This window comes from Acipenser ruthenus, chromosome 27 (assembly GCF_902713425.1).
Source record: "Acipenser ruthenus chromosome 27, fAciRut3.2 maternal haplotype, whole genome shotgun sequence".
In the NCBI taxonomy this organism is placed as follows: Eukaryota; Metazoa; Chordata; class Actinopteri; order Acipenseriformes; family Acipenseridae; genus Acipenser; species Acipenser ruthenus.
Genome location: NC_081215.1, coordinates 15,200,618 through 15,488,975, shown reverse-complemented (window position 1 = coordinate 15,488,975; position 288,358 = coordinate 15,200,618). Strand labels below are relative to the sequence as shown.

General features: G+C 39.8%; 5 protein-coding genes across 14 annotated transcripts in view; 4 read left to right on the top strand and 1 right to left on the bottom strand.

Annotated features, from left to right (window-relative positions):
- The window catches only part of si:ch211-288d18.1 (USP6 N-terminal-like protein), an 87,566-nt gene extending 56,888 nt beyond the window's left edge, over positions 1-30,678 (top strand). For all 4 annotated transcript variants that reach the window (XM_034053302.3, XM_034053303.3, XM_059002096.1 and 1 more), the window contains 8 exons: positions 4,280-4,389; positions 10,202-10,250; positions 11,783-11,903; positions 14,093-14,187; positions 19,014-19,079; positions 24,854-24,953; positions 26,968-27,120; positions 27,525-30,678. In XM_034053302.3, the coding sequence (XP_033909193.1) occupies positions 4,280-4,389; positions 10,202-10,250; positions 11,783-11,903; positions 14,093-14,187; positions 19,014-19,079; positions 24,854-24,953; positions 26,968-27,120; positions 27,525-29,149 (2,319 nt within the window). In that variant the 3' untranslated portion in view covers positions 29,150-30,678. The remainder of the gene's footprint in view (positions 1-4,279; positions 4,390-10,201; positions 10,251-11,782; positions 11,904-14,092; positions 14,188-19,013; positions 19,080-24,853; positions 24,954-26,967; positions 27,121-27,524) is intronic.
- A 10,276-nt stretch (positions 30,679-40,954) lies between these two features.
- Positions 40,955-63,029, top strand: LOC117432133 (ETS homologous factor-like). Its single transcript, XM_034053645.3, has 9 exons — positions 40,955-41,062; positions 50,837-50,945; positions 51,519-51,767; positions 52,104-52,157; positions 53,764-53,826; positions 53,922-53,990; positions 56,520-56,576; positions 57,277-57,472; positions 59,147-63,029. Exons 2-9 carry the CDS (start codon positions 50,846-50,848, stop codon positions 59,244-59,246), a joined length of 888 nt encoding a protein of 295 aa, XP_033909536.1. The 5' UTR covers positions 40,955-41,062; positions 50,837-50,845; the 3' UTR covers positions 59,247-63,029.
- Positions 63,030-100,482: 37,453 nt separating this feature from the next.
- Positions 100,483-156,274, top strand: LOC117432403 (pyruvate dehydrogenase protein X component, mitochondrial-like). 4 transcript variants are annotated; one of them, XM_059001940.1, is made up of 12 exons: positions 100,616-100,630; positions 101,234-101,402; positions 108,347-108,430; positions 113,641-113,741; positions 123,552-123,745; positions 125,391-125,489; positions 132,054-132,240; positions 133,712-133,859; positions 135,361-135,419; positions 143,960-144,118; positions 151,564-151,628; positions 153,877-156,274. In XM_059001940.1, the coding sequence occupies exons 2-12, from the start codon at positions 101,273-101,275 to the stop codon at positions 154,139-154,141; spliced, it is 1,491 nt and encodes a 496-aa protein (XP_058857923.1). In that variant the 5' UTR covers positions 100,616-100,630; positions 101,234-101,272; the 3' UTR covers positions 154,142-156,274. The 4 variants fall into 4 exon arrangements, with proteins under 4 accessions (XP_058857924.1, XP_058857923.1, XP_058857922.1 ...); XM_059001939.1 differs by lacking the exon at positions 100,616-100,630 and adding an exon at positions 100,918-100,995; XM_059001941.1 differs by lacking the exon at positions 101,234-101,402 and having other exon boundaries at positions 100,483-100,630.
- Positions 156,275-164,408: 8,134 nt separating this feature from the next.
- On the top strand, positions 164,409-182,047 carry LOC117432087 (CD44 antigen-like). The gene is made up of 8 exons (XM_034053537.3): positions 164,409-164,712; positions 169,130-169,295; positions 169,387-169,523; positions 170,237-170,329; positions 171,700-171,924; positions 176,663-176,740; positions 177,039-177,117; positions 179,644-182,047. The coding sequence occupies exons 1-8, from the start codon at positions 164,640-164,642 to the stop codon at positions 179,819-179,821; spliced, it is 1,029 nt and encodes a 342-aa protein (XP_033909428.1). The 5' UTR covers positions 164,409-164,639; the 3' UTR covers positions 179,822-182,047.
- A 4,312-nt stretch (positions 182,048-186,359) lies between these two features.
- LOC117432356 (excitatory amino acid transporter 2-like) lies at positions 186,360-257,370 on the bottom strand. 4 transcript variants are annotated; one of them, XM_034054153.3, is made up of 12 exons: positions 257,143-257,370; positions 237,814-237,891; positions 207,811-207,950; positions 204,929-205,081; positions 203,970-204,220; positions 203,516-203,690; positions 201,242-201,368; positions 199,814-200,047; positions 198,154-198,348; positions 197,657-197,791; positions 195,821-196,052; positions 186,360-193,048 (listed from the first exon to the last, which is right to left on the bottom strand). In XM_034054153.3, the coding sequence occupies exons 2-12, from the start codon at positions 237,816-237,818 to the stop codon at positions 192,974-192,976; spliced, it is 1,722 nt and encodes a 573-aa protein (XP_033910044.1). In that variant the 5' UTR covers positions 237,819-237,891; positions 257,143-257,370; the 3' UTR covers positions 186,360-192,973. The 4 variants fall into 4 exon arrangements, with proteins under 4 accessions (XP_033910044.1, XP_058858072.1, XP_058858073.1 ...); XM_059002089.1 differs by lacking the exon at positions 237,814-237,891 and adding an exon at positions 214,309-214,494; XM_059002090.1 differs by lacking the exon at positions 237,814-237,891 and adding an exon at positions 214,309-214,494 and having other exon boundaries at positions 195,914-196,052.
- Positions 257,371-288,358: the final 30,988 nt, after the last annotated feature.

Below are 288,358 nucleotides of genomic sequence, written 5' to 3'. Positions count from 1 at the left end.
GTTTGTAGCTAACTAAATCATTTCATAACTCTTACCTGGCGTGCACTTCCAGTAGGGCTTTTTGTGTTATCAATGTGACAGGTTGAACTAAGGCTATTTGAGCTGGTCTTCAGTAGATAGGCTTGTGGCTATGCAACTCACTCTGCTTAAACCGTTTTAAAAAGACGATGATGTGATGAAAAACAGAAACAAAACAAGAAATGAAAACCAAATGAAATCCAAATTTTTTTTTTTTTTTTAAACCCTGTAACTGTGTACAGGAAAGAGGAACAAAATGACAAACACCTGCAATATGTAACACACACTTTTGTGTACACGGACTGTACGATTTATTCATATGGTATGCATATACTTGAATCCCTGAAATGTAATCATACTATATTATACTGTATAAAACTACAAATCAGTGAGATATAAAAGCTGTATCTCCCTGATACAAGTCACTTTGTCCCAGAAGGAATGGTTATGTATCCCTGATTTTGAGAATCAATTATTCAGGTAGTTTAGGTGGCATCAAATACAAGTTTTAGAACTATATTACTATTAGAACAAAGCAATGTATGTATGAGAGGAGGCCATGAGGCCGATCAGTGCTCGTCCTGTTCCAAATAGCTGATTGATATCAAAACTTTGTCAGGTCAGGTCTTAAAGGATCCCAATGATTCAGCATCAACAGCATGGCTAGGTAACCCATTCCATACCCCCACCACTCTCTGTATAAGGAAGTATCTTCTCCCCCTCTCCTAGGTCTCCACTTTCCAGCTGTGTCCTCTGGTCCTGGTTTCTGCGCTGCACTTAAAGTATTGGTTAAGGTTAACCATGTCATCCTTTTAAGATTTGAAAGATTGCAATCAAGCCCCTCATAATTCTTCTTTGTTCTTTGGCCAATAAGAATATTTTCTTCACTGAAGCAGGAAGGCAAGCGGCAGTAACATGTAATGCTGGAAGTCAGTGGTGTGCTGTGACTTCTTTAGGAAGGCATGCAACAACTTTTTATGTGACATAAAAACATTTTCATTTTATACAGGTGAGACGCACCTTTGCCTTACAGCTGATCTGAGTTATACACAGCACACAGTTCAGCATGAAACCGACTATTGTGAAAAACATTCGGATAGGATGTTTTCATAGATTTCATAGCATCAACCGGAAAATGTGTCTGGAACTCTGTGAATCATTTTGGATTCAGCAACTGGACAAATTCAAGTTCCTCTACACTTTCAAATCTTACTGACAGCTATTCACTGATGTTGTCACTGACCTAAAAAAAAAAAATGATGTTTTTATATCTTGTTTGATCATCTAAACGTTCTTGTCTCCCTCTTTTTTGCCTTGGTTCATGTACACTCAGCTCCGGAACCTCTTTCCAAAACTCATCAAATGTTTGTCGCTTTCGGTGAATTCGGTCAAATGTCTCGCGAATCTGCTGAAATACAAAACCGTATATCGTACATCTTGGTTTGAAGCACGTCGAAAAACACCTCTGATATCAAATGCAGCTATTCCTTCCAATTTTTTAAAAAATATCCTGCATTCCCTAATATTCTTTGCTGCAAAACAGGACAAGATTAAAAACATGTGCATAGCAGTGAACAAAAAATGCAGAACTTTTCATGGACACGTTTTTGAAGTCCACTTACTTCGCGTGCCATTACTGCTGCACCATCGTATGTCTGAGCAACCAACTCTCAGGCACACCTGCATCAGCATGCTGCAGTCCGACTGTCAGTAACATCAGTAAAACCAACAAAGTGTTCCACAACATCACTGTCACATAACGCAGTACAGTCGAAAGCTATGTCTGAGGTTTCATCAAGAATAGCAACACATGGTGCCTCCTCAATTTCTTTGGCAATGGCATTACGTTAGACATTACTCACTGCTTCCATTAGGTCATTCTGAATCTTGTTTGTCCTAGAAAAAACAGTCAAGGTTTCCAAATGCTGCTTCAGTAAAGGGTCAAACTCACTGACTAGCTGCAAGGTTTCGACATAATTTCCACGATCTAGGGAGTCATCCGATTTGTCGTGCCCACGAAAGTCCAGCTCTTGTTTATCGAGATGACATATAACACGAATTAGTCTTTGCAAAATCCAAATAAGGGAGCCTCTTATCAAATCAAAAAGCCAGCTCTCCGGGAAACAGCTTAAATGCTTATGAGCCTCTGTAGGCGCAGAGCTGGCAGATGGTAGGGCTTGCACAATAGGCTTGTGTGATTAGGAGCAGGATTGAATTACATATTGCTTTGTAGTTTTCTAGATGCTTAATGAAAAACTGACAACAATTAAAAAAATGTGACATTTAAAAATCTAACATTAAATACTGTATTACTATTATGGCTTCTGGTAGACTTTTGCATTATCATTTTGTATTAAATATCTAAATTATGTTCATATCTAAAATAGGAACATAATTTACTTTTGGCCATAGCTGTATAATACTAAACATCAAATATGAACTACCTGTTTTTAGGTACAGTTTTATGTACAGTGTACATAGACACTTTTACTAGAGAACTGATTATCCAATTGTAATAAAACTTGGTGAGGATATTCTTTACCATAAAATACTATAAAGCATATCAGAGTCTAGGGATTTATGGAGGCACCTCTCTATCTTCATATATGAATGCTTGTCACCCTTTTTTACTTCACCATACTGTGGTGATATACTTGAACATGTTGCTCTGATTTTATATGTATTGTAAGAGTTTACTGAGAGTCTTGTTTTATATAGAATACATCCTTTAAAATTATTTATAGTTAACAAATGATTTCCTAAAATCTAACATATTGTACACTTCACATTCACTATAATCGGTAGGTCTCAAATGTTCAGTTTTGAAGAAACATGATATAGCAACTATGTATTTTCATTGTAAAACATGCTACTCCAATTTGAGACCTGTATAGTGAATGAAAGCATGTGACAGGTTAGTTCCTTTTCAAGTAGGAAATGTAACCATTACAGAATGGGTATTTACCTCCTAAAGACCTGAATCCTCAACATTGTATACCAAAGCTGCGCTTTGAGTCTGTGATGCAGACATGGCCCCGCCCCCATGGGCACAAAAGGATTGTGCTCACAGATCTCTGCGTCATTTTTCCTTTCAAGACTGACCTGATCGGAGAGCCTTGTTCAGATAAGTACTTATTGCTGTAACAGTTTTTACTAATTACGCATAATGTGTGCACTACAGCCTGTTGCTTGTCACATCCCGCTGTGGCCTTGTGCCCCACGTGAAGCCAGCGGCTCGAGACGCTCCTTTTCCAGGCATCCAGCAACAAGTTTTATTCCTTGTTTTGAGCACAATATGGTACTGTGTGTTTTTCAGTTTTTTACAGATACTACACGCAGGCCTGTCTGCAGATGTTGGGCTCATCAAGATACTCGCTTCGGTTGTGGTTGCTTGCAATCTCAACCACAGTATCTTGATGCCTTTTTGGTGACAGCTTTTTAGCATCACCATTGCAAAGGCTGTTAGTCCTTGCTAACAGGCAGGCTTCCCTCAGTCTCGGTTTCAACCCAGTACGATACCTGTACCGACCCGGTGCTAATGTCACTGAACCAGTACTGAACCGACCTGGTGCTGTCCAGGTACTGACCCGGTTCCAACCCGCTACCGACTGGTGCCAAACGTTCCAGAAACTTCTGGGCTTGATGGCAGCAGCTTCCCAGACCCTTCCATTGGGTCTCCTGTGCATGCGCCCTCCAGGCCTGGTTCAACAGTAGGGTTTTTCAGCCTGCGTTGAACCACGACCGCCTGTTGTCTCATCACTGTCTAAAGACACTGTGAAGTATTAAAAAAAGGACAACCATGTAAAACCTTCAAATTACTGTGGTAAACCTTTAGGGTAACACTACAAACCGGTATCTACGGTATCAAAAGGACATTATGGCACTATAGAGAGTCCAACAAAGAGCAACCAGACTAGAATCTATTTAGCCTAGAACAAAGGGGAACTTGTTTGAAGTCCTTAATGTTAAAAGGAGTTGGAAATTCGGTGGACATAGACAGAGGGTGGTGAGGGTAATGAATGGGTTGCATAGTTGATGATGCTGAATCACTGAGATCCTTTAAGACCCAGGTTGACAAAGTTTTGAAGTCAGTCAGCTACTTGGAAGCGAATGAGCATAGATGGGCTGAAAGACCTCCTCTTGTTCGTACATTTTATTATGTTCTTGCATATCATGGTGCAGATGGAAAAGACTGCACTGCCCAAGCTCATACTGTGGTTTAGAATCATCATATTAACTGCAACTCTGTTTTGTTCCACAGAAAATGAAACAGCAAGCCAGGCACTACTCCACAGAAATCAAGCAGATAGATCTGGATGTGAACCGCACCTTTAGAAACCACATCATGTTCAGGGATCGCTTTGGAGTGAAGTAAGTAAAATGGATGCTGTGATAAGCAGTGTGTCGTCACTGGCTTCTTGGAGGCATGTGCATGTTCAGAAGCTCCACCTGGACCTGCTGTGTTTGGTTGTGAGGTAAACAGCGGGGGGATTGACCAACTGGGATCCCTAACCAGCAGATGGATGTGGTAAAGCAGGGGGGATTGATCCTTAACCAGCAGGTGGGTGTGGTAAAGCAGGGGGGTATTGATCCCTAACCAGCAGGTGGGTGTGGTAAAGCAGGGGGGTATTGATCCCTAACCAGCAGGTGGGTGTGGTAAAGCAGGGGGGTATTGATCCTTAACCAGCAGGTGGGTGTGGTAAAGCAGGGGGGTATTGATCCCTAACCAGCAGGTGGGTGTGGTAAAGCAGGGGGGTATTGATCCCTAACCAGCAGGTGGGTGTGGTAAAGCAGGGGGGTATTGATCCTTAACCAGCAGGTGGGTGTGGTAAAGCAGGGGGGTATGGTAGTCCTGAGTGCTGAGCAGTGTTTCAAACACAACTTCTGTGTATGTCTGTCTGTTCTGTCAGCAGATTTACCCACATCCCTACCCACATCTCCTATCACAGATACTTTAAAGGAATGCTTAAGAAATAGAACATTAAGGCTATAAGGACCTTATTTATAAAGTGTTTACTTTGGTCATAAATTAACACTTATTTTTTAAAAGAGGTATAACACTTTTTACAAAACAAAAACCATAGCATTTAACTTGAATTTTTCATTTTCAAAAAAAGGGGTTAATTAAAGAATGAGGAAAGACTTTGAAAATACGGACAAAAATTGAAACATTTAAATGGTAAAAGAAAATCTAAACAGCATTTCGTTTTACTAAACATTTAATTGATAATTCAAAATAAATACTAAATCAAGTCTACTTTGTCACTGGAAATAAGTTTGGTGAGTTTAAATAGGAGGCTGTGTAGTCCAGTGGTTAAAGATAAGGACTTGTAACCAAGAGGTCCCTGGTTCAAATCCCACCTCAGCCACTGACTCATTGTGTGACCCTGAGCAAGTCACTTAACCTCCTTGTGCTCCGTCTTTCGGGTGAGACGTAATTGTAAGTGACTCTGCAGCTGATGTATAGTTCACACACCCTAGTCTCTGTAAGTCGCCTTGGATAAAAGGCGCCTGCTAAATAAACAAAAAAAAAAAAAAAAAAAAAAATGACCATTTAGACAGACTTTAATCTGTTAAACATAGATTCACAGCCTTATAGAAGGTAAGTAAATTCATAACAATTTACCCTGTTATGTTATCATTCATTGTCCAATGTTGCTAAGAAGATACAGCTTTGTGTAAATTGTATATTTTAATCCTGAAGCATGCTTTTTGCTGTACTGTGCTTATATTCCCTGTCACCCAGTTGACCTGGAGACAAACACTCACTAAAACATTTGCCATGTAATGCGTAGCAGCTGTTAGAATGACCTGCCTCTCCCCTTGCTCTTAGGGCTACACTGAACAGTATTGCAGATTTATTGTGACCATTACCGAATGTGATTTATTCTGTGCAGCCTGAATTACCTGAGCCCTTATATCAAAGCTGCTCCTTAAAGAAGCTGTGTCTGCCTCAGGCATTGACTCCGCCCCCAGGAGATATCAGCGGCCTTCGCAAAGGGATCAGCCTGCCTGAGAGAGAGTGAGCTGTGACTATTCAGTCAAAAGTCAGAGGCTGGCGGCAATCCAAGCAGTTGTTTATTTGCTTCGGGTCTAAGTTCCACGGACAAGCCCTGTCTAAACAGCGGCTGTCGAGGTGGATTGCAGACACGTTCAGGATTGCATATGATCTAGCCAACCTGTCCCCACCGGAGAAGATCACTGGTCACTCCACACGAGGCCTTGCAACCTCTTGGGCGTTGATTCCAGGGCACATGTGTCGCAGACATTTGCACACTGCAGTATGATGTGTCATTCTTTACAAGATTCTACCGACCTGAATGTCGTAGATCAGCAGAACCTTGGTTTTGGGACCAGAGTGTTAAGGGCAGCCACTCACTCTGCCCTTTAACTCACTTTTCATTGTCTTCCACTTTAAGTCCTGGAATAGTTAGCTACATACCTTAGTTGGACTTCTGGTGTAATCTTGCAGCATATACACTGTATGAGGTCTGTCTATCACTGTACTGTGAAGGCAGTTTTATCTTCCTTTTCAGCACATCTGCTGGTGCTGCAAGTCCTTGCGACGTCTTGGGTATTGTATCCCATTCGGTAATGGTTACATTTCGTACTTGAAAGGGAACATTATGTTATTATCGTAACCCTGGTTCCCTGAAATAGAAATGTAACCATTGCCCTTTAACGTCGCTGCATTCACTCCACAGCAGGCCTGAATAGAAAATGGCGCTGATCCCTATGCGAAAGCTGTTGATATCTCCTGGGGGTGGAGTCAACGCATGAGACAGACAGGGCTTCTTAAAAGAGAAGCTTTGATATAAGTTCTCAGGTAATTCGGGCTGCACAGAGTACATCCCATTCGGTAATGGTTACTTTTCTATTTCAGGGAACCAGGGTAACCTAATGTTATTTGTTTTGCTCCAGATCAATATTATGGACATACAGTGCCTTGCAAAAGTATTCAGACCCCTGACCAATTCTCTCATATTACTGAATTACAAATGGTACATTGAAATTTCGTTCTGTTTGATATTTTATTTTAAAACACTGAAACTCTAAATCAATTATTGTAAGGTGACATTGGTTTTATGTTGGGAAATATTTTTAAGAAAAATAAAATACTGAAATATCTTGCTTGCACTGGGCCACTGTAGGACATTCACCTTTTTGTTTTTGAGCCACTCCAATGTTGCTTTGGCCTTGTGCTTGGGATCATTGTCCTTCTGAAAGGTGAATTTCCTCCCAAGCTTCAGGTTTTTAGCGGACTGAAGCAGGTTCTCTTGCAGTATGTCCCTGTATTTTGCTCCATCCATTCTTCCTTCAATTTTAACAAGATGCCCAGTCCTTGCTGATGAGAAGCATCCCCACAGCATGATGCTGCCACCACTATATCACTGTAGGGATGGTGTGTCTTGAGGCATGGGCAGTGTTAGGTTTGCGCCACACATACCGCTTTGAGTTTTGGCCAAAAAGCTCTATCTTATTCTCATCTGACCACAAAACCTTTTCCCACATCGCAGCTGGGTCACTCTCATGCTTTCTGGCAAACTCCAGATGTGCTTTCAGATGGTACTTTTTGAGTAACGGCTTCTTTCTTGCCACCCTCCCATACAGGCCAGTGTTATGCAGAGCTCTTGATATGGTTGAATGGTGCACCATTACTCCACTCCCAGCCACTGAACTCTTTAGCTCCTTCAAAGTGATTGTTGGCCTCTCTGTTGCTTCTCTCACAAGTCTCCTTCTTGTTTGAGCGCTGAGTTTTGAGGGACGGCCTTTTCTTGGCAGTGCCTGGGTGGTGTGATGCAGCTTCCACTTCCTGATTATTATCCAACTGTGCTCACTGGGATATCCAAACACTTGGATATTATTTGTACCCTTTCCCTAATCTATGCATTTGTATTACTTTATCTCTAACTTCTGTAGAATGCTCTTTGGTCTTCATTTTCCTTCAGATTCACAGCCCGACCAATGATCCTTCAACAGTGGGGTTTTTATCCAGAAAATGTGACAGCAACTTTAATGGTTCACAGGTGGAGGCCAATGGTAAGGTAATTGTGTCCTTGTTAGGGCAATTTCTTTCATCAGTGTAAACTGGGAGCTTCCACAGCACAGGGGTTGAATACTTATGCAAGCAAGATATTTCAGTTTTTTATTTTTCTTAAAAATATTTCCCAACATAAAGCCAATGTCACCTTACAATAATTGATTTAGAGTTTCAGTGTTTTAAAATAAAATATCAACTAGAACAAAATTTCAATGTACCATTTGTAATTCAGTAATATGAGAGAATTGGTCAGGGGTCTGAATACTTTTGCAAGGCACTGTATATACAAAGTATAAAATGCATGTTTTAGGATTCAAATATTGGACATCATATCCTTCTTTTTATAAACTAGAATATGACCCTAAACAATGAATGAAAGCAAAATAAGTGTTTGTTGAATTATTTACTAAACTTCAGTGTGTTTAAAAATAATTCTTATCTGTAAATAAAGTCTTCTTAGAAATGCCACAAATAAACACAGTAAAAAGTTTGGGGAAATTGCAAATAATGTATTAATTAGTTTTCTAGGAAATGTAGCAGCTGACCTGCAATGTTCAGTTGTAAAATAAACTGATCAGGTAAAGCTAGCAAAGTTACCCTGTATCAGTCCTACATTATGTTTAACATACAGCGCATACTGCACTAAAACATTTTTTTTTGTATAAAACAGTATTTTCACTTACTCGAGCGGGCCACATTTATTATGCAAATCAGTAAAAACAGGCCTATAGCTTTTGCCACGTTTCCTACAGACTTATTTTTCCTAGAAAGCATGTTTTGTAATTTAAAAAAATATATATATTTAACCTTTTCACAAAGATTAAAAAAAAAAGTTTTTAAATTAAGAAAATTAAAAACATGTTTACATGTTTATAAACTAGTTAACAGTTAAACAACCCCCCCCCCCCCCCAAAAAAAAAGACATACTAAAAAAAATTCAGGCTTTAAAGAGCCTATTTATAATTTGAGTATTTGAGCATTTTAGCTGAAATTCATACTATGAATGTTTTGTGCTATGACCTTCAGTTTAGTGCACAGAGCCGTCAGACAAAGTGCTAAACAAAAATCATCAACGACTTCCTTTACATCGGTGCATGGTTTTCCTGTAACTAAATACAGCTTCTTATGGTTTACAGGAAAGCGATATGCTCTTGAACAGTGTTCATGTGCTAATTTTGGTGGCATTGCATTATAAACATTGTGATCTCTAGTCTTTAGAGTGTACGATTAGTAGCAAACAGTAAGGTAGCTGCACAACAAAGGGGGGCATTGCTAACTGTGCTTGTGCTAATAATTAAAATTGATGTTTAAAGATTGGTCCTTCAAGGTCTTGGATATTAAAATCCCAATACCATGAGCTACTGGAAACAGCTACCATTTCCTGATGCGTTTACCATTCAGGTAAACCAGTACCTGAAGATGCAGTTGGAATTTAAGTGGGGACATTATCAATGATTTCATCTCATTTATAACTTACTGTCTTTGGTTCTGGTCATTATTCCTTACTTAATCTTAAAATGAGTTGAAAAAGTTAACCTTAACCACCACTTTTAAGCACAGAAACCATTTGGAATTTAAGTGGGGGTAGACTTAGGACAGAGTGGTTAGGGTATCGAATGGGCTACCTTGTCATGTTATTGATGCTGAGATCCTTTAAGACCTGACTTGACTACTTTTTAAAATCAGTCACCTACTAGGAAGCAAACGAGCATAGATGGGCTGAATGGCCTCCTCTTGTATGTACGTTTGTTCTTATGTGATGTAGAAAGAGGGCTGAGAACATTGGAAGGCCACATATAGCACATACTTTGGTGGATATGAGCAGTCCCACAAATGACTGAATCATTTGTTATGCAATAAATTTAAACTACTGACAACTCCATATTTCAAGTCATTTAAAGCAATGGTAGGAAAGACAGAACATCAGATTTTAATAGAGGGCTGGTAGTAGGACATGTTCTTCCATATCCAATGCAGACAGATATTATTGATATTACTCAAGGAACTGTCTCAAAAGTGATGACAACAGATGGTGGCCCTACACCATATCAGCATTGGTATGTCAACTCCTGTATAACATGTCTCTAGATTTCTATTAAGAAACAGCAGATTGTAACAAGGTTCATCTTCATCTCTCAACAGGCAGCAGGCACTGTTTGATGTCTTGGCAGCTTACTCCGTTTACAACACAGTGAGTTATTTCTAAAATATTACAGCATGTGTATTAAACACTGTAGGAGACTCACAGTATGTTGGTGATTCAGATGTTCAGATACACAGCTAGAGCAAGAATCGTTACTGGAGGTCAGGTTACTAGACTTTGACTGTGAGGAACAGAAATCAAGATTCTATTAAAAAATATATACTTTTGAGGGACATGAGTGCCACTCATTGACACATCTCACTTTCCACTGCTGTTTGTTTTCCAATTCAGAAAGCAGAACAAATGTAGAATTTTCTACTGAAATGCTTTTTAAAAGTTACATCTATTATTTGTACTGTTATAGTTACAGGAGATTAAAGTCTAAAGGGGACTTTCATGAATTACTCCATTAGCTCAGATACAGTATGTTGAAAAAACTTTTAAACACTCAACGGTGCTACATTTAGAAATACTACCCTAACTTAATAAGTTCAGTGGCAATCATTTTGACTAGAATTATTTTAAAGGGGCTCCCGAGTGGTGCATCCAGTAAAGGCGCTCCGCGCGGAATGCAGGATGTGTCCTATAGCCTGAAGCTCGCAGCTTCGAATCCAGGCTATGTCACAGCCGACCGTGACCGGGAGTTCCTAGGGGGCGGCGCACAATTGGCTGAGCGCTGCCTGGGTAGGGAGGGCTTAGGTCGGCAGGGGAATCCACGGCTCACCGCGCATCAGCGACCCCTGTGGCCGATAGGGCGCCTGTGGTTCTGCAGTGGAGCTGCCAGATCTGTGTTGTCCTCCGGCACTATAGGTCTGGTGGCATTGCTGTGGATCTGCAGTGCGAAAAATGACGGCTTGGCAGGAGCACGTTTTGGAGGACGCATGTTCCAGCCGCCGTTTCCCGAGTTGGCGGGGGGGTTGCGAGCGGTGAGCCGAGGATACAGATAATAATTGGGCATACTAAATTGGGGAGAAAACTGGAATAAAAAAATTGGCGATGACTAAATTAAAAAAAAAAAAAAATAGAATTATTTTTAAAAAGTGTTTGTCATAGGATTTAGTCATTTCTTTTAGTACTTCTGAAAACTAGAAATATACAATTTAAGAAAACCTTGAATTCAATTTTTTTGAAGTATTGTTACTTCAGAATAATGGTGCTAATGAAACTTTAGCTGTGTGATATTCCTTCTTATTCTTTATCTATTGATTCTGTAGAAGAAATCAAACATAGAATTTATCATTTACAACAGAGCTGTCCAACCTATTTGGCTTTGATTACTAGATATAAATCGCTAACTGAACAGATCCAAAGAAGTGCTAGTATTTTTGTGTCATGTTTAAACAGAACATAGCTGTTGCTGCATTTTGATTGTAGACTGTAGTCATCCTTGAATGGCATTCTCCACTTCTACATGAAACTACAAGGGGGAGCTTAGTGAGACATATAGGGGTCAAGTCATCTGTTGGACAGCCCTGATGTCTATATAAAGCAATAGCACAGCATGTTTTGTAAAAACTATTGGAAATGCTTCATTTATTTTTGCCAGCCTAAATGATTCTCTTTGAATATATTCACTGCAGGAGGTGAGCTACTGTCAAGGAATGAGTCAGATTGCAGCCATCCTTCTGATGTATCTCAATGAAGAGGATGCTTTCTGGGCGTTGTCACAGCTGCTGACAAATCAGAAACACGCAATGCATGGTAAGAAAGACGAGAATCCCCCTAAAATACTGATGTCAGTCACCCATTAAAGTGGTTATAGGTGCTTAAATAATTCCCTAGATACTGACTGTGACAGGGCAGAGAGATTCAGGTTTTTGATGTGTGTGTTTGTTTAAACCTTTTGTTTATTTTGTTAAATATGAAAAGTGCACCAAAGGGCTGAATTGCAGTCTGCCGCCTTTGGGTTTGCTGTTTCTGCTGCTGGCCAGCCTTCACCACAATGCTACAGTACGCCACACAGACCTTTTGATGGTTATCATCAAAAAGTGTAATTTTCATTGTGTAAGCGGGACTTGTCATACGTGAGAGAATCCGTTACCCAGTTACATATCGAATTTCAGAACATGGTAGAGCAATATTACTTTGAAGAAAGTCAGTATTGCATGACTTCTGGCAGTGCAGGAATTGAGATTGGATTTAAGAAGCTCCCAAAGATCAAAATCCTTTGCTCTCTTTATTTCAACTTTGTTCATGCTTCAGGCTTCATTCACACTGGGTCCGTTTCAAATGCTGCTTGTATGAGCCCCCACTGCGTCAGCCACGAAGACCCTGCCCCCGAGGGTATAAGGTGTCACAAGCAGGAGGGAGCAGTGCCATCTTCTCTTTAGCCTTGCCTGAGAAGGAGCAACTGCGTCTGAGCGTCATGGTTGTTTTGTGAAAGATATTCACGCTTATAGTATATGTCATACTTATTCTGCACCTTTAGCCCTCATTTATGGTTACTTTTCACCGCGGCCTTGTGCATTGGTGGAACCTGCAGGTTTCCCCGCTCCATCCCCGGGATCCATTTCCCGCCTCTGGGTTAACTCCATGCACTTCCTCTCCTTGCTCCTTGCTTCTTGCTCCTTGCGCCTGTGCTCCCGTGGAACCTTTTCTTCTGTTTCTCTTCATTAGGAAAAACAAAAAAAAGTAGATACAATATTTGTATGGTTACTGGTTCTCGGCACTGGTCCAGCTGCTGGACTGCCAGCCTATGGCATCCCAACCCAGCGAGCTTGCAGCTGTGGGTCTGGCTCCTGAGCAGGTGCAACTAAGCTAGCTCGGTCTCTCGGATGAGGTTATTGCAACCCTCCAGAATGCCAGGGCCACTTCTGCGCGTTCCCAGTACGAGTTTAAATGGGGTTAAAGATGGTGCTTAATGCACTTATGAAACCACTATTCAAGCGAGCTCCACACGCTCTGCCCAGTTAGGGCATTGGCGAACTATGTTGACCGGACTCTGGGTTGATGTCAAACACAGCAGCTCTTTATCTGCTGTGAATCTAAGTTCCATGGACAAGCCCTGTCCAAACAGCAGCTGTCAAAGTGGATTGTGGACAATGTCCAGATTGCCTATGCTCTAACCAACCTGTCCCCACCAGAGAAGGTCACTGGTCATTCCACTAGAGGCCTAGGAAACTCTTGGGCATTATTTCAGGGTGCATCTGTCTCTGACGTATGCAGTGCTGCAGTATGGGTGACACCCCATACTTTCACAAGGCTCTATAGACTGAATGCCGTATATACCCAAAACCCTGGTTTTAGCACCAGAGTTCTCAGGGCAGCCACCCAGTCTAGCATTTGACACACATACCATAGTGTGGGTTTACCCTACATTTTTTCTCTAGTTTCTGTACACTAGATGTCATGGATTCCCCAAAAACCCTGGGTTCTTACACCAGTGCTAAAGGTAGCTATTCAGTCTACCTTTTACAGCACGCACACAGAGGTGCAGATCCCTTCTGCTCACAGCACCTTATCCCCTCGTGGGCAGGGTCTCCATGCCTGATGCAGAGAGGGCTCTCCGAGCAGCTTTGTCATATGTACTCTGATAAATAGGGCTACACAGAGGTATATCCCAATCGGTAATGGAATAGCATTTGGATTTCAGGAAACGTTTGACAGTATTCTAAAATGTTACAGTGTATGTGTGATTGCTTGATCTGTAAGCAGTTTGTTTAGTCAGATTTAATATATCTTGAAGTGATCCCCCAGAGAAACAATTGCAGTTGCTTGGAGTAACATGAAAGAACATTTCTTAACACAGCATGCCATTGTTGCTTGCTTGCTTGCTTGCATACTAATAGAGATCACAAAGAAACAATTGTGCTGTTGTTTTATTTTTTATTTACTGTGACTATTTTGTCCTCGTCCCAGGTTACATGCTGTTGTATCTTTTTTCCTCGCAGGGTTTTTTATTCCTGGATTCCACAAGCTTCTGCGGTTTCAAGCACACCACGACCAGATACTATCCAGACTGATTCCCAAGCTGAAGAAGCACTTGGTAATGGTTGTGTTTTGTCAATTTTGTATCGGAGTTTTATACGTGATTTAGTCACAGAAATAAATTGTTTTCAGTGCTTTAAAGTAATTGTAGCTAATAAAGTAAATCTTACCTGCTGTGCATTTCCATTAGCTACATATGACTCACATGTGCAGTTTAAAAATGTATAGGTATTTTTATTTTAAAACATGATAGCCAGGACTACTTTTGGTTAAAGAATGTTTTAATTTCCCATGCCTTATTCCTAGGACATCTGTTACACTTGCACATCCTGGGTCACTACACCCACCAGGGTGGTCTGGGTTGAAGCTGTCTATTGGATGAAAGCATGTCAGTCAATAGGGGGAAGCAGCTGGATGGGTAATTGCTTTAACCAAGTGTAGTACCAGATACCATTTTTTAAAATAAATGTAACTGGAACATGCCTTTCTTTTTTTTCATACAAATGCTTTGAATTTGTTCATAGATCTTTCCAAGGCTTATAGGCCAGCTTGCTTCCAGTTTAGCAGGAGCAGCATCTTACCAACACAGGTCAAGGTCTTGCTGTACTTCACAGGGGACTATCATTACTTTTGAGTAGCTGGTGAATTTAAGGCTGGATAACTGTAAAGGCCGGTTCCCTTTCAAGTACAAAATAAAACCATTACCAAATGGGTATTTACCTCCTAAAGACCTGAATCCTGAATATTGTATACCAAAGCTGCTCACTGATCCTCATGGCCCGCCCCCGAGGGCACAAAAGGACTGCGCTCACAGATCTCAGCACCATTTTTCCTTTCAAGGCTTTCAGGAGGTAACGGGTCTGCTGCAAAAGCAGGCTATTCGCAGTATACACCCCCTCAACTTGGAGGAAGGGTTCTACTCTAAGTACTTCCTAGTGCCCAAGCGGGATGGTGGCCTCAGGCCGCCCAACCTCAGCATCAACCTGCATCTGAGCCAAAGGAGGTTCAAAATGTTGACAATGCAACAGCTGTTGCAGTCAATCAGGCCAGGCAACTGGTTCACCATGAACCTCAAAGACGCCCATTTTCACATCCCCATGAAACCAGCGCACAGGAAGTACCTGTGCTTCGCCTTTCAGGGAACAGCGTACGAGTTCCGTGCCTTGCCATTTGTCCTCTCCCTAGCACCCTGTGCCTTCTCAAAGTGCATGGAAGCTATCCTGGCCCCACTGAGGCTCAAAGGCATCATCTCAATTATCTGGACGACTGGCTCATTTGTGCCCAGTCTTCTACACAGGCAGAGGATCACAAGGAACTGGTCACCGGCCACCATCAATGTTTGGGCTTTACGGTGCCTCATGCAGTGAGCCAGCTCACGCCTTCCAGACAGCCTCCTATCTAGGAGTGTGCTCGGACTCCAGGTCCATGCTGGCCACTCTGTCAGACGGGAGAGTGCACAGCTCAACACAGCACTCACGGTAGTGACGTTACAGAAACCTCTACCATTGGTTGCTTTTCATATATTGCAGAATACACATCAGGAATACCATTTGTAAAACAATGACCTTGTTTTCAGCCGATTTGACTGTGAAGCATCAGGGCATAGGAGGACCAATTATTTATCCAACATTTTTTTATATTTCTGTACTTCTAAACCTTACTGACTTTGTAAATAAGTAAAAAGAAATAGCTACAGCAGATACTGAATGTACCTTTCATGTATGTGAAACATGCCAAATAAGCAATTGTTATCTTTTTAAATAGAATTAAAACATTTTGCTGCATACAAGTCTCTGTTTGGATAAGATGCAAATATTTCAAGCCACCTGGTCATGCTGTCGCTGTAATGAGTGCATGCTGTGGCGAGGTGCCATTTTAGAAAAAGTTTAAACGTTGAACAAATCAAGTACCACCACAGGAAGTCATAGAGCACCTGTTTTGTCCTGCCTGGTGGTACATGTATTTTATTCATACAGTAGTAGCCTTCATATTCTGTTACCTTACAGTTGTTTCAACCATTTTTACTTTCAAAAATGATAGTAACACAGCAAATTTTTCAAACATTTATAACCATAGTTGAGAATGCATAGGTCTGTATGTCACACTTACATGTTTACATACTGTATATAGAGAGAACCATTTGCCAGTATCCAACTGTGATGAAACTTGGTTGGGACATTTAGCACAAGGTGGTAAGAGTATCAGAATATGGGGTATAGGGAGGTGCCTGTCTCTCCATCAGTGTGTATTTACATAAACCACACATATATTCTGAAATACCTCTTATTAAGTTGCCTCTGGCTCTCCTTCTTTCTAGGCTATACAGATTCAGCTCTTTGTCTATCTTCATATGGCATACCCTTCAGTCCTGGAATGAATCGTGTTGCGTTGCCAATGCCTCAGTGTCTTTCTTATGATATGGGAACCAGAACTATACACAGTATTCTAGGTTTGGTCGTATCATTTTGCATTGTATCATTTTAATATAACTTCTCTAGATTTGAATTCATCTGTCTTGGCTATATAACCTAACATTCTATTTGCCTTTTTTATAGCTTCTCTGCACTGTCTAGTTAGCTTAAGAGATTCATCCACTACTACCCCCAAGTCCTTTTCATACATAGCCTCCTCTATTTCGTTACTATTCATGTTGTACTTACCTCGGATGTTTTTACACCTTATGTGCTAGACTTTGCATACTGATCCCTATGGTACCCCACTTGTTATGTGACTCCAGTTTGATGCCTGGCCTCTAATTATAACTCTCTGCTTCCTATCTTGTAACCAGTTATGAACCCATGCTGCTACTTTACCATTTATTCCTACTGATTTAATCTTTAGATATAGTCTTTTGTGCAGTACTTTGAAATGTATTTTTGAAAATCGAAGTAGATGATGTCATCTTTGTCCACTCTAGTAGTCAACTGCTGAAAGAAATCTAGTAAATTAGTTAAACAAGATCTGTCCTTCCTAAAGCCATGTTGACTGTCTCCTATAATTCATTTTGGTCCTTATTATTTTCCATGATTTTACATACGATTGATGTTAAACGTATAGGTCTGTAGTTTCCAGGGTCAAATTTATTTCCCTTTTTTTTTTAATATATGAACAACACTGCCAATTTTCCGGTCCAGTGGGATGGCCCCTTTATTTATGGGCTTGTTGAATAATTAACATATTGGTTTAAAAATCCTGTGTCGTGTTATCGTGAACCCATGTCCGGTAAGGCCGTCTCGCCGAAGGGAGCAAACTTGTTTGAAACCTGTGCACTCCTTTTCCTTCTATTCCGTCCCACTGTAACCCAATTCCTACCCGTTACTGACTGTTCATTCCCCTCATACCCCCCCCCCCCCCGCTACTTGAGTGCACACCTCTCTAAAAGACTCTTCTATAAGAGTCCAGCCAGCCTTGCCTCAAGGCGTGCCACCCTAGCCTTAAGGTCAGACCAGCTGGCATCGTTCACAGGTGTATTCCCCCTGGATAGGGTTATCCAGAGAAGTCCACATTCTGCAAACCTGGCACTGCATGTTGACCTTTATATTAAATTTGGGTTTGTTTCCAAGGGAGAGTTTTACTGTTGTAATTTATCTTACTTTACCAGTTACAGAAGTTATAACTTATTTTAAAACTCTGTATTAGCTTAGGGCTACTGTTTGAACTAGTGTTTTGAGTTGTTTACATTCGCTCGGCAGATGGTAGTTGTTGCAGTTACAATGGATGCAGTAGATGGATTATGCTCACAAGCCAATCGCTCTGTAATAAAATAAGTAAACAGTAATTAAATGAAAATAGACTTTTAGCTTTTGGTGGCGGTAGCCCTGTTCCTCCTTCTCCTCCCCCCTCGCTCTCTCGTTCTGTTTCTCTCTTCCGCTCGCTCTCGCTCTGTCTCGTGTTCCTGCCTCGCGTTCCTGCATCTGGACTGGGCAACCCAGTTTTCCACACAGGCCATAGCATCTTCCCAGTGGAATTATAAGGATCTAAACAGCAAAGTATTGCTCCACTTATTAGCAACCCTTATTCGCATCACACACTACTATAAAAAATATATGGAAAGGACAGTGGCATTCATATTTAGGAATATTGTATAGCTTTGAAGAACTTGCATGAATTTAAAGTCTCTCTGTAGATTCTTAATATTATTATCATTTTCATTGTTATTATCATCACAGCATCTCATAACAAGTTAAACTGGTTTGTAAGAAATATACATATCCCTGCCATGACTGCAAAATGATGTTTATAAACTTATGGTTTGGGAGGAAGGACTGCCACCTGCACACATTACACCCTCTATTTCTGTCCTATCAGAGTTATATGAATAGAAACTTCTCCTTGTATTGTGTTTGATTCACTCATATCCCTCCGCCTCCCCTAGCTCCCCTTTGGTACTGTCTGCCTCGTCCAGCAGGCCAGGTGATGGACACTCAAGCCAAGCGGGTTTGAGACTTCTTCATTTCTGTGCATCAATCAAATATTCATTATTCACATTTCTGTGTTGTGGGGGGTTTGTTCTGATCTACAGAATTCAAAATTAGAGCGATCAGTGAAAACAAAAAGGAGTAAAACTGAACCTCATATTCAGTATATAGCAAGATTATTATACTCTCAATAATGCTAAATTTAGAAGCACTCAAATGAACTAAATAGATTAAATGACAAATGTGTCAACTGGTCTTGAAGTAAAGAATGTCCTTACCAAATGTAATCACAATTGGATATGTTGTTTCTAGATACTGGGGTTATACATAGTTCTCACATTTCCCAAGAGCCACTAAAGGAAACCCCTTGTGAAATACTGGCGTGTAACTGTCTGTTTTGTTGTTGAATTTCCACAGCCACTGTGTCTCAGTAATAATCACTTACCAGCCCTCTTTTGAATTCTAGGACAAGGAGCAGATGTCTACAGGGATTTATACCACCAAATGGTTCCTCCAGTGTTTTATAGACAGGGTAAGTGTTTAATCATTCAAGTATATTGGAAGTAAATATCTGTAATATTTTTTTTGTTCTTTTTTTCCTCCAAATGTTGCTGTATTTCAAGGTTGAAAACCAAGCCACTTCACCAGTATAGTACCCAGTTCAGAGAATCTGTACCCCTAATTGTGTATACAAAGTGCTTTAAGGCCACCAGTTTAGATAAGACTGGAGAATGGAGATCATGCAAGTCTTTAATTACGCATCTCATCTGGGGTGGATTAAAAAAAAACAGCTTGATTGATTAATTGGACTTGCATTATCTATTTACTCCTTTATCTAATTATAGTGCCTTGGTGTAAGCTAATAGGAAATAGTTTTTCCCTCAAATTAATGCTTTTTTTTTGTTTTGTATACCTATAATGTGTGAGACCACAAATATATACAGTACAGTAGAACTGTAATTCCATCATCCTGAACTAATCGGTCAGAAAGGCTTTTGTGTTTTTTCCCCAATATAAGTGAACAATAAAGACTAAACAGTAATGAATGGTCAGTTAAATTAGGTGTTGTTTATAAGGAACTTCAATCTACAAATGTCTCTTAGGGAACATGTTAACAAAAAATGAAAAATTGGGTCTAGAATTATACCCATGAAGTCTCACAGGCTATGGTGCTATAATCCAAAGGACTCCGCTTTGTACTACAAAGTTATCCCTAACCAATACTTCAGCGCTGCACAGAAACCAGGACCAGAGGACACTGTTGGAATTCAAGTGGAGCTAGATTTAGGATAGAGAGTAGGAGAGTTCTTTACACAGAGTGAGGGTATGGAATGGGTTACCTAACCATGTTGTTGATGATGAATCATTGAGATATGCAAGGTTTTGAAATCATCCAGGTACGAGGAAGCAGGTAAACTGATAGGCCAAATGGCCGCCTCTCGTTTCTAAATCCCGTATTTAAATTGTAAATGACACATAGTGAAATGGTGAATGTAAGTGTGCCTTATAATTTAAATAAGGTTTGCAACTTAGTTTTGGGGTACCTGTTTCTTACCATAAAAATTGCATTTTTTATAGTCCTTCAAAATTCAAAAGCAGCTCTTCATGCCAAATAAAGAAAAGTCTTTGCTGTGGCTAGCCTAGAGGAAGCATGAAAGATAAGCAGGGCCAAGACCAAACCCAACTTCATTATAACCTGGAATGTCATGTTTATTTCAGTATTGTTTTCCAGTGCACATATAGCACTAATAATAATCTGTTACTATAATAAATAGTGCAAAGCTACAATGGTCACTCTGTGTACTACAATACAATACCATTTTTTTTAACCTACATCTTCATTGAAAATCTTAATTAAATTAATGAATTAATTAACAGGCAGCTGATTGGTTACTGACCCTGAGGGAAAAGGCCCTGAGGGGGTGGGGATAATCTTACTCTCCTAATGGAGTGACCAAGAAAGTGCAAGACTGTCTGAAAGCAGAGATTGTACCTATTGAAGTACCAGATGTTTTAAAATGTAGGCTTCTTTTAAATAATAACAATTCATACTTATATAGTGAACAGATAGCGTGGACATTTTACAGTATTATTTTGTTAGCTACAATCACTAAATCAATAGTTCAGAGAACCAGGAAGGCACTTTTCCTACAGGGATTTTAAAATAACTGAACCATTACAAATGTATAGGAGTTCTCTTAATCCTGGACTCCTCAGGGAGGCTGTGTGGTCCAGTGGTTAAAAAAAAGGGCTTGTAACCAGGAGGTCCCCGGTTCAAATCCCACCTCAGTCACTGACTCATTGTGTGACCCTGAGCAAGTCACTTAACCTCCTTTTGCTCCGTCTTTCGGGTGAGACGTAATTGTAAGTGACTCTGCAGCTGATACATTGTTCACACACGCTAGTCTCTGTAAGTCGCCTTGGATAAAGGCGTCTGCTAAATAAACAAATAATAAAAAAAATAATAATCTGTTCTTGGAATGATTTCCTGGGAGTTTTGGGCGATGCTGTGGTCTTCAACTGTATTTCCTCTAAACATATCCAAGTTCCATTGACTTTGATGAGCTAAGCAAAGATGAGCCATTGTCCACATTCCAAACCCACACGCAAATTCAGCACAGGCAGCACAGCTTGCATTAAGTCAAGACCGCATGTCTCAGAGTTTAACACTTTGAGGGAAACTTCTTGAGCTACTAGAAACTGGGTGAGCTTTCAATTATGTTCTCTTGTCTGCAATAGTATACCCTGTTTTTTTTTGTTACCTCATTTAACAGTATTCCTAAATGGAAGCATGTTAGGTTTTTTTTGGCAGAGACAGCTGTAGACATTTCGTCTAATGCTTTCAGCAGTGTTCTGGTTATCAATGTAAGCGCAGTAACAGTTACTGTTATACAGGTTTACCGTTGTAAAAGCATTAAAAAGTGCAATAAAGCATAGTCAAAACATGGTGTTGTGAAGCTTCCCTTATGAAGTTTCCCTTCTATCACGTCCCATGTTATTTCTGTTGTTCAGTGTTGGCTATATATTTAATCGCTACATACATCTGTAGATTGGAGTGTGGAATATATGAACATAAGAAAATTTACGAACGAGCGGAGGCCATTTGACCTATGCTATGCTTGTCCACTTAATTTCTGTGTCCTCTGACCCTGGTGTCTATTCTGTGCTTAATGTATTGGTTAACTTTGTCAGTTCCTTTGAAGGTTGAACAAAAATAAAAAGGTGGGGGGGGTCCCGGAGTGGCTCAACCACCAAGCACACACACGCACTCATGTTCAGAGCCTGTGCTCTATCACAAGGCCATTCGGACCATCAATGCTCCTCTGGTTCCGAGTAGCTGATTAATCTCAAAACTTTGTCAAGTTGGATCTGAAAGGACAACATGGCTCGGTAACCCATATCCTAGCTCAAAGCCAGAGAATGGCCCTGAAGCTGCATTGGCATATACAGTATATATTTTTATAAGGAATTCTCTCTTGGAAATACATTTTAGAACTTTTCAGTATTATTTTGATGGTAAAATACAGTAAATACAAAAAATGTAGGTTGGTGCCATACATGTGGCCACCACTAAAATAGCAGGTAATTATAACAAGCACAAGACTCTTCTGGCTGTTGAAAAAGCCTGACTGAAATGTTTGTGCACTGTTTTGCACTGAGGATGGATTATCTTGTTCATCGTCTATCTGTGAATAAATATGTTTCGCCAAGCAAGTTTGGATCTGACTTCTTATCTATTACTTTGTATGTCTATTGAGATATTTCCTTGGCTGGTGAGTAAATATGACAAATTAATATGCAAATTTACCCTATGAATAAAATACAGAAGGAGACAGGTATAGGCCTACATTACTAGCCTCACTGTCAATCAAAAATGTGTTTTAAAACTACAGTATTATTTATAGGGTTGCAACGAAGTGTACATTTTGACCTTCGAAGGATCAGACCACATTACCGAAGGAAGGTTAGAACCTTCGATGGTGCTCATTTGCATAATTTATGGTCACGTCACCATAGCTAATTACTATTCTGACTTCTATTCAGTTTATAAATCCCTGCTCATGTAAGATTACTATTTAAAACCCCACAACCATGCAATCTAAATTACAAACAAGAATAACAATTTTAAACTTCAGATCGATCAAATCTCTAGCAAAAGGGGATTTCCAAAATCCCAAACTTTTTAAACAAATGCAGATCTTTATCCGATCTAAGTAGCAAGCTTCAAACGTTATGTTTCACAGTTGAGGCAAAAAATTCCTAGACAGACTTGATGTCTGCCGAATGTGTGTTCCATACGAAATCTGGTCAAAAATGGATTAATACTGCCATCAGGTGGACGATGGAGATGATTCAGTTTGTAATTAAAATACATTGTCTTCTCTGGAGATTTACAGTAATTGTTATTAAAACAATATTCTTGTGAACTTGTAAATTTACAAACATTAGAAAATGTAGTGTATTAAAAGCCTTACTTAAATCACTAAAAAATAAGTAATTTGTCATTCAGGAAATTGATTAAAATCAAATTAATTCATTAGAATGAGAATTATTGTACATATATGATTTATTTTGAAATCATTATATATGTATGTATGTATGTATGTATGTATGTATGTACAGACGTGCTCAAATTTGTTGGTACCCTTACAGCTCATTGAAATAATGCTTCATTCCTCCTGAAAAGTGATGAAATTAAAAGTTATTTTATCATGTATACTTGCATGCCTTTGGTATGTCATAGAATAAAGCAAAGAAGCTTTGAAAAGAGATTAATTATTGCTTATTCTACAAAGATATTCTAAAATGGCCTGGACACATTTGTTGGTACCCCTTAGAAAAGATAATAAATAATTGGATTATAGTGATATTTCAAACTAATTAGTTTCTTTAATTAGTAGCACACATGTCTCCAATCTTGTAATCAGTTATTCAGCCTATTTAAATGGAGAAAAGTAGTCACTGTGCTGTTTGGTATCATTGTGTGCACCACACTGAACATGGACCAGAGAAAGCAAAGGAGAGAGTTGTCTGAGGAGATCAGAAAGAAAATAATAGACAAGCATGGTAAAGGTAAAGGCTACAAGACCATCTCCAAGCAGCTTGATGTTCCTGTGACAACAGTTGCAAATATTATTAAGAAGTTTAAGGTCCATGGAACTGTAGCCAACCTCCCTGGGCGCGGCCGCAAGAGGAAAATCGACCCCAGATTGAACAGAAGGATAGTGCGAATGGTAGAAAAAGAACCAAGGATAACTGCCAAAGAGATACAAGCTGGACTCCAAGGTGAAGGTACGTCAGTTTCTGATCGCACCATCCGTCACTTTTTGAGCGAAAGTGGGCTCCATGGAAGAAGACCCCGGAGGACTCCACTTTTGACAGAAAAACATAAAAAAGCCAGACTGGAATTTGCTAAAATGCAATTGACAAGCCACAATCCTTCTGGGAGAATGTCCTTTGGACAGATGAGTCAAAACTGGAGCTTTTTGGCAAGTCACATCAGCTCTATGTTCACAGACGAAAAAAATGAAGCTTTCAAAGAAAAGAACACCATACCTACAGTGAAACATGGAGGAGACTCGGTTATGTTTTGGGGCTGCTTTGCTGCACCTGGCACAGGGTGCCTTGAATCTGTGCAGGGCACAATGAAATCTCAAGACTATCAAGGCATTCTGGAGCGAAACGTACTGCCCAGTGTCAGAAAGCTCTGTCTCAGTCACAGGTCATGGGTCCTCCAACAGGATAATGACCCAAAACACACAGCTAAAAGCACCCAAGAATGGATAAGAACAAAACATTGGACTATTCTGAAGTGGCCTTCTATGAGTCCTGATCTGAATCCTATCGAACATCTATGGAAAGAGCTGAAACTTGCAGTCTGGAGAAGGCACCCATCAAACCTGAGACAGCTGGAGCAGTTTGCTCAGGAAGAGTGGACCAAACTACCTGTTAACAGGTGCAGAAGTCTCATTGAGAGCTACAGAAAGCGTTTGATTGCAGTGATTGCCTCTAAAGGTTGTGCACCAAAATATTAGGTTAGCGGTCCCATCATTTTTGTCCATGCCATTTTCATTTGTTTTCTTATTTACAATATTATGTTGAATAAAAAATCAAAAGCAAAGTCTGATTTCTATTAAATATGGAATAAACAATGGTGGATGCCAATTACTTTTGTCAGTTTCAAGTTATTTCAGAGAAAATTGTGCATTCTTCGTTTTTTGTGGAGGGGTACCAACAAATTTGAGCACGTCTGTATGTATGTATGTATGTATGTATGTGTGTTAATGACTCTTTCTTCTTGGACAGACCCCCTTTACGTTGACCCTTCGTCTATGGGATATCTATATTTTGGAAGGTGAACGGATCCTGACTGCAATGGCTTACACCATACTTAAACTGCACAAGAGTAAGAACTTCTTTTTTTCTTTTTTCTTTTTTTTGAGAAACAAACTTGAGTCATAGTTGTGTAATAAAACTGACTAACTGTTCAGAATACAAATGCGCATACAAAGATTTCCTAAAAACAGTTAACCTGAGAGTTTTTTTGCCCAAAGATGTCTTCATTGATAGGACCCTCAGATCAATAACTTTTAATCCTAAGAGCATAGTTTGTCCCAGAGATGCAGCCAACTATTGAGGAAGGTATTAATTGATCCACAGGTAAAAATTGAAAATTGTTGGGTTTCCTAAACTTAGCTAGTTTAAATGAATATAAAGCCTTCCTCACACTGGATGCATGGTGAGCGAATTTCCCTCTCTGGATGAGTCACAGCAAATGCGACACCTCGTCCATCACTATTTCCACGTGAAATGTACATACATTTGCTTGCTCACATCTTAGACTCATTCCACAACCGATGTGACTGTTTCCATTGATATCAATGGTTACTTGTCACGCGTCGGGTGTGAGGAGTGCTTTAAGATATTAACAACCAGTTCTAAAAGCGATTGCGGTCAATTCCTTTTTTCAAGACCTTCAAAGGAATTCCTGAGAGAGGCCCGATACTGAATGGAAGAGAGTGTTCATGTTTGAAGTGCAGTCTTATGGAGTCCATGTTTACTCTGAATAAAGCAATGCAATGTATGTGTAACAGAACAGACGCTAGGCGTGAATTGGCTCAATCGAGTAGCTTAACCACTATACAAAAGAGTCAGGCACGTCTGAATTTGTGAGTTTTAGCCTAATTTTACCAACAGTAATGACATAACGACAGTGCATCACCCAGTACTGACATATCCATAACGACAGTGCATCACACAGTACTGACATATCCATAACGACAGTGCATCACCCAGTACTGACATAACCATAACGACAGTGCATCACCCAGTACTGACATATCCATAACGACAGTGCATCACCCAGTACTGACATATCCATAACGACAGTGCATCACACAGTACTGACATAACCATAACGACGGTGCATCACCCAGTACTGACATATCCATAACGACGGTGCATCACACAGTACTGACATATCCATAACGACGGTGCATCACCCAGTACTGACATATCCATAACGACAGTGCATCACACAGTACTGACATAACCATAACGACAGTGCATCACCCAGTACTGACATATCCATAACGACAGTGCATCACACAGTACTGACATATCCATAACGACAGTGCATCACACAGTACTGACATATCCATAACGACAGTGCATCACACAGTACTGACATATCCATAACGACGGTGCATCACCCAGTACTGACATATCCATAACGACAGTGCATCACACAGTACTGACAGTTGCACATGGCGCTGGAGCAAAGAGGCAGTGGAATAGATTAGTTTTCTCCCCAAATGTATAGTATTGGGATTACAAAAGAGCAGCAAAAGTAAAGAATGGTAGATCGCCAACACTGTGTTTAACTCTTATAATCCATAATTATTAAAGACACAACAGTGCTCCACTAAGAAATGCTAAAAGAAACTTGAATGACAAATGTTTGGACATGAAGACTTTTTGATTTGAAGACAATAAAAAAAGACTTGTGGTCCAATCTTTGTCATTTAAATAAAATATTTTTTTATATTTCTAAATTATTTGTTATTTGTTTATTTAGCAGACACCTTTATCCAAGGTGACTTACAGAGACTAGGGTGTGTGAACTATGCATCAGCTACAGAGTCACTTACAATTACGTCTCACCCGAAAGACGGAGCACAAGGAGGTTAAGTGACTTGCTCAGGGTCACACAATGAGTCAGTGGTTGAGGTGGGATTTGAACCGGGGACCTCCTGGTTACAAGCCCTTTTCTTTAACCACTGGACCACACAGCCTCCTGTAACACTTTTAAACTAATGCTGCAGAAAATACAAATCATTTTAATTGAAAACAGTATTTGGAGTTTAGATCCACAAGACTGCATCGATGTGGGTGTTCATTTTTAAAATCTTGTGTTTCAGAGACCCTGTTGAAGATGTCCTTAGAAGAGCTGCGTGAGTTTCTTCAAGAGAATATTGTCAGATCTTTTCATTTGAATGATGACATTGTCATAGAGCAGCTCCAAGCATCCATGACTGAACTGCGGAAAATGAAGCTTGATCTTCCACCTCCAGGTATTGAAAATGCGCCCTCTTTTTTAAATACATGAAATTCATACATCTATTAAAGAAATAATGTTTATTTTGAAATTATGCATATTTTCCAAAATTTCCAAAGAGGTAAAATAGTTTCTTAATTAGCCAGTGCTAGTGCAGACCATGACAACTAGGATAACATGTTTATTTGGTTATTTATTTAGAAAAAAAATGGTTCTGTAACCAGTGACAATGGAGTTGGGTAGAGAGCCAATGCATCACAACTTCAACGTCTTCTGTCCAGCAGTTGTTATATATGTGCACTGAAAAGAATGTCTTTCAGAATGTGTCCAGACAAGCCCCTGCACAATGTCAGGTTATGATTATTTGTCCCATTTCTGTTGTGAATGGGTTTAATGAATATATTTTCATTTTTTAAACAGCAAAACCTGATGAATTTCCCAAGAAACCACTTGGCCAGGAGATACCAGTCACCCTTATACCCATGAAACCACACCATGCTGCCAACGGGAAGAATAAAATCGCCAGGCCAGAGTCGGTCAAACTCAAAATTGAGGGAGATCAGGAAAGGATACTGTCAGATAACAGCCCTCTGTCACTCAATGAGAACAATTCTAATACAGTTAATGGTGAAAACCTGCCCATTCCTTCTCCAGAGCCCGTTCTGGTTCATGCTCACAAACTGCACAATGACTCATCGCCAGGAGAGCAGCCCTTCACTCTTGCTGGAAGTCAAGTCAGTGCCTCAAAAACAAGCCGGCCTCTGATTTTGGAAAACCCTAGCACTTTTTCAGCAAGAGAGAATATAGCTTCTACTGGGCCTGGGGTCTCAAATTTTAACAAGAATGTTATTTCACAAAAGAAGGCGGGAACCCTCTTGTTAGAAAACCTTGCAGGTCCTGCTATGGAAGGAGGTTTCCATACAGCAGAGGGATGCTTTCCTGCCCTAGAGGAAAAAACTAAAGCAGGCGAGAGCCAAGTTGCTATTCACACAGAGCAACAGCAAGAGCTAAACGACTGGCCCCCACCGTATGTACCTGTTGAGACTGATAGTACATGCTCTACTGCTCAGGTAGTAGAGAATGAGGAATTATTTGTACCACAGCCAGAAGACTTTGACTTGCCTCCACCCCCACCAGAATTGTATCTTTGTGATGACTGTTGCACTGCTGTCCTACCTCAAGATGATATTTCTTTCTCAGAAGACCTACCACTCCCCTCAGATCCAGTTCCCCTCCTAATTAAGGAGGACCTCTCCTTTCCCCTGCCTATACCAGAAGACAATATGGTTACTCTTGGGGTACCAGAACACTTGGGAGAAAGACGGCCCTCAAATACATCCCATTATGATAATTTGTCGGAAGGGGAATTTGAAGATCAGTACTTGGTCAAACTTCTTGAACTGACTGGTACTGAATCTCAAGGTGAAATTGCAGCACAAATCTCAGAAGTATCCAACCTTCCCAAACCTCCTGATGACAATTCAAGCATGCCGGCACTGTTGGAAAAAGAGGACTTTGCATTGTTTCTTCCACCACCACCACCGCCACCACCACCTTTACCCTTTTACCCACCAAAGCAAACATCTGCAGCTTCTTCCAGACAACCCCCATTCCTCCAGATTTATGAGCCCACTCAAGATCTGGGCTACACAGGGCAAGAGTACAGCAGGACTGTTACCAACCAATCGCCTGTTCAAGAGGAGGCACTGAGTCAATTTCAAATAGTCGGATCCACCACCCCCATCCATATGGCCTACACCCGGGGGCGCAACCACTTGAACCAAAAGCAAATAGCATTGCCCATCCAGGACGAGTTGATAGAAAGCTGTAATGAAGCAGCTAAGCTCTTCATAGTTGAAGAGGCAGAACCTACACACTGTCCAAGAGACATTTCTACTGTGTTAGTGAGAAGGAAGCCTTCTCCCATCCTAACCTCGCTGCCCCCTGCAGTAAAAGCTAAATCAGTCCCCACGGCCCATTCGGATACAGAATTCTATCGGGCACACTCCTCAAATCCCCAGGTTTCTAAATCAGTAACATTTTAAATTACAGCTTGATGGCATTGGGCAGACTTTAAGTTTGCCGTTTTTTACTGGAACTGTCTACTCTGATGTGACTTTCCCTGCAAATTATTTTGCTTTGATATGTATTAGTCACGTATCCAGGGTCATTCATCAGCTGTGGAATAAAACCGAACAAAAACTGGTCTCTAATGATCTTCAACTGAACATTGGATCCCTGTGACTTAGTAAATAACAGCTCCCATACTGAGCATAAGAGTTCTGTGGTTTGAGTCGTGTCAGGTAAACACTACACACCAATGGAGTGACTATCTGATTGGTCTTTTTTCTGCAGTTCATTTTATGATCCGGGGTCCAGTGTGTACGTAATAAATACCAAAGCTGTCACAGTTATGTATAACAGTAACATATTAAGTGCCAATTTCTGACCAACCTTCTGCATTTTCCAAAATGAGCAGCTTCTTCCTTCATTAGATGTAAACATATTGCGCAATTACTAATGCTTTAACTTTTAGAAATGTATTGCAAGTTTTCCTAACCTTTTATTTGCTACTTTGAAAAGTATACTTTTTAAAGTTTCTATTTTCAGATTCACACCGTTATTTTTTAATTTATTTCACAGTGACTTTTTTATCTGTTCCACTTCTTAAAAAAACAGAAATACGACTGAATATATGAAGGACTAATGACCAACTTAAATGTATTTATTTATTGAATTGTGCACGGACAGTTATTCAAAGAGCAGCAAAAAAACATATTTTAAAACAGAAATGTTTTATTTTTACATGTTTTAAATGCACAGTACAGCATTGGCTTTTTAGCAAATTCTTAAAATCTGTAATCTGCAATTTCCTAATGGTGGATGTCATGCTTGTTTAGGATCAATATGTCTTTTCTATATCATTCACTATTCTTGTGGCTGCTTAGATTATTATTTACCAGCCTAATGAACTATTTCAACAAAATGTCCTTCAACCACTTCAAAAAGCTCTCAAGTGAGAAGGGCTGAAAAAGGACCACAAGGGCTGTGTAGCTGTAATCCCTGTCTCCTCTGGAATTGGGATATTTGTTTACACATTTTTTCATTTTCTAACTTGGTTAGAGGGCGCATATATTACAGCTGCACACCATTAAGAAATTCGGTTTTTAGAAGTAGTTGAATATTTTACTTTGACAGAATGGTCATTTGATGATCTAAGCAATGAAGAAAGATAGAAGCCACACACAGTTGGGTATGAAACAGATAAGAGATCAAATATCCTGAATTTGGATGATCTAAAAATCCCTGTAATGGTAGTCTGGGTATTAACAGATCTATGTGTCCCTAATAAAGGTACTAGAATCCACCCCCAAAGTATTTATTAATACCTACCATGTTTTCTCTTACGTGAATAGGTATCTGAAGTAAAAGTGGTGTTTTGTTTTTTACTTGGCAAATATAAAATGCAGAATCAACAGGTAACTATTATAATTGATATATTCTCTCTTGCCATGGAAACAGAATGCTATATTTAAAAAAAAAAAAAAAAAAAATCTTGATGTACATACGTAGGTACATGCAAAAAACATATTCTGATAATATACAGGTTCCTACGTCATGACGCTCCCTGGTCGTCAGCTTCATATAAAAACAACCTTCGCCATTATCACTCTTGCTACAACAAGTGCAGTACAACAAAGAGGAAATAATACATTGAAAATAAAAACTGGGACATTCAACCAAACAATGATGAGAACTTTTAAAACAGTGCGGTTCAGGCCAATAACAACAATTTAAAGAGACATTTTTAAAAGAGCAACAACATGGAAATATAAGGGAAAAAACACTTGCTGCTATAAACCTCACACAGTCATATTTGCATTCAGTGGGAGTAATGAGAAACAAAATAAAGTAACACAACACAAAATATAACCCCCCTCTTGTTTAGCATCACTAACATTCCGTATGATAATTTCACTCAGTATAGGTTTTGTCAGCAATATCGCGCATAGCATAGCCGTGTCCCAGCCCGGCAAGTCTTCCCATCAAACCAGTTAATGAATAAAAACAATAGAAATAAGAAAAAAAAAACCACTTTATTCTATATTTCTTGGTAACCTATAAGATTTGCAACAGATAAAACAATTAATAAACATTTTTAAGTTTTATTCATGTTTGTATGCTTCAAGAGACATAGTATATATAAAATAATAAAATATCACACAATAATATATGTTTCTTTAGACGTATTGTCAGTTGGTAGTGTAATGTGCACAAGATGGCAAAATACGTTATACTGGAAGTTATGAAATCTGGCATTTTTTATTGTCTTTGAGTGGCTTTATGACTTCAAATCCAGTGTATAGCTGTCAACCTGTGCATAGCAAATACAGCACAGTTTGCAAGTTTAATACTGTAGCAGCTCCTGAGTAAGCTGTGTAGTCTTATTATAAGAGACGTCATTTTGCACAGCTGAATCAGAACCAAACAGCAACAAATGGCATCTCTAATACAATAAGAGACACCCTACCCACAACATTGTAACTGTACAATATAAGATTGACAGTGTAACAGCTCGTTTTAGCATAAGTCAAGGAAGTACTCTGTTAGGAATGTTCACTGTAAGCAGGCTCACAACATTCGTATGCAATCCGATGCACTCCTCCAACAAGGGGCAATAGGCTAAACCTCATTTTAACTCAAGGTTACAAATATTTATTTGAATTATGAAATAAAACAAATAAAATAATAATAAAACAAGCTAATTTATGTAAATAAGGATCAACCATGCTTTTAAATTAATATTCTACAGCATTTGAAGGATATTGCCTTGTAGTAAACTGCAGCTAAATGTTTCTTATGGGGTGTCGGGATGTGAGTGGTGCGGGTAAGGATCCAATGTCCACAACAGCAGGTACAGTGCCGTGAAAAAGTATTTGCCCCCTGTCTGATTTTCTGCATTTTTGCACATTTTTCACATTGTATTTGGTCAGATTTTTTTGTGGGTTGTAGTATATAGAGGGAGTCTGAAGTTTGGTGCTTCTTTCATTAGTTTGGTGTGCAAGGTAATCAAACATGCAATCTTCAGGTGTGAAAAAGTTATTGCTCCCCCCTAGTTAACGCAACCCAATTAAAGGGATAATTAGGGTCAGCTGTTTTACTTTGGTTAACAACCAGGCCAGATTTGGGCCAGCCCTGCCCAATATAAATCTGACTTTGACCCTTACCATCAGAGTGAAGTTGTCAGCACACAGGTTCTAGAGGCACATCATGCCACGAACAAAAGAAATTCCTGAAAGACCTCCGGAAAAAAGTTGTTGATGCCTATCAGTCTGGAAAGGGTTACAAAGCCATTTCTAAGACTCTGGGGCTCCACTGAACCACAGAGCCATATTGTCCAAATGGAGAAAGTTTGGGACAGTAGTGAATCTTCCCAGGAGTGGCTGTCCTGCCAAAATCTCTCCAAGAGCAAAGCGTAAAATCATCCAGGAAGTCACAAAGAACCCTAGAACAACATCCAGGGATCTGCAGGCCTCTCTCGCCTCGGCTAAGGCCAGTGTTCATGACTCCACTATCAGAAAGACACTGGGCAAAAATGGGATTCATGGCAGAGTAGCAAGGCGGAAACCATTGCTCAATAAGAAGAACATGAATGCTCGTCTCAAGTTTGCCAAAAAGCACCTGGATGATCCTCAAGAGTTCTGGAACAATGTTCTATGGACAGGTGACTCAAAAGTGGACCTTTTTGGCCGACATGGGCCCCGTATTGTCTGGCAAAAACCAAACACTGCATTTCATAGTAAGAACCTCATACCAAAGGTCAAGCATGGTGGTGGTAGTGTCATGGTTTGGGGATGCTTTGCTGCATCAGGACCTGGATGCCTTGCCATCATTGAAGGAACCATAAATTCTGCTCTGTATCAGAGAATTCTACAGGAGAATATCAGGCCATCCGTCCATGAGCTGAAGCTGAAGTGCAGCTGGGTGATGCAGCAAGACAATGATCCGAAACACACAAGCAAGTCTACATCAGAATGGTTGAAGAACAAGAAATTTAAAGTTTTGGAATGGCCTAGTCAAAGTCCACACCTAAACCCCACTGAGATGTTGTGGCAGGACCTGAAACCAGCAGTTCATGCTCGAAAACCCACAAATGTCACTGATTTGAAGCAATTCCGCGTGGAGGAGTGGGCCAAAATTCTTCCACGGCGCTGTGAGAGACTAATCAATAACTACAGGAAGCGTTTGGTTGCAGTTATTGCTGCTAAAGGTGGTGTAACCAGTTATTGAGTCTAAGGGGGCGATTACTTTTTCACACGGGGGCATTGGGTGTTGCATAACTTTCTTTAATAAATAAATTAAATATGTATCACATTTTTGTGTTATTTGTTTACTCAGGGTCCCTTTTATCTAATATTAGGTTTTGGTTGAAGATCTGATAACATTCAGTGTCAAAAATATGCAACATGGTTCTGTATCAGGTTCAGGTAGGGTGGTAGTGCTGGCTTCATAGCTTCAGCTCCCGTGGTGTCCGTCTGCACAAAATACAAAAACAATAACAAACACAGCGCTCCAGCTTGTCCGCTTGTCAGCGTAAGGGTCTGTACTCACGTAGCTGCATCCCCTTTGTACTGCCAAACTCCTCCCCATGATCAGCACGGCACAACGCTCTATCCAATTGCAATGCAAAACACAGCTGATCACAATAGAGTTGTTTAGCAGTCTTGCAGCTACGGCCTTTCACCAAGATGGCCGACTTCAGGTTCCATCCTACCATTGAGACGGCCCGTCCCTGTGAAGGCATACCCTTACTTAGCGCCCTTGCTGGTCGGAAGGTAGATTTGCAGCTCCGGTTCATTCTTTCCTGTTCACATGGGGTTTTACAGTTTTAGGGAGGGATAGCAAGAGTTTAGAACTGATTTATAAAACTCTGTCAATAATTATGCACCACAAAGCTTTAATTTGCTTTTTGTATATTTTGATAGAAAAAAATGTAGAATTTCATTTGGCTTTATAAGATTTCTGCAATATAAAATGCTAATTCTTTTGATATATGTACAGCAATAAATCATGTTTTGTAGGAGTATTGTAGATATTTTGTATTTTAAAAGTACGAATATTTCTAGTTTCTCAAGTACTTTTGAATGGGTTTGTAAATAGAATCATATAGATTGTGCCTTTATCGGTGTTACTTTTGTCTACCCGACTTACCTTACTCTTGTGTTTTTTAAGTTATAGAGGAAGTTGGTGTATGAATATTACTATATTTGTGGCATTCATTACTAGTTCCTGGACGTTTGCATAGGCTTTCATTTTCATATATGGGTGCTGTGCGATACAAGCTGATATCCACTCCATGATAGGTCAGAGCAGTACGCTCTTCAGTGGGGTAACGTGTATCTTAGCTTCCTATAATATCCCTGTGACTGGGTACTCCCCGCCCCTGTGCATAATATGTATTATTATTATTATTATTATTATTATTATTATTATTATTATTATTATTATTATTATTATTATTATTATTATTATTATTATTTATGTATTTAGAATATGATGGCAAAAGCCCCTTTGTTTAAATGTAGGACGGGCGGAAATGCTGTCCGCTATTTGTTTTGTTTTAAATTCCTTGTGGAAATACGTGACTATCAGCGACTGATTATTGAATTAGCTGACAGTCATGCATCTTTAGTGAACCTGTGCAGAATGTGACCGAGGGGTTGACTAGATAATTAATAGCTGGTTAATCCCTCGGTCACCACTATAAGAACCGGTAGCTTTGGCTGCAGGGGGAAATGATTTGGAGAGTATAGGAGAGAGCACAAATGCTACCGGTGTCTGTGGGGAAAAAGGTATTTGTGTTTGCTTTTGTTTTGGCCCTTGTGTTTGTTTATTTGTATTTATTCTGAAAGTCTTTATTTTGTTAATTTGGTATTTACTTAATAAATACGCTGCACAGCCTTGCAGTTTTTCCCCCGCATTCCTACCTTTTGTGTTATCCTTCCTGGTTCTTACGTCACCACCCACATCACACCCCTCAATCCCCTTATGTCACATTTTTTAAATTACATTTTTTTTTTTTTAAATTAAAAAATTTTGTGTGAACTTCATGGGGTTTGAGAAGTTGCCCTGCCAAAAGTTTAAAAAAATTATAAAAAAACACATTCATTTTAAAATAGATAATAAGTGTGAACATATTACCCCTGTTTCAGCTTCCTTACACTGGCTCCTTGTGCAGTATAGAATTGATTTTAAGATGTTGCTATAAAGCCCTGAATGGATTAGCACCTAGTTATTTGCAGGAGTTACTGACCCGGTATCTTCCAAACCGCACTCTTAGATCACAGGATGGGGGCTACTGGTTATTCCTAGAGTCAACAAAATTAACAGAGGAGGAAGGGCTTTTTCTTGTAGAGCTCCTATGGAAAGCCCTCCCTCCCTTTCATCAGGGAAGCTGGGACTGTTACAGTTTTTAAGTCAAGACTGAAAAAATACTTTTATAAAACGGCTTTCTTATCTTAGGGTTTTAATGTAACTTTTAAACTGCTGTTTTTTTTAACATATTTTTTTGTATATACTGTTATTTAAATATGCTATTTAATATGTAGCAGTTGTGTGTGTGGTGTGCCTGGGGACCTTCATACAAATGTATTATGTTGTGTAAATGTAAATGCCTTTGCAATGTACTGTACAGTGCTTTGCAATGCTTTTGTATGAAAAGTGCTATATAAATGCAATAAATAAAAAGAAAATACATTATTGGTTTTGATTAAGTTTGATTAATATTAATTATCTAGCCAATGCCAGTGCATTCCTAAAATGTACCTGATGGCTTCTCCATGCAAAGTATCTAGATTCCTCAACTGAGTTTTGTACTAAAGCAGAGTCAGCTGTTGCAGGGAAAACCGAGTTTGTTTCTCAAAATGACCATTTGAAGAACGGTGAAAGCAGAAAGCATAGAAATACTGGGAACTTAATTAGGAAGTGTTCAGCTTCCCTGACACCAGGAACCAGAGCAATGTACTACTGAAGTAACTGCTGAGAAAAAAAAACAGGGAATGAAAAATAAAATTTAAATGCGCTTGACTGCAGGAGAAAACCTGCCATTCACTGCTAATGAAAAGAATGGTTTGGAAATGTCAAAAATATAAATGTGTTGTTTTCATGGCAGTCGTCAGGTGCATAGGTTACTGTCACAAAGACGGCCAGAGTGGGTTGCGTCAGACCAGAAAGGAATTCAAACACAGACAGTGGTTGTGATGAGCTGAGTGCAATGGCTGCACTCAGCGTTTATTAACAAATAAAAGGTTTGAAAACAGCACAAAACAGGACACGGCACTTGCGCCAAAATAAACAGACATACAAAACGACTAACACTAAACAAACTGTGCACGGACAGACAAACAGACACGGTGAGAACAAACACTTTACGTTTACGATTTTACTTTCAATTACTCCTCTCTCTCTCTCTCACCTGTTCTCCTCTTCCGAACACCCAACCACGAGTGACTAAACGTGCATCTATTTATACTGTTTGTGCTGGGATTCAATTACTAATTAATTATTCACTTGAATCCCAGCACGTGAATTCATTACGTGCAACCCCGTGCCACACATTATATTTTAAATGCACGTGCGTGATGTGCAATCCCGTGCCTAAATACAAATATACAATTTAAACACACGTGAAACACAGACCCGTTTATATCCTGTGTACCAATCTATACACCAACATTAACATACGCACGCATACATACATACACAGAACACACAAATGCACACAGGGGCGGGGCACTTTGCCACATATACCCCCCCTTGTGCACAGCACACATGGCCTCAACGGCCACCTCCCCCCTTAAATACCGAGCAGTCCAGGCCAAAGTCTCGGGCTGGGAAGGGAGGCTTCAGTGGGCCCATGGCTGGAAATGCTGTCAGCTCCCCTGCAGGTAGTGGCACGGCTGACAGCATGTTGGTCCCGTCCTGCAGCGAAAAAGCTGCGGGGGCAGGTGGTCCCCCGACCTCCCCCTTCTTCGTGGCCGGCAGCTCCCCTTTCTGGGGCTCCGGCCACCGTACTCCCTGCGGAGGTACGGGCAGCAGAGGCAGCTCCTGCTCCTCTGCTCCGGGCGGTGGCGGAGGCAGAGGCAGCTCCAGCTCCTCTGCTCCTGGCGGTGGTGGAGGCAGAGGCAGCTCCAGCTCCTCTGCTCCTGGCGGTGGTGGAGGCAGAGGCAGCTCCAGCTCCTCTGCTCCTGGCGGTGGTGGAGGCAGAGGTAGCTCCAGCTCCTCTGCTCCTGGCGGTGGTGGAGGCAGAGGCAGCTCCAGCTCCTCTGCTCCTGGCGGTGGTGGAGGCAAAGGCAGCTCCAGCTCCTCTGCTCCTGGCGGTGGTGGAACCAGCAGGTATTCACCCTCTGCTGGTGGAGGTGGGAGGGGCCAGCAGTCCTCCCACTGCGGTGGAGGTGGAATCAGCAGGTATTCACCCTCTGCTGGTGGAGGTGGGAGGGGCCCTCTGCTGGTGGAGGTGGCGGAGGTAGAGGCGATGGGGCTGATGCTGGCCACTCAGAGGGAGGCTGTGGCGGTGCTGGCTCCCTCTGCTGTGGTGGCTGGGCATGTGCGCGCCGTGCTGCCTTCAGTAGCATAGCTAGAGGCTGCTGGGGGACACCAGCATCCTGCCCTTCTCCCCCCAAAAAAATTTCAGGGGGTTGAGCCTGTAACTCCTCCCCTTCTGGCTCTTGGGACAGAACCAGCAGGTATTCACCCTCTGCTGGTGGAGGTGGGACCAGCAGGCATTCTCCCTCTGCTGGCAGCTTGGGTCCTACGGCTGTGGAATCCCCGACTTCCCTCTTTTTGGGCTGTGGACGCACCGACTCCTCCCTTTTGGGCTGTGGACGCACCGACTCCTCCCTTTTGGGCTGTGGACGCACAGACTCCTCCCTTTTGGGCTGTGGACGCACCGACTCCTCCCTTTTGGGCTGTGGACGCACCGACTCCTCCCTTTTGGGCTGTGGATGTTCGGGCTCCCCCCACTCAGGCGTAGGACGTTCGGGCTCCTCCCTCTCAGGCGTAGGACGTTCGGGCTCCTCCCACTCAGGCGTAGGACGTTCAGGCTCCTCCCACTCAGGCGTAGGACGTTCGGGCTCCTCCCACTCAGGCGTAGGACGTTCGGGCTCCTCCCACTCAGGCGTAGGACGTTCGGGCTCCTCCCACTCAGGCGTAGGACGTTTGGGCTCCTCCCACTCAGGCGTAGGACGTTCGGGCTCCTCCCGCTTGGGCTGTGGACACTCAGGCTCCTCCCATTTGGGCTGTGGACGCTCAGGCTCCTCCCGCTCGGGCTGTGGACACTCAGGCTCCTCCCATTTGGGCTGTGGACGCTCAGGCTCCTCCCGCTTGGGCTGTGGACGCTCAGGCTCCTCCCGCTTGGGCTGTGGACGCTCAGGCTCCTCCCGCTTGGGCTGTGGACGCTCAGGCTCCTCCCGCTTGGGCTGTGGAGGCAAAACCAGCAGGCATTCACCCTCTGCTGGTGGAGATGGGGACAGCAGGTACTCACCCTCTGCTGGTGGAGATGGGGACAGCAGGTACTCCTCTGCTGGTGGTCCTGCTACCTGGGCTGCTGTTCCGTTTATGGTTGCCTCCAGGTAGCTGAGGACAAACTCCACACCTTCCTCCAAGGTGTTTGGGGTGTGTTCCTGCTGATATGCCTCCCATCTCTCACTGTCCATCATCCACAGGGCCCGGACGACTATGGGCAGAGACTGGGCCTCCAGCCCAGCATTCTCCAGGAACCAGCCCCGCAGTTTGATGGCATCTTCTGCCATTGACTTTTTTTTTTTTTTTTTTTCCCCAAAACAATATTTGTAATCCTTTATTTTTTTATTTATTTTTTTTTAAACAAAACCCCTCCTGGTCTGACGCTTGGAGGCGCGGCTATCCCACGTGTCACAAAGACGGCCAGAGTGGGTTGCGTCAGACCAGAAAGGAATTCAAACACAGACAGTGGTTGTGATGAGCTGAGTGCAATGGCTGCACTCAGCGTTTATTAACAAATAAAAGGTTTGAAAACAGCACAAAACAGGACACGGCACTTGCGCCAAAATAAACAGACATACAAAACGACTAACACTAAACAAACGGTGCACGGACAGACAAACAGACACGGTGAGAACAAACACTTTACGTTTACGATTTTACTTTCAATTACTTCTCTCTCTCTCTCTCTCTCTCTCTCTCTCTCTCTCTCTCTCTCACCCGTTCTCCTCTTCCGAACACCCAACCACGAGTGACTAAACGTGCATCTATTTATACTGTTTGTGCTGGGATTCAATTACTAATTAATTATTCACTTGAATCCCAGCACGTGAATTCATTACGTGCAACCCCTTGCCACACATTATATTTTAAATGCACGTGCGTGATGTGCAATCCCGTGCCTAAATACAAATATACAATTTAAACACACGTGAAACACAGACCCGTTTATATCCCGTGTACCAATCTATACACCAACATTAACATACGCACGCATACATACATACACAGAACACACAAATGCACACAGGGGCGGGGCACTTTGCCACAGTTACCCATTCAGCAGAATGAGGCAATGCACAAATGAGTACAGATTATGTTTTAGTATCACTTACTGTAGTGTCATAAGTTTCTGTTGTATTTTAAGCAGATGAATATTGTAGCAACCAACTTGCACCTAAAATAGCACCCAACAGTTCAATGTATATTAATTATTGTTATAGATTAAAAGAATTATAAAAACTTGATCAGCAATCTATATGGAATTATATTTTACCAAATGAATTTCTGTAAGAGCCAGAAAGTCAACAGAGGTGATCCATGTTTCTGTAAGAGCCAGAAAGTCAACAGAGAGCTTAGAAGTGTAGGCAGAGATGAAGTCAGGACTGGGATAGGAGAAAGTCTGGGATAGGAGCGAAAGTCCTAGTGGAGAGAGTGGACAAACTAGCAGTTAGAAGGTAGCAGAGGCAGGGAGCAGTGTAGTACACGGGCAGCAAAGGCAGAGGGTATGGGTAGGAAAGAGCCTGTGTTTTGGGACGGAACTTATATAGGCCTATGGTAAGTGCAGTTGCCCTCACTTGTGAGAATCAAGACAGCAGCAATTAACTTAGGAATGTTAGCTTAATAGCACATTAACCTCAAAGGGCATAAAGCAAACAACAGCAAAATCAACAGCCTAGCCTTAATGGCACAGTAAGCCTAGTCACAGCTATAATTAAAATCAAGTTACACAGTCAATCCTAATCACAGCTAGAATTAAAAAGTTACCTGAACCTGGCTTGCAGCTCGACTACACAGCTGTTTTGCTACCAGAACTTTATACAGACCAATGGTAAGTGCACTATGAATTACTTGTATAAACTCCTATTTGCAGTACCAAGTGCACAGCTAAACACAGCTTATAAATACAAATATGACACCTTCAGAGCATTCAGGAAGGTGCACTTTCACTCTCACACACAAATGTATTCAAATTTAAACACACCCATAAATTAATATGCTTTGCTAGAACATTCCCAAGGGACTGGAAACAATTACCAGTTTTGAATTATTTCCAGATTATGGACATTCATATTAAAAGCTGAAAGGTGATGCAGCTTTTTTTTTTTTTTTTTTAAAGAAGGAATGTTAATATGATAGAGGCTTAAAGATGGCTGCATTTCCTCAGTGCTGTTAGATAAGGTGCAGGGAGCCTGAACTCTCTGCTATGCAAATCGATGCATGCACTATACCTGTGTATGAAGCCAATGAGATAAGCAGGAAGTACACATGGAAAATTCACCATTGGGTGCTGGATCAGGGACAGCACCCTAGAGCTACAACTGGAAATAGTTTCAGCTCCTTGCCTGTTGCTCACAGCAGTCAGTTTAAGTACATTTGAAAACCTGTTGATCTGTAAATTATATCAATACAACAGTGGACCTGAATCTTAACTGGAGGTAAGATTTTCCCTTATAGTCCAAAGATATAGTTTTATTATAAAGATGATTGTTGCCAGACAATGGGATTTCAGTTTGTTTTAAATGATGGCTTACAGGTATGCTGTGCTTCTCAGACAGTTAAAAGTAGAATGAACAGGCAATGGGATGTCTAATGTGGCACTTGGTGAAACAAATCTTTTCAGAAAAGCACACTGTTTTAGAATTATTTGGTAATTATTACCAAATCAATAGTAGATCTTTCTTTTTTTAAGTATGGCATGTATCACTCTAAATGAACTTTAAGGATATCCTTTAGGGTTGTAGAAACCAGTACATCCTTTTTCAATTAAAAATATACTACAAGTCAAAAGATTTAATGCAATAACAATAACATTGCATTCAGAAGAAATACTAGATCCCTATAAAATACATATTTAATGCTTCACTTAAAAAACAAACAAACAAGGAATTCTGATCACTTTGCCTCAGTGCCTGCAAACAATATAAATTCAATTCAGTCAGCTTTATTAACATTTTTAACTTTGGGTGGACAGGACAGGATACATAAAAGATTATTATGTTTAAAGTCATATTTCAGTTTGGTTTGGAGATTGATTGTAGTAATTTCATTCTAGATAAAAGTGAACTGTAATAGTGCAGTTATAATTAAATACATTCTTTGAGCATAATAATAATACAATTACAGTAAAATGAGATCAATCAAAAACAAAATATATTGGGATACAAAAAACATCTGTTCAAAGCAGGTTTATAATGCCTGAATATTTTAACATTTTAACAATAACATGTGTTTTTCTAAATCACCTTTTTATAAATAGAACACAATGTATCATGTCTCAGTCATTTAAAACATGCCCGCACAAATACCACAAAATTACATAAAACAGATTCCAACATTTAAAACTAGTATTCCCATGGAAAACCTATTTTAACATAAACCTGCTTATGAACAAGAAACCTCTGGTTTTGTATGTGCTTGCTTCTTTGAAATTAAAAACACAATATTGCACGGAACAATAGTGATACGGGTTTGTTTTAGAAATGGTGTAAAGAAAAGTATTTTCCTAGAGTAAAACTACACAACTTTGAGAAGACATTTTGTATTATTTTTCAGTATTTTTCAGTTTATAGTCACTATTGTATTATTTTTTGCTGTTTAGTGGTTATATTCATAGCAAATTAAGAACAATGAATGCAGATTGTTATCCTCCTGTTGGGTAGTTTTGTGTATTCAGTTGAAAAAGGTTTCATTAACTGCAAAATTGGTTTAAAAAAGTCCTTGACAAAACAATCATTAAAAACAATGTGAATAGGACTCAGTAGCTTGTGTCAACCTTATCAAAAGACAGGCCCTTTACCAGCAGTTATTACGTTGGTGGTAACTGGGGAAAATGACAGACACAGAGTTCATGAATTCTATATAGTATTTTGTAAAGATAAATGTTTTGTTTTTTTTTTTAGATTTTAGTTTTGTCTCATCCTGACTCAAGGGTGTTTGCATAAATGCCTGTGAAAAAAGCTTTAAAATCACTGTAGCATTTGTACGACAGTTTTATGCATCTGAAACTCCATTGCGTATCTACTATATTTTTTCCTATTTTGTACACCGTTATAAACCATCCCTTGTTTCTTATGTGCTCCTGATAAATTCAACAAAGCGATGGATGGCAGGAAACTCACTTTAATCCAATTACGTAAATCTCAAGCATATTTTAGGCACTTCCAATAGCAGATTAAATTGTCAATTGAATAGTTTGTTTCTTATTCGACCCTCGATAAACAATATGTCCAATGATCAGCAAGGAAAGGATTTATATCTTAGCTTGACCCACTACATCCCAGCTGTGCATCACAGTTTATCACAGTACTGTTGTCTAGTCTTTTTTAATAATGTATTGCATGAGTTTTCTGACTGAAACTTTGTTCTGGATTGTCTTGCACATCAAAAATATAGATTATGGATACAATTTCAATTGAATGTGTATGTTCTCAAAAGGGTTTTTCTGTGGATAAATATTAACTTTCTTCCTTTCTGCAGAGGTTGATCTCTAAAATGACTTTTTAGTTCCATGTGAATACACTACTTGAATTATAGTACAAAGAAGCTAGTTGTTCAACTTGTACCAAGAGTAAACTGTGGTACTGTATTAATGCAATGTCAATAGTGGGTCACGTGATTCAGACGTTCTACATTCATGATAAGCTTTCCACAATAGATAGTAACAGTTTTATAGTTAACTAAATTAGACTGAATAATCATTTTACGTCGCTCAAAAGGCACCTTTGGCACATGTTTGAGAAGTATGTTTGTTTTCAGCCAAAACCCAATTAAAATGACTGGTGTAACTCTACAAACCAGAACCTGTATAACCTGGAATTCAACTGCATTTGTTCATCATCCTGTACCTAAAACCAATGTTAGCTCAACTGTGAACTTAAGCATTGAGTGGTTTCTCTTTTACTATATTAACCAAGTCGCGTTTTCAAAAGCGAAATCAAGACATTGCCTATACACATGTGCAGAATGCCAGTGTAGCTTACCCAGCACCGTGTCTGCTGCACAACACTCTACGACTTGAAAGATCATTTGCACTTAATATTGAAGAAGCAGAATACCTTTCAGAAGAGAGGCCCTCACAATGCAACCCAGAGACAATAGGATCACAAGAAACCTGCTGAAAACAATGTGCAGCTGCAGTATTGAACTAGACACGACTCTGTTTATTGAGAAAATAAACCTTGACATCGCGACAGTGTGTCCTTTGTTAGATTTATATTGTCTAGAGCAAGTTAAAAATGACAGGACTGCAGTGTCTTTATGTTTTATTTTTTACTTTTGATTTTAACAGTATGGTACAGAGAAATCTGTATGTTCACTGTGGCACACTGTGAGTTTATTAATTGCTTCACAACATTTTTTAAACTGAATATTCCATTGAAATGTACAAGATATATTATTATTGAATGGCATCTGCAGTAGAGACATTCCTATTTACCTAATGCAGAAAGTAAAAGTAATATCAGTAATACATAAGAATTACAGGATAACCCTGGAGTGTTTTCAAGGATCTCTATTTTTTTCATTTTAAAATATACCATTTTACAGTATTCGTATAAACCACCATTCCTACGTGTACTGTTGTATGCAGACAGCACAGCAGACTGCACAATATGAGCTTGGTGTTTTTACATTCGAAAGAGTGGCATGCAAGAAACAGAAAGTAATAAGGATTTACAATGAGAGAATGGACCAAATTCTGGGGAAGTATTTTCTCCATTTGTGATTGATAATACATACTGTAAACAACATTTAGAAAACGTTGCCAGGGCAGGTGTCATATACATAAAAAAAGAGCTGTATAACTCATACTGAAGGATTGAGCATTTACTTCAAACGACACAGCACTTGCCTGAGTCACAACAGGGTAAAATATAGGATTCAAATACCAAATGTGTACAGAAGCAGAACAGGCCAACTAAGCCTTTGTTCTTCTAATAGCAATCAGACAGTATGGGGGAAGCAATTCAAAAGTGAAACAAAATACCTTATCTATTTACGAGTACAAATTGAGAGAGGTTGTGCAATGCGCTGGCAGTGTTGGGGAGCAACACAATTACATGTAACACATTACTGTAATCTGATTACATGTAACTGTAACTGTAATGGTTCCTTTTTCAGACAGGTAACGAACTGTGGGAGCACGTTACATATTAGATGAATAAATAGCGTAATTTTAGTTACAAAAAAAACAACTATGGATATTGCATAACGTGGAAATCAGAAAATGCTTGAACAGTGTAAGTCAAGCCTTACATGTCATATGTACTCGCTTTTTATATCATCTTGCTAGAAAATAGCATCAGAGGAGAGAGTGAGTGGGTTTAATAGCTGGATCTTCAAAGAATGTTTCCAGCTGCAGCCTGACCGAACCAAGAAAAATATCTCTTTAAATGTAAACTGTATCCGAGAAGTAATTTTTTATTTTTTTTTCAAAGTAATAAGTTACTGTAACTAGTTACAATCAAGCAATAGAACCCAAAGAAGAGGGGTTTACCGTCTGCAAAAGTAATAATGTGGACTTACATTTGACAAGTGTTGTGGGTGATGGCTGGGAAACGTCTACATCATTTCTTTAAGAAAGCATATTGAGCTGCAGCCCTTACCTGCAGGTAGCCTAATTACTGTTTGTAATTCGTCGGATCTTTGGTCATTGCCCTGCTATTAGATTTAACAATGTATTGCTTTTTGCAGGTATTCAAAGAGTGAATTGACCTTCAGACATGTAACTTATGTGCTGAAAGTCATTTGATTCGCATTTGTTTTAGAAAGAAAATGATGTTGACGACAAATTTGAAGTAAATCTGGCCCAAGGTGTTAAACATGTGGAAAACATGAAGTGATTAAAAAATAACTGTTCAAAGTGTCTTTTCTAATCAAACAGTAAGATATGTACTTGGTAATACAGTTGAGCACATCCAGCAATCTTGTGGCACTTGTTTTAAACAGGTTGTCCAAGGTCAGGGATTTGTAATTTAACAGTGCACTGAAGGAGTGTTGCAAGGTTGTTGAATTTGATCAAATCTCAAACATTTCCATTAAAGACAATGATTTATGAGGCGAAACAACCCCATTAATATAATAATTGGTCCAAAGGCAACTCCCATCAAACTCTTCAAAAGAACAGACAACAGTGGCTAGTGTTACAATCCAGTGACGTTCTCAGGCCAACAATATATGCAAATAAGGGTAGCTGAAGCTTTCATTTACATAGTTAAAATACAAACCTGACCATGATAATACACTGTATTTCCATATGGAGATTCTTGAAAATGTTATATATATATATATATATATATATATATATATATATATATATATATATATATATATATTGTAAACGACTCGCCCTCACTCGGGTTCGTTGCCCCTTTAAGAACTTGACCCAGAGACAGAAATTGAGTTTTTTTTTTCAAGCGCTCACGCGCTATATTTTTAATAAACACAAAATTAAAACAAAACAAAGTACACAAAATAAACCCCTAGCTCTTTCTGAGCACTAACTACACACGCAGGAACCTACCTATCACAGGACGGCTAAGCCGTTTCCCTGTACCACAAAACTTAAGCACACCGGTTTGCACTGTACCTTTCTCGGGACTGCCAGGAAGCAGAGCACTCCTTCTGCCTCCTTCTCTTTAGCAGCCTCGAGCAGACTGCTTGCTCTCTTTTTAAACCCCCGCACCTGGGCTTAATTTCCAATAGCGCCCAGGTGCGGATGATAATTAACAATAAAACAATGAAACAATTGAACAAAACAATAAAGCAATCCAAATCAAAACAGAGCATTTCTATAGCAGGGAGGTTTTAACCCCCTCCCTGCTGTTTCTCATAACCCGCTATGTTACATATCCCCCCCCTTGTCTTTACAAGACACAGGCCACGAGACGGCCACCTCCTCCCCTAAAACATAACCACCCACCCTCAAGTCCACAAATGTCCCTTCTTGCCCTCTTCCACGGGCAGGCTTGAGGGTGGATCGGTCCACGTCCCGGCTCAGCCAGGTAAGGACCGCGCACCGGCGACAAGGGGACCCAACGGTTCAACAGGGGCGACCGGAGCGTAGACCGTGGCACTTGAGGATGCAGCAGTGGGCAGAGATCTTCCCCTGGGAACCGGCGCAGTGATGTCCGATCACCCAGGGGAAGCGAAGCAGCGAACAGGAGGAGCGACAGCGACGTCTGGCAGCAGCCCAGCGACGTCTGGGTGCTCGGGAAGAGCGGAGCAGGGAACCAGGGGAAAAGCTGTGGCCAGTGCTGCACACTCCTGGGCTCAAGGTCCAGCGCAGGAAGGTCCGGGAAGACCGGCCGGGTGTCCTGGAGCAAAGGGTGAGGGACTGGACGCAGCGGTGCCGGACTGGACCGTAGGGGCGGTGGTCGGGGCTGTGGTGGAGGTAAACTTTTCACCTCCCCCCTGGGCTCAGGAAGCGGCGGCTCCTCCCCTCTGGGCTCCGGAAGCGGCGGCTCCTCCCCTCTGGGCTCCGGAAGCGGCGGCTCCTCCCCTCTGGGCTCCGGAAGCGGCGGCTCCTCCCCTCTGGGCTCCGGAAGCGGCGGCTCCTCCCCTCTGGGCTCCGGAAGCGGCGGCTCCTCCCCTCTGGGCTCCGGAAGCGGCGGCTCCTCCCCTCTGGGCTCCGGAAGCGGCGGCTCCTCCCCTCTGGGCTCCGGAAGCGGCGGCTCCTCCCTTCTGGGCTCAGGAGACTGTGGAGCTACGCTAGCCTGCTCCCATTCCAGGATTAACCGCTCCAATTCTGTTGGCTCCCTCCTTTTCACTAGAGCCAACCCCATCTCTCTCTCCCATCTCTCATTTTGCTCTCTTTGAGCGGCTGTATTTTTATTGATCTTCTCGATCAGTTCCCATAAATCCATCTTTCTGGGTCGTAGGGGCGCCCACACTTTCTGACACCAAATGTAAAACGATTGACCCACTCGGGTTCGTTGCCCCTTTAAGAACTTGACCCAGAGACAGAAATTGAGTTTTTTTTTTCAAGCGCTCACGCGCTATATTTTTAATAAACACAAAATTAAAACAAAACAAAGTGCACAAAATAAACCCCTAGCTCTTTCTGAGCACTAACTACACACGCAGGAACCTACCTATCACAGGACGGCTAAGCCGTTTCCCTGTACCACAAAACTTAAGCACACCGGTTTGCACTGTACCTTTCTCGGGACTGCCAGGAAGCAGAGCACTCCTTCTGCCTCCTTCTCTTTAGCAGCCTCGAGCAGACTGCTTGCTCTCTTTTTAAACCCCCGCACCTGGGCTTAATTTCCAATAGCGCCCAGGTGCGGATGATAATTAACAATAAAACAATTAAACAATTGAACAAAACAATAAAGCAATCCAAATCAAAACAGAGCATTTCTATAGCAGGGAGGTTTTAACCCCCTCCCTGCTGTTTCTCATAACCCGCTATGTTACAATATATATATATATATATATATATATATATATATATATATATATATATATATATATATCAACCATAGTTGAGAAGAGTTACTGAAATATATAGGACTTTCCCCAAATGTGGGGCATTAAACAAGACAAGAACTGCTTCGAAAAAGTCTTGGTGTTGCAATAGACCCTTTGCTCACAGCTACTAGGAAGTATGGAGAAATAACAGAACGCTTGCTCATATAGTCAGAAGTGAAGAGTACAAATCTTGAGAGGTTATGATGAAGAGTAAACTTCCAGTCACGACTGCAAGACACCATTTAACCTTTTTTTTTCTCAACTGCAACTTATAAGAAATTGATTAAATAATACACGCTTGAATGCAAATAAAAACAAAAATCATCAATACATGCATAAAGCTATACATGAATCCCATTTGCCCATTCATCATTGTTCATGATTACATTATTATTATTATTATTATTTGTTTATTTAGCAGACGCCTTTATCCAAGGCGGCTTACAGAGACTAGGATGTGTGAACTATGCATCAGCTGCAGAGTCACTTACTACAACGTCTCACCCGAAAGACGGAGCACAAGGAGGTTAAGTGATTCCTTAAAGCTTTGTCTTCTAAAAGCATTTAATAGAAGTCCACAGCACCCCCTGCTGTATCTATATTGTATTTTACATTTTCTGCTGCCACTTGGTGGACTTTTTGTTGTCTGAGCAGCCTGTATCGACTTACCTCCTATAGAATGTAATAACACTTGTGGTGCTTCAACACAGACACACAACTTCGTGGAAGTTTAAGAAAGCTGTACAATATCAGTAGTCGCTCAAGGCCAAATTAGAACTCGGACATAAACATTGAAATATGCCCTCCCGTATTTTAATATTAATTTGGTAATTTGTATTTGGAAGGAGAATCTTTCAGACAACTACATGGAAACACACACAACCCAAAAGTACTACCAAAATAGAGTGTTAACCCTAACCATTACTTTAGGTGCAGTACAGAAACCAGGACCAGAGGACACAACTGAAAATGAAGTGGAGATAGACTTAGGACAAAGGGAAAAAAACACTTCTTCACACAGAGTTGTGAGGGGATGGAATGGGTTACCTAGTCATGTTGTTGAAGGAGACACTTCTTCACACAGAGTGGTGAGGGGATGGAATGGGTTACCTAGTCATGTTGTTGAAGGAGACACTTCTTCACACAGAGTGGTGAGGGGATGGAATGGGTTACCTAGTCATGTTGTTGAAGGAGACACTTCTTCACACAGAGTGGTGAGGGGATGGAATGGGTTACCGTCATGTTGTTGATGCAGAAACACTTGGATCCTTTCAGACTATTAGAACCCAACTCATGTTAGTACATTTTCGGATGCTCTATTGAAGCAGCATACTCAACACTAGTGTTTATTCAAATTGCTCAGCTATTTGGCACCTGAATAAACAATGGTGGGTAAATAAGTTTGAAAATCTACAAAAATAAATGTACAATGTAGTCAGTAGTAATACATTATTAAGTCTATTAGGGTAAATTGATTAACACAGAAATGTGATCGAGTTAGTATTTCTTCAGTTATAAGTACTGGTACTGGAAGATTCTGAAAGAAGCAAAATGTACTGTTGTACTATATTTTGTGACATTGAGCTTGGTCTTCTGTTTTTTCTTATTACGTTTTGAAAGCAGTTTTGTAAAATAAGTTATGCTGACTGTTGCGTTGTTCAAGCCAACCAGTGGGGCGGTGGAAGTGTGATGATCCGGAAGCCAATCCGGATGTGTCGATTTTCCAGCAGGACAATGCAAGACCATACAGTGCTAGGATTACAATACTACTCAAACAATCAACAAACCTATCTGCTCACTATTTAAAATGTAAATAACATTATGTATGTGCCCAATGAGCTATTGATGTAAAAGCTACTGTGCATTGGTGTGTGTGTGTGTATATAAAAAAAAATATATATATATATATATATATATATATATATATATATATATATATATATATATATATATATATATATATATATATGTGTGTGTGTGTGTGTGTGTGTGTGTATGTGTGTGTGGATAGGTGGTATGACTGGTAAATTCCTTAAATATTTGTGGGTAAAATACCCAAATTACAGTTATCTTTCCACAGCAGCTCACATGTTCTGCTTGGAGCTAGCGACATCAAACAGCACGGATGTGCAAGGACCATTCAGTTATCAAGTTTATAGATACTGTACTTGGGGCAGCAGTACAGTTATCACATCCAATTTAGAGAGATGTCAGGACTAGACAGAACTGAGGAGTAAGTGTGGGTGGTTCAAGCAACTATTTATTAATTGTCATTTATTGAAAAAGTACATAACTAGAATTTTCCCTTCTTTGCCATTGTATATTTAAGATAAATAAATACTAACTACAAGTTCTTGGTTCTTCATGTTAGTTATTTTTTTTCTCTCTCAGCGAGCATCAATGAAACTCATTAAAACAAAGTCACCAACCAGGTCTACTTTTTATTCAAACAAAGTTGTTTATCTATCAGAGGTGAAACACCTGCAGTACACTTTTATTTTTAAAATTAGGGGAAAAGCACAATACAGAGTATAAAGTTAGCAGACTCCTTTAAGAAAATAAATTGTGGAATGTAAAATCTTCAGAAAACAAGGCCTTTGTGAAAATTACACTTTAGTCACTTAATTTGAAAAACAAAGCAGTATCCTAATAACAACATGCAATCTCTTCTAAAAAGTAGAATTTCTCCACATATAGGAGTTACATGCTGTCATACTGTATTCACTCCTTTGTCTCTCAAGCTCTGGACCATGGTCAGACAAACCGGCTGCACTATGAGCATCCCTTCAAGTGTCAGCACACAGAGCCAGCTGCCTGCGGCGTGGAGTGCACACTACACCAACACTGATGGTAAACCCTGCTTAGAATATGCACTATTTTAACCTACCTGTACGGCCAAACATTTGATCAAAAGGAAAGAGGAGTAACGCACCAGAGGTGGATAGTCAGAAAAACTATGGGCATAATTGGAAATTACAATACTACAGTATGATATGCACAGGAGCAGAAGAGGGCAGAATTTATCAAGAATGAAATAGTCAATGCTACTAGAGAAACAATTAGGAATACTGACTAACAGTATGGAAAACACTTTAGCTGCACCACAGAATACCCACATGAGCGTATAATGAGACACATTAAAGAAGACAAAAAAAGTTAAAGGAAAATTGAGCTAAAGGGGTAGATAAATCTCTGGTGTTTGCCTCATTATACATCAACACATTTGTTAGCTTTTTTCTAAAACAATTATTCAGTATTTAACTGATTGCTGCAAAGTAAGTTTTAAATTGAATATGTTAAACAATAAGTGGGTTTGTAACATTACTTGTGTGTTTCACAAAAATGGTCCCCTGGACTAAAAAGCTGCTGGTAGCTCTTTTACTAGACTGGATACTGACAGGTACTGACTTTCCTCCTGACCAGGGTCTACAGCAGAGATCCTGGGGAGGATGTGGCAGGAAACCCACCCTCAGTTTTGGTCCAAGTTCCAGGTGTGGGAGTGGCTGCAGCAAACCTTCGACGTTCACCAGCTGGATGCCACCTGCATCCCCTTTCAGAACTTTGACATTGACGGAGGCCAGCTGTGCACCATGAGCCTGCAGGACTTTACCCGGGCTGCCGGTAGCATGGGCCAGATACTCTACCACAGTCTGACCGAGCTCAAGTGGAATGGTACAGTAGAAGGGCCTTGTTGAATTTGTCAAACTGTCTTTTTTTATGATGCCGTGCTGCACCTGAATTTGTGTGAATAGGGAAACACAGCCTAAAATCAACCCTCAGTATCTAAGTTTGTCAGATCTGCTGTTGTAACTATCAGAACCTCTAACCTACAGTAGATGCAGCTTGTATACTCTACAGAATGAAAAGGTATCTGTTATGGGAAGCACATTTACACAACAGGTGTGTGCAAGTCAGGTAAAGGACACTAACACGAGTATGCTACAGATGTTCATTAACTAGAGATGTAGTTGCCTTGTTTCTCTGATATATGTATTTTTTCACTTTCAGGTCATTGTGGAAATGAACTCTTTTCACCAGTGGATATTAAAACAGAAATTGATGGTAAGTAAATAGATTTGAAATCTGATTTGGACTCAAGTCAGGATTTCCGCCGCTAGTTAGTGATTAACAAAGTTTGGCAATTGTTTGAAGGAAAGTCCGGGTCATCCAAATTTATTGGCTTGTGTAAATGTAATTGTGGTTCATTTCTAATCATAACAAAACCTAAATACACAAAATGTTATGTAACTGAAACACACTTATTGGAAAGTCATGTTAATGACTAGGTACCAATAATTGTTTACAAGGCATTTTGTAATGCTTAACGCGTACTGAATAATAAAATATTCACAAATGTACATAAAGATTGAAAGAGCTGTCAAGGTCTGAGGTGTGAATAGAGTTTTGTTCTGGTTTTGCACATTTGTGAGCTTCCGTCAAATTCATCCATCAGCATAACTCAAGAGCAGGGGTCCCACGCACACTTCTGCAGCAACCGCTCAGATAGGAAAAGCAACTGTACGTGTCATTATAACCCTAATAGAATGTTAGACGCTGCCTCAGCCAATCTAAATGCAGCATTTCAGGTCATTATCTGCCAAGGAAGGCCTGCTGGTGTAAACAAAAAACCTACTCACATTAAATTAAATCCTAATAAACAAATCTGCCACAACTGTAGCCTAAATGCATTTAAAACTCAAAGTAAGAATGATGGATTACAAATTTCCTATCTCAGAGTCCTGAGATAGGAGAAGATTTGGAAATAGATTATCAGGGAGCTTTTTTCCTCCAGTAACCCAATGTGGCGCTGAGAAAGTGAGAGCAACTTGTCAAATAATAACTTTCCTAAAGGTTCTTCACTTTGCATGTATATTGAAAGAAAAATGTGTGCTTTGTGTTTCACTGTTTATATAGCAGAAACAGAGTGAAAAGGAGTCAGAAACTTTCTTCAGCTCTTTTTAGTTGTGTGAAGTAATGTCATCTCAGTTGCCAAAAAGAGCATATGACATAATACGCTTTGATTTACAAAAAAAGCTTTTGACAACTTGCTGTACGAGAGTCCTTCAGGTGAAAACAGTGGTAATACACAGTAGTACAAGTAGATATATGTACTCAGTGTAATGCCAGGGCCCTTGCTGGTTTGTTTCTAAATTAATGAACTAGATCAGTGGATAATTAGCAAACTTATAACATTTGCAGATGTAACACAGCCTGGGAGGGTGACATGTTGTCAGCTAATCAGGAAACCCAATGGGATTGAAACCCTGATGTTCTATTAAAATAATTAAATCATGCCTGTTGTCTTGCTTGTGTGGAGTTGCCAAAGGAACATATGTGGTATCTATCCTTGAGTCATACTGATCAACAGCTCACATGTGCGTAAAACAAACAATTTTTTATCCAAAACAAACACTATTGACAGATAAATCCATACGAAACTAGGAATAGTTTAGGATTGATCATTTTTAAGTTATAGATGGAAACTTTATTCACAGCACAGACACCAAAGTTAAACATTGTGAATTGTATACAGTGTTTAATTTTTCAAGAAACACATCAACTCTTTAAAAATGATGCAAGACTTCAACTGGAATAAGATATATATTTTTAGCTTTAAATAACAACTTATATTGTGTAATTTCACGTGCGTTTTTGTGTGTCTGTTTAGAACTACCATGTATGCTGAACCCCTTTAAGGAAGAGAGCTGTTTCTATGACTGTACAAACACAGGTAGGGGATTTGCTGAGGTATACTGCAATAACAAGGAAGCCAGATATTTACTGTTACAGCTGCCTTTTCTAAAAAAATGTTTGATTCCATTGCAGATCTGTTAGACATCAAAGTGCCCTATCAGGCTTCAATGGGTCAAAGCACATCGAATCCAGTTACTCAGGGTAAGGACAGTAAAAACCTGGCTGAGCAAAACATGAACAAGGGTGGTGTGTCCTTTAAGAATTAAGAAAATAAGACAAATATATTAATGTCTGTTACTGATAAAAAAAAAACAAAAAAAACATTTTCAATTCCAAAAAAATATGAGCTTCACTTTTGCTGGTTTTTTTCACATATTTTTTGGCCCCTGTGCAGCATTGGCCGAATGTTCCCTGTGGATAATTTAAATGCTTGGGGAATTTATTGGATACCCTTGCCCTTTACCTCCTATTCAAAACAACAAAGGATTACCTTCGAACTGCTGGATTTTATATCCCTGCTTACTGAATAAGAGTTGTGCTGACGAGATTTTGGGGTAAGAACAAGAAAAACATAAGAAGATTGGATAAAGAAAAATGATTGACTGGTAGAAATATGTATATGTGTGTGTGCGTGTGTATATATATATATATATATATATATATATATATATATATATATATATATATATATATAATCATTCTATAAAATGTAATTGGTACATAAGGGGAATTAATATCCGTCAAATTGTAATCATTATTTACACATTATTTGGAGGAATGCTAATTTCATTTGTGTGCCTGCTTTGTTATCTATACCGTGATAAGAGCTCATGTAATTGTTCTAAAACTTTATTTGGACAGTCATTAGATTAAGTTATCAATGATATTACAATATATTATATGCTAACAATAGATTGTATTAAACAAAACTGTGTGGCTATGTAGTGTCATGTGCACTCATGGAGGGAGATAATGTTTCCTGACCACATGACCCAGCCCGAGGTGCATGGAACTCACATACCTACAATAACAACCAGTAGGTTCTGAACCAGGAAGCGGAGAGTACTTTTAGGGGTAGAAACTTGTAGCTTGGGCCATGTACTCCGTGTAATGCCTGGATCGGTGCCAGGGCCCTTGCTGGTTTGTTTTTACATTAATGAACTAGATCAGGAGATAATTAGCAAACATAACATTTGCAGTTGTAACACAGCACTGGGGAGTGAAACGTTTTCAGAAAATCAGGAAACCCAATGGGAATGAAAAATCTGATGTTCTATTAAAGTAATTACATCATGTCCCTTGTCCTGCTTGTGTGGGGTTGCCAAAGGAACATATGTGGTATCTATCCTTGAGTTATACTGATCAGCAGCTCTAAACAAACAATACCCTGCACAAGCCCAATAAAAAGTGTTTTTTTTTATCCAAAACAAACACTATTGACAGGTAAATCTATACGAAACTAGGAATAGTTTAGGATTGATCAAAGTTTTGACAAAAGTTAAACATTGTGAATTGTATACAATGTTTAATTTTTGCCATCTGGAAGTCGCCAGACTTGATGTATACAATTGGTATCCCAAATACCACAGGACAGAGGCAGTGTGGGGGAGCAGAATACAACCTGGCTACAGACATGAAAGTGCACTATGTCAAGATGTTATTGGCTGCACGACATTAGTAGAACAAATAATGAGGATGTCTTTTACTCTACATATCTGGATTGGAGTTTCACACCCAACACTATTCACACTTGCCATCTGGAAGGAGGTGCTCTGCAGTATACTGCCTTGCCTGCTTACGTTGGTAAACACCTAGGGTGATGTCCTGAAAGTGCTCATTAGACAGGTTGGGCAAGCTATCATCATCAATTGACACCCATGGTGTTTTGTGAGGAGATGATATCTTTCTGTTCTAAGCTAGAGATCATTGGATGTGTGCCACAGTGCAATCATCCCCATGAGAACCTGCTCAAGGGCCTTGCATCTCTTACTACAGCCATTTCAAGATGCATCAACCCATCTTACCTTTGTGGCAAACCTTGATTGTTGCCTCATTGTTGTGTGCTGCTTTTGATGCAAAAAAAAAATTCTTTGCCTCTTGTCACAGCGAAAATTACAAAATAGGCCCCATGGTAACTGGGAAGCAGCATCATCTTTATATCGATTCCATCTGGTAATGGGTTGATGTACAGGTTAACAGCAGCATATCCTGATGTCTTCTTTGAAACATACTGTTATTTGTTATCAACAGTGTGGGACAAATCCAATACTTATTGCAAGCCATCCCTTGACTTATAATCTCAAGCCAAGGTGTCTATATATCCTACAAGGGAACAGTGACAGGGGATGACAACATTAAAATACTGTTTCAGAAAATAACAAAAGAATCATTTCTTGTCTCCTTTTAAAACAGTGTATTACTCTTTTGTGCATCTTTGAGATGTTGTTTTGTGAATGGCAACCATGGTGTATATTTACTCCAATCACACCTGTTAATTTTACAATGCTAAAAAAACTACTCAGTAGTACACATAAGCACTTGTTTCTCATTCTGTAACATTAGCGATTATTGTGTATTTGTGCCAACATTTTACTGTTAGTTGCAAAAGTAATGGATGCAGTTCATCTGAACCAAAATAACCATTCCATAATATGAATTTATAAAAAGGAAGCCTGGTTTTACTGTTGCATGAATTTAACCCTGACTCTTCACACTTTTCTCTGCTCCCAGTTCCAGAGGTGAAGAGGAAACACAACAGACCACAGGAAGGGCAGTTTAAAAAACATAGTACGTCTTCTTTTTTTTTGTTTTTATTTGATTAAAGCATGATTATTATTTATTTCTTAGCTGACGCCCTTATCCAGGGCGACTTACAATTGTTACAAGATATCACATTATTTTTTACATACATTTACCCATTTATATAGTTGGGTTTTTACTGAAACAATCTAGGTAAAGTACCTTGCTCAAGGGTACAGCAGCAGTGTCCCCACCGGGGATTGAACCCACGACCTTCCGGTCAAGAGTCCAGAGCCCTAACCACTACTCCACACTGCTGGCTAGCATTGGAGAACACTCGCAGGGCCAATCGAAAATATTTTTTTTGATAAATGTTACTGCAAAAAGATGATTTAAGTATATCTGGGTACCATCAGTATAAAAGTGAAAAGCTTTTCATCTGACCAATGGAGACATACTGGCATCCATCTGAAATTAAAACCATGTCAACGCATCACCAGAAAGATAGAAATTAAAACCATGTCAACGCATCACCAGAAAGGCCAGTAAAAGCTTCAGCACTTTGTGACAACTGATGGCCAATAAACAATATATACTGCAGCATTCTAAATCCAGACCGAAACTTCTCCAAACTATTGCATCTGTTCAAATGGTCAAATTGAAGGTTTAGCGACAAACTGAAGATTTTACATTGGGTGAAAGGAGGGCTGTTATTATAACAATGTTTTCTCCATCTGTCCCCTCCCAGACCCCCGAGGGACACACCTATGGGAGTTCATCAGGGACATCCTTTTGAATCCAGAGCGGAACCCAGATCTGATAAAGTGGGAGGATCGTACAGAGGGGATCTTCCGCTTCCTCAAATCAGAGGCTGTTGCTCAGCTCTGGGGCAAGAAGAAAAACAACAGCAGCATGACGTATGAGAAGTTGAGCCGAGCAATGAGGTAGGGGTCGTTGAAACACTCAGAGGCTACTTTCATGTGGAGCTATTAATGCAGAATTGCATGTGCAGCTGACCTATTGCCATTGACTTGATGAACTTCCATTAAATGTGTTAATTTATTAAGACCATGGACTACATTGAGACAAGAGCTTTCTATCGCACTGTGTTATGTCAATTGTACGAATATTACCATCTTAACAACATAGTGCATCTTATGTTACTGGTACTTTGTTGCTATTACAGTTATTTTGTAGCAGGGTTCTGAAAAATACAGCATTACACGTCCCCACGTGTTGCTACAACTGTTTAAAACTTACTTGGAATTTTTCTTTTTTTCATTGTTAACATCCTGACAACTTTTTCCACTTATGACTTTAAAGTTTGTAAGGATTATTACCCACATTGTCAAACAGGTAACACAGCAATAACGATCCATGATGTGGTACGGAACAGAAAAGCCAGAGCACTTTTTTTTTTTTTTTTTTAATCGCTCTTCCTGCAGCGATTTAGAGGACAGGTTATTATTTTTATTATTATTATTATTATTATTATTATTATTATTATTATTATTATTATTATTTATTTCTTAGCAGACGCCCTTATTCAGGGCGACTTACAATCGTAAGCAAATACATTTCAAGTATTACAGTACAAGTAATAATACAATTAAGAGCAAGATAAATACAATGACTTTGGTTCAAGCAAGTACAAGTGTGACAAAATACAATTCAATAATACAGCAGACAACAGTGTCAGTGATAGTTACATCAGGATATGATTAAATACAAAATACTACAGATTAAACACTTGGCAGATTACAGTACTCTGAAGTAAAGGATTAAATGCAGTAAAATAGGGGGCAGATAAGAGCAAATAAAGCACATTTAAGGAAGGGTGATAAGTGTCCCAGGGGAAAAACAGAGGAGTTCTACAGGTGCTGTCTGAAGAGGTGAGTCTTAAAGAGTCGCCGGAATTTGGTCAGGGACTGGGCAGTCCTGACATCTGTAGGAAGGTCATTCTACAACTGCGGAGCGAGGGTGGAGAAGGAGCGGGCTCTGGAGGCAGGGGAGCGTAGAGGAGGTAGAGTCAGTCTTCTAGTGCAGGCGGAGCGGAGAGGTCTAGTGGGGGTGTAGGGAGAGATGAGGGTCTGGAGGTAGCTGGGTGCAGTCTGGTCAAGGCATCTGTAGGCTAGTACAAGAGTCTTGAACTGGATGCGAGCGGTGATCGGGAGCCAGTGGAGTGAGCGGAGTAGTGGAGTTGCGTGGGAAGTAGATCTCAAACCCCACTAGAGCGGACATTTTGAAAAGTGCTTTGAAACAGACTTTAAAGTTATAAGTGTAAAAAGTTGTCAGGATGTTAACAATGAATATAAAAATGACAGGTATGTTATTTAAACAGTTGTAGCAACATGTGGGGACGTAAACGCTATATTTTTCAGAACCCCGCTACTTACTCTTTAAGACAATTGTGCCGATGGCCAAAGATATTGCCAGGGCTGTGATGCCATATAGCCCATTGAAATGAAGATCTATTACCATGATTACCTTGATTAAAATGAAAAAAAGATACATATAAAACCATTAACAAATCTTTCTACTTAGAATAATGTAAAAGTGGCTAAATGTTCTGTATTGTCCTAAGTGTCGGTCACTCACATGTTTCTTAACCTCCGCAGGTACTATTATAAGCGGGAGATTCTTGAACGTGTGGATGGAAGGAGGCTTGTCTACAAATTTGGGAGGAATGCACGGGGGTGGAGGGAATCTGACAAGTAATATAGCAAGTTTTGCCTTCATTTGTTATGCTATTAAGATGTAAAAAATAGATATTTTATTTATAACCTTGGTATCATGCAGCTATTTGTTAATATGAAGACGCCTTCCTTGCTTTTTTTGAGATTTTTTTTACTTGTGTTAATAGCCAAATTATTATTCAAGTGTGAAACTTGGCCCAGTTGACTGTATTGATCCAAGTGTAAAACAGAATACCACACTCAGCTCAAGTTACAAAAGCCTCCAGAGATGGCAGTCTGGGTAATATGTAATATGAGCATTCCATAGTAAGCGCTCACCGCCATCTCTACATTGACCACATTTCACATTTAAAGCTTTTCTCCAGTGGAATTTTCACTTTACAAATCACTGTTAGTTTTCCTTGCTCTTGGTCTTAATTGACCAGTGATTACATTGCATGTTTGTTTTCTAAATATGAGAACACACATTTCTAGTTTGTTTTGTATGACTCTGACAAGCTGGAATCTAGGTCATCTGCCAGTATCATCTGCAGGTACTGGCCACTGTCTGATGTCTCCTCCTTACATTTGAATAAACTGCCTTCGGTCTGCTAAACAGGACCTTATCTGTTTTACTAGCTGGTCCACTCTGCCTTATTTGCTAGGTTGAATTTACTTAAATGTTGGTCGTTATGCTGTTTTGAAAACACCTGTTATAGCATGAATTTTCCTTTTAAAAAATATATGTGCTATCAGATTTTATATTAAAACCATTAGAGTTGTGCCAATAGTTTGTATATTTTATATATTGATTTATTATATAACCTGTCATTTGTTTTATAAGTTAATACATCAAGTGTAGGGTCTCTTATTGTATAAAGGCTGCTACACACTGTGCAGCAATGCCACAAAATTAATAGAACCTATACTTTTGATAAGTATCTTTCACACCACAGGTGATGCAGGGGCACTGGAACAATGCGAAATAAATAGAACTGAATCCTATTTTTTGCGATTTTCGTGCGACAACTAGAAAATTGACCAATCAGAGAACATCTTCAATGCAAGTGATCCAGCAGTGTGAAGCAGTATCCAAAATGACGCAGTAAAAAATAATACTTGCCATGGAATAAGCCTGGTATGTAGGATTTATTGCCATATATGTTGAAATACAGAATATGTACCAGTCTTGATCATAGTTTTATTGATCTGGCAGTTTTCCAATCTGTCGCATCGCCTCTGTGTCGCTTCTGGTGTGTATGGTCAGTGCAGCAAAAGTATCTTGTAGCCTAATGAAAAATCACATCGTGTCTGGTGTGTGGGGGGCCTTAAGAGATGTTAGGGTCCTGGCGAGAAGACTGGGAAGCTGAGCAGATCTGGTTGCCTTTATGGAAATGTAATATATACAAAATATATTGATTTGTTTAGATTTTTGAACACTGGAAGTAGATGTGGTGTTCTATGCACTGTATGACATCTGTACACAAGATAAGATGTACTGGAATTTTGGCAAATACTTCACTGTGATTGGATGATTTCTGATATGTGGTTTGTAATAGTTTTTTAAGACAAATGGGACTATCCCCCTAAATAGTTTGTAAGAAAAGCATCTTTGTTTGCAAATATAAAATGTCCATGATCTTGACTGTCTTGCAGCACAAGCAGAAACAAAACTTAAGTATTGAGGCTCAATGCATTCAATCAAAGTAGCAAAAAGTTAAACACATTTGACGCATTTATGTCTGATATGAATCAGTATATTATTAGTGGATGAATTAACAGTTAGTGCTCCCATGTCTCTTGTTTACACCGAGTAGTGTATCAATACATACAATACAGTGAGGTGCATACTTTACAATTAGACTATTCAATAGAAGAGATAGGATTTCCCTTGTAATAGTTTCCAATGATCCGCCATGTTTCTACTGTACCTTGATTTACCATGATTTTATCAAGATTAAGAATATGTACCTGTATTTATATTGTGTGTAAAATACTTTCACTGTGATACTTTCACTAGAATTTCAAACAATAAATCGATTCTTTTACCACGGTTCATCATAGCCATAGTTCCAAACAGTCTGTCATACAATATAAAAGCAACACTAAAAGTAAGGCTAGTCCCCTCATACCCTTGTTAGTATTAAATAATAGTTATCATCGTTTCTTTTGGTACTTTTTATAACTCACATATCTGAAATGTTAATCCCAGCACACTGTAGGTTCCCATATTAAACATTTTGACAGCATTGGAAACTATTAGAAGGCTATCACTGGAACTGGCCATGGACTGAAGGGAAATCCAAACATGGAGGAATCTATTAAAGTACATTCTACATCCGAAATTGTACTTGTACGCAATCACTGTACTTTGGATAAATGTCAAACCCTAAGTTGGTTTTGCATGCGTCTTGTCTCAGCACATGAGTTGGAGAGATACTGTCTGGTATTAGTATACATTTCTGAAAATGTCTTTCATCCCTGTGTCACATTTCAACAAGTACTGGATGTGCATCCTGGTCATGTCAAGAATGAATCATTCCCACAAGCATCATCTTTTTAGAAGTTCACTTCCTTCAGATACTGTTGATAGGACCCCACATGAGCCCACATACCGTCCTGCAGCATTGCATGCGAGTGTAAGGTTCAGGTGAGGTCTTGGCAGAAACAAATCTGTATATATTGAACTCTCTTTTTGGATTTCTGGGCATTTTAAAGTAACTGTAGCTAACAGAATAATTTCATAAATATCACCTGATTTGCACTTCAAGTAGCTACACAGCTCTCAAATGTGCAATTCTGATGAAAATACATTATAGCCAGCATGTGTTTTTAATTTGCAAACATGATATCTGGCACCACTTTGGGTTAGACAGCTTTCAGTTTCTATGTATTATTCTCTTGGGTCATATGATCTCATCATTTCCTTATGGATCAAAGCATGTCAGTAAATATGGGGAATCAGCTGGTTAGTTAATGACAAGAAAGAAGCAATTAAAAGGTTGGGAATTGAATCCTTTAGGTGAAATGACCAAGACAGTGCAGCTGAAATCATGGCTTGAGTTTCTTTCAGAACTTAGCATTTGAGACAGATACAGATCTGGAATGGGTTACCTAGTCATGTTGTTGAAGCTTTAAGACCCAGCTTGACAAAGTTTTGAGGCCTCCATTAGTAAATGTTCTTATATTTATATGTTCTTATGTAATGTAATGAGTGGAAGTACACAACTTGTAATAGTTATGGAATTATTTTGTTATTGCTTCACATTTTTGAAACCATGCCCAGATAAAGTATCCAAATCTGTCTTAATACTTTCTTAAAATTAAACATTTTTCATTTGTATACAGTGTATCTATTCAGTAAACCTAAGTTTGAATGCTAGAACCCTTGTTATCTCTGTTAGTGTGACCAATCCTATTCATTGCAAAGCCCATACAAAGGTACGATACTACTTTTGAAAATATGAAAAATATGTGCTATTATAAAGATAAAAAATATGCAAATGTAGAGAGTACAACGTATTCCTTTAAGTGGATGTACACAATAAATACCAGGCTATAACTCACATGTAAACTATTTGAAATCTCCAGAAATGGCTGTTAATGTAAAGTGTGGTATTAGATTGACATGGCTTCTGGGCTGGGATTATGCACAAGTCCTTTCTAACTCTGTGAGGGCCCTGCAATGATGGGACGGTGCTTGGGGAATTTTCTTTGTTTTTTTTTCAGTTTTTTTTTTTTTTGTGAGAAATGTGAATGGTAAAAAAAAAAAAGATTAAAAAAAGTACTTGAAACTTATTTAATTTTCAATAAAACATATATTTTAAGTGTTCTTGCGGTGTGGTCTGACTTTTTTTCATATAACGTGGTGTTGTATTTCATAAGCCTTTGTTCCCAGACAGTGTTTACCCATGATTCTTATTTCCCCATCTCAGATAACTTTAAATGTATTGTTATCATTCAACAATCACCCCCAAATCGAGGCCCCTCTTTCATTACATACTATATATTTTGCCCCTTTACTTTTGCTCAGTTTATACACACTATTATTCTGTTTTGTTATGGTTTTGCCTTTAAATGGTTTAACATGGAAAAAAAAATGGAAAGGTATTCAGAGGATGCCAGAAGGGCCACATTGATAGACAAACACAATGAAATGCACCCTACATGAACACGTGGTCTGCACTGTACAATAGCTGACGTTAGCAGCTTAGGATGGAGTGACTGCAGCAGAAGCTACTGGGCAGTTATGGAGACTACAAAAAAACATTAGTTAAATACAGGCTAGGTAGTGGTTAGTTTAGTTTGTTTTTATTCTCTGTTAATTACATTCTATTCATTGAAAAAAAGCGAGAGAATCAGACCGGTGTAACGTCAATTTTTGCTACCCCGTCAAATAAGCGTCACATTTTGCTACCTTGTTAAAATCTGCTACCTATTCAAAATCTGATGCATGCATCAAAATATCATCTGTAGCTACAAAAAATATTTTTTTGGTCTAGTTAAAACAATCCAACAATTCATCTTGGTGGTTATAGAAAGAGTAGTTTGAAAAGATTAAATATATATATAGCAGAACTAAAATAATGTAATATAATTAACATTACTTATTTTCAAACTAATATCAACAAATATTATCGGAACTCACACCATGCAAATATCTGTAATAATAATTATAATAATAATAATAATAATAATAATAAATATACATAAATATTCATTTGAACATGTAATCCAGTATTGTGGTAATTATTCTAGGTATACCAATTGAAATACATCATACTTTGATAATGTTCTTTTTTGAAGGTAGCAAAATGTAATGGGTGCAGATCAGCTGTCAAATGTTCATACCTTGGAAGTTCTATGTGTGAAGGTACCAAACTTTCATGGGTGCTTCTGTAATATCAAAATATCATACTTTTTCATCTCCACCTTGCCGCATTAGTGACTCAAGTTAGAATTAATGGTGGTGGAATCTATGACTGGCACGCTCTCATATAGCACATCCAAGCTTTCCTACCAGCAACTGTCTGTATTTAATAAAAATTAGTTACAAATTAGTTACAAAAGACTTATCTATTGGTTTTTGATGAGCGTCCTTGGTCTGCAAGGAAAACAAATCTGGGCATGCGCTGTGCAAGGGGAAAATTGTCTGGAAGTTATCAGGTTAATGTTGCTTCGGGGCCATGAACGGGTTTAAGTTAAACACCAACCATAAATGAAATGTTGTTTCTGCTATTAAGCAGTGGTAATAATCTGATGCAGTGGTATTTCAAAATAACAGAAGCCTGTTTTTACTTTAGTGAAGTAGGCGCCAATGTTTTTTTTTTCATTAAATGCTTGTCGTTCGTTATTGAAATGAAATGTTCAGCTTTCATATTGAAGCTTGTTGTGTACTATTAAAAACAATTAGTGTAGGAATTTGTTTGCATCGTTTAAGACGTTTTTCAAGTCAAGTAAGCATATTTGTGTTTAAAGACAAGCCTTTGTGTAAAGATGTTGGGGGTTTTTAATGAAAATGAAAAGCAAATATTTATACCATTTCATTGTTTAATTTTCTGTAAAAATACACTCGGTGAGAGTCATTGTTTGAGGACTCAAACTTAAGCAACTCAAGTTTGTCAACCATGTTCCGTTAACAGGAAAGTATGGCATGAAACAGTGTAAAAGATGAAATGCAATGAAAAAAGCTTACAAAGTACCACATTTGTGGTGAAAAGTAACTTTGTATCTGAATATTCCAGCTATCCCTTGGTATGCTTCTAGTGTGACACAGCTGAACTCACAGGTATAAGAGATCTGTGTTGCTGGTCATTTTTCCAACCCCGAAGCAGTTGTGGTTAACTCAAAAGAAGTTTCACTGTTCTTCATAGCAACAGGAGGAAGGAGGCAGGTGTGCAATGATGCATGCTATCCATGGTAATGGCCTATTCAATGTAAGAGGTGTTGAAGGAAGGGTTGTTTTAAAGAGACCCGTGCAAATGCATTGTTAGAGCATTACTTTCCTAGCATGTGGAATTCATTCATAACTTTTGAGATAGAAGTTTGTGAATCAAAACTAATCTCAACATTGAAACCATTAAAAAAAAGGCTTAAAGTAAAAATGTTTGTCATTGAATTGATTAGGTTTCTTTTAATATTTCTAAATTTTGTATTATTGAATAGTTATGGGTCGTAAAACAAGCAACAATTCAGCATCACAAAACCTGTGTGTTTGTCACATGACTTCCAGATTTGTATGGGATGTGATACTATGCCAAACACTATATATACATTGGGATTGGCAAGGTACAGAGTGTGGAGCAAACCACAATGCTATCTTTTGTTTAAACCTGATCGCTTCTAAATGTCTTCTTTCTCTTTCATGTTGAAAATCTCTTCTGAAATCTTTGCAAAAAAAACTAAGTGTTGGTGGATCTGCCAGTATTACCTTGCTCTTGTCATTTCTATTCAGTAAATAAAGGTTGTTAAGAGAAACAATATTTTTTTATTTTATTTCCTGAGTAAACTTTAGTCAAGGTAAACACGAGGGAAAGAATTAATAAAAAAGTCATTATTTGTATTTCAAAACAAGCAAATTATAAGAGAGAGAATCTTTGAGAGGCTACAGACATCATCACATTAACCATAACCTACAGTAGCAGTAAACTCTTAAGTAGAAAGGTACTGTAAGTGAATGATTTGTGATGTACTTGAAAAGAAGAAAACAAAGGTCATGCAGATATTTTTAACAGTAGCTTTTGCTTAGGAAATCCCCACAATGCACATAGAAAAAGCACCTTTTAAACCTGCCATGTTTGTATACAAAGACAGCTTTATTGCTTTACCTGGATCTATGTCTTTGGGGTGTGTGTTAATACCAGTACCCCTTTTCAAATGCAGAAACTATGGACAGCCTAAAATCCCTGGAATAAATCATATTATATATAACCAGTCTGAGGTCTGAGGTCAATTATTAACAATTTGTGCATGATGTGTTTTTTTTTCTTTTGTGAAGTACTTTGTCAAAGGCTTTTTGAAAATATCAGTAGATTATGTCATATGCAATGTCCTTGTTGACTCTAGTAGTCACCTCCTGAAAGAAATCTAGTAAATTAGTTAAATAAGATCTACCCTTCCTAAAGCCATGCTGGCTATCTCCTATAATGTTATTACTATATAAATATTCCTCCATTTTGGTCCTTATTATAGATTCCATGATTTTACATGTGATTAATGTTAAATTGATAGGCCTGTAGTCCCCAGGGTCAAGTTTATCTCCCCTTGTGACAGGGTGGCTGAGTCGGTGACGTCACGGCAGAAGCAGGAACTAAAGCACTCTGACACCAGGCACTGCAGTTTAAAGTAAATGACGTGGCGCGCTGTTTTATTTTCAAATAACAAAAATAAATCAAAAGTTTAAACAAAAAGAAACTTGCTCACAGAGCGAAAATAAAAAGGTTAAACAGAACAAAATCACGAACACAAACAACGCGATCAGGCTGGGCAATAGCCTTCACTGATCCTTAAGGTTTTCTTTTAGTTTTCGTTTTCGTTTTCGCTCTCCGTCTCTGTGCTCGCTCTCTCCTCTCTAACACCCACCGCGAGGGTGGAGAGCTGCAGGCTTTTATGCAGGTGACCATCTCCTGATTAGCAACAAAATTAATCACTTAATTAATTAGGGAGATGGCCACTTTCTGCACGAGTTTATTAATTATTCCTGGCAGAGGACGAGCACCAATCTCGGCTGCTCCCTTTAATTTAATAGAAAGATATACTTTTTCTACTGTTTTTAATACCCAGGTGACCATATGGCGCCGTGTTCAGTGGGACAGTTTGGGACAGTTCAGGCTTTTCAACTCGCAGCCCAATGCATTCTGGTACGCTTTACCTGTCTCAGGTACCATTCTTACCTTTAAGAGAAGCAGAATGCATTGGGTTGTGAGTTGAAAAGCCTAAACTATCCCAAACTGTCCCACTGAACACGGAGCCATATCATCACCTTACCTTTAATAGATCGATTTACCCATCTTGGTTTATTTTTCTTAATTTTACCTTTTCTAATTTTTGATACATTTATTCTGCATTTCTAGCATTGTGTCCCTAAATGTATTACAGATGTTTTCAGCTTCATTGTCTATTAGTATTCTATCCCAGTCTATGTTTAGAAGCTCCTGTTACATTCATTTTGTAGTCTGCTCTCTTGAAATCACATGCCATTGTCTTTGATTTATGTACTGTCCTTAATGTATTTGCCACAAACTTTATCATATTATGGTCACTTATTCCTAATGGCTCTATTACTTACTCTATTAAGTTGTGTATCCTTGCTTTGTTGTTTGTTAATACGAAATCTACACATGAATTGTATCTAGTCGGGGCATTCACCAGTTGTGATAAGAAACAATTTTGTGACTCTACATAGGTTTCACAGACTGGTTAGCACTGATTACCTAATGTTACCTAGGGTAAGGAAGATTAGTGCTAACTGAAGTCTGTGAAACCACCCAATAGTCAAAGCACCTTAACAGAGACTTATCAAAAAATAAATAAAAAAACAAACAAACATAAGATTTGTGTGATTACAGTAAAAATTACAAACATCAAATAAAACATAAAGGACATTAAACCAAATTAGAGAATACAATTAGAATCCATTTACACATCATTGAAGATGGCCGTTTTTATGTGCATATTAAAAAAAATGGCAAATATTTATTGTTTAAATGCTCACTACACAATATGCAAGAAATATCAGTTAATTAATGTTCAGAGTTGTTTCGGTCTGTTACAGAAACTGTTAATGGGTTTAAAATACAGAAACTGTAATCTGATGTGTCCAGCAAGAGAACTATGAACCAAGTAATTCATTTTTTTTTACTTTTAATCAAAGATGAATGGCCTTATTATCTCCAGACAGACTTTCTATTGTGACTGCAGCTGATTTGCATAGCACTTGTCTAGATGACAATCCAAGGTGTTGCCAGTCCGCAGGTGTTTATACTCACTGTTCTGATTTGGTGATAGAATGTAAATGCAGTTCATTTCTGATAAAGTGAAATGTCAGGGAAGAACGGCTCTGTGTTGTTCATCAGGTTGGTCAGCAAGAACAATCTGAGGCAAAGAGTTATCAGCTCTGGTATAGTTTCACTGATAGCAGGCAGAGGAAGTGGGTACACCACAATGACATTGCTCCACGGATTGAGTGCACTACAGTCAATGAGACAGACTGACTAATGGGACATGTCCCAGGCAGTTTGGATTTGCCCCCGCCATTCAGTTCCAGGAGGTACCATGTGAGAAAGGAGGGACCCAGGGTGAGCTGTTGAGGGAGCAGAATCAGCAACCAGAAGGCAGAATACAGTGAGAGGCCAGTGAGGGACCTTCCAGCACCCTTCACAGACTACATAGTGGGGGAGGACTTGGGGGCAGACTAAGGGGGAGGGTTGTAAAGGGGACTGCACATATAACCCAGTGCACAACAGGGTTAATACACAATCACCCTTTGTTGCCTTTACAACACAGAAGTGTCCAGAACTTGCTGTTTAGTATCAGACATAATTTATCAACACAAAACTGCTGTAAGTACCGTATAACATAACTGTTTACCATAATGTGTGTCATTCATATAAAAAGATGTGAGACCTATGACATGACACCTGCTATATCACTTCTAGACTTTAAACCAATTATTATTTGTTTGCTTTGGCCAAAAACCAACTGGCCAGCTAAAACTCCAGAATTCACTCCCTACGTTCAATACTTTCTGTTTTCTACATGTTAACCACTCCCTAATCCATGTGCATGCATTTCCTTGAATCCCTACTGCGTTCAGTTTGAGAATTAATCTTTTATGCTGGACTTTGTCAAAAGCTTTCTGGAAATCTAAATAAACCATGTCATATGCTAACTAATCAAGCAGGTTAGTTAGACATGATCTTCCTTTCCTAAAACCATGCTGACTGTCTCCCAGGATACTTTACCATATAGGTAATTTTCCATTTTGGATCTTATTAAGTTTACATATAATAGAAGTCAGGCTTATTGGTCTGTAGTTACCTGGTTGGGTTTTGTCTCCCTTTTTGTGGATCGGTATTACAGTGCCTTGCGAAAGTATTCGGCCCCCTTGAACTTTGCGACCTTTTGCCACATTTCAGGCTTCAAACATAAAGATATGAAACTGTCATTTTTTGTGAAGAATCAACAACAAGTGGGACACAATCATGAAGTGGAACGAAATTTATTGGATATTTCAAACTTTTTTAACAAATAAAAAACTGAGAAATTGGGCGTGCAAAATTATTCAGCCCCCTTAAGTTAATACTTTGTAGCGCCACCTTTTGCTGCGATTACAGCTGTAAGTCGCTTGGGGTATGTCTCTATCAGTTTTGCACATCGAGAGACTGAAATTTTTGCCCATTCCTCCTTGCAAAACAGCTCGAGCTCAGTGAGGTTGGATGGAGAGCATTTGTGAACAGCAGTTTTCAGTTCTTTCCACAGATTCTCGATTGGATTCAGGTCTGGACTTTGACTTGGCCATTCTAACACCTGGATATGTTTATTTGTGAACCATTCCATTGTAGATTTTGCTTTATGTTTTGGATCATTGTCTTGTTGGAAGACAAATCTCCGTCCCAGTCTCAGGTCTTTTACAGACTCCATCAGGTTTTCTTCCAGAATGGTCCTGTATTTGGCTCCATCCATCTTCCCATCAATTTTAACCATCTTCCCTGTCCCTGCTGAAGAAAAGCAGGCCCAAACCATGATGCTGCCACCACCATGTTTGACAGTGGGGATGGTGTGTTCAGGGTGATGAGCTGTGTTGCTTTTACGCCAAACATAACGTTTTGCATTGTTGCCAAAAAGTTCGATTTTGGTTTCATCTGACCAGAGCACCTTCTTCCACATGTTTGGTGTGTCTCCCAGGTGGCTTGTGGCAAACTGTAAACGACACTTTTTATGGATATCTTTAAGAAATGGCTTTCTTCTTGCCACTCTTCCATAAAGGCCAGATTTGTGCAGTATACGACTGATTGTTGTCCTATGGACAGAGTCTCCCACCTCAGCTGTAGATCTCTGCAGTTCATCCAGAGTGATCATGGGCCTCTTGGCTGCATCTCTGATCAGTCTTCTCCTTGTATGAGCTGAAAGTTTAGAGGGACGGCCAGGTCTTGGTAGATTTGCAGTGGTCTGATACTCCTTCCATTTCAATATTATCGCTTGCACAGTGCTCCTTGGGATGTTTAAAGCTTGGGAAATCTTTTTGTATCCAAATCCGGCTTTAAACTTCTCCACAACAGTATCTCGGACCTGCCTGGTGTGTTCCTTGTTCTTCATGATGCTCTCTGCGCTTTAAACGGACCTCTGAGACTATCACAGTGCAGGTGCATTTATACGGAGACTTGATTACACAAAGGTGGATTCTATTTATCATCATTAGTCATTTAGGTCAACATTGGATCATTCAGAGATCCTCACTGAACTTCTGGAGAGAGTTTGCTGCACTGAAAGTAAAGGGGCTGAATAATTTTGCACGCCCAATTTTTCAGTTTTTTATTTGTTAAAAAAGTTTGAAATATCCAATAAATTTCGTTCCACTTCATGATTGTGTCCCACTTGTTGTTGATTCTTCACAAAAAATTACAGTTTTATATCTTTATGTTTGAAGCCTGAAATGTGGCAAAAGGTCGCAAAGTTCAAGGGGGTCGAATACTTTCGCAAGGCACTGTACATTTGCAATTCTCCAGTCTGTCGGTACAACCCCTGTGTCAAGAGACTGCATGATCTTGGTTTGCGGTTTGCAAAGAACTTCTTTCATTTCTTTGGGTACTATTGGGAGAATCTCATCCGGCCCAGGGGATTTGTTTATTTTGAGATCTCCTAGTCCCTTTAACACTTCTGCCTCTGTTATGCTAAAGTTATGTAAAACTGGATAGGAACAGGTTGACGTGGGGCATGTTGTCTGTATCCTCCTTTCTAAAAACTTGTGAAAAGTAATAATTTAATATATTTGCTATTTTTTTCTCTTTATCTATGATTTTGCCTTTGAATGTTCTCTTGCTGTTATAATATTGGAAAAACTTTTTGGAATTGGTTTTAGCCCCCTTAGCAATGCTCATTACTATCTCCCTCTTGGCCTTTCTAACTTCCTTTTTGACTGGTATTGAATTAATGATAGTGGACATTAGCATATGAGCTGTACTTACCTCTCGACTACAGAGCATGCTCTTTAGCTGAAAGAGCAAACATTAGCCTTTGAACCCTGTGGTGGTTTACAATTCGTGCCAAGCCCTTGTCTTTAAATGCAACTGACTGAGATGCCAATTTGTTACAACTTTGTATATCCTTTTGTGTAATTAAAAAAAAAAAATTAAACTATGTATGGTTGATAGAAATTATTGTTAAAATACAGGTATTATTATTATTTGTTTATTTAGCAGACGCCTTTATCCAAGGCGACTTACAGAGACTAGGGTGTGTGACCTATGCAACAGCTGCAGAGTCACTTACAACATCTCACCCAAAAGACAGAGCACAAGGAGGTTAAGTGACTTGCTCAGGATCACACAGTGAGTCAGTGGCTGAGGTAGGATTTGAACCGGGGACCTCCTGCTTACAAGCCCTTTTCTTTAACCACTGGACCACACAGCCTACCCCAAGGTGTGCAATTCCAGATTTTAAAATAACGTAATGTGCCTTCGCATTGCATATCAATTATGGAAATATTTTGAAATGAGATTTCAGATGACAGATTAGGAAAGCTGTTAGGCAAATCTGTCCAGGTAGTCTGTTATCTTTCTGGAAACACAGAACTGCTTTCCCTACTGACCTTCCCTTCTGCAAATAACAGTTGCCCATCTGATCCTCGAACTTTAAGGTCTCATCTTTTAAACAAATATGCAGTTTATTAAAAGAAGGAATGCCAGCTGTAACATTGATACAATGCAATTTTCTTTGACCAGTTTGCTTAAACTCTAGAATTAAATGTATTTGGATTACAAACAGCCATTTTGTTTCTGCCATACTTTAAATAAAAATTGACCTACAATAAGTATCACACACTAACATGCTTTATGAGGAATCCCCCTGCTATACTGCTTTTAACCCACTTGTTTGCTTATGAATTTACATCCATTGTAGGTAAGGCACTTTCTTTTATAACATATTTAAATTATTCAAGTCTGTTGAATTTCTACATAAACTGTTAAAATTGAGTAAAGGGAAATTCATATTGCAAAGAAAATCAATAAATTGTATCACCAAGACGAAGGATAAGTCAAGGAGAGCTTCTTTGGAGCCACTGTAACGATCACCCATCTCTGTGTAGCGGACAGTGTTTGATGCAGTGTCGTTGTAGATTCTGTCACAGGACAGTGTTGTTTGATGCAGTGTCGTTGTGGATTCTGTCACAGGACAATGTTTGATGCAGTGTTTTTATAGATTCTGTCACAGGACAATGTTGTTTTGATGCAGTGTCGTTGTGGATTCTGTCACAGGGCAGTGTTGTTTTGATGCAGTGTCGTTGTGGATTCTGTCACAGGGCAGTGTTGTTTGATGCAGTGTCGTTGTGGATTCTGTCACAGGACAGTGTTTGATCATTTCTGATGCTGGCTTGCCAAAGTGAGGAATAAGATTTCTTTCCCCAGTCAGAGGAGATTGTCACCCTTATTACTACAGTGAGTGCAGGGAGACAGAAAACTACTAATAGCCGGTGTCATGGCCCAGACATCAGCCTATTTTCTACCTTGCCAGGAGGTTTTGCAGCAAACTGCTATTGACGTGAGTATCAATTCCAGTCCAGATCTAGATAATGTAAAAGCCCACCTACAGCCAATGTAAAGGGAATTATGGATGAAATTGAAGCCACTGTTCTTGTGGATACAGGCTCTACTGTGTCTGTTATTAGTGCTGATTATCATATGCCAGTTCCTGCTTTGTGTAACCAGGCCATAAATAAACACCACATGTTAGTCATATCGGCACAGTTAGTATTACTGTATGCTTGGGTCAGGACAGCTGGCAGCATGAGGTCTCAGTAGTTTATGATGCTAGTCAGCCAGTGCTTTTAGTCGGGACATTTTGTTAAAAGTCATGCTATTTTGGACACTAGAGTTCTGTTCTTCAGCTATGGGACCAGGTTATACCTTTTCTTAGATGTCCAGAGATGGCCCCGGAATGTAACGTGTCAGTATTATCTACAGTGACTATGCCAGCATTAAGTGAAGGCAGCAGTGAAGGCAGCAGTTTCTGTTTGTGGTTCAAGTGTAGATGAATATGAAATTATGGACGTTCCTGCATAAATTTGCTTAAAGGGTTCTCAAATATTATAATAAGATGTACGAAAGCTGCATGCAATTGCAACACTTACAGTTGCACCAATTTGTTAAGAACTTTTAAAAGCATGTTTTAAACAGTCGCAATTGTTGCTGGCATTTCCCAGTCTGCTTTTTCTCATGCGTTGCCAGTTGTGCTCAATGCATTTTTTAGGCGAACAGCCAAATATCTATTTTTCCCTAAAAGCAGGGTGTACTTACAAGCCTTGAAAACACATTTCTATGACATTTCTGGTTTTCCCAACGTGTTGGGAGCAATAGAGTGCACACATGTGCCACTAACCCCTCCAGCTCATTCTGAACATCTGTATAGGAATAGGAAACACACCTATTCTATTAGTGTGCAGGTGGTTTGTAATTGTGCACAATTTAGCACTGCAACACTGACTGACTTAAATAAAAATTGACATTATACGTTTGGCTTATAGGCTACTCATGATAATACGAAAGAGTGGTATAATGCAATATTTGTTGCTGGTCCTTTGAAATTTGTATTAAAGAGAATTGACTGTCCGCCTTTAAGTATTATAACTTGTCAATGCGGCACCATGGTCTATTATGTGTTAACTGTCTAGGCTGCCAAGTTAATAATAATAACTTAAAAAAGCTAGATCATGTGTACAATGCAGCAGCATGATTTATTTTGTGTTACCATACAGGTAGCCTACAGGCTAAAGCAAAAAGAAAGTGCGCTAGGTGTTCATTTGATTTTACTACTGTACTGTATACTGTATAAGAGTACTGTACAGATTTATATTTTTTCATAATGTAAAGTGTAGCGTACCCAAAACACATTAGTGTTATTTCAGTGCAATGATTTATACATTTTAAATATATTGAGCACTATAAATGTATGTGTGTGCGATTGTATTGTGAAAAAATGTAAACCTGACAGCTAATGTTGGACACACATATCTGGTTTAGCAAGGGGCTACTGTATAATTATGAAAATCTTTTTGATAGAAACACATTTATTTGAGGGTGAAGGTGAGGACCCCAGTATATAATCTGATGGTATTAAACTGCCTTTTATTTTTATATATAACATTATTAAAATAGGTAAAATGAAGATGGAACAGAATATATTGTACAGATGACGTTTACGTTTAACAAAAACAATGTTATTTTGATTCTTGCATGTATATACATTATCCTTCGGGCACCCTCTGCTGCAGCAAACCACAGCTCAACTCCTGCTATTTATTTATACAATGTCACATGACTCTCGCAATAGATCTCGCTAAGAAGACGAAACAAATATTTAAATTAGTATATTGTGGCTTTTTTCATTAACATATTTTCTCTTAGTACGTACGTCAAAATGTTTACTTTGCTAAGTATCGCAACAAAAATGCAAATTGCAGTATGTTTGCGCTGCGACTGGCCCATCTTAATACACCCCCTTAGTTAAGAAGACCTTGTTATGAAGTCTGCAGAGTTCACCTCTGCATGTAACAGTTACTGTACAAACAGATAACCATACACCACCTGTTTCTTTGGGTGCTTCACCAGTGTCTCAGCAGCAAAGACAACAATTGGAAACACTGCTAAGTATGCCAGTATTTTCAGTGCCACTCCACATAATGGGCACTGTGGAACTGTCAAATACCAAATCAGAAAATATGTCACCCCACCTATTAAACAATGTGCCCACAGCACATCGCCTGATATATGACAGAAAACTGATCAGCAGGTTTCTGGGTTGTTAGCTGATGAGGGTATTGAGGAGTTGCAGTCCATGGGCTTCAACTCTCGTCCTTGTCAGAAAGGAGGACAGCAGTTGGAGATTTTGTATTGACTATCGTAAACTGAATGCAGTTATGATCAAGGATTCTCACCCATTGCCTCGTATCGAAGATAAGCTTGATGCTTTGTCAGGTTCAGCCCAGTACAGCTCCTTAGATTTTTCGAATGGCTACTGGCAAGTGGAGGTGTCCGAAGAAGACCATATTAACTACAGGACGAGGACTGTATTGGTTCAGAATGATGCACATGGGCCTCATCAATGCCCCTGCTACGTTCCAGCGAATGATGAAACTTGAACTGAGGGGTCTTCCGTGACACGTATGTATGGTGTATCTTGATGACATCCTTATATATAGTAAGACCTTTGAAAATCATCTGAATGAAGTATTCTCCAGAATGCAAGCCAGTGGACTGAAGCTCAACCCCAAGAAATGTTTTCTAGCTTGTGACCATGTGGTGTTTCTTGATCATGTTGTTTCTCAGCAGGGGCGTCAAGCTGATCCTCGTCACACACAGAGAGTGAGATAATGGCCTACACCTCACTCACCTACTATCATCCTTTCAGTAGCAGGATATGGTGAAGGACTGCAGTGACTAAAATGTTCCCTCTTGTCATAAGTTTTGGAGGGTTCACAATATACATGGGCCTGTCTTTCATGCAAATATTTCACATCTAATTGCAAGTTGTCTACTTTAGCTGTAAGACCTTCCACTGCTTGTAAAAGAAGCTTGTCTCTGTCACAGCACAGGCGGTAGGCCTCTCAGCTCCCATTCCCATAGCAGACACTACTGGCTGAGTCATGCTAGGGAGGGGATTAGACATATTAAGAGCCTCACAAGCATGTTCACAGCGACTGGCAACACAAAGTGCTTCTTCCAAATGTGTTGCTCCCACTTCATGGCATTTAGATTGCAATGCAGGGTCCAAGCCAGCAATAAAGCACCTACATTTCTATCAATGTTGTGCATTTACATTATAATCAGGGAAAGCCTCCAATACTGATGTCTCAATACTGCTGATGTCTGCTGCATATACTGTGCCTCTAAACAAAGGATCCCCCCACAGGGGCGGGGTTCTTGAGCCGGCCCTGAGTACAATGGTAAAAAAAAAGAGCTGCATGCAACCATCAAATGATTATTTTCTATTATCAACTGTTAATATAAAGCCAGCCATTGGCCTTATAAAGCCTTAGTAACAAATAATGTGTAAAAAGGAGTTAGTTCTTTCAGTCAGGTGACACACTGTGTTACGTTTCTGTTACAGAGAACCAGTTATTACACCATTGATAACAACAGAAGACGTGATTGGTTGTGACTGAAACATCAAATGGGTAGGTTTTATATTGCGTTGCTGAAACCCCTTAAATTTCTCCCATAAAATGTGAATGAATGCAAATATTTTACAAAGTACTGTTGAGGAAAACAACGGTACTGGAACTCTGCATTTTTAAAAAGGATTTACATCTACGATTCAATGTACTGTACCTTTACATTCAATAACAGTGTGCATTTCAAAGCTGCAATGCAGTGCATACATAGCCTATAGTAAATAAAATAGGCTATTTGAGGCTGCTTTATGTATATAATACTAAGCATTGTGCAGATTTTCTTAAGACTAATAAACTAATTTCAATACAAAGATGTACCATACTGTAACCAAGGTTATCCATAACTAATAAACCCTAAACAGCGCTGAATTAAGAAATACTAAAGGAAACTCATATTCAATGACAAAGTTTCAACAAACACTTTTTTTTGTAATTACATTTATATTATTCATCTTTTAGCTTTAAGACTGATATATTGACATGTATTGATGTGGTCTACATAAGATCACAGAGACACTTTTCTTGTTATTGATGTCAACAAAGTGGTGACAACAGTGGACGAACAAATATTTGGGTCATTAAGGGCAACAGATTTTAAGTAAAACAGAGACTAGCAGAAATGGTTACGAAACACACAAAATGGCTGTTGACTGTGTACGGTAAATTAGAGACACCACATCCCAAATTACAACAACAAAAACAACTAGACTCCTTTTTTTTTACCTGCACAAGAAACTCTGCTGTGGTTTACTCCTAGCTTATACAAAGACAAAAGAGTAATACAACATCCACACAGATCTCACAAACACCAAAACAAGGATATGCTAGCAGGGTTTTTAAACAGAAAATAATTATAATAATTGGCTTTTAAGCAAATCTGGAGATTGTGAGACACAGAAGTTAACAAAAAAAGATGCACAGGATGAATAAAATGAAACAGGCACAGAAGTACACAGGATAAAGAAGAACAGGATGAATTTTGGTCATTAAATCCACAAGAAAATTGTTACATATGCAAAATGTGGACATTTTAATGAACATGTCTGACAACTGAGTGGGGGGTTAATTAATAGTGTTGCCAGTGGTCATTTCTGAGCTTTGAAAAACGAGTACATGTGTAGAAACTTGAAATCTGTTTTGAACGCAGGTAACCATTAGAATGATCTTTTTCGGCACATTGCTTGGTTATCCAATAATACATGTTTTGGAGTTCCCATGAGGCTCTTGCCAATAGAATACTGTTCAATGCGAACTTGAAAAAGGTGGTGGGCAAACGTCAAGAAACACATCAGTAAAAACTGTAAATAAGAATTGTGAATAAGGCCCATTGTCTCAAATACAGTATGAGGCATTTTATACTGTAGGAATATACTGCCGACAGCCCTGTTTAATCATACCGCCTGAAAACAGTGTTAACTCTCAAACCATAATTTGGTTAGTCTGGACTTGAAGCTTTGTTTTTGTTTGTTTGAAAACTGGTTTTGCCAGAGTATCTGTTCTGTCAGTTCCTTGTAAATGGACACTTGGCACAAGTCATAAAGATTTGGCAGCCTCTTGGCATGCAATAAAACTGGTTTTAAACCAGGCAAAAATAATCACACAATAATTACAAAAATGTTTTGCTGTTATTTCATCCCACCATACTAGTATTGCATTCCACTTGCTAAGGTCATATCTAGTTTCAGAAGCAGTAGATTACAAAGGAGTTTTATTAGACATAATCCTCTCGATAAATCTCCCAAAACTGTCAACTCTCAGAAACAAAATCAGCACCTCTGCCTCAAACTTCAATAATAACACAGGATATCAAATGTACCGGTGTGAATAATTCTTAAAACAGGGAGTTTAGCTTTATTTATAATATTAACAGATATGCAATGTCTCACTCATTCAGAACTTTAAACTCTTCTAAAAGAAAGGAAATGATAATGTATTTTAATGGAATATCACAAATGACCTTGAAATCTCTGTAGTCATTAAAAGTTACTGATTTTGAGTGCATGTATGTGTGCCACTTGTATATATATATATATATATATATATATATATATATATATATATATATATATATATATATATACACAGTGCCTTGCATAAGTATTCACCCCCCTTGGACTTTTCCACATTTTGAAGTGTTACAACCTGGAATTAAAATGGATTTAATTGGGATTTTTACCATTTGATTTACACAACATACTTAACACTTTGAAGGTGCAAAATATTTTTTTTTTGTAACACAAAAGTTAATTAAACAAAAAAAAGACATTTGTTGGTTGCATAAGTATTCACCCCCCTGAGTCAATACTTGGTAGAAGCACCTTTGGCAGCAATTACAGCTGTGAGTCTTTTTGGGTAAATCTCTACCAGCTTCGCACATCTGGATCCTGCAATTTTTGCCCATTCTTCTTGGCAAAATTGCTCAAGCTCTGTCAAGTTGGATGGGGACTGTTGGTGAACAGCAATTTTCAAGTCGCCACTGATTCTCAATCGGATTTAGGTCTGGGCTTTGACTGGGCCATTCTAAGACATTCAGGTCCTTGTTTTTAAACCACTCCAGTATAGCTTTGGCTGTGTGTTTAGGGTCATTGTCCTGCTGGAAGGTGAACCTCCACCCCAGTCCCAGGTCTCTTGCAGACTGAAACAGGTTTTCCTCTAGAATTTCCCTGTATTTGGCTCCATCCATCTTGCCCTCAATCCTGACCCATAACATGATGCTGCCACCACCATGCTTCACCGTGGGGATGGTGTTCTCAAGGTGATGAGCAGTGTTGGCTTTGCGCCACACATACCGTTTGGCGCTAAGGCCAGAAAGTTCAATTTTGGTCTCATCAGACCAGAGAACCTTTTTCCACATGTTTTCTGTGTCTCCCACATGCCTTTTGGCAAAATCCAAACGGGATTTGATATGGGTTTTTTCAGCAATGGCTTTCTTCTCGCCACTCTTCCATAAAGCCCAGCTTTGTGGAGCGTCCGGGTTATAGTTGTCCCATGGACGGTTTCTTCCATCTCAGCTGTGGATCTCTCCAGCTCCTTCAGAGTTACCATTGGCCTCTTGGTTGCTTCTCTGACTAATGCCCTCCTTACCTGGTCACTGAGTTTTGGTGGACGGCCTTCTCTAGGCAGAGTCGCGGTTGTGCCATATTCTTTCCATTTTTTAATAATGGATTTAATGGTGCTCCGGGGGATGTTCACAGTTTGGGATATTTTTTTATAACCCAACCTTGATTGGTGCTTCTCCAGAACTTTATCCCAGACTTGTTTTGATAGCTCCTTGGTCTTCGTGATGCTGTTTGTTTAGATATGCTCTCTAACAAACTCTGGGGCCTTCCAGAAACAGGTGTATTTAATCTGAGATCATGTGACACTTTAATTGCACACAGGTGGACTCCATTCAACTAATTATGTGACTCCTGAAGGCAATTGGTTGCACCAGAGCTTATTTAGGGGTGTCACAGCAAAGGGGGTGAATACTTATACAATCAAGACTTTTCAGTTTTTTATTTGTAAATAATTTTGAAAAATATGTAGATTTCTTTCCCCACTTCGACATTATGGACTATTTTGTGTAGATCAGTGACAAAAAAATCCTAATTAAATCAATTTTAATTCCAGGTACAAAATGTGGAGAAGTCCAAGGGGGGTGAATACTTATGCAAGGCACTGTATATAAAATGAGACTGAGAAAGAGAGAGAATAATAGATGGGTGTGACAGGATGTCGTGTGTGGTAAAGAAAAACACAGGAAGTACTGCAGGGCAAAAAGACTCTGCGCGCCTGTGGCAATGTGCCCCGCCCCTGTGTGCATATTATGTGTTGTATGTTGTGTGCGTGTGTTAATGTTGGTGTATAGATTGGTACACGGGATATAAACGGGTCTGTGTTTCATGTGTGATTTAAAAAGTGTAGATTTGTATTTAGGCACTAGGAGGGCACAAATCACTTCACGTGCTGGTTAAATGTAATATGTAAGCACGGGGTTGCACAGAATTAATTCACGTGCTGGGATTCAAGTGAATAATTAATTAGTAATTGAATCCCAGCACAACAGTATATATAGAGACACGTAGCATTCACTCAGGGTTGGGTGTTCGGTGAGTGGAGAACGGGAGAGAGAGAAGGAGAAAAGTAAATATAAGTAAATAATAAGTGTTTTCACTCACCGTGTTTGTTCGTCTGTCTGTTTAAGTGTTTAGTACGTTTTTGTTTGTCTATTTATTTTGGCGCAAGTGCCGTGCCCTGTGTTTTGTCTGTTCCAACCTTTTATTTTCTGTTCTGTTTATTAAATGCTGAGCGAAAGCATTCGCTCAGCTTCACCAAACCACACCTCTCTGTCTGTTTATTTCCTGCTTCTGGTCTGACGCCACCCACTCCGGCCGTCTTTGTGACACGTGGTGTCCTGCGTGGGATCTACAGCGCCTCCAGGACTCAGGCCAGAGCAGGAACCGCATTTTTGGATTAAAAAAAAAAAAAAAAAGAGAGAGACTGGACTGGATCCTGGAAAATGCTGGGCTGGAGGCCCAGTCTATACCAGTAGCCATCCGGTTCCTGCGGTTGATGGATAGGGAACGATGGGAGGCTTACGAGAGGGAACAGACCGTAAGCACCTGGGAGGAAGGTGTGGAGTTGGTCCTCAGCTACCTGGAGGCGGTCATAACTACAACAGCCCAGGTAGCAGAACCACCAGCAGAGGAAGAAGGCCTGCTGGTTTTGCCTCCACAGCCCAAGCGAGAGGAGCCTGAGCGTCCACAGCCCAAGCGGGAGGAGCCTGAGCGTCCACAGCCCAAGCGGGAGGAGCCTGAGCGTCCACAGCCCAAGCGGGAGGAGCCAGAGCGTCCACAGCCCAAGCGGGAGGAGCCAGAGCGTCCACAGCCCAAGCGGGAGGAGCCCGAACATCCTACGCCTGAGTGGGAGGAGCCCGAACGTCCTACGCCTGAGTGGGAGGAGCCTGAGCGTCCACAGCCCAAGCGGGAGGAGCCAGAGCGTCCACAGCCCAAGCGGGAGGAGCCAGAGCGTCCACAGCCCAAGCGGGAGGAGCCCGAACATCCTACGCCTGAGTGGGAGGAGCCCGAACGTCCTACGCCTGAGTGGGAGGAGCCCGAACGTCCTACGCCTGAGTGGGAGGAGCCCGAACGTCCTACGCCTGAGTGGGGGGAGCCAGAGCGTCCACAGCCCAAGCGGGAGGAGCCCGAACGTCCTACGCCTGAGTGGGGGGAGCCAGAGCGTCCACAGCCCAAGCGGGAGGAGCCCGAACGTCCTACGCCTGAGTGGGGGGAGCCAGAGCGTCCACAGCCCAAGCGGGAGGAGCCCGAACGTCCTACGCCTGAGTGGGGGGAGCCCGAACGTCCTAAGCCTGAGTGGGAGGAGCCCGAACGTCCTACGCCTGAGTGGGGGGAGCCCGAACGTCCTACGCCTGAGTGGGGGGAGCCCGAACATCCACAGCCCAAGAGGGGGGAGTCGGTACGTCCACAGCCCAAGAGGGGGGAGTCGGTACGTCCACAGCCCAAAAGGGAGGAGTCGGTGCATCCACAGCCCAAAAGGGAGGAGTCGGTGTGTCCACAGCCCAAAAGGGAGGAGTCGGTGCGTCCACAGCCCGAAGAGAGGGAAGTCGGGGCTTCCACAGCCCTAGGACCCAAGCGGCCAGCAGAGGGAGAATACCTGCTGGTTCCACCTCCACCAGCAGAAGAACAATGCCTGCTGTCCCCATCTACACCAGCAGAGGAAGCATGCCTGTTGGTTCACCTGCTGCTGCCATCCCGAGAGCTAAAGGGGGAGGAGCCATCGCTGCCGTCCCAAGAGCCAGAAGGGGAGGAATTACAGGCTCAACCCCCTGAATTTTTCTGGGGGGGGGGAGAAGGGCAGGATGCTGGTGTCCCTCAGCAGCCTCTATTTATGCTGCTGAAGGGAGCACGGCGCACACCAGCCCAGCCGCCACAGCAGAGGGAGCCAGCACCGCCACAGCCTCCCTCTGAGTGGCCAGCATCAGCCCCATGGCCTCTGCCTCCATCGCAAGGAGCAGAGCAGCAGGAGCTGCCTCTGCCTCCGCCACCTCCACCGCTTCCTCCACTAGGAGCAGAGGAGCAGGAGCTGCCTCTGCCTCCACCACCGCCAGGAGCAGAGGAGCAGGAGCTGCCTCTGCCTCCGCCACCACCACCGCCAGGAGCAGAGGAGCAGGAGCTGCCTCTGCCACTTCCAGAAGCAGAGGAGCAGGAGCTGTCTCTGCCTCCGCCACTGCCAGAAGCAGAACAGCAGGAGCTGTCTCTGCTTCCCGTACCTCCACCACAGGGAGTACGGTGGCCGGAGCCCCAGAAAGGGGAGCTGTCGGCCACGAAGAAGGGGGAGGAGGTCTGGAGACCACCAACCCCAGCAGCAAAAGATGCCAGCCAATCTTTGTGAGAAATAATGCTGGGTTGTTTATTAGCACACTTGAATGTCTCTAGATCAGTATTTTATTGCAGCACAATACAAAACAACCCTGGAGATATATGATCCAGCCTGCTCAATGTTAGTAGACAGATTTTCTACGCAATTATTAATGGTAAACTAAGAGAGAGGTTTATACAGGGGCAGCCTTATTAAAGGGCATTCCCCACTGTTTTTGCAGTACTATGGGTCTGTGGTTCAACATGTACCTTAATAGACTCCCTGTGATTCGGAATATGAGAGTTCTGTCAATGGCCCATTTTTCCTTTGCGCAAATCTCAGGTAAATTGCCCACCCACACCCACACAGTAAATGTTCTGTATTACATTGGCAATTTCCCCATTGTTTGGGTTACCAGATGTCAGGCAGAGCAGCGAAAGGTTGCAAGCATCCAAATCCACCAGCTTAAAACGTAATGTATTTTTAATGACGATCTACAGGATTAATAATGTCTTCGTCGTAGTAGTAATAAACTCAATATAAAAGTAGCAATACGTATATTACACAATATGGCAAATTTAAACTAATTAGGACACAAATTATACACCCGGGAGTGTACTGAAATCAGCTAGCTGCTTAAAAAAAAAAAAAAAAAATAAAATAATAATAATAATAATAATACTAAGAGTTAGAGGATGAGTATTTAAATAACCATTAAAATAGCCTATATTTTAATTAGTCTTACCAACTATTTAACAATGTGTCCCGAGTTTGAACTTTGAAAATCTAGTCACTCTACCCATTGTGGAAAAACTGGGCCCAATGATCTAAAGTGTCAGCAGTTGCTACTCTATACACTCTGCTACAAAGAGGTGAGGCTGGGGATTTTTGTTAGTTTTTTGTTTTGCAGTTGTATTAGCATTTAGGGTGATGCTAAATTAACTACCCCACATGTTTCTTGTTCCAACAGCTGTTACCATGGAACACACACTGTATGCTAATTGAACAGTATAGCTGTCCAGTTGTTAACAGAATGTGTGGTTGGTCTACCTATATGTTTTAAAATGGGTAACCCAACAGTACCTAACTAGAAGTGAAATATCATTCTTACAAAACTGTTCCCTGTTTTAGAATAAATTATAGGCCTGTCTGTGTTCAGTCTCGCCATATTTTGTTTGTTCCAAAGAACTTGTATGCTGCTTATTTAGAGAAAGAAGTAAACTTTAAGGTTTTAGTTTGAGATTTACCTAAAAGTTTGATTAAGTATCTTAAAGGTTTACCTAAAAGGGTTTGATTAAATGTTTGAAATTAACAGAACTAAAAAGGAATCATGCATAAAACCGTACCTGTGTTCTAAAATCGGCTATTGTGTTCAACACATAATTATACTGTAAAGAAATTATATTCAGGGTGGCTGGAGCCACTGTGGTTGTGAGGCTGTTTTATTTTGAAGCATTTACTTTGAAGTCAATTACTGTTTTGATGTGTGGAGTTAATGTCACTAACATATGTGAAAGAATAACAAAGTCCCTGTATGATAATGTTATCTACAGAGGGCATATGGAACAGAATTACATGATTAGATTATATACAGTTTTGAGTGAGTTAGCATGTATGATTTATTTCGTTTATTTTTTATAGCTCTTTAATCATATTTGCTTTTTGAATATGTGGGATACTGATGGTATTCATGTGTATGTCATTTTCTGTAGTGCAGTCTTACAAAAATGAAAACAAATATCTTGTTGTTCTGGGAAGAGGGAAATTATTTCAGATAGGTGTGAATATGAAGAGCATTTTGGCAAGCTTCATGTCACCTAAAACCATCTGAGATAAGATATTAAAATAGAATTTTAAAAAATAACTCTTATCATTTCTACTACTGTCAATGGTCTCTTTGTGATACTCATGTTGAACATTCTGAGACAGATCCTACTTTGTTCTTGTAATGGAGTTGAAAGCCATCAATATGGATACAATGTTAAGGATCACATGTGTTCTGTTGTAGGAGGCTGTGTGGTCCAGTGGTTAAAGAAAAGGGCTTGTAACCAGGCGGTCCCTGGTTCAAATCCCACCTCAGCCACTGACTCATTGTGTGATCCAGAGCAAATCACTTAACCTCCTTGTGCTCTGTCTTTCAGGTGAGACGTAATTGTAAGTGACTCTGCAGCTGATGCATAGTTCACACACCCTAGTCTCTGTAAGTCGCCTTGGATAAAGGTGTCTGCTAAATAAACTAATAATAATAATAGTCTCTTTTTTATACTGTATCTGGGAGGCATACCTGAAAACATGTCATAAGAACAGAAGAAAATGTATGAACGAGAGGAGGGCATTTAGCTCATCCGGTTCCTAGTTGGTGATTGATCTCAGGACTTTGTCAAGTTGGGTCTTTTACCCCTTTTAAAAGTTTACCACATTACATTTACACAGTACTTTTGCATTTTTCCCCTGGGTACACTATGCATTTACCATTTGTCATGTTTTTTTTTTTTTTTATGTACTTTACCATACCTCTCTGGGATTTAAAATGCTTACCTATACTTTACCATGCTTTGACTGCTTTATAACACTGCTGTGCTTTTACTATGGGAAACTTTTCATCTACGACAACATTATTACACTGCAGATAATATAAGGAGAATAAAAGTAATTTGAGCTCTTTACCATTCAATGTTTCAAAAGCACCTCTGTGCCACAGTGTTCTTATCTTATGGCAAAAGAAAGTTCCTAAAGAAGGCAGTTGGTTGTTATTAAAAGTGATTTTCCTGCCATATTATTGATGGCAGTGGTATGCAACCAAGTCTTTGTTCCTACCAGGTCCTTAAATATTAAATCATATAGGGGGCAACCCTGCAGTATTTTGCACTATGCTGCCCCCAGGGGGAACCTGGAATGATAGAGAGATTGTTAAGATAAATTTGGCCCGGGTGTCCCCTCTGGCTCTCAGAGAACCTTCCTGTCAGAGGTTGAGGCCAGCTCGGCTGGGCCTAAGGTTGGGAAGTGAACGTCACTTGCCCCCAAAAGAGGACCCCCAGCTCCCTGCACCTACGCCACCAATACAAAATAAAAAGAAAGGTTAGTGACAATCAATACTGGAATTATTATTTTTTAATATATAATTAAGGCCTAATCTCAGCGCTCAGCAGGGAGGAAGCCCCTCCCCCCCCCCCCCCTGCCCCCCTGCCCCTTGCGGTTGTCCAGGCGGAGAGATAGCTCCCACTCCGGGCATACTTGCAATGTTCTGTTTGGCCGAACAGATATCTGCGAGTGACTGATATCTGATAAGGCACTGGTTAACGTTTACTTTGGCTGCTGAGGGATACTGTTCAGTTACAAAACACCAACGTTGCCAAATTTTTCTTCTTAACATAATCAGTCTTATACAAATGCACACAAAAAAAAAAAAAACACCAAGAGCAACGCCTAACTGGTAGCGCTCATCAGTCGACAATTCATGCCTTTTTTTATAATGACACAAACTGTTTCGTTCCAACTAATGATACAAAATGTATTTGTCCTGTAGTAAACTATATGCATTTGTTTAAATGTAAAGAACAATGAAATGTACAGTATTAAAACACTGCTCTTTAATTCACTGTTAGTTTTCTTTTTTTTTTCCCCTCGCACTTGTAATGTGCTGTCATAGGCAAACGTGAAACCCGGTTTATATCATGAACCGCTCTATATCACGAATTATGCCTGCACAGCAATCATGATATAAAGCGGATTCATATATACAGTGCCTTGCGAAAGTATTCGGCCCCCTTGAACTTTGCGACCTTTTGCCACATTTCAGGCTTCAAACATAAAGATATGAAACTGTAATTTTTTGTGAAGAATCAACAACAAGTGGGACACAATCATGAAGTGGAACGAAATTTATTGGATATTTCAAACTTTTTTAACAAATAAAAAACTGAAAAATTGGGCGTGCAAAATTATTCAGCCCCTTTACTTTCAGTGCAGCAAACTCTCTCCAGAAGTTCAGTGAGGATCTCTGAATGATCCAATGTTGACCCAAATGACTAATGATGATAAATAGAATCCACCTGTGTGTAATCAAGTCTCCGTATAAATGCACCTGCACTGTGATAGTCTCAGAGGTCCGTTTAAAGCGCAGAGAGCATCATGAAGAACAAGGAACACACCAGGCAGGTCCGAGATACTGTTGTGGAGAAGTTTAAAGCCGGATTTGGATACAAAAAGATTTCCCAAGCTTTAAACATCCCAAGGAGCACTGTGCAAGCGATAATATTGAAATGGAAGGAGTATCAGACCACTGCAAATCTACCAAGACCTGGCCGTCCCTCTAAACTTTCAGCTCATACAAGGAGAAGACTGATCAGAGATGCAGCCAAGAGGCCCATGATCACTCTGGATGAACTGCAGAGATCTACAGCTGAGGTGGGAGACTCTGTCCATAGGACAACAATCAGTCGTATACTGCACAAATCTGGCCTTTATGGAAGAGTGGCAAGAAGAAAGCCATTTCTTAAAGATATCCATAAAAAGTGTTGTTTACAGTTTGCCACAAGCCACCTGGGAGACACACCAAACATGTGGAAGAAGGTGCTCTGGTCAGATGAAACCAAAATCGAACTTTTTGGCAACAATGCAAAACGTTATGTTTGGCGTAAAAGCAACACAGCTCATCACCCTGAACACACCATCCCCACTGTCAAACATGGTGGTGGCAGCATCATGGTTTGGGCCTGCTTTTCTTCAGCAGGGACAGGGAAGATGGTTGAAATTGATGGGAAGATGGATGGAGCCAAATACAGGACCATTCTGGAAGAAAACCTGATGGAGTCTGCAAAAGACCTGAGACTGGGACGGAGATTTGTCTTCCAACAAGACAATGATCCAAAACATAAAGCAAAATCTACAATGGAATGGTTCACAAATAAACATATCCAGGTGTTAGAATGGCCAAGTCAAAGTCCAGACCTGAATCCAATCGAGAATCTGTGGAAAGAACTGAAAACTGCTGTTCACAAATGCTCTCCATCCAACCTCACTGAGCTCGAGCTGTTTTGCAAGGAGGAATGGGCAAAAATTTCAGTCTCTCGATGTGCAAAACTGATAGAGACATACGCCAAGCGACTTACAGCTGTAATCGCAGCAAAAGGTGGCGCTACAAAGTATTAACTTAAGGGGGCTGAATAATTTTGCACGCCCAATTTTTCAGTTTTTTATTTGTTAAAAAAGTTTGAAATATCCAATAAATTTAGTTCCACTTCATGATTGTGTCCCACTTGTTGTTGATTCTTCACAAAAAATTACAGTTTCATATCTTTATGTTTGAAGCCTGAAATGTGGCAAAAGGTCGCAAAGTTCAAGGGGGCCGAATACTTTCGCAAGGCACTGTATATATATATATATATATATATATATATATATATATATATATATATATATATATATATACAGCTCTGGAAAAAATTAAGAGACCACTGCAAAATTATCAGTTTCTCTGGTTTTACTATTTATAGGTATGTGTTTGGGTAAAATGAACATTTTTGTTTTATTCTATAAACCACTGACAACATTTCTCCCAAATTCCAAATAAAAATATTGTCATTTAGAGCATTTATTTGCAGAAAATGACAACTGGTCAAAATAACAAAAAAGATGCAGTGTTGTCAGACCTTGAATAATGCAAAGAAAATAAGTTCATATTCATTTTTAAACAACACAATACTAATGTTTAACTTAGGAAGAGTTCAGAAATCAATATTTGGTGGAATAACCCTGATTTTCAAGCACAGCTTTCATGCGTCTTGGCACGCTCTCCACCAGTCTTTCACATTGATGTTGGGTGACTTTATGCCACTCCTGGCGCAAAAATTCAAGCAGCTCGGCTTTGTTTGATGGCTTGTGGCCATCCATCATCCTCTTGATCACATTCCAGAGGTTTTCAATGGGGTTCAGGTCTGGAGATTGGGCTGGCCATGACAGGGTCTTGATCTGGTGGTCCTCCATCCACACCTTGATTGACCTGGCTGTGTGGCATGGAGCATTGTCCTGCTGGAAAAACCAATCCTCAGAGTTGGGGAACATTGTCAGAGCAGAAGGAAGCAAGTTTTCTTCCAGGACAACCTTGTACTTGGCTTGCTTCATGCCAAAGCTGCCCGATTCCAGCCTTGCTGAAGCACCCCCAGATCATCACCGATCCTCCACCACATTTCACAGTGGGTGCGAGACACTGTGGCTTGTAGGCCTCTCCAGGTCTCCGTCTAACCATTAGACGACGAGGTGTTGGGCAAAGCTGAAAATTGGACTCATCTGGGGGTGCTTCAGCAAGGCTGGAATCGGGCAGATTTGTCTTTGTGAAGGACGCATGAATCAAGCCAAGTACAAGGTTGTCCTGGAAGAAAACTTGCTTCCTTCTGCTCTGACAATGTGTCTACGGTCCTCAACGTTGCCCGTTTCTTTGTGCTTCTTCAAAAGAGCTTGGACAGCACATCTGGAAACCCTGTCTGCCTTGAAATTTCTGCCTGGGAGAGACCTTACTGATGCAGTATAACTACCTTGTGTCTTGTTGCTGTGCTCAGTCTTGCCATGGTGTATGACTTTTGACAGTAAACTGTCTTCAGCAACCTCACCTTGTTAGCTGAGTTTGGCTGTTCCTCATCCAGTTTTATTCCTCCTACACAGCTGTTTCTGTTTCAGTTAATGATTGTGATTCAACCTACATATTGAATTGATGATCATTAGCACCTGTTTGGTATAATTGTTTAATCATACACCTGACTATATGCCTACAAAATCCCTGACTTTGTGCAAGTGTACCTAGAAGAATTGATGCTGTTTTGAAGGCAAAGGGTGGTCACACCAAATATGGATTTGATTTAGATTTTTCTTCTGTTCACTCACTTTGCATTTAGTTAATTGATAAATATAATCTATTAACATGTCTATTTTTGAAAGCATTCTTACTTTACAGCATTTTTTCACACCTGCCTAAAACTTTTGCACAGTACTGTATATATAAATATATACAGTATATATATATATATATATATATATATATATATATATATATATATATATATATATTCTTCTGAAACAACAATGTCTTGCACTCAGAAAAAAAAATAATCCAGTGCCATCTCAACTCTGCCTTCTGTACAGTGTACAGTACTGTACAAACTCGGTACAACTCGTATAGTTTGATTGAAATAAGAATTAATAAAATAACTACAGCATTATTTTTACGAGAACTAATTTTTCACCTCTCACTCATTATGAACTGACACTGTAAGCAGCTGCACTTGGTAGTTGTGAATGAATGAATGAACGATCCGTTTCCAGTCAGAGGTCAGTCACGTGAAATGACAGTGTCGAGTTATCCACTAGCCTTTCTACCTGTGCTGACCTCTAACATTATATATATATATATATATATATATATATATATATATATATATATATATATATATATATATAAAGTGACAGACTGAAGCTGTTAAAATCAATGTGTTTCAGCATTTCATTTTTGTTTCAAGGTTACACCCTCCCATTTCATACGATTCCTTTCTCCTCGGCTGGGAGCTGGGATGGGTCCAGACCACACTGGTTCATCTGGACAGCAATATCAAAGAGGTAGTCGTAGCATTCACACCTGTGGGGAAATAAACAGGCAGGAGTGCTCGTATCAGATTAATGGGACACTAGACTACATGATGCCAGAAAATGTAGAACGAAATCTGTTGCTTCCACTTTCATGGAACACCTTTCAACTTCAACTTGTAGAAACTGTATAAAGAAATGTTGAAGTTAACAAAAAATATATATTTTGTTTTAAACCTTAGAGAATGATCACTGGTGTATACTTTTTTTTTTTAAAAAACATGTTTTGCTAAAATTAATTTCTGTAAACTTAAAAAAAAATAAAAATACTAAGTGCCTCTTCCTACAATACTAGACACAACCTTCATCCAGCATCGATTATTAAGATTCTGTAAAATATATATTTTTCTAGCCAAAATCATGTAAACCCAGATAAGGGCAGCAGTGTGGAGTAGTGGTTAGGGCTCTGGACTCTTGACCAGAGGGTCGTGGGTTCAATCCCTGGTAGGGGACACTGCTGCTGTACCCTTCAGCAAGGTACTTTACCTAGATTGCTCCAGTAAAAAAAAAAAAAAAAAAACTGTATAAATGGGTAATTGTATGTAAAAAAAATAATGTGATATCTGTATAATGTGAAATAATGTATAATGTGCTATCTTGTAACAATTGTAAATCGCCCTGGATAAGGGCGTCTGCTAAGAAATAATAATTATAATAATATCTATATTTATGCACCCCCAAAACACCATTCTACCCAATATTGAAACTGCTTGCCACAAAAAAACAACTCACTTGATCTATTTACTACCGCTAGAAAACAAAACAAGAATGATTTTTTTTATCACACGGAAGCCTTTATGAATTTAACTGAAGCATAGTTGTAATTATTATGACGCAGCATGTCAAGCTGCAGTGAACCCTATTCACCTTCTGTGTTAGTTTCTACTGGAACAGAAATATAAATGTTATTCTCTCTCTGTTGTACTTTAAATGAATGTTTTATCATATCCTTTGAGACATACTAACTGTTGTCTTATCAGGTTTCTTTTGTTTACCTTCAAATATTTGAACCGCGGTGCATTTACAGCTAAAATATGAATGGCTTTAAATTATTTAATTGTATTGCTAATAGAGACCAGCAAAGTGTATACTAGTTAACAGGTTATTAATGCGGTATGGTCCTGGCTCCCATTTGCCTTATTATGCTATTACACTAGCACTTGTGTTCTTGTTATAAGGTGGAACACAAACTGGACGTTAGCCCTGCAGTTAAGAAAACTGCCATCAAAAAAATGACTTCTACTTCCTGAAACAATTCCCAGGGTTGTTTTAGCCTACCTCTCATGGTGTAGGCGTTCATAAACAGGGGGGTGCACTGGCTCTTCAGCTTCTTACAGGCCGGAGGGCAGCTGATATCCTGTTCCTCCACATCACATACAAACATGTCTTCAGGCTGGAGAGACACAATAAAACAATAAAAAGAAAAAATATACAAACGTTAGATTATTATCATAACCCTGGTTCCTTGAAATAGTAACCATTACCGAATGGGATATCTCTCTGTGGCAGGGTGCCCTGCCCCTGTGTGTATTTTGTGTTTTATGTTGTCTGTTATATGTATTATTGTAGTGGTGCACAGAGTGTGGGTTATGTAGCACAGGTGATGTAAAATGTATAATTGTATTTAGGCACGGGGATTGCACAATCACTTCACCTGCAGATTAAAATGGGTATTTGTATGGGGGCACGGGAAGTGCACAATTAGTCCACGTGCAGACTGTGCCGAGATTCAAGTGAATGATTGATTAGCTGTATAAAAAGAATGAATGTTTCACACACATGGGGTTTGGGTGTTCATAAGTGGAGAATGGGAGAGAGAGAGGAGAAAAATAATTATACAATCATAACAATTGCTACGCATGTTTGGAGTGGAAACAGCACGGTACTTGTTCTGTTTCTGTTCATTTGTTTTGTCCACTGTTTGTTTTGTTTGGCCAACGTGCCATTTGTCGTGCGCATTTATCATTTCACTCGCAGTACTGTGTGTTCTTGCGGGTCTGACGTCACCCCTACAGCAATCTTTGTCACAATCTCTAATAGCCCGAATTACCTGAGCACTTAAATCAAAGCTGCTCCTTTAAGAGCCCTGTATGCGTCAGGCATCATCTCCGCTCCCAGGAGAATAAAGACTGATGCATAGGACTCAGCGGCATTTTCTCTTCAGGTCTGCTGCGTTGAAATGAATGCAGTGACCTTGAAGGGTAATGGTTACATGTTTATTTCAGGGAACCAGGGTTATGATAATGCTGCTGTTTAGACATGGGAAGTCTAAGTGGGAAAAGGTTGGAAATACAAACCAGAAAGTTTGAAGCTATGGAGTGCTTTCAGAGAGGATTGGACTGGCTGGAACAGCAACCCGACGCTGATCCAACTCAACTTTTGCTTGTCCGGTCTTTGATAGCAATGGCATCTAAAAAGAGAGCTTTCAAACAAACCCGCATTCGAGACTTTGTTGCTCCAACACTAAGTAGCGCACATTTAATTTCTATTGTAACTTCAGTTTTCTACTTTTCTGCTTTTTTTATATTGTTTGGAAAATGGACACTAAATGTATGGGGAAAACCTCAACGTTTCTAGAAATACTGAAGGGCAATTTTCATACCTCCCATTAAATTTGCATTGTGCCACATTAGCTCTAGCATTCACAGACATTTCTTTACAATTTGTTACATATTTTGACACGTAGACATTTGGCTCTTTTAGCAATGTGTGTTTAAATTGTACCAAACTGGTGTTTTTTCTTTTTTTTTTTTTTTTAAATGAAAATTAATATTACAATAGTCCTAAACTGCAACAGGGCGGGATTCAAACAGTAAACCTAATTTTGCCGATCACAAAACACTCTCTCGTCTTACAGTCTACAAATAATTCCTCAATTGTAAAATATTAGATCAAGCTCTGATCCGACTCTGATCCTGCTCTGAAGCAAGATCGAAGTAGGATCAGAAGCTGAAACTGAGCTCAGGATCAGCGCTGATACCTTTATACAACCCAATATGTCACAGGAGCAAGATGGGAGCCTGGATCCAAGATTGGATCCCTTTACCACCACCAGCCCCTGGGGGCAGAGACGCCTGACACATATGGGGCTCTTAAAGGAGCAGTTTTGATATAAGTGCTCAGGTAATTCAGGCTATAAGAGATATATCCCATTCGGTAATGGTTACATTTTCTACTTGAAAGGGAAACACACAGAACTTACATCATTTTGTAAACAAAAACAAAGTATCCCTGGGTGCATAGTGTAAAGGGATGCTGCTTTCTGATTAAATAGTTTGAAGTGAAATGCATAAGTGTTTGCTCATTTGTTTAATGAATTGCTCTGTTGTATCAATATGGATAAGTCAGACTTATCAGACTTTCTGATACTCCTGAAGGGGCGATGGAGATCTGATCTCTATATAAAAAAAATTTAAAAAAAAGATAGCAGCAATTACTGTTACAGAAGAAATGTCTAGTATAGGAGACAAGAACGCGAAACATTGTCTATGTTAGAATAAGAACCTTCTTTAGTTTAAAATTAAGCACAAATTTTATATTTTATTTTAAAAATAAAGTTTTTACGCTTTTTGGTGCTAAAATGCAAACAATTCAGCATTTGACAGGTAGTTTGGATCTTTGTTTGGTTTTGATACTTGAATATGGAATATAAATTGAAATGTGCATTGGGCAGTGGGCAGTGGGCAGCAGTGTGGAGTAGTGGTTAGGGCTCTGGACTCTTGACCGGAGGGTCGTGGGTTCAAATCCCGGTGGGGACACTGCTGCTGTACCCTTGAGCAAGGTACTTTACCTAGATTGCTCCAGTAAAAAAAAAACAAACAAAAAAAAAACAACTGTATAAATGGGTAATTGTATGTAAAAATAATGTGATATCTTGTAACAATTGTAAGTCGCCCTGGATAAGGGTGTCAGCTAAGAAATAAATAATAATAATTGGCTACTTGGTGCCTAATCAATGTATGTATTGTCAGAAGCTTTCAATAGAAGTGGACTTTTTTTTTTAATAAAATGTTTTGCTTTCTTAACATATCTTGTTTATACTGTAAATTAGTGGTAGCATCTAATATTCGAAAACTCAACTAGTCAAATAGAAAAGTGAAAGTCAACATCAGGAACTGGTAGTTCACTAGTAATGTTTTTGTGTGTTGAAAGTGAATACTAGTAATGAACTAGAAATACCAGTATTATATTTATATTCAGCTGTTTGAATTGAAATGGAAAGAAATTGAAGTGTGTGGTTTTAGATGGACAGTGCAGTTGCGGTTACACATACAGTAAAAAGCATTTTAGAACACTAATAAATAGTTGAAAAAAATTCCAAGCAGTTTTAAAATAAACAGCAAAGTGTTACAAACCTGTACATACACAAATCGAGCACTAGACATTTTCAAATATGATTTATTAAAATATTTTATTTAAGTGGTGACTATTTGACGCTGGCAAAAAAGTATTCTTTCTGACCCTATGTAATTAGAAATTAACCACTGGCAGTTGCAATGTAAATTCCCTTATATTTTCACTCCATTTTCTCACAAAAAGGCCACATTTATAAACTGAAAAACTGTTGGAATGTTTTACTTTACGGTTACAGCATGCAAGTTGAGAAAAGTATAGAATAGCAGGCTATGACACAGATAAAAAAAAATACTTGTTTTTCTTCTAATAAATGTAATAAGTAGTACAGCTCAGATTTCATGCCCAGTAAGTTTTGTAGCTTGATTTTAAAGAACTTGTATTGGTCAGAAACAAAGATACATGAAGATTCCAACTGCCACAGAGCCTATGGATTAATACTTCTAAAAAGGACATAGATATTCTAACAGATTGATTGAACACAGATTGATTGAACTGATCTGTTGAGTTAATCTGTGCCTTATCTCCTAATTCCTGCCACTTTGGCTGCACTCACCAACATCTGGATTGTGTGAAACAGGAGAGTATGCAAAGGCAAAGGGGTTCACAAGGCGAGGGATGGCTTTGATTGCTCTTTTTATATAACAGTGTTTAAAAATCCAAGCTGTCCCCTATCTGCAAGTGCCTGCTCTTATTTAAAATGATCAGAGCTCCAAATGCATTGGCCACTCTGAGGTTAATCTGTTTTTTTGGCCAGACGAAATGCACTTGTACAGATATCAAAAGAAGCTTCAATATTTGAAATATATATGGTATAATAGATACAATACAGTGTGTTGAGATCTGACCACATGGTCACATGGACTGGTGCACAAAGGCTCACAATCAACTGATCTGTTTTAAAACTGAAGGCCACAGATTCAGATTGCTTGGGAATGGTAATCATCTACTAGCAAGCCAACATGTGTATGTAAGTTATTACATACCACTGGTAGACAGCAAAGGTCCCGGTTTTCCTTTTTATCTCTAAACACAGAGAACACAGCACCCCCTCTTCAACACAACAATGTGGGTTCTGCTAGAGAAGCTCCTGGCTACTCTCTGAATTTGTGATCTTTTGTTCCTGTGCTACAGAAGGCCAAGATGGCAACACAATAATCTAGAATTAAATGGTCCCTAGTTAAACAATGGCTAGTTTTTAATGCTTTTTGACAGTCAATTGAAGCATACATTTAGACTATAACAACAATTACACCATGTAACAATTTTTTTTTTTTTTTTTGGTTCCTGGGTAGTAAGTGTTATTTCCTAATTGCTTATGCCTCAAAAGTATAGAAAATGGCTATTATTCCCCACAGACTTTGCTTTTGTGACCAGGACAGTGATATTTTGAAATTTACCTATTTCCAATGAGAAAACAGGCGAATTTGTGTCTTTTCATTCACATAAAGTCAGAAAAAAACAACATATAAATCCAAATTAACATGTATTTATACTAAAGTAATACAAAAATGACTACAAAAGATTTAGAAGTGAGTAGTTTTTCGCGATTTACGAGTATACTGTAAATCACTTTCACGAATCAGCCCCTAAGTGTAGTCTCCCATCATGTTTTCGTTATACTGTCCTTGGTAGCGGTGTTCAAAGTCCAGTATATCCTGGTGGAAGCGCTCGCCTTGCTCCTCCGAGTACGCTCCCATGTTCTCCTTGAATTTATCAAGATGAGCATCAAGGATATGGACTTTGAGGGACATCCTACAGCCCATTGTGCCGTAGTTCTTCACCAGAGTCTCAACCAGCTCCACATAGTTTTCGGCCTTGTGATTGCCCAGGAAGCCCCGAACCACTGCGACAAAGCTGTTCCAAGCCGCTTTCTCCTTACTAGTGAGCTTCTTGGGGAATTCATTGCACTCCAGGATCTTCTTTATCTGTGGTCCGACGAAGACACCGGCTTTTGACCTTTGCCTCAGACAGCTTAGGGAAGAAGTCTTGAAGGTACTTGAAGGCTGCCGACTCCTTATCTAGAGCTCTGACAAATTGTTTCATAAGGCCCAATTTGATGTGCAGTGGTGGCATCAGCACCTTCCGGGGGTCCCAGCCGTACTCACCATACTTCAAGGCGTCCAGCAAGGTCTTGATGCTGTTGTAATCCTCTTTGAGGTGCACCGAGTGAGCCAGGGGAAGAGACGGGTACTTGTTACCATTATGGAGCAGCACGGCTTTGAGGCTCCTGGGTGAGCTGTCAATGAAGGACAGTATAACGAGAACATGATGGGAGACTACATTTGGAGGCTGATTCGTCAAAGTGATTTACAGTATAATCGTAAATCTCGAAAAACTACTCACTTCTAAATCTTTTGTAGTCATTTTTGTATTACTTTAGTATAAATACATGTTAATTTGGATTCATATGTTGTTTTTTTCTGACTTTATGTGAACGAAAAGACACAAATTCGCCCGTTTTCTCATTGGAAATAGGTAAATTTCAAAATATCACTCCTGGTCACAAAAGCAAAGTTTGTGGGGAATAATAGCCATTTTCTATACTTTTGAGGCATAAGCAATTAGGAAATAACACTTACTACCCAGGAACAAAAATTGTGTTACATAGTGTTATCAATGGCTGCTGTTCAGCAAGGCTTGATTAGGTAAAGGTTGCACTACACTAAAGTCAATTAATATACTGTTTTATCATTAAGTACAGTATTTGAAATAATTCCACTAATTTATATACATCTTTTTTGCCAGCCCTACAAAATCATTTATCAAACACTTTATGTGGAGAGTAACTTTTGACCATACGAATGAACGGTATCACTTTGCTTCTTGGCTGTTGTGTAGTTGTGGCGTTTCAATATATCTTGTGTTAAAATCTTGCTTGCAGCTTTGGTGTATGAAGGAGTACAGGAAAGCAAGCGTGTGTAAATGTGTAGACACAGATGATGAGAAACGGAAGTCTCGCTCACAAAGCCTGTAATGCGATTTTGGGCTGGGTGGTAATTGTGTTAGGTCACTTTTCTCAGAAGCTTTGTGCAGAGTGAGTACTAGATTCAGTTATTGTCTCACCTTTAGGGACCATAGTGTTTCTGAATGTATTATTAAACTAGAATCACGTATTCTTGTATCTGCAGCCATTACCTTAAATGAAAACCAGTGCAGGCTTATGGAGAGGGTCCTCATAATAGTGTAATAAGTGCACTGTAAGTGAAAGATGAAAGTCAAATGCAATCTTTGGGTGAAGATTGGTACAAAACTAAGGCTATTATCATGTTTACAATGTAGTATGTGACAGACAAACAGTTAAATAGTTAAATGAAATGTATAATAAATTATAGTAATACTTAACACAAGTCATACTAGATACTACTTTATAGAACACTGATTCTATCCATGTAACACTAAATGTATATGCATTATATTGTTATTTTATAATTATATATTTTCCTCATTGAAATGTATTTTACTATACAGGAAAAATAGTAATGGTACTCTTAAAAGGCAATTCACAGATTTACTTCAAATGCAACAGGTACTAAGTTCATACCTAACTCTTTAATTCTACAAAAAAATGCTTGTTTGTAACATAATGTTTACAAGCAGATCTAAATTTAAGAACTGGAATAACTTCACATGCTGTTAGGCGGTGTGGTCCACTGTTTAAAGAAAAGGGCTTGTAACCAGAAGATCCCCGGTTCAAATCCCAGCTCACTCACTGTGTGACCCTGAGAAAGTCACTTAACCTCCTTGTGAGACATTGTTGTAAGTGACTCTGCAGCTTGGATAAAGGCGTCCGCTAAATAAACAAATAATAATATTATAAAATCATGCTACAGCAAATTCAAGAAATTTCAATCATCAAAAAAAGAAATTGTGGAAACACTTCAGTTGCTTAGCATTTATAGAATGATTCATCATGAAAGACAATGGATATAACTAGTGAGTACACATTTCTTTACGACAAATTATTCCTTATTAACTTATGTGATAACATCATGTTGACCTTATCTGTTTGGAAAGCGTTCTATGCATTACTGGCAGGAGTGTGGTCTATATGCCTTTGTGGTTTCTAGTTCTTTGCGACTCACCCATGCTTGAGGCTGATGCCTCCTCCAGTGGCCGTCACTCAGCCCAGCTGGTAGAACTGCCTGCAGAGCTCAGGGATCAGTGTCTAAGTCTACCTAGCTAACTCATGCCATCAGACGAAAGTGGAAGCCGCAACGTTGTAGCCAATTATTAAAATAGTTAGTTTTCAGTTTATCAATTACTTTTCTTCTCTCTCACTATATGTACGTATGAACAGAATCCCTGCACATGTTAGAATTGACTATGTAGTAGTAATATTTTGCATGTATTTCTTAGGCTACATACAGGGGCAGTGTGTTACAGGGAGGAAGAGTAATGATTTCACTCTGGCGTGCAGTACTTCACAGAGCTGTATTGAAGCAACAGAGGTGCTTTAAACATTTAAAAAGTCACCAGGATGGCATGTGCCTGAAACAGAAAAAAATAAAGTGAATCTAAACAAGAAAAATGTCCTTTAAAAGTTTCTCTTTAATTTAAAAATACATAATATACCAAATGTTTAGACAAGGGATGATTTTACATGTTTTATGTTTTTTATTCACTGGGATCACATAATAATGGAAGACAACGTTAAAATAAATTACAGTATAATACACATTTATTTTTATATAGTGCCCTTCACACCATGGCATCCCAAAGCTTTTGAAAGAATCCATGGTTTCAACCTGCCTAACCCTTTAAGGTACAAGGGACATGTGAGTCCCACAAATACAGACGATGATAACTTTCTTATTTTTGCAATGAGGTGCACGAAACAGGTTTAAATTGTACTGACGGGTTTTACCTGGTAAACCAAATCTTCAGTTTCCCTCTGATACTTGAGTCACTCTCAAATGTATTTTAAGAAGAAACCATTTGAACAACCACTCAATCCCTTGTGTACAATGGAGTTCCACAAACGAAACCAAAATAAATGCTGTTTCAGAACCACTGCATCTAGTTAATATAAATATTTGTATACATCAGACATTTATACAAAGTAGCTGCTTGGGTGATGTTGGGCAATTTCACTCTATGGAGTGATTAATGTTCCCAACTTTTTGCAGCATTCCAAATGAGAAATTGTCTTAAGTACTAAAAAAACACAAAACATATGACTTCTATGTTAATATTACACCGTTGTAGTGTTATTTTTAGCTGCACGTTAAAACGTGGTAAGCAGCGCAATGTCCTTGCTCGCGCTGCTTAAACAACTTCGCCTGAGATTCATATGCTGTACCTATGGTATACATTATTGTATTCTCACGTGTACGTTGGTTAAGTGCATTATTGAATTCTCACGTGTACTTGTTAATGTTGCAAAACAGAAAACTTGCAAACTTTACCCCAAATTTATACAAGACAAAAAGCTTTATTGTTTATTCTGGTCCCGTGCCAAAGTTGACGGTGATGAACAAAGCATGCAGCAGGTATCACATTGCTGTCTGGTCTTGGCAGTCGTGTCATGTTGCTGGTCTGTGAAAATTCAACTACCATCTTACCTATTTTGTATACTGTGTTCTTTTTATTTTGTTAAGCAATAATAATAGTAATACTTCTTACATATTACAGTACCTCATAGTGTACTGTGGTGATCAGGACAGTCCCCATTGCATGTAGAAGAGGCCAAGGTGAGTGTTGTGTTACTAGGGCAGCCTGGGCAGACTAAACTACCCTTACTGAACTTTTTACCTCTCTGGCCAAACACACACGACTACGACTACTTTACGACTGACGTAAACACATAACTGAAGCCTATTCACTTTTGTTAAACAAACTGTAAATTCTGGGTCAGGTCGTAAGAGTATTCAGCCTGCCAGTTCAGTCTACCCACTTTCCCAGTACAGTAAACCAGCTATGTACAGCAAGATGCTAAGGCGACGCTATGAAGAAAGGGCCGCTTCAAGCGTCTGTATTGGGACCGTCAATACACTTGTCGCTGTTGCAGATGACACACAGCTGCCAGTTTTCTTGAACTCGCTTGTACTTGAACAAGGTGAATGAATTCGAGAGTCATGATGATTATTTGAAATAGCAAAAGCTTTTGGCATTTAAAAAATAGGTGTGTGCCTCTCGTTTCTAATTATTAAAACCACTGCCACATCTCGAAGCTTTTTTTTTTTTAATTCAAATGCGTCTCAGAACATACAATGTAATTATAATTTCATAGTACCGTCCATCATGCATTGACGAGTTATAAAAATATTTCTTACGATAGAGGCTGTGCTTTTCAGGCGGTGTTGGGGCAGCCCTTACTCTAGGAGGACACGAACATGGCGGCCTCCTTGAGACTGGGGAGTCGGGGGATCCTGAACGGGATAAAATTAATACGAACATGTAGGGGAATACCGCAGAGTCACCATGGACATTACAGACATTATTTTCAGTCACAGTCTCTGTTTGGTAAGTGATGATAAAAATAAAGGTTGACTGCATTGTGTACTGCCTGTGTTCCTAGCTACTACTGTCACAGATCTAGTTGACCTTATTCACACCCATTATTATTATTATTATTATTATTATTTTTATAAAATAAAGTTTACACCGTGACTGTGCATTGATATATTTATTCCTCGTTATTACATGTTGTCCTGGAAGTACACATTATTACGGTATACATATAGGTCATAGAGCTAAGTGTGCCAGTACTGTTAGGGAGTACACAGTAACTGTCAATGAGTATATCCTGTCTGTATATAACTACAATGAAAGGCCAATAATCTGGGCGCTTTTTAAATATAATACAGAATAATATGCATTTATTGAAGATGACACGAGTTTCTATGTTGATACATTAAGAAATGTAGTACTTGTATCGACTTGAAATTGTTGACCTGAAGGTTGTTTGAGGTGACTACTGTAGGTAATGTGATGACTGCCTTGGAATTAAGTAACATTTTGAGATCAAATGATTATCTGGGACCTAACCAAGAACAGAGGTTGTACTGCTTCACATATGTTATAACTGGCAATAATAATTGGTAGGTTTAATAGAGGGACCCCAGATATTTTCAATTTAGAGACATTGCATTGAAATTTGAGTAATTTCCGTTTTTACTGGGAGGTTATACACACCAGAGTGCTTCTCCGTGTTTTCCCATTTCCACCCCTCTCCATGAACCACCTGAGAACTTCTTGACTGCAGGCAGAGGAATCGGGCACTGTGGTCCTTCATTTCCCAGTTGCGGTGTTGCATGCAAATGCTCCCACTAACAATCTTTTAAAGTACATTCAATCTTTGCTCTAGTCCAGGGCACTGTTTCCTAATGTATGATCCATGAGTAAATCCCTTAGAAATGTAATACACAATTTACAATACCCCACAGCCAATCTGTTAATCAGCTACAGGTAGCACTTTATTTCAATTCACAAACTATACAAAATACCCTAGGTTGTCCTCATTTCTGAATATTATGAAAAATGATTTTTTTTTTTTTTAAACTTTTTGTCTGAGAGTGATAGTCTTAACAGTAAACATAAAGTACTGGTACAGTACCTGTAGTTGTGCTGCAGTTTTTAGCATTATGGTGGGTGTGAGAAAAACCCTAAACACAGAGACAAGTGGTTCTTCTCATTTGGTAAAAATATTGCCATTTCATTGGGTTGGGGTGGCCTTAATAAAGAATCTACATCATACATTAGATAGCAGCACAGTATTTAGTTATTTATTGTTGGACGACATTGAGAAATACTGCTAGTCAAAACATTTGTAAAATAATTTACTGTACATAAATTGCTTATTTATTCTACCATTGAGTATTTTATAGTTATGAAGTTCAATTACAAACATGTATGTGTTAAATTTTTTATAATCTGTAATATATATATTTTAAAACATTGTTATTTATATGGTGCTTAAAAGTACAATGGGAGTAAAATAAACCTGAATGTGCTTTAGACATCCCTGAAGTCGAAGAAAGATGCATGACAAAGTTGTACTCAACAGTAAATTAAATTTGCAAGATGTTGGCAATATACTATAGATCAGTATATTTTATCTCTTTAAATTTCTGTTTTCAAAATATTCTTTATTAGACTGTTTTTTTTAAAATGTAGTGGTCTAATTGTTGACAGTTTTGTGTATGTTAGACATGTATTTTATTCCTTGCTTTATATTGTACAGTGCTTTGAGATCCTTTTTGTATGAAAGGCGCAATATAAACACAATTTGATTTGAATGACCCCCCCCCCAGTGTCTTTTATACAGTAGAACCTCTGAGTTATGAACACCTTGGGAATGGTGGTTGTTCGTATGTCTGTAATTCAAAAAGTGAGTTTTCAATGGCTTTAATAAATGTGTACACCTACTATCTACACCCTCAATCTGGTAAATAATACAAGGGTACAGCACAGTAATGCAATACCCATATTACTATGGTTCTAATGTCTTTTAAAACGGTACTATAAATGGAAAAGACTTCATTTAAGTTGCCTTTGAAATTTGAACTGTAGCAAAATCACAGATTTTAAACATCCAGGAAAACCTGGGTTAACATAGTGCTTGTTTTTATTTTATTTGAACTCTGCCTCACCTTTGTCTGGATAGATTTGTTGGTACAATTGTTTTGCCTTCTCCAGGTCTCCCCATCAGCTTTGCCTATGATATGGTACATCTGTTTTTATTGCTCTGCTGTCTTTCGCCTCCTTGCAAATTTTTTGCTTGGCCTTGTTTAATATCGTTGACAATTTCCCTATTGCTGAGAAGGAAACCGTGGTCAAGTTAAAAAAATATATATTATCAGTGTTTTCTTTAAATTGAAAGTGTAACATGTTTCCCAGTTCTTACCCTTTCAGTAGGTTAACCTTACGCTTTCTTAAAGTGAATTCTGATTGCATTGTAGGCATGGTTGAGTGATTGCATACATCCGTCTCTTTTAACTGCCACTTCATTTTAACCTGGATACTGTATCAATGATTCAGATATTTTTCACATATCCATTTTACATAATGTTTTTAAACCATGCAATCTGAGATGACATTCTCCTCAGTTTATGTCCTAACACATATTCTAGTTACGGTTAGTGTCTTGGCTTTTCTCTTGAATATTACTGATATTATTTGCGTACAGTACTACAATAATAAAAACATATACTTCTACAGTCGTATCAGTCTATGTCGCCATCCAGTCCATGCAACCCACCAATTTGTGATGAAACTCTGAGACATTCTTGCAACACACTGTACAGAAATCTTGCCCCAGCAGTAAATGTGACTAAAGATAATCCCATGAAAAATGGTACATATTGTTTATAGTATGTAGTTTTCAAAAATGAATCAGTTGGTAGATCTGTAAAAATCATGTACCTGAAACAGCATACATATAGTTGAAATGTCACCATCATACCTTCAAGAACTATTTCCTGTAAGTAGGGCCCTGCGTTTTTCACAGCTCGTTTTTTTAACCTGTAATTTAGTCCTACAGCCCCAAGATGTCGATATAGCCTCCACAGTAAGCCACGTAATGAGCAATCATTACTTTACCTTAACCATTTGAATTGGTAATACCATTACTACAAAGTACGAATGAGCAGATTAATAAACAGAATGCTGTAGATGGCTATCGACATTTATTTAACCCTTACATCCCTGTGAATACGTATAACAGGATTTTAAAAGGATTTTTTTTTCAATATTATTTCAGAGAACTCATAAGTGTAAATACACTATTTATAGGTTTTTAATGTACCAGTACACTTTTACGCAAATCATTTCGTAAATGATTTCTGGATCTCACCGGGCACAAATATATATTTATTCAACAGAGGAGGTTTTTTTTAAATAGATTTCCCATTTCTGGCACCAGTCCCTGAACAGTATAGATAATATAACCATTTATTGGAATCTGGACATTTGATAGATTCTGTAACATGTGAGCTGTGTTTATTTATTGTATCTATTTTTTTTTTTAGTGGTTTTGTTTTGTTCTTTGAATATATTGAAAAAAAGGTTGTTCATAGACGCCCATGTGTTACTTATATCTTCATGAAAGACAAAAAAAAATCCATTCTCAGTTCTTGTGCATTATATTTTGCAATTCAACTTAAGCATCATCAGTTGGTTAACCTGTCTTCTTTCATGGATTGACGTTGCTCTGTGAAAATGTGTCCCTATGAACAAAAACTTCTTTCAGCATCCACATATTTGGTAACAATTGACAAATATAATGTAGCCTTTCTTGCTAAATTGGTAAATAGTTCTTCTGCATTTCTCAAATTCGGTCAAAGAAATTCCACTACTGTTTTATTTTGCATATAGTTGATAGTGACCAAGCATTTAAAAATGCCAGTATTGTGTTTTTGTATTGGCTTCTTCAGGTCAGTGGTAGTAATGCGTGGATAGTGAACTTTGTCTTTGCCTCCTTTTCTGTATCTTTTCATTATCAACAAAAATACATGATTGGCATTTTTAAATGCTTGGTCACTAACAAGGCAAACACTGTGGGTTATGTCAGCTCTGTTTATGGAGTGATTGAGACCAGCACAGAGGCTTCATTAATTTTAATTAATTACAATAAATGGAAACGTTGAAAACATCCAGTTTAATGTTTACAACAAATAGAAGCTTATTTTTTGGACTATTTTGTCTCAAGTGGAAGGATATATAATAAAAAATAGTATTAATTGTATCCATTTTAGAAACGGAATAACACTCCAGGGCTTGTGCGTTGTGTTGCTTCGCTCTGTGCCTCCAACTACAGCAGTATGTTAATGCAACACAACGCACACAAAAATGAAATCGGTGGATAGCCAATAAACACCGGAAAAACAGTGGAAATGGTTAATCAATTCACGTTGACTTTACCCCTTTCCATTAAAAAATAAAACCCACTACAAATAGAAATATATATATACATTTCCCAGTGCAGCTGGGCAATGTCCCACCTTCCTGCCTTGTATCTATCATTGATTCGTTCTGAATACTTTAAACCCACCCCAACTACTAAGTGGCAGCACATTCCCATATTTCTATTGGAGACTCTGCTTTTGAGATTTAAAACGAGGTTACAATTAGGAATGGAGGGTTGTTAGCAGAGTTTAAAGATGTATTACAGTTAAGATACAGAGGATTTAAAATGAAATTGCAAACTGTGGCAAAATGTAAAAAAATGCCTACACACAACAATCCCAGAAGGATATGCCCGTGACCATAAGGATTTCACTGTGGAACACAGCAAAGGAAAGAGTTACAACTCAAGTGTGCAAGTACTGTCAAGTTACTACTATACATATTTTGACAGAAAAAAAAAAACGCTCTATCATTTTGGAAAGTAACTGAAAACACTCATTTCATTCATTATATCAAAAACGAAAGCCCCGAAAAAAAAACTATTTACATAACTTGAAAATAGCTAAAAATATGCACTGAAGAATAAAACAAATAAACACCAAAAAACAAAAGCCCTATCTATAAACTATGCTGCCGCTTCCTTTCCGTAATTATGTAACCTTTCTACGGACCACCTGAAGGGAGCAGGCGGACCAGAGATTGAGAACCACTGCTCTAAAGGACACATTTTTTCTTGTACGATACTCAAGCTTGAACTTCCAAGGTAAGGTAGAGATGAAGTTACAAGAAAGATATTTTTACTGTTTTACTGCAACGATTCTACAGTACAATAAAATAAGATGCATTTGGGTACAAAAAATCTGAATAATAAACATTTTAATTTAGCACTAAACAAGACAGCTTAATCTTCAGTTACAATTTTCTATTTACTTGTGATACTACAGTATATGGATTGGAGCCTCAATTCCATCTCTGCAGCTAATGTTTCTACCAGTTGCCTCATAATTCCTTCCTTCCTGCTATCCAAGCAGTGTTGCCCTTATCTGTCAGCAGGGGGCAGCAGAAAACCATCTGTCTCCCTTGCTAAGTGAAGAAGGCCATGTTCTGGTAAACTGGGCAGGCTGAGTTTTGAGTTGATTTGAGATGTGTGTGTCTGTACTCCAGGAGGAGGAAGGGGGTGGTACAGTACATACCCTCCTGCAGATCTTCATGCCTGCAGTGACTGCATTCATACAAGCAGTTCATAGAAAACAACACAGACTCCATGTTTTCTAGTTCTGGTCCAACAGGACTGTCAGTTGTTTTCTGTGATTGGTACTGATGACAGTTATGAGTGGTTTAGTTTCCACTCGTCTCTGAACGGACTGCTGCTCTGAACTTGATCTCCTGACTACCAGCATTGCGATTTTCTTAATTTTTTTATTCACTTATTCTCGCTCAGATTTCTAACATTTTGTTATATTGAAGACTGTGTGATATTATTTTTCCCACAACCCCCCTGCCCAAAAAAACAATTTTAACTACTCCATAAAAGGTTAATGGAAATGCCCCCTATGCCTAGCAGTATAGAACAAGAGTGGCCTCACACATTTTTGACATGTATTCATTCTTAGAGGTCAATGACTTTCACCTTTTAGTTTTTGCAGTTTCACATCGCGTAACTGTGAGAGCATAGCACATAGTGACCCCTTATTTCCAGTCACTAATAGTTTTTGCTTTAGACTTTGCATTCGGATTGCTGATTTGATACACATTTTCTTTGAATAAACACACGCTTCAGCCTTCCTCCTGCCAATAAGCAGTCTTGCCAGTGATCCTACCCTTTCACGGTTGTATAATGCATAAAGGTAAATGGTTGCCTGCAAAGGGCTGGCTGAAGATCTGAAGCAGCTTGCAAAAAAAAAAATCTATATGGACTGCATGGCATAATATATTTTGTATATTATGCCATATATTGACCCTTTGAATAACGTACAGTCTTTTTCTTTGCTGCATTACTAGAAACACAAAGCTGGGTACAATATTAATTCAGATATTTCAAACAAGTACTATCTTTTTTTTTATATATAATGGTAAATGGACAGGTGTTTTTATTAGTTTTGTAGTGTCATTGATGTACTTGCAAACACATGTCACATTTTATTTATGAATGGATTAGACATATGTGTAACAACATTTATATATTGTTCTGTTGAAATAATTAGGGCATGTCTGTTAAACCCTAAATAAATATGGAGCCGGTTTATAAATGTTATTGATTCCAAAATAGTCAGAAAGTACAGTAAGTATGTTTTGAAGCCACAGATGGTAACTTAATGGCTCCAACTTGGATTGTCAGGATTACTATAAAACCCTCAGCCAGGCACACAGCGTGTCTTTCAGACTGCCTCTTCTCATTGTAATACAATAGACTGTCAACCTGATATTCTCTCAGCCTCCATAATCATCTATCTATATAGCAGATACTGTGTACTTCAGTATGGCCATAACTGGCTACGTGTAGTATGTCTGTCTCTGTTTCTTGTATTGAGGTATGTCTCTCGTTCCCTTCTGTGTTCCAGGAGCAGCTCCGATGAAGGTGATGATGCCAGCCCTCTCCCCCACCATGGAGGAGGGCAGAGTCCTCAAGTGGTTGAAGAAGGAGGGTAAGGGAGCTGTTGGATTGGTCTGGAAACAAACATTGCATGTTGCACAAACTACACAGTGGTAGCCAAAACCAGCTATAAAAATGTTGAAATATGGTGTTGTTATCCCCGCGGTAAAACTAAGTCAATATGCATTTTTGTCAGCCCGCCCTAAATCTTCTGCACACTAGTGTGTGTTACCTGACTAGAAACTGGTTTGTTACAGACTACTACTGAAATGCAGCGTTCCATCAGCGGATGTCGCACACTGAAGCTTGTGAATACGAAAAGTGCAAAGCTTACATTGATTAAGTTAAAGTAAGTTTTATACTGTACTGTACGACAGCTGTAACAGCTCGAATATGCCGAAACCTATAGCATTAATTAATGTGTTTCTTGTCAAAAATGCATTTCCCAAAGGTGAAAGTCGACAATGAACAGTAACAATTTAAATTTACGATGACTAGCAAGTACAGTAATTAATTATATGTTATGTATTATTTTGTTGAACTAGTTTATGGTTAAACAGAACTAGCACTGACCCCGCCCCCCCATGTTAGGCTGTCTGCCTGATAGGCTGGCTATCTGCCACTGAATTGGGTGACGTATTCCTTTCCCACAGTCTTTTTGCATACTATTTTCCTGTCTGCACATTTTTAAACCTGAAGAAATATTATTTGTGGTGGTGCTATTGGCTATGAAAACACCACCAGAAGTTTCACTATAGTGTTTTTCGTGACAAGCATGTGCAGGGTTAGGGTCAGTTTATTTAACAAAAAAAAAAAAAAAAAAAAAAAATCAATGGCTTTTATTGTATTTATTTTCTGAGCTAAAAAGATGGATGGAAACCTGTGTTATGATTGTGAATGTGCAGTTCTTAAACCTCTCTGTACACATTTAGCACTGAGTGTAAATATGCATATTTGTATCACTAAATATAAATACACCAAACGTTTGCCTTATGGACGCACAGAAAAGCGATCACAGATTTAACCCCATCCCCCACTACATCACCAAGTATGTCACTGTACCTGTAAGCTGCAAGGGTTGTATTTACATTTCTTTTTATGTGAAATGTACATAATGTTTTACATTAAAAAGATAATTTTGTCTTGTAAATTCACCTTTGGATGCAAGTGGGTAGAAGCAGTTAATAAATATTTAGCATGTTTCTTTGTGACAACTCCCCCCCGCTTTCTACATCAAAACCTGTTCCCTGATAAAGACATGTGTGATAAATTAGGGGCAATCGCATCCCTCACGTGTACAAAAAAAGCAAACTTAACGGAAATAAAAACAGTAACCTGATGACTGCACAAAGTAAAACAATAATGTATCATCTTGCATTAAAAAAATAAAACTGAACACAAGTATCATCTGACGGAAAGTCATGATTCCAACACACTGCTAGTCCATTTTTCAATCTGGGAAATGGATGAAAACTGGACCAATACAAAACTGCCAGAACTGAACTAAAGAAAACAAGAACATAAGGGAATAATAAAATTACTATACCATTATTACAAGATTTTTTCAACCCCCCCAGTTTGTGTCCGTGCTTTCTCAGGTTAATAATATTCGTGCATTACCGTACTGTGGTGTTTTGACACACTGATGCATATATTCACAAATACAACATGGACAGGAATGTATAATCGTTTGATACAGAGCAGTGAATCGTTATAGCTGGAAGTGTACCAGCTCTGTACCAGTAGTGCACATGCATATGCATGCTGCAGATCATTTCACATTATTGCTGGACTGATCATCTGTCATCTGCTGTGCGCTTAAAGAGTGTGTGTTTTGTAGGGTATTTGTAAGCATTTTTTATACAGTCTGCTACATTGATTTTAGTTCAGTAATTATAGCGCCTCCCATTTGAACGAGCGTGAATAATGAACTCCAAACCATGTGCAGTTTAGCAGCACTGGCAAAATGTACGATTGTCTTTTAAGTCCTCAGCACTTCCTGTTTTTATTAATGTATTTTCTGCACTCTTTTGCCACCCTGTGGCAGGACTAATGAAGCGCAGCGGATTTAAAGTAGTCAGAAAAAACACGATTGCAAAGCTGCGACAATTTTGCATCACGACAGGTAAATAGCTTGTTTTGGCTATCACTGTATTTGTAGATACAGTCATTGATCCCCCCCCCCATTTACCAAGTGAACCGAGACCACCTCTTTTTACCAAGTAAACTTAGACCACCTCTTTATTTGCCAAGTGAACTTAGTTGTTCACACTACACTGCAACCCCCCCCCCCCCCCCCCATATAACAGTCTCAGTGTGAACACAGCCTGTAGCTCCCATGCCCCACAATAATAACACTGTAAAATGTCCTGTTGTAGCTCAAAAAGATTCTCCTCCATTCCCAAGTTTTGTCAGTGACATCTTTACAGCTCTAAGGACATTGCACCACCTTCAGTGACCAAATTCAGTGACCGTCTCTGATAATATGGTAAAACAAAAGGATATTTTAAGCTTTCAGACATTTGATACTTGATTGCAGAGTAGAGCAGAAACCCGCAGTCCCAGATATTTGCACTGCTAATTGACTGCTTTAGCTGATGACCATCAGTTGAATCCTGCTGTTAGTAATGGGAACCGATTTTGGTGCAGTAAAGCAGAGGTGTGCAACCTTTTTAGATAAGAGTCGTATTGATTACTAGGTAAATGGTATGTTACCAAGCTGAAGAACATTCCTGAAAGTGGTACAAATGACCCTACCCCTACAAATGTATTCTTTATTATGCATATAGTTGTGTAATTTAAGTTTAAACCATATAACAAGCTGCTATTGTCATATTTACTTAGAAAGAGAGAGAGAGATTCATCTTAGATTGTGGGCCCTTATTTTAGTTTGAAGGTAAAAGTGGAGCTAGCTGTCCAACTAACTTGATTCAGCTGTGGGTGCTTTCTGTCAGAGCAGAGACAGACCGTTGCTTCCTGCTATGGGACTCCACTTTAGGTGGATAGCTCATGTTGGGCTTTTTAATTTTGTTAGTTTTTTTGTAGGTTAGTTTTTGTTTTGGGTTTTTGTGGGAATTTCTATTATTGTGAAAAGATATGGCGGTATTTTATTAGTCTTGTATTGTTAGAAATGTTTCCAGGGTATTTTGTTAATGGCAGGAGTGATCCAGACTGAGTAGGTCATGCAGCTGGCTACAGTTTAAACTGATTTTTAGACTATTAGCTAGAGCATATTAATGGGAGTACTATACCCTCAAGGATGAGAGGTGAGTGTTGGACTTCACAGTGTAGCTTTATTTAATTTATTTTCTTTTGTATTTCTCACTCTAGGGAAATAACTAAGGAGTCAATATTCATTAATATTTCAGCTACAGGACTGACCTTGCCATACACTGCTCTTGTTGAAAACTAATTAAGCTTCTCCGGGAGCTTGTATGAGTTTTCTAGTCCATCGCCGCCCCTGCAATTGCTAATATCTCATAAACCCCTGAAGCAAAATCTAATGGCACTCTTCACTTTGGCCTGTGACCTATGTTTTATATAAAAGCTAAATCTTTGATCTCTGGCCTAATAAGGCTGTCATATTGAGGTCTTGTGACCTTTTTAGGGTTCTGCTATATAGGGACTGTACACTTTCAGTTATTGTCTTAAATCAGTTGCAGCTAACAAAATGGTTTTGTAAAATCTCTGCCGTGCACATCCATACAATATACAGGTCTCATGTGCAAACGTGTATTTTATTTTTAAATGTGATATTTGGTACTACACTAGGTTATAATCCATGCTTTTAGACTCTTGTCCTTCTTTGATCATTTCACCAGCCTGCAAAGTTTGCAAGAAATGCATTACGTTACCTTTGCTGTTTCTCGTGCTGTCCGAATTGCAGCATTATCTTAGTAAAAGTTGAAAAAAAAGTAGTTCCCTATTTTATTTACCTATGATGTGTGAATAAAATAAATCTATATGACGCAACTATTTAATTAGAAATATGTTTTGCACATGTAGAAACTATTTAAACTTGGATAAAAACAAAATACCTACACCACATCATAATTTGCATGTGATACAAGGGTATTCATTCATTCATTACTAAAGGAGTGTCATTCTCCTCCTCTGTCAAGGTGGCAGTGTTACAGGGGAAGATCACAGTTTGAAATACTGCAGATTCTGAATATTTCACCTTCTGGGGCTGCTGTGGACTTCTGCTTGAGTGTGTGGTGTAGTATTTGTAACAGCATAGGGTGCTGTTGCCTGCAACATTATATCCATCAGTGGTGGCATCTAGCATCAGATGTTATGCTACTGGGCTCTCAGAACCAACTAAAACATGTGGGATTACTTGAGTTAAACTTTAGCAGTCTCTCATTTGAACTAGAAATGAGAAATTTTGGGGTCATCTTTGACCCTGATCTATCATTCGAGACTCATATTAGGAAAGTTACTAAAGTATCCTTTTATCATTTGAGAAATGTGGCTAAACTTAGACCTATTTCTAACTGATGCTGAAAGACTAATGCATGTATTTGTTTAATCTAGAATTGATTATTAGGCTTCCAAGCCAGAACTGGTGAAGTTACTGATTTCAAACTTGTCAAATATCAAGAACTAAACCCGCTTCTTCCAGTAATTGCTTAAGTATTTGGTACTGATACTGGGGCATGGGAGCTGTAAAACTGCCTGGCAGTTCTAGCTGTAATGCACTTTTCTTTGGTATCCCAAAATGTGTGGTGTCTTACTAAATTATGGAATGCTCTGCCGCCTTCTGTCAGGGAAGCTGGGACTCTAAAATAGATATTCTATCTCTGTTTTCCTATTTTTACAATCAAAACTGCATTTTTTTTATTCCAAATGTATTTATTTTTGTAGACTCTTTTTTAATTGTTATATTTCTACAAACTAGCTTTTTCTTAGTTTTTCTAATTGTACAATTAAAACCACATTTGCATTTATTATTAAAATTACCACTGCCTCCACTGCACTGCTAATATCTTGTAAACCATTTAAGCTGTCAACTTCAGTTTTTCTATGTTGTTGAAACTAACGACACCAAATTATTTAACATTTGCACAAAATTGTCCAAAAGCACCAAGTTTCACAGAATTTCTGAAGTCAAAACTTTGGAAAAATGATCAATCCCTTAATCCTTTAGTCCCTTTGGAAATGATTAACAAAGAGCGCAGTAGTTAGTTATGAAAACAGTACCATAAGTGAACATGGTTCTTGCACAGTTAGTTATCATTGAATTGCTCTGGTTCCTTGCAGGAGAGTCTGTGAGTGCCGGGGACGCGCTGTGTGAGATCGAGACAGACAAAGCTGTGATATCTATGGACTCCAATGAGGATGGGATTCTGGCCAAAATCCTGGTGAGTAAAGGAGATGAGAAAACTCAGGAGATTGATTAATTATGTCCATCATAGAAGAACTGAATTTGGTGCCATAGTAATTCCTGCTGTGCTTTTTTAGTTTCTTTCATTTTTATGTATTTATTATATCTTTGTATACAGTATGCTGATCCCTCTTACTGGACATTTTTCACATTACATGTGTGGACTAGATATATTACACCACCATCTACATGTCCCAAACATCTGTACTACGATTCTGTATGTTCTATTTAAAAACACTAAACATCGTGACATGGACTATCAGACAACAGTGTTGGTGGAAGGGTCCATCAGTCATTGAAAAAAGACTCTTAATTGCTGCTGGAACAGCAGCTAGCAGTTTCCATGGAAACATAGGTGGATAGACAGTACAAGAGGAAGAAGAATGTATTGTACTGCATGCTTAAAAGGCTTTTGGTTATGTTTCTTTACTATGTATAATTTTGTACACTATATGATAACCACCGTTTTAAATGGGTAGAATGATGTTCTTTCAACATTTACAGAATTTACAGCTGGGTGGGATCAACGCATTTGCACTCATGAACTTGAAAATAACCTACACTCTAGAACTCCCAGCCTAGAGAACTAAGGAGCATTGAGATGCATACATTATTTGTTTTATCTAGCTTTTAGTGAATTGTTGGGGTGGTATTAATAGGAGCTGCTCTTTAGGAGAGGGACAAGAACATGTCATTCTTAATGAAAATTGCAAGTTTCTTACAGCAAGCCGTAAGCAACCCTCTAAACATTATAATATTCAAAGCATTGCAAGAAGGGAAACCATCCACAGAGTCTAACCATGTACAAGGACACTGCACAAACTATGAATAGCACTGAGTACAGGAACTTTCCCAGGAATTGTGTAATCCATAAAAAAAAAAGGAATGGAACCCCCTTGCCAAAACTGTAGTTATAAAACTACTGGAAACTACTTCTGAAAACCTATAGTTTTGTTTTAGAACTTAAATCTTGCTATAAATATATTCCCTTTGTATGATAGCACTATTTGTTGCCTGTTTGTAGATGAATAATATATATACAGATATGCTCAATTCTGTTGGTACCCCTCCACAAAAAACGAAGAATGCACAATTTTCTCTGAAATAACTTGAAACTGACAAAAGTAATTTGCATCCACCATTGTTTATTCCATATTTAATAGAAATCAGAATTTGCTTTTGATTTTTTATTCAACATAATATTGTAAATAATAAAACAAATGAAAATGGCATGGACAAAAATGATGGGACCGCTAACCTAATATTTTGTTGCACAACCTTTAGAGGCAATCACTGCAATCAAATGTTTTCTGTAGCTCTCAATGAGACTTCTGCACCTGTTAACAGGTAGTTTGGCCCACTCTTCCTGAGCAAACTGCTCCAGCTGTCTAGGGTTTGATGGGTGCCTTCTCCAGACTGCAAGTTTCAGCTCTTTCCATAGATGTTCGATAGGATTCAGATCAGGACTCATAGAAGGCCACTTCAGAATAGTCCAATGTTTTGTTCTTATCCATTCTTGGGTGCTTTTAGCTGTGTGTTTTGGGTCATTATCCTGTTGGAGGACCCATGACCTGCGACTGAGACAGAGCTTTCTGACACTGGGCAGTACGTTTCGCTCCAGAATGCCTTGATAGTCTTGAGATTTCATTGTGCCCTGCACAGATTCAAGGCACCCTGTGCCAGGCGCAGCAAAGCAGCCCCAAAACATAACCGAGCCTCCTCCATGTTTCACTGTAGGTATGGTGTTCTTTTCTTTGAAAGCTTCATTTTTCCGTCTGTGAACATTGAGCTGATGTGACTTGCCAAAAAGCTCCAGTTTTGACTCATCTGTCCAAAGGACATTCTCCCAGAAGGATTGTGGCTTGTCAATATGCATTTTAGCAAATTCCAGTCTGGCTTTTTTATGTTTTTCTTTCAAAAGTGGAGTCCTCCTGGGTCTTCTTCCATGGAGCCCACGTTCGCTCAAAAAGCGACGGATGGTGCGATCAGAAACTGACGTACCTTCACCTTGGAGTTCAGCTTGTATCTCTTTGGCAGTTATCCTTGGTTCTTTTTCTACCATTCGCACTATCCTTCTGTTCAATCTGGGGTCGATTTTCCTCTTGCGGTCGCGCCCAGGGAGGTTGGCTACAGTTCCATGGACCTTAAACTTCTTAATAATATTTGCAACTGTTGTCACAGGAACATCAAGCTGCTTGGAGATGGTCTTGTAGCCTTTACCTTTACCATGCTTGTCTATTATTTTCTTTCTGATCTCCTCAGACAACTCTCTCCTTTGCTTTCTCTGGTCCATGTTCAGTGTGGTGCACACAATGATACCAAACAGCACAGTGACTACTTTTCTCCATTTAAATAGGCTGAATGACTGATTACAAGATTGGAGACATGTGTGGTACTAATTAAAGAAACTAATTAGTTTGAAATATCACTATAATCCAATTATTTATTATCTTTTCTAAGGGGTACCAACAAATGTGTCCAGGCCATTTTAGAATATCTTTGTAGAATAAGCAATAATTCATCTCTTTTCACAGCTTCTTTGCTTTATTCTATGACATACCAAAGGCATGCAAGTATACATGATAAAATAGCTTTTAATTTCATCACTTTTCAGGAGGAATGAAGCATTATTTCAATGAGCTGTAAGGATACCAACAAATTTGAGCACGTCTCTGTGTGTGTGTGTGTGTGTGTGTGTGTGTGTGTATATATATATATATATATATATATATATATATATATTTAAAAAAAAAAAACATTTTAATTTTAAAACTGCCATGAGAGCAAGTAAGCGGTAGAGGGTTATATGTATTCAGAGCATTCAGAGCAGGAACTGCTTCAGATTAATTTGGAATTTGATCAAATTAAACTAGCATATTATACTTTCTTTGCAATGTCAGGATAGCAATTCATTTAATAAGTGAGGCTGTTCATTTGTGCGTGTTTTTTTTTTATTTTTAATTAATTAAGGGCAGATGAAACCTAAAATGACATTGCAGATGTGATATACCAGATGTATCACCAGAATGATCTGCTAAATGGTGTGAAAATAATTAAGCATAATTTTGCAACTATCTGGAAATTCCACCCATCAGTTGTAAAAAAAAAAAAAAACACCTAATTAGCATGCAGCTTACTACACCATTATGTCATGGGTTTTTATGTATAGATTTACTGTCGGGTAACCTTGCTTTTACTGTTGCAGTATACAGTTCTGGCTTGCTTTTTTCAATTTTCAAGTTTTACGGTAATAATTGTTTGTACAGGATAGACATCCAGCCAAGCCAGATCACATTCTGAAAACTCTAATCACTGTCTCTTCCTTCAGTGAGATAGTGCTGCCTCTTCATTAAAGCCTCATTGTCTCACCAACAATGAAAATAGGCAACGTGTTGCCTGAAACGAACACACACTCGCGATAAATCAAAAGAAACCTGTCATTATTTGAACAGTCTGTCAGCTCTCTGGAGTAATTAGACAGGCTTCCTGTCCCAATTAGGGTTGCACATAGACTTCATTTTGTGTAATTACATTTTTTGAAACATAACCTGATATGTGGGTATCTCCAGGGAGAAAGCAGAATGACTGTTAAAATGAATTAAATGGATACTTTATACCATCTAGAGTTCTGTGTGTACACAGGGGCTGTTTGAGGGGAAAAAAAAACCTCATAAAAGCTGAATTTCTGAAGGGATGTTGATTTTAGAAGTCTATACTAGGGGTTGCGTTGTGAGTTAGTACATGAGAATAGAGGGGACAGAAACATCAGCTGCACACCCCTAGTGGTCGTTTTTCAAAACGCCTCACTTTAGAATTTCAGTTTTCTGGAGTATCTTCAGCGGTTGAAAAGATAATTCTTTGCTGGTAAGCTTGGTAGGCAGAAACAACAGTAGAGAATGATGGAAACAGATCTATGGTATAAATAAGATGGTAAATGAAAAGACAATGGAGATGATGCAATGTATCCCTGAAGTAATTAACTATTTTGTGGATCTTTACTGTCAATCCTCTAATGATACAGCAGTATGTATAATGTCCAGCTTGTATCCAGTCCATCCTCTCTGCTGTAAATCAACCACAGAGGATCTCCACCTGAGTTGCTGCCATTCTGAAGTTTTTGATACAGTCCAGTTCTGGTACTGAGACACTTTGCTTATTAGCTGCAAGCTGCTGGTCTGTAGTGAAATGAGCTGTCTTTTTAATTCCTTCTCAACGATGGAAAACTTGCATTTCAAAATGTCCTTCAGAGGGTGATGCAGTGGACAGTTGTTGAAAGAGATTATTTCTGGGGAAGCCTGTGAGCAGTTACTCCCAGCCCTGCCGGTGCTGTGGGTGTCACAACTAGACAAGGGCAGACAATACTGTAGAACAATCCCTGATCCTGTTACACACTGTTCTGATGTACAGAAAACAACAGCAACACATCCTATGCACTGAATAACTAAGTGAGAAGCTTTCAGGGCTTTTCAATGCATTTTGAGGTTCAATAGTATGGTGAATAAAACTGCAATTAATGCAACGTGTTTAAGTAGAACATTATGAAGCATGCATTTTCCCCAGTTCTCGCCCTGGGGAGTGCAGTGTAATTGCATTCTTCAGGTCTTGCGGTGTTAACAGCCTGGAATTGCATTAGAGCTGTGTGCTCAATAAATTTTTCCCTGTCAGTGCGCTGCTACGAAGCTCTCACACTGGTCCCCAGAGAGCGCTCCTTTGCTTCATGTTGCATGCTGGGACAGTAAATCTCTGCCCGGTCGATCTCTGCTCTCAATCGGATTTCTATAGAGGCCATGCAGGTCAACAGCAACAATTTATCAGTCTTCCCAATCTTCCATTGGCAAAGGGGAAAGCCCTGGAAATCTGAGGCACAGTAATGGTGATTCATACACAGGCTACATTATACACAGGCTAAATTCATACACAGGCTACATTACTCCATTTACCCCCTGATCCTTTGCAATCTCTTTTGTGTTTCTGGCAAAGCTTGCACATCATACCACCCAATTCCTTCCTGTAAAACATTTATATTTTTTTCCACATAACCTCATACCCACTATCGTGATGTTTCTTGTTTTATTACGCATTGCCCCTCTTGCGGTTCTTCCAATTTGCTTTCTACAAGTTGCGGGTTGCTCTTTTTCATTTTCTGCATTCTTTCTTTTTCGTCATTGTGGCAGGACAGAAGCCCTGCACGTGTAAATAAATGTATAATTTGTAAATATGTGTAAATATTATATTAAAAAGTGTGTGCTAGATATGGCAGGGCTGGAAGTTAAGATTCCAGCCCTGGTTGTTTTGGGTGTGTTTGTGGTGGTGGTTGGCAGGGATAGGGTTAATTCCAATCCCTTCCAGATACATGTAAAAATGTGGCCAGGTGTTGATTGAATGATTAATTGTCAATCAACCCTGGCCACATGGTATATAAGGGAGCTTCACAGCTCCATGAGGGAACTGCCTGGGAGAGGGGAGACCACACGGGAGGTCTTTGTTGACTTCATTTGTTTTCTTAAGGTAGAGAAGGCAAATGCCCAGCCTATGGTTTTTGTATTTTGTTTAAACCTTTTGTTGGCCCTTGAGACGGTTATTTTGATTCTGTTTATTGTGTTTGTGACTTGTTTTGTTAAACCTTTTTATTTAGCTCTGTGAGCTGTGGTTCTGTTTGTACAACCTTTTTATTTTGTGTTTATTAAAAATGCTCTATTTTTGCTTTGAAAAGAATCGGTTATTTTTTAGCAGACATTTTAACGTTTCAACCTCTCTAATTGCTTAAAACGGAAAATCCACCCCTTCAGCTATCTGATTGGTTAAATGTAGTGTCAAGCAACACAGCTGTCATGTGCTTCCAAGATTTATTATTTTTTTCACACAGCACGCAAGTGATCTAGTCTGCTAGCAGCACAATCAATCCTTATCTTTTGAAGGCACAGTAGCATCTGAAAGACGGACTGCTCAGGGTTTTTCAGCTGGGTGGCCCGTCCGGCTGAAAAGGCCTGGGGAGAACCCTGTTGTAGTCATTGATTTATATTGGAGTGCTTCATGGGATGAGCAATCCAAGTGGTTACAAACTTTCCAAATATATTAAAGGGTAAAGATTTAAACTTGCTTAATCTTAATAAACATTTATTAATTGGAATGTAACAATATTTGAGTAGTCGCAACTTTTAAAAAATACATAAATAAATATCATGTACTTGACAGTGTCTGGTGTTCTATTTGTGAACACACTGTTTTGTAGCAATGTTGTCTGTGCACTGTTTATTAATGTTCTAAAATGTCATTCTTTGTTACTAGATTGCACACTTCACAATCCGGTCGACCTATTTCGTGCTACCCCCAATACATAACCCATATAATACTGAGTAAATAGGGCAGGTGTTGTGTGCTTGGAAAGTAAGAGCTTTGTAACATGGTCAGAACAGTGTCTGAAGGTGTAATAAAATTGGCAAATTTGATGCCCTTTGGTCTAATTTTTTTTTCTGGTGGGGGGATGACCAAAACAAATAATATTACCATTTCAAAGTGTGCTTCAAAATAATTAGTTGAGGTAAGAGATTGAGTAAGCACTGTTTGTCCTGTTGATCTGTTATAAACCCTGGGTAATAGCAGCTGCAATGTAATCCTAAATACAGCAGTAAGCAAGCTTTGTGTGACTGCAAAGAATCCGATACAAAGCAGAAAGCTGCCATTTGACTGTAGATTTGCCATTTAAATTTGAGGTAAGATGTAGGCTAATTGTAACGCTCGATTTATACAAAACCTGATTATCCAAAACTCTATATCTGAGTGTCCTACTGTACTTAAATTCACAGGTAAGTTCAGATTTAGGGTAGAGGACAAGACAAATCTGGCAGGCGGTTTATAGCGTGTTACTGATTTCGTGGCATGGTACTGCGAATTTTTTTTTTTTCTTTTTCTTTTTTATTTATTTACAGTGGGACTGATCTTGTTGAACTGGCAGCCTTTTGACAGATTTACTTTGCTGTTGGTGTAGAAACAAATATTTGCATTCTAACGCAATTCTACTCAGACGTCTTTCTAACTTTTACATTTGTTTTTAGTACCACTATACAGTTAAACTAATATAAATCTGGACTGATTTAGAAGTCTCCAGACCTGTTGCACTTCCTACATTATGAGGTAAACACTTTTAAAAATGTCATACTATTACACACAAAAGCTTTCCTTTTAGCATGACTTTTAACTTCAGGAAAAAAACTCCTGTGATTTCACAATTCCCTTCCCCATGGATGAATTGTATATAATTGTCAATCCACCACCACTGTCACTAACTGTATCACAACTGATTTCTCAGTTAAGTTGCCTGACCAGAGTTGTCCAGTACAGGTTGTGTATAGCTATTCGTTAATTCTCAGATGTCCAGTTAAGAAAGAAGCACATGTTAGTTAACTTGTGTTTTTATTTTAAAACATGGTATATGGTGCACAAAGCAGTGAAATAAATCTGTTTGCAAGCCATGCCTTTTAGTGTTGCATTTGCTTGATCTTTCCACTTGGAGGTGATATTGTACCCACCCATTCACTAGCCAGTCAGATGCTGCAGTGTGGAGTAGTGGTTAGGGCTCTGGACTCTTGACCGGAGGTTCGTGGGTTCAGTCCCAGGTGGGGGACACTGCTGCTGTACCCTTGAGCAAGGTACTTTACCTAGATTGCTCCAGTAAAAAACCCAACTGTATAAATGGGTAATTGTATGTGAAAATAATGTGATATATTGTAACACTTGTAAGTCGCCCTGGAGAAGGATGTCAGCTAAGAAATAAATAATAATAATGCTGCCCCATGGAATGACATGCTTTCAGCCAGTAACATGCTTTGACCCTGAAGACACTGCTGAGGTTAAATAACCCAGGAAGTGCAAGATATCATCATGTTAAAATGAAAATCCGTTGTAGTAAGTGTTTCTTTCAGATCAGAAGGGTAGACAGGTGTTTGGTTTACCAATTTACTAATGTAGAATGTTGTAAAGGAGCAGAGAAAAGAATAGCAAGGATGCAAGGGGAGGCGGGATGAAAAATAGGTGACAGAAATGAAACGCATGAAATAAGAAGTCTGTGTCCTGACTGTTCTGTGTTATATTGTCTGGATCCTGCCCAGAGAAGCAAGTAAGCATGACTGAAATGGAAAATCCCCAGACTGAAGGAAGCGGTTTCTCTTTCCATCAAGGGGGATTTCCACTGATGTGTTTTTTTGTTTTTGTGGGTTGTTTTTTTTGTGGTGTGTGTTTTTTTACAAAGCAGTGTAAAAAATAAAAGGTAGTCCACTCCCTGTGCATTCATCAATTCGTGCTGGCAGAATGCTAGGGGCTGGGGAACGCAGGAGTGCAGGGTCACTGAAAGCACAGGGCAGTGGAGGAAAGGTGTCTCTGAGCTGGGGGGTCCTTCTGGAAACTGCTGTACAGCAGATTTACATTTCTGTCTGCACTAGCCCCCCTCCCTGGGGTGTAGGCTATACATTTTTTTTTTATGTGAAATGGCCCAAATGCTTTCCACCACAGTACTGTACAGTACTAGCTGATTAGAAAACATTGTGTTATGTAATTTATTAGAGTCTGCTTTGTGGTAAAGCATGTACTTGTGGTGATATTTGAGAAAGAGGGAAAAAAAAAAGTTTACTGTTTTAGAACCATTTCAGGACAAACTTTCCCTGTCAAATGTTTGTTTTAAAATGATGTATTTTTTCTTTAGATTTCATTTTGCTAACCTAGTTTGCCATTTATCCTATTTACATATATTTTTTTACTTGAACGCTACTTTGGAATGTATAAAAATGATTGTTTTTTTAACTAGATTTGAACAGAAGCAATATTAGTGTATTTATTAGACATGCACAGTCAATCAATTGTGAAACCTGAAGATTGACAAATATGTTTATAATAATAAAAATAGAATTCTTACATCTGTATCTGTTCAATATTTTATTATTAAAAAAAATGTAAATGTGTAAGCATAATGCATTGTGTATTTGTTTTAGTTTATTTTTGTAGATTTTGTAGGTCAAAGTAGTGTAGGAAATACTGCCTGAGAACAACAACAATGTGCTTTGGGTATTTACTGTCATGCTTTGGAAAAATATCACATTTTCATTAGAGACAAAACCTTTTGTTCCTCTATTCGTGTTTTGTGATAACCGGCAACTTGTTTCTCCACGTTCAGAAAATGTTGTTTTGTTTAATAAGGCCGCCTTATTATTGAATGTACTCAAAAGCTCCTAACAGTAGAATGGTATCATACTTGACTGGGACTGTATTAAAAGCCATCACTGAAGGGTTATGAATGCCAAGGTAATGAATACACTTTTATAAAACACTTCTAATTCAACTGAATACCATTACTGATTCAAAAATTGATAATTGGAAAATGGATCGGAAATTTCCTTTAACCTGATTTGGTAAATATGAGGGCTTTAATCTCTGCTAAAGGACCTCGAATGTTATCTTTCAAACTATGTTTAATCACTGTTCCAAATCAATCTGCCAGAAAATACGTAAATACAGTATTTGTGTATTTGACCTTTTCTCTGCTTGATGAAAGCTCTGGTCTTGTACACGCCCTCTGATTGTTGTCTGTCAATGTAGATTAGTTCTTCTTCCTTGCTGTCCTATCTATTTAAATCTAGTACACTGTTGCAAAATAATAAAAAAAAAATGACGTGTTGAAGATACGCACATTGGTGGGACTGTATAGTACCATCTGTTTTACTTCTTCAGCTTGAATTCCTTATTTGAAAGATGTGTTTTTGGACAGGACCTTTTTTAAGACTTTCTCTTTTTGCAGATCGAGGAGGGCAGCCAGAGTGTGCGTTTGGGTACTCTGATCGCCCTCATGGTGGATGAAGGACAGGATTGGAAGCAGGTGGAGATTCCGGCACCAGAGAGCGCCCCAGCACCTCTGCCGTCAACCCCCCCTTCCTCTGCAGCACCCACAGGAGCTGTCTCACATAAAGTGGAGCCACGTGTGGGGACTGGACAGTGAGTCCACAAGGCCACCCTCCTCCCAGTCCCTTACCTGTAACAGTTAAATCATTCTACATCCCCATTAGACCAGGCAGCCCTGAGCTCCTCAGTTTAACTATTATGACACAATGCCTCCTAGTCCCCTGCTCTAAGTACCTAGCAACATTGTCTCCCAGTCCCTCTGCTCTAAGGACATAGCCGCAATGCCCCCCAGGCCCTCTGCTCTAAGTACTGCTGTTGACCATGCCCCCCAGTCCTACAGCTCTAAACATTAAACCATGTTGCCTCCCAGTCCCTCAACTCAACACTAGGTTGGACTATATGTCTCCCTGGGTCAGTTCTGAGGCGCTGGGTTTGCAGGCCCATGGCCCCTGACAGGATTAGAGAGGTTGTGTCTGAGTTGGTGAGGTTAAATGAGTTGCATGTTTCTTTTTTCAGCTCCTGTCAGGCAGGATTGCATACTCGTTTTGACAGCGTTAAAATGGTCAAGGCATATGGAAAGTGTGCTGTAGTTGCTCAAACGTAGTATCTCGTGACCTAGCCCAGCAGGTGTTTGCTTTAGACGAGTGGAAGCTTCCCTGCCTCTTGTAGTAGGGAACTGTGTATCTCCTAGAAGAGTGGCTCCTATTCCATGTTTTCAGATGTAACCAACACTCCAAGTATGTGTATCCCCACCGGGGGATTTAGTGGAGGTGCCCTTGGGCGTATGACTGTACAAATGCAGTCTGTAGGTCACTGTGACAGGGCGACCCAGTCTCAGGTTCTTGAGTGGATGTGTGCCTTTGTGGAGGCAGCTGGGACGTGCAACAGGAGACGCGTTGCTAAGGAACTAATTGAGCAGGTAGGCTCGCCGGTACTGAGTTGATCGGGAGGTCCTGATTGGCCTGGGAACGTGCTCAGGGAGGCTGTGCGGAGCTCAAAAGGCGTCTGTGCCACAGCAAAAGGTGACTGCACTGCCATGCTACACAGACGGGTGCTGTGTTTGCATCGAGGAGGAGAGCATCCGCTCCATGGATTAACTACAGAAAACCCTTCCACTGCTAGACGGTACTCGAGAAGGTATTGCCCAGCCAAGGAGTCGCCGTTAGAATGCGGAACTCCGGGAGCCCAGACATAGGTCAGTTTAGGGGATGTTGAATTCAAACAGTGTAGAGAGGGTTTGCGTAGTGTAGTAGGTTCCTGGAGCGGGATGTCTCTTTTAGTGGGACTTGCGCTCGCAGTGTGTGGCAAACTTTTATTTTTGTTTTGTTTTCTTTATTAAGTCCTGCACTAAGATTACCACCATTGGTACCCGAGCATCGGGACTGTGTTGGTAATTAGATCTGCGTCCCTGTGCAACACCCAGTGCTGTGTCAGCTTCAGTATTATTCAGTGACGACCCACGTATGTAACATCACCCTGTTACAGTTACACTTCCATTTTTGTTCATGTATCTAAAGAACTCATTTATGCAATACTGATGAAACTTATTAAGAACATTGTTTTTAGTACAAGCTATTGAGTGTATCATAATCTGGAGATATATGGAAGCTGTTTTTTTCGCAAGCATAAGCTTATACTGTTTCCGGTCATCAGTTGGTGTTTTTGTTTTAGTATTTTACAAAGATACAAAACCAAGACAAAATACAAAAATATTAGTGTCTTTTTCCTTCCCTTCCAGATTAAGGCTTAGCCCAGCTGCCCGGCACATCCTAGACACTCACGGACTGGATCCAGGACAGGCCAAACCATCTGGGCCCAGAGGCCTCATCACCAAGGAGTAAGTTGCTACCTCATACACCTGGGTTAAAGAGGGGTAGACAAGAGTGAAAAGAATAGCGCGCACATGTGTGGTTCTGAAGCAACCCTACAGAGAGGCTGCATGACCTTCTCTTGACCCTCAACTACCTAATATCGTCATGGCTAAAATAAGGGAAGCAGTCAACCTTAGATTAAATGTATTCTTTGTATTCTTGAAATCTTAGATTATTGTAGCTATGTAGAATTGGTAGGATGTTCAGTGGTTTGTAGATCCCCACATAGCTTCAATGCTGTTATAGTGTTACTGCCTGAATTCCAGCTGCTAAACTCTGTACATCACCTGTAATAGCTGCCCATTCTCACTTAGCTAGGTGGGTGTTGAGTATTTTTCACATTCTACAGCTGGTGTCAGATCCCCCTCCTCCACTACCCATAGGACCCTCTAGCTCTCTCATTAAGGCCTGTTTCCATGGGAACTCGCACGTCTTCCTAGGGCTCCTGTGTAGCTGAAGAGAGATGTGGGGAAGGAAGCTTGTTTCTAGTCTTGGAGGTGATTCGGTATCTGATTTAACAATGACTCAGGTTAACTGTAGCTTTATATTAGGGCAGCAAATATAAATATCTTTCACATTGAGAGACGTATTGAATTTCAATTAACTCTTCTCTGTCAGGGCTCGATTCTTGGCCCAATTCTGTGTTCTTTCTATGTGCTACCTTTTGGGTGACATTATTCGTAGACATGGGTTTCATTTTTTATTGTTACACTGACATGTTACCTTATATCCATCTCTCAGAGTGACTCCTCTGCTGCAAATATTCTTAGTACCTGTCTTGCTGACATAAAAAATGATTCTGGGATCTCAGAAACCACAAAATAAGATGCCTTAGTTTCATTTTTTCCTTGGTGGCTTCTCTCCTGAATTTAAAGCCGAAAATTAGACATTTAGTTGTGTTCTTCGACCCAGATCTTTCTTTTGAGCTACACATTAGAAACGTTACTAAAATGTATTTTTTTTCATCCAAGAAATATCGTCAGTTGGAGAAGTATTCTTTCCTTACCAGTTGCTGAGAGATTGATGCATTCTTTTGTAACTTGTTCTATCTTACCTGCAACTTGTACAAAATGCTGCTGCTAGAGTTCTAACAGTAACTAAAAGAAAAAACACATTACCCCTGTGCATCTTTGCACTGGCTTTGTCTCATTTTAGGATTTTAAGGTGTTGCTTTTAACTTCTGAGGCTTTAAGTGGCCTTGCTCCATCTTACTTAAATTATCTTTTAACCCCATATGTTCCCAGACGGTCACAGGATGCCGGTTTACTTACTATTCCCAAGATTCAGCTAAAAGAACACAGATGGTAGAGCATTCAGCTATAAGCCCCTAAACTATGGAATGAAATGCCTAGATGTGTAAGGGAAGCACCAACTGTTGCTGTTTTTAAAACTAGAAAAGTAAAGTGTAAAGTGTGCAAATATATTGGTAAAGATAAAGGTGAAATTGCAAATAAAGAAAAAAAACTTCAGTCTTAAAAAGCTGTCATGCAAGGATAGCAACCTTGTATGTGGTATATTTTGCATAAAATGTAATAAAATATGTAGGAGAGACTGGTACATCATTATAAAAGAATACAGAACCACCTATCAAATATAAGAAATAAAAAAGTAAATTAACCAATAGTTAAACACTTTAAGGAACAGACACACCATGGATGACCTAAAGTTTATGGTTTTAGAAAAAATAAAATTAGATAATGTGCAGTATAGAAGAATAAAATAAAATAAATGGATAAATAGGCTAAATACCATGATGACTGAAGGTTTAAATATAAAGGAATTGTAGATCATTCCATCATTAGCTGTATACATCACAGACATTAAATTCAAAGAGAAATAAATGTGTGGTTACTATGGCATCAAAAGCCTATACAGTGACGTTAAAAAGTATTTCCCCCTGTCTGATTTTTGCACATTTTTCACATTGTATTTGGTCTGATTTTTTTGTGGGTTGTAGTAGTATATAGAGGGAGTCTGAGAGAAAAAATGAGTTTGGTGCTTCTTTCGTTTGGTGTGCAAGGTAATCAAACATGCAATCTTCAGGTGTGAAAAAGTTATTGCCCCCCCCCCCCCCCCCCAGTTAACTCAACCCAATTAAAGGGATAATTAGGGTCAGCTGTTTGAGTACTTTGGTTAACAACCAGGTCTGATTTGGGCCAGCCCTGCCCAATATAAATCTGACTAACTTTGGCCCTTACCATCAGAGTGAAGTTGTCAGCACACAGGTTCTAGAGGCACATCATGCCACGAATAAAAGAAATTCCTGAAAGACCTCTGGAAAAAAGTTGTTGATGCCTATCAGTCTAGAAAGGGTTACAAAGCCATTTCTAAGGCTCTGGGGCTCACTGAACCACAGTCAGAGCTATATTGTCCAAATGGAGAAAGTTTGGGACAGTAGTGAATCTTCCCAGGAGTGGCCGTCCTGCCAAAATCTCTTTAAGAGAAAGGTGTAAAATCGTCCAGGAAGTCACAAAGAACCCTAGAACAACATCCAGGGATCTGCAGGCCTCTCTCGCCTCGGCTAAGGTCAGTGTTCATGACTCCACCATCAGAAAGACACTGGGCAAAAGTGGGATTCATGGCAGAGTAGCAAGGCGGAAACCATTGCTCAATAAGAAGAACATGAATGCTCGTCTCAAGTTTGCCAAAAAGCACCTGGATGATCCTCAAGAGTTCTGGAACAAGTTCTATGGACAGATGAGTGAAAAGTGGAACTTTTTGGCCGACATGGGCCCCATTATGTCTGGCGAAAACCAAACACTGCATTCCATAGCAAGAACCTCATACCAACGGTTAAGCATGGTGGTGGTAGTGTCATGGTTTGGGGATGCTTTGCTGCATCAGGACCTGGACGCCTTGCCATCATTGAAGGAACCATGAATTCTGCTCTGTATCAGAGAATTCTACAGGAGAATTCAGGCCATCCGTCCGTGAGCTGAAGCTGAAGCGCAGCTGGGTCATGCAGCAAGGCAATGATCCGAAACACACAAGCAAGTAAGTCTACATCAGAATGGTTGAAGTTTTGGATTGGCCTAGTCAAAGTCCAGACCTAAACCCCACTGAGATGTTGTGGCAGGACCTGAAACAAGCAGTTCATGCTCAAACCCACAAATGTCACTGAGTTGAAGCAGTTCTGCATGGAGGAGTGGGCAAAATTCCTCCACGGCGCTGTGAAAGACTAATCAATAACTACAGGAAGCGTTTAGTTGCAGTTATTGCTGCTAAAGGTGGCATAACCAGTTATTGAGTCTGAGGGGGTGATTACTTTTTCACATGGGGTCATTGGGTGCTGCATAACTTTCTTTAATAAATAAATGAAATATGTATCAAATTTTTGTGTTATTTGTTCACTCAGGGTCCCTTTGATCTAATATTAGGTTTTGGTTGAAGATCTTTTAATTATTTTGTTCGTGGCATGATGTGCCTCTAGAACCTGTGTGCTGACAACTTCGCTCTGATGGTAAGGGCCAAAGTTAGTCAGATTTATATTGGGCAGGGCTGGCCCAAATCAGGCCTGGTTGTTAACCAAAGTACTCAAACAGCTGACCCTAATTATCCCTTTAATTGGGTTGAGTTAACTGGGGGGGGCAATAAATTTTTCACACCTGTAGATTGCATGTTTGATTACCTTGCACACCAAACAAATGAAAGAAGCACCAAACTTTGGTGTCATTTTTTCTCTCAGACTCCCTCTATATACTACTACAACCCACAAAAAAATCTGACCAAATACAATGTGAAAAATGTGCAAAAATGCAGAAAATCAGACAGGGGGCAAATACTTTTTCACGGCACTGTAGATGTTCTGCTTCAACAAACAGCAGACTAGTCCAGAGAAACCAGGAAACCGGTTCTGTGAGGGACAGGCCACGTCCTGGAAGGCAGAGGGTGACCACACCAGCCCAGGACTGTCACATCTGACTGATCCATCTGCATAATCGTTTTCAGACTGCAGTGGCTACAGCACGAGAATTTCCATGAAGAAATGACCAGCGCGTCATCAGAATGACTGTAACTCGCCGTCTGTATGAAAATGATTTGCATGCCTAGAGGCCATTCAGGGGTAACATGTTGACAGCTGAGAGACAAAATCGCTGTCGTCTGTGGACCAGAGAACATCTGAGGTGGCGGCAGAGAGAGTGGTGGAGTGTTTTATTCACTGATGAATGCCGTTTTGCCCTTGACAGACCTGACGGAAGACAACGTGTGTGGAGACATTGTGTTGAGCGTTATGCTGACTTGTGTTGTTCAAGCCAACTGGTGGGGTGGTGGAAGCGTGTGATGTGGAGAGGAATCTCCTTTAACACAAGAACGACTTTGGTGCAGATTGAGTGCAACCTTACTGCTCAGCGATACATTGACGCTGTCCTTGAGGCAACAGTTTTTTCGTTCCTGCAAGCCAATCCGGAAATATCGATTTTCCTGCAGGACAATGCAAGACCGCACAGTACTAGGATTACAATTGCACGACTTCAAGGAAACAATGTCATGGTCTTGCCGTGGCCAGCTTTTTCTCCTGGCGTCAGTCCAATAGAACATCAGTGGGACCAAATCGCCAGTGCCATCCACAGGAGACAACTGCGACCAGCCAACCTTTGCCAGCTGGCTGCAGCTGCACAGGAAGAGTGGCAGAACATCCCACAGCAGTCTAACCAGAGGCTGATCAGGTCTATGCGTCAACGCTGCCAGGATTGTGCTAATGCTCAGGGAAGTCATACCCGATACTAACTTTGTAATGTTTTCATTTTGATAGTGTGTCACGTTTCATACTGAAAACGTATAATTCTTTTGATGTGTATTTTTGTTCACATTTTCTGTGATTTTTTGTTTGTTATCTATGTTTAAAATATTTGATTAAATCCATTAGACCTGAGTGTTGCATTTCTTTCCCGTCTGACAAGGAGCGACAGCTCCATACACTCTGACCAGTGCGGGCTCTGGCATACTACGTCGTTAGGACAAAAAGTAGGAGGCAGTCCGAACAATTTTTTGTCTGCTATGGGGCTTAGTCCCATGGTCAAGCCCCGTCTAAACAGAGGCTGTCCAAATGGATAGCAGGTACGGTCAGGACTGCGGATGAGCAAGCCAATCTTCAAAGAGATATACAATGCAGCGGTGTGGGCTACCCCCCATGTCTTCACTAGGTTCTACAGACTAAACGTTGTGGATCCTCAAAACCCTGGCTTTGGCACTAGAGTGTTATGCAAATGTAATGTTGTTGAAGCTGACACCCTGGGATCCTTCAAGAAGCTGCTTGATGAGATTCTGGAATCAATAAGCTACTAACAACCAAGCGATCAAGATGGGCCGAATGGCCTCCTCTCGTTTTGTAAACGTTTTGTTTGTTCTTAATGTATTTATTATAGGAGGATGAGGGTTTCTACAGTGCTGTGTCAAACTTGTGGGAGTGCAGCATTTAGCATGTCCTTCATTAGCTAAACAAATGTATTCTTGATGCCCTACTTAAATTCTGCTAAACTTCTTTAGCATATTTTCAAGTAGAAAACTGAGCAAGAATTCATGAAAATGCTCTGCTTCATTGTCCTTTGATGGTTTCGTTTTAAAGAGCCCTGCAGGTGTAATACACACCCTCGAGGAATTTGATGGATGATCTTTCCTTTGATCTTCTATTAAGAACGGTGGTCTAGCAACCATCTTGTAGGATTGTGTTGTAATTAGTCATTATCTTTCATATTAATGATATAACGTAATTACAGCTACTGTGCATACTCTTAACTAGACTACCTGTATTTAAATTCTACTTTTCATTTACATTTCTTTAGCCGATTCCTAATTAGTTTGCTTTATACGCCTTACACCTTGCTGGTGCTCTTAAATGAATGTGATTGTATCATAAGCCCATGTGTCTATAAGGTGCAGTAAGTGAATGTACTTTGTTGTGATACTTGCCAAGTTGTGCCATCTTTGTCAGAGCAAAGAAGTCTAAATGATTACACTGTCTACTGACTTATACATTTTACATTAGAAAATGTACCAATGAGAGGAGGCCATTCAGCCCATCTGTGCTTGTCCGGTTCCTAGTAGCTGATAGATCTCAGAACTGGGTCAAGTCAGGTCTTAAAGGATCCAAGTGATTCAACACCAACAACATGACTAGGTAACTCATTCCATATCCCCACTATCCTAAGTCTCTATCCACTTAATTTCCAACTCTGTCCACTGATCTAGGTTTCTGTGCTTCGCCTAAAATATTGGTTACAATGGGGTCAACTTTGTCAACTCCTTTTAAGAATTTGAAGACTTCCAACATGTCCCACTCCCCCCATAATTAATCTTTGTTCTAGGCTAAATAGATTATTTCAGCCTATCTTCTTGGCTCTCTCCTCTAAACCCTAGGATTAGTCTGGTTGCTCTTTGTTGGACCTTCTCCAGGCCCACAATGTCCCTTCGGTATTGTGGTGACCAGAACTGAAAAGTATGCTGTCACCAGTACATTATACAAGCTCATAAGAAGTTGTATACTCTGAGATACATGTCTTTTATTTCACTTTCTTTTGTCTCTCCTCCAGGGATGCCCTCAACCTGTTGAAGCAGACTGGGTCCAGAGGGCCAGCAGCACCCAAAGCAGCATCAGTCCCTTCTGCAGCTCCCCAACCCCCACAGCCCTCACAGCCAGCACATCCAGCATCCACCTCCCAGGCTTACCCTCGGCCTTCCATTCCTCCCATCTCAGTCCCAGGAAAACCAGCTGCACCAGTCAGTTATATTTTCTCCTCATTCTTGCTGAAAACAGCCATGTTAAGTCATTTTTACACACAATTTTCAATGGTTCCTTTCACATTTATGTTCATATATTCAGTAACATGTATATGTAAAAAATAAATCAATTATGATTTCATATAAAATATTAAACATGGGGCTGTATTCTGATCACAGTGCAAATACGAGTGCAAGCGCAAACGGCGCTTGCCCCCGATTCTGTGGCGCATAAATGGAGTGAAGATGTAAAAAAATTATTCCTGTCAGTTGTATCCAAGTTAAATCAGCACTACAATTACGATCTAGCACAGCCACCTCACTTCAAACAACCTAGTGCTGCTTACCTTTTAAATGCAGTTAGAATTTTAGACCTAAATAGCATGTTTTCTTTCTTTTGACTGTACTAATAAAATGAATTCCTAGATGGGACAAATAACATGACCATGAACATGCTGCATATATAGCCTTTATATAGCCAGGTGCCCTTGAGGGTAACCAAGTTTTGGGAATGTTTCTAATCAATTTCCACATATGTATAACTTGGCAAAGCGGTGCCTTACACTTCCAATCTATTCAGTGGATGCAGAACGTGCAGTCTCAATGTATGGGCAAGTCAACAACAGAGAATGTTGACAGCAATTGCTGGGGGATGTTACATGCTTGCCTTTAACAAATGACAGTACTCTGTTTTAGTAAGGAAGCAAGTACCACTATTTTTAGGATTTTATAGTGCTCTGAAATATCATATATAGGTTTATTTAATGTTTAAACAGGTCCACGAAATCCTAATTGTATTCCATAACCTACCCAGGAAAAATATGTAAATTCGCCACGATTAAAGTAGACCCCGAATAATCATGGATGATATGCTTGCTATTACAGTACTATCATTTCACCCAATTGAGAGGAAGGGTATATCAGGTATGTAATATTATTTTCAGTAATACATTACAAAAGAAACATCGTAGTTAGGCTAAATTGGTTTATTGAAACAAAAGTATGGTACATAGATCGTGTAGACTTAGTCAGCACATACAAGGACAGGCCATTGGGAGAGAATACATAAACCACACATTATGAAACAACATGTAGGGCACAGCTAATAGCCAGGGCCAGAAGTAGTGGATGAATGAATGTTAACAGGTATTAATATAGCAATCTCCTGTGTCGTGAAGCGTAGTTTACCTTCCTGTCAGAGAGTGAGCTCCTACCTGCTGTTCTGACTTGAGCTTCTTTTTTCTTGCTCTGTGCTACTGCCGCTCAACATGATCGCCACTTCTACATTCAAAATGGAGCCTTGCCTGTGACGCATGCGCATTCTGTCTTAAAGAGATTGTGTATAAAGGAAGCCTTATATGTTTGTTTAATGTACCACGCTATACATATCAAAATGGTATTGCATTTGATGGTGTCCTGCCCTATTATAAACCTGCTGCATTGTTGTGCATTGTGTGTGTTTGCTCCACAGGGCTTGTTCACAGAGTTCCCCTCAAGTAACGTGCGGCGTGTGATTGCCAAGAGACTGACAGAGTCCAAGACCACCATCCCCCACTCCTACGCCTCTATCGACTGTGACCTTGGGGCTGTGCAGCAGCTGCGAATGGATCTTGCTAAAGGTGGGGGCATCACGCCTGGCTATACCAATGTTTAATAGTAAAACAACATGTTTTTACAATTAAACACTTGAAATGGGGGTTGTATCAAAACTATAAGAGGCTTGTATCAGACCTTAGCCGGAAAGCCTTCTTTCTGGCTACCAACTTTCCTAGCTTCTCTGAGCTACCTGTCACTATTAAGCTCAGAGTAACCTTAGGAATGTCAGCTGGGAGCTCACCAATCAGCACTCCTAGCTGACATTCTGCACATGGGAATTGGCAGGAAACTAAATATCTAACCCAGGTCCACTGATCACGTATTCTTGCATACTGGTCACAAAACAAACTACTCTAGATGGAGCATATAGCATAGACCCCAGATTGTCAAAGCAAAGGGTTGTCACCAACTGGTCAGACTTTTAGTAACTGCATCAAATACTGCAGTCAATGCTGTTGATTGGTGTTGCATTTTAACATAGTAAATCTTTTTTTTTTTTTTTTAAGCTTGTATGTGCTTGTGGCAAAGAAACTATGGGGACCGTTGTTATCTTAACAATGGCAGCACTGCTCGAGAAACATTAGCCACTAAGCAGTTACAGAAATATCACTTATAAGAATAGGACACAGCATATACTATTCCTAACTGAAACAGTCCAAGTCTCCCTCAGTCAGTACATAAGAAAACATAACAATGTAAGAACATGTAGGAACGAAAGGACACCATTCAGCCCATCACAGCTCATCCGGTTCCTAGCAGTTGACTGATCTCACAACTGTGTCAAACTTTGTGGAAAATTCTGCTTAAATGATGTGAAGCCTGTGAATTTGATGGTGATCAAACAGCTGCAGGGAGAAGTACAAAATCTAACAGCTTTTTGTCCTGGAAGCCTAGGATAGGGCCCTTGGCATGCCAGGATAAACAAACCCTCTTTGGTAATAAAGAAATCTCCTTTCATTCGAACAAGGAAATAAAATGAAGAGGTCATATTGGAGGGGCCAACAAAAGGGCTGACATTTGCCCCAATCAGGGCTTGAAGTGCTCTGACAGGAACCAATCATTAAACTGTCTGGGCAGCCTGCAGCCCTTTGACAGAGTCCTCCTCCCTCTACCTCCTGTTAGAGCTGCTATAGAACACAGCATGTACAAATGTCAGCGGTGAGATTTCCCACCTAAAACCCACACTCCCTGGAGGGATTATGCAGCAGTGCCCTTTTCCTGAGCCGTGTAGATAAATGTATTCTTAACCTTTTGCCCCCTTGCTCTTCAGAAAGAAAATGGAAAGTGGAGCAGAGGCCATCTCCTGCTCTGAACAGTAATCCCCTCCTGGAAATATCCCTGTATAGTCGTGTAGAGGACATACTGCCAGAAGAGCTGGCTGTCAGCAGACCCATTATTATTGATTTCTCAGATTGATCAACTGGAATCCCATTCTTGCCTGAATTCAGGCAGCTTGTGCACTGCAAATCAAAGGCCGTCTTGCGGGCCTGCCATTGTAACTTGCACCTCTTCCTTGATTTACAGATGCGATCAAGGTGTCTGTCAATGATTTCATTATCAAGGCAGCTGCTATTACATTAAAGGTAAGTAATACCAGTACAGTATTTGTTACATTTATTCCATGGACAAATTGAAGAATCATCATCTTACTGAGACAAAAACAAGACTTTCTGATCTTCTGTAATTGTGTTGCAAATCTTGTTTTAAGGAATTCTATCTCACAAAAATAACAAATAGGCCAATGAAACTCACTAGTAATCTCAACCTGGGAAAGGTCAGCAGTGCATCATCACAGTTGTTAACCACTTCAACTCCAGATGTAAAAATGAAACCCCTTCCCAGGTACCAGATTTTGAAAATAATAATAGTAATGTTTTCAAACCTGTAATTGCTATAAAATGTAAACATATGATGAATGAAACACAAATAAATGACCTAAACTGTGTTTTTTCATTAACCCTTTATGCTCCTGTGTAATACATCCCCATATTCAATATAGAGAGAAAAACACTTATTTTTTTATTTATTTTTTTTAACAATGAAAACAAAAGCGCTGATAATAACGATAATAACAATAATAATCAGTAAACAGTAATTATCAAATAAAAATCAAACAACATCAAAACATGTGTGATTATCGACTTGCTCTGTGCCATTTATTGAAATGTTCAATACAACAGAACCCAGGGTTGCCGTTGCAACCGCTGCACATTTTTCTTGTGTCTTTTCTTTTGTTTTCATTTTCATAGCAGACCCTGTACCTTTTTAACGGAATTGTGATGGATCTGGCTGCCACACTGCCTGTACCCAGTGCTGTGTTTTGATAGTATTTCATCACAGCACTGCCATTTCAAACCAAACAGCTTCCCGTTTGCAGCTGGCTTACATGTAAAGTAGCTGCATGCGCTTTGTACTGTTCTTGGCTCCACATCCTCTTCATCATCATCGCTGAGTGATAAGTGAGCATCACTGTCTCTGGTATCGTAATCCTCTGAACCAACTTCACTCCCATTGCTATTTATAGAAAGACCACGTACGTTGCCATGTTTAGCTTTCGCTAAAAACTATATAAACTACAATTAAACAAGTAAAACTAATAGTAAAACAAAAAATAATGATTTATAACACTATATATATACATGTAAAAGTTGAATGGCTTCCTGCAATATATCTGTCTTCTAAATGCCCACAGTTAGATTGCAATCGCTACATGACACGCAATTAGATAAAAATGTCACCTGACCCTCCCCCGACTTTCATTGCACATTCCACAGTACTAACACTTCCTTAGAATGAAACCTGAAACGCTAGACTGAGAAACCGATCATAGAATAGAATGAGAAACTTGACGTACGCAGGTACGGCATGGTACTGTAAGTGGGTTTTCATTTGACGTACGTGCATGGTGTTGAAGTGGTTAATAGTACATTTTCAGGCATTTCACAACAGACTTTCCTGAGTAATTTATTCCCTGAGTAAACATTTTAATCTGTTTGTACTTTTACTTTATAAATATAAATTACAAATACAGTTGAGATAGCCACACCTCCAGCAGAACGGTCTATGTAGCTCAATCATAAAATCATTTGATTGTTGTCTCTAAGCTCATAGCATTGATCTCTGTTGAAAAGAATTTCAATACTTACACACTACTACTATAATATAGTAGTGATAGACTTAAAAAAAATTGTATTGGTTTAGAGTTAAAAATTGAGCCGAAGGCATGTGCGCTAATGGAAGTCACAGTAGAGCCTTCGAGAGGGCACTATCGCTATTGGAAAATGATTTATATGTTTTTTTTTTTGTTTTTTTTTTTACTTTAAAACCTAAATTTACCTTGCACTTATAATGATTTGTCAGGTACCCTTCCGCTTTTAGGAAAATAGTCCCAAAAATGTTCATAAAGGATCACAAACATAATTCGAGGGGAAAAAACGTTATTAAATAAAATTTGTCAGAGCTGCTTATAGTTTATCTAAACAGTACCAGGCATCTATGGAGCAGGACTACTGAAATGTCCGTGTCTCGGTTTGTTGTTGTTGAAAGATGCTGTCTGAGCTCCATTCGAGCTGACCGGCTCTAAAAAAACATGCAATTACTGTACTGCTTACTTAGAAAAGATGCACTTGTTTTTCAAAGACTACATTTTGTTTTACAGTATTACAGTATATTAATGTGAACAATATGTGGACATTCAAATTGCAATTTAAACTATTAAACCTAGTCACCTTTGTAATTTTTTGTTCCAGAAACCGGAGTTCAAATCCACTAGATGACAAAATATTTCTCCCATATAATACAAGCTCAAAAAGATGCAATCAGCAGTGTGTAATGTGACTTTATTCAAAAGGAAGTTTCCATTAAGAAGATGCAGACTTTCCCAGGATTAGTGCTGTCGAAATTGCCAGTTTCCATTGTAATATGAAGCTGTGTGTTGATCCTAATCGGATTAGACACTGGCATCTTGTGACACTTCATATTAATCACAACATTTATGGTGTGGTTAATCATCCGTAAAAGAACATTTCCTTGGCTTCTGTAATGATGATTGTGGTAAATGTGATTTATTTTATTCATATAGACAATTGGATGAGCCAGTGGGGAGAAGGACGGCTGGTTTCTGAAAAGCATCCTACTCAATCGTGTAATTATGTTTGGAGGTAGACGGGAAAGACGACCAATAAATTAGGAGGGTTATCTGTACTGATGTCTCAGATTTTGTAATTACAGCTCTAGCAGGTTATGTGTTGTAACGAAACCTTACGGCTGAGGCTCGCTTTTCACCCTTACACGCACACCGACAGACACACACACACAGAGGACTGCAGACTCGCTTTTCACCCTTACACACACCGACACACACAGGACTGCAGACTTGCTTTTCACCCTTACACACACACACACCGACACACACACACAGGACTGCAGACTCGCTTTTCACCCTTACACACACCGACACACACAGGACTGCAGACTTGCTTTTCACCCTTATACACACACACACACACACACACACACACACACACACAGGACTGCAGACTTGCTTTTCACCCTTATACACACACACACACACACAGGACTGCAGACTTGCTTTTCACCCTTACACACACACACACCGACACACACACACACAGGACTGCAGACTTGCTTTTCACCCTTACACACACACACACACATCGACACACACACAGGACTGCAGACTCGCTTTTCACCCTTACACACACACACACACATCGACACACACACAGGACTGCAGACTCGCTTTTCACCCTTACACACACACACACACACATCGACACACACACAGGACTGCAGACTTGCTTTTCACCCTTACACACACACACACACATCGACACACACACAGGACTGCAGACTCGCTTTTCACCCTTACACACACACACACACACATCGACACACACACAGGACTGCAGACTTGCTTTTCACCCTTACACACACACACACACATCGACACACACACAGGACTGCAGACTCGCTTTTCACCCTTATACATACACACACACACACACACACACACACACAGGACTGCAGACTTGCTTTTCACCCTTACACACACACACACCGACACACACACACACAGGACTGCAGACTTGCTTTTCACCCTTACACACACACACACACATCGACACACACACACAGGACTGCAGACTCGCTTTTCACCCTTATACACACACACACACATCGACACACACACACAGGACTGCAGACTCGCTTTTCACCCTTATACACACACACACACACACACACACACACACAGGACTGCAGACTTGCTTTTCACCCTTACACACACACACACCGACACACACACACACAGGACTGCAGACTTGCTTTTCACCCTTACACACACACACACACATCGACACACACACAGGACTGCAGACTCGCTTTTCACCCTTACACACACACACACACATCGACACACACACAGGACTGCAGACTCGCTTTTCACCCTTATACACACACACACACATCGACACACACACAGGACTGCAGACTTGCTTTTCACCCTTACACACACACACACACATCGACACACACACAGGACTGCAGACTCGCTTTTCACCCTTATACACACACACACACACACACACACACACAGGACTGCAGACTTGCTTTCCACCCTTACACACACACACCGACACACAGGACTGCAGACTTGCTTTTCACCCTTACACACACACACACACACACATCGACACACACACACAGGACTGCAGACTCGCTTTTCACCCTTATACACACACACACACACACACACACACACACACACACAGGACTGCAGACTTGCTTTTCACCCTTACACACACACACACACATCGACACACACACACAGGACTGCAGACTCGCTTTTCACCCTTATACACACACACACACACACACACAGGACTGCAGACTTGCTTTCCACCCTTACACACACACACCGACACACAGGACTGCAGACTTGCTTTTCACCCTTACACACACACACCGACACACAGGACTGCAGACTCGCTTTTCACCCTTATACACACACACACACAGGACTGCAGACTTGCTTTTCACCCTTACACACACCGACACATCGACATACAGGACTGCAGACTCGCTTTTCACCAGACTGTCATTTCACCAAGAAATTGTTGGCTCATAGCTTTAATATTAATTTAAATTTATTAAAAACAATATACTATCAAGGTAGTCTACTTTTTGCAGTACTGTATATATTTTGTCTTTGTTAATTCACCCGCCTACTGAAATGGTTTAGAATCTTTGCTTTCATGTTTTTTTTTCATTTTAACATAAGCAACAACATTAAGCAGTGTGTATACTAGTAGCATGTGTATGAATGTGCTTGTTTCAAGGCTGCCCCTGAATAGCAGCTCGCAAAGGGCTTCACTGTGACCTGTGATGAGCGCACACATTTTTTATAACGCAATGCAATCAAATAACCCAGCCTCTCATGCAGGCTGGAATAGAGAGAACAGGAATAGGTATCATTCTAAAGTTCACCATGCCCATATTAAGGGAGGGTGGAGAAAGCTTGCTTTGTTTCATCCTAGTGATCAAACGCAGACGCTGATCAGTTTTTATGTGCTAATTAAATTGAAAGGAAGGTACGTAGTAACATGATTTAATAATCCATATTTCGAGAAATCGCCCAAACGTGCCGATGCAAGGGAATGTGCTCTTTCAAACACATTGTCTATAAAAGATGTATGACTCAATAGGGTGTATCTTGTGACATTTAATTAGATTTTTTTTTTTCAGATAACAAATCATTACAAATCTACAAATACCTCTTGAAGCAAATACTAAAAGATGTATGATTCTGATATCCTCAAAAGTGCAATCGTTCAACTAAATGAGATCCTGGATTGAAGCAGGCTCATGTTTTGTAGGATTTGTCACTCATTTCTATCAAAAATAAATATTGTATGTTTGTGACAAAGTGGTTGATTGGGTACAGGTGCAGCAGTGATGCAGTGCGTAATTAAGTAGACAGATAGGTTTGTAATCCAGTTTGGAAAAAGGTTTATTTATATCCAGGTCTGGTGACCAAATAATAATCTGCTCTAGTGCAATGATTATTGCCCACATTGTCAAACAGGTAACACAGACATACCTATCCGTGATGTGGTACGGAACAGAAAACTAGAGGGTTTTTTTTTTTTTTTAAATGGCTCTTCCTGCAGTGATTTAAAGGACAGATCTCAAACCCCAGTGCACTAGAGAGGCAACTTTGAAAAGAGCTTTGAAACGGACTTTAAAATTATAAGTGTAAAAAGTTGTCAGGATGATAACAATGAAAAGAAAAATGACATGTATGTTATTTAAACAGTTGTAGCAACACGTGAGGTCGTATAACGCTCTATTTATTGGTATCCTGCTACTTACTCTTTAATGGAGCAGCTTTGATATTAGTGCTGAGGTAATTTGGGCTTTTGGAGATATATACCATTTGGTAATGGTTATATTTCAGTGCTACAAAAGAGTCCAAACAAATATGTAGCTTATACTGGTGAGGTATAGGTTGTTCAAATGATTTTATAATAATAACACTAATATAAATAGACACAGATTTCGTTCATTCGGTTTTTGTTTCCTGGTTCAAAATCCAGACTTGACTTTTTTTTTTTTCAGTCCAGCAGTTCTTGTCCAACTGAAGGATGATTGAAGCAGACCATTTCTTACTGTATTTGATAGCTTGGTATGGCAGGCTGCATTACCACAGGCTAAGGAGTAGTCTATTTCCGGAAGAATCATCACAATCTTTTAATATCATAGCTCTCTGTATTTTTGCAGCCAAGATGTTCTTTATGTAACTACAACAAATGTCAGTCCATCAAACAGCGTATTAGATGGAATCCCTGATCCCAACAAGCAGGCATGGGGAAAATAAGAGCATAAAGAATGATTTAAAGACTTCAATCATGTCCCCCCTGATTCTTTGTTTTAGGCAAAATAGATTCAGTTCTTTCCCTCTTTTCTTCAGTCCTTTTAAGTCCTGGGATTAGTCTGGATGCTCTTCTTTGGACTCTCCATGGCCGCAATGTCCCTTTTGTGTTGTGGTGACCAGAACTGGACACAATATTCCAAGTGCGATCTCATCTACTTACTGCTACTTACTTCTATTATTTTATTGCTCGCTTGTATTGCTTATTGTTACTTCTTTCAATGTTTATCAATGTTTTATCTATGTAAAGCGCTTTGGGGCAATTTATCGTGAAAGGTGCTATATAAATAATAAAGATTGCTATTGATTGATACTTGGATTTGTACTCCACACTTTTGAGTAGATGCCCAAGCATTTGCCTTTTCGATTGCTTCCCCGCACTGTGTGGTTGCTGTCAGTGATGAGTCTATTACAAAAGCAGCTCTCTTTCTCTTGGTATTTGTATCTTACATTTTTTGACTGGCATGTAACACTTTACATTTGTTGACATTGAATTTCATTTGCCACTTTTTGTCCAGTTTTGAACATGGTTGTTTGCAATTTGATAAGTTTGGTAATTGTAGATAAGAAACACGAGGGCCCTGCGGCACCCCACTGAGTACACTTCCCCAGTGAGAGGCTTCCCCTCTTAGAAGTACTCTCTGCTTTCTGTGTTTTAAGCAAGCTTCATATCCACTTGCATGTACTACTTTATTTTCCCACAGATTACAGCTTCAGAATTATTCTTTCATGTGGAAGTCAACGTATATGATGTCATATGCCTTTTTTGTGTCTATCGTTGCAGTGACTTCTTCGAAGAAGTCTAAGGAGCGCCCTTTTCTGAATCTGTGTTGACTGTCTTCTATGATGACATTGCTGTGTAGATACTCGAGTTTCCCTCTTTTATGATTGGTTTTACGTGCTATGAAGGTCAGACTGATGGGTCTGTAGTTTACTGGTTCTGCCTTCTCTCCCTTTTTATGGGTATTACATTTACAATACGCCAGTCAGCTGGGACATCCTCTGTCTTGATTGATTTGTGAAAAATCGTTGCCAGCAGCATGATCTCCCTTGTTTCTTAAAGCACTGTTTGGCATGTCTGCATTCCTCTGTTGTCATTAGTATGTTCAATGAGGTTTACACGAAGTGGCAGGCCATAACAGTACACAGTATATACACTGTAAAAGTGTAGAGTACAAATTCAAGGAGGTTTTGATGAGGATGTATAATGTGCTGGTGAGACCGCACTTAGAGTACTGTGACCAATTCTGGTCACCACAGCACCAAAGGGACATTGTGACCCTGGATCGTTCAACGAAGAGCAACCAGAGTAATCCCATGGTTTAAATGAATGAGCTTGGAAATAACTGAATCTGTTTAGCCTAGAACAAAGAATAATTAGGGGGGGGGCATGATTTTAAGGCTTTTAAATCTTAAAAGGACTTGACGTAGTTGATCCTTAACCTAAGTGCAGTACAGAAACCAGAGGACACAGTTGAAAATTAAGGGGGGTTGTCTAAGCCTTGTTGTGACAAGGCTTAGACAACATTATCTGTTTACTGGATTAAAATAGGAGGCTGGAAGTTCATGGTGCTCTTATTAAAGTTTACTTTCTCAGGGGATCACTTGGGGTTCAATAAAAATAAGTTGACAATTGTGTTTTTACACTCTACCCATAATATACACAAATAGGGTGTATTTTACTGTGTGAAACATGGTTCTAAAGTGTGTTTTAACTCAAACATGATTAGTTTATTTTGTATTTTATGTGTTTTTATTTAATATAGTATGGTAACACTAAACACAACCGTTTTTCCTTTCATATTTAAATAACTATGAAATGCAATGCCCCAAAATAAACTAGCCTGGTTCATTACAACTGATCATTGTCCAGTTGATGGTATGGTCCCTGAACTTTAAAAACAGAATAACCACAGGTGTGCATTCAGAGTTGAGAAAAAAAATGGGTCAGCTATACAAGAAGAAATACAGACACTAGGGCCAACTGGCTTATTATGGCTTTGTTTTAGTAACCACATTGCCCACATGTTAGCTTCATATCTTAATTTTTTAATGCATTTTAGCCAATGAAAAAATAATAAAAATAATTCTTTAATGTCATGTGCATTGCTTTAGAATGAAAGAATCTCAGTGGTTTGTGCCGCACCTCTCTCAATCTCTCCACTCTTACAGGAAATGCCGGAGGTGAATGTGACTTGGAGCGGGGAGGGGCCACAGTCATTGGGCTCAATCCACATCTCCATCGCCGTGGCAACCGAGAAGGGTCTGCTCACGCCCATCATACGGGACGCCGCCACCAAAGGGGTGCAAGAGATTGCAGCTAATGCCAGGGTAAGACTGGACTCTGCCGAAGTGGAGTGGGGTGAGACATGAGATTTCACAAACTCACGTTTTCCACTAATTATTGTGCACATTATTATATGTTTTATAATCTACATTTAATTACCTACATCTTCTTAGATACAGCTCAGGGAGACACAGTATCAACAACTTACTGAGCTGTTAAAATTAATCATACAGCAAATCTATCAGATTGTCCTTGGCTGTATTGGCTTATTTGGACGGTACAGTGAAAATGGTCATGGCCTAAACTTTCATGATGCACATTCGTTTACAACCATACATTGATGCAGCTGATTTATATGGCATGGTTGGGTTTAGCTGTATGATAGTTTGTTTATTTCACCCTTAGGCACAGTATAGATTATCACTCAATTCAACAGCATCTAATTTGTTAAATGCCATACAGTGATGGTTATTACACCTTTTTGCAAACTACCAGCACTATCTAGTAAGCTATTTGCAAATTCTGAAAAGGTTGAAATGCAGTGGTTGAAAATGTTACCCGAGTACTTGTATCAAAGCTGCTTCTTTTAGAGCCCCGTGTGTGTCGGCGTTGTCTCCGCCCCCAGGAGATATCCGTGACCATTGCAAGGGAATCAGCACCATTTTCCTTTCAGCCTGCCTGAGAAAAGAGTGAGCTCTGACTTTTCAGTCAAGACTACAGAGAGGATAATAATTTCGCTTTAATATTAAGCGTATAATTATATTTTAACCTAGGTTCTGATTAAGTCCCACCCTAGCCTTATGTGCTGTGCGAAGCAGGGAACCAGGGTTATGATAACTGTGCTGTAATAAGACATTATTTTGTATGATTACCATTTTGCGTTTTCATATTTCTTTTACTCTAATTACGTTTATTTTCATTAAGCACATACCGTGAACTGGGATATGCAGTGCTACCTGGTTATTTCGCTGTTTGTCTTGCACATAAAAACTTGGGAAATATTTACAACAGTAAAGGGCCCTTGTACTGTGTTTAACATAAAGCTGTGTGCATTGAGTATGACCGGAGCAGTTTCATTTAACACCCCTTGTAAAGCTCTGTTGTAGGGGTAATGCACAGAATAATACTTGGTTGGATCAATCATACTTTAAACTGTATTTATATATACTATAATATATGTACCAATCAAGCATAAACTGTGCACTGGTTATAAAGTCAAACAATCCCAATATAAAATCTTTGGTTTTTAATTATTTTATTTTTTTCTTAAACATAAATAAAGGCTCAATTGTAAAATGTGCTTTTGCCAACAGCTACAAGAAAAACAGGTTAGTGTTCATGTAGGTTGTGATACACATGTAAACTGCACTCGGGTACACAGCACATCTCGTATATATAACGCACATCCTGTGTATAACGTGCTGCAATGCTGCTAAAATATCTAAGTGTGCATAATATTGGAAGAATTGCAGTAAAATGAAGGAGCATTTTCAACATGGTGCTTTTTGTCATCAGTGCTACATACACCTCATTCACTTGTATTACAGCCCAGATTGGTGTGGGTGAATCTTCTAAATGCACTACCACAGCAGCTGTTTGTGGGTTGTTCTTTCTGTGAGATATGGTTGCATGTGCAAAGATTTTCCATGTTCTTTGAAACATATTCCATATTCTTTGTCTTCAAGAGATAAACGGTTGAGAGTATTATTGTCTCCAAGACGTGCTGCGGCAGGCACATCCAGACACTGCATCCAGAGCTGAATCATTTAAAAAATAATTACATCCCCTTGGAGCTGATCCAGAGTAGCTTAGTTTAATATACTGCTGACAGCATACTTGATTACAGGCTCAAAGTGCTCCTGGTGTGTGGCTCAACAGCACAATCCCATTTACTCTCAGAGTTATTGAGTTTTTTTTTATTGCTGTGTGGTTATTGACCAAAAACACTAACATTTCAAAAGGTAAGTATTACGAGTCTTTGTGCCTTACATATGTTTGAATCTTGAATGTTTAACAGATATTATTAACAAGCTGCAACATATCTGTTATAACACATTTCAAAGAAGACAATTCTGGTCAAGGACCACATAATGAATGTTAAAGACTAAAGGAAAGAATTATTCAAGGGTAATTTCGGTGTTAAGTGGGCCAAAGATCACTGCTTGAAAGCTTTATGAGAAATGGATGAATCCAAGCCCCTGGTCAAACACAGTCTTTATTCATCTAATCTTCTCTTTATATTATTAAAGGATGGTATTGACCAGGGACTTGACATTGCACGTGCTTTTATATCAGTATGGTATTCTGTCAAGTTGCATTCATTCCTCTCCAAACAGTGTGTAACACAAATATCCAGATCAAATAAGAACAACATTAAAATCGGTTTCGTAAATGAGAGAGTCACAGAACTCCTTTTCAATAGAATAAATCTCTCTTTTAGAATACATCTTTCATTTGGGGTGTGTGTGTGTGTGTGTGTGTGTGTGTGTGTGTGTGTGTGTGTATATACGTGGCATTTGAAGCACTTAAAATATAATACTAAAGTCAATGTTGTGATTTACTCCCTACTTTGTATTGAAACATGGAACAGAACCTTTGGTAATTGACGGTGCTTACTAGCCTTTAATAATACCCCCAACTTTGATTATCAAGCATCCCCATTAAGGGAGTTTGTATGACTTTGCCACGTACTACTGTTAAATGAACCATTTAAGCTGGCAGCTTAATGTTTTTAGTGTTATGGGTAAATTCTAAGATCAACCTTCACTTTAACCTGTAACCTAATATAGCCGCCAAATGGGTGCATGTCATTTTTTGGTTTCGGGGATGATAAAGACCTAACTCGTCGATGTATCACCTTCATACTTCTGTACATCTGTATTGTGATTCTCTAGGTCAAGGTTGATTCAATAAAAAAAATAACCTTTTCCTGACTCTCTGCACGGTTTCTCAGTGTCTAGCCATGTATTCCTGCTATGACTTCCATATTGATACACAAACCAGCTTCAGAGGAAACAGTTGGTAGTTAAGTGGAGATAGACTTAGAACAGAGGGAAGGAGACACTTCTTCACACAGAGAGTGTTGAGGGCATGGAATGGGCTAACTAGTCATGCTGTTGAAGCAGAAGCACTTGGATTCTTTAAGACCCAACTTAGCAACTTAAGTTCTGAGATCAATGTTAGGAACCAGATGAGCATAGGTGGGCTGAATGGCCTCCATTTTAATTCTACATTTTTTATGTTCTTATATTGCCTTTTGCTACAGCTGCATTGGGGCAATACACTTTGAGTTACTGTCTTAATGTTTGGTACACAGCTGTATGCTTTGAATGTCTTACTTAAGTCCTGGTAAAATGTAGCTTTTCATTGCCTCATTGTGTTAACCTTTGGCCATTCCAATGATACAAACCACATTCTAATGATAGCCCTAAATTATGTATGTGGTTGTCCTTTCCATTAGCTTTGCATTGAGCAAGTTCTGAAGTCTTGCCTTATTCATGGTTTCTAATTCTGTTTCTTCAGCATCCAGCCTGGATATAAATAATAATTTTAAATCTGAAACTAAACGATGAGAAAGTGGTTTGATCTACCTTCACCCTGCTAGGAGAAGCCATGGCTGGATTACCCTAGTTTGCCACAACTACATGTGGTTATCACTGAATTTACCCCCCCCCCCCCCCCCCCCGCAGTTAAATTCACAAATCAAACCAATCCATAAACCAAGGTGAAAGCCAAAGCAAACAGGACTTCATAAGGGTTTTATACCAGCTTCATGGATAGCATGAAGTCACTAAAAGCCATACTGTAGCTTTTGGCATATTAAGTGCACCCCTTTACAAATGTTAGAAGCATTGTGGCGTGCTGTGCACAGGATGCAGTCGTATACGAGGTGTGCAGTTAACATGTGTATCATAAAACGCAACCTGCATTACTACGAACTCCAGTTTTTCTTGCAGCTGTCAGCAACAGAATCAAGCCTTGTATTGGTTTGAGAAAAAATACATCTAAAACCAAAGATTTTATATTGTGATTGTCTGACTTCAGAATAAGTGTACCGTTTATGCTTAATTGATCTATTGATAATGTGCAATATATAAAGTATAATTGATCCTACTCAGTATTAGCCTATTTGTTTTATCCTCTGCTTTTAAAATTCCATAGGAGTGTGTCTTATAAGGTTCATTTACAAACTTTAAGTATCCCTGTGAGATGCTGCTGTTTCAAGTGCTCTTATCGAATAACTATTTCAACTTGCAACTGCATGTTTTCAGTGTTCTGGAAGAATCTAACCTTGCATATTGAGGTTATTGAAACAATTGTATGACTTATTTATTTTCTACCATGATTGTAAATTAAATATTTACGTTTTGTTAGCAATAACTGGAAACTGTGTTACACAGTCATGTGACCATATGATGGCTTTTACAATTAAAATCAGACGGTATGTTTCATTTAGAACCCCCCGTCTTTAAATGGTCCCAGCTATTTCACTAATTCCATTAATCTTACCTATCATGCACTTCACTATGCAGGTCTTACATGTTTAGTGATATTATGTTAAGCAACAAACCTGAAGCCTGTAAATGCCTACGCTCACCCATTACCCGTCAACCTGTAGGGATTCTTTACTATAGGGCCGGTTTACATAATTGTAAAGGAAACAATCAAACCAAGAATGTCATGCTTAAACCGGATGGCATTTAGGGTGTGCAGAGAAAAACAATGGTTATGTAAGATGTATGAAAACAAACAAATCCTTGTGAATGAATTGAGCTGTGTGAGTCAGAAGGTGCTCCCTATCCCAAAAGGCTCCAACACTATGGGTAGGGCTGCATTCCCATACTGTTCCCTTGTTCCACAGAATGCAGTGACATCACCAAGACAGGTGTCAGTCTGGGAGCTTGTACAGGGCAGGGGTTTACGTGGGTTCTGTCAAGGGAACAATGCTGAGAAGTACAACACATTTGAATGTGTCGTAAGGTTCAAAATACTGTGATTGTGATTTACAAAATCACAAAGGAAATGCCTCCTTCTTAACCTTGAAGTCAATGTAATTCAAGCATTTGAAGGTCAATAGTTACATTAATTTGTTTCTGTTTTGTTGGCTGCATTGTGTATTGAAATATGGAAAACTTCCTATAAACTGTTTAGACTGAATATTTAAGCCCATTTTCTATTTTAATTTTTTTTTTTATATACCTCCGTTAAGAACACCTTGGGGATGGAGACTGTTCATAAGTCTGAAAATGAGTTTTCAACTGTATTTAATAAATGTGAACCCCTGCTCTCTACAGCCTCAATATGGTGAATAATACAAGAACAGTAATGCAATAGTCGTATTGTTATGGTTCTAAACTCTTTAAAACGGTACTACAAATGGAAAAAGGCTACATTTTAAGTTAAAATTGATATTCATGCAGCTTGCTCAGTCATTCAGCCTCCTTTGGCTTGGAAAAAGAAAAGTTGTGCTTTGTTTAAAACTAAAATGTTTCTAGTAAATTTGCCCATACTTGCTTTGAAATCTGCCTTACCTATGTCTGGATACATTTGTTGAACAGTCACTGTGACCAGCTTCATGACCAGCACACTGCTTATAACATGGTTGCATTACACGCATAGTGGAGTGATTGCATACATCCAGCTCAAAGTGGGGTGTTGGGTTGACCGGACAGCTCGTAAGTTTGGTGTTCATATCTCTGAGGTTCTACATTTGATAATGTAAATGGTTAATGTGTACAATTGAGAATCTAACAACATGAGTTCAATTTTGTGATTGCACAATGCTATGAGAATGGGCTTATTCATTTTTGAGTAATTTAAATAAACAATCCAGATGGTGAGAATATCCTAAATGAGTTAGAAACAAGTTGCCTGCCTGTCTAGATGTGACTTAATCAGACTTGGCTGTCTGCGTTTATCTAGAAATTCACATGGGTGGAGTATCAAACACGTGGTCATGTCATTGAAACTTGAGAGGTATCAGGGTACTTTCTAGTTTTAAATACTATATGTATGAACAGGATGTGCAAGTCTCTTGTAACCTGGTCAGGTTTCTGATGCGTATGATAGTGCTGTTCACAATGTTAAAGTATGGTAGGAGGTTCATATTTAATGGTTTTATCCAATAGAAATACATTTCTAACCTCAAATACAATCTTTTTATTCATTTTTTTTAATTAGTTATTAACCTGACAATCCCTTTACTAACGTTAGGTTGATATTATATACATAAAGGGTATTTACTTAAACAAATGACCTGTATTTTCTAAAAGCAAAGCCCTGATGTTTTGGTGGATGATCAGAATGCATCTGAATTCACCCTACTCTCTGTGAATTATTCAGATTTTTAAAAAAACATTTTCAATATTTATCTAAATTATAAAACCTACAAATCTGAACATCTAGTTTAGCCTGTGGAATGGACCTTGTATCTCTTCTCCTGTAGTCCTAGAGTGCGGGAGACTCCGACTCAGTTTGTCTAGTCTAGTATCTACACATTTTCCAGTTAAAAGATCAGAATTCACATCGCAAACCAAACAGTTAGATGAGAACTGCAGAAAATATGCACTTGACGATTTGACTGGCGAAAGATAACATTGGTTTATTAGAGTTCATAAAGATAACTTTTTCCAGCTTGGTACGGTAACCTTTTCACTTTTGTTTGTTTAATTCTTGCGCTTTTTTGCTGCATTACAGCCCTTCATTAATTATTTTCTTTATTTTAAGTTTCCAGGGCATTTTGTTAATGGCACGTGTGCAATACACAAACCTTAAGTGTATTTGTTGCTGTTCTTGTTCTACGTTTCTTAAAAGCAACTGTTCATTTTGAAAACCACTGTTCTACAATATTAAACAAAACCATTCTGATCACTACATCAGCCTTTTAGTTGTCCCTAAAATATAAAAAAAATAAACGACCCAAAATTATAAAGTTCAAATTTCAAAAAGAACACAACAGGGTGTTCCAATGTGGTCCAATACCCACATGCCTGGGTAAACAACCTAAACCTGTGGATTCTGACCATATTTTGTCTCAAGTAGTCAGCATTGGTTTGAAGGCCCAACAAATATGATTGCAGGAAAGAACTGTAAATCTATAAGACCACTCACTGTTCAAATAATGAAAAACTAAAAACAAAACCATAAATGTACAGTTCAGCTACCGTAGTCCCATGATTTTTTTCTTTCATGATTTTGTTGTAGTCATTATTTATGCTGAGATTACGGCTGGAGCGTCACATTGGCTCTGGCGATACTGAAAAGCAGAGGTAAAATAATTGGGAAATGCAAAATGTATTAAAAAAAAAAAAAAAAAAAAAAAGATAGAAGGTACAGTATAAGGTTTGTGTACACTCAAGTGCAGCTAAGCTGGGCAGTTAGTCTGGGATAGTCTGTACCTGAAGAAGATTTCTACTCAGCTTTTTAGCCCCAGAACATAGGGCCGCCTGGAAATGGATCTGAACTGTTTTTTGTTGTGCTTTCTCCTCAGGCATTGGCCCAGAAAGCTCGGGACGGAAAGCTGCTACCAGAGGAATACCAAGGCGGCTCATTCAGGTAAGCTGGGCTGAGAGAAACAATATGCTGAGGAGAGGCTTATTTTAACCAATACCGTAGTTCACTGGAGGTGTCTTTTGCAAACCAAGTGAAATGTTTTTGTAATGCTAGCCATTTCTTTTGCCTTTGACCGAAAGCTGCAAAACTGTAATCATGCGATATTTTGGTTTCCGCATAAAAAAGACGCAACATTTTCTTTCAGATTCAGTACATAGCTGATTCTCTCACGTAAGTTCCATTGTGGGTGTTGTGCAGTAAATAGAAACCGTTTCACTGCCACATTGTACCTTTTTTCTGTGATTCTCATCCATTTTATGTCACTTTCACAAATCATTTTACTCCCGGAATGCTTTATTTGTTCTAGTTCTCTTTGTTTTTATCAGTTCCAGCACCAGGTAAGGATGATTGTGAATTCTGGCTGAATTCTGTGTACTGTTCAGTTCCCACAGCCTCTGTAGATCTTAAGGACAATATTAAATATCAACAGAAACGTGACACCCAGATCTTCAAAGCTCATTTTATTTTTGATTTAGTATCGGATCACTAGTGCGATCAGGTGCCATCCTCCCTATTTTCTATTAACAGCAGTAAGTACTCAACTTTTAGGAAATTAAGAACACTTTGGGGTCCTTATCATTTCATTGCAGGCAGGCCGAGTTCACTAGATCTGTATCTTTCCTGTTGCTTCTAGCAATGTGCACAACATGAATTTGTTTTACGAAGGGGAGAAATCATTTCGAGTTTGTTCATGTTTTGATACTTTGATAAATCTCTCTACCACATTAAACATTAAAAGCATTTGTATTAAGCATATCATGCACTGACATCAAAACAACAAATTATATAAAAATCCATCTAAAGCATTCAACAAATTGTATTCATCCAACGATGGAGTATGACTAATTATTGTATTAAAAGAGAAACTATATGAAAATAATTCAATACTATAAACACTTTTACTTCTTACTAATAAAGGCAATTGTTCTCATCAGAAAGTCACGAAACACAGAATACAACAGTTTTTGTTGTTTTTCCTATACATAACCATCCAGGGCCCATTATAAATGCATTAGCCTTGTCATCCTCTGAAAACCAAGAGAGGGGGCATTGTTGATTTAATATCATCCTGACAGTGTCCATTACTGAACCATGGGGGCATATTTTTCCATAAGATTTTTTTTACATTTATTAAATAGTAATTATGATGTCAATAAAGCATGAGGTATGCCTCGTCTCAGATAGGCAGCTCCAACAATGACCAGTGTTCATGTTTCCATGGAAACAGCCCTTCTGTACCATTAGGTAGCTCCTTAATAAAAGAAAACGCGCTCAGACTGCATATTCTCCATCCTCAGATTTATATTTCTAAAGGCTATGAAACCTAGCAGGATTAGGTAGCTGTGTACAGGGCTCTTAACAATCCTGAAAAATTATTCCTTTGATCAGTCTTTAAAATGTTATGAACCAGGCCCTAAATCTGTAAATGTTGCTGATTTTAAAAAATAATTGATTATATTGGCACTATTAATCTGGAGAAACTAATGAAGCAAACTGAACAAAATGTTAATTCGTATTTGTTTGCATTTTTGAATGATACTATTATGATATATATTTTTTTTAATTGGCAGTAAGATTATAATTTATATTATCATAAAAGTCAGTTTGAGTCAATCAACCATGATAATACTGATCAAGAACTGTCTAGAGGTCTTAAAGAGTAAGTAGCGGGGTTCCAAAAAATATAGCATTACACATCTCCAACTGTTTAATTACGTACCTGTTATTTTTCTATTAATTTAACATCCTGGCAGCTTTTTACACGTAACTTTAAAGACTGTTTTCAAAGCTGTTTTCAAAATGTCCACTGATAGTGTAAGGATAATTGCCCGCATTGTCAAACAGGTAACAAAGCAATAACGATCAGGCTGCTACGATTTGAATTTGAATTGAAAAGCGATTTTTTTCAAACACAGCTGCGATCAGTCAGTAGCCCCCCAACCCCGCCTCCCCCCCTCGAGCTGACATTTTGAAAAGAGCTTTGAAACAGACTTTAAGTTATAAGTGTAAAAAGTTGTCAGGATGTTAACAATGAATAGAAAAATTACAGGTACATTACTTAAACAGTTGTTGCAACACATGGAGACAGCTGCTACTTCCTCTTTAAGAACATAACAGGACATCTTGTGAATGATGGCTGTTGTGTACATGTGGTATATACAAGTATTCTCCATGTCTCTTCCTCTCGTAGCATCTCTAACCTGGGGATGTTTGGGATCAGCGGCTTCAGCGCAGTGATTAACCCCCCCCAGGCTTGCATCCTGGCAGTGGGGCGCTTACGGCCCGAGCTCTCTCCCTGCCTGGACTCTGATGGCAGTCCTGCACTGCGGCAGCAGCAGCTCATGACGGTGACGCTGTCCAGCGACGGGCGCCTGATAGATGACCAGTTGGCTGCGCAGTTCCTGGACAAGTTCAGAGCCAACCTGGAGAGGCCCCAGCGCATGGCACTCATCTAAATATTCCCAGAATGGCTTGGAGAAGAACGAAGTGAACTGGAGGAGGGGAGGAGGACCATGTGTCATCCTCAGTTTACTTCATGTAATAAAGTTGGTTGGCCACTTTGCACTGCTGTTGTGGAAAAACCTGTGAAATCTGAAAACTCTGAACATCCTGCATTCTGGTATTTTCAGTCTTAACATCTTGATGTAAACTGTCCTTTTGATGAATGTGTTCATCTTAATAAGGTTAATGATATTACGCTGTAGTCCCAGAATGCTAGCTGCATTGCTTTATGATGGTCAACAGCAGCACAAAGTCGCCAACTGACTTGATAATCACCTCTATCGATGTTTACAGGATGTCTCAAAAGTCGTGCAAAATGGAGATTGTTCGTTTTAGTGCAGCAAATCCTCACAAATTGGTGTCCTTGTTCTTTTAAACACATCTGAACACGTCTGCATTGAGCACTACTAATATTACCTGAAAAGAAAAAAAAGGGACTGACAATGTTGCAAGACTTTTGGTCCACCCTGTGTCTCTTATTTTTTTGATTAAGATTAACATAACATTAATATACATAGAATGTGTTATGGCAGACTTAAATTTGGAAAATCTTGAAATGGCATCTGTAGCTTGACCCTACTGGGTTGAATGGCCCCCTGTCGTTCGTAAATGTTTTTAATTTTGTTTGGGTGATATTTGGCCGATCTCCTTTCTCATCACAATATAACACCCCTGTTCTCTGTGTGAATGTGGTTCCTTTTCTCACGGTGTTGAGCGCATCCTCTGAAAATTGTACACTTCATTGAATATTTCTTGGCTGAATCAGAAAGAATCCATAACCCCAAACATTCTCAGTAGTGTTCTGTGATTAAGGTATTTGCCCAAACAACATTTGTTTTTATCTTTTCCGTATTACTGAAGAAAACCTAAATGATACACTGACCAGGGGAGTTGTGAATGCAGTCTGTTACAAAAGGTTTTTTAAGACCACAGAATGGACAAAAATCATCCTTATTCTTGATGTATTTATTTTGTGTTATGTCCATTCCCTTAGTGCACTTGTAAGATCTGTTTTAATGAATGAACTCTGCTCTAGGTGGACAATATCTTGTTATGATTCTGCTAGACCATGCAGTAAATATATGTTTAGAAAGGATGAGTGCCTATAAAATGGGAGATCAGCCATTTTTGCCAAAATGTGCTGTTTTGACTTGTATTTGAACCGTTCATGCAATATTTTAAGAACCCAGTTATAGTTGCAATATATTAACTTATACTCTGAAAACTGAATTACTAACTTTGAGCCAAGGGGGTACCAGTACATTTTATAACCGTGAAAGCTCTTTCCCATAAAACAAACATTTGATGCACTGCAACAAATTAAATATCGCCATTGAATTATTGTTTTCAAAATATCAGGTGGCTGATTTCCCACCTTGGGCGTGCTTCCTATACAGTTGTATTTACTCATTTTACCCATTGGAATTCTATATATAGAGCAGTGAATCAGTGAAGAGCCCTTTCACAGTTGATAGAACATGTAAAAACTACTGTGGACCGTGAGTAAGTAAGCACGGTATATTGCAACTCTGTTTTAGACACATGTTTCTAGTTTGTTGTACACCCCATGTGTTGAAAGGTCTTGGTTGTATCAGAGCTATTTATCATTCTGAGCTTCACCAGCTGGGAATGGCATCATCACGACCACGCGTTTTTCTGGGAAATCATCCAGGAGAAAGATGTATCACAATTTCACATTTATTTCCTGTTTATTTTGCTTTTGTGTGATGGTACAGCAGCTTTGCTCCATCACAGTGCCTGCTGGCAGTCTCATTCATCAGGATACTGTGTTGTTTTTGTCTGGTCCCACAAGGGTATTCCTTATTTGACTGCATCACAAAGCTGGTGCTCTCTCCAACAGGTGGGATGGGGTACTGCATAAGGGATGCAGCTTTCACACCTCCAGCTCTAACTGTTTAACTTCAAGAGGTTCAAATTGACGCTACAGGGAAGGAAAGGCATTCCTTCCCTGCTCTGGGATATTATCCTACATGGTTCATGTCTGAATATTGTTTTGTAAGTTATTAAAATGAATCTATTATAATTAAGAGATTAAATAAAGTTTAACTTCCTGATAACCCTGTCAACATTGTTGTGTGTTATGCTTCAGTTTTCGTGCTCTTTATTAGGAGGGGGAAACTGATTATACCCCCCCCCCAGTTTACAGCAAGAGATGGGGATTATACCACTCCAGTTTACAGCAAGAGATTGGGATTATAGCACCCCAGTTTACAGCAAGAGATTGGGATTATAGCACCCCAGTTTACAGCAAGAGATGGGGATTATACCACCCCAGATTACAGGAAGAGATTGGGATTATAGCACCCCAGTTTACAGCAAGAGATGGGGATTATACCACCCCAGATTACAGGAAGAGATGGGGATTATACCACCCCAGATTACAGGAAGAGATTGGGATTATACCACCCCAGTTTACAGCAAAATATTGGGATTATAGCACCCCAGTTTACAGCAAGAGATGCGGTTTATACCACTCCAGTTTACAGCAAGAGATGCGGTTTATACCACCCCAGTTTACAGCAAGAGATGGGGATTATACCACCCCAATTTACAGCAAGATATTGGGATTATACCACCCCAGTTTACAGCAAAATATTGGGATTATAGCACCCCAGTTTACAGCAAGAGATGCGGTTTATACCACCCCAATTTACAGCAAGATATTGGGATTATACCACCCCAGTTTACAGCAAAATATTGGGATTATAGCACCCCAGTTTACAGCAAGAGATGCGGTTTATACCACTCCAGTTTACAGCAAGAGATGGGGATTATACCACCCCAGTTTACAGCAAGAGATGGGGATTATACCACTCCAGTTTACAGCAAGAGATTGGGATTATAGCACCCCAGTTTACAGCAAGAGATTGGGATTATAGCACCCCAGTTTACAGCAAGAGATGGGGATTATACCACCCCAGATTACAGGAAGAGATTGGGATTATACCACTCCAGTTTACAGCAAGAGATGCGGTTTATACCACTCCAGTTTACAGCAAGAGATGGGGATTATACCACCCCAGTTTACAGCAAAATATTGGGATTATAGCACCCCAGTTTACAGCAAGAGATGCGGTTTATACCACTCCAGTTTACAGCAAGAGATTCGGTTTATACCACCCCAGTTTACAGCAAGAGATGGGGATTATACCACCACAGATTACAGGAAGAGATGTGGTTTATACAACTCCAGTTTACAGCAAGAGATGGGGATTATACCACCCCAGTTTACAGCAAGAGGTGCTCCACCCATAAAGAGCCAGTATCATGTCTTTATAAATTATAATAAATGTCAATAACATTCTTTTTTTTTAGAATTGTCATCTTCATAACATCATCGTACTGTTTTCTTCTAGATTTTGGAAATGCGCGTTCACATCCTGATCCTCTGTAATCCTGTTGCAAATCTTTTGTGAAGAAATCGTTATCACACAGCATCAGAACAAATAACACAAATGTATTTCTAAATGTAAAATTAAAATACAATATATACGTAACTTTACACAAAATCGCTGATAAAAACACTGAAATCTCACTAGTGTGCTGAGCTGTCCTTGTTCCTCAAATGATAAAGCGTTTGCTTAGTCAAAATACATAAACATTAATAATTTGACATTTTAACATATTGTTTGTATTGCATAGTTTGTTTATTGGTAACTAACCAACCAGTTCCTGAAAAAATGTAATGGTAGTTACATATTGATGGCCAGGTCTCGCCAAGTCGTAACTGTAAGAAATCAGTGTGCTCCCTTTCAAGTACGAAATGTAACTATTAACGAATGGGTATTAACCTCTTTAAGATCCAAAACCTGAATAAATATATCAGATGCTCGCAGAGCTTGTGACACAATTATAGCCCGCCCCCGAAGGCATTACAGCACTCACAGACCTCAGCGCCATTTTTCCTTTCAAGAACTGACCTGACAGGAGTACTTGTTGCTTTTTCTGCTTAAAATATTGATTGTGTTTACAAAAATGATATCTGATATCTAAAACAATCGCTGTATTTAAGGCTGGGGCGATGCCTAATTTTTCACCATTGATTATATAGTTTTTCAAAAAAGATGATGCATCGATTCATTGACGTTATTAAAGGGTAAAATAAAATCCAGCAGTAGTGCATGTGTGAGCTATCAATGCTAAGCTGTCTGTTTAGTCATATTTTTGTTGATTTGAGACACACCATGAGACAGATTGCAGCAGGGATGAAGAAACATTTGCTCTAATCAACATTTGGGCCGACGATTCAATCCAGGGAAGCTTGGATGGAAGCGTCCGTAACAAGCTGCTTCCGGGCATAGATACGCGCAGTGTATTTGATTCTGACATCCAAGGTCAACCCTGCTTCTTCAAAAGCAGTATAAAATCACATAGCCGACCTGCATGACAGCGGGTCGCGACCTGGGTAGGGTCCACCCGGGTAGAGTTTGTCACAGTGAAAGGGGCTTATGACTCACCCTACACACCACGCAGCTGTGCTGTTACCAAGTGAGACACTACTACAGTGACCTGCTTGTTCAAGTTGAGTGAAAATGGCACTGCCTGCACTCAGGTATGGTATTGGTCTTAAAATTCGAACCTAGTGCTGAGATCCTTATGTTTAGAGATAACTGTAAAGGGTTTGAATTTTACAGTTTCTGCAAAGTAACTTTTATAAAATAGAAATGTTACCTCCATTACACGATACTCAAAAAAAAAAAAGTATTCATTTTTGTAAATTTCTGAATTCTCATTAAAAATGACACTTCTCTATTTACAATCCTCAAACAGTGAAGCAATTACAAAAAGCAAATATACTGTTTTGGGCGTGACTGATGATTCAAGCCTTTGTGGGGGGTTGCAGTTTTATACAGTGACTCCTAATCAAAGAACAATTTAGATCAAACAAAAACGCCACAGATGCATAAAAACCGTTGAGCAGTAAATGTTGGCATACCGGTTTGATTGAACTGATCACCATTCAGTACTTGGCAACAGATATATAATTGTCATTTCTGAGGAAGTGTTGCGTTTCCCTATAAAAATGAAATGTGCTGTTTTTAATGAATGTTGGCCACACAGAAGCAGTTTTATACCTTGACATCCAAATATGTCTTTTTCACTGAATGAAATACAGGCTACATGATGTCCTTTCCGGTTCTATAGCAGTCCGTTTCAGGGGCGGTATATGTGTTTTTAAAAGGGACATGGTTTTGGCTGATTGCAGCTGCATTGACAGTGTTCTGTGTAGTGATTCCACGAGGCAGCCTTTCACAATCTCCTAGTAACAGAAAAACACTGGAAGTTCCTTAAAAAAATTAAACAATCGTCTCTTAGTAACAGTGCAGTCTCTGTAAGCAAATACGCAGTCAGTGGCTATGCTAGATGTTTTCTGCAACATTATTACAGGGATGAATGGGTCTGAGTAAATCAATGGCAAAGGCTCCCCTTTTTTAAAAGCTTGGAGTGCACAGCTAGTCTTTACAGTGTGTTAGGTGGACCAAAAGTCACACTGACTGGCCTTCTCACGGTTTATTCAAAATAAAAAGCTACTACATGAAAGAACAGCACTGTATGAAATGCTTTGTCTCAGTCACTGGAATATAGTTTTTTTTACTATACTGGCAGGGCCACAATAGACAGACAGCTACTTAGTGAGTTGATTCAGGAGGAAATAAAGGGTTGTAATATAAACACTGCTGCCATTTTACAATACATCATTAAAGAAGTGTGCTTTTTGAAAATGAACCTCTCTAGCAGTGTGAGTCGTTTTGTCTTGTAAGTAAATGGCAGTTTTGGGCTTATTTATTTATATTTTAACAATGACTGTATTTAGATCCAGTCTTCATATGTTAGCATATAGGGCCATATTTTCAAAGTGTTTACTCCGGTCTTTAATTAACTGTTATTTTTTTTAACATGGTGGAAGATTTCAAATTATTGGAAGAAACTGAAAAACAAACAGCTTGATATACATATTATTTGGTAGTTTGATTCTAGCTTTGGAAAGATAGCCCATAGATAGCCCATAGTTTCGGTACATGATTCTGTAGTGTTACTACATATACAACATTTGAGTGTTCTATACAGTAGTTATGGATAATGTGCCGCCATTCATAACTACGGAGGGAGGGGGGGGGGGGGGGTTAACCCTGTTCTGTCAATAGAATAATTATATCTGTAGGTTGTCTGTAATTCACATTTACATGTTCTAGTACAGTATGGTTTTTTAGACCTATAACCCTGCATGTTCACTTCCTGTGCATCAGGTGTTAGAATCCCACTTTAAATTACCTAGAGTCTGTGACAGGATATCGTTATGGACTCCTATGTTTTATTATCCACAGTATTAGCAGTAGCAGATTGCGTGATCCGAGCACAGGTTTTATTTGGAGGAGCCCAGAGAGTTTTTTTCATCAGAGGAACTGCTATAACCACACACAGTACAGTACTAGCAATGGCAGATGATGTAGTCTGATCCCTGATTTACTTGGAGAAGCAACGCAAAATCCTCATGCCTGCTGCTGAATCACTGCTTTACTGAGAGTACGTGATTATGAGTGGTGGAAGGAGATTTTGACCAGAAGAAGAAATCCATTAAGTGGTAGGAACATTTAAAAAAACACATGGGACGGTAGACAAAAAATAAACTGTCACTGCTCAATAGTGTGGAAAATCCTATGACCTGTTTAATTTCCATTAAACCAAAGTTAATTTAAGCCAGTTTGTTGACATGCATGGATTACAGGAGTTGTAGTTTTCCTCTGCATTTCTGCTGAAACCTTTCAGCGTATACCAGGTAAACTACTACAGTATTCCCAGAAGACACTGTACGCCCGTATGCTTGTTGCATTGTGACAATGTTAGCGCCAGTAAAGAGATATATTTTCAAAGTTTCATATTTTGATACCACTTCCTTTCTCTGGGAACAAATCAGTTGTTGGTTTTGTTTTTTTCTCTATTAATGTTTGTTGGAAGTCATATTTATATTTTCGCTCTTCACCAGCAGTATCTGTTCCCTCTCATTTCACCTGTACGGTATATATTGGTTTAAGTCAATTAAGTTAATAGGATGTGCTTGATTTTTTTCTGCCTTTTTCCTGCCGTAACAACTTTGTTTAGAAAATATTGTAAGCATAGAATGTTAGTGACGTGTTCTTGAAGTCTAAATGCTATATTATTTTGTTGTATACAGCACATTTTTAAACATATGTTGACAGTTTTTAACAGTTATGTTTATTAGAATAAACTATGATGAGCTATTGTTTTCTTTTCTCTGTTGGCTAGGTTTCCATTACATGAGAGTAGATGTTAAAACGTCATGCTGATTTAAACTCGGCTCTCGCCAAGATAAGCACCAACTAAGACGTAGCTTTACAGTAAACTAATGTGATCCATCTGTGTCTCCATCCATTTGCGCTTCCTTCCATATGATGATGTACTAGATATCCTTCTGTCTGGTGTTGATGGCTGAAGTGTAATGCTGGCTCCAGGGATCAGCTTATTTTGCCTCAGCACATCAGACTTTTTGGTTTTTTATTTTTAATTACTTTTTGAATATTTCTATAATTGTTATTTAACGTTGAAAGTGTAGATGAAGTTGTGTAGATCAGTGAAACAAACTCCTACTTTAATGTATTTTGAATTGTATTTTTTAGGCAGTAGAATGTGAAAAATGTTCAAGGGTGTGAAGACTTTTTCAAGGCACGGTATAGTGCCTTGCATAAGTATTCACCCCCCTTGGACTTTTCCACATTTTGTAGTGTTACAACCTGGAATTAAAATGGATTTAATTAGGGTTTTTGTCACTGATTTACACAAAATAGTCCATAATGTCAAAGTGCGGAAAATAAATCTACATATTTTTCAAAATTATTTACAAATAAAAAACTGAAAAGTCTTGATTGCATAAGTATTCACCCCCTTTGCTGTGACACCCCTAAATAAGCTCTGGTGCAACCAATTGCCTTCAGAAGTCACATGATTAGTTGAATGGAGTCCACCTGTGTGTAATTAAAGTGTCACATGATCTCAGATTAAATACACCTGTTTCTGGAAGGCCCTAGAGTTTGTTAGAGAGCATATCTAAACAAACAGCATCATGAAGACCATGGAGCTATCAAAACAAGTCCGGGATAAAGTTCTGGAGAAGCACCAATCAGGGTTGGGTTATAAAAAAATATCCCAAACTTTGAACATCCCCCGGAGCACCGTTAAATCCATTATTAAAAAATGGAAAGAATATGGCACAACCGCGACACTGCCTAGAGAAGGCCGTCCACCAAAACTCAGTGACCAGGTAAGGAGGGCATTAGTCAGAGTAGCAACCAAGAGCCCAATGGTAACTCTGAAGGAGCTGAAGAGATCCACAGCTGAGATGGGAGAAACCGTCCATGGGACAACTATAACCTGGACTCTCCACAAAGCTGGGCTTTATGGAAGAGTGGCGAAAAGAAAGCCATTGCTGAAAAAAAACCATATCAAATCCCGTTTGGATTTTGCCAAAAGGCATGTGGGAGACACAGCAAATGTGGACTGGGAAACTGGTCAGGATTGAGGGCAAGATGGATGGAGCCAATTACAGGGAAATTCTAGAGGAAAACCTGTTTCAGTCCGCAAGAGACCTGGGATTGGGGCGGAGGTTCACCTTCCAGCAAGACAATGACCCTAAACACACAGCCAAAGCTACACTGGAGTGGTTTAAAAACAAGAACCTGAATGTCTTAGAATGGCCCAGTCAAAGCCCAGACCTCAATCCGATTGAGAATCTGTGGCAAGACTTGAAAATTGCTGTTCACCAACAGTCCCCACCCAATTTGACAGAGCTTGAGCAATTTTCCCAAGAAGAATGGGCAAAAATTGCAGGATCCAGATGTGCAAAGCTGGTAGAGACTTACCCAAAAAGTCTCACAGCTGTAATTGCTGCCAAAGGTGCTTCTACCAAGTATTGACTCGGGGTGAATACTTATGCAACCAACAAATGTCTTTTTTTTGTTTAATTAACTTTTGTGAAAAAATCCCAATTAAATCAATTTTAATTCCAGGTTGTAACACTACAAAATGTGGAAAAGTCCAAGGGGGGTGAATACTTATGCAAGGCACTGTATATCGTTATGTGCAAAATAAACAATGGTGGATAAATATGCCAAGTCACTTCATTATTGATCATTATTGAGAGCCACAATCCTGCAGTTTTTATATTTATCGATTAGTTACTAAATAGCAGCTCATTATATTATGTAAAAGAAACAACCTGAATGTTAACTTGCTAGATTTGTTTTAAAATTCAATATTTTTATAATTAAAGTTGTATGATGTTGACATAATTACCATTCAATATTGATCCAATGCCATCTTGGTATATTAAAATTATACAATGCACGACCACACCTAGAATATTGTGTCCAGTTCTGGTCCAGGATTGAAGGGTATGTCATATAAAGATTGACTGAAAGAGCTGAATCTGTGTAGCCTATAAAGAAGGAGAGCCAGAGGTGACTTAATAGAGGTATTTAAAATTGTCAAGGGGTTTAACAAAGTAACTGCTGAGAATTATTTTTCACAGGTCACAGAGAACAGAACCAGGGGCCACGGGTGGAAGCTGAAGAAGGGCATATTCAGAACCACGCTTGCATTGAGCGAGCGAGCGAGCATTGGTGGGCCCGAATGGCCTTTTATTGTTCTAGAATTTCTTATGTTCTTAAATATTTATGGCTTTACAGTATATAAAGTCATATTTACAATCCAACCAACCTTGCCTCTCCGTATTTTGACTGATTCAGATATTAAAGATGTACTGCAGACTCAGGTCATAGTGGAAAATTAAATGCCCCCCAGGAAATCTATTGTTACCTCCAGGGCTTAAGGCATTATAGCCCCCTGTTGGTAACAATAGTCTTCCCTTAGGTCAATAATTTTCCACTACAGCCCTCCTCTCCAGTCCATATTTACTCTCTGTGTGTGTGTGTGTGTGTGTATATATATATATATATATATATATATATATATATATATATATATATATATATATATATATATATATAGGGTGTTTGTCTTGATCTTCTGAAAGGGTGGGGTTTCTCGTTGCCAGGATCCTCAGGGGTGAGGTGTTTGATCACATTCAGTGATTAATCCAGATGTGATGATAGGGAAGATGAGAAAGCACCTTTCAGATTGGCTGAATCTTTTCTTGTGTGGGAATGTTAATCTAAGTGGGAGACTACATCAAGATCAGGAAGAAGCGGGTGTGCACGTATTGTACAGCCTCCTCCCTTACATGTGTCACCAGCTAATCCTTTCACACAGAATATAAAAAGTTCAGCAAAGTTGGCAGCAGCACCTTAAATTTACACACACACACACACACACACACACATACACACACAGTGACACTCACTCAGACTGCCGACTCCTCCACTCTAGGTGAAACACTGTCTAATCTCAGAAAAAAAAATGCCTTGGTCACAAAACCTGCTTCTTTTAGCTTGTGGATTAATTGCACTTCAGAGTTCTTTAGCAGCTCAAGGTAAGATGGACTTTTTTATTTTTACAAATGTTATGTTAATTTGTTTCTGTGTGTTCTGAAACACTGTTTAATTGCTGCAGAATCAAATGAAAGATTTTCTCTCACTTGCTGAATGTGCGATAAACAGTATCCAACACAGACTATTGAGTAGGTTACTACATTGTGATTCAGGACACGCTGCCTGACTGATTCCTGTGGTCTCTTTGACTAAGTTTTGGCAGTGAATTCAGAAGGAAAAGCTTACAAACACTTGAAGCAAGGCACCCAATTCATTTCTTTCTATTTATTTCAAAGCGTGGTGAGGGGCTGTGAGGTGTTTTAGGCAGCCTCACAGATTTCCTCAGGTGTTCTAACCTGCCTGGCAACACAAAGAAAAAAGCCATTTAGTTTCCTCACAGATTGGGTGTCTCCTTTTGAATTTATGTTATACAATATCCAGAGGGGTTTTATTTAGGTTGGGCTGGGTTTATTCCACCGCAGAGTCCAGGCAGTTTATTTAGTGTGTGGATCAAGGCAGTGATATGGGGAGTGTTTGCTGTATACATTCACCTCTTCTGCTTCAAACAGCCTGCTGTTGCTCAGGAGCGTGGCATTTTAGAAATTATGAAAAACATAATACATGAATGACAAACGTTTAGGCTACAAATCTTTTTTAATGTCTTCAAACATTTGTCATTGAATTTTAGTATTCCTAAATTAAGCACTGTTGAGGGTTTAATAGTTATGGACAATAGAAAGTGGCATTGTGTTTCTTTTCTCCTGTCTTTGGTACCTTTCGCATTTTAATTAAGGAGTTTGTATATTACTATCTCTGATTTTGGCCATGTGCACTCAAGGAAAGATGTATATATAGGTTTGATAGGTCAAATAGTTGACCTATCATAGTATGCATGACATTTCAGATTTCTTATTGAACACAGTAACTGTGACCTTGCTCTGACACTGAAGCTTCAGCAGCCACAACCACAAACCAAATACTCCACAAAACTACAGTCGGCAGGGCGTCTGACATGACTGATTTCTTTAAATTACTATTTAGAAAATATCAACTAGAGGGAAGACAAGCAAGGGTAGCAGGGATTGAGCTTGGGGAATAAGAGAGTCCAGGTCATTTTATAATTTCTGAACTCCAACTGGACTCAAGTTCAATCAAATGAAAAGTATGCATTTGATTATTCTACGACAGGGCTGTATGGAATGAAAAATAAATCTATACACATTATGTTCAGTTGGCAGAGTGCAGCTTATCCTTTATTATGGATGGACAATAGATGGCAACATAAAGGGAATTGGTCACACTTTATTTTAAGGGCCAATTTTTGTAGTTTATTAACAGGACTGACAGGTTGATTGAGGGGGTATTCGCATGACAATGCTTCCAATCAACCTCGGCTCATTCAAAACAAGATCAGAAAAATAGGTAGTCTCAACTTGTTTAGGGAATCGAAGTGGGCACGGATCGTTTCTTTTTCCATCGTGTGAATGGTTTACTATCCTGAGGGTGGAACAGTCACAATCAGTGTGTACCTAAACATTTGATGGTTGATCTTTTGTAGTGAACAGACCAAAGCATTTACTTAAAGGGGCTCCCGAGTGCCGAATCCAGTAAAGGCACTCTTCGTGAAGTGCAGGATGCGCCATATGGCCTGGAGATTGCAGGTTCAAATCCAGGCTATGTCATTGCCGAATGTGACCGGGGGTTCCTAGGGGACGGCGCACAAATGGCCGAGCACCACCCGGGTAGGGAGGGATTAGGTCGGCAGGGCAATCCACGGTTCACCGCGCACCAGCGACCCCTGTGGCTGATAGGGCACCTGCGGGTCTGCAGTGGAGCCATTCAGATCTGTGTTGTCCTCCGGCACTATAGGTCTGGTGGCTTCTCTGTGGATCCGCAGTGCGAAAAATGACAGATTGGCAGAAACACGTTTTGTAGGGCGTGTGTTTCAGCCTCCATTTCGCCAGGGGGTTGCAGCAGTGAACCGAGATAAAAATAATAATTGGGCATTCCAAATTGGGGAGAAAACCGTGGTAAAAACAAAAGAAGAATTTAAAGAAATTACCAAAAAATGTAAATCATAATTTTGAGACATGAACATTTAAACTTAATACCAACATATAGAGCTATTCTTTATACAGCTAACTTATCTAACTAACTTAACTTTTCTTGCATATAAACAATTACATTTCAAGTGTTATTGCTGATTACCTCTGAAAAGTCAATTTCAATGAAGTTTAAATACCACCATTCTTTAAATCTGTCAGCCATTATTTACACTCAGGGGTGATTTATTGTCTCTCAATAGCTTCGTCCAGTGGAAAGAGGTTTGCTGAGTTACAGGGCTGTGTTATTAAGAATTGTCTAAACCAGGTGCCAGGTATAAGACAATTCATTTGAAGTGACTCAGATGCTATTTCCCCTTGCAATAATTTATGTATGTGCATTTCAATGTAAGTTGTAAAATAGTATTAGTTTTTTTGTATGATACATAGTAATATGTAAATGAATCACTAAATAAAGAAGGTTAAGACTGTTATGATCTATTTCAAAGACACAAAAACTATTGGTTCTATACTAGAACTCTACATTTCTCATGGCACTGATAAAGACTTCATCAAAGCATTTGTCTACATGACTTGTGTAAAAGAAATACGTATGTGGACGTTAAAATGTCAGAAAAGGCTCCGACACTGTATCATGTCGGACGAGGAGTCTGAAACATGAATACAGAAATGCGTCTGACTGCTGCTTAGCCTATCGTGCATTAAATTCACAAGCATAAAAAATCAATACAGGTTGATTCATCAATGTAAAATTAGAATCCCCTTTAAAATGTAAACTTCATACTCATTTTGAATTGAAATAAAAGGGAACCTGTTATCACAAGCAAATGTACGTAGCCATGGCAACCTACATAAATGTGTCTTAAACTTGTGGTTACCAATATTTCCAGAAACGGTTACTAAGAATAGGAAGTAACACCTTTTTATCAAGCATGAATCAACGGATGCAGCTAGCAGCCTTTAACTTGCAAAAGGCTTCTCTGTTTAATGTGTTTTAAATGACAGATGTTCTGGCACGTTTACAAGGCTTGCCACTTCTTATTGCTTTTGATAAACCACCCAGCGTTTGTTTAGTGGAAAACACCAGAGCACATGACATTATCATCTTATAATTTATCTTTCATTAGTATAATTGTCACAGTTAATATGATTATTTCTACGATTTCCCAGATAATTCTAGACTAATAATTCTAGTATTAACCAATTTTTAACTGGGTAATCTTAGACTGTTTAATGTATGACTTCTACACTGTGAAATATAAATGTTTGGAGTCCATTTTTAAGCTACCAATAATGTTAGCCTTTTAATGACAAAAATAAGTTATTGGGGACATCAATCACTGTAATGTCATGCTGATGACTAGTTTCTAATACTGATCTTGTCATTCCTACTTTTTTGGAAGTGGATTGAGCTTCTTAAATACAGACCTTCCCAGACAAGGGAAATCCATGACTCAAACACTGTCCTGTTAGAACATAAGGAAATATGAAAAGTGAACAAGAAGAGGTCATTTGACCCATCAAATGCTGGTCCATATCCAAGTAGTTGATTAATCCTAGAATTTTGTCTAGTCATAGATTGGTAATGAATTCCATACACACACACACCTCCTTATGTAAAAAAAACTGATTCAACCCTGTGGATTAGTCTAGATGCTCTTTGTTTGACTCTCTTGTCACAATGTATTATAGAATAATAGATGGGCTTCAGTGCGTTACAGGAAAATAATTTCATCTCGGGTTTATGTGACATATTAAATTACGAGACTGTTAGGTTGAGTAGTTTATAAACTGTCACAGAAATAAATAGGTCCTGGTGATAAATGTTTTCATGTCACAGGGAATGTCACTAACATACACATTTTTATGATTATATTTGGTTGTTGGTTGTTGGGTCACTAAAATCTATCTGAAACTAAGAAAGCCAGCAGATTTTTTTTTTTTTTTAAATATCCCAAAATGGTCTTACTTGCATAAACTTCAGATCAACACTCAACCTCCACAACCCCCACCCTCCATCATCTGTGATTGGTGCCCCAAAAGATGAGACCGTGGGTCAAATGATCTTGTCATTATCTATGTTCAAAAGTGGGTCTCTCTCTCTCTGAATGTAAAATGGTTTTCTCATAGCTAAGTGCGCACATTTTTCACCTGTTGGGAGTTTGTCAAATAGGATTTGCTGAAGTGTGATGAAGTGAACAATACTGAGCCATAGAAACTGTATATATGGATTGAATTCCCTCCATATGAAATGTTCAGATGGCATACTCTCGCTCTCTCCACCCCCTTATTGAATTCCCTCCCTATGAAATGTTCAGATGGCATACTCTCACTCTCCACCCCCCTCTCTCCCAAGGTGTGTTGCGGAGCTGCAGTTATAGGGGGTTGTTCCACGTGGAACAGAATGGGCGCTACAGCCTCACATACTCCTCCGCAGAGGAACTCTGCATGTCCATTAACACCACTCTGGCCACCAAAGAGCAAATCCAGATGGCCTTTGACCTCGGCTTTCAGACCTGCAGGTGAGTTTCTTGAAGCTACTTGAAAAATCTAAACTTGTCCTAAAGTGTTATCTCAACATGACATCGTCTGGGACCTGGTGTATTGTTTCAGATATGGTTGGATTCAGAACCACAGCGTAGTGATCCTGCGACAGGAGCCTTACTTCCAATGTGCCGCTAACAGAACTGGCATCATCATCGGCGACATTCTCTCACAGCTCTATGATGCCTACTGCTTCAACGCATCAGGTAAAGAGACCACATCTGTATGATGAATTGCAAATGGGAAATAGTTTTCAAATGTATAATGGAAAAGTGTCAAACTACAAATGTGTCTGTGCAGATATGTGAAAGGGGAAGATGACTGCAGAGGGCTGGGACATCTGAAGGAAGTGTGAGCAAGCTAGATTAGCCAGACACTTGTTAAGGTGATTGTAGCTAACAAAACATTTCATAACTCTTACCTGTTGTGCTCTCACTATATATGTCTCAAATGTCCAGTTTTAAAACATGTATTTTTATGTTTTATTTTAATGCATGATCTGGTACTATACTTGGTTAAAGAAGTCTCTGTTTGCAAGGTATGCTTTCAGTTAGTGTTGCATTTGTTTGGTCACACCTAGGAGGAGTAATTGTCTCCGCCCATTTCAATGACGGAGACAATTAACCCAAAGAAGTACCAGATACCATGTTTTAAAATGAAAATACATGAAAAAACGTATGTTTCTTTAAAAACAGTACATTGAGTCCTATGCAAAACAGGTCATATTGCTGGAATTATTTTGTTATCTACAATTATTTACAGGAATCCAATAAGTTTGTATATTGAACTAAGAAGTGTAGTTTGCATTCCAATTTGTGAACATTGCTGCTGGCATCGAGTGACACGTGTCAAGATGTTTTATCATTGCTTACAATAGGTAGATGGTTTTCTACACTGACACCAGCTCATCTCTTTACAGATACAAAGGACAAGAACTGTGAGTTGTCTATCATGCCATCAGACACATCTAAAACATTCCTGGATGCCCATGTGGAAAATGAAAGCACCACAGGTACCATTATGTTTGTAGATCTTGAGTATGACCAGAAAGGGTAATCCAAGACATCAATCTCACATAAATAAACTTTTTTTCCACAGACAATTTTAATTTCATGCGTATTCTCCATACTGAAAATCCATACTGATTACCTAAACAAAATGTTTGTCATTCATTCACTTTTTTCTTTTTTTTTTTTAAGAGAAAGTCAAAAGGGTGTCAATCATGTCCCATGTTTGTTGTAAAATGGAACACAAACAGCTAATAAGAACATAAGAACATTTCCAAATGAGAGGAGCCACGCGGCCCATCTAAGCTTGTCCGGTTCCATGTAGCTGATTGATCTGATGGAGTAACCTTTAACTGAATCTGCTGAGTTTTTTTTTGTTAAACATCAACATTATGCTTTTTTTTTTTTTTTTTTTTAAGAGTTAACTTGTAGGTAACGTAACATAACAAGTAAAAGAAAAGAAAAATACCGGTAAACACATTGGAAAGACCTTTAAAATATTCTAACATTTTGGACTTAATATATAGCGTATTCAAAAAGCAGTAGTGGTCAGTCTGCTGGAGTATATCAAGGGGCAAAAGGGACTTTGTCTTCTGTGTGTCTAATTTCCTCAGCACTAGCAATGCTATTTCAGCCCCCCATTTCTTGTGGTTTTCTATGTTCTTTGCTTATAATTAAATACAACATGTCACAGCTGTTGCTTCCTGTGCTGCAATCAGGCAATATGTCATACAGCTCTGGAAGATCACATTTTTAAATCATGTGGTTGATTAGATTTGTCATGGCAAGTTACATTTTAGTGTTTCGGTTTTCTTTCTTGTGTTCCAGTTTTTCCATAATGCTAAAATGATGCACTGAGAACTCATCAAACAGAAAGTTACCAGTACATTTACCTCTTCAACCAAATAAAAAAACAGCTGTATAATACAACATTATACAATAAACATCAAACCAATTATCTTTGTGAAATATTATTAAATACACATGATCAAACAAGCAAACATTACATGCTAGTCCTTAAAAGGTAACATTTTTAAAAAAAATATACATAAACAAATATGATCTGTTTTGATAAGAACAATACTGTCCGCCAAATGTCTTTCTTATACGATGGGTTTTAGGACTGCATCTACAGTCGCATCATTTTGTGAAAATGTAATTTACTACTGTATATGTTCCATTGGATTTTTTGTATTTAATTGCCCAAGACTTCTTGATGATCAAACTTCTGTGTTTAAGAACAGACCCATCACCACAAAAAAATCTAATATCAATGACTTATCATTGTAGCAAATTTACCAGTCAAGTACAGAGATTTATTTTACTTGATTATTTATTTAACAGAAAGACATAATCAGGTTTTTTTTTGTTGTAGATCCTGAAACTGGCACTGTTACCACAACCACCTCTGCAGCGATAGTTCCACCACTACACGTGGATGAGGATAAGGCCACTCCCATAGAGCCCACTGTTGGAGACACAACTGCAAATGATGTTCAGGAGGGTGATGACGCAGGGCCGCGAGTCACTACCCAGTCACATCACAGCTCAACCTTCCACATCTCAGCAGGAGAAGATACATCACATCGTGGAAAGAACGGTTAGTGGTGTAGAAGACATTTTTCAATTGTTACGGTGTATGAGTGTCGGCGTTGTCTGTGCTATGTATTGAACACAAGAAGATCTGAGACAATGTTATTGCAGAGGTCAGAGGCCCTCAGTGTAAGCACAGTAGATATGAGCCATATACCAGACAAGTTGTTGGAGCAGAAACTTAGAAAGTAGGTCTTGTAAATCATTGTAGGCAAGGATGTTCATTATTTTGAGATTAAACATTTTGATATTAGCCAAGTATCGACACTGGGCATGTAAATAGTAGTTAGCCTTTGTGCTTAAATAAGTAATTTATTTAGTAGTCAAACTAGAATAGTTTAAAAGCGGACTGCAGCCATGGAGTTACCTTTTCCAGACCTGCATACATTTCTGCACTGTTGAAAGAGTCAAGTTAAATCTTTAATACGTTCACAAATGTAATTTAAAAAAAAACAAACATTAAAAGACATTTAAAAGCATTTTGGTGGTTAGCCCCACTGTTTGGTAGTTTAGGAACAGGTACATGTCATTACTGTTTAGATTGCTTTTCACAGGCAGTCTACAATATGTCTCTTTTACCACAGGAATGCAGGGAGCTACTAATACTAGCTCTTTTTTTTTAATAATAAACCATATCATGTAAAGAAGTCATTACAGTCAATTTTGTTAACTGGTTAGCCTACCTCTCTGTATTTCACATAAGCATTATGTACAGTTTTTCATTGAAGTAGCATCCTTGGAAATGTTGGTGTCTCAGAGAAACCTGCCAGTCTGCACAACCAGGCTGTGTGGATGGATGTATAGTTGGGACTTTGTACTCAAAATAAATGTATGACAATAAGTGCTCTGATTGGCTTTTGAGCTTTCTAAATTATATATGTATTTAACGATTTAGTTAGTTGGTTGTCCGTTGTAATGTGTTGATTGTATGTATACTTTTTATAAATCGGAACGCAATCTCAAACGAGATATTAGTGTATTGTAGGGACAGCACCATAATGTTTATTGAGAACACTGATAAGGGCATTGCACAGTACTGCTTAACAAACATAGAACTTAACAAAACAATTTTACAATTAATAACTCTTCAAATTCATTCACAATGGTAGTGAATATGTAATACATAACAAAATAAACATATGTAATAACACACCCTCAGGTTTCAACATTACATTTATGACAGGAAATAACCTGCTGCTTGTGTTGTGACTCACTTGTGTTGGGGGGTAGTTTTTTACAATTCCATGGCAACAGAAAGAGGAAATGTGAGAAGAAGCTATGTTTCCTTTAAATTTGAAACACTTTATTCACGAATACATTAGAACAGCTTTCTGAATATATTTTTTAGATATGTAATGTGTTGTATATAATTAGTTATTCGATAGTCACATATTATTAGTCCCGTGTAATATGGAATTGTAGTCAGTCTGCAAATAAAAAAATAATATTAAATAACGTTCTATAATACTGAAGTGATTATGAAGCGTGAGGCTTTTCATGGACAGAACTGTAGTTGCGGCTGCAATCCATTGACATATAAATTACATTTTAGAACATGATGTTATATTCTATCTCTTTACATTTATTTTAATAGAAACTGTTTTTTTTTTTTTATATACTAGATGTAAGTAAACACCTTTCTCTGTTGCACAACCCCAGAATTACAAAAGCATTACATCTTCATCATATTAACAAATCAGGGAAATAATCAAAGTAATGTTTAATATACTGTTTTTTATAATTTACTGTTTTTTAATACAAACTCAGAGATCAGAAATATTTAGAATCAGTTATTCGGGAGGCCAGTATTTCTAGCATTCTGCAACTCTGCTTCTTACATCAATATACAGGATCTCAAAAATTATCCAAAACTTGGTATGTTATTAAACAGGTCAAATGGTTTGAAAACAAACATCTGCATATGAAAGAGATTTTTCACACCAAGTCAAGTGTACCCCTGTAATCGGCTGAACAGACTTTTTGAATTCAATAAAAGTATGTGGGTAGAGGTTTATGGGGTGTCTAGCTAACCAAGGCTTTAAAATCAATTTTCTTATTAGAATTAGCAGCAATATCATCGTGCCTCCTTTACTTGTAAGGAAAGAAAATGTATTTAAAATGATTGGTAGCACTGGAACTGGTAGCACTGGAACTGATTGGTTGGGAGCCAAAATACTGACATGCAATAAAAGGTCAACCCACAAAGAAGACTAACCGAGGCACTGTTTAGCTAAGGTGTTTCCAACAGGGAGACCTTTTACTGCAGGTAATGACTGGCTGCCAACCATTATAGCAATCATTCCAAATGACCTCTAAAATATGTGTATTCTAAGATTTAAATATATTTACTTACTGGTATTTTATATAACTTTATACTGATATAAGAATCAACCGCATATAGTGATCAAAACTACTGGGACCAAATCATTCCTATACTAACCATGATTGTAAGAATCAAGCAATCCGCTTATAAGAAACATTTCTGCATCAAGTGCAATGGCGTGTACAACCAGTAAAGCAGTTTTTGAATTTGAATTTCATCACATCTCACGTGATTAGGCATGTACACCATGTGTGTAGTGTAATACCTGGTCTGCAGCGACTCCCAGTAGAAAAAAAAGCAAGTCGTGCAGCTTATGTGTGTCGACATGGCTGGAAAAAGAAAGACACACGACTGCATTGGACAGGTATTTTTGGTGTTCTCTGTTAGTGGAAATTTGTTTTAATAAAGTTAATACACATTCATTGAATACATACTGAGTACAGCAGTGTTATTGTGTGATATGCATGTAGAGGGAGTGGGATTGTGATGCGTGGTGATGGGTCGGGGGGGCGGGGGGGGGGGTGGGTGGGTGCAGAGCTTTGCATCTCCGCTTAGTGAAAAACTGAGATTTGCATCGCAACTGAAAAAAGCAAGCCACAGATGCTTAAATGCAGTGGTAGTCCTGACAGTAAAATACTGTACTGTAATGTCATTTTAATTCAAAGACCATTACACGTAACACTGGTCAGCAGTTAAACTAGGCACCCTTACGAGATGATCGCTTCTCAAGTATACTACAGTAAAATAGGATTCTGCAGCCTTGAGTAAACATAATCGTGATCATATAACAAGCTGCTTACCCACGAGGACTTGTTTTGCATGTTTTGATGTATTGTCCTCAGTGATTCAGCACCATTGACATTGGTATACTGTATTTAAACTGATGATGCACGGAGGCACGCTTTTGCTAATTGTAATCATATTGGTCAGCTTTTAAGAATCAACCACCTATAAGAATCAAATCATCATGAAGTTAACAAATTAATAGGCTTGTTTTGGCTTATTTAATGCCCTCGACCAATAAATATGTTAAAGGGAATTACTCAGAAAATCCAAGTGCTTGCACAGCTCTACTGTGCATATTGTTTTTGGACAGTGTCCATGTGATTTTTAGAACTGCTGGTGGTATTAGGGGTGGGTATTTCCGTATATATTTTCATAATCGAAATGTACTAAACGATTACACTATTGTACTTTACAAAATACATCCAAGTGCCACTGGCTAAAAATAATGTTTACTGTACATAATACCAAAATTGAAGTAATACGTAAAAAATCACAATCGTTGTACTATTTTTTCAATGCTTCAATAAGCAGCTCTTTTTAGTAACGGGAAGTGTAATACAAGAACAATGTGCATAAACCCCAACTTAAACATAATTTCCTAACAGCAATTGAACATAATTATGTACAGATTACAGTGAATCAATAAATTATGTCTTCATTGGACAATTATTACATATAAATACAAGTTTACATTAAGTAACATATCATATTAAATACGGTACATACCTCCCGGTCCTGGTATACGCTCTGGTACGGGAAGTAGTGTTTTCACAAATGCCCACGGAGTGAAGAAGTTATGGTTTGAATTGATCATTGATCTGGAAGAGCTGAGTATGTCAATTAGTTTATCGGGATAGAAGCAACAAGAACGGACGGTTGACATTTATAGAAAGCAGGCGTATGGAATGAGAACGAGCAGCCCTGCAACAGCTGCATGTATGATGAAAACGGCACTGTTTGTTTGGTGGATGGTATTGTTTGATGTTAACTTTGCTGCTTCGAATAATATTACCACTGATCTGGGAAGAGGGAGAGTGTCGATGACCCGTTAAAGTGGGGTGGTTTGGTAAACTATATCACACAACCATGCCAGTGTAATACAAAATGAAGCATTGAAAATGACTGCGCTGTTCGCTGCACACGGAAGCACTGGTAGTGTTGAGAATGGTAGTAACCTCCAGCAGCAATACATTTCTCACTGCACTGCACAGCACAGCACAGCACAGCTCAGCGGCGCACAGCACAGCAGGGCACAGAACCACACAGCACAGCACAGAACCGCACAGCGCAGCTCAGCGCCGCACAGCTCAGCGCCGCACAGCACAGCGCCGCACAGAACCGCACAGCTCAGCACAGCACAGCACAGCACAGCTCAGCGCCGCACAGGCACATGTGTCCATTTAGGCACATGGCTGTAAACATGTTAACTTCCCAGCATGCACTTCACAAACATCATGTGTTGTCTGTGTTCTCAGTTGATTTTTATTTGTTCCTTCTGATAAAAAATAATCATTTAGGAACCCTGTAGCATATTACAGTATATAAAATGTGCATTAGAGAATTCCATAGGGAACGTACACATTTAAGAGTACTTTCTATCATCTGATTTACTTCCCTTTGTTTTTTTTATCTACAGATAATATGATCAGGAGGGGTGGATTTGGATTAATGACATCAGCCCCTCCAGCCCAGCAGTCTTCTAGAGTTTTCTCAGGTAGGGTCCCATGGGAGAGGGAGTCTGGGGAGGGGCTCTGTTCACAATAGGAAGAGATTGCAGGTGCCCTAGGGGGGCCTATCTCCCTCAACACTCCTGGATAACAGGATTGCATTTTTCACAGATGCAGTTAAAGAATGTAGTCCAGCTGTAAATTAGATTTCTTGAAGTAAACAAGTACCAAATTAGCAACCTTTTATCATTTAATGTGGCGATATATTCAGATATGGAATAATTATACAGAGAACCTTCAGATGAACAGACAGCTCATTACTGTTTCTCATTCTTTTGTTCTCAGATTGGCTGGTTATAATAGCGGTAGTGGCTGCTGTTTTAATAATAGTGCTTGTGTGTGCAGTTATCGCATCCAGAAAGAGGTAAGCATTAAGACATGTATTATTGTATTAAAAGATTAAATAAGCTTTCTTCAAATCAAATTGTAAAGTTGGTGCAGATACTATTTCCATATGCAGATACAGTATACAGTACTAATGCTAGTTGTGTTCCTTCTGATAAGGAGAATGAAAGTCTGTGTGTGTGTAATGGTATAATAAGGAGAATGAAAGTGTGTGTGTAATGGTATTATGGGGCAAACAGCACTGCTGTGTAATGGGTGCACTTAGAAACATATTATAACTCATTAAATAAATAAATAAAACATGTTACAGACGTGCTCAAATTTGTTGGTACCCTTACAGCTCATTGAAATAATGCTTCATTCCTCCTGAAAAGTGATGAAATTAAAAGCTATTTTATCATGTATACTTGCATGCCTTTGGTATGTCATAGAATAAAGCAAAGAAGCTGTGAAAAGAGATGAATTATTGCTTATTCTACAAAGATATTCTAAAATGGCCTGGACACATTTGTTGGTACCCCTTAGAAAAGATAATAAATAATTGGATTATAGTGATATTTCAAACTAATTCGTTTCTTTAATTAGTATCACACATGTCTCCAATCTTGTAATCAGTCATTCAGCCTATTTAAATGGAGAAAAGTAGTCACTGTGCTGTTTGGTATCATTGTGTGCACCACACTGAACATGGACCAGAGAAAGCAAAGGAGAGAGTTGTCTGAGGAGATCAGAAAGAAAATAATAGACAAGCATGGTAAAGGTAAAGGCTACAAGACCATCTCCAAGCAGCCTGATGTTCCTGTGACAACAGTTGCAAATATTATTAAGAAATTTAAGGTCCATGGAACTGTAGCCAACCTCCCTGGGCGCGGCCTCAAGAGGAAAATCGACCCCAGATTGAACAGAAGGATAGTGCAAATGGTAGAAAAAGAACCAAGGATAACTGCCAAAGAGATACAAGCTGAACTCCAAGGTGAAGGTAAGTCAGTTTCTGATCGCACCATCCGTCGCTTTTTGAGCGAAAGTGGGCTCCATGGAAGAAGACCCAGGAGGACTCCACTTTTGAAAGAAAAACATAAAAAAGCCAGACTGGAATTTGCTAAAATGCATATTGGCAAGCCACAATCCTTCTGGGAGAATGTCCTTTGGACAGATGAGTCAAAACTGGAGCTTTTTGGCAAGTCACATCAGCTCTATGTTCACAGACGGAAAAATGAAGCTTTCAAAGAAAAGAACACCATACCTACATTGAAACATGGAGGAGGCTCGGTTATGTTTTGGGGCTGCTTTGCTGCGTCTGGCACAGGGTGCCTTGAATCTGTGCAGGGCACAATGAAATCTCAAGACTATCAAGGCATTTTGGAGCGAAACGTACTGTCCAGTGTCAGAAAGCTCTGTCTCAGTCACAGGTCATGGGTCCTCCAACAGGATAATGACCCAAAATACACAGCTAAAAGCACCCAAGAATGGATAAGAACAAAACATTGGACTATTCTGAAGTGGCCTTATATGAGTCCTGATCTGAATTCTATCGAACATCTATGGAAAGAGCTGAAACTTGCAGTCTGGAGAAGGCACCCATCAAACCTGAGACAGCTGGAGCAGTTTGCTCAGGAAGAGTGGGCCAAACTACCTGTTAATAGGTGCAGAAGTCTCATTGAGAGCTACAGAAAACGTTTGATTGCAGTGATTGCCTCTAAAGGTTGTGCAACAAAATATTAGGTTAGCGGTCCCATCATTTTTGTCCATGCCATTTTCATTTGTTTTCTTATTTACAATATTATGTTGAATAAAAAATCAAAAGCAAATTCTGATTTCTATTAAATATGGAATAAACAATGGTGGATGCCAATTACTTTTGTCAGTTTCAAGTTATTTCAGAGAAAATTGTGCATTCTTCGTTTTTTGTGGAGGGGTACCAACAAATTTGAGCACGTCTGTATATAGAATCTGTTGTGGTGTAAACATTTTGAATGCTTTGTTACTGACATTCTGAGTGCGAGATCTACACTCTCCTCAAACTTGTAAGTACAGCTGCTGCTAATAGGCTCCAGACTACGTTTTGAGGGAGGCTTCCGTTAGAAGCTAGTCAGCTGTCATTGAATGGAAGATATTACATCAAGGGTAGGGATCTGTGAGAAGCAGGTAGCTGCAGGCCAGGATCTGATCATACATTAATAAGCCTAGTATTCAAAAAAAAAAAAGTTTAAACAATATGAGAGCTAGGTGTGTCTAATTCCCTGCTTGTTTTGGGATTTAGTTGAATACCCTTTTTCTTTGCTTTGTTAATTCAACTCCATTTATAAAGAATATGTCTGTTGGGGTGTAATTTATAGATTGCGGGGGCTATTCTTCAGTCAGGATGACATTTGTGTATACTGCATACTGTGCCACCGTTGGTTCTGGATGAAGATCTCCTAATAGGTGGTCTACAACATGTTTAAACAAATACAATTGTTTGTATCTTTTTCTAAATTCAATTTTCCCCTAGAGCAGGTGTTCTTTTACCTGTAATAAATACTGCACTGCTGTTTCTTTGCTTCAGGTGGTGTGGGAAGAAGAAAAGTCTTGTGATCAGTGGGAATGCTGGTGAGAAGGGGGGGAAGGAGCAGGAGATGGTGCAGCTGATGAATAAGGAGAAGTTCCAGGAGAATGGTGCAGCCAGCGAGGAGTTCACTGTCGTCACCCTGGAGGAACCAGCCGAGAAAACGCAGCTAGCATGAGTGCGACTCCTCCACATCACACAGGAGCACAGAGGCAGGGGGCTCCTCAGGGGCAAGGGTGGGGTGCAGCACAATATTTCTGGAGTTAACAGCAATTCATTGAAGACAGAGCCAGCTAACTATTATTAACTAGCGCACAATGCAGAGGCGTTGAGCACCAATCACACGTGAGATCTTTACAATGATTTTTGAGGCTATCAAAGTGAGTTCTTCAGGTTCATCCCTTAGTATGGATTACCAATTGGCAATTCGGTGATCAATGTAAATGTACCATTCTAAGATGGATCACCTGCATTATGAAAAGAGAACTGACCCTTTATGGGGAAGTCTGATCTCCTCTGTGGACATGGTCCTGTACACTGTTTCTGCAAAATATCATAGCAGGTGAAAAGCACAACTCTGTCCAAGCCAACTTCTCTTCACTAGCCCCTTAATTCTCAAATTTAAATTCCTGTATCCTTTAAACAGGGTTTGAGATCCATGTAAATGAATTCCTGCATCTCAGTCCAACATTCTCATCTTTATTAATAACTGAAATATAAATAATACTGTGCCATTTTATATCACAGCAAGATATTCAATATGAGAGGATGAACATATCAGACCAGAGAAGAGCTGTTTTCCTGCTGCCAGAACTATTGTCTTTTTTGTTTATCTCCTTGTTATAGGGGATTTTTCTGAATTTTCAGTTTGTTTCCATATATTGAAAAGAGATTTCTTTTGTATTGCTGTTATAAAAAAAAAAAAAAGCAAAGCGCATTATGCTATTTTTGTAGCTATTACTAATATTTTGGTAAATGTTAATATTTTTGGTAATGTTACCAAGTGAGTGTAATTTAATGTTAAATTATTTAAAATGCAGCTTTATTCTCAAAGCTTTGCGCTATTTGCTTTTATATCACTGTTTGCAAATGTCTGGATGGGTAGTAAAGATAGTGGATTCTTTCTGATGGCTATAAAAACATAACAAATTCCAGAACAAGAAAAGGCCATTCAGACCACCTATGCTTGCTTGCTGTGGTGCCAGCGTGGTCTGTTAGCACTCAGGAGAGTTAAAACAAAAATCCCAACCAGGTTAATGGGGGAAATGAAACCTCTGTGAATCCGTGGCTAGACTGACAGCCCTTCCTCCAGAAGGTCTTAAAGGTCTTATTGTGGTCACAGAGAGGGTTATACAGTAGGACACATGTTCTATAAGTTCTAGTTATCTTATCACATCTTTTAATGGACCGTAATGTCTACAGCAACACAGAACAAATACTGTTACTTTCTTGTGTGATGTGTTTTATTGTTAAAAAGAGGTATTAATATAAAACAATACATGCATGTGTTACAGAACACTGCATTGTTTACAAGATTGCTGTGTCCCGTGTTAATCTCACATTATGGGTCATAAATCAACCACACAATACATTTGTCAACTTATAGGCAACACTCAGCAGGAGATAAAAAGGTCTTCTAAGGATTGCAGTGTTTCCAGATCTCACTCCCTCCTGCAACGATGCTGGTTTTCTGTTTCCACAATACACCACTCATTTCAATCAGAGCACCAGCTTTGCTGCAGGAGGGAGCATGAACTGGATACACTGAGATGGTCGCAAGAAAAATCTCTTTCTCCTGGCGAACGTTCCTCAGTGAAAGTGGAAAAAAAGCAATTATCGAGAATATGTTGAAAAAAATGCTGCGATATGGACAACAGCAAATACAGCAAAGTTTAATAATATGTTTCTTGTAAACACTGCTGGAGTTTGCGTTACACTTCCAGCCAGATCAGAATTTCGTGCCGTTAAATTATCATCCTGAGTCGTTCCTCATTCATTTAGTAACATTACCAGTAGTATTTTACTTAAAGAAATATTGTTCAAATTTGACACTGGAGGTAAATGGCTAATTCGTTATACAGTACTATATCCCATTGCACGTGTTTTTCTGGGACCCCTTGGTCAAGGTCAAATCTAAAAGGGGGCAGTTGCAACAGTGGCATTGGAATCCATGGGAGGATTACGCATTTAATAATTGTGGACTCAGAGGCATGAAATGGGAGAGAAGAGAAGTAGTTACTATTATTTTTGTCTTGTACACGCCACAGAATTACTGGCTACCCCCACAATCAGTCGGCTACTTGAAATGTAAATGTTATAACATGAATATAATGCTTCATATTGTTTTTTAAAAAGCGACAAAAGTGTTTATTTGTACAGGAGTTTAAATAAAATGTTGGGCTTATGTTGTGTTTTGTGTTTTATGGGGAGACTACAGCTTCAAAAAGGAACCAGTGAATCCTGGGGAAGGCCTGATGGCTGTCATGGTGCCCAATAACTCCTGATGGTTGTCATGGTGCCCAATAACTCAAAAAAAGAGGGGAGAAGTGGTGCATATAGAAAACCAACGTATAGAGTGTGAATCAAGAGTTTATTCAAGAACAAAATCTACTTGGTATGTTTTTCTGAGTTCGCCACATTCAAAATATGGTCCGAATGAATGGAACCAGATAAACAAATCTGATAATGGGAGCTGTGACAGGGCGCAAGCACTGTGGTATTGCTGTTCTTCCAGGTTGGCAGACTGTGGCTGGGATTTAATTGATTAAATAACGATCAATTAAGTCCAGCCATAGGTTGCGCAAACCAACGGCATACTGGTGTCCTAGGCCCCACCAGCCTCAAAGACCGACACAGCTGGCTGCGCCTGCTGCTAGAGGTGGTGTTCAGAACCGGGTAGTGCAGAGACAGAAACCTCAGGTCAAGCCACAAGCCATGCAGCAGCCCTAGGAGTTTGCTGCCACAGACCCAGGGCCCCTTTTCAGGGAGCCATCTGGAGTACTGGCATCAGTGCACCTCGGACACCTGGATGCTTACTACCGTTCAGACCGGCTACTCGCTGCAGTTAAAGCACGGTCCCCCTCCTGTTCGGGGAGTGAATGTCAGCGATTGGATAGAGTGTGGTGTCGTGCTGATCACAGGGAGGAGTTGGGCAGTACAAAGGGGCCTGAATTCAAATCCTGTTCAGGTCACAAGTGAATTAATTGTATTTATGTTTACATATTCTAATTAGATGTACAGTACTATTTACAGTAGTTCACAAAGGGGTCGCTCTGTATTTCTAAAGGTCACTGTTCTACAGTATGAGAATGCCTTCTGGGGGCTCCCGAGTGGCGCATCCAGTAAAGGCGCTCCACGTGGAGTGCAGGATGCACTCTATAGCCTGGACGTTGCCGGTTCGAGTCCAGGCTATTCCACAGCCGACCGTGGACGGGAGCTCCCAGTTGGCGGCGCAAAATTAGCCGAGCGTCGCCCGAGGGGAGGGAGGGTTAAGTCGGCCGGGGTGTACTTGGCTCCCCACGCACCAGCGATCCCTGTAGTCTGGTCGGGCACCTGCGGGCTTGCCTGTAAGCTGCCCGAGAGCTGCGTTGTCCTACGACACTGTAGCTCTTGGGTGGCTGCATGGTGAGTCCGCAGTGTGAAAAAAAACGGTCGGCTGACGGCACACGCTTCAGAGGACAGTGTGTGTTCGTCTTCACCCTCCCGAGTCAGTGCAGGGGTGGTAGCGGTGAGCTGAGCTTAAAAAATAATTGGCCATTGGCAACGACTAAATTTATAAAAAAAAAAAAAAAAGAGAATGCCTTCTGTCCACCAATGCTTTTTTTTACAGCATTTATTTTGTGTTACAGAACACCTTGCAAAGTCTTACAAGAAACACAATACTTTACCGTTGCTGCATCCCATGTTATCCCTATCAAAGCGTTATATTTTTAAACCTATTTTTAAACAATGTATTACTGATCCAATACATTTCAAGTAGGTTAAAAATAATTTTTCATAGCCTAACCCTAACTTTTTTTTGTGGAATTTTTAAAGAAAATACACACACTTGTTTTTACATAAGTCATTCAAATTTAATCTAATCACCATAAAACTATATATCATTTAAAAGCATAGAACTTGAAGAATAATATTTTCAAACTGTTTACAGAATTCAGAACATGGTCAAATGTAAAAAGGTACAACATTGGCAGAAAAAGCTTTAAAAGTTTCTTTAAAAAAAGTTTCCCCACAACAACTTATCCTACTATCCCGTTTCAGGTCCCAAATTATGGTGCTCCCCACAAGAGATAAAGTAGTCTCCGTATGAAAACCCTTTTTTCCAGTAACTATTTAAATAGTTCAGAACATGCTGGAATATAAAAAGGCGCAGAAATGACAAAGAAATTAAAAGTAAAATTACAAAATATTTAAACAACTAGTTATGCATTCACTTCACCATGAAGTGTATACCCATGACTTTAATTAACTTTTCACCTCTGTCAACCAAAATATAATGAGATCAAGGTTGTGGAGTTAATGTAAAAGTCAAAATCTGAGGATAAATAAAAACAGTTTTCCAAAAATAAGACCATTAACTTTAATTGGCATATGTCTCCGTGTGGCTTTAAATGTTGAACATAGTAAAACAGATCAATCTGAGGCTGGAACTTGTATTACTGTTGCTCTCACTGATACCCACTTCTGTCCTTATTCTTCCATGTCACGCTAACTCAACATGCAACCTCCGAGCAACCCTCTCTTCCTGATAGCCTCCCTTCAACCCATGTCAGGGACCTGGTTCTTCTCCCACTACTCAGACCATGATAGCAGCTCAACATCGCATTATAGGTTTATGCTTATTCTGCATATAGCAGGTGGAACATTAAAAAATGCGTTATTAATAATAAATAATTCTAGTGGTTAAAACTGTTCGTTGTCATTCATTACACTCTGCTTTCAGTATATCCTGCTGGTTCTACAGGGTAGGAATCAAATTGTTGCTTCACCTTCTTTCATGTGGTGACTAATTGGCGGTAGGTAGCAATTGAGCTCTAGAGCTCAGAAAGGATTCCTTGGGCATTCCGGCTCAGGGAGTGGCACACGCAATGCCACCACCTCCTGAAAGCCAAGGACCAACCCCATAGGCTGTAGGTAGCTACCGTGCCCTGGGCCGGCCATAAATGAATCATGCTACTATTGGCTTAAATCCTTGCTTTGTTCAAGGTGGGCAACAACCATACCATTGCCCCGTCTTCATTACTCAGGACACTACGGTTGCAGTCATGATGTAGAACCACACATGGGTTTTCCTGGGCCAAGGCTCACTCAGGGATCAACAATCGCTGTCTCACGCAGCCCAAGGGGCAGCGTCGGCTGCTTGGGTGGGTAAACTGTTCCAACTGAGCTAGTATTATTACGTAGTAAAATATAATCATTCTGGTATTGTGTTTAAAAAAATAGCTTGCTATTTTGAGGAGTAGCAGCTCCTGCCCCTCGCTAGCAGTGTCCACTGGTTTTGTGGTTAACTGGCCTCGTCATTTTGGGGAGTGCAGCTATCCTGCCCATGGCTTCCCTACAGTCAGCCTCTCCACTTATCAGCCAAGCTAAATTATGGGCAGGGGTACCTCAAAGGACAAGGTCAAAGGCCAAATAATGCAATGAAAATATGTATAATGTAGTATTTGTCTTGTCTAAGCTTTTATAAATGTTGTTCTTGAACCTACATTTCTGGGTAAACTACCTGCAACACTCCCTGCTCCAAAAAAAAACTGTGATAGTTTGTCAACTTATTATAAATGTAATTATTTTTATCATCCATGTTGGCTATACTACACTTTTCTAGTTATTTGTTTAGCTCTTTGCCAGTGGGTGTTTTGCACAGTAACCAATACTTTTAGCACAGCTCAGAAATTAATTAGAGAGGGAAGGAGACATTTCTGCAAACAGAAAGTGGTGAGGGTATGGAATGGGCTGCTCAGTCATGTTGTTGATGCTGAATCAGTTTGATCTTGTAAGACCCAGCTTGACAACGTTTTAAGACCAATCTGATACTAGGGACTGGACGGGCTGAATGCCCTCCTCTCATTCATACATTTTTCTTTAGTTTGCCATCTTTGACTGCTCAATCATGATTGATTCATTAGCGTCTAATAAAATATGTAAAGGCGCAGTAATGCTCTTTGGGCTATGGTTTAAAGATTGAGCTTTGAAAACGGGATTGTAGGATTGTTTGCACCATTGTGCATGAAAGCAATTTTAGGAGGCATTCTGACTATCACCTGTTTCTCTGACATGACTGCAGTTGACCGTGGACATCCCCAGTCCACAATCTATCTGATGCTTCATCCAGATGGTAAATCAACACCAATGAGAATTCAACTGAAAAAGGAGATTCCTGAACATCAGTATAAGAGCCTAGTTTCTAACTGCCTCTTTGAGCAGTGAACAGTGAGCAGCAGGGACTGGAAGGCTAACAGTACCCAAATCTGTTAACGCCTAAAGCCTAGTCTTTTTTTTTTAGAAATAGTAAAAGAACATTTTATTCAGTGACAAATGTTTCCACTATAAGTTGAAAAAGACATTGCGTGTTTACTAGTTTTGGACAGATTTCATTTAACCACAATTTTTTTTAAAGTGGTTTCTACATTATAGGTCCCTGGTTTGAGGGCTGTGTGTGAGTTAGGTGTCATTTTCATAAATTGTACAATAAATCAATCAACAGTCCCACAACAGAGTTAGTTATAAATTAACATTTATTAGTTTCAATAGTCTTATGTACACCAAAGGTACAACACTTAGTGATATGTACTGTATTAACAGCATTTTCAACTGCTCTGGTATAGAAAGGATTGCTTGCGGATGTGTTTATTTTTACATCAGAATTACAGCTACACAAAATAGGAAATTCAGAAAACAGATCATTATAGTATTTCAAACCTGAAGTGAGAAAAGTTCCCAAATACTAGAACTACACTACTCTAACACTGTAGAAAGTGTACATTAACTGGCTCATCATATAAACATTGTGCCTACAAATACTTGCATGTGTTCAAACTGATACTTTCTTTTAAAGTAAAAGAAAAAAGCCACATTTAACAGAATCTGATTTCAGCTGGAATACATTCAGTATATGCCACCCTGGCTGATTTTTATTTTTATGTATGTAACAGTGCATAAAAGCGGTGTTAATATCTTGAATTAATTTATCGAGATGTAATAAATGAGATAGATATTGCTACATTCAACAGATCTGAGGTGGATATTACTAACTTTCTAAAGCTGGTGGGAAGTTTAGATAAATTAATTCAAGACAAAAAACACAGGCATTTCATTTTTGTGTCTTTTGTGAATCTATAAATACAGTAAAATGTTTCATGTTTCACAGGCAGTTTTCCCAGTCGCACCAGGCACTGTCTGAAGATCTGAGAAAGCATTTTAGACAGGCACTGCCACGGTCACCTCAGAGGGGCCCTCAAATACAAGAAGCATTTAATAATGAAAAACCTGCTCATTTAATTAAATGTGACTTTTTTCCTAGATACGCTTAAACTGTAAACCTAGTTACACCTCACAACAATACCCACATTCCACAAACTTACACAGAAGTCACATGATCCCACCTATACAGCAAAACTTAACCAGCATGTCTGTCCGAACAGAGACCCTTTCAGCTGTGGATATTGTTCACAGGAGCATCATCAGTGCCCATCTCTGGAAAATTCTGGATTGCAAAATTAACACTGAATATATTTATACAATAAAATGAATGCACGCATGACTCAATTTCATGGAATAAACATTTTAAATGTTTACATAAGAAATACAAAAAAACAGATATGTATATATTTGACTAGTACAGCTATGCAAGACTACTATGTAAAATAGTTACTCAAATGCAGGACATTATTTTTTTTTTTAAGCTTATTCTTTTACAGAGCACATGGGGGGAATGTCTATTGCATTACAAAATAGTCACACAAATTAACACTATCTCTACACACCATTTCACAGAAATTAGACATCTTTTACCTACGGTAACTACACAAAGTGCAAGGAGGCACTTTATCTCACGCTTCAAAAATTGTTACATTTAAACTCCATGCGTTTCACAACAATCAGTACTTTTACTTTGTAAATATAGAGAATGTGTTTTTACACTGCGTGCCCGTCTGGTTAATACCTGCTCTGTCAAGCAAGAGAATTGTTTGAGAATAAAAAAGGAATTTAGCTCAATAGATTATTCGCACAGTATTGTCTCGCATCAAACTTATAGAAACGACTTGTATTTTTTCACATTAACATCAACATTTCTGTCTTTGACAACTGAATGTACTCGCAGTGAGACTGTGAAAGGGAATGTTAAAAAAAGATTTTCAAAAAGCATTTACCATCTATTCATAGAGATAGGAAAGTGCTACAACAGTGTATAAACTGATTCTGATATGCTGTTTATACATAATACAGTACTGTATAGAACAAACTGTACATATCACATGTATATATTTCTGTCTATGGGTATATTTTATATATAATTTAGATATGTACACATGTATACAGTATATATGAAACTTCATGTGTTTCTTAACATTGCCAGTAAATTTTGCAGGTATAAACCTGAAAGGAATTGATTGTAACAACAAGAATGCCCAATTCAATTCTATTTTAAAAAATAATGATTAAGGTAAAAATACTAATCATCCCACTGCCTGCTCTGTTTGCAGTTATAATCTTCAAGGCAAGGTTGACATCGAGAAAAAAACAAACACAAATACAAACATCTGGTCCCATGGTTTTGCCATCTATTGAGTGAAAAGGATTTACTCCCTTTTTCCTATAAGGAATGTATTCTGTTTTTTTAAAATCTTGATATCAAGTCATTGCTCTCCTTTCCTGATTATCAGGCCTGTGGCGTATTGCCAACATCAGACATACGCTGTGGTGCTTTGAAGAGACCCCCTCAGGGGAGCTAAGAACAGTCATGAGCTTTAGGCTAACAGTCGGAGCATGTGTCCCTGCACCTAGGGATAATCTCCCTATTAAAAGGCTGGTTATCTATAAACAGCACAGGATAAAGTTTTCAAGTATATTTTCCTGTATGAAAGGTTCTAAGGTCGGTAGGGGGCACTACAGTTTCGGTAGGTGTATCTTCCCTCAACCCAGACTGTGAGCCAGGGATGCTGGACTGAGACAACTGCTTAGATTCGGCCAAAGTAATGGTGAATTTGGAATGTAAACCATGACCGTTTCTCAGACAGTAGCTCTAGGGCAGTGTGCTATTCAAAACTGAATTCCAGTTTAGTAGAATGATTTGGTGCTGACTTCAAACCCCCACACCTTTTCTCAGCGAAATGCTCCAAGAAATTGCAAGACACGCATACAGTAGAGAATTTAAAAAAGAAGAAAAATAGCCATAGCCTTTGAAAAAAAAAAAAAAAAAAAAGCTTTATAATATAAAATGCAAACCCCAAAAAAGAAGCTATTGATGTGGCATTTATCGCTGGAAAAGGTTAGTTAGCCTATTTATTTGCATTTAATAGGAGCTAAGATAAGTGTCCTTAATGGGTTGTGCGACATTAGAAACTGGGTCATGTGTACAAACAAGCGAACAAATGCATTACACAATTATTTTAAATACGCCCCCGATTGCTTCAGTCGGTATTGGCACAAGTGAGACCCCGAGATTGGTTATTAAGTGTCTTTCAAACTTGTACTTAGACATGTCTTGGTGAAACACAAATAGTTTAAGAATTACTGGAAAATGTTACAGACATGCATTATACAGTGCATTGCCAACCCAGATGCCTTCCCTATATCAGCCTTCAGGTTTGTACTGCTGGTCCATGTAAATAGTGAAAGCACTCACCTATATTGGGCATCTGTTTTTCTGTTGAGCAACTCTGAGTTTTTCTTGGTATAGCTCATTGCAATGTAATAAAATGTCATGTAATGTAAATAATGCAATGTAATAAAGCCAACTCCATCCTGCAACCTAAAAAAAATATTCAGCAAGATCTATATGTGTTTATTTAATCAATTTACTTCCAAGTTCATTTGAAATTTAATGTAGAGTGGGCAATTTAACCCCAATCAGAATCATGTGCTTACTTGCCTGAAAAGATGACGGTCTTAAACCTCTGTGCACCTTGGTCAGCTAACGCTCCCAAAAATCGAAAAGGAGAAGAGAAAATGTGTTTAGTTATAATGCTAATATATGAGCTTTTTTTAACTTGACTTACAAACAATATTGTTTCTATTTTATTTCTTTATATCTGTTTTTAGACATTGTGTTTTACTTATCATTCTTATTCAGTTCTAGTTTTCTTTAGTAGTTTTTTGTTATTATTGATTCATTATTATTATTTATTGTAATTTTTACTTCTTCCTGATACGGCATAGTTTTGTTCTTTTTAACCAACATGTAAAGAGCTTTGAGATATTGTGGTATGAAAGACACTTTAAATAAATACAACTGAAACTGAGGTTTGAAATTAAAATGATAGTTGAACCTCAAAATGTTCTCCCAATGTTTTCCAGGAATATATATATATATATATATATATATATATATATATATATATATATATATATATATATATATATATCAAGCAGGAGTGGTTCATTTCTTCTTCATTTCCAGGAATATAGATGAAGCAGGAGTCGTTCATTTGTTCTTAATTTTGTGACCGTTCTGACATTCCATGTGCTAACAGTCTGGACAGTCACGATAGCAAAAATCAGTTATTTGGGGAACAAATATCATGAAGAACAAATATTCTTGTTAGTAGTACATTGATAATATTTTGGATATTAGATCATTGATCTCTCATTCTGCATGCATTTGAAGATGGGACAATTATATTTTCAGCGATACCAAGATATTTTGTGAGCAAGCAGTCTGAGTGGCCCCCCGCAGTCATTTTGCATTTTTTTATCTGTCTTAACAGTCTTGGAAGGTGATTAGATTTATAGATTTGAAACCGTACAGGAAAAATCGTATTAGAATAAGCAACATCCAAAAAGCTGAACAAAGTTTATAATCTCCTACATGAGTAGTCAGCACAGTAATAGATTCCTAAAATAATTAGTAAGTATACTGAGCATCAAAAGAAACGTATCACTTATATTTGAGCATCAAAATAAATATATCACTTATATTTGAGCAGCAAAAGAAACGTATCACTTATATTTGAGCAGCAAAAGAAACGTATCACTTATATTTGAGCAGCAAAAGAAACGTATCACTTTATTTGAGCAGCAAAATAAACTTTTGCTGGATAAAATTCACTAGATATGATTGAAAAATGACAAACAATTGACATCATGAAGATGCTGCAAAATGATCTGTCGATCTTGGACAGGTGTTGTGACTCTTGGTCTCCCAGTTCGTAGCCTGTCATTGACAGAGTGTGTCTGGTTATACCGTCTTGCCAGGTTTGAAATTGCTGGCTGTGAGCACCCAAAACGGCGAGCCACAATACGTTGCCCTAGTCCAGCCTCCAACATGCCGATTGGACAAAGGTGCTGCTCGCTTGACAGACATGGCATATTGATTTTTTTCTGTGATTTTCTTTATTGCTTTTATTCAAGCTTGCAATTCAACAGCTAAAATCACTCCATATCCAGTGTCCAATCAACTGTCTCACTAATTAGGTGATTAAGTGCATATGCTTCAGTCATAGTCACTCAAGTGTGTCATGGTCAAGGATGAATGATCGAGTGATTAAAAAGAAACCAAAAACATTTCATCAATGTCCATCATTTATATACCTTTTTTTTTGTAAATCAATGTGTTATAATAGTTTATTTTGATGCTCGGGATATTTACTTAATGCTTTAATCTGTGTTACACCTTTATGTATTTCATGTGATTCTGTTTTGCAATCATTTCTTTAAAAAAAATAATAATAATTAAGCAGCCTGAAAGCCTTCCAGATATGCGACAGAGAATCAGACAGAACGCTCATGCAATCCTGTTACAGTAGCTTAGCCAACGCTTGGAATGTTAAAGATGTAATTAAAAAGGTGTCTGTAAAATAGGAGTAAGTGAAATAGGAGAGGTGTCACAATCGCTCAGTCCAATGAAATGTTTTTTGGGATGTATAGTTATTGATAAAGTGTTTTTTTTAGAGAAGAGTAAATAGCTTTTATTGCATTTGCATGTGTTGTTAACTTCCCCTTGCTCATTTATGTGGATCAGTTCTGTTACTCCTATAGGGACATTAAGAACAATCTTTATCAGTGTCTCTATCCTACTTTAAAGCTAAATTCCCTCCTGACTTTGGACATTTTATTTGATTTCCTCATTTCAGAAAGTAGTATGAGTGGATTGTCAGATAGCAGTCCAAAGACAGGATGAACCTGGCTAAAACGTACTGGAGAAACCACCCAATCACAAGTGCCAGCATCTTAATGTGATAAAGAAAAGGTAAAAGAAAAAACAAAATGTAGTCTTTAACATAGTGGTAAGGCGCTAATGTTCTAGCAACCACTTACTCAATAACTGTGGCGGTCATGTTTGGAAAAGTAAAGACAGTACCAGCTATAAACATAGCTCTGCATTAAATATACACAGACCTATGCTCATATAGTTATGCCATAACATAAAATGTCTTTCTAAACCATAACTCTATAATTGCATGCAATTCTTAATTAAGGACAGCACCTTTATTCCTTATTTTTTCCCTCTTGTAATATTATTGGTATACAGCGATCAGGCCGCTTTATCTGGAAAGTGTTTTAATTGATAACAGAGCAGCTGAAAAGTGTCAGAACACCTTGAGGTAGAACTGATACTGCAGGGAATTTCACCTGAGTGCCTAAAGGGTGGATTCCTGTCTTTTGATCCCCCAAAACAAAACCCTTAATTACTCCCTTATTAGCATGGGTTCAATATCAGATTATACCTTCTTTCCTTATTCCTGGTCAGTGGTATATTCTCCTAATGTACATGTGTGTAGCTTCAGACTGAAGGAGTGATGAAGGGGTGGAGGGATGCTTCGAAAAGACAGGGAGAGAAGAGATGAGCACCATTCTAATAATTTCCACGGATTTCTTTTTCTGCTCTGCCCACTTATTACCCTAAGGCTGAAGAGTTCTCCCCGCCCCTTCCTGCTTCCTTCTCAGCAGGGCCAAATGAAACAGGGTTTAAAGACTTAATTCCCATCCAAACCTAATACAATCACAATGAATAGGTGCTAGTTAGATAGTTAGTTCATTAATGGCTGAGATTATTAATAGAATTTTGCACTAAAGTATTAAACCAATTATTAGTGTGTTTGTTTTGTTTGTTGGTTCACCAGGAGGCACGCTTCTGGAGATCAGGATTAGCTGGAGCAGGGGCCTGCGTTCTTTATTTTTCATGTTTCCATGGTTCCTCCTCAACAAGTGTGTATTCAGCAGTGGAGCCATTTGTGGCCAGAGTGACCTGAAAGCAATTATTAGGGACATCTAACTCAATGACCAAGGCACTTTCAAAGATAAGTTTCAACAGGTGTGGAGCAGAGAGTCCTTGTTTTTCTTGTTCAGAGACAAATATTACAGGACTGGGTTGACAGAACACAGTTATTTCACTCTTCAGAGTCACTTTAAAATCAATGATGCCCATGGAAAGGGAAGATAGGCTTCAACTGATTATTCTTTATACAAAGAATTCCTTTTATTAAGTAATTTTCCTAGATTGCATCAATAAATGATTAAAATAAATATAAAATACTGATTAAATAAATAAATAAACATAAATAAATAAATAGTGTAACTACATAAATGGGTCCCTTAAGAAAACAGTATCTCTGCTCCAGTGTATACAGGTACATACCACTACTTGATGACAACTGAACTATCCCTATTATACATGCTCTTGGCTAAAACTTCAAAAAGAACACATGATTGGTATTGCATGAAAATATAAAAAATATGAAAGCTTAATTTTCTTTGTTTCTAAATAACAAAACACTGTGTGATGTATGCATGCATTACAACATATGTCAGCTTCACAAGACTTTGACAATACCAACTCTCTCAAAATTAAAACAAGCAAATGTACAGCAAATAAAAACAAACAATGCATCATGAAATAGCAGCCTTTATGCCTCCCAATCACATTTGTCAACATATTAGAAAGGAAAAGCTTATTTAGTGAATAGAGAGAACTCATGCTATTCTGCCACCGATAAATCTTAACCAACCCATGACTGCTAGAAACGGCAGTTACTAGTTTATCTTATTACTGGAGCTTGTCCTTTATTTTGAATCCTGTTTTTTGAATTCCTGTTTTTATGAAGTTAAAGTATTTTGCATTTCTCATTTTACTACAAGACTTAAATTCTAACTTAAAACTAGAGGGGGTTACTTTCAACGGAAAGTAGTGGGGTTTACCATTAAGTAAGTGTGTTTCTGTTCTATTTTCAAAAGACAGTAAGTTGTAAGGTTACACAGACGGTTTTCTGTGTAAATGTATGCTACATAAGAAGTAGTTACATAAAGTATTTGTAATTTCAAGTATGTTTCTAACGTGACTTTATTCTTTCAAGTAACTACATTATATTCAAAACTTAGTAACGACTAGTGACACGTAACTTACACCATCTCATATGAAAGTGTAATATATATATATATATATATACAGATGATTTTCAATAATTAAAAATTGAATTTCTCTGTTTAAATAAAGCATGGCTTTATTACTGTAGCTGCACTGAAGAAGAGAAAAAAGAAGGCAGATCTCATTTATTTGGTTAGAACTACAATTGTTGGCCTTTGGGAGCTTCTCGATTCCCACACAGCCAAAAGCCATGCAATACAGGTTTTAATCATTTCTATGCCACCGGTACATAAACAGTTGAAGGGACATAAACTGTTGAAGGTATTCTCTGCCTTGGCCTAAGGTCTTATGTAAGTTTAACCAATGGGAGAGTCAGAGATCTGCCTCTTGTTATGCAGGTGTCCAATCATGAGTGAGCAAAGGCAGGACATAAATATGCTAGGGAAAACGATGTAAGATGAATTTCGCGTGATATTGTTATTGAGAATTATATTGAGAACTTTGAAGTAATATTTCAGATTACATCATAATCGATTTGGTTACAAATCAATTTTAAAGAAGAACTTTCTCAGAAAAATTGGAGATTGTTAAAAAAGGGAGGCATACACCAAAAATACCCAAACTGACACAGGAAGGGAAGGTATATACTCACCACTTCCAAAATTCAAATTATGAAAGGTATGCGTGGCTTACCAGTACTGGAACTGTCTTTTGTTCAGTACAGAATAGGCGATATGGAACAGCACTGGCTACAGCAATCTAGGATGTCTATCGAAGTCAGCACCAAAACATGAGCATTCCCAGCATCACTCTCTGTGCGAGTCTAATTTCTGCTTTTCCTCACACTTATGCTTTCTTCCTAGGTGGATGAAGTGACGTAATTTGGTTTCAACCTGGAGCCAAAGCCAGTAGTGATCTCAAGCAAGAAAAGTAACATGAAGAAGTCAAAATGGGGAAAACTGAATCTACCCTGATTTATGAAACACATTAGATGTTTAATCCTTGTAATTGAAGGGAATTTGTTTGTGAGATCTTGTGATAATCTCATGTGATAATCCCTGTTGAATTGTTCTGTTGGATCACTCACATTTTAGTGACTACCTCTTTCAGCTTCTGAAGGTACAGAGATGAAGTGTTCTTGTACAGGTGTGTATCAGCTTCATACTGACTTAAATTTCAACATGATTGAAATTTGAATATGTTTGTTTGAGTAGACTGTCTTTGAAATCTTGTGAAAAATGTACTTAACACGCTTGTAAACTCAGCAATTTGACTGAAAGGTGTATTCAAGAACATATAACGACCCCAAAACTATTGGAAAGTATACTGACAGAAACTTACTTTAGATCATTAATAAACTCCTTAGCCAACTTTGAAAGTTCTTTTATTCCATCTACCTTTTTAGCTTCACATAAGGCCCAGTAAGCATGATATAGTACTGATTCTCATGAGCTTACTGAAACTCTGGGTGACACAAAGACTGCTGTTCCATTTATAAGTAAATGTAAAAAAAATGTTTTGAATATGCATATATTCTTCCTAAGTGACATAATTTTGTTTATATGTATAGAGAGAGATATATACAAACATGCAATAAAAAGGAGGAGGCGTGCATCACTATATACAAGTCTCTGCATCCATAAATGTGAAATGTACCTTGCACTCATCTACTACAGCAGAATTGTGAGCTGCATAAACACACTGGTTGGAGTTGTTTTCCAGGTGGTTCTTGAGGTCATCATACAGCACCTGTGTTTTGGTGAGTTCCATCTCCTCTGGGTGGCCTTGCTGGGCATCAAGGCTATCCAGCTCTGCCTTGGATAGGTGGTAAACAATCCCGGCGCCGAATGAATCCCCTACCACATTCACTGAGGTCCGCAGCCTGTCTCTGAGGGGACACACAAGCACAGACATGGTGCACTGATCACCTTGGGCACAGAGCTGGGTGCCTTGGACTGCAATGGGGTGCAGGGGGTCTCACGATAAACTTTGTAATTAAAAAATGGATCAGGCATGAATGTCAGGCAAAGCCAGTAATGAAAGTTATACGCACAGGACACTTTTTTAAGATGGTGCCAAGGCAAAAGCATTTTTTCAGTGAGGAATTAAACAATGGTATCATCCAGTTGCTTCCTGCTATGTTTATACTGTTACAGCACATGTTACGAGACGTTATTGAGGAGCTGAACCACTGGTGAATGTTTTCAATGAGACACCGTTTCTGGTAAACCCAGTGTGAATTCTCATTAGGCAATTAAAGCCAGCTCGTTTATAAAACCACAGCAACAACTAGAGTGATACAGTTATGGGTTTAGTTTGAGGATCCATTATAAACAATCAATAATGCATCTACTGTATAAATATGTTATAAAGTATGTTATAAAGAATTTAAGAATAGCTTGTACTGTAATAGCAATCAAAACCTTATAAGAACAAGTAGGTATAGATATACAGAATGACTTCACTAGCTATTGAAATAAACTAAAGTACTTAGTACCATTTCTAAAATATTTACCAGATTATTACAAGTCTTTGGCTATTATTCATTTTAGAAGATCTAGATCTTAAATTCAGGATTACATCGAAACACATACAGTTAGCCTGAAACGTGTACAGTGCTTTCCCTATATAACGCTACAGTTGGGAGCCATAGACTGGTAATTTGTGTTCCTCTTTATAATGAGGATACAAGTATATAAATCAGTATATAGTCAATAATCACCGGAAAACTCCAACAAACAAAACAAACAAACAAACAAAAAAAACACAAACAAACTAACTTTCCCAGTGCAGCTTGGCAATGTCCCGCCTTCCTGACTTGTATCCATCATTGATTCGTTCTGAATACTTTAAACCCACCCCAACTACTGAGTGGCAGCCCATTCCTACATTTGTATTGAAGACTCTGCTTGCGAGACTTAAAACGAGATTACAATTGAGGCTTGTTCAGGGGATTTAAAGCTGTATCAGAGTTAAGACATGGATGATTTAAAACAGAATTGCAAATTGTGACGAAATGTAAAAAATGCCTAGACACAAAAACCCCAGAAGAATGTGCCCCGTGACTATAAGGATTTTGTTGTGTAAGACACAAAGGAAAGAAGGTACAACTTAAGTGTGCAAGTACTGTGGAGTTACTACTATACATATTTTGACAGAAAAAAATGGCAGAAATCCCAGAAAAAAAAACAATTTACATAAAAATTGAAAATAGCTAAAAATAAGCATCAGAAAATGAAATTAATAAAAACCGAAAAACAGAAGCCCTAATTATACAGCAATTATTATTAATACTAATAGCAGGAAACTAAAGCCTATTTCTGCCTTTTGAGGACAGAAAATATATGCAGTTCAACTTCCAAAGGCTTTTTGTTTCAGAGCAAAATGCGCACTTGTTACAGTAGTTTTCGGACTCTTGAGTGCCCACATGTATCTCGGGTTTGTAACAGTAACATTTGTATGTGTTAATGACACAGGAATAGTGTTACTTACAGAAACCAGTCGACAGCCACTAGAAGACTGATGTCCTGCGTAGGCAGCCCCACTGCTGTGAGGATAAGCAGCATGGTAACCAGTCCAGCACTGGGAATACTGGCCGCTCCCACACTGGCCAGGGTTGCTGTCAAGCTGAGAGAATGCGTATCATTCAGTTTAGTCTTGTTTAGTTATATGCCAGTGCATTGCTTTAACTCCAGAGGAAGTGCAAGTATAACAGACTACCAAAACATGAACTGAAGGCTTTCTTTAACCTACCATGTGCTTCTTTCAGAACTGCATACATGAGGTGCATAGCTAATGCAAGCACATGACAGGTAATATTATTTCATTAGCTATAATGACAGGTCTTTGTTGAATTTAGGTATGCAAAAATCTGCCTTTTTGTTTCGCATTAATGATTTGTTAATCAACACAGGATATAACAGGGCTGCATTAATTCTCTTTTTTATGCAGAGACATGAAAAGAACTGGAGAAGAAGTAGGCGTCTCACCTGACTGTTACAATCTGCCCTGCGTCCAAATGGATCCCGTTCATCTGTGCGATGAAGATGGCAGCCACAGCCTCGTACAGCGCAGTGCCGTCCATGTTGATGGTGGCACCGACAGGCAGCACGAAGCGTGTCACACGCTTGTCGATTCCAAGATTCTCTTCCAGGCAGCGAAATGTGACTGGGAGGGTCCCGGCGCTATCAATAGACAGGAAGAGTGAGGGAAGGCAATTCATTATGAGTAGACTAGTTTGAGCCCTCTTTCAAACAAACAAACAAACAAAATAATACACAGTAATTTCTCATAAATATTGTCATCTTACATTTTACATTCAAGTTTAACAATTTGTACCTTCAAAATTGGTTTACCACATAGTATTGGTTTACCACATAGTGTGGAGTAGTGGTTAGGGCTCTGGACTCTTGACCGGAGGGTTGTGGGTTCAATCCCTGGTGGGGGGGACACTGCTGCTGTACCCTTGAGCAAGGTACTTTACCTAGATTGCTCCAGTAAAAAACCCAACTGTATAAATGGGTAATTGTATGTAAAAATAATGTGTAAAAAAAAATAATGTAATTGTATGTAAAAATAATGTGATATCTTGTAACAATTGTAAGTCGCCCTGTATAAGGGTGTCTGCTAAGAAATAAATAATAAGAAGAAGAATAACAAATTGTGAAATTTAAGCATATATTAATACAATTTATAAAATGGCAAGAACAGAGAGAAAAATCTCATTGGCTAAAAAATTCCCAAGCTGTAATGATATGTCACCAAACCTGCCTGATTTCCTTGACAACCAAGGAGGGGCTTGAGGTGGGGTGCCATTTTATCAGTCAAATAGCACACTCAGGGTGAGGAACACACTCAGGGGTAGATGTACTAAGATGGGCCAATCGCAGCGCAAACACACCGCAATTTGCATTGCTGTTGCAACAATTCACAAAGTACACATTTTGTCGTATGTACTAAGAAAAAATATGTTAATGAAGAGAGCCGCAATATACTAATTTGAATATTTGTTGCTGCGTCATCTTAGCGAGATCTCTAGCAACATTTTTTGGAATAAATGTTTGTGTGACATTTTTTGGAATAAATAACGAAAGGCAGTTTAATACCATCAGAGTCTATAGTGGGGCCCTCACCTTTACCCCCAAATAAAACATGTGTTTCTATCAAAACGCTTCTCATAATCATACAGTAGCCCCTCACTAAATCAGATATGTTTGTCCAACATAAGGAGGTGTTGTGTTAAATTGCTGCCACAAAGTATTCCCTAAAAAGTCGCTAACAGCATTACGCATGTTTAGTACATTTCACCCTAGACTTCCGACTTGTTTGCGACTATTGTGACACTTTAGTACATCTATCCCTCAGGGTGATGAACACAGTAACACACTCAGGGGGGTCAAAAATTGGTTTCACCTCATAATTGAACATCTTGTTGTGTGTTGTAGCTTTCATATTTCCATATGATACATTTATCATAAAAACAAGAAATAAATACAATAAAACACAGCCCAGAAATATTCCAAAGAGATCACCGCAAACTGACCCTGGAACATACAATGTGATTTAAGTAGAGTGATTGAAGTATATCCTGAGAACAGCACATTGAAAAAAACAAAAGCAAACTGAATGATGCTGTCAAGGACAAGGTACCTGGAGGCAGTGCCCAGAGCAGTGATCCAGGCCTGGAAGATGCCCCCAAGGAAGGTGAATGGGTTTTTGCGCACAAAGACGAAATAGATGAGTGGCAGAAAGATCAATCCATGGATGATAAGCCCCACGATGACAGTCACCATGTACATTCCCAGCTGGCGAGCTACTACCTCCAGATCCTTGATAGAGATAATCTTCCCACAAATCAAGCAGGCGATACCCAGCGGAGAGTACCTGCGGAACACAAGCAGCATTAACCACTGCTTTACGTATAATATCTTACATTTATTTAAGGGTTTGTTTCTGTTTATATATGAGAACATAAGACCAGTTATAAACAAGAGGAGGTAATTTGGCCCATTTAAGCTCCCCCAGTTCCTAGTGGATGATTGATCTCAGAACGGATCCAAGTGTTTCTGCCTCAACAAAATGAATAGGTAACCCATTCCATACCCTCAACACTCTCTGTGTAAAGAAGAGTTTCCTTCCCTCTGTTCTAAGTGTATCTCCACCTAATTTCCATGTTGTCTGTCTATATCTAAGTGTTTCTTTACAATATCTGTTTTTCTGCTCTATGTTTGTCTATCTGTATGTCTGTCTAAATGTATCTACTGATGCTTTTATAAGAGCAAAAAAAAAGAAAAAAAAGGGGGATCAGTGAACGCTAACAACAGGTAACAAACACATTTGAAACCCTTGCATAGCCCCTAAAGGTTCACACCATATCGAAGAGAATGAAACAGCGTTTAAAATCCTAGCAAAGATATACCTTTTGTCATTAACTCATTTACAAATAGATTAACATAGAAAACCTGAACTTTGACCTTTTGTTAATTTAATCAGATGTTCATAGTGTTTGATGTAGGACATAAAGTAGGGATGCTTGTAGCAATGAATGCTAATGCAGCAATGTATACTAATGCAGCCCTGTATACTAATGCAGCAATGTATACTAATGCACCAATGTATACTAATGCAGCAATGTATACTAATGCAGCAATGTATACAAATGCACCAATGTATACTAATGCAGCACTGTATACTAATGCAGCACTGTACACTAATGCAGCAATGTATACTAATGCACCAATGTATACTAATGCAGCAATGTATACTAATACAGCAATGTATACAAATGCACCAATGTATACTAATGCAGCACTGTATACTAATGCACCAATGTATACAAATGCACCAATGTATACTAATGCAGCAATGTATACGAATGCACCAATGTATACTAATGCAGCACTGTATACTAATGCAGCAATGTATACTAATGCACCAATGCATACTAATGCAGCACTGTATACTAATGCAGCAATGTATACTAATGCTATACTTTAATACAGTAAGCCATGGCAGTGAATATCAACAAATAAAACATATCTTTATAGAGAACTGGGGTTTGCACAGAGCCTCACTGACCACATGATCATGATGACCAGCTTCATGACAATCTCATTGAGGATGTTGAAGAATTCCAGCATGAGCTTGGCCTTCTCCCCCAACTTCCCCATGGCAATCCCAAAGGCAATGAAGAAGCCAATCACACCTGTGGACACACACCAGGGAACACTTACAGTACCTGTCACATTAACATAAGAACATATGAAAATGTATGATCTTGCCTGGTCCCTTGTAGCTGATTGATTTCAAAACTTTGTCAAGTTGGTTCTTAAAAGATCCAAGTGATTTTGCCTCAACAGCATGACTAGGTAACCCATTCCACAGCCTCACCACTCTCTGTCCTGGGTTGATGGGGAGCTCAGACTCCCCATCAACACACATCACAGGGAGATAGCGAGACGCAGGCTCAGACTCCCCATCAACACACATCACAGGGAGATAGCGAGACGCGGGCTCAGACTCCCCATCAACACACATCACAGGGAGATAGCGAGACGCAGGCTCAGACTCCCCATCAACACACATCACAGGGAGATAGCGAGACGCGGGCTCAGACTCCCCATCAACACACATCACAGGGAGATAGCGAGGCATGGGGTCAGACTCCCCATCAACACACATCACAGGGAGATAGCGAGACGCAGGCTCAGACTCCCCATCAACACACATCACAGGGAGATAGCTGGACGCAGGCTCAGACTCCCCATCAACACACATCACAGGGAGATAGCGAGACGCAGGCTCAGACTCCCCATCAACACACATCACAGGGAGATAGCTGGACGCAGGCTCAGACTCCCCATCAACACACATCACAGGGAGATAGCGAGACGCGGTCTCAGACTCCCCATCAACACACATCAAAGGGAGATAGCGAGACGCGGGCTCAGACTCCCCATCAACACACATCACAGGGAGATAGCGAGACGCGGGCTCAGACTCCCCATCAACACACATCACAGGGAGATAGCGAGGTGCGGGCTCAGACTCCCCATCAACACACATCACAGGGAGATAGCAAGACGCGGTCTCAGACTCCCCATCAACACACATCACAGGGAGATAGCGAGACGCGGGCTCAGACTCCCCATCAACACACATCACAGGGAGATAGCGAGGCATGGGGTCAGACTCCCCATCAACACACATCACAGGGAGATAGCGAGGCATGGGGTCAGACTCCCCATCAACACACATCACAGGGAGATAGCGAGACGCAGGCTCAGACTCCCCATCAACACACATCACAGGGAGATAGCTGGACGCAGGCTCAGACTCCCCATCAACACACATCACAGGGAGATAGCGAGACGCAGGCTCAGACTCCCCATCAACACACATCACAGGGAGATAGCTGGACGCAGGCTCAGACTCCCCATCAACACACATCACAGGGAGATAGCGAGACGCGGTCTCAGACTCCCCATCAACACACATCAAAGGGAGATAGCGAGACGCGGGCTCAGACTCCCCATCAACACACATCACAGGGAGATAGCGAGACGCGGGCTCAGACTCCCCATCAACACACATCACAGGGAGATAGCGAGACGCAGGCTCAGACTCCCCATCAACACACATCACAGGGAGATAGCAAGACGCGGTCTCAGACTCCCCATCAACACACATCACAGGGAGATAGCTGGACGCAGGCTCAGACTCCCCATCAACACACATCACAGGGAGATAGCGAGACGCGGTCTCAGACTCCCCATCAACACACATCACAGGGAGATAGCGAGACGCGGTCTCAGACTCCCAATCAACACACATCACAGGGAGATAGCTGGACGCAGGCTCAGACTCCCCATCAACACACATCACAGGGAGATAGCGAGGTGCGAGCTCAGACTCCCCATCAACACACATCACAGGGAGATAGCGAGACGCGGGCTCAGACTCCCCATCAACACACATCACAGGGAGATAGCGAGACGCAGGCTCAGACTCCCCATCAACACACATCACAGGGAGATAGCGAGGTGCAGGCTCAGACTCCCCATCAACACACATCACAGGGAGATAGCGAGACGCAGGCTCAGACTCCCCATCAACACACATCACAGGGAGATAACGAGGTGCGGGCTCAGACAACAAGGCTGCTGCATGTCACCTGCTACAGTTACAACATTTAAGGACTAGGAACTCTAAAAAAGGCAAGAAAATAACCATGTGGTACAAGTGATGCTGAATACTATACTTATAAGAGCACTTTGGAGATTTCCCTTTCAAAAGCCCACCAGCAACGTCTAAAAATCAGTTACTCAGATTTGCCAACCCATCCCCTCTTACCCAGCACGTTCATTCCTCCTTTGAACTCCAATGATTTCTTGGTGATGAACACAGGAGCAGGAGGGACCACAGTAGCATTCACTGCCTCCAGGAATGGGTCCATGGTGGAATTCCCTTTCTCTCCCATCTCCTCTGGCTCTGGGAACACCTGTACCTTCTTGGTGACCGTCTGGATCTGTGCGGGCACAGCCGAGAGACAAGAGCAGAGTTAGCAAGGCAGGGGAGTACTGTATAATGGGAGATAGGGGGAGATGTTTACTGGGATCTTCATCATTAATATTCCTTATCCAGAAACCTAAACAAAAGTCTGATCAGCTCTATGTTTTTTTTTTTTTTAACCTCAAAATGCTCCTATGACAAAAGACCCCAGTCAATCTTGGGATACGCACAGAGGCTGTGAGTATCCCAAGAGCAATGTTAGAGCCCCATGGAAGAGGTTAGGACATGAGTCTACCTGCTGGAAGCAGGCCTGCACAAGGTTATCTGGGAAGAGGTTCCTGATGAGATCAAAGAAGGCATCCAGGCTGGAAACCTCATCGTTCTTGCTGCCTTCGCCCAGGCGTTCCTTCAGTTTGGGGTTCCCAGGGTGTATGATCAAGACCAGGATCACCCCCAGTACAGCTGCAATGATGGTTGTTGACATGTAGTACACCATGGCTCTGGTGCCCAGGCGCCCACTCGCCTTGGCATCCAACCCAGCCAGGCCTGGGGTGAGGGTGTTAGGAGCACAAAGAACAATAGTTTAAAAAACAAACCAAAGCATGCATTCACTATCAGAAGTACATTCTCACATATCCCTTATTTTACTGTCGACCTTTGTTTTCTAAACATTTTCACTTTGACTTTAAGCAAATTCCTTTTCTCATCCAGGTAATAGGAACCTACAGTATTTTACTCAGCATAGAACATACTTGTACCCCTATCAAAGACTGCTACAGTCAAGCACAGCAACATGTTTTAAATCAGGCTAGCATTGTAAAGCCCAGAGAGATATGGTAAAGTATAATACAAAATATGGCAAACCATAGTTTTCCAAGGTAAATGCACAGTATAACCATGGGAAAGCATGGGAAAACTGCAAAATTATGGGCACGTTTACAGTGGTAAACTGTTATAAGGGCAAGGCTTTGATGGGGTCCTATTAGCTGTAAAATAGGAAGTAAACTTAATGGTTTTAGTACACTATCAATATTGCTACATTTAAGGTGAAAAATGTAAGGAAAATAAATGTAATACACAGCATATAGTATGAATTAAAAGTATTTTTTACAATACTATAGTCTCAAATGTGATATTTCTGGACATGTCTCTACTTAGATAAAAGGGCTAGATCTTAAAAGCCTTGTTCAGCATACCTATGGACCTATTAAGAGGAGTATCTAGGGATGGTACATGGTAAGGAAGGTACTGAACCTGTGATTAAACTGGAGATGATGAGCGGCAGGATCAGCATCTTGAGCATCCTCATGAGGATGTCCCCGGGGAAGGCGATGACCATGACGATGTCTGGATGGATAGGGGAGGCGTAGCGCAACAGGCACCCACACACTGCCCCCAGGATCACGCCTGGAAGCACAGAGAGGCTATGGTTAGACACACAAAGCCATCAGAGCCAAGGCTGTGTTACCCTGCCCTATAGGGCCAGTGCTGGGTATACACATGGGGCTGCCACCTTTCTCTATAGGAACATTTTTGAGGATGTCACTATTTCTGATGGCAGTGAAGTACCCCATTAATGCCAAAGTCTTTGTAAGATATAGATAACCCCAGTGCAGTACCACATCACAGCCAGGGCCCCGTCTCTGTAAGAGGTAGCTAACCCCAGCCAGTCCTGTCAATATTTCTCAGTAAAATGAATGCCAGAAGTTGGTATGCCAGACAATGCCTGCTGTTTTGAAAGCCTGGGTCTCCATTTAAGTCGTGCCAAGAATTATACCCTCTGGGCTGAGATGGCTTGCACATTAAAATAATTTATATTTGAAGAGGGGAAGATTATTGTGAAACAGGCAACAAATGTCCCACCCACAGCACCACAAACCAAAAGGGCTGGTTAAATCCTTTTCACAAAACGTAATCATAGAAATATGTTGTTGTTTTTTATATATTTTCCTTTACAGAGAAACAGCAGTATAAGTACTTGTGGCAAAGTGGCTGCTGATTGAAAACAGGTGCAGAGGTGATGCAGTGCAGAATTAATCACAAGCCAGGAAACTATAATCCGTTTTGGAAAAGGGGTCTTTATTTTGTAATTCCCGGTCTTTCGACCAAACAATAAACCTCTGGCAGTACACACCAATGTGTAAAGCATGGAGGTAACAATAATAAATGGATTGCAGTCCAAATAATAAACAAACGTTATCCGCCCCACAATAATACAGTACACGGTCACCAGTCCGGGTGCATCCAGTAGTGCTCGTGGTGGGTGATAACAATTATAAAGTGACTGTGGTGTAGTGTTGTTCCGGGTGGTGCTGGCCCAAGGCGACAGCTCCGGATATGTGTTAGCCGTCTAGTGATTCACAAACAAAAGACAATTACTAACAGCAACAACAAACAAAAACACTCACTAATCCTTTTTTTACTCTGTTTAGGGTTTCTCCCAGTCCTTCCAGTTTCGCTCTCGCTCAAAACCAAGCGAAGGAGTAGATTGTGATTCCCTGTCCCCTTTTATTATTATTATTATTATTATTATTATTATTATTATTATTATTATTATTATTATTATTATTTATTTCTTAGCAGATGCCCTTATCCAGGGCGACTTACAATTGTTACAAGATATCACATTATTTTTTACATACAATTACATTTTTTTTTTTTTTTACACATTATTTTTACATACAATTACCCATTTATACAGTTGGGTTTTTATTGGAGCAATCTAGGTAAAGTACCTTGCTCAAGGGCACAGCAGCAGTGTCCTCCACCTGGGATTTTATGCTGTCATGCATGACCCCTTGGTAAACGAGTGCAGCTGTCTCTATAATCTGCAGCTGCTACATCGTTTCCCTTCCGGGTCAATACGTTCCTGCAACAGAGTCTCGCCTTCTTCCAGACTGACCGACTTCCCGGGCCCTGGGAAAGAACTGTCAGGCCAGCCCGTCCAAAGAACTCTACTTTCGCTGCTTAGCACCCGCACAGGCCGGGAGGGAGATTTGCACTGGCGAAAGGATACAATTTAAAAAATGACAGATTGGTATAGGAGATAGTATAGGTATAGATTGGTCTAAACTCTCCACAGTAGATCAGACCCATTAGCTTCTTATAAGGGAACAGAAAACAAAGACTTTTCTAGCAATTCTTAAGATTGACCATCCTTGCTGGTACTGAGAGCACTTCCTTTAGTTTGTTAGTGGTTATTGTTATTTGCTTCAACACAGACCTTTATGCAATATTATAAAAACTAAATCAACACAGATAAACCAGACTGCTCACAGCCCCCAGGGGAGCAATCTCATTGGCTGGCCTTCTCTCCACCCCCACTTTCTGGAACACGTTCATCAATTCTGATGATTTTTCCCTGGGGGCTGAATAATTACAGTAAAAAAAAATTACAATATTGTGGGGGAGGTTGAGTGAATCTCACTCCTTCAAAAGGTTCCTGGTCATTTTATTTCATATATTTTTGTGTGCTTTGGTCCACCTTCATGGATATACATTTCAAAGTATGATTTATAAACAAATATTTTAAGAAATACAACCTCATTTGAACAGAATCTGTAATTGTATCTCTCTCATGTACGATTGGGTCTCTAGTCTGAGGGCCATAGTAATTATGAAATAAAGACCCTTTTCTTAATATTGGACCCGATTTCTATTTATAGGTTGGTTATAAAGAAACCAACAACAGATTATTGAATAACTGTAATTTCTTTACTAAATCATTTTTTGAAGAATCATTTAAAGCTTTTATTTTTGTAATTTTTAGTATGCCAAGTTATTTTACCACCATTTTTCTCCCCAGTTTAGAATGTCCAATTATGTTCCCTCACGGCAAGAATTCCCACGACCCCTGAACTCTTTTCCACAGTTGAAGTACAACAGTAACCTTTTCCTGGAGGATAACCTTCACGCAGATTCCTTCCTAGGTCCCTGTATACACATTCTTTATTTAATTTTGTAAACAAATAATAAAACCTCCTCATTTGTTTAATTGAAAATCACGCTTGCTGGACTGTTTATTCACTTTGCTTCCACACCACTACAAGGCAGCCTGTCACAGGGCCCACAATTACGTTTTACTACATAGTTCAGTATTTTGGTATTTGTGTAGTATGACAGACACACATACTTACCAAAGACGGTTAGTGAGAGCAGCAGGTTCTTGACTAATTTCTGGAAGATTCCCCCACAGCAGGGCTGGGCAGAGGGCTCCTGTGGTGGCTGGTGGCTCTCGAGCATTCGAACCTCTACTTGTTTAGGCATGGTGTTGGCACTGGGGGAGACAGAGAGGCACTGTTAATGAAAAGCTGAATCCCTCGAACCTGCCTGAGACCGTGAATTACTTTCCAGCAGAAGAAAACACTGTGACCAGGAGCAACAGCCAATATCATCTCCTATACAAGAAAACACTGTGTTCATGACTAGGAGCAACAGCCAATATCATCTCCTATACAAGAAAATACTGTGTTCATGACTAGGAGCGACAGCCAATATCATCTCCTATACAAGAAAACACTGTGTTCATGACCAGGAGCGACAGCCAATATCCTCTCCTATACAAGAAAACACTGTGTTCATGACCAGGAGCGACAGCCAATGTCATCTCCTATATGAGTTCTCATGATGGCTCCAAGAAACGTATCTTCCTTACGTAAAGTGATCAAATTCATTTTGCTGTCCATATATCACTGTGTTATCTTAGAATGTTAAATATGAATTATAAATCAACCCATTGCAACCTATTAGCAGCAACAATACTTATAACTACACTGAGAGTTTATTCAAAATGTTTAAACCACAATCATATACACCTTTTTTTTGGTTTTGATTTAGATTTAATTACTTATAATATGTTTATAAGTGTTCGGTGGCTACCTCTAATTAAGTTAAGAGTGTATTTTCTCTTGTAGCATGACCAGGAGCGACAGCCAATATCATCTCCTATACAAGAAAACACTGTGTTCATGACCAGGAGCGACAGCCAATATCATCTCCTATACAAGAAAACACTGTGTTCATGACCAGGAGCGACAGCCAATATCATCTCCTATACAAGAAAACACTGTGTTCATGACTAGGAGCGACAGAAAATATCATCTCCTATACAAGAAAACACTGTGTTCATGACCAGGAGCGACAGCCAATATCATCTCCTATACAAGAAAACACTGTGTTCATGACCAGGAGCGACAGCCAATATCATCTCCTATACAAGAAAACACTGTGTTCATGACTAGGAGCGACAGCCAATATCATCTCCTATACAAGAAAACACTGTGTTCATGACTAGGAGCGACAGCCAATATCATCTCCTATACAAGAAAACACTGTGTTCATGACCAGGAGCGACAGCCAATATCATCTCCTTTACAAGAAAACACTGTGTTCATGACTAGGAGCGACAGCCAATATCATCTCCTATACAAGAAAACACTGTGTTCATGACCAGGAGCGACAGCCAATATCATCTCCTTTACAAGAAAACACTGTGTTCATGACTAGGAGCGACAGAAAATATCATCTCCTATACAAGAAAACACTGTGTTCATGACCAGGAGCGACAGCCAATATCATCTCCTTTACAAGAAAACACTGTGTTCATGACTAGGAGCGACAGAAAATATCATCTCCTATACAAGAAAACACTGTGTTCATGACCAGGAGCGACAGCCAATATCATCTCCTTTACAAGAAAACACTGTGTTCATGACCAGGAGCGACAGCCAATATCATCTCCTATACAAGAAAACACTGTGTTCATGACCAGGAGCGACAGCCAATATCATCTCCTTTACAAGAAAACACTGTGTTCATGACTAGGAGCGACAGAAAATATCATCTCCTATACAAGAAAACACTGTGTTCATGACCAGGAGCGACAGCCAATATCATCTCCTATACAAGAAAACACTGTGTTCATGACTAGGAGCGACAGCCAATATCATCTCCTATACAAGAAAACACTGTGTTCATGACCAGGAGCGACAGAAATATCATCTCTTATACAAGAAAAAACTGTGTTCATGACCAGGAGCGACAGCCAATATCATCTCCTATACAAGAAAACACTGTGTTCATGACTAGGAGCGACAGCCAATATAATCTCCTATACAAGAAAACACTGTGTTCATGACCAGGAGCGACAGCCAATATCATCTCCTATACAAGAAAACACTGTGTTCATGACTAGGAGCGACAGCCAATATCCTCTCCTATACAAGAAAACACTGTGTTCATGACCAGGAGCGACAGCCAATATCATCTCCTATACAAGAAAACACTGTGTTCATGACTAGGAGCGACAGCCAATATCATCTCCTATACAAGAAAACACTGTGTTCATGACTAGGAGCGACAGCCAATATCATCTCCTATACAAGAAAACACTGTGTTCATGACCAGGAGCGACAGCCAATATCATCTCCTATACAAGAAAACACTGTGTTCATGACCAGGAGCGACAGCCAATATCATCTTCTATACAAGAAAACACTGTGTTCATGACCAGGAGCGACAGCCAATGTCATCGCCTATACAAGAAAACACTGTGTTCATGACCAGGAGCGACAGCCAATGTCATCTCCTATATGAGTTCTCATGATGGCTCCAAGAAACGTATCTTCCTTACGTAAAGTGATCAAATTCATTTTGCTGTCCATATATCACTGTGTTATCTTAGAATGTTAAATATGAATTATAAATCAACCCATTGCAACCTATTAGCAGCAACAATACTTATAACTACACTGAGAGTTTATTCAAAATGTTTAAACCACAATCATATACACCTTTTTTTTGGTTTTGATTTAGATTTAATTACTTATAATATGTTTATAAGTGTTCGGTGGCTACCTCTAATTAAGTTAAGAGTGTATTTTCTCTTGTAGCATGACCAGGAGCGACAGCCAATATCATCTCCTATACAAGAAAACACTGTGTTCATGACCAGGAGCGACAGCCAATATCATCTCCTATACAAGAAAACACTGTGTTCATGACCAGGAGCGACAGCCAATATCCTCTCCTATACAAGAAAACACTGTGTTCATGACCAGGAGCGACAGCCAATATCATCTCCTATACAAGAAAACACTGTGTTCATGACTAGGAGCGACAGCCAATATCATCTCCTATACAAGAAAACACTGTGTTCATGACTAGGAGCGACAGCCAATATCATCTCCTATACAAGAAAACACTGTGTTCATGACCAGGAGCGACAGCCAATATCATCTCCTATACAAGAAAACACTGTGTTCATGACCAGGAGCGACAGCCAATATCATCTTCTATACAAGAAAACACTGTGTTCATGACCAGGAGCGACAGCCAATGTCATCGCCTATACAAGAAAACACTGTGTTCATGACCAGGAGCGACAGCCAATGTCATCTCCTATATGAGTTCTCATGATGGCTCCAAGAAACGTATCTTCCTTACGTAAAGTGATCAAATTCATTTTGCTGTCCATATATCACTGTGTTATCTTAGAATGTTAAATATGAATTATAAATCAACCCATTGCAACCTATTAGCAGCAACAATACTTATAACTACACTGAGAGTTTATTCAAAATGTTTAAACCACAATCATATACACCTTTTTTTTGGTTTTGATTTAGATTTAATTACTTATAATATGTTTATAAGTGTTCGGTGGCTACCTCTAATTAAGTTAAGAGTGTATTTTCTCTTGTAGCAAAGAGAGCGCAAGAAGTACTCGAAATACTCTCTCAACTTGATTAGCTGTAGCCACGAACACTTATACAAATAGAATAGATGTGTGGGAGAACTGTATTGACAAAACTAGATGTGGTGTTGTCTTATACTGATTTGTTTACTTTGTTTGTTTGTGTGCATTCACTAAAGGAAGTTACAGCTGCAGGACCACAAGCATGAAACTTGTCCCTATGATACTCTGTGAGCAAATTAGGCAGCATGACTTTGAGGAAACATGATGGAACTGTCTCAGGGCTTATCCTGTTTATTAATAACCAGTTTGTTGCCATGGTCCCGGGCCTGGCTCATCCTGACTCATCCTGACTGACAGCTGCTGCCTGCTAAACACTCCCCCCTGCAATGTGCTGAAGCGTGTGCCTCTTAGGGATACTATTAAAGTGTAATTAGCCTTGCATTATAAGAGCCACCTTATCTTTTTAGAATATGAATTACTTGATATAGCCATATTTATGCTTTGAGCTGACTTCAGGACCGGCTGTGACTGTTCATGGTGTATCGTATTTATTCGCCAAACAATGATGGCCACAAGCCATGACAGGGGTTAAGTGGAATATGCACAGACACCCTTACATTTGATATATTTAAACAAATATAACACTGAGTAATTATTGGACACTGTGAAAATGCAGATTTACATCAATATTGTCAAAGAATGGTAACATTAATAAGCACATGAATAAAATATCTTATATAAGAATGGCTGGTTTTACACTCTATCAGATACAATTACACAGATAATATCAGTGCCTACTGTAATTTCCACCACCATCATAAGTGCTAACTGGACTTCAATGAACTGTTAAAATGTAATTGGAAGCTAATTACTTTTAAACAGACTCCCTGTGGGAGAAAGGGACAGATGAGCTACAAGAAGCAGAGACAAAGTGTAGGATTACAGCACGCTACGGCCCTTCAGTGTCCTGTAGAGTTTAACCATCAAGGCGTGGGTGAGCATTCACCAAGGATTCCAAATTGGGCATGTATCTGGAAAAAAAACACAACTTACCGAAAGAATGGCCCGATCTCCCAGGCTGTTGCTAACTGAACTGAATGTTACTGAAATCTTGGTTTCTACTCTTGGGAGATGTGTTTCAAGACCCTTAGTAGGGCTCACTGAATGAAACAATGGATTGTCAGCCGCATCTTAGTTTAGCTTTAAAAAAAGGATTAGAGAGATGGTAGACCCTCCCTCACCTCTTAAGGAACCCTTGTCTGATCACATCACTGAACACAAGAGGCTGAACAGACTGGAAGAGTTCTAACAAGATTGTCATACTGTGTTCCTGCAGTGTGTCTGCTATAACATCTTGCCCTGTAATGATCCTGGTACTTACAACGTGTTGCTTTTAGGGATGGATGGCACTAGCTGTACTTTCTCTGTACAAGTTCTCTCTGGATGTCAGGTTTGCTTTGTAGATTAAGAATGCTACTCTGCACAGTCGCTGCTATTATTTGTCCTCTTCTAGTGGAAAGCCTCTAATGCCTCCTTATGTGTCCCTCTTTCCTGCGAGTGTCTCTATCATGTAATCATTCACTTGTCGAGATGTGAAGTGTTAGCAATTTTATTCCATAAGAACTTAACTGTTACTAATTATTTTCCATACAAAACCATATATACTGCACAACTAAATCAGATGCACTGAATGCTTATGATTCACGCACTTTGATGGTCTGAGAGATTAATTTATTAATAATAAATTATATAAAACACAGCTAATATTTCAGAAAACACCCTGACTGTCAATTTAAGACATTTTATAAAATGAACAGCTCTTCATTTCATAATTAGGCTGAATTCACTTTCCTGTCACCATGGTCACAGTAAGAAATAAACACAGAGAAAAGGTACTGATTCTGTCCCCTGCAGGACAGACAGGCAAGTGTTGTATTGCTGGTGCAAATACATCTGGTTCTTTAATACAGTAGTTAATACTGGTGCTCTCAGCAACCAATATATTGATCGAATAGCGGACATTTGTATGGAGGATTCATAGAGTACAATAGTTATTCCACAAAGGAGGATAGCCTAATGAGCTCCTGAAAGGTTGTTTACAGCTACCCTTGTGAACTAACTAACTGTACAAGCACAATGTTTGGAAAATAAAGTGTGCTTAAATCTATATTTAACAGCTGATATTGGAGAATTACTTTTAGATCAAGCTCAGAGATTCACTATTCGCCCCGTAATTCTGTTGTTGGATTTAAATGAATACAAAATAACAAAACAACAAAATACTCCCGCTCCGAGTTTATATAGCCAGGCTCCTTCCCGCCACACAAATGTAACAACTTCAGAGACTGAGAAGGAGGGAGTGCTTGGAGTTTACAATACATAAAACACAAACAATACATGCAGTCAACAATACAAACACAGGAGATATTCACATACACTAGACCCCACTAGTATAACAATATATTTGTATTTGTAGCACCCACAAGAGTCTGAAATATCTGAATAATGCCTATTTTTTTGTGTATACTAAAGTTTTTGTGTATACTAACCTTATATCCAGGTTAGTATATTGAAGGTTTAATACACTTTTTATTAAGTATTAACTTTATATTATGTTGCTTCTAAAACATAAAACTTCTGTTATTGTCTAATTGCTCTTTAAGAAGCTGATAAAAATAAATATTAAGTACCATGTAATCACATGGATATTTCTGAGGACTACAGGGCCACATGTTTAACATATGGGTGAAAATAACTTGAATGTTATTGCATGAATGGTTATTAAAATTGAAATACAAACAGTTATTTCTAACCAAACACACTTCTGCCTTTCTATAACTGTGTGCATTTTATATTTGATTGTAAAATGAAATCAGAACCTGGGACCTCTCGCACTACAGCATAGCGCCGATACCGCTGTACAAAAGAGCCGGCTCACCAGGCTACAGTCCAATGAGTGCGTGCCGGGGTACCTGCCTCCACTTCTGACACCAATGTGGCGATCTCAGTTAACGCAGGCAGGCGCATCACACAGGGCGAGGCAATCCACACATAGGCGAAGGGCGGGCACGAACCCGGGACCTCTCACACTAAAGCATAGCGCCAATACCGCTGTACAAAGGAGCTGACAAACAAGAAAAATGTGGTAAATTTAGAAAACGAAAAACTGCACAGAATAAAACTAGCCAATTACAAATGTTACTAAATGACTATCAGGACGTAGGTGACAAAATAGCACAGTACAGTTATATTACTAGCAACACAGTAAACCATACTATGCAAGCTACCACGAGAGGGAGCCCTGATATTGGGCTCAGTAGTATTTCCAAGCAAATTGGTGAAGGCTTAAAGCAACAGTATAGTGAGTCTGAAATAATTAGTGTACTCAGAATAATAAAACCAGGAAACTTTAAAAATATATTGAAGATGATCTTACACTTGCAGAGTTGAAAAACTTTTTAAATGCACACTTGGGTGAGAGAAACAGCACAGAGCCTTTTCAGGAATGAATGAGTTCCAAACAAAATGATCAGGAATCCCCAATTTCTTTACCGAATGATGGGGCTTAAACAAAGATATTGTTTGCATCACGCCAGTCAAATACAGAAATGCAAAATGATCACGCCACAGTGCAGGGAGTATTTATCCGTACTGTCTACCAAGGCCTCAATGTTAAGCATAGCAGCATCTGGCGAGATCTGAAACCCTACCTATCTGACATAACCGTGACAGATGAAGTGTTGCTAGAAAAGGGCATAAAAGCAATTAATGATGAAACTGAGTGGCAGAAAAGGGTTGGGATTGCGTCACCTGGAAAATCTAAGCACTTACACAGTGTGCAACTTCATAGCTGGTCATCAAAACCAGAAAAGATAACCCACAACTCAGCTCAGGCAGAAAACGATTTAAAAGCTATTCAGGAATTTACAACTGGCAAATAAAGGGTCAAATGAGGTTGTTAAATGCCACTGTAACTGATCTGACACCAGCTGAAGTGTGTGTGCCATCACTGCTTAAGGCAGGGGAATACAAATTGCACCCACTGTTTTAAATTTGGCAAAGAGGGACACTGGGCCATGGGGTGTCTTATGAAGTTTTCTAATCCGGGAAATGCGACCCGATCACCGAGGAGGGACTACCAGTGATCGGGGTAGAGGAAAGGGCTCAGTTGTGTGTGGTATGCAAATTAAGGCCACAGGTTCTGTTCACAGTCCAACTAGTTGGAGGAAAATGCTTGCTTGAATGTTACATGAAAGGCATTGCTGTAACGGTACAACTAGATACAGGAGCTCAAGTCAGTATGTTAGACAGAAAATGGAGAGAAGATGAGGGGGTTATAAGCAGTCCTGAAAGGTCACCCTCTGTAATTACAGTACCTGTTTAAAATTGCACTGCATACCAAGAAGAACTGTTTCAGGAAATATTCAGTTTGTTTCTGCAGTTTATTCAGCCACTGAAAACAGGGCTGTGATGGAGGATGTCAACGTCACACCTGACAACCCGGTAAAGGAAGTAGCCAGCATGTTGATGGGAAATAAGGCCTATTTATAGACAGATTCTCTGCAACCCTAAGCAGGAACAGCTTCTCTGAGGTCATTTCTTTCAAATGTATTGTCCTTCATTGTTTTCTTTTAAGTTTTTTTGTGTGTTTTTTTGTAACACTTTGGTGTTATTTTTCTCCTTGTCATACGTCTCCAAGTCTGTAAGTAAGCAATAGCAGACAACAGTGCTCAATGTGTTATTTTGCTAGTAAAAAGGCTTCTAAGATATTATAAAATATATTATGATATCCGGCCTGTGTGGAATATTTACATGCAATCATTAGTCCATACACTGTGGTTAACCTGGATCATGGCACATAAGTCTAATTCAGTTGTAATGCACGTTTCATCTAGGGCTAAATATTTACATAGATTTCATTTGATAATATACATGAAGCATGTTTTACATTATGCACCCCAAACACTGTACAGAGCAAATCCCAATAAATAAATACAAAAATTGGGAGCTAATAAAACTGGCTTTCTTTGCCTATTTATTGAATACATTTGGAGGCAAATGTTTGAAATTATCACTAAAAGTATTCTCAATATCATATTGCTGATAAGAAACATCCTGATACTGGGATCTTGGACAATCTAAGAGTGACAGGTGATGTTGTATACATCCCCCAGTCAAGAGCTTGACCTAAAGCATGCCTTTACCAGCTTTTTCTAAATATATGTAAAAATCTGAGTGTGACATGCACACACACTTATATATCTAACAGACACCTCCTTATATTTAACTAAAAACAAAGTTTGATCACAATTCACAATTCTTTAGATATATAACAGAAAAACATATTCTGCCATCTTACGTGTATGAAGGACCCCTAATGGCTATCATATTGAAGTCGGAGAGGTGTCCTCACTGAACGCAATTTGCTCAATTTTCTTTCTAAGTGAAAGAAGCTGTGGCGTGAAATGGTCAATGCTAATTTTATTTTGTAACCTGAATCTGATGAAATTAGCACATCGACGACTGACAGGAATGGCATTACCCAACAGGAGAGAGCTAGGAAATGTGAACCTGTCAGCTCTCAGGGTGTCGTTAAGAAGCAGGATTACAGAGCTGTACAGCTGGGATTATAGTGTTCCTGAGGTCAAGCATGCTGGGGGTATGCAGGAGTACAAGCATCCTCCTCCAAGAGGTCCCTCTGTGCAGCTCAGTCCTTGAGCTCAAGTGCTAATTTCAGCCTCCAGTAACTGGACAGATGTATTCCATGCACAACCTCAAACCCCTTCTAACAGAAATAGGCCAATTATTAGTCAGTTTAAACATAAATACAATCATTTAATATAAAATCAGTTCAGCAGGACAATGTTTAGCACCAAGAACACTAATGCAGTATTTTGTAATGGCCATGAAGCACTGGTAATCAGAATTAACAACTATTCTTCTATGTTACAGTACAAATGCAAGTACAGTTCGATGCACACTGTTCTTAAAGGTTGCCATCTTCGGTACGTCCAGATGATTCAACCTGAACTCACCCAGGGAGTGTTGATCCCTAAGTAAACCGAGAACAACACAGGGACAACAAATGGAGTATCTTTTTAACAGTGCTTGTGCAGAATATAGAAATGTGAATGCAGAGTTTTATAAAGTATCTTTTTCACAGTGCTTATGCAGAATATAGAAAAGCGAATGCTGAGTTTTAAAAAGCATCTTTTCCACAATATAGAAATGTGAATGCAGAGTTTAAAAAAGCTCTCTCAGACCCACCTTTAGAAATCTTTTGCCAGTTCAGTTTAGGACAAACCTACATAACAGTGTTTTTAATGAATGCTGTTCATGTTTTGATTATGGAGTATGGTTCAAGATTTGGCCTCAAACCCACTTGGTTTGAGGGTCCATCGTCTGTCTGTTTGGATGAACCACGGGGTTATTGAAAAGAAAGGTAGCTATTGGGAGAGGTGGAGGGATGTGAATCAATTGAAAAAAACAAGGGTCAATTAATATTTTTTTAACTGTTGACTGATAGGTGTGTGGGTGTCAGTCCTTCCTTTTTAAAAAGAAAAACTGCAAGGAAAAACTAACCATACTAAATACTTCAATATGTACTTTGCTTTAAGTCTAAAATAATTAAAATGGTATAGAGTACAATTAGCTAGTCCAATGCATGTGTTGATAACTGGTGCCACCGTGCCTGGTAAGACAGTATTACACTCAATAGAGACACCCTCCCCACATGACTCAGACAAATGTCCCTGATGTATGCAACAGCAGGTCCTATTGACCAAACCTTCTTTTTTATTTAAGAATTCTTAAGCCTCTTGCGATGAATTTAGTAATGCTTAGTATTTTTAAAGATGGTATGAAGTTCACATCCAGGTGTATAGGTTTCCCCTGTGTTTCATTACATTTTACTGAAAATACTTAATCAACTGAGGTGGCTTCCAAATTAGGCTGATTTTAAGGCATGCTGCAGGTTAAGTACAATTAACAAATGCATAGAAAGGTGGACATTGCGACAGGCTTTCATTTTGTCTAGATAGAACTCACAATACATTTCTAAAAAATGCAGAACACACAATAAAATGATGCATGGGGAAAATATATGACAATATATGATAACACAGTCAATAAGTGTGACTGCTTCCAAAGGGAACCCATGAAATAATTGTGAGTTTGTATGATCTTGTTATAAATTTTGTCACCTTATTTTAGAGAAATAGTTGTTTTGGGAAATATGGTAACTCCCAGCAGCAAATCACAATGCCCTTTGAAAGTGCAAGCTTTCAGGCTGCTGACAGGATTTGATGAGAAGTCTCCTGCTTTAAAATAGTCCTTTGTACCATGAACAGTAATTGCAGCTCATGCCAGCCACTCTGACATTTTCTCTAGCTCTGCCAGCCAGAATACACAGGATGAAAAGAGAGCTGCGTGTTGAGCATACAAGTGCATTCGCCCCAGGGGTCTTTGTGATGTGACACATCAAGCGTGAGAGTGATGCTCGAGCATTCTCCAATCTTCCGGTCACAGTGAATGAATAAACTTTTTAAAATGGAGTGTAACTATTGTCTATCTAATCTGACTTGATTATACCGTTTGGATACTGCTTTCTCAGAGTTTGAGTTATAGTGTTTGGAACATTTGAAGAGGTTTGAGTTTTTTTTGTGCAAAAAAAACAGGAAGCGCACTGATTGCCCGCTGGGAAACTGGCATTGGTTGATCCTGATTGTACTCCTGAATATGATGGCTTATTTCAGGGTGTCATTACAGGAAAACACACACTATGTGGGGGAAGCTTCAGGTATCAAATAGGTCTGGATCCTAAGTGCTTCATGTAATTCTTCTGCATGGTAATGTTATGTAAGATCCGATACATCCAGTGATCTTCCCCTGGACACCCATGTAAATGAGATGATCCATCTTAATGGGTTTTTTTCCATCATCAGCCATTTTTGCTTGAATAGCTGTTGTTGGTAAATACTGTAGAGGGCAGGTGTGATTATAAAGAACGAGGAATCACATCTTCTGCAGACACGGAAAGATTCTTTTGAACAGAGGTCTTCTCCAGCGAGCAACCAGAGCACTTCAAAGACCAAAGTAAATTAAACTGAAAGAGAATTAAATCCTAATGTGTCCCATCGGCTCTTGTTGGGCACCTTTCATAAGTTGTCTGACTATACTTGAATGCAATTGACATGGCATGACTGCCAGCTGCAATCACTATTTAAAATACAACTATATACAGCTGCAGTGTTGTTAACCTTCGCCAGCCTATTTCACTGCACTTGAGTTTAAAAAGAGGTATTTCAATATATTTCATGATTAAACACAATATTTATTCAAATTGATCATTTTCTCTAGAGGTATTATGCAACAAATGCTTATATTTAAATGCTTACCTGAAAAACAGTAAATGCTAAATTGTAGAAAATTTAGTTTTTTTTTATGTTCACCTTTTCAAGACATTCTGTTTTCACCATCAGTGAATTATCAAACAAAATAAAAACATAAATATCTGTAAAAATAACAACAGACACGTGAAATGTCCCAGTCTTTTACTGGACAGAGCGATCTTATTTCCCATCGTTGATGCAGTTACTGTCTTTTTTTTGTTGAAGACATTTTGTTGAAGACATTTTTTCATAATTTAATCATTTACAGCAAACAAACTAAACCTATGGAGCATTAAAAGGGTTAAATAGTTAATTCATAAATTAACTTGTTAATTCATAAATTTGCCAACTGAACCTTTAATTTAATTTGGTAATTGAACTTTAAATTTCATTTGCCAATTTACCTTTGTAAAGCCTATATTTGCACATTGTCAATCACATGGGGGAGGGGGGGGGTCTACAATCGATCATGCTGCCAAAGGTTCTTTATGCCTTAGTGATGACGTTGGGTCCTGCAAACACTGAACGTGAAACCAAAGATATTCTATACACCAAGATACTTGACTCAGCCTTTACTGTCGTCATGCTGCGCACAAAGGGTTATGGGATATAAAGTGAACTCAGGAGAAATGTTTCTGCTGAAAGTCAATGGGCCAGTGTCATATTTCGCAGATTTTTCCAGATTTTCACTGTTAAAAAAATTCAACAAACTTTAATTTTCACTTTTGACCATAATTTGGACCCTTTTAACGTGCCATAAAACCAATTGTCAGGCTCCTAATGCAGGCAAACATTTACTGTATTAATTTGTAAGTGATCAAAAATATGTATATTTACACGAGGAACTACATATTTCACGGCAGTGGCAAATTTCACGGAAAATCATGAAATCTGTGATAACCGTGAAAAAAATAAAGCCCTAATCATAATTCTCTGAAGATTGCGGGATATCCTTATATGAGATTCAACTTTACTCGCTAGTCTTTATTTTGATACCAAGAACCTCCTCGTCCATATCGTGAAATGTGAGTAATACTTTGTCAAAGTGCACATGGTACATTTGTGGGGTGCATTTGCACCCTGTTCTGCCTTCTGAGGGTTACAAAACAGTATTAAAAAAATATTATTTTATAATTGTTTCCGTCTTCAAGGAGATGAAAAAAGGTGTGTCATATACTGTGTAGGCTGCCAGGTACAGCTCTTGTTTCAATTCAATTCAATTCAATTCAAACCTTTATTTAACCAGGTAAAGACATTGAGAACAAGTTCTCATTTAAAATGCTGACCTGGCCAAGAGTCAGCATAAATACAACAGACGACAATACATGGACAGTCAGAAACATTACAGCAATACGAAATTAAAAAAAAAAAAAACTAATGAAATCAGCATCTGCTCTGACAAGCACATGAAACAGGGAAAAAAGCTTCAAGCCTAGAAAAGAAAGCACCCTCTGAGATAAAACCAGGAAGTTTAAGCCTTGATTGTAACTCATTCCAATCGTGAGCAGCTGCATATTGGAATGAGTTATGCCCAACAGCAGTAAAAACACGAGGGACAATTAAACTAATCAAATTGCTGAATCGAAGGTTATAAGAGGAGACCGATATAATCAACAATTCACTTAAATAGAGGTGATTTCCCGATTAGGGTTTTATAAATGAGGCTGTACCAATGACATAGCCGACGTGTTTGAAGTGAAGGCCAGCCAACCAAAGTGTAGAGATCACAGTGATGAGAGCGGTAGGGAGCACCAGTGACAAATCTTATTGCAGAGTGATATAAAGCATCAAGCTTCCTAAGGGCAACATTATAAGCAGCTTTATAAATGACATCTCCATAATCTAAAATGGGTAGTACAGACATCTGTACCAATAAATACTTAGCTGGCTGTGTGAAGCATAATTTATTGTTGTTTACTTGCAGAATACAGTGATGAGAGATGCAGGGGAGCAGGGATAGATGTACAAAAGATGTCTTTCATATACTGTACTAGGCTACTAATGCGCAGGCCCTGAGGACTTGTAGAATCGATGCCTGAGAGATGATAGGTAATTTGGAGTAACTGTGCCCCATTTACAGAACTCTGAAACGCTTATAACGCTGCTATTTGGATCACCATTCTTTTTTCTTTTTTTTGAGGGATGGAGTTTATCTTTCTTTTTTGTTATGTATGCAAGTGCACTGTTTTTTTTTTTGTCGGAAAAAAAGCTGCTTTTTATGTGCAATGTGATTTCACCTTGAAGCACAGGTATGTGTTAAACCCACTGCTGAGTGGTAGCAAATTCCTACATTTCTACTGGAAGATTATACACGTTGGTGAGATTTAATATGAGATTACAATTAGAAACGGAGGATTGTTCTTGCTCGCGAGATTTAAAACTATATTACAATTCGATAGGGAGGATTTAAATGCTTGTGGAATTTAAAACCGAAATGCAAATTATGGCAAAATGTAAAAAAACGAACAAAGAAATTAATAAAAAATAAAAAAAACAGAAACCCTATATATAATATTTTTTTTGTAGTTTATATTTGTGTTTGTGACATTTTAATGGCATTTACTATGATAGATTGTTTTTTTTTAAGATAATTAAAATAAAAAGCTGATATCTCCTGTAATAACCGTCCAGTTATTAGGGGAAACACAGGCTCATTAACAACAGCGCGTGACCCCAGGGCAAGCTGTCTAACTGAATGGAATTCCAACCATACCTCACATAGCTGCTGCATCGCTTCTCAGCCAAGAAAATTGCTCACCAGAGATTATAAAACATACTGCATGGGGTAGTGTGTGATAAATTAGTATTTAATGCCCACCCTCAGGGTGGGATGCTTGGATAAACCCCTTGGGCATTAAATTCTCACATCACACACTACCCCAAGCATTATTCTCTATTTCTTACTTTCCAATGCTGGGCAACCCACCACTTTAAAACCACATCTATTTTCACCTAGGATGCTCCCCCTGCTGGATGTGTGATACTGTTTGTGTGTCTTTAATATCCTCCACCCATGCCCTTCACAGCTACACATGCATCTACACACCTGCTGTCACCTGCTAATAACTTAAATAAAGTCACACTGTCTCTGTACTGTGAAGACCAAAATACATGCTTCAACCCATAAAAGCATTATAATTAAAGCAATACTCCTAGTTCATCTGGTCTAATCCACTGAATACACACATGAGTGCTAAAATGCCACCTAGAGTGCAAGTAACACAAGCTAACACACAGAGCCAATGTCTTGGAGAGGGAAAGTCTGACCTAGAGGTTTGAACAGAAGGACTGGATAGAGAACATGTGGACATGTGGTTTGAGCTGAGAGACTGTGGGGGAGGCAGTGTGGCCTAGTAGTTAGAGCAGAAGGACTGGATAGGCGACTGTGTAGTCCAGTGGCTTGAGCTGATAAACTGGGAGGAGGCAGTGTGGCATAGTGGTTAGAGCTAATGGACTAGTAATTGTCTAGTAACTGAATACACATCTTTAAATGAATGTTTCAACTACAGTAACATTTCAGTGAATTTATGATGTGCCAGGACTCTCCCTGTGGTATAGTGGCTGGCAGAAGGTCTCAGAGAACACCCTCGACGCTCAGCAGCCTCAATGACGCTTGTTGGCTGCAGATTACAGACTGTGGCTGAGCTTTTCAGCTTTCATAGGATTATTTGAGCAACAGAGTCCAAAAACGGATATGAAGCAGTTATATAAAATGTGTTTATGGGGTGTATTTTGCTTTTTATTAATTCATGTAAACCTATGTAAAGCAACATCCATTATATTTGTATTTTTAATATTGTCTATAGTCCAAGTAAAGGCAAGTGCTTTCTATCTTTTTATTGCAGGATATTAGGCTTTTTGGATTGATGGTCAGGAAATAATCCAGATTTACAGACTTTTAGGAAAATTGTTTGTAATGTAATTTAACCCTGAGAGATCGGGCTCATTATAGCAGCCCACTGGGGGTTATAATTTGTGAACTTGCCACCCGTGGAGCTGAAGGTCTCAGTGTTAAACGGTGCTTCTGTATTGGTCTTGCTTCATTGAATGGAACACTGCTACAGTCTGTGTTTAGTTAATGGAGCCTAGCTGCTTGTTTGGAATTACAGGTCAAATCGTAAAGGAACTGTTTGTAGAAAAAATCTACTGTTCCTTCTTAAACTTGATTTACTTATCGACCATAACTTATTCTCCCCCAAGAACCATAGGTACCATAGGGAGGCAAGAGCAGCCCTTTGAAAGAGGATTGAATTAGAAACTGGGGCAATGTTAACAGAGAAAGTACTTGCCTTATTTAGTTGTACTTGTGGCTTGTTACTGTCTGTGTTGCTTTATGGGGCAATCCACTGTCTGCTGGACTAAGGGAGTCTCCCTTAAGCATACTTGCTTCCTGACTGTTGCCAGTAATGACTTGTTAAAAGTGGATTGCTATCATTTCTGACCCCACTGATGTGGGAACAGGTATGTTTGCTGTACCACCTGGGTCACTATGATTTTGTGATATCTTCCAAAAATATGAATGTGTGTAATACTAGACCCAGAACTTTCCAGCTTGGATTGGCCTGTTTATTGGGTGTTTAGACGTAGATCCGTTTTAAACACATTTGAGATCTAGTTAAAATGTCTTTCAACTAAAACTCCATGTTGTGGAATTTGTCCCAATGGCCTGGTAGCGCAATGAGACCACCTCACGGGTGGGAGCTGTAAAACATCCCCTTACCGTGTATATAAATTAAGCGTCTTTTGAAACCCACAATGGCATTCAATAATGAGGTTGCCACGTATTACATGGGAGAAAATACAGAGTCTTGACTAACAGACTCTGCATATATCTTGCATGAAGTAAATTGCATGAGCTGAACAATTTTATAATTTTGTCCAGTCTAATAGATGAAGTATCAGATCTTTATCTGACATTCTCATTGCCTATTTGTATTGGAAAGTGACATTTTTAAACATAAAATGTGATTGCCGGACATTTTCTGTGATTTGCATGTTGCTTTGATAGAATTTGTTTGGAAATTGTAGTAAAACACGGTAACCTGGGACAGCAAATAAGCAGTATGGTAGACTGCACTGAAACATAATATCAATTTATACTCACTTAAATACCAGTACACTTTAAGTACAGACTTTATTAGTTATGTGTTTTTACTGCAGATTAACTGCATTTGTTTCTCTAACGACTACAGTTCTCAAAGATAACTTTAATCGCTTAGTATGTTACAGTTATGCCACCATTGTGCAGATTAGCAAGTTATGAGAATTGTAGAATATATACAGTACTGCATCTCAATATAAACAGCCTGACTTTGTATTTTTTGGAATACTTGTGAATTCTGTGCTCATGAAAAGTCAGGAACAGTGCCCATAAAGTACCATGAGATCTTATCTTCACAGCAGCTCAGTGAAAGAGTAAGCATGCAAACTTCAATCCTGACCTGAACACCCCCAGCTATTCAGCTCAGTGAGAGAGTAAGCATGCAAACTTCAATCCTGACCCGAACACCCCCAGCTATTCAGCTCTGTGAGAGAGTGAGCATGCAAACTTCAATCCTGACCTGAACACCCCCAGCTATTCAGCTCAGTGAGAGAGTGAGCATGCAAACTTCAATCCTGATCTGAACACCCCCAGCTATTCAGCTCTGTGAGAGTGAGCACGCAAACATCAATCCTGATCTGAACACCCCCAGCTATTCAGCTCAGTGAGAGAGTGAGCATGCAAACTTCAATCCTGACCTGAACACCCCCAGCTATTCAGCTCTGTGAGAGAGTGAGCATGCAAACTTCAATCCTGACCTGAACACCCCCAGCTATTCAGCTCAGTGAGAGAGTAAGCATGCAAACTTCAATCCTGACCTGAACACCCCCAGCTATTCAGCTCTGTGAGAGAGTGAGCATGCAAACTTCAATCCTGATCTGAACACCCCCAGCTATTCAGCTCTGTGAGAGAGTGAGCATGCAAACTTCAATCCTGATCTCAACACCCCCAGCTATTCAGCTCTGAGAGTGAGCATGCAAACTTCAATCCTGATCTGAACACCCCCAGCTATTCAGCTCTGTGAGAGTGAGCATGCAAACTTCAATCCTGATCTGAACACCCCCAGCTATTTAGCTCCTTGAGAGAGTGAGCATGACAACTTCAATCCTGACCTGAGAGTGAGCACGCAAACATCAATCCTGATCTGAACACCCCCAACTATTCAGCTCAGTGAGAGAGTGAGCATGCAAACTTCAATCCTGACCTGAACACCCCCAGCTATTCAGCTCTGTGAGAGAGTGAGCATGCAAACTTCAATCCTGACCTGAACACCCCCAGCTATTCAGCTCAGTGAGAGAGTGAGCATGCAAACTTCAATCCTGATCTGAACACCCCCAGCTATTCAGCTCTGTGAGAGAGTGAGCATGCAAATCCTGATCTGAACACCCCCAGCTATTCAGTTCTGTGCCTCTCTCAAGCATAGACTGCCCATTTAGCCATGTTGTTTGGTTGTTACACTTTAATCACTCATCTTGTCAATGAAGACCCTTTCAATAGTTTTTGAAACAAGATTAACTGGGTTACTATTCGACGATGCGTGTATCCTCTTGTTTCATCACCCTGTTGCTACTGATATTTCATCGCATTAAGGAAACAGCACAGTCAAGTAATAACTGCTCAAACGAGCTGTTTAGTGCAGCTTATCCTACACAAAGGCATAGATGTTAGTACAGCCAATTTGGCGATATCACCAGCTTTAACCTACTTTAGCAGCTGTTCTCTTTTGCTCAGATTCATTGTAAAGCACTGCCATTTGCAGAAACGCAGCTGTCTATTGAAATGGCACTGTTAAAGCTGTATTGGAATGTACCTTCCAGCTGGCATTTGATCGTCTCTTTCCTGACACTGGGGAGTAATTAAACTGCCAGTAATTTCTCTCTACACTATTTTAATTAAGCTTAATGAATGTGGTAGCTGGAAGAATCTGTGATTGTTAACGTATACAGGCAAGTAATAGCTAACAATCTCAGCCTCTTAGTACTAGGTTGCGTTGTGGAGTAATGTGTTCAAATCAGAGCCAGTTGAACACACCCCCATAACTACCACCTAATTTAGCAGGGTTATGGCAAATAAAGATAGATTCAATAAATAGTTTATTTCAGGTATTCAGAAACCCCTACCCCCTCACACACTGTGCTATGGAAATGGCTTGCTGAAAGATCAGCTTTGCTGCTAGTTGCACATGAAAATCTGCCTCTGATTTCACACCTCTACAGTGTTATCATACAGTATCATTAACAGCAGCCTGACCATTAATGAAGTCATGAAGATGAACAGTTTAACAGTGATAAGATGCTCTGCACTAACTAGACAGTGAGTGGGAAATCACACTTCACATCCTTGATGCCACAGATGCTGCAAATAAATTCTAAATTCCAAGCTGGCCTTTTTTATGAATGCTCATCAAAGCAATAGCCATGGCAACAGCTCTCCTTATAGCACTGCAAGCACACTCTAATCCAGACACCCTTCTGCCCTTCACCCAAGCATAGCCCTATAACTGTACTACATTGTGTGGTGTTTTGTGATGTGAAAACGGTGTGTTAGATTCATTTCCTAAACATCTACACTTTAACATACTTGAAATATTGGTAACCATTTAGAAAACCCATATTAGAAAGCATTCTAATAGAGTTTACAATAAACTACAATATAAGACTACATGTGTACTGTAACATCACTATTGAGTATATGAAATAGACTATGGGAAATAGTAAATGTTAAATAAATTACCTTACACTGTATAGTTACAGTACTAATTTATAAACACTAAGGCCATATATTTCACAAGCATATTTCTGGTAATGTTTAAAAGTGTAAACAATTTTGTAAACATTTAACATTTGGATAATGTTCAAACATTTCTCATGTAGACAGGAGGCAGGTTGAAATCCACACCCACAGAGGTTAAAGGTGTAGACTCCAGGTTTTCTTCTCTAGATCTAATGTGAATTTTACTACACTGATAATGACATGGACTGTGGAGAGCTGCTGTTTCTGCAGTGTCTGAGAAGAGCTGGTTAGTCACTAATTAGCCAATGTGTAAAACTTATCCTCGTGTAGATAAGGTAAAGAGTTTTGTAATCATTAGTATACAGTATTGTGGTCTGTGTTTCACTCCTGCTATGTGACTCATAGAAACCTAGGACATGTCACAAACTGCAAACTATATTTAAAATATAAAATATATATATATATTTTCCACAACATCTTTGTAATTCATGCACGGTATTACTGAAATGTACAGCCACTCAATCGGAGGATATCTGCTATTCACTATTACATTATTGACAGCACAGTGCTCTAACAAGGTTTATTTATTTATTTATTTATTTTATTTTATTTAGTCATCGCCAATGGTTTTTACCCTGGTTTTCTCCCCAATTTGGAATGCCCAGTTATTATTTGTATGCTGGTTCACTGCTGCAGATCCACAGCGAGGCCACCAGACCTATAGTGCCGGAGGACAACACAGATCTGATAGCTCCACTGCAGAACTGCAGGTGCCCTATCAGCCACAGGGGTTGCTGGTGTGCGGTGAACTGTGGATTCCCCTGTCGACCTAAGCCCTCCCTACCCGGATGGCGTTCGGCCAATTGTGCGCCGTCTCCTAGGAACCCCCAGTCTATGTGACATAGCCTGGATTTGAACCTGCGATCTCCAGGCGCATCCTGCACTCCGTGCGGAGCCTTTACTGGACGCGCCACTCGGGAGTCCCACTCTAACAAGGTTTGACTGATAAAAGGATTATCCTTCATGGGAATAAACCCATGCTTAGCATTCTGATTTGGCACTTTCAATGATTTTGAGCATTTTGGCTGAAGTAAATACTCTGACTTTTCCTTCCTGCATCTTGAGATACTCTACACTCCTTTGGTTGAACCAGGCATGTCAATGACACTCATCCCCAGCCATTCTGAAAACTTCTTAGATGCTGTAAAAATCTAAGTTTGACATACAGAAACAAGGACAGATGTCTTCCTATACCCTAGATCCTAAGACTCTCAATAGCTAACAAGTTCCATGTTCCAAAAAGCTTTGTTCCAAATGAGTAAGCAGTAAACAAAACGACATGTATCAGTGTCATCTTGATCCCCATGATCTTGGTACATGTAAAAAGTGTGATGGACAGGTTCCTCCACGTCCTGATACTCTAATTCATATTTGCTTATGAAAGTTCACCCCTCCTCGTCAATGAGCATCCACTGTCCTGTCAGCACCACACCTCCACACACACAGAATCAGGCAGCTGACAATGGTAATCAGTGACAACACCTCCATATATGTAAAAAATACAACTACAGGTTTCTACTATACCTCTAAGTCCTTGAACCAGAAATGATCATGATGTACAAGTGGGTGTACTTCATTAGTATTAGTATTATGAGTATTATTAGTAGTACTATTTTCAGACACCAGGTTTCCCATGTTAACTGCCTAACACATTTATCTTATAATTGATTGCTTCAAATACCACTATTATTGAATGCATTGTCTGGTCCTCTCCATACCTAGGGCAGCAGTGTGAAGTAGTGGTTAGGGCTCTGGACTCTTGACCAGAGGGTCATGGGTTCAATCCCAGGTGGGGGACACTGCTGCTGTACCCTTGAGCAAGGTACTTTACCTAGATTGCTCCAGTACAAACCCAACTGTATAAGTGGGTAATTGTATGTAAAAATTGAAAATCGCCCTGAATAAGAACATCTGCTAATAAATAATAATAATACCTGCATGTCAAACAAGAAACTGTAACCAACTTTGGTCTCACAATTCTTTGGCATCATCCAAAACTTCTTGTATATAATTACCTCCACGTTATCGATTGTAATAATAATATTTAACTGTATTCATGCATACTTAGAGGTGCTGTCCATGTTAAACATGAATATATTCCCTGTTATTTAGAAGAAATCCTTAGCACAGCAGGCATTTCTACCTAGGTTAATCACTTCTTGAAATCATTACACTAGTACTAAATGCAGTAAAGAAACAGTAGCAACCAATGGAGCTACACACAGAAGGTCCTTATAGTCACAAGCTACATCAATCCATCAGTTTAAACTTTAATAGTTGCATGATAAAAACTGGTGATTTGTAAAAATGTACTACTGTCAGCACTCACATATTTGACCCTATAACATTTTGACTTCAGTGACGGTTAAACGAGTGTGACGCATATCTGATTATTTCATTTTGGCCCGTTCCAACTCTTGTCCGTGTTTTCAGGGCACACAAAAAGGATACAATGTCAAAAATACATAGCTAAAAGGACTTTGTTTCAAAATAAGTAGGTTTCAATTTAGATGTACTGTAGTTTGTTTTGTTGATACAGTATTATATTTTCAACACAAGAAGTATTTTAATTCAGAACAATACGATTCTGAAAATATCACTTGCCAAAAGAGACGACACGTGGACTGTAATCCAGTACATGCTGTAGCGGGAAGGCAGCTGATTTGCAAGACAATGTGGGAATGGACCTGGTTATGGACTGGGGAAGGGGATGGGAGTACTCTGTAAATAATGTGTGTTTGTAAACTGTGTTATTCTTGTTCAGATCTGTTAGCGTTCTCTGTGTGTTTTGGTGCTTGTGTGACTGAGAGCTGAGACTGCCTGTGTGTGAGTGCGTCACTGAGAGGGTGGGAGCAGGTCTGACACGACCAGTCAAGAATAGGGAGTGTTGGACCAATGAGTGAGGAACGGGGAGGGACTTGGGTGTGTGTGAGGAGATGACAGTTTGAAAGAGAGAAGCGGGACCTGACGGTGGGTGAATTGAGAGAGTTGAGAGAAGAGGTTGAGTGTGCGAGTGAGAGGAGAGGAATGAGAGCCATTGCTCACTACCTAAAAATAAATAAATACAGCGGTTTCCTACTGCCTTGAACCACAACTGTTGTCTGTCTCATTATATCATGGAACCCTGCAGCTCAGCGCTACAATACTTTTAAATCCGGTATGTATTGTAGCAGTATGTAAAATGCCCCATTAATGACCCAACAGCAAAATTAAATCAAAATGTTACCCATGCACAGAACTGTGTAAAACATAAAAGCCAATGCAATTTAGCAAAAGATTAAACAACACTAGTTTCCAGAATTAAAACAGCATCCAAAGTCTGTATTAAAAATAGCTTGTCTCATTTGCTTTGTTTTTGCTGCATTTTCGTCCTGAAATTGGAGTAAGCGCTGAGTAACTGCACAATAAAGACAGACTGATTTGACATGCGAGAAGAAAAAAAAAAACGCAGGCTGTGACGGATAAACAAATAAATAGTAACATTGAAGAGATGGGCTTTGTATCAGAAAACTGGTGATGGAGTCAGAAATTGAGTGTGAAGGGCTCCCGAGTGGCGCATCCAGTAAAGGTAGAGTGGAGTGCAGGATGCGCTCTATAGTCTGGACGTCGCGAGTTCGAGTCCAGGCTATTCCACAGCCGACCGTGGACGGGAGCTCCCAGGGGGCAGCGGACAATTGGCCGAGCCTTGCCCGGGGGGAGGGAGGGTTAGGTCGGCCAGGGTGTCCTCGGCCCACCGCGCACCAGCGACCCCTGTAGTCTGGCCTGGCGCCTGCAGGCTTGCCTGTAAGCTTCCTGAGAGCTGCGTTGTCCTCCGACGCTGTAGCTCTTGGGTGGCTGCATGGTGAGTCCACAGTGTGAAAAAAAGCGGTCGGCTGACGGCACACGCTTCAGAGGACAGTGTGTGTTCGTCTTCGCCCTCCCGAGTCAAGCCAGGGGTGGTGGCGGTGAGCTGAGCTTAAAAAATAATTGGCCATTCTAAATTGGGAGAAAATAATAAAAAATAATTGGCAACGACTAAATTTATAAAAAAAAATAATAAATAATCGAGTGTGATGGGTAAGTGCATTAATTAGTTACATATATATATATATATATATATATATATATATATATATATACTGTATATATATATTGGGAATTGATTTGTTTCTTCATAGAAGTGCGGTAAAACACGACTGACGTGTATCTGAGTATCGTATAATCGTATATCCGAGTGCTGACTGTATCATCATGTACATAAAACAAACCTAAAAATACTTTCTGGCACAAAACTACCAACACAATTCCAGCATAGGGTAGAACAGCATTGTATGTCTGAAAAGGGACTGAAAAGATAAATTACGGTAATTCTTACCGAGTTTGTTGTTTGGATTTCCAGTAATGGGTGATATCCCCCAGTAACAGCTAAGGATAGCTGAGCTTACTAAATAACAAAGGAAAACGAATAATTCAAGACAATATGGCACTGACCTGCGATAGCAGTCACTGTGTGTCTTCTCCATAGCTTATCAAGTACTGCTTTATTTTTAGTAAACTTTTCTAAAGAGTTTATTTTAATACGCAGCTAATCCCTGATGCCCACTTCACAAAGCTGATCCCTTCTATAAAACCCAGAACAGAGATTTGTGCTTCACAACAGAAATGACTCCAAATCTCTTAGCTTGGAGTAATCCCCTTTTACAACACTGAGGAAATCCCAGTGCTGCTCAAGCCAGAGGAACTTCTCAAGTTCAAGCTAGTATTGGAACAGATACACCATTGGGGGAGCAATGTGTGTTGGCGAGAGTTTGTGTTATGTGCATAGCAATGTGTGTTGGCGAGAGTTTGTGTTATGTGCATAGCAATGTGTGCTGGTGTTGTGTTTTCCACTTCCTCCACCACCCGCCTCCTCTCCACCCCGCCTATTTTTGCAGTGGCTGTGTTGAGATCAGTTCACACACAGAGTTAAGCTTTTAGCTGTATTTGGCCTTCACATTTCAAAAAGCTATGTAACCTCAAAGCACAGTTCATAGAACAGCCAGATTATGCCACTGGGTTCATAATAAAATGATTGTATTTGTATACAAGATGTGTCCATGACATGTTTATAGATCTCTCAGCAGTATGAGTAAAGCTGTAATAAAGTGTTTTGCATTAAAGAAGAAAAAGCAACAACCAAAAATACATAAATAAATAACATTAAACAATTCCAAACTTGTATATGAACCTCTTACTGCAGTGTCAAATACTGGAACAATCTCTTGTTTTCTACAACAAGCAGACAATACAAATTATCAATATTATCTGTACAAAAAAAGCAGCATTGGGAATTACAGAAACAAAACAGAAAGGCTAATTAGGCTGTCTATACTTCCATTTACTTTAGTTTTTTACACATAGAATGATTTTGTTACTATGTATAGCTATAGTCAAAAGTTTAGCATCACCTTAGAGCAGGGTTTTGTAACCCTTTTTTTGAAACTGTGCCAAACAGTAGGCTTCATTCTTAAAACTTTAAATTACATGTCTTTGGATGCACAGAATTAAAAGACCCAAGTATTTGGGAGTCTCTTTGGAAACACTTGTATTCACGTTCTATTCAGCAAAATTATAAATAATCCAAAATAGCCTGCACTGTAAATGTTTATCATGCTACCATTTACTTCCAATCATAATTACGTGTGCCATTTAAAATGTTTACAATATCAAAAACATTAACCTCAAGATAGTAATACCTGACAAACTTTTTTTTTTGAAGCCAACATAAAAATGATCCAAAGGGATTCGGTATAACTTTCTGTTGCTTTGCACTTTCTGTAGACTGTGTTTTCTTCCTTCGTTTTTCTTTTGCAAGTAAGAAATGTATGCATTCCTGTGGCAATGTGCTCCGCCCCTGTGTGCATTTCTGTGTTGTATGTTGTGTTGCTTGAGTTAATGTTGGTGTATAGTCATTGGTACACGGGATATAAACGGGTCTGTGTTTCACGTGTATTTAAAAATGTAGATTGTATTTAGGCACGGGATTGCACATCACTTCACGTGCATTTAAAGTATTTAATATGTGAGCACGAGGTTGCACGTAATTAATTCACGTGCTGGGATTCAAGTGAATAATTAATTAGTAATTGAATCCCAGCACAATAGTATATATATAGACACATTTCATTCACTCGGGGTTGGGTGTTCAGTGAGTGGAGAACGGGAGAGAGACGGAGGTAATAATAATAATAATAGTTAAAAATAGAAGCTCACCGTGTTTTGTCTGTATAGTCCGTTTTGTTTGTCTGTTTATTTTGGCCTCAAGCGCCGTGTCCTGTTTTGTGTTCTGTCTGTTTAAACCTTTTATGTCTGTGTGTTTCTTCTGGGTCTGATTTGTCACTACCAGCCAGCCTTGTGACAATTCCACACACCGAAAACAATTTCAACCAGCCGCTATTGCTGGCACTAAAATGCAGCCACGCATATAAATCAAACAAAAAACGTCAAAGTATGAGTAATGTAATTATTATTTATGTTTACCGGAGCATTTATACTTTAAAAAATGCTTCACTGATTAGTATTCAATTATACGAAGAGTTGAAAACAGCGAAGTTCGTAAGCAGCACAGAGCGCTGTCTATAGGCAGAATCACCAGACGCCTGCTTCACTGTACTACTGTACTACTGTATGGCTTCCAGTAGACCTTTGCGATATCATCTTGTAGTTTCTTTGATCACATGATGTTAAATAAAATATAAAAATTCTGTTCATATATATATATATATATATATATATATATATATATATATATATATATATATATATATATATATATATATATTATTATGTCTCAATCCTAAAATTCTAGGGGATACAAAACTTTTGGTCAGAGCTATACAATGAGTGCACAAATCCAGTCCTTGAGATCCAGTCCTCCAGGTTTTATAGGAATTACTAAAGAATGAACTGATTAGGACCTGGAAGGAGGTTCAAATGGATCAACTCAGTAACTCAGGGTGCGGGTGAAACAAAGACCAGGAGGGCTCCACACCCTTGCAGTGGTGAGGTGATAGATACATGGAATTGTGCACCCCTGCCGTGGTGAGGTGATAGATACATGGAATAGGAATAAATACACAGAGAAGAACTATTTCCCACAGGTTTAATGATAAGTCCTATACAGCTGGGAAGCTGCTTCGGCCCTACTTTGACAGGCTTCCATCCATTTATTAGGATAAGGGTCTCCATGGACTTCTACCTCTTTTCAATGTCATTCTCATATTGTGGTTCAAGGAATAATAAACAAAAAAAAATGTAAGTGGTTAAATATTGATAGGTTTTAATGCTTAACCTTTCTCCATAGACGTCAAGAGCTTGTGTATTGATGAACAATTGAACCCAAAGATCCAGATCCTCCAGTGCAAGGAAGCAGACCAACATGACGCTGTTGCTGGGGGCCTTTGGCAGATGGGGGAGGGCCAGCATATTGAAGGGAATGTCACGAGAGAATCAGGCAGTGGATACTCAATGATGTGGGGAGGGAATTAACCCCATTTACTGTCAGCTAATGCATTCAAAAAATATACATGGGTAGCCTAAACAAGTCCTCTATTATTCACTTCTAAACAGCAAACCAATGAGAGAGAGAGAGAGAGAGAGAGAGAGAGAGAGAGAGAGAGAGAGAGAGAGAGAGAGAGAGAATGTTCTGGCAGGGAGGCTAGTGATGAGGAGAGCGAATTATCAGCTGAACATCAACATCTGCTCAGCACAGAGGCATTTGAGGCAGGTTTACTATAGACCACATAGTAAAAAAGGTTCAAAGATTTTTCCTGGCTCCACTGCAGCCCTTGTTTGAAAGGGGTATTATGATTTTATTGCACAAAAGCTTTCAGAGGCAAAAAGTCACCACTCGCCAAAAATGCAGGCCCTGCGTTTGTATCCTCAGGATTTAGAAATTGGAAAAAAAGCCTAGAGAGGTTTGCAAAGCATGCTGATTGTCAATCGCATAAAGTAGCGGTCACAACTCATGCTCAGGAGGCAAGACCAGTAGACACCCAGCTCTCTAGTGCTTTGGCGTCACAGCAACAGGAGGCAAGATCTTGCCTGTTGAAGACTGAAAGCACAGTGCAGTTTTTGGCATGGCAAGGGTTGGCTATTAGAGGTCATGAGGAAAAGGATGGGAATCTAAGCCAGCTGCTGAAGTTGAGGTCAGAGGATGATCCCAAACTCTGTATGTGGTTGACACGTAATCAGGATTATACCAGCCCTAAAATATAAAATGAGATCCTGAGTTTAATGGGCAACTTCATTGTGAGAGATATTGCAAAGCAAATCAGTTCTCTGCCACTGCTGCAATATCCAGTGATCATTGATGGAACACAAGATATATCTGGCACTGAACAAGAGTCAATCTGCCTCCGCTATGTGTATCAGCATCTGATGCCACATGAAGAATTTGTAGGTCACTATGAAATGTCTTCAACAACAGGAGAAAGAATATCCAAGGTTGCCACTGATGTCTTACTGCGCCTCAATCTACCCCTTTCTGATCTTCATGGGCAAACATATGATGGTGCTGCAAATATAAAAAAGAACAGCCTCTAGCGTTTTATGTCCGTTGTGGTCCTCATTGTGTAAATCTCATTACTCAGGCAGCTTGTACAGCCTCTCCTGTGATTCAGGATTCTTTGCAGTGGGTTCACGAGTTGGGATGCTTGTTTCGACAATCGAGAAAATTCAAGGTGTTCGGGGCAATAGCAAAGTCTGAGAGTGGATCCTACACTACTTTGAAACCGCTGTGCCCCACAAGGTGGAGTGTTCGTACCCCAGCCATTCGGTCAGTACCCAACCAGTACGAGCCAGTGTTGCTTAGTTTAGAAGAGATGGCTTCATCTAGTGGATCAGATTCAACAACTAAAGCAAATGGACTTCTGGAAAGATTTCAGAAGGGGAAAATGGTCCTAGGACTACTCCTAGCCACTGAAGTGATGGAGGAATTGGAGTGCCTGAACATCTCTTTGCAAAAGAGAACACAAACCATTGCTGGAATTCTTGCTGCAGTGGAGTGTGTCTACAGAGCGGAGTACTACAAGCTGCTAGACACCGCAGACGCGCAGTTCACAGAGCGTTTCGACCAGAGAGACCTGCAGACTCTTGAAAAATTGGAGAAAGTTTTCCTCACTGGAGAGACTGACAATGTTGTGGACCAATACCCAGAGTTGACCAGGAAGTCATTACATGTGTAGTTAGCCATGTTTATCTCAAAATACACCTACAATTCCAGCACTGAAGCTGCAAAAATCTTGAGGGACATGCTGCCTGAGGTCCGTGGCCTTTTTGATCAGGTTGAGGCCCTTGTGAGGTTACTGTTAGTTGTCCCTGCCTCCTCTGCTGAAGCTGAGAGGAGCTTCAGTGCTCTTAGAAGGCTGATGACCTGGCTTTGTAAATCTTTGCAACAAAGTCGTCTGAACAATGTAGCCGTTTGCCACATTCATCAAGAACAACTTGATCACTTGGAAAAGAAAACACTCTGTCAGCAATTTATTGCAGCAAATGACCGGAGCAGGAATATTTTCGGGTCTTTTCTTTAGAAAAACAAGGGAGTTCGTGTTATCTACTGGTTGGCAAGGACAATTTGAAAGTTAACTATACAGTAAGTTAAGCTACGGCAAAAGAAAAAGAGAGGCCTTGTCAGCATTGCATTGTAATGTGTTTTCTTCTAAACGCAAGTACAGTTATGCTTCTAAATGTTTTGTTTTTTTTTACTATGATGGTTATTGTTATTTTATTTCTACACCAAAACAGTAATATTCATTATTTTGTTTTCCTCGAGTTACCCTAAGTATTATTGATGTAAGTGGTATTACTGTTTCATAAGTTGTATTGATACCTAAATATTGTGCAAAGTGTAATATGGCAAACTGGTTCTGTTGAAAGTATGCAACTAGATCTTTGAAATTTTTAAAAGATTGTAAATATTGATATAACTGCTATTCTGTAAAGCTTTTGCATTAATATAAGATAAAAAGGGAAAAAAAGAAACACATAAAAGAACCCTTTTGTTTCTTTTTTTTTAGAGAATACCCTCTTTTATACCCCAATTTCACAGAATGTCCTCCCCACTTTTGAAACAAAAGTTTCGCCCCTGGGCTAAGCCCCCCATTTATTATGGCTTGAAGCCTATGTCCTAGCCCAGCATTAATAACTTTTCTAATAATGGCCAATAAAGTCATTGTCTCAGTTTATCATGTGTATGCATTACCACATAAAGCACTGGAATCTCTCATGTGGCCAGCCTTTCTTTGTGAATGGTAGGTGCTGTTGTTGATGCAGGTCAGATCTGTAAAGGCAGAATGTTGCTAGGTAACATATTTGAAATGATAAACTGCGGTCCAATTTAATAAAGAGCTGTTTTGCTCTATGACTTACACATCAAAAAACAGTGACAGTGAAGGCAGTGGAACGAGGGCCAAAAAGTAAACACATGTTTGAAAAGGTACAGGTAAAAATAAAGACAAGTTTTTATTACAGTGCCTGAATTATTTTTTGAATATGCATATACTAAGAGGCTCCCTCTAGTGTCAGTAAACACCATAATTCCAGTAAATGGCACCTGTTCTAAGCAGCCACAAATGTTAAATATTTAAAGAGAGGCAGAGAGATGAAAAATAAAAAAAAAACTAAAGTTCAATCCCTCTATATAAAGTTATGGATGCCCATCTCCAGGGAGCTTAGTACCTATAAATAAATGTTAGTGGTGCTCTAGCACCCACAGAGCCAGTGCCTGTGTGAAATGTATACATACCGTAAAAACCGGTGCATAAGTCGCAGCAGTGTATAAGAGCCCTCACCTCCCCCTTTTTTGAGACAACAATTTCACGAAAAAGCTTATAGGATACAAGGGTGTATAAGTCGCTCCCCCCTTTCTAGGACCTAGAAAATAGACTTATACAAAGGTTTTTACAGTATGTAAGTCTTTCTACATATTTTATATATTTTTTATTATTTTCCACGTTATTTATAGAAATGGCTTGGTCACTTGCTGTGTATTCGTTGATCTCTCTCGCTGTGCAGCTGTGCAGAATTGGTTTCTTTCTCTCTGCCTTGACACAGTTTTGTCTGAAACGGCTCCTCATTGATAAAGGGGTATTTTCAGAGCAGTAATGTAGCATTACAGTACGATCATATTGAAACCAGGAAGACTGTTAAACAGGGATTGGTAGGGACTACAACTTACTGATGTCAGACTGATGCCAGTGGAAATGCAACACCTAACATACATTCAAAGAATAAAGCATTCTCCTCATTTGTCGCCTTTGAAAAGGCACATCATCTAGCACAAAAGTGTTGGTGTTCTGCAATGATATTTATAACCTGACCTACGAGCTGCCATTCTACCAATACCAGATGGCGAATAAACATAGCTAGTACAGCAAGCATGGCACAGATGCAACCTTCCATGTTTATTATATACAGTATATACATTCTCTGTATTGAACAGCCATCTGGGTGCCTGGGCATCAACAGCCAGACTGCATGTTGGTCAAGTGCACATATCCAGTCTATCAAGTTCACTTGCAGAATCTGCAGTGTGAAATCAATCAAACTCTAGTGCGACCTTGCAATTTTGTTTTTACTGATAGACTTACAGTGGCTTTTTTTTTTTTCTAGTGACATAATTACAAAAAAAACCCCCAGAAACAATCAAATAAAATAGGCTATTTTCATGTACTTACTTTTCTTTAGGTCTTATTTACTTTTTATGGTCATACATGGACACATTTGCTGGTGCTGTTTTTAACAGCAGTCTTTATAGTCAAAATTCAATCCTTAATGTATGCAGACAGTTGATTTCTTACATCTGTGTTTCATATGAGGATATTTCTGCAAAGCCAACTTGGCAAGTACAGGAAAATGTGGCTCTCCGCTAGGTGTAGACAAGAGCACAATTTTGTGCCAGTATTCATCAGATCTTTATAAACAAACTAGGTATGAAAGGGCCCTAACGAAAGAATTGCAAAAAAAAGCAGGTAATACAATGTAGGCACTACTGTACTGTACCAGCTAGTCAAAACTGAACCTGAAAATGTAATAATAACAACCAAAATAACAGTGTATCTCAGACAGCGGCAAAGCAACACCTATTTGCTTGCAAATGTATCTCAATAATATAAGTAATACAACTAATACACCCTGCCAAAAAAAAAAAAAAAAAAAAATTTGCATATAGCCTACTTATGCTTATGTGCATTTGAAAAAAAAAATGCTTAACCCACAGGAGATATGGGTAGTGAAACCCTCAAATTTCCACATGATAAAAAGATAGATACATAACATATTTTTCCTTCAATTAGAAGTTAGGAATATAGTGTAATAAACCTACATAGTATAATACCAGTTGTATTTGCAATAAAGTCGCTCGTACAGTACAGGCTACACTGGCTTAGCTCCAACTTCAGAAACAATTATATTTCCATCATGTTACATTTATTTTATTACAGGTGCTGGATCATTTATGCGGACCATGTCTCCTGCGTTGTAAGGCATGTACTTGTGGTGCTTGTTGTGTTGGGCATCCTGTTGGTTTTTCACATGGTCACTCACTTTATCAACCTCTTGGAATGCAAGCTGCAGGCGTTGCTTCAGGGAAGCTGCATACTTCCTGGTGTGCCAGGCGTGGAAGTCATGAGATGTATGGGTTGAAGAAGAACATGAAGTGGGAGTCGTGCTTCACGCCCATGTACCGTAAAAAGGGGTGAACACTGTGCTTGCATGAGTTATAGTGTTGTGAGCCATATCAATCTGATGGAGGTGGTCATCCCAATCGGTTCCTCCTTTGAAAAGACATTTTGCAAACTGGTCTTTCATGCTACGGTTATACTGTTCCACAAGTGTGTCACACTGCGGGTGGTATGGTGAAGTGCGAAGTTTAGTGATGTCGAGAAACTGACACAGATCTTTGATTAAGTCAGACTCAAACACTCTGCCTTGGTCAGAATGTAAGGCTTCCGGTATTCCATGTTATTATGGGATGTAATGCTTAAAAAATGCAGCAAGACACAGTGCAATGCTTAAAGGTTTAAAGGTCCATGACCACTAAAACATAGCAATTATCTTTCTTGGCGATAGGAAGTTCCGTCAGGTCGGCTGCTACCATCAGAAACGGCTTAGTGGGCACGACGGGCACCACGTGGGCTTGGAGCTGCGGTACTGGAGCTCGTCGTGATTGGCAAGCCAAACACTCTTGGCAATAGGAAGAAATATCAGAAGACATGTAAGAAATATCAGAGGACATGTAAGAAATATCAGAAGACATGTAAGAAATATCAGAAGACATGTAAGAAATATCAGAGGATATGTAAGAAATATCAGAAGACATGTAAGAAATATCAGAGGACATGTAAGAAATATCAGAAGACATGTCAGAAATATCAGAAGACATGTAAGAAATATCAGAAGATATGTAAGGCCAGTAGCACCACCGTGTAGCTTGGTCCAGTGTTTTTTGGCAATGCATAATGTCCTGATGTTGAATGGCCAGGAACAAACTGTAACAGTTGTGGAACTAAAGCTTTTGGTATTACAACCTGTAACAGATCAGATTTGGACTGAGAATGATGGGTCTGGTGACATAACAGTCCGTCTTTCATCAGGAGATGGCTGAACTGTGTCTACATTTTCCTCAGGAAGCATGACGAAGCCTCCAGAAAGGCTTCTTCCCTTGTTCAATCCACTAAAAAACTAAGAGCAAATCTGGGTCAGAGTGTTGGGCTTCAGCAATGTCCATGCCTGCACTAATTAGAGCTGCACAAACTGAGGCTTTGGAAGTTCCTGTAGGGCACAGGACAGGGTGCTGTGCATCACAGAGATAACAGTAGGAATGGGTGTCTGTGTAGATTTAATTCCAGCTGAGCTCTCAATTACTTAACTAAACTCTTAATTGAACTAATAATTAGCTTAATTAGGCCTTTTTATTTGTTTTCTCACTCACTCTTGCTCAACAATCACGCAAGGTTAACTATGAACTATTCCTGAGCTTGCACTATGAAAAAGAGCAGTGTAAACCTAGTGCCAGTGACCATGTTTGTGTTTATTGTATGTGTTTAAATACTGTGTTTATTGTTTCGGGACTGAACCTGCGGATTTAACTGAGCAATACACATCGTTGTGTATTGCCAGTTCTCATTATTCTTACTGTTGTCATCAGACTTTGGATTATAAATAAACCATCATTTCACCAGTACTTTGTTGTTTGTCCTTGTCTTGGGCACTGCATCACCCCGACACCTGCGCACTGCAAACCACTTTGCCACAATAATATATACAAGTTTTCCTACAGAACCGTAGCTTCAGCAATTTTGATCCTTATGGTAGTCGGAGCTAAAATCTAGCACTTTAAGTTACTGATATACAATGTATGCAGTCAAAATGTTAGTACAGTACATAATACTGCTAGTAAATCTACAATAGTCCTCCTCAGACCCGAGTGTCCCAGTTAGTTTTTTTAATAAATGGTATTTTCTTGACCTTAAGCCGTTGGTGAGTTGAAAGATGTGTCACTAAATGTCTACATTCACTTTTTTGGGGCAAGATATCCCTTTAAATCAGGGTTAGGTAACCTTGGATCTTCCAATCCATTACACTGCAGGTCTTTGTTCCAACCAGACCCCTAATTAACAGGTCCATTTAATAATTAAGGGTCTGGTTGGAACAAAAGGTTCAACACATTTCTCAGTAGATGCTAATCTACCCAGGACTTTCTGGAGCTTCGTTCTGTAAGTCTTACAGCAAGCTGATGTTGCCCCATATTTGTCTTTTTGAACAAATTCCTGGAACCAACAGTTTCGTTTTTTTCGCTCTTCTAAAACAAACCTAACAGTCTTGTAGTTTATGACATCACATGAACACTAGATGGAATTATTTTCCTGTAACTCACTGCAACCCATCTAGTATTCTCTATATATATCACAAATGTGGGTATATCTAGCGTGGGATCCAATTTTGTCATCTCACTTGAGTGGGATAACATGCTTACCAGGACTAGTTTTGAATGTGTCTTTGTTTATATTCCAATCCAGTGGAGTGCTGCTGAAATTCAGGACGGAGCTGAGCTTCTGTAGTTCAAACAATACTGCCGTATACTTTCAGATTGTTATTGTTGTTTTGATTTTCACCCCGATTTCCTTGAAAACATTTAGTCCAGAAATGCCAGTTTCTGATTTGCCTGCGTCTGGCTATCTGAGCAGCATGCAGCCCCTTCACTAACACCAGTAACAATAGGAAACAACAGAGAGATTGCAAATTGACAGACTGAGCTCAAGGTTCTATCTAAAGATGGTTGTGAAGAGGCCATAATGTGACAATGAAAGTAAAGATCTGCTGCATTTTACTGCAGTACAGACTGCACCTGCTCATTGGGTGCCTCTCATATTTGACAGGTGGTTTACAGTGAGAGAGGGTGTTTTTAGAGGCACTATTTGTAAAATCAATTCAGTGTTTTTTTTTTTACTTGAATTGTGGTGTTATTTTAATATAACCAGTTTTATTTTTTTAACTATTGAAACTCAAAGTTAGTTCAGTACTCACAGTAAATCCAAGATGGACTTCCAGTTAAATAATGAGCGGATTTGTGCACATTAAAATACTTTTTTAATGGTCTAAAATACTAAAATAAGTTTTTGTTTCAGATATCTTTACGTTAGGTTTGAACTGATTAATAAAATCCATTTAGATTTGTTTCTGTTTAAATCTGAAACTACATTTGACCACTCCACTATAGGGACAGATAAAACACATGCCACTTGAGCAGAGTGCTACACACAGAATGTATCCCAAAACACAGATAGTGTGAACAATACTGAAGCTGCATCTAAAATGTATGTTTAGGACTGATGGCTAAGCGACTCCCATTACCATGGCTGCCAGCTCTCTGTACTGTCTGCTTGTATCGATACAGTAAAGTAAGCACTGATATAAATGTGGGCATATGTGATGGATGCTGCCAATATAGGTACCAGGAAGCTTGTTTTATTGCTTCACATAAGTAGCAATCAATCAGAGGGCTGAAATTTCAAAGCACAGGTTTCATTATATTGACTAATGGATCAATATAAAATGTTGTCCCCTTGGAACCCTTGTAAACAAAGCTTAATCAAATACATAACTGAGAATTGTACATGGAGAATAGTCTAAAGGGGTTTACTGATGATGAATATCTTTATTCATCTACACATTTTCAAAAGTTTTAAACTTGCTCACAATCACCAATAAATACATCTACTTGATAGTCTGACTTGCCATTTGTAATGACTTTTGTGAACAAAGTGGTTTTACAAGCTTGTGAAGTTCTACTTTCAAGCAACTTTAATGAATACTGTACTCAAAGCTATGAGTCAGTCTGTACAAGGAGCCGGTTATAACGCTGTTAGCATGAGGGCTGAGAACTGTCAGCTCTGCATCTCCCACAAAGCAGGCCTGGTGGCACCCTGGCAACGTATGGGTTCCCAGGAGGATTATTCAGGACAGAGAGGGCCAGAATCCCATGGGCCCAGTGAATACACAGAAAGACAGGAAGCTGTGTGTATGGAAGCATAGCAGCCAGCCAGCCAGAATTCCAGACTGCTAAAGCGCTGGGCTCAAAGCTAAATGTACTGTGGAGTCTGATGTTGCTGTTCAGAGATTGGCATGTTCTCAGAGCAGGGCTGGTCTGTAGCAGATGCCTGAAATTAGCTGTTGAGGATTTGATAGGAAACACTGGTGAGTACTCTACCACAGCTCATTTCTCTCTCTCTCTCACACATACACATGAAACTTTTAGCAAACACACAGAATAATTAGCTTTCTCTTTCAATATTAATCTGAATAAAATAAATAATAAGCTGTGCAAACTTTACTATAAAATGTATTTGATTGTTACTTAAAAATCTTTTTTTGCATGCATGTCTTCTGCTTCAACTTTCCTGCACATAGGAATATGTGCATATATTCATGCTTAGGCAATAATACAGCATATCCTGAATTACAAAAAGCAAAGAAACAACAGATATTCACTGAATACAAACGAGACAAGTGATGTTAGCACTTCCTTATTTAGGAGCCACTTAAGATATGCCCATCATACAAGGCACATGCTGTAATGAACTGGCATCACAGCCCAAACCACAAACCAGACATTTCAAAGACCAACGTCTTACCATTCAACTAAAGAGCAAGTTCTGTAATTGAGGGCTAAGTGTGTGCCTTACCTCTCACTGTCAGTATTTTTAACTCACCAGCAGCTATGTGGAAATTCATTGCAGTATACTGTAACACAGCAGGGAGGGGGTTAATATCCTCCCTGCAGAAAACATGTGCGTATGCACCGTTTTGTTAATTGTTTTATTATTTAATTATCACCCGCACCTGGTTACGATTGTAAATTGGAACCTGGTGCAGGGTATTTAAGAGAGACAGCTAAACTATTGGGGGCTGCTGAGTAGAAGGAAACAGAAGGCTGTGTGTGCTGTTTCCGAGCAGTCTCCTTTGTAAGTACCGTGGTGTGTTTGTCTGCCGGTAAACAGCTTAGCTGTCCGGTTTGGTAGTTAGGGTGAACCTACCTGTGTAGTTAGCATTCCGAACGGAGCTAGGTGTCTATTTTGTTTGTGTTTGTTTTGTGTATTAAAAATAGCGCGTAAGCGCTTGAAAATCCATTTCTTGTGTCCTGGGTCCTGCTTTTAAAGGGGCAACGAACCAGAGTGAGTGCCGCTCTTTTACAATACAAATACTGACATGTTTCCATGTTATTAACTAATTATCCCCTTTAATGAAACTGCTGCCATTCTTTTCTGTTGGCAGTCAAAACTGTCAAATGACTGCATGGGTTTTCAGCTTCCCCAGCCTCTGTGATTAAAGGCTTCTGCCAGTGTAAATGTGGCCATGTAATATTGATGGGGCTCGCTGCACCAGCTATTGCTGTATTATGTGCATTTGTATGTCAGTACATATTTTTGTGTATAGACTGGGAGCACTGGCATATATGGAAGTACAGCGCTCTCTTTGTATCCCGTTATTTGATGTACACATTAAAAACAGTGATTTAGTGAAGGGCTGTGGCAATGTGCCCTGCCCCTGTGTGCATTTCTGTGTTATATGTTTAAACTCACTGTGTTTGTTTGTCTGTTTAGCCACCGTTTGTTTAAGTGTTAGTCCGTTTTGTTTGTCTATTTATTTTGGCGTAAAGTGCCGTGTCCTGTGTTTTGTTCAACCATTTATTTATTTGTTTATTAAACACTGAGCGCTGCCGCAACTCAGTTTCACTCATCACCACTGTCTCTCTGTGTATTCATTTCCTGGATCTGACGGCACCACTCAGCCAGCCGTGTGACAAGGGCCCTTATACAATTTAATGTCAACATGCAGGCCTAACGGTGAATTAAGCAAATGAGTGAATTCTTGAGGGAGTACTGTGTATTAGAAGCTCTAGAGAAGGGGGAGAGGGGAGTCACAGATCACTGACACTGCCCCCCAGGGGAGCTCTGGACTACCTCCATCTCCGCCTTGTGATTTATTTCTTCATTTCATTGTGGCTGTGTAGACTTGGATGAGGTAAACCCGGCGTGGGAAATGCTAATGCCATTCCATACCCATTTTATGTATATAGCACCCCTTCTACAACTGAGAATACTGTGTTCAATTCTGGTCACCACAGTACCAAAGGGACAATGTGGCCCTGGAGAAAGTCCAATGAAGAGCAACCGGATTAATCCCAGGGCTTAAAGGAATGAGCTGTGCAGACAGGTTGAAGGAACACAATCTGTTAAGCCTAGATGGCTTCTCTCATGTGTACATTTTCTCGTTCTTATGTTCTAAAATTGTTTTCAAAAGAATCCAAGGTGGCAGAAATATACAAATGTGAACTACACTTCTCTGATGTTAATTGGTGTTACTGGTTTAGCTGACAGGTGGTGGCACTGTTGTCACTGGGGATCAAATTATTTGGAAAGCACTGCTGTTACTACCTTGATGCGTACAGTATCATTTCTTTAACCTGTAACCTGTACATTGTCTCTTTCCAGAGTGATTTTGGTGTACTGTTTCTTTTATTTAGTTCCAAAAGCAGCATAACAGCATTATAAAGTGTTTTTGGTAATTATCCACTTGTACTTTTGTTCTTATTCTGAGAATAATATGCCTGCTTCAATGCTTATATTGATAAAAAGAAAAAATGCATTATGGAGTTCTGGAGATGTTTTTCTTACATTTATTTTTGTCTGACAAAAAAATGAACCCATACGATAGTGGTAGCCTCTATTCCGTGCTGAATGTGTTTTGTCAAGTTGACAGTTTTCTAGCTCAAGCGTTAGTGTTACATCAATAAGGAGTGGCTTAGAATGGGTCATCTTTCCCATACCTGAGTTCAAACAGAACGAGTGACCTCCATAGAAAACAATGGGAGAGCAGTATCCGGTATGTGGTATAATGCAAGGTACAGTATCTAGATACAGGCATTTACAGCTGTAAGAATTTAAACCTTGGTGCGGAAGTGTATTGAAGTACACTGATTTAGGATCACTAAGCATTGATTTCTTGTCGTGAATGTCTAGTTATGATGAATTGGGCAAGAGAACAATGGTTCAAGACAGTGCACAAAGACAGCAAAGGAAGAAAAGATAGAAACATGGGGGCAGAAGCTTGTCTCCTATTGATTTCTATACAGGTCAGCTGTTCTGTTATTTCTCAATAGCAGAATGTCAAATAAAGGACGGATGAGATTACACTATTTATTAGTGACACCTGTTCTAAAACCACTGCTTACTCATGAAATGCTTCACATAAACCCTTGAGCCCTGCTCTCAAAACCTCTTTCAGTTAATTAATGTAAAGAGAGGTAAATAAAACACTTTAGAAAGTTGCAGAATAATGGTGATAATGGCATGGCTGTGGCGTGTTCCTCAGTAATAATGGTGATAATGGCATGGCTGTGGCGTGTTCCTCAGTAATAATGGTGATAATGGCATGGCTGTGGCGTGTTCCTCAGAAATAATGGTGATAATGACATGGCTGTGGCGTGTTCCTCAGTAATAATGGTGATAATGGGACGGCTGTAGCATGTTCCTCAGTAATAATGGAACTCGTTCAAATAATGCCCTCATCTTCTGGCATGATCCTTCTGCCTATCATAGCACACTTTTTGCATACTGTATGCCACGACCCCATTCATGACATCAAGTTTACCATACTGAGTTTCTACTGTGCTTTATTCTCAATAAGGTTGATGGCACCATCTGGAATTCTCTTCAACTGAAAAGTCCATTCAAATCAAATCAGCTACCTTATAGTATTCTCTTCATCAATGATGTCCCTCTTTTCAATGAAAATAACAATATTAAATAAACATTGGTTATGAATAGAAAAAAAAAACACTGATGGATTTCAATTAAATTCAAAGTTATAGGACCTCAAGTGTCTTAACCTTACAGTGCTGCTAGTGTAGTGGGTGCCCAGGTGGAGGCAGCAGTTCAGCTCTGCTAGTCTAAACTAGAGACTGTGAGACTCAGCGTTCCAGTTCCAAGGCCCATAGAAACAGCAATGCACTTTTTTTTCAATTGAGAACTGCAGGAACAAGTTGAATAGATTGTTGAAATAAAGACATAGTTCAAGTTTTTAACTGCTGAAACACACCTGTCAAGAAGATTGGTAAAGGTTATCCTACTGACATGTACAAAAACATGCTAGGCAAGTTGTCTTTATTTAAGATTCTGCATTTATTTATTTATAGTGTGCACTGTCATGTGTTTTTTTAAAGAACCTAATGACTCATTACATATTGTCCTTTATAACTCAAAGCATCTCAGTCAATTTAAATGTTGGGTTAACTGATACAATATGCTGGGCCAATGTACTGCCTGCAATGCTTCATGCAATACACAATCTCTGTGCATCTATCCAGCTAGAAGCAGCATGTGGTGGAATATCTATCTCTGCATAGCCAACTAGCAGCAGCATCTGGTGGAATATCTATCCCTACGCTAAGTATTCCACACTGACAAGCTGTGTCCCAGAGGCCCAGCAAACCCAACATGCTAAAACTAAAGGTTCACATAATATTACCCTAAACTGTTAAACATGTCCTTTATGATTCCTACAGTATTCCAGTATGTTTTTGTATGACTTATAAGTTTAAAAAAAAGTTATAAGTTATAACTTTTTAAGTTATAACTTAAAAAGTTGTCAGGATGAAACTAAAAATGTTATTTAAACAGTTCTAGCAACACGTGGGGATGTGTAACTATATTTTTCTGAGCCTCAGCTTACTCTTTACCCTTTAAGCACTGATGCTTTGAACATAGCTGGTACTAATATTTTGAATCTCCATATAGCTTTGATTACACAAGCCCTTCTTTCTAAATAAAAGGGTTCCTGGCTGTACATAAAACATAGTGTTCTAAATATGGATAATGTAATCATTGAATCCCTTTTAAATGCACTGGTTTTTAAACCCATTATTTAGAAGCATATGTATGGTTCAAAACAGTGGCATAGGCAGGACTTTTTTTCGTTTGTCTGCTGGAATGAAAAAGAAAGGCTTATTGAAGTCTTGTATCCTTTTTAATCAATTTGTTATATTTTTATTTTTTATGTTTTGAGTCGGCACAACAGACATTTAAAGGCAAGTACTTTTGGCATGAATAAAACGTCCATGACAAATTATTACTTCCATATAAAATAAATCAAATGAAAGCCAACAGAACCATTATTACTTCAAAGGAAAAGAAAAATAAATAGCCTGCTAATCACTTCATTACTATTCACTGGAATACAATGTTGAGAAGTGCAAGCCCAACTAGTCGGTTTTCATTGGTCGCATTGCGAAGGAAGGCAGGTATTTAATTGCTTGTGAGGAAAAAGATCTTTCTGCACATGCTGTTGAAAGTGGTAGGGTAACTAAGATTTGCATTAGCTTGAGCACATTTGGATAAACAGTGCATCACACTGGGCAAGTGCCAATATCACAGACTTTGGTTCTTTCTGCAGTATTTGTCCACTTTTGACACCATAACTACATTTCAGCAAATACTACTGACTCGGGTTAATGCAGATCAGAGAACAGCTTCAATGCAAAGGCTGCCCTTCGAATTGGTGATATCATGGGGCAAGTTCAGCATGGAAGAGGGGGTCTTGGTTTCAGCTCAACTCCTCCTACATGGCACAAGGCGGCCCCAGCTCAAAGAAGGAAGCTGGTAGTCAACGAGGTGCAAAAGCAGGAGGAGAGGATGAGGTGTATAAAGGCCATTTCCCAGGCCAAACAGGGAGAATGGATGAGATGGGAGAGTGTGGAACAACGCAAGATTGGCTGGCAAGACCTATGGTCAATGGAACAGAGCAGGATCAGTTTCCTCATCAGGTCAACATATGATGTTCTCCCATCACCACAGAACCTAAACCTCTGGGTAGGAGAGGATCCCTCATGTCCTTTGTGTTCATCACCTGCAACATTAAGGCACATTTTGACAGGATGTAAGGTGGCTCTTAGCCAAGGACGGTTTACTTGGCGCCATGACCAGGTGCTGCGATGTTTGGCCTTAGCATTGGAAGACAAGCGTAACATGACCAATAAGTTGCAACCTGTTCCATCAAAACATTACACACAAAAGACAACATTCCTCCGCCCAGGAGAGCAACCACCAAGAAAAGGTGTTAAAACCAATCCTCGCCCAGGACAACTGGAAGCTGCTAGAGACTGGAATATGCTGGCAGATGTTGGTCAACGGCTTATTTTTCCACCTGAGATTGCCACCACTAACCTTCGACCCGATATTGTCTTGTGGTCTGGATCAGCACGCCTTGTTCACCTGGTAGAGTTAACAGTGCCATGGGAGGACACTGTAGATGAGGCGTATGAGAGGAAGAAACTGCGGTATGCTCAACTAGCCACTGAAGCGGAACAGCGAGGATGGAGAGTTCGGGTTTACCCAGTGGAAGTGGGTTGTCGAGGATTTGTGGCACACTCTACAACCCGGTTTCTCAGAGACGTCGGATTCAGTGGCCAAGAGTTGCGTCGCACAGTGAAGAACTTATCTGAAGCAGCAGAGAGGAGCAGCAACTGGCTGTGGTTGAGACGGAAAGATTCTGGCTGGGGACAGGTAAGTAAGCTGGGCTGAGTTGAGTGGGGGACGGAGGGGGGTGATGCTGGGACGCCAGAATCACCGTCGAGCCCTCTTGAGGTGTCGTGGGCTAGTCGACGAAACACTGAGGATGGAAGGTGCCCACTTGAAAACCCCAGAGATGTACCCTACTTAGCTCAATCCAGACGGTTGTCATGCTGATGCGCTGGGGAGGCCGCACTTTGGTTGATCCCCGGAGCCAGCATCGCAGCCGTTGTGTGTGCTGATGCGCCAGGGAAGCAAAATAAGCTGATCCCTGGAGCCAGCATTACACTTCAGCCATTAACACCAGACAGAAGGATATCTACATCATCATATGGAAGGAAACGTAAATGGATGGAGACGCATATGGATCACATTAGTTTACTGTAAAGCTACATCTTAGTTGGTGCTTATCTTGGCGAGAGCCGAGTTCAAATCAGCATGAAGTTTTAACATCTACTCTCGTGTAATGGAAATCATGAAGATCTGGATACGTCCAGTGACTGCTGTGAATAGTGCAGCTGGCAACAAGGGAAAGACCTTGTGACAGCCTGGAGAGACAGCTGACAGGAGGAAAGAGACCCCATTGGGGCTGGTAAGGGTTAGCTACCCTTGTCGGCAGTATCCAGCTCTGTGTTTACAGGATGCTGGAGACACCCGCCCAAGGCTTCTAAGAAATTAAAGAGAAAAATACCCCTAGAGTCTGCGAGAGCGGGGGCGGAAGATGACTCAACGTTGGACAACACGGTTAACGACTTAGGAACGGAAACGGATATGAGTATGGAGAGTACTTCACAAAAGACTAATTCAAGATCTGCAGTTAACAAAGACATAGAACTCCAGGTTTGTGTCTGCGGCTGGAGCAAGGCGACAACGGTCAGGGGTTTGAAGATTCATCAAGGGAGAATGAAATGCTTGAGGAAGAAGGGACAAGGGCCTCGCATTGATCAGTACTTCTTACGAAGTCAGTCAAGTCAGTCGAATGAAATCCAGTGACAGGAAGCAAACCACAGTTCGCAGGATATCAGTACCCCTGTCATAGATGTGAGGAGGACTTGCATGGACACAGTTAGTGATGAACCTAATGATCCTTGTGAACCCGGTCAGACAAACCAGCATAAGAGAGAAAAGAACCTCAACGGGCACAAGCCTGGAGTTAAATGGCCAAGAGCTTGTGAGAAAACTGCATGGGACACAGTAAACACAGATCTCTGCGTTGCATTGGAAAGATTAAGTGGAACAGTTGAAAAGAAGCTGGATAAATTTGGGGACATCATCTACGCATATGGAAGTGAGAGGTTTGGAGTTGAAAAAAGGAAGGAAAAAGTACAAACTATTCCTGGAAAGTCTAGACGGCAGCAGGAGATTGAACGCTTAGTTAGAGAAAGGAGACAGCTGAGGAACCAATGGAGAAGAGCAGAACAAAGTCAGAAGGAGGGACTCAATCTCTTACAAAGGGTCATAAAAGATAAGCTTGCAACATTGCGCAGAGCTGAGCGCCTACGGAAACGCTACAAAAAGAAGGAGCGTGCGAGAGCTAACTTTTATAAAGACCCATTCAAATTTGTAAAGAAGTTATTCACCAGTGAGAAGAATGGCACACTAAAAGCATCTAAGGTTGAGCTGGAGAGATATTTGGAGGAAACACATACAGATTCAAAAAGGCAGGAGCCTATGTCAATTCCGTCAGACATCCCACCTATCAATCCACCAGAATACCAAATGGAGGACTGTGCACCTAAGTGGAAAGAAATAGAGCAAGCTGTGAAAAAAGCAAGGGCTTCATCATCTCCAGGGCCTAATGGAGTTCCGTACAGAGTGTACAAGAGTGCTTCAGGAGTTCTACGAATTCTGTGGAAATTGATGAAAGTGGCATGGGAAAAACAGGTTGTACCAAGAGCATGGCGCCGAGCAGGTGGAGTCTTTATACCTAAAGAAAAAGATTCTACAAGCATCAGTCAGTTTCGTCCCATTTCCCTATTAAACGTAGAAGGCAAGATTTTCTTCAGCATTATTGCTCAGAGATTGTCAGCTTACCTATTAAAGAACTGCTTCATTGACACTTCAATACAAAAAGCGGGCATTCCAGGTTTCCCAGGTTGCTTAGAACACATCAATGTGATCTGGCAACAAATTCAATCAGCTAAAAAGGAGAGGAAGGAGCTCCATGTGACATTCCTGGATTTGGCTAATGCATATGGTTCAGTGCCACATGAACTACTTTGGGCAGCATTTGATTTTTTCAGTGTACCGATGACAATAACAAATTTAGTGAAAGCCTATTTTGGAGATTTGCAATTCAGTTTTTCAACTTCAGAATTCAGCACTACATGGCAATGCCTAGAGGTTGGAATAATGGCAGGATGCACCATTTCTCCACTGGCTTTTACCATGGCAATGGAAGTAATCATTAGGGCATCAAAATGGGTAGTAGGAGGAGAGCGCTTGGCTTCTGGAATGCGACTACCACCAATTCGAGCATACATGGATGACATGACAACCATGACTACAACAGTAGCCTGCACTAATCGATTATTGGGCAAATTAACCAATAACATTGAATGGGCACGAATGCAATTCAAGCCCACTAAATCAAGGAGCATCTCTATAATTAAAGGCAAAGTAGTAGATAAAACGTTCTTCATTAATGGTGAGGCAATACCAACAGTGTCTGAGAAGCCAGTGAAGAGTCTTGGGAGATGGTACGACGGGGATCTAAAGGACACAGTTCGTGTGGGAGAAGTTAGACAACAAGCAGTGGAAGGGTTGAAGAGCATAGACAGCTGCGCTCTACCAGGTAAACTAAAACTCTGGTGCTTTCAGTTTGGTCTACTGCCGAGGTTGCTGTGGCCACTGACTGTGTACGAGGTTTCTTTGACAACAGTAGAGAAGCTGGAAGCTTTAATCAGTTCATACATCAGGAAATGGTTGGGAGTTCCACGCTGCCTCAGCAGAGTGGGACTTTATGGTAAAGGAATACTGCAGCTACCAGTCTCTGCTCTAACCGAGGAGTTTAAGTGCGCCAAGGTCAGACTGGAAATGACATTAGTAGAGTCACGCGATAAATGCGTAAGGGAGGCAGCACCTGTGTTGAAAACTGGAAGAAAGTGGGCGGCAAAGAAAGCTGTGGAAGATGCAAAGGCTGCCCTTCGAATTGGTGATATCATGGGGCAAGTTCAGCATGGAAGAGGGGGTCTTGGTTTCAGCTCAACTCCTCCTACATGGCACAAGGCGGCCCCAGCTCAAAGAAGGAAGCTGGTAGTCAACGAGGTGCAAAAGCAGGAGGAGAGGATGAGGTGTATAAAGGCCATTTCCCAGGCCAAACAGGGAGAATGGATGAGATGGGAGAGTGTGGAACAACGCAAGATTGGCTGGCAAGACCTATGGTCAATGGAACAGAGCAGGATCAGTTTCCTCATCAGGTCAACATATGATGTTCTCCCATCACCACAGAACCTAAACCTCTGGGTAGGAGAGGATCCCTCATGTCCTTTGTGTTCATCACCTGCAACATTAAGGCACATTTTGACAGGATGTAAGGTGGCTCTTAGCCAAGGACGGTTTACTTGGCGCCATGACCAGGTGCTGCGATGTTTGGCCTTAGCATTGGAAGACAAGCGTAACATGACCAATAAGTTGCAACCTGTTCCATCAAAACATTACACACAAAAGACAACATTCCTCCGCCCAGGAGAGCAACCACCAAGAAAAGGTGTTAAAACCAATCCTCGCCCAGGACAACTGGAAGCTGCTAGAGACTGGAATATGCTGGCAGATGTTGGTCAACGGCTTATTTTTCCACCTGAGATTGCCACCACTAACCTTCGACCCGATATTGTCTTGTGGTCTGGATCAGCACGCCTTGTTCACCTGGTAGAGTTAACAGTGCCATGGGAGGACGCTGTAGATGAGGCGTATGAGAGGAAGAAACTGCGGTATGCTCAACTAGCCACTGAAGCGGAACAGCGAGGATGGAGAGTTCGGGTTTACCCAGTGGAAGTGGGTTGTCGAGGATTTGTGGCACACTCTACAACCCGGTTTCTCAGAGACGTCGGATTCAGTGGCCAAGAGTTGCGTCGCACAGTGAAGAACTTATCTGAAGCAGCAGAGAGGAGCAGCAACTGGCTGTGGTTGAGACGGAAAGATTCTGGCTGGGGACAGGTAAGTAAGCTGGGCTGAGTTGAGTGGGGGACGGAGGGGGGTGATGCTGGGACGCCAGAATCACCGTCGAGCCCTCTTGAGGTGTCGTGGGCTAGTCGACGAAACACTGAGGATGGAAGGTGCCCACTTGAAAACCCCAGAGATGTACCCTACTTAGCTCAATCCAGACGGTTGTCATGCTGATGCGCTGGGGAGGCCGCACTTTGGTTGATCCCCGGAGCCAGCATCGCAGCCGTTGTGTGTGCTGATGCGCCAGGGAAGCAAAATAAGCTGATCCCTGGAGCCAGCATTACACTTCAGCCATTAACACCAGACAGAAGGATATCTACATCATCATATGGAAGGAAACGTAAATGGATGGAGACGCATATGGATCACATTAGTTTACTGTAAAGCTACATCTTAGTTGGTGCTTATCTTGGCGAGAGCCGAGTTCAAATCAGCATGAAGTTTTAACATCTACTCTCGTGTAATGGAAATCATGGTGTCCACCAGGCTGAAGCAGTATCCAAAATGACAGAGCAAAAAATAGCACTTGCCATTGAAAAAAACCCTTGCAATTATAAAGATACAGAGATGAAAGATAATATATGGGAGTCCATTTCGAAGGAACTGGGTAAGCCTGGTATGTGTGATTTACCATCAGAAAAGCCTCATAATTTCCACATCATGTTGATGAATATGTACCAGTCTTGATCATAGTTTTGTCAATAGCCATTTTTAATAGTTTTATAGATCTGGCAGTTTTTAAAACTGTCGCAGTGTGTCTGTGTTGCTTCAGGTGTGTGAAAGTATCTTGTCGCCTGATGAAAATTTGCATTGCATCTGGTGTACAAGCAGCCTTTATTTAACTCCGCTCACAACAACTGCCGCTTAAAAACTAAGTAACAACATGACCCGCATCTCAGGGGCAGGAAAGAACTATGTTTATTACACTCCTCACCCCACCATTCCCTATCAATTATGAAGACATAAGCTCTTTTGTACAGCGGTATTGGCGCTATGATTCAGAGAGGGAGGTCCCGGGTTCACATCCCACTTCTGCCTGTGAGAAGCCCCTGCCTGCAGGAACCGTAGTTCATCACAATATATATAAAGAACAAAGGGCCACACCAAATCACAGAAATTCCAGGAGGTGTTTGAACACCCTGAACACCCCCACACCCCACACCCCAACCCAGCCCCACCCCCAAGCCCCGAACAATTAACACTAATGGTAATTTTCTCAAATATTTTTTTCTAATTTGCACTAGACACAACCCTTTTCTTTCCTCCCTTAAACCATTGTGCATCTAGTGCCCTACATTGATCCCCTCCTGCTCTAATATGAACTGGCAACTGAAAGCTTGAAGATGTTGAATGCTATTTATTAATAATAATAATAATAATAATAATAATAATAATAATAATAATAATAATAATAATAAAAGAACACTAAACAATTTGACATATTCTTTCTTTCTTTCTTTCTTTCTTTCTTTCTTTCATGCATAGCTGTTTTACAATCGATCTTCCTATCTATCTGTTTGTCAATCTATCCCCCTTGCTTCGTTCGTTAGTGGAGTAGTGGGCTATTTGAGCGATTCCAATGTATTGTAACTGACTTTCGGCAATGCACATGATTCTCCAGCGTTATTCTATCTACCTACCATTCCACCTACTGTGAAACTGACCTGCCTCTCTACAGCTTTGTCTGCCGAGTATCAACTGGAGTCTGTGAGTCTGTATGCGAGTCTGTCTGTCCGCCTGCCAGCTCGTCAGCACAGATCCCCCTGATACGATGTGGCAGTGTTGGGGGGATGATATAAGACGGATAACAGCGGGTTTGCACATGTACTAAATCAAGGCAGGCATCAAACATCAGCAAATCCTTCACTATAGCGCCTATTCCTCGACAGTTATACATACATAATAATCCGGGACACTACAGCTGTGCGTTGTGTTTTTCTTTGATCTCATTACCTGAATGGGTATTTCACTATTACGCACTGGAAAGTGTTATTCTTTAATTAAATGAAATCTCCAGCAGAATGTTTTAAGAACCAGAATTCTTGTTATAGGAAAAATACCACTGTAAAAAATTATGTTGACACACCTTCACTCATAGTCAGATTGCTAACTATTTATAAATTCATATATATATATATATATATATATGAACACAGTTTTTTGCATTATCTTGTCTACTGTTTACAACAAGCAAAATAAATAAATAAAGCACAGAATTCAGTCGTAATCACATTTCTTTCTTTTTGTCATATGTTTGTAAAGCTGCCAAACAAACATCAGAATATGCGAAAACTCACCGTTATCTCCTGTTTACGATTTCTCTGTGGGAAAATTGAACTTTCTGATGATGTTTCTTCAAAGACTTGCGTCTTCAGCAGTACTTGCTGCCTCTTGAAGTTGCAACTCTTCAGTGTGTCTAGAAAACAACAAACACAACACGGGCTTTCTGTAATCCGCGCAGCTCCCTATACAACAGTCACGCCGAATGAATTCTCTCTCTCTCTCTCTCTCTCTCTCTCTCAGCAATGTTGCTTTTCCAATGGTGGATTTCAAGTCAGCCCCCATGATCATTTATTTCAAGTCAGCCCCCCTCCCCCGTTTGATAATTTATTCAGCTGTTTTTCTTTCTTTCTCTCGTTTATTCTCACTGTTGGGTTCAGACTTGAAGGAAAGACTTTCAGCCTGTTGTCACAGATGCACTTTTCTGTAGAACAAGGGAGTATATAATATTTCCAATTGGGGATGTGGAACAAATAGAACTAAACGTATCAGTTGTCTGGCTTCCCAAAAGTGCTAGGTGTAATATATTGCACATATCCCCCAAAACAGAAAACATCATCATTCTTTAGTTTAACTGTGCAAGTTTTATGTGATGCTCAATTATCACGGATGTAGTTGCCAAGTACCCTGGCCCATGCCACGACTCATTTATCATGGAGAACAGTGTCTTGTTCAGAACATTGGAACATGGGCTTATAGATGGAGGCTGGCTGATTTTAGAATATATTAAACATATGTAACAAAACCCATATTAATGTTTAACATTTTTATTATGATTTTTCACAAACAAACAAACATCCAGATATTGCATGAAAAGAATGAATATGAATATTGCATCAGAGAATACATTGTTATATTGAAATAAATTAAGGATTTTTTTCTATTGGCACACTGTATTATTATTATTATTATTATTATTATTATTATTATTATTATTATTATTATTATTATTAAAACGTGTTAACTGCAAGGTCATTCCTGCCTCTACGATTCCACGCATTTTCAGTACCAACCAATGATAATGAATTTATTTTACATATGGTCATTTTTTTGACTCCTCAGTAAAAGCTAAGGCAGAGATCAAACTATGTGTTTATAATAAGGACGATTGAAATTGTTTTCTTTTTTCTGATAAAACTTGATCAGTACGTAATTATCAAATAAACTTGTTTTATAATGGTGCTTAAAAATAGCAAATAGGTTGGGGTCATTTGTTCTGAATTTTATTCCCATAAATAAATGCTGGTACCACATTTAACACTTTGTAGTTCAGGGCGGTGGATTTTAAGGGCCGTTTATCTGTTTGCACTTTCTTATAAATTAATCTCTTACTTGTGGTCTATCCTAACGTAGTGTTTTTGGTTTACCTTTATTACGTAGGTGCTTAATACGTGTTATTAAACGTGCCTTTACATTTCACTACGTTTAGTACCGTAGTGCTGGCCCTGAAGGCTGCAGGAGCGAATAAATAAATAAGCAATTTACACTGCAGGGGAAGTGAACGACACAGACATCCCATAAAATAATAACGAACTAGCAGCGCTATGGTGTTGGTTTGTGTAGAACCAGGTTCGTGGTCGTTAAGACCGTTGCTAAGGAAGTAACGCATTCCCCTTTCTAGTGCAGAGGCGCAAGTGATCTTCTGACTATGCCAGGGGGACGCTGACAGCTGACAAGTGGACACATAGAGAACAGCAGAACAAAATTATTACTCAGTGGCAATGCTTTTAAGCCATTTTTCCGCACCCCATGGTTTTGCGCCCTGGGCGGCTGCCCCGCTCGTCCACCCCTAGTTACGGCTCTGCTAGGGGATGAACAACTATGCAGCACAACTGTTCTGGGCTTAGGTCCCAGAATATTTTTTTTGACTTTTTTCTTGGACCTTTTTATGGAAGAGGTTGCGTTTTTTCCCAGTTATATCCACCTGTATTTAAATGTTCCAGTGAATAACATAACAGCAGGAAATAAAAGTTTTATGTGCTAAGATCCCATCGAGCAAAAGATCAACTTGCGTGGCTAATTACTTTCTCCTGTCTTTTTTCCCATTGTTGCGACGACATGTGCGCTTTCTCGTTGTTTTTCAGTTAAAAGGAAATCCAGACAATTGAAATGTGACACTGGCTTGTTAAGGAACCGGAAAATCAATTGCCGTTTCAATTGAATCAGTCATAAGCAGAAGACGCAAAAGGCTTTGCGACGAGGAGAAATGAACCTGCCCCTGTTGAAAATAAAGACGTATAATCAGGTGGCAAAAAAAACAAAACAAAAACAACTTACAGTGCAAATTCAGTGCCATCTTTTTTTTTCTCAAAAAACTCGCCTTCTGAAAATCAGGCTGTATAAGAGGGATTTTCAAGCTCTTACTCTCGCTATTTGTAGCACAATGACATCACGTGGTCATTGGAGTCCTCTTAATTCTCAAGCCTGAGAAGAGACCCATGACAACGAAGCTCATTTTCACTGCAGGCACAGGAAACCGCCCTCGCCCACCCCGGTTATTTAAATTCTGTACATTTATTATTGAGTCATTTAGCTTAGCAGACACATTTATACAAAATAACTTACAGACTAAGGGTGAACAATGCATTATCAACAACTACTGCTGCAGTCACTTACAATAGGACCTCGTTTACGTCTCATCCGAAATCGACATACTGTATTCAATAAAATACTGTTCACAATTTTAAGGTTTGCTAGAGAAGATTCTTACGGACAGTCTCTTGTGGACAATGTTTAACAGAGTATATTCATATATTCATATATTCATGTTTTTTTTTTTTTTTACCTCAGCATAAGTCAAACGCAATGTATTATTTGGTATTGTTACTGTATCACTCTTATTGAAGGAGGAAGGGAAGAAATGTTTTATTTTCTGTTTATACATTCTGTTGCTCTGTGCACTCAAATTTTAAGAACGTCTTTTGCTTAGAGGGATTCGTGCATGTTTTGGAGCATTAAAATGCTGGACTGGATGTTTTCATACTTACATACACTGAAGCCAGCCTTTATACTATTGAGCAGTAATAAAAAATAAATTAATTCTAAAATTAGACATTAACACTAAGCATGAAGTAGACCTTAAAGGAGGCTCAAGATTTTTCAGACTTTCAAAATGAGATAACTGTACTCCAAAATATCAGGTTACTTGTAAAAGCGGATTGGGCATTTTAATTCATTTTTAATTATAACAACAACAAAAAAGCCTGTCTGATCTTGTTCTCAATACTGCTGAGGCTCAATTACTGCATCTGTTTGAACTTTAGATCTCGTTGTGTCCTGTTCAATCATACTGTGTTATGCAGAACATATTCTGACCAAATCTGCACCAATCATGCAGCTGGTTCCATAGCACCACTAATTCGAGGTATGACACAGGCCCGGTTTTTGGGATGGAACCGCATAACAGTCTCGCGTTTTGATTGGTCCATGTCTGTCACATGAATTTGTCAGTGGAAAAGCGTGCAGGCATTTTTAACATTGTGATCAGAGAGTGAGAGAGATCTGTTTTCCACAACCTTTCCATTAAAATATAATGTGGTATTACGCTGTACTGATATAACAAGCTATGGGTAATTACTTTATATGAATTATCATGTTATGCACGAATGTAAGAATTGGCTTTCTGTGGTGGTGTACTTTTTTCTTTCAAGTAGCATATATCTATAATCGTTTTTGCGATATATTTTGATATAAAATGTATACACTATTGCAGTTTTGTTAGAGGATACATTAGTTTATCTCTAATGTAATCACAGTTTTACATATAGACTGCCCCTGTTTTCATTTACGTCGCAAATTCTGGGCTGCTTTGCTTTTCAGATAATGTCCCAAATTCTGGGCCGATTTGGTTTGCAGATAACGTCCCAATTTCTGGGCCGCTTTGGTTTTTAGATAACGTCCCAAATTCTGGGCCGCCTTGTTTTTTAGATAACGTCCCAAATTCTGGGCCGCTTTGGTTTTTAGATAGTGTCCCAAATTCTGGGCCGCTTTGCATTTTCGAATTCAGCCCAGTTTTGGGGACTCAGCTGACAGCCGAGTTTCTAAGTCATCCATGCAGTTTACCATAAACTGGATCGTGAATTCATTTGAGAGTAACCCTTAGTACATGAATCAAAGTTAATGTATTTTTTACTCTCCCCAGAAATCTTTTTTTTTTTTTTTTTTATGAAAATACAAATAAAATGTAAATGTTATTTCTTATTACATGAAGAAACTACATTGCACTGAAATAGATACGTGAAAATTAATTAAAGCATTCGTTTTCCTTTATTAAAGACTACTTTATTAAAGACTAATAGTGAAAATAAATGATTGTAGTAATTTTTCTTTTACTCTACCCTTCCCAGTCTTTTCCCCACCCCTCTTTTGCGCAAAACCTGCACTCAAATTCCTCTCCACACACGTGTACCACCATGCAACCCCTGCACGCACACACCACCATGCAACCCGTACATGCACACACTACCATGCAAGCCCTATATGCACAGACCACCATGCAACCCCTGCACGCACACACCACCATGCAACCCCATAGCAATTCTTTGCAAAATATATTTTCGGGTATTCAGTCCCATTCATGTCTATGGCAGTGTTAAAAAACACTTTTTCAGTGATATCTCTCGAACCAGAGCACGCAGAACCACCATTCAAAGTGATATAGACTCAGGGGAGCACCCCAAACCACCCCCTAAAACGGTGTGGTGGTTCACCCAAAAACTCATGTCATGAAGAAAAAATTCACTTTGCCAAGCCGTCCTGGCATCTGAACCATGAAAATGGTGACTCCTTGTGTGGGGCCCCAGGGGCCCTGCCACAAAAAAAAAAAATCAAGTTCCTAACCCCCACAGAACCCGAGATACGCCCTGTCAAAAATGTCCAAAAACTACCCTTTTCGGGGTCATATCTCCATGACCCTGGGGCCTAGATACTGGGTTGAACTTCCTAGGGTCATGTCTGGGGGCCCTCTTTCACAGGGAGCCACCTGTTTTCAAATGCTACATTTTCAACAAATTTACACATTTTCAGCATGATGGCATGTCAAGGTTGCATTTCCAATAGCTTTTGAGCTCCAGGTTGGAAAAAAAAGTCTAAACAGGTGTCCTTTCTAGCTGGGGACACGTCGCTTGGAGGGATCGACAGGGGCCCCGAGGTGGACCTCTGTACCGATTTTCAAGTCTCGGGGACCCCCGTAACCCAAGATATAACACCCTGAAAAATGTCTATGGGAAATCCCATTATAAAACCCCTTTGGGGCAACGCCCACCATCTGGCGGTGGGGTGGCGTATGAACCCGTGGCCGATGTCTTTCTTTAGCTAAGACTCTTGTGCACGCAAAGAGTGCCCTTCTGAGTTCGTTGGCCCAGGGGTCGTGGAGATACGGGTACGATAAGAGACCACCCCCTTCCCTATGGCAAATCCCATTATAAAAACACCATGGGGGTAAGGCTCGGCCAATGGCGGTCGTGGGTCATACGAACTCGAAGGAACCCATTTTCTTTAGCTAAGACTGTTGTGCATCTAAAGAGAATACTAGCGAGTTTATTGGCCAAGGATTTGTGGACTCATGGGGTACGACAGGAGGACCCCCTCGCCCCGACTGCAATTTCCTATAGCAAAATACATACAAAAAATGTCCATTATATATAAGACCTGAAATGTGCTCATTTTGTAGTGTATTTATGCAACAGAAGCACCAATTTAAGTCCATTCCAAATGTTTTGTGATCACAGTATCAGCTTGAGTGTATCGGAGCATAGTTTTGCACCAAAAGCGAGCAGAGGCGAAAAAAAGCACTATATACCCTATTCTTTAAAATATCACTTTGCAGTGCAAATTTGAGGAACGCAACCACTTAGCAACTTGCAAATTGGTACTGCAATTTAAAGGCCTGTAGTGTCAGACTGGTAGTCCCTAACTGATTCAAGTGTTTTTGGAATGATTCCTGCAAAGACTGATTTATAAGAAAAAAGAGAGATTGACAAACAGCATTTTGCTTTATATGCAGAAATGGGCAACTACAAGAGGGTGTCAAACAAGCTGTGAATGTCCTAGGAGGCTACTGAGTACCTCTGGGTATGAATCCAGATGCTCGCAGTACCTGTTCTTAGATGTCCGAAACCACTGTATCGCTGTATAACTGTATACCCTATAAATATCACTTTTTATTGTGTATTTGAGGAACACAACCAATTACAAACTTCATTTGAATTGCTGTGCTATCAGAATATCAGTGTATAACTTTGCTGGGTATTGCAGTGTATGCTGGGTATCAAAAGGCCTTCACTTTTACAAAAGGCTGTCAAAATTTAAAAAAGGCCGTCAAAGTTACAAAAATATAGGTGTGCTCCTAACCCAATACTTGTCTTTTTAATTCTGTGCATCCAAATACTTGTAGTTAAAAGTTTTAAGACTTAAGCCTACTGTTTGTTGTTCTGTCCTAAACCAGCAGTTTGTCACCCAAATTTATTAAACAAACGGGGAGGGGGTCATCAGATTATTCTCCATTTTATTGTAACTGAGGTACCGTTCAGTTGAGCGAAAATTGTAAAGGGGTACTCAAGCTGAAACCTCCAGATAGAAGGGGTACAGTTCCAAAAAAAAGGTTGAAAACCCCTGACCTACAGTATAAACTATCAGGAATAGATAAGGGAAATGTTGACTAATACAATACAATAGGATTTATCTGAAGTTGTTGAAGGGCACTGGTCTCTTAAACCCAGAAGTTCTGATAAACCCCTACGGCTCACTATATATTGATGGACATTACATAAGCAAATGAGATTTTTTTTTTTTTTTTTTTTTTTTTTTTTGGTATACCATGTTCCTAAATGTTTTCTGGGGAGAGTAAAAAATACATTAACTTTGATTCATGTACTAAGGGTTACTCTCAAATGAATTCACGATCCAGTTTACGGTAAACTGTGCATGGATGACTTAGAAGCTCGGCTGTCCGCTGAGTCCCCAAAACTGGGCTGAATTCGAAAATGCAAAGCGGCCCAGAATTTGGGACGTTATCTAAAAACCAAAGCGGCCCAGAAATTGGGACGTTATCTGCAAACCAAATCGGCCCAGAATTTGGGACATTATCTGAAAAGCAAAGCAGCCCAGAATTTGCGACGTAAATGAAAACAGGGGCAGTCTATATGTAAAACTGTGATTACATTAGAGATAAACTAATGTATCCTCTAACAAAACTGCAATAGTGTATACATTTTATATCAAAATATATCGCAAAAACGATTATAGATATATGCTACTTGAAAGAAAAAAGTACACCACCACAGAAAGCCAATTCTTACATTCGTGCATAACATGATAATTCATATAAAGTAATTATCCATAGCTTGTTATATCAGTACAGCGTAATACCACATTATATTTTAATGGAAAGGTTGTGGAAAACAGATCTCTCTCACTCTCTGATCACAATGTTAAAAATGCCTGCACGCTTTTCCACTGACAAATTCATGTGACAGACATGGACCAATCAAAACGCGAGACTGTTATGCGGTTCCATCCCAAAAACCGGGCCTGTGTCATACCTCACTAATTCAGACTCTAGACCTGTTTAGGTCTATCTACCAGAATATGAATATGGGAGAAATAAAGGGACTTTCTACCCCCCAGAAATATCTGTGCTGGCTGCGTTCAGAAATATCAGTGCAGGCTGCATTCAGAAATATCTGTGCTGGCTGTGTTCAGAAATATCTGTGCAGGCTGCATTCAAAAATATCAGTGCAGGCTGCGTTCAGAAATATCTGTGCAGGCTGTGTTCAGAAATATCTGTGCAGGCTGCGTTCAAAAATATCAGTGCAGGCTGTGTTCAGAAATATCTGTGCAGGCTGCGTTCAAAAATATCAGTGCAGGCTTGTGACAAAGAGAGAGTGAATTCTTGTTTTAGATCTCCCTTCCGACCGGTGAGGGCACTGGGGAGGAGGAGCAGGCAGAGCCGCGGTGCGCAACGTCACAGACCCGGTCGGGAAGCGCAGTGGCAATCACGCATTGGCTGACGGCGGTTGCCCTTGCTGACCAATGGGGACGGGACGGGGCGTACAAAAGGGGGCGTGGCCCGGGGTTCTGTTCCTTCTGACAAGGTACAGTGCGTGTGTGAGAGAGAGAGAGAGAGAGAGACAGAGAGAAACTGAAACTAAAACTAACTAATAGAGTAACAGAGGAAGGGAATTAAAGGACGGGACGTTTTGTGGATTGGACTGTCCTGTTAACCCATCTACTCCTTGTCTCTTTAGAGCACTAACGGGACGCTCCGGGATTACGCTAGAGGAGCGACAACCCGGAAGTGCTGAGTTTTACTACCCCGTGTTTTCCCCGTGCTTGGACTGCACAAAGAAGGCGGACTATTGTTTTGGTGTTGGTTTATTTTGGGACTGCAACCCCCGTTTCTTGTTATTTTGTCGGGTTACACATTGTTGTGTATCCCGGCTTCCCTATTGTTTATTTGATTTATTATTATTATTTGTTTGGAGCGTGTTTTGGTAGCTTGGGGCAAAGGGAAATAAAAACCCAAGCGCTTAAATTGTAAAACTGGACTGGAGTCTGTCATTTTACACCACACCATCGGTCAAACCTGTCACACGTGGTGTCAGAAGTGGGATGGACCCAACCACTTTGTCGGCAATCCTGGAGGCGTTGGACAGCCGGAGGGAGGCTGAGGAACGGAGGAGGGAGGAGAGATACACGGCTCTTATCGAGAGGGTCGGGATGGGGATGACGTCAGCGGCGACGGGCCCCGTGCTGGTTGCCCCAAAGGCCCGGGCCCAGAAAATGACGGTGGAGGATGACCCGGAGGCCTACCTTGTAGCCTTTGAACGGTTGGCTACCACTGCAGCATGGCCCCGGGAGTACTGGGCGAGCCAACTTGGTCCCTGCTTGATCGGGGAAGCACAAGCAGCGTACCGGGCCATGACTGACGACGATGCCGCCCAGTATGACCTGGTTAAGCAGGCTATCCTCCGCCGTCTCAATATCACGGGGGAGACTCATCGGGTCAGATTCCGGGAGTTCCGGCGACCCCCCAACACCCGGCCCAGGGTGGTAGCCCAGCAATTATGCGACCACATGGCGCAATGGCTGAACCCCAGTCAGAAAACCGGGATTCAGATGGGGGAGGCCATTGTGATGGAACAATTCTGCCATGTGGTCGGGGCTGAGACGCAGGCATGGGTACGCCGGCATAACCCCACGACGCTGGAGCAGGCCGTGGCGTTAGCCGAAAACTATGAGGACTCCCTGGTGTCCGCCCGAACCACCCTGCTGGACTGCCCCCCTCCCTCCGCTGCCAAAGGACCGCCGTCGAACCCTTTTCCCGGACCCAGGGCCGTCAGATCACCGGCCCCGTCGGGCCACCCGGCCCCCTTACAATGGAGGCAGAGGTTGGCCCCCAGCTGGGGTAGAATGGTTCCCCCTGCCCCGCTGTCATACCAGCAGCGGGACAAATATGTACCGCCTTTACCCTCTGCCCCACCCGTCTGTTTTAGGTGCCAGCAGCCGGGACACATTGCCAGATACTGCCCGGCGGCCATGGAGTGCGACGTGGCTGCGTGTCACCTGGCGTCTGAGACAGGTAGGAAATGGGGAAATGGTCGGGAGGGCCCGTGTATGGTTGATGTTGTATTGGGGAATGTGAACACCCACGCATTAGTGGACACAGGGTGTGAGCAAACTTTAATTCGAACAGCTCTCCTTGGCGGTATGTCGTGGCAGCCACAAGGCCAGGTGGCAATCTCCTGTATCCATGGGGATACGGCGACATACCCCACTCTAAAAGTATATTTATCGGTAGGCCCGATAAAGCGCCACCTAGTAGTGGGGGTGGCCGAAAAGTTGCCACATCCAGTTATTCTGGGTCGAGACTGGCCGCAATATAAAGATTTAGTGAAAATATCGGCAGCCTCGACCACACATGTAGACAAGGCAGACCCCCGGGGAAGGGAAGTAATTGGTACTGTTTTTCCCTTCCATACAGAGCTGTTTTCTCCACTTTTTCGTCCTAGAAAAACACGTAAGGAGAGACGGAAGGAAAAGTGGGAAGGCGCATCGATAAGACACGGTTGGGGTCTGGCGGGAGAAGGTGCTGATGGTCCCAAACGTCAGTCGAAGGGAGTCGGAACGCAGTGTGACCGGGCGGGCGAGGTTACTGGACCCTCGAGGGTAGAGACTGCTCCAGCCCCTGTCAATATCCCGGACGTGTGGGCCTCAAGCGCGGACCTAGTGTGGGAGCAGAACAACGACCCCACACTGGTGCACGCTTGGGAACAGGTCCGGTCTATTGAGGGTAAGGATGTTGACGGCATTGGGACGCTGGTATATCCCCATTTCGTGGTAGAGGGGCACTTGCTTTATAGAGTAAACCCAGCCCCGGGCACAGGACAGCCTGTCAAACAGTTGATGGTTCCCCCGTCCTGTCGACCAGAGGTCATGAGGCTGGCGCATGACGTCCCCTTTGCAGGACATCTTGGCGTGGACAAGACGAGGGACCGAATACTGGCTCGATTTTACTGGGCAGGGCTCTACACCGAAGTGGCGAAATATGTAGCTAGCTGCCCAGAATGTCAGAGAGTAGCACCGGGTCGAGTGCGCCCCGCCCCTCTGGTCCCACTGCCTATTATCTCCACTCCCTTTGAACGCGTTGCAATGGACATAGTTGGGCCAGTGCTGCCTTCTGATTCCGGGTACACGCACATATTAGTGATGGTGGATTATGCAACGCGGTACCCGGAAGCAGTTCCGTTGCGGTCCACTAGTGCCACTGCAATTGCGAAAGAGTTAAGTCAGATTATGGCTAGGGTAGGGATCCCAAAAGAAATATTGACTGATCATGGAACAAACTTCTTGTCGAAAACGCTACAGCAGGTGTACAAAATTCTAAAAATACGTCCCATTAGGACATCCATTTATCATCCCCAAACGGATGGGCTGGTGGAACGTTTTAACCAAACATTGAAGCAAATGTTGAAACGGTTTGTGAGTCAGGAGCAGAAACATTGGGCTACTCTTCTTCCTTACCTACTCTTCGCAGTAAGAGAGGTGCCTCAGAGCTCAACGGGATTTTCCCCCTTCGAGCTATTATATGGCCGGCAGCCACGGGGCATCCTCGACCTGTTGAGAGAAGGTTGGGAAGAACACAAGGGCTCCTCTAAAAATGTAGTGCAGCATGTGCTCCTACTGCGTGATCGCCTTGATTTAATTGGTCGACTGGCTCAGGACAATCTCAGATCGGCTCAACATCGGCAACAGCGGCATTACAATACCAATGCACGAATTCGAACCTTTCGGCCAGGAGATAAAGTAATGCTGCTTCTTCCATCATTGGAATCGAAACTGTGTGCTAAATGGCAGGGGCCATATGAGGTGATACGGGCCATAGGATTAGTGAATTATGAAATTAGACAACCCGATCGCCAAAACAAAACAGAAATCTATCATGTCAATTTGTTAAAGCCCTGGAAGGCAAGGGAGGTCTTATTCATAGCCCCAGCCCCAGCCAGATTTCAATGGGGAAACAGTTACTTCCAGATCAGCAAGTAGAATTGCGTAAGTTGATTGGGAAATTTGGGGATGTGTTTTCTGACGTGCCCGGCAGAACTAACCTTACCAAATATGCTGTTATTACTCCGCCAGGGGTCACTGTTCGGGAGAGGCCCTACCGGATCCCAGAAAGCCGGCGGAGTGGCGTCCAGAACGAGGTGAGGGCGATGCTTGAACTTGGGGTCATTGAGCCTTCCAGAAGCGAGTGGTGCAGTCCTATTGTTATAGTGGCCAAGAAGGACGGCACTAATCGCTTCTGTGTCGATTTTCGAAAGGTCAATGCTATCGCCAAGTTCGACGCCTACCCCATGCCTCGGATCGACGAACTTCTCGACCGACTGGGGACGGCCGGGTTTATCTCAACTTTGGACCTGACGAAGGGATATTGGCAGATCCCTTTAACCCGCGATTCATGTGAAAAAACGGCATTTTCAACTCCGGATGGTCTGTTCCATTTTAAAACCATGCCGTTTGGGTTACATGGTGCGCCCGCCGCCTTTCAGAGACTGATGGACGAGGTGTTACATCCCCATCGTGAGTATGCAGCAGCTTATATTGACGATGTGGTGATATATAGCTCCACCTGGAGAGAGCATGTAATTCGACTTACAGCCGTCCTCCAGTCTCTGAGGGCTGCCCGGCTGACAGCCAACCTAAAAAAATGTGCGTTTGCGAAATCTGAAACTCAGTACTTAGGATTTATCATGGGAAACGGACAGGTGAAACCCATAGCCACCAAAGTCCAGGCTTTGGTGGATGCGGCGGTCCCCAAAACTAAATCCCAGGTGAGATCACTGTTAGGATTGGCCGGTTATTACCGCCGCTTTATCCCCGAGTATGCCACCGTGGTCGATCCTCTGGTGAACCTCACTAAGAAAAGTGCGCCAAATTTAGTCAAGTGGTCAGAACAGTGTCAGGGAGCGTTTGAGACCATTAAGCGCAAACTGTGCCAGGCTCCTGCGTTAATATTACCAGACTTTAGCAAGAGATTCCTCCTCCATACTGACGCGTCAGAGGTTGGTTTGGGGGCGGTCTTGTCCCAGAGGGTTAACGGGGTGGAGCACCCCATTCTTTACATCAGCAAAAAAATGCTTCCTAGGGAGCGCAATTACTCGGTTGTGGAGAAGGAGTGCTTGGCCATTAAATGGGCGACTCACTCCCTCAGATATTACTTACTGGGACATTCATTTGATCTAGTCACAGACCACGCCCCACTCAGATGGTTAAGCACTATGAAGGATAGCAATGCCCGGATAACTCGGTGGTATTTGGCATTGCAGCCTTACATGTATCGTATGGTACATCGTGCAGGGAAAGATCACCAAAATGCGGATTATTTTTCCCGGGAGGGGGGAGTAATGGGGTTGGTAGGTTTGGCCGAGTGTTCCTTCGGCTCCACTCTGAGCGGTGGGATATGTGACAAAGAGAGAGTGAATTCTTGTTTTAGATCTCCCTTCCGACCGGTGAGGGCACTGGGGAGGAGGAGCAGGCAGAGCCGCGGTGCGCAACGTCACAGACCCGGTCGGGAAGCGCAGTGGCAATCACGCATTGGCTGACGGCGGTTGCCCTCGCTGACCAATGGGGACGGGACGGGGCGTACAAAAGGGGGCGTGGCCCGGGGTTCTGTTCCTTCTGACAAGGTACAGTGCGTGTGTGAGAGAGAGAGAGAGAGAGAGACAGAGAGAAACTGAAACTAAAACTAACTAATAGAGTAACAGAGGAAGGGAATTAAAGGACGGGACGTTTTGTGGATTGGACTGTCCTGTTAACCCATCTACTCCTTGTCTCTTTAGAGCACTAACGGGACGCTCCGGGATTACGCTAGAGGAGCGACAACCCGGAAGTGCTGAGTTTTACTACCCCGTGTTTTCCCCGTGCTTGGACTGCACAAAGAAGGCGGACTATTGTTTTGGTGTTGGTTTATTTTGGGACTGCAACCCCCGTTTCTTGTTATTTTGTCGGGTTACACATTGTTGTGTATCCCGGCTTCCCTATTGTTTATTTGATTTATTATTATTATTTGTTTGGAGCGTGTTTTGGTAGCTTGGGGCAAAGGGAAATAAAAACCCAAGCGCTTAAATTGTAAAACTGGACTGGAGTCTGTCATTTTACACCACACCATCGGTCAAACCTGTCACAAGGCTGTGTTCAGAAATATCTGTGCAGGCTGTGTTCATAAATATCTGTGCAGGCTGTGTTCAGAAATATCAGTGCAGGCTGTGTTCAGAAATATCTGTGCAGGCTGTGTTCAAAAATATCAGTGCAGGATGCATTCAGAAATATCTGTGCTGGCTGTGTTCAGAAATATCTGTGCAGGCTGCGTTCAGAAATATCAGTGCAGGCTTTCAGAAATATCAGTGCAGGCTTTCAGAAATATCTGTGCCGGCTGCGTTCAGAAATATCTGTGCCGGCTGCGTTCAGAAATATCTGTGCCGGCTGCGTTCAGAAATATCTGTGTCGGCTACGTTCAGAAATATCTGTGCCGGCTGCGTTCAGAAATATCTGTGCAGGCTGCGTTCAAAAATATCAGTGCAGGCTGCGTTCAGAAATATCTGTGCAGGCTGTGTCAGAAATATCAGTGCAGGCTTTCAGAAATATCAGTGCAGGCTTTCAGAAATATCAGTGCAGGCTGCGTTCAGAAATATCTGTGCCGGCTGCGTTCAGAAATATCTGTGCCGGCTGCGTTCAGAAATATCTGTGCAGGCTGCGTTCAGAAATATCTGTGCCGGCTGCGTTCAGAAATATCTCTGCCGGCTGCATTCAGAAATATCTGTGCCGGCTGCGTTCAGAAATATCTGTGCAGGCTGCGTTCAAAAATATCAGTGCAGGCTGCGTTCAAAAATATCAGTGCAGGCTGCGTTCAGAAATATCTGTGCCAGCTGCGTTCAGAAATATCTGTGCCAGCTGCGTTCAGAAATATCTGTGCCAGCTGCGTTCAGAAATATCTGGGCCGGCTGCGTTCAGAAATATCTGTGCCGGCTGCGTTCAGAAATATCTGTGCAGGCTGCGTTCAGAAATATCTGTGCAGCAGCATCTGCTAAATCTTTGCTCTACAGTGTACACTGATTGAGATGTTACTACACTCGATGATCATAGTGACTAATAATAATAATAATAATAATAATAATAATAATAATAATAATAATAATAATAATAATAATATACTGTATTAACACAGTATTTATATGGACTTGATCACACTAATGGGGATAAATATTAAGATAATCATGTTAAAAAATAAGTTTTGAAAATATTTTTATTCTAAATTATTTTAATGTCTTATTAGTCTAATGTACTAAAGATAGTTAATGACAAAATTGTTGATAACTAGAATTGTTCCCATTATAGTATAATTGTAGGAAAGTTTATTTCTCTTTATCACAGATGGCTGGGTGGTTGACGTCAGCAGACCAGGAAACACACAGGCTCAGTACTGCGGGGTGAGATGCATATGCACTCTGTCTTTATTAAATAAATGAAACAAACCGAACATAAACTAAAAAAGCGAGGTGGACAAAATAAACACACACAATATTCCAACAAATATCGAGCTGGTCTAAATCCAGCATGAGTAGCAGTTGCTGTAAAGTTCTTCTCCGTGCTCTCTCTTTCTTTCTCCTCCCTCCCTTTTCTTCTATGAGTGGCTGATATGCTTTTATATATACGTGGCCATCTCCAAATTGGTAATCAATTTGGACATGGCCACATTACGCACAAGTTTCAATGGATGGGGAATTTAACCCCATCCTCTCTACAAAACAACAATAATAAAACATTGTTTTTCACAAACACAAGACAATACATTTAAATAATAATACAAAAATAATACAAATAAACATAGGGGCGGGGCGTACCCTGTTATATTCTTGCAGTGACAAAGTGGCTAGACACAATATTTACAGCCTAAATTCTACCATTAAAGTGTTCCAGAACACCCTGCAAAGTTTACAAGAAACACATTACCTTACCTTAGCAGTGTCCTGTGTTGACTGTATGACTGTATTGCAATGTTATATTGGTAAACATCTTGCTGGTTCTTTTGAAATGTTTAAATCACACACTCACATGTCACAGATCATCTGGGCAATACATTTCTCAACATTTACTCAGGGTGTTAACTGGATTGCATGTTTCCAGATCATGCTCCCTCCTGCAAAAAGGCTGCTTTTCTTCTCTCACAATAGGGCACTCATATCAATCAGAGCACCAACACTTGTTGCAGGGCAAGCAAGAACTTAATACCCTGCGATTTTTTGAAGACATTTTTTTCTTTTAGAGTGGCGTTCTGAGCAGGGTCTGTGGCAGTGGAAACATAACTGTGATGCCAACAAGAGCTACAAAAGCATCAACACACACACGCCATCAAATCTTATTGTCTCTTCTGCTGCTTTGCTGATGGCAATAGTATTTGCAGAATGAAATGCATTACACTTGTTTGTTAACATTAACATGGATGTTTCCCCTTTCAAAAGCTTTGAGAATATGCACTGTAGGTACAAAGGTGTCGATTCCTATAGAACTGTAGTAAAGATCATGTGAAGAGTACAGGGTTCATGGTGTTTTATGAAAGCTACTCCTGTTTGGCTCATAGTGGAGAGAGTGTGTGTCTTTGCAGCACATTCCAGATACAGTCATGGAAATATTTTACTCATTTCAAAATACCTGTTTTACAATTGAAATATTATTTTCTATTTGTGTTTTAAATATCATTTTCAGACACCTTTTATTTAGAAAGGAAATCTATTTTGTAAAAATAGAAAACGGGTTTCTTTATACCAATTTGACTTTTATGTCTAAATAAAAATATGACATGCATGTGTTGGGGGGGGTGGGGGCAGGGGGAACAGGATGTAGTGAGGATGAGCTCCTGCCCAATCTGGGAGAAATAACTGGTTATGCCCGCTATTGGTGGGTCAAGTGGTAGTACTAATTCTTTAATAATATAATCTGGGAAAATCCAGTGGGGTATGGTAACGTAGAAACTGAACTGATGCAATAAATGACTGCTTCTTGACCAAGTGTGTCAAAAACCAACAAGGTGGAGAGCAATTTTAGATCTAGTGTTCACAAACAACTGGGACATACTATTTAATACAGAAGTAGTAGAACCACAGGCGTCAAGTGATCATAACATCGTTACATTCAAGATTACCTGGGATTCCAGGCAAGGGGCTGAACAGGCTAAAGTGACATTTCAGCAAGGCTAACGACAGGAACTGAGAGAAATAGACTGGGCAGGGGAATTGGAGGATATGACAGCTGAAGTTCAATGGAACAGATTTAAACTTATAATGCAAGACATGCAGGACAAATATATACCTCAAATTAAAAAGTGCAGGTTTAACAAGCAGTCAAATAAACAAGGAAAACAAAGACGACTGTATATGACTTGCAGGAATGACGGAAGAGCAAAAAATTGGGAAGAATATAGGAGTCTGCTTAAACAGGTAAAAATGGATGTTAGGAAGGCCAAAAGAGATCCAGAAAGAAATATTGCCAATGATGTTAAACATAATCCTAAAACATTCTCCCAATATTATAAATGTAAAAGAACTGAGAGAGGAGGTTAAGGTATTAGGGGATGAATATGATAATGAGGTTTAAGAGGACTGCAAAATATCTGATGTATTAAACAAATATATATTTTTGATATAATATGCAGCCAGTGCAGCCTGGTTGTGTACACACAGGTTGAAGATTTCAGCATCATTGAAGTAGGTATTGAAGATTTCAGCATCATTGAAGTACGTATTGAAGATTTCAGCATCATTGAAGTACGTATTGAAGATTTCAGCATCATTGAAGTAGAAGTATTAAATAAGCTACAGGAGCTACATAATAACACATCACCAGGCCCAGGTATAATTTATCCAAGCGTGCTTAAGGAAACAAGGGTAGACATGAGTAGACCACTGGCTACTATAATGAATAGTTCTATAGAAACAGGTGGGGTCCCTAAAGACTGGAAGCTTGCAAATGTGCCATTATTTAAAAAGGGGGATACCACAGACTCAGGTAATTATAGACCTATTTATAGACCATAACATGCAAAATGATAGAAGCAATATTAAGAGGCAAGCTTTATACAGCAACAATATTATAGGGGATAACCAGCATGGGTTCAGAAGAGGGAGGTCATGCTTGACTAACCTACTTGATATTTTTGTGGGTGTTACAGCTAATGTAGAGGATGGCAACGCTTGTGATATAATGTATCTTGATTATCAAAAAGCCTTTGACAAAGTTTCACATGAAAGACTTATAAGTAAATCAAAAGCAGCAGAAATACAGGGAGAACATGTAATTGGAAAGAGAACTGGTTCAAAAACAGAAAGCAGAGAGTAATTGTGAGAGGTGTAAAATCAGATTGGGGGGATGTACTTAGTGGGGTTCCACAAGGGTCTGTACCTGTTTCTCATTTATATAAATGACTTGGACCAAGATATACATTGCAAGATTGTCCAATTTGTACATGATAGCAAACATGGTAGACTAGTGGACTCTGAATCTGCAGCCCAGCTAATTCAAACAGATTTGGACCTTCTCTATAACTGGGAAAACTTGTGGTAAATTAATTGTAATGTTAAGAAATGTAAAGTATTGCATATTGGGTGTAAAATCCAAGTTATAAGTACAAAATGAATGGGATGGAAACAGGCACATGGACTTTGAAAAGATCTCAGGGTTATAGTGGAGTTATCATGGAATAGAAGTCTAGGGAGGTTATGCTAAGATTATACAATGCCCTAGTTAGTCCCCACCTAGAATACTGTGTGCAGTTTAATTGTACTTGAGAAGGTACAGAGAAGGGCAACTAGGCTGATCCCAGGACTCAATGACATGAGCTATGAGGACAGGTTAAAATAATGAAATCTCAGCCTAGAAAAAAGAAAGGAAAGAGTGGACTTGATTGAAGTATTTAAAATCATAAATGGTATAGATAAGGTTAACCCAAGACAGTACTTCAAATTTAACACAAAGAGAAGAACAAGAGGGCATACTGTAAGTGGAAGCTGAGTAAAAGTGAGTTTGGAACAGAAGATGGGAAGCACTTTTACAGTTCTAAATGCATGGACTCGCCTACCAGGTGAAGTAGTAGGATCTAAAACACTGGGAACATTAAAAAAAGACTAGATTCTGTGCTTTTAAATTAGTAGGGAAAATGATGCTAACAAGGGATAAGCCTTGATGGGCCGAATGGCCTTTTCTCATTCTCAAACTTTTCTTATGTTCTTATGAAATGTTGTGTTCAGTGACAGCGCTTCAGATTGATTGATGCCTTCGGTGTGAAAACAACTTGACGGCGACACATTCCGTCGGATGCTGGCGCTGGTGCCGATGTGAAAAGACCTTAAGACCTTTTCAGGAGTGATCTCGGTTTCATTAGGCATATGGGCTGAGTTTGGCTTGTTTGTTTCAGTGTGTTGTGCAAGCAATAACCCGAAAAAAAAAAGAATACATGGACCGATTAAGAGACGGGTTAAACTCTCAGCATACAGAAATTAGTAAATTAATCTCTCATGGTTTTCAAAATAAAAGACTACTAATTGTCAATACTTTAAGTGAAGGATAGTAACCGGGACCAGAGGACACAGTTGGAAATGAAGTCTTTTTGTGTTTTCTGTAGTGTTTCAAACCGCTAAAAATACTTAAAGTGATGAAGTCGGGGTGAGTGTGAATATTGACGGATTCTCCAATTTTGTTTTCATGTAGATAGCAGTTTATTCCACCTCTGAGACTAATGTAGCTTGACATTATATATTCTTCTCCTGTTTTGCTGTCTTCCAGTTCATTTAATTGTTCTTCATTCAGATCGGCATGTCTATTTACTACTTTGGGGATTTTTTTTTGCTAATATTGGTCACTCAGTGCAGTGATTTCTAATATGTGACAAGGGTCCAACTGTCCGTATCTATCCAACATATGGACAGCTGGAATGTTGCTCAACCAATCACATTGCTTGTTTCATGTTCCATTGCCAGACCTGGATTATAAATACACACACACACACACACACACACACACACACACACACACTATATATATATATATATATATATATATATATATATATATATATATATATATATGAAAATGAAAATGAAAATGAAAATGAAAATGAAAATGAAAATATGTAGGCATTCATATAAAACATTCACCAAACAAGGGGCATATATTTAGTTTACAAAAAATACACATACATAGACTATAAAAAACATATGTGGAGAGCACTGTATGTTACATATACTAACACATAAAATAACTTATATGGAAAACACTATATAATCAGACCAATTTTATAACCAGTCAGCAAATAATTTATATATGAACATATATGCATACACATAAAACAAATGAAGACAATGTTTTTAATATATGTAAAATATAAGTTCTTTCCATATGGGTTTAACTGGGTCAAATGGAATCCTTAGATGTAAAGACACTTGGATATTATTGCATTAGAACATTTTGTTCTTAATAGGTATGTTATAGACTTAATACACATGCTCCTTATCTTCAATTGAAACTATTTCAACAACTGCTTCCCTTATCCAGCAACCCACTGTACACAATCTGTCTGGTCTTTGGGAATCGATTTGGTGTTTAAAAACAAAACAAAAAACAGCTTAATTTGATTAAGCAGTTTGCTTCAGGCTGTTAGAGGAAACTAAGGAGTGTTGTCTTGGGTTTCCAAACCTCCGGCATGTGCATGAACAGTCACAAAATTCAACATTCTTTTTTTTCTGAGGGAATAGCTCGTTGGGAAAAGTTCACACACTGCCATTTTCTATCCGCTGTTTTCTTAACAGTTTAAACAAATGCTGGTCCTGTCTTCCCCCTACATTCCTCACATTGAAATTCTGTCATTGATGTGAGCTGTGAGCGGATTTCTGCAGTGCCAATCCAACCTGAGAACTCACAAGTCCTATTTAGATTTTCTTTTGGAAGGGCTCCTTTTTAGAGGAACAATATGCCCACTTACAGGAGCTCTTTTTCTACCCCAGCCTTGAATCTCACTGTGGTGTAAGTGCGCTGGAACACACTACTGCTTTTATTATAGAGCTCAGGCGAGCTGTGCACTCAGCCATCCATCATAGCTGGGTGAGCACTGGACAGGCCAGGATAGCGAGAGACTACAACACGAAACATGGTGAGATAGAGAGCGAGCGGCTGACACAGAACAGGGAAATTGACTTGATTCATGGATGTGTAGACAGAAGCATGTCAAGACCACTAATCAATGGTTTAAAATACAGACTGATAGAGAAACAGATTGTTATATATATATATATATATATATGTATATGTATATATATGTGTGTGTGTGTGTGTGTGTGTGTGTGTGTGTGTGTGTGTGTGTGTGTGTGTGTGTGTGTGTTTATAGTTATTTATATTGCTATTCTTGGTTATCAGACAGAGTAAAAAAAAGTCCATAAATATGACACCTAGTAAAGATTCAAGACGACTTACTGCTCAATAGATCAGTTTGAATAGCTCAATACTACCTTTGTTTCACCACCCTGTTCCACTCAGTGCAGTGCTAGTCTAGGCAATGGACCAAGAACCTAAATGTTTCCACCTTATCTTAAATCCACTAGTTGGATCTCTTATATGTAAAATCTTATTTGATTTTTTATGAAAAGGACATACATTGCTCCAAAATCTTTTTCCCTACCTGACCTTTGTTCAGAATATCAAAACCGCTCCAATGCATTTATTGATTACAAAGGATAGTTAACTGTTATTTGAGCTCATTGCTGTATGTCAGTGTCCAACTAAAAGGCCTGACTAAATGACTTGAAATGGCCAGTAATTATTCAATGGAATGATGGAAGAGCATGGATTTGAGTGAAGGAGCAGATTGGTGTGCTATAAATAGTTTCCTAATGTGGCCAGGGTGTCTCTGGGGGGCATTAATATTGCAGGGGACTGAAATGGATGCAAGGAAGAGAAAAGGGGAGAGACAATGAAAAAGGAGAAGAAAGCAGAAGCAAAAAACGACTCAGTTTAACCCTTTCTAGTGTCTGTTGCTCCAGATTTTCTTAAATGCTATTCTCATTTGGTCAGTAGTAGTAGTATCTTTGCTTTAACCCTGGATTGTAAAACCTTTCAGGCAAATATCATTTTTACAAGGTACCCAAACAGCATCAGAGGTTTTGTAATACAGAGGATTGTTCAATTTGATTATTGTTGCCTCTCTACTCAAAATGGGTGGTAGGCTTATTGTCTACCCATAGGTATTGCTAAGGTTCTACCATTTGAGAACCATAATGCACTTATGCCTCCCCTGTTCTGATGCTGAGAAGCTAGTCCATGCAGCTGTCTTATCCATTGCTCCCCTCTCTGTTCTGATGCTGAGAAGCTAGTCCATGCAGCTGTCTTATCCATTGCTCCCCTCTCTGTTCTGATCCTGAGAAGCTAGTTCATGCAGCTGTCTTATCCATTGCTCCCCTCTCTGTTCTGATCCTGAGAAGCTAGTTCATGCAGCTGTCTTATCCATTGCTCCCCTCTCTGTTCTGATGCTGAGAAGCTAGTCCATGCAGCTGTCTTATCCATTGCTCCCCTCTCTGTTCTGATCCTGAGAAGCTAGTTCATGCAGCTGTCTTATCCATTGCTCCCCTCTCTGTTCTGATCCCTAGAAGCTAGTCCATGCAGTTGTCTTATCCATTGCTCCCCTCTCTGTTCTGATCCTGAGAAGATAGTTCATGCAGCTGTCTTATCCATTGCTCCCCTCTCTGTTCTGATCCCTAGAAGCTAGTCCATGCAGTTGTCTTATCCATTGCTCCCCTCTCTGTTCTGATCCTGAGAAGCTAGTTCATGCAGCTGTCTTATCCATTGCTCCCCTCTCTGTTCTGATGCTGAGAAGCTAGTCCATGCAGCTGTCTTATCCATTGCTCCCCTCTCTGTTCTGATCCTGAGAAGCTAGTTCATGCAGCTGTCTTATCCATTGCTCCCCTCTCTGTTCTGATCCTGAGAAGCTAGTCCATGCATCTGTTTTATCCATTGCTCCCCTCTCTGTTCTGATCCCTAGAAGCTAGTCCATGCAGTTGTCTTATCCATTGCTCCCCTCTCTGTTCTGATCCTGAGAAGCTAGTTCATGCAGCTGTCTTATCCATTGCTCCCCTCTCTGTTCTGATCCTGAGAAGCTAGTCCATGCAGCTGTCTTATCCATTGCTCCCCTCTCTGTTCTGATCCTGAGAAGCTAGTCCATGCAGCTGTCTTATCCATTGCTCCCCTCTCTGTTCTGATCCTGAGAAGCTAGTCCATGCAGCTGTCTTATCCATTGCTCTATTATATATATATATATATATATATATATATATATATATATATATATATATATATATACAGACGTGCTCAAATTTGTTGGTACCCCTCCACAAAAAACGAAGAATGCACAATTTTCTCTGAAATAACTTGAAACTGACAAAAGTAATTGGCATCCACCATTGTTTATTCCATATTTAATAGAAATCAGACTTTGCTTTTGATTTTTTATTCAACATAATATTGTAAATAAGAAAACAAATGAAAATGGCATGGACAAAAATGATGGGACCGCTAACCTAATATTTTGTTGCACAACCTTTAGAGGCAATCACTGCAATCAAACATTTTCTGTAGCTCTCAATGAGACTTCTGCACCTGTTAACAGGTAGTTTGGCCCACTCTTCCTGAGCAAACTGCTCCAGCTGTCTCAGGTTTGATGGGTGCCTTCTCCAGACTGCAAGTTTCAGCTCTTTCCATAGATGTTCGATAGGATTCAGATCAGGACTCATAGAAGGCCACTTCAGAATAGTCCAATGTTTTGTTCTTATCCATTCTTGGGTGCTTTTAGCTGTGTGTTTTGGGTCATTATCCTGTTGGAGGACCCATGACCTGCGACTGAGACAGAGCTTTCTGACACTGGGCAGTACGTTTCGCTCCAGAATGCCTTGATAGTCTTGAGATTTCATTGTGCCCTGCACAGATTCAAGGCACCCTGTGCCAGGCGCAGCAAAGCAGCCCCAAAACATAACCGAGCCTCCTCCATGTTTCACTGTAGGTATGGTGTTCTTTTCTTTGAAAGCTTCATTTTTTCATCTGTGAACATAGAGCTGATGTGACTTGCCAAAAAGCTCCAGTTTTGACTCATCTGTCCAAAGGACATTCTCCCAGAAGGATTGTGGCTTGTCAATATGCATTTTAGCAAATTCCAGTCTGGCTTTTTTATGTTTTTCTTTCAAAAGTGGAGTCCTCCTGGGTCTTCTTCCATGGAGCCCACTTTCGCTCAAAAAGCGACGGATGGTGCGATCACAAACTGACGTACCTTCACCTTGGAGTTCAGCTTGTATCTCTTTGGCAGTTATCCTTGGTTCTTTTTCTACCATTCGCACTATCCTTCTGTTCAATCTGGGGTCGATTTTCCTCTTGCGGCCGCGCCCAGGGAGGTTGGCTACAGTTCCATGGACCTTAAACTTCTTAATAATGTTTGCAACTATTGTCACAGGAACATCAAGCTGTTTGGAGATGGTCTTGTAGCCTTTACCTTTACCATGCTTGTCTGTTATTTTCTTTCTGATCTCCTCAGACAACTCTCTCCTTTGCTTTCTCTGGTCCATGTTCAGTGTGGTGCACACAATGATACTAAACAGCACAGTGACTACTTTTCTCCATTTAAATAGGCTGAATGACTGATTACAAGATTGGAGACATGTGTGATACTAATTAAAGAAACTAATTAGTTTGAAATATCACTATAATCCAATTATTTATTATCTTTTCTAAGGGGTACCAACAAATGTGTCCAGGCCATTTTAGAATATCTTTGTAGAATAAGCAATAATTCATCTCTTTTCACAGCTTCTTTGCTTTATTCTATTACATACCAAAGGCATACAAGTATACATGATAAAATAGCTTTTAATTTCATCACTTTTCAGGAGGAATGAAGCATTATTTCAATGAGCTGTAAGGGTACCAACAAATTTGAGCACGTCTGTATATATATATATGTATATATATATATATGTATATATATATATATATATATATATATATATATATATATATATATATATATATATAAACAACATATGCTTGAATTAATACAATATCATATTGTACATTTTGTTTTCATATTATCAAGTATGTATACACATATTTCAAATCATACATATTCTGATCACTATTACACATTTATCTGGCTTCAAACCCACAACTTATACTATTGCAGTCGAACAATTTACCATTAATCCAAACAGGAAGTGGTGATAAACACCCAAAAGAATATTATATGGATGACATATCAACTTACATATCAACAGGAATCATCATTATAAACATTATAGACATATTTTTTTTTAATTAGCAAAAATGCTTCTGGACCAAGACAAAACTGCCCGTACTGGTCATAAACCCTACATCGATTTATTTCACCCTCCCCATACTCCACATGTCAAAAAAAATCATCATTATAGCAGTCTCCCAGTTTTCAAAAAAAAATTAATTGCAACGCTTCCGTAGCAAAACAATAGCCTAGTTACCCACGCTCCGTTTCTTGGTGCTGAAAGAACAGCTCCCTGTAACAGTAAAATCTAAAATAGATTGACTTTCTGTCACCCTACCAACTGTGCTATGGAGGATTGCAGTTACAGCAGATATTACCTTAGCAATTAAAATGTAGTTGAGCGCTAATATACTGTGCTCAGTTCATCTGACTCCAGGCACTAAGTGTGAGTTATTCAGTTTGGTTGATGCTACATTTCAGAAACTGTCCCGCTGCTCTCAGTTCTTCCCCCCTCCCCCCAATAAACGTTTTATTTAGACACATTAATTGTAACAGAATGTGTTTATAAAGTAGCACTTTGTTTTTTATATAGATAAAGCGTCACTAGACTGCGAGTGCTTATATAGATTTTAAAGATACCATCAAAATGAACCCTTTTCAGTGAAATGCTCCCTGACCTCACCCGTTATGGCTTTGCCCCTTCAGCACTTGTGTTCATGGCTTTGCCACTCATTTCTTTTTTCCAAAAGTAGCATCCACCTGAATTCCTGCCTACATCCCTGCAAATACTGTTTAAAAATAACTTCAGAAAAATCCAATCAAGTTCAGATTCAACTGAGCAATAGTCTTCTGATAGAGCCCCTTGTTACAGTTCTATAAACAAACATTTTTACATAGGGTTCGGAACACCAGAGGATATATCTGTGTTCAGAACCGAAATAGAACCAGGGGGAACATATGAAGCACTGTATAGAACCTGTAATGTAACGATGCTTCAAACGGGCCGGTACATATCTATATTCCACTTCTTAGCCGAGATATATCTAAAGTGCATAGAGGTTTTTGAAAATTGACACTGCATGCTTGAAAGCCTAGAGCTCCTCGGGAGATGCATTTCCCCAAGTGTATATAATTCTCTCCCCAACTCAACCCAACCCAACCCAACCACTACACACACACACAATGCTGTGTATTCTGGAATGGAATGGAAAATAGCTACTGGTATGGGGAATTTATATTCAATAAATAACAATATTCCACATTCAGAACACGTTTGGCCCTATTCATAAAGCTTTAACAAATGTGAAAGTTAATTAAATAAAAATAAGATTATAGAAAAGCTTACGCATGTCAAAGTTTACTGAAGTTTACTGAAGTTGACTGAAGTTTGCCAGTTTTTGGGATCATCCTGTACACCTTTTGATGAAAGTGGAACAGAAGAGATTGGTTCATTTTTCTAAAGCTGTATAGTATGTCTCCATATAGTGTTAGTTTAGCACTCAATTTAATCTGTGTTGACTATTAGATGGGCTTCTGGCATCAGATATATTGCCAATTGTATTTTCATTTGGTAAATTGTACACAAGAAGAAAAAAAGGGTAAACAGGAGCATGTGAAACGGTACAGGTCACATGGTATAACACAAGGAAGGTAGTCATGGAGGGATCTCTTTCACTGGGCACAGACCATTACTGACAGTAGCAAGCTTAAATGAACAAAGCAACTTATTGTTCTCTGTCAGTCAATTAGCATCTCATTATCAGGCAGGGACGCTGAGAACAGCCAGTCCTGCCACAAGGCCATAGTCTCTTCCAATTCCACTAACCATAATAAACCTGCATGTCAAGTATATTGAGGAATGTGTTTCAATTATAAAGCATGCACAATATTGTTGACATTCACAAAACATATTTGACATATAAAACAATTGGAATGAGTATGTAATCCTTGAAGGATGTATTTATAATCTTGAACTTTCCTTTTTTGCAAGGAATGTATTAATGATTTGGAGGATGCATATTTGAAGACCTGGACTCAAACATTGGGGCAAATATTCAAAGGTATTGAGAATGTTCTCATCTTTCTCGCAACTCTGCTTGCGTTGCAAATGTTTTGTGTAAAATCGCAAGTGAGTGAAATCTAAGAGTTGCGGAGAAACTGCAATTATCGCAGCGCTGCGGAAATTAATAAATTAACATGAATTAACACAGGAAATCAACCGCAACTCTCTCGAGGTATATAACCATCATAACTTTTTGCATTATTTGGACTTGACGAGGCATAGCACCAGCACCTCTTCAGCTATGAAAGTTAAAAGTGTCATTAAATGTTTTATTCTCAAATGAATTTTCTTACAATTCTCAACACAGTTTTATCCATTCTGCAAGTTCTTGCATGCGCAAAATAGAGACAGTTCACTGCCAGGGACATTTAATTACTTTACCATTTACAGTATGTGCCATGAAGATGACACTGGCTGTGAAAGAAGGACTGCGACTCTATTGTCGTTTTTTATACACAAATGAAATAAGCTAACTTGATTTGAAAAACGTCTGAACGATACAAGCAAATTCTTACACTACTTGGTTTGATTGAATGATTAGTACACAACAAGCTTCAATATGAAAGCTGAACATTAATTTCAATAAACACGTTTTTAATGAAAACCAGTATTGTAGCCTACTTCACTAATGTGAAAACGTTAGGTTACTTGCCGTAAAACCGGTTCCCAGAAAGAGAAGACGACCATCAATGACATTACATATGGGATATGCCTGCCCATTGGATAGGTATTGCTGAGCTCTCTATACCAGAGCTGCCGATAGGCCCCTTCCTGGGATGATGCACTCGGTCCTGCCCACAGAGGGGATAAAACTATCATCCAAAGGAAGCCATTTCTCTTTTTCCATCGAACCCGTGAGGGCGACCGATGCAACCTCGCTGGTTGGTGGTCGTCTTCTCTTTCAGGGAACCAGGGTTACGGTAAGTAACCTAACGTTCCCTTTCAATTCGAAGACGACCACCAATGACATTATGTATGGGATAATGTATACCAGAGCCATCAGGAGGGAGACAGAACGGCAGCATATGAGGGATGCACAAGCACTGTCTAACGCAGGGGTTAGCGGTGTGAACTTACACCCTCAAGGACCCTTGTGCCTACAGAAGGCAAGGCAGGGTCTACCACATTAAGGTAGAACCTGGAGAAATCGAGGCACCTCTGAAGAGGGCCTAAGATGTAGCCAACCCTCTAGTGGAGTGTGCGGCTACCCAACCAGGTGGGGGCAAAAAATGCGCGTCCAGTGACATTGAATCTATGGGGGCACGGCAAGCAGAGATAGCCACTAAATACACCTTCAAGGTGGAAGGTGGCCTACCAGCATCAAGCAGTTCTTGAAGAACTGTAAGATGACTGGCACAGGGCAAGATATGGGGTCATGGCTTCTAGCCCGACACCAAGCCTGGAAATACCTCCACTTATAGGTGTACAAAGACCTAGTGGAGTCTGCTGTAGCACTTTGTAACGTACCCACAACCGCATCTGATAGCCCTAGGGCTAACCAGCGGTCCCTTTCAGGGGCCAGACCCATAGCCGGAACCTGCCTGGTTCTGGGTGCCAAAGAGAGCCTTTCGTCTGACTGAGGAGATCCATGCGAAGTGGAATCTCCTAGTGCTGGTCGTGCAACAGCTGGCACAGGGTCGAAAACCAGACTCTCCTGGGCCACTTGGGGGCCGCTAGGAGAACTGACGTTTTCTCTAATCTGACTTTTTCAAGAAAGGCCAGGAGCAGTGGTATAGGCGGGAAAGCGTACAAAAACGCTTTGAGCCATTCGTGCACTAGAGCGTCTGCGGCAAGCGGACCGCCTAAGCGGTGGAGGGAGTACCATAGGGGGCAATGCATCGTCTCTGCTGAAGAGATCGACCTGCGCCTTCCCGAACTGTTCCCAAATGTGCTCCACTATCTGAGGGTGGAGTCGCCACTCTGACGGATGCGGACCACTCCTGGAGAGGAGGTCTGCTGCCCAGTTCACCGCTCTGGGAATGTGCGTCGCCCGTAGGGACAGCAAGTTCCTCTGAGCCCATGTCAATAGGCTGAAGGCCATGCGATGCAACCCTGGGGACCGTAGGCCACCCTGGTGGTTGACATATGCCACCACTGTCATGTTGTCTATCCGGATCAACACATGCGTACCGCTCAGCACTGGGAGAAAGTGGTGGAGAGCAAGAGATACCGCTTGCAGCTCCAACATGTTTATGTAGAGGGATGTCCAGCGGTCCGACGTACTCCTCTGCCTTCTCAGACCGCTCAACCCAAGTTGGAGGCGTCTGTCATCACCCCTTTGCGGTTCCACACTACTCCCATTTGCACACCTTCGCACAGGTGACAGGATGTCCTCCACCAGCTTAGGGCTGTCGTGCACGCGTGAGACACAGTCAGCCGATGGTGTCTGTCGCGTTTGGCATTGAGGTGGAACGCATTGAGCCACGCTTGTAGAGGGTGCATGCGAACCAGACCCAGCTGAATGGCCGATATGGCTGCGGCCATCAGACCCAATAGTTTCTGGCACAATAGGAGGGTGACCTGCAATCCCTGTTGAAACAGGGAGAGGCAACCCTGGCTCGCTGCAACTCTGTCGTCCGACAGGTAATCGAGTCCAGCCGGAGCCCCAAGAATGTAGTGCACTGCACCGGTGTAAGCCGACTCTTTGCATCGTTGATGGTGAGGCCCAGCCTCGCAGATGCTCTGTCACCAGTGCTCCCTCTCGCGACTGGGAACAGATTAACCAGTTGTCGAAATAGTTTATTACTCTGATCCCCTGCAGCCGCAGGGGAGCCAGGATAGCGTCCATGCACTTTGAAAACATATGAGGAGCTAGGGAGAGGCAGCACAACAAACTCGTAACCGCTTCCTTGAAAAGAGAAGCGGAGATACTTTTTGTACTCTGGAAGAATGGGAACGTGAAAGAACGTGTCTCGTCCCGTCAGCTTTTCCGCGCCTTCTAAGGAGGCAAATGGTGCGGCCTGTTGTAGCAAGCTAGGACCCGAGGCCGGACAATCCCAAGAGGAGCTGGAAATTCTGAAGGTGAGGAGCCATCGTCTGCATCCGGAAAACGTACCGGCATGGTTCTGCCGCCGACGTCCAGGGGACCTGCAGGAAAGCGGCAGCACGTCCCATACGTGCCGAAACCAAGCTGGACAACGGGGGGGGGCACCGGCTTCCGAGGCTACCTCGAAGCCAGGTTCTTCCTCAGCAGGGGTCTCGCCCACCTGCATGTCAGAGGAGAAGGAGGCCCCCTACTCATGGCATCAGGGATGCCTAGCAGGGGCTCCAAGAGCCACCGATGGTCTGGCCATAAAGGATGTGGAGCACTACGTGCACCGTGTACCATGCAGCGCTGTGACTGTGCACTGATGTTGAGGCACTGGGCACCATGTGCCACATGCACTGAGCACCTAAGTATCATGGGCTATGCGTGCGGCGCGGTACCGAAGCACCGGGGGGGCTGCTACGCAGATGTGCCTACCCTAACCACGCGGTCACACACACCTGGTCAGCGCGTAGCGTGTACCAGGGGGACACAAGGCTGAAGCCGAGGTGGGCGAGTTGAAGCAGACAGCAAAAACATGGTAGATAGTATAGGGGAGAGCACACTGTTTGTTTACAAGACCTGACTCACAAAGGTGGGCGGGCCTACGCAGCCGTCAGGGTCTACTCGACAGCGGGGATGCGGCAAGGCCTAGCCCCGTGGAGAAGAGTGTGGCTGGAAGAGTCACTCAACTGCGGGGATACAGCAAGGCCTAGCCCCCGTGGAGGAACTGTGTACTCTCAGGAAGAATAGACAACCACTCACGGATGACTGCACAGGCAGTCGCTCACACACAACAGACAGATACAGTGCGGCCCACCACGCCAACGAGTAGGCCGCTGAAAGACAGAAAGGCAAAAAGGTTCAGTCTTTTTCAAAGCCATTGATTCCGGGAAAGCAGCAAGCCAGCTTTCAGCATGGATGCAAGGGTAATACGATTGACTCGAGAAGCTCGTTTCTATCAACACGCTTGAGAAGGAAAAAGAGAAATGGCTTCCTTTGGATGATAGTTTTATCCCCTCTGTGGGGTGGACCGAGTGCATCATCCCAGGAAGGGGCCTATCGCCAGCTCTGGTATAGAGAGCTCAGCAAAACCTACCCAATGGGCAGGCACATCCCATACGTAATGTCATTGGTGGTCGTCTTCGAATTGAAAGGGAACTGGCTTCTGTTATTTTTAAATACCACTGCTTCCGATTGTACTGCTTAATAACAGGAACAACATTTTATTCAGGGTTAGTGTTGAACTTAAACGTGTTCATTAAAAAACACAATAACGGTCTGGTTCTCACTTTCCTTTTTTCAATGAATATAATTGAATTAATAGAGAAT

Bases quoted from the DNA above. Each gene is read 5' to 3' on its own strand.
- LOC117432403 (XM_059001940.1), top strand. From the start codon at position 101,273: ATGGCGGCCTCCTTGAGACTGGGGAGTCGGGGGATCCTGAACGGGATA. The intron at 123,746-125,390 runs GTGAGTCCACAA...CTTCCCTTCCAG, and splicing joins CCACGTGTGGGGACTGGACA to ATTAAGGCTTAGCCCAGCTG. The intron at 144,119-151,563 runs GTAAGACTGGAC...CTTTCTCCTCAG, and splicing joins AGATTGCAGCTAATGCCAGG to GCATTGGCCCAGAAAGCTCG.
- LOC117432087 (XM_034053537.3), top strand. From the start codon at position 164,640: ATGCCTTGGTCACAAAACCTGCTTCTTTTAGCTTGTGGATTAATTGCA. The intron at 169,524-170,236 runs GTAAAGAGACCA...ATCTCTTTACAG, and splicing joins CTACTGCTTCAACGCATCAG to ATACAAAGGACAAGAACTGT. The intron at 176,741-177,038 runs GTAGGGTCCCAT...TTTTGTTCTCAG, and splicing joins GTCTTCTAGAGTTTTCTCAG to ATTGGCTGGTTATAATAGCG.
- LOC117432133 (XM_034053645.3), top strand. From the start codon at position 50,846: ATGGTCAGACAAACCGGCTGCACTATGAGCATCCCTTCAAGTGTCAGC. The intron at 50,946-51,518 runs GTAAACCCTGCT...CCTCCTGACCAG, and splicing joins ACACTACACCAACACTGATG to GGTCTACAGCAGAGATCCTG. The intron at 51,768-52,103 runs GTACAGTAGAAG...TTTCACTTTCAG, and splicing joins GACCGAGCTCAAGTGGAATG to GTCATTGTGGAAATGAACTC.
- LOC117432356 (XM_059002089.1), bottom strand. From the start codon at position 214,397: ATGCGCCTGCCTGCGTTAACTGAGATCGCCACATTGGTGTCAGAAGTG. The intron at 204,221-204,928 runs GTTCAGTACCTT...CCCTCACCCCAG, and splicing joins CATCTCCAGTTTAATCACAG to GCCTGGCTGGGTTGGATGCC. The intron at 198,349-199,813 runs GTACCTTGTCCT...GTCTATTGATAG, and splicing joins GCTCTGGGCACTGCCTCCAG to CGCCGGGACCCTCCCAGTCA.